This window comes from Gasterosteus aculeatus, chromosome 7, assembly GCF_964276395.1.
Source record: "Gasterosteus aculeatus chromosome 7, fGasAcu3.hap1.1, whole genome shotgun sequence".
Lineage (NCBI taxonomy): Eukaryota > Metazoa > Chordata > Actinopteri > Perciformes > Gasterosteidae > Gasterosteus > Gasterosteus aculeatus.
The window spans coordinates 15,933,947-16,214,716 of NC_135694.1; the positions used below are offsets into that span (position 1 = coordinate 15,933,947).

General features: G+C 43.5%; 22 protein-coding genes across 35 annotated transcripts in view; 7 read left to right on the plus strand and 15 right to left on the minus strand.

The window, feature by feature from the left end:
* The first annotated feature begins 15,167 nt into the window (after positions 1–15,167).
* On the plus strand, positions 15,168–31,386 carry sim2 (SIM bHLH transcription factor 2). The gene is made up of 11 exons (XM_040183232.2): positions 15,168–15,878; positions 21,811–21,893; positions 23,774–23,863; positions 23,968–24,076; positions 24,674–24,759; positions 25,450–25,649; positions 25,940–26,046; positions 28,708–28,855; positions 28,959–29,148; positions 29,317–29,638; positions 29,801–31,386. Exons 1-11 carry the CDS (start codon positions 15,704–15,706, stop codon positions 30,553–30,555), a joined length of 2,265 nt encoding a protein of 754 aa, XP_040039166.2. The 5' UTR covers positions 15,168–15,703; the 3' UTR covers positions 30,556–31,386.
* Positions 31,387–33,951: 2,565 nt separating this feature from the next.
* On the minus strand, positions 33,952–57,466 carry hlcs (holocarboxylase synthetase (biotin-(proprionyl-CoA-carboxylase (ATP-hydrolysing)) ligase)). 2 transcript variants are annotated; one of them, XM_040181942.2, is made up of 11 exons: positions 57,077–57,466; positions 56,436–56,576; positions 54,505–54,667; positions 52,908–53,914; positions 52,212–52,391; positions 47,657–47,937; positions 36,144–36,211; positions 35,835–35,995; positions 35,538–35,652; positions 35,238–35,451; positions 33,952–34,488 (listed from the first exon to the last, which is right to left on the minus strand). In XM_040181942.2, the coding sequence occupies exons 1-11, from the start codon at positions 57,326–57,328 to the stop codon at positions 34,317–34,319; spliced, it is 2,754 nt and encodes a 917-aa protein (XP_040037876.2). In that variant the 5' UTR covers positions 57,329–57,466; the 3' UTR covers positions 33,952–34,316. The 2 variants fall into 2 exon arrangements, with proteins under 2 accessions (XP_040037876.2, XP_040037877.2); XM_040181943.2 differs by lacking the exon at positions 56,436–56,576 and having other exon boundaries at positions 57,077–57,435.
* A 1,414-nt stretch (positions 57,467–58,880) lies between these two features.
* Positions 58,881–64,947, plus strand: tex14 (testis expressed 14, intercellular bridge forming factor). The gene is made up of 10 exons (XM_078106496.1): positions 58,881–58,963; positions 59,979–60,132; positions 60,300–60,414; positions 60,934–61,099; positions 61,540–61,679; positions 61,797–61,875; positions 62,601–62,734; positions 63,090–63,185; positions 63,789–63,912; positions 64,385–64,947. The coding sequence occupies exons 2-10, from the start codon at positions 60,006–60,008 to the stop codon at positions 64,568–64,570; spliced, it is 1,167 nt and encodes a 388-aa protein (XP_077962622.1). The 5' UTR covers positions 58,881–58,963; positions 59,979–60,005; the 3' UTR covers positions 64,571–64,947.
* Positions 64,910–70,145, plus strand: LOC120822294 (uncharacterized). Of its 2 annotated transcripts, XM_040181859.2 has the most exons (13): positions 64,910–65,198; positions 65,435–65,625; positions 65,785–65,896; positions 66,165–66,931; positions 67,020–67,131; positions 67,207–67,303; positions 67,911–68,029; positions 68,381–68,484; positions 68,777–69,110; positions 69,238–69,318; positions 69,403–69,475; positions 69,571–69,660; positions 69,772–70,145. In XM_040181859.2, the coding sequence occupies exons 1-13, from the start codon at positions 65,039–65,041 to the stop codon at positions 69,857–69,859; spliced, it is 2,328 nt and encodes a 775-aa protein (XP_040037793.2). In that variant the 5' UTR covers positions 64,910–65,038; the 3' UTR covers positions 69,860–70,145. The 2 variants fall into 2 exon arrangements, with proteins under 2 accessions (XP_040037793.2, XP_040037794.2); XM_040181860.2 differs by having other exon boundaries at positions 69,238–69,475.
* Positions 70,075–74,663, minus strand: ska2 (spindle and kinetochore associated complex subunit 2). Its single transcript, XM_040181863.2, has 7 exons — positions 74,484–74,663; positions 73,043–73,135; positions 72,598–72,774; positions 72,231–72,305; positions 71,746–71,788; positions 70,896–71,022; positions 70,075–70,762 (listed from the first exon to the last, which is right to left on the minus strand). The coding sequence occupies exons 1-7, from the start codon at positions 74,514–74,516 to the stop codon at positions 70,639–70,641; spliced, it is 672 nt and encodes a 223-aa protein (XP_040037797.1). The 5' UTR covers positions 74,517–74,663; the 3' UTR covers positions 70,075–70,638.
* A 641-nt stretch (positions 74,664–75,304) lies between these two features.
* Positions 75,305–79,311, minus strand: tiprl (TIP41, TOR signaling pathway regulator-like (S. cerevisiae)). The gene is made up of 8 exons (XM_040181862.2): positions 78,889–79,311; positions 78,041–78,168; positions 77,640–77,819; positions 77,200–77,299; positions 76,952–77,083; positions 76,700–76,795; positions 76,508–76,570; positions 75,305–76,013 (listed from the first exon to the last, which is right to left on the minus strand). The coding sequence occupies exons 2-8, from the start codon at positions 78,163–78,165 to the stop codon at positions 75,882–75,884; spliced, it is 828 nt and encodes a 275-aa protein (XP_040037796.1). The 5' UTR covers positions 78,166–78,168; positions 78,889–79,311; the 3' UTR covers positions 75,305–75,881.
* Positions 79,312–86,927: 7,616 nt separating this feature from the next.
* On the plus strand, positions 86,928–112,756 carry sptbn4a (spectrin, beta, non-erythrocytic 4a). Its single transcript, XM_040181802.2, has 20 exons — positions 86,928–87,682; positions 87,908–88,062; positions 96,600–96,863; positions 97,520–97,753; positions 97,966–98,055; positions 98,141–98,419; positions 98,512–98,642; positions 98,784–98,988; positions 102,798–103,043; positions 103,165–103,299; positions 103,566–103,807; positions 104,468–104,606; positions 104,738–104,822; positions 105,121–105,332; positions 105,681–107,140; positions 107,268–107,328; positions 107,421–107,689; positions 108,136–108,306; positions 108,475–108,517; positions 110,928–112,756. Exons 2-20 carry the CDS (start codon positions 87,940–87,942, stop codon positions 111,225–111,227), a joined length of 4,689 nt encoding a protein of 1,562 aa, XP_040037736.2. The 5' UTR covers positions 86,928–87,682; positions 87,908–87,939; the 3' UTR covers positions 111,228–112,756.
* Positions 112,757–118,040: 5,284 nt separating this feature from the next.
* micu2 (mitochondrial calcium uptake 2) lies at positions 118,041–122,587 on the plus strand. Its single transcript, XM_040179872.2, has 12 exons — positions 118,041–118,291; positions 118,498–118,624; positions 118,885–118,916; positions 119,009–119,084; positions 119,202–119,249; positions 119,490–119,572; positions 120,284–120,337; positions 120,459–120,556; positions 120,955–121,126; positions 121,210–121,318; positions 121,411–121,568; positions 122,096–122,587. Exons 1-12 carry the CDS (start codon positions 118,094–118,096, stop codon positions 122,198–122,200), a joined length of 1,260 nt encoding a protein of 419 aa, XP_040035806.2. The 5' UTR covers positions 118,041–118,093; the 3' UTR covers positions 122,201–122,587.
* Positions 122,588–122,636: 49 nt separating this feature from the next.
* On the minus strand, positions 122,637–127,046 carry LOC120821395 (interferon regulatory factor 2-binding protein 1). The gene is made up of 2 exons (XM_040179869.2): positions 124,755–127,046; positions 122,637–123,466 (listed from the first exon to the last, which is right to left on the minus strand). The coding sequence occupies exon 1, from the start codon at positions 126,571–126,573 to the stop codon at positions 124,780–124,782; it is 1,794 nt and encodes a 597-aa protein (XP_040035803.1). The 5' UTR covers positions 126,574–127,046; the 3' UTR covers positions 122,637–123,466; positions 124,755–124,779.
* Positions 127,047–127,569: 523 nt separating this feature from the next.
* Positions 127,570–138,231, minus strand: LOC120821396 (heterogeneous nuclear ribonucleoprotein L). Of its 2 annotated transcripts, XM_040179870.2 has the most exons (14): positions 137,946–138,103; positions 137,429–137,547; positions 136,570–136,807; positions 134,958–135,043; positions 134,741–134,837; positions 134,569–134,641; positions 130,250–130,285; positions 129,930–129,998; positions 129,580–129,830; positions 129,112–129,233; positions 128,807–129,008; positions 128,651–128,708; positions 128,353–128,448; positions 127,570–128,245 (listed from the first exon to the last, which is right to left on the minus strand). In XM_040179870.2, exons 1-14 carry the CDS (start codon positions 138,066–138,068, stop codon positions 128,187–128,189), a joined length of 1,629 nt encoding a protein of 542 aa, XP_040035804.1. In that variant the 5' UTR covers positions 138,069–138,103; the 3' UTR covers positions 127,570–128,186. The 2 variants fall into 2 exon arrangements, with proteins under 2 accessions (XP_040035804.1, XP_040035805.1); XM_040179871.2 differs by lacking the exon at positions 130,250–130,285 and having other exon boundaries at positions 137,946–138,231.
* A 328-nt stretch (positions 138,232–138,559) lies between these two features.
* slc8a2a (solute carrier family 8 member 2a) lies at positions 138,560–159,491 on the minus strand. Of its 4 annotated transcripts, none has more exons than XM_040183060.2 (13): positions 159,310–159,491; positions 149,867–150,271; positions 149,425–149,562; positions 149,031–149,258; positions 148,685–148,948; positions 147,607–148,041; positions 146,895–147,256; positions 145,784–145,887; positions 145,269–145,286; positions 141,714–141,826; positions 140,660–140,759; positions 140,160–140,432; positions 138,560–140,066 (listed from the first exon to the last, which is right to left on the minus strand). In XM_040183060.2, the coding sequence occupies exons 2-13, from the start codon at positions 150,212–150,214 to the stop codon at positions 139,690–139,692; spliced, it is 2,760 nt and encodes a 919-aa protein (XP_040038994.1). In that variant the 5' UTR covers positions 150,215–150,271; positions 159,310–159,491; the 3' UTR covers positions 138,560–139,689. The 4 variants fall into 4 exon arrangements, with proteins under 4 accessions (XP_040038994.1, XP_077962624.1, XP_077962623.1 ...); XM_078106498.1 differs by lacking the exon at positions 145,269–145,286 and adding an exon at positions 158,553–158,676; XM_078106497.1 differs by lacking the exon at positions 159,310–159,491 and adding an exon at positions 158,553–158,678.
* A 3,528-nt stretch (positions 159,492–163,019) lies between these two features.
* Positions 163,020–166,045, minus strand: LOC120821482 (F-box only protein 50). The gene is made up of 6 exons (XM_040180045.2): positions 165,730–166,045; positions 164,568–164,648; positions 164,374–164,470; positions 164,141–164,236; positions 163,542–163,680; positions 163,020–163,445 (listed from the first exon to the last, which is right to left on the minus strand). The coding sequence occupies exons 1-6, from the start codon at positions 165,863–165,865 to the stop codon at positions 163,299–163,301; spliced, it is 696 nt and encodes a 231-aa protein (XP_040035979.2). The 5' UTR covers positions 165,866–166,045; the 3' UTR covers positions 163,020–163,298.
* Positions 166,046–167,498: 1,453 nt separating this feature from the next.
* nccrp1 (P1, F-box associated domain containing) lies at positions 167,499–173,429 on the minus strand. The gene is made up of 6 exons (XM_040180044.2): positions 172,035–173,429; positions 170,151–170,231; positions 169,957–170,053; positions 169,724–169,819; positions 168,013–168,151; positions 167,499–167,916 (listed from the first exon to the last, which is right to left on the minus strand). The coding sequence occupies exons 1-6, from the start codon at positions 172,168–172,170 to the stop codon at positions 167,770–167,772; spliced, it is 696 nt and encodes a 231-aa protein (XP_040035978.2). The 5' UTR covers positions 172,171–173,429; the 3' UTR covers positions 167,499–167,769.
* Positions 173,430–179,975: 6,546 nt separating this feature from the next.
* Positions 179,976–183,229, plus strand: ckma (creatine kinase, muscle a). The gene is made up of 8 exons (XM_040180043.2): positions 179,976–180,158; positions 181,073–181,280; positions 181,433–181,587; positions 181,766–181,898; positions 182,013–182,184; positions 182,293–182,416; positions 182,513–182,702; positions 182,791–183,229. The coding sequence occupies exons 2-8, from the start codon at positions 181,088–181,090 to the stop codon at positions 182,967–182,969; spliced, it is 1,146 nt and encodes a 381-aa protein (XP_040035977.1). The 5' UTR covers positions 179,976–180,158; positions 181,073–181,087; the 3' UTR covers positions 182,970–183,229.
* A 1,424-nt stretch (positions 183,230–184,653) lies between these two features.
* Positions 184,654–189,421, plus strand: LOC144410336 (uncharacterized). Of its 2 annotated transcripts, XM_078106500.1 has the most exons (3): positions 184,654–187,445; positions 187,512–189,203; positions 189,289–189,421. In XM_078106500.1, exons 1-2 carry the CDS (start codon positions 184,797–184,799, stop codon positions 189,138–189,140), a joined length of 4,278 nt encoding a protein of 1,425 aa, XP_077962626.1. In that variant the 5' UTR covers positions 184,654–184,796; the 3' UTR covers positions 189,141–189,203; positions 189,289–189,421. The 2 variants fall into 2 exon arrangements, with proteins under 2 accessions (XP_077962626.1, XP_077962625.1); XM_078106499.1 differs by having other exon boundaries at positions 184,654–189,203.
* A 1,890-nt stretch (positions 189,422–191,311) lies between these two features.
* On the minus strand, positions 191,312–215,161 carry mark4a (MAP/microtubule affinity-regulating kinase 4a). 5 transcript variants are annotated; one of them, XM_040180041.2, is made up of 18 exons: positions 214,449–215,161; positions 211,256–211,453; positions 210,378–210,431; positions 205,747–205,795; positions 205,347–205,412; positions 202,074–202,144; positions 201,925–201,981; positions 201,165–201,401; positions 199,057–199,176; positions 198,873–198,972; positions 198,650–198,759; positions 198,215–198,401; positions 197,605–197,816; positions 194,261–194,364; positions 193,665–193,949; positions 192,808–192,890; positions 192,241–192,285; positions 191,312–192,110 (listed from the first exon to the last, which is right to left on the minus strand). In XM_040180041.2, the coding sequence occupies exons 1-18, from the start codon at positions 214,500–214,502 to the stop codon at positions 192,046–192,048; spliced, it is 2,097 nt and encodes a 698-aa protein (XP_040035975.1). In that variant the 5' UTR covers positions 214,503–215,161; the 3' UTR covers positions 191,312–192,045. The 5 variants fall into 5 exon arrangements, with proteins under 5 accessions (XP_040035975.1, XP_040035972.1, XP_077962627.1 ...); XM_040180038.2 differs by lacking the exon at positions 192,808–192,890; XM_078106501.1 differs by lacking the exon at positions 192,808–192,890 and having other exon boundaries at positions 205,347–205,407; positions 205,742–205,795; positions 214,449–215,141.
* A 5,358-nt stretch (positions 215,162–220,519) lies between these two features.
* LOC120821221 (uncharacterized) lies at positions 220,520–225,254 on the minus strand. Its single transcript, XM_040179591.2, has 2 exons — positions 224,838–225,254; positions 220,520–223,274 (listed from the first exon to the last, which is right to left on the minus strand). Exons 1-2 carry the CDS (start codon positions 224,908–224,910, stop codon positions 222,457–222,459), a joined length of 891 nt encoding a protein of 296 aa, XP_040035525.2. The 5' UTR covers positions 224,911–225,254; the 3' UTR covers positions 220,520–222,456.
* Positions 225,255–236,447: 11,193 nt separating this feature from the next.
* exoc3l2a (exocyst complex component 3-like 2a) lies at positions 236,448–246,375 on the minus strand. The gene is made up of 13 exons (XM_040182696.2): positions 246,188–246,375; positions 243,839–244,392; positions 243,060–243,277; positions 241,887–242,637; positions 241,668–241,782; positions 241,480–241,590; positions 241,299–241,399; positions 241,067–241,177; positions 240,850–240,985; positions 240,400–240,522; positions 240,139–240,294; positions 239,073–239,194; positions 236,448–237,324 (listed from the first exon to the last, which is right to left on the minus strand). Exons 2-13 carry the CDS (start codon positions 244,366–244,368, stop codon positions 237,003–237,005), a joined length of 2,796 nt encoding a protein of 931 aa, XP_040038630.2. The 5' UTR covers positions 244,369–244,392; positions 246,188–246,375; the 3' UTR covers positions 236,448–237,002.
* Positions 246,376–248,509: 2,134 nt separating this feature from the next.
* ppp1r14aa (protein phosphatase 1, regulatory (inhibitor) subunit 14Aa) lies at positions 248,510–253,671 on the minus strand. Its single transcript, XM_040183058.2, has 4 exons — positions 253,364–253,671; positions 250,838–250,918; positions 250,588–250,620; positions 248,510–248,841 (listed from the first exon to the last, which is right to left on the minus strand). The coding sequence occupies exons 1-4, from the start codon at positions 253,565–253,567 to the stop codon at positions 248,668–248,670; spliced, it is 492 nt and encodes a 163-aa protein (XP_040038992.2). The 5' UTR covers positions 253,568–253,671; the 3' UTR covers positions 248,510–248,667.
* Positions 253,672–256,038: 2,367 nt separating this feature from the next.
* Positions 256,039–260,883, minus strand: dlb (deltaB). 2 transcript variants are annotated; one of them, XM_040182961.2, is made up of 7 exons: positions 260,568–260,883; positions 260,230–260,469; positions 260,040–260,097; positions 259,654–259,911; positions 258,301–258,662; positions 257,713–257,929; positions 256,039–257,597 (listed from the first exon to the last, which is right to left on the minus strand). In XM_040182961.2, the coding sequence occupies exons 1-7, from the start codon at positions 260,616–260,618 to the stop codon at positions 256,879–256,881; spliced, it is 1,905 nt and encodes a 634-aa protein (XP_040038895.2). In that variant the 5' UTR covers positions 260,619–260,883; the 3' UTR covers positions 256,039–256,878. The 2 variants fall into 2 exon arrangements, with proteins under 2 accessions (XP_040038895.2, XP_040038894.2); XM_040182960.2 differs by having other exon boundaries at positions 259,654–259,926; positions 260,568–260,882.
* Positions 260,884–274,866: 13,983 nt separating this feature from the next.
* LOC120822659 (uncharacterized) lies at positions 274,867–278,293 on the minus strand. 2 transcript variants are annotated; one of them, XM_040182478.2, is made up of 5 exons: positions 278,017–278,293; positions 277,087–277,270; positions 276,540–276,956; positions 276,311–276,364; positions 274,867–276,225 (listed from the first exon to the last, which is right to left on the minus strand). In XM_040182478.2, the coding sequence occupies exons 2-5, from the start codon at positions 277,211–277,213 to the stop codon at positions 275,783–275,785; spliced, it is 1,041 nt and encodes a 346-aa protein (XP_040038412.2). In that variant the 5' UTR covers positions 277,214–277,270; positions 278,017–278,293; the 3' UTR covers positions 274,867–275,782. The 2 variants fall into 2 exon arrangements, with proteins under 2 accessions (XP_040038412.2, XP_040038411.2); XM_040182477.2 differs by lacking the exon at positions 278,017–278,293 and adding an exon at positions 277,601–277,895.
* A 421-nt stretch (positions 278,294–278,714) lies between these two features.
* LOC120822660 (calpain small subunit 1) overlaps positions 278,715–280,770 on the minus strand; it is a 6,903-nt gene continuing 4,847 nt past the window's right edge. Inside the window, exons 10-11 of the mRNA XM_040182479.2 lie at positions 280,341–280,399; positions 278,715–280,253 (exon numbers count right to left, since the gene is read on the minus strand). Of these exons, the coding sequence (XP_040038413.2) occupies positions 280,227–280,253; positions 280,341–280,399 (86 nt within the window). The 3' untranslated portion in view covers positions 278,715–280,226. The remainder of the gene's footprint in view (positions 280,254–280,340; positions 280,400–280,770) is intronic.

Here is a 280,770-nt window from a genome sequence, read left to right on the forward strand (position 1 = left end):
TGGTGTCTGGCAGGAATTTTCTCACCTCAATAAAAGTCTCTTGTCAAGGAAAGAAAAGAACACGGCTTGCGGTTATCGCTGCCCCTCCGCTATTTGTCACACAGCAATCCCTTAGGATAATGTCTGCAAAAATCAATGTTATCAACTGTACACATCCAATCTGAGGCCACTTTTATTGCAGTTATTTGATCTCTTTCATTGAAACTGAGTTGCTTGAAAAACAAAAATTCTAACTTCATTCTATTTTGATCTATGATCATTCTAGAAATACTACAGCACAAAACCTCATCCTGTACAATTATTTGTGAAGGATATACTGTCCATTTTTGCTTGATAAAGTATGATTATTGATTTGGGGTTTGAGAATAACTATGGCAAACAAGCATTTATGATACTTAAACTACTTTTCAGAGAGATGATCTAAAACGCCTTTTATGATTTTGAGCTCTGAAAACAGATTTCAAAAGTGAAGATGAGGCCATAAACACAGCAAAGCTGTGAAGGTGGACCCCTCAGCGTGATGACATTGAACGTCTCATTTAGATACTCATTAGCAACTGTCTTTTTTTTGCCGTGTTTTATTGTTTACACTTTATTATGTTGTTCATTCTGTACACTTGGCATCTATCACACATCCTCCTCTAATGCTCTTTCGTCCTTGGCTTTTCCCCGGTGAATGATGTGAGGGACAGGGGGTGTACAGATTGTACAGCCTGCTAAGAAAAAGGATTGTTTTTATCCTACACAAAATGAATTTAGTTCATTTGAAACCTAAACAGTTTAACACTGGAGGAAAGTGGGCTCATTTAAATACTATTTGTTTGTCAATTATATGAACGATACCTGTAGCACAGTGCACATTTTGAAAATAGTTTAAAGGATTGGTAGATTTTTTGTACTGGGGTTTTATGTGTATTTTTGGTGTTCTTTGACGTTAAATTACTGTTTTTATGAACAGTGTTAGTTCCCCGTCTGAAAGCTGTTTGCAAAGACCAGAGCGGCAGAAAAGGGCCAACTTAAAAACAGCCTCACACAGTATAAACTATAAGGATGTATATGTGGTTCATCGATAACAGCTTCATTATGCAGTTTTTCAAAGGGGTTTGGGAGTACAGTATAGCATATTGACACTAAAGTAGTTTAATTTGAAAACTTAAAAAACACAACTGAAAAACTACAAGATGGTATTAAAAAAACATCATCAGATCATGAAGTGAGTTAAAGTAGCAATAAAACTCAGTAAAAACTAGTCTGTTTCAGGTAAAAAGGTTTAAATATATTAAGAATACAAATCAGAATAATTTTTACTTTAATAAAGTAAAGTTTATTTAAAATAATAAAGTAAAATATGCTTTCAGGTTGTATAATGATATAACATATATCAAAGGATTACCTACACATTTACGCTGAAGCCGCATATTTGAATGTTGTATTTGAAAATAATCAAATCATAAATCATAATCTTGCTCTGCAAAGTAAGTTCTATACATAAATATTTCTCTTTGAGAACTTACACCTACTTTCTACCACTTATCAAATGGCAGAATCAGCATTTATTCCCTATTAGCGGCATGATGACTGACACTGTAAAAATCCAGGAGCTCGAGCCTCATCCGTCCGCACACGAGTGGAACACAAACTTCTTGATTAGTGACGACACGGTGAGAGAGTGTCTACATCAGTGATCTTGTCCAGCTTGTTAAAAACAAAACCTCAAAACAGCAGGCCGGCTGCCACGACTATTGTGAATCATTCCATCTGAAATTACTGGCAATTACGTGAATCTGGCTGCTAAAATCCCCCTCAGTGCGCACGCAGCTATAAAATCTCAGTTGTCAGGTAGAAACAGTGCCTCGGGTATCACGGCTCAAACATTGAAAGTGTCATTCACAGCGTCGGCTATTAATCATAGAGGTGTGTAGCTTATTCTGCAGCATTAGAGATAGTAGTTTAGTGATTTATGGAGGGGGTGTGGGGGACTAGTAAAGTTGGTTGTTGCTGGTAAAGAAAAGAATATTGTCATCAAGGCTAATAAATGTCGTCATCTTTTTTCATAAAGCGGTTAATCATACATATGACAGGTTCAGTATCACAGGATACTTGCTGCCTGCGAAACACACAATGTAACGTTTTTCATGAAATTCAATAAATCAACATTAATCAATATTTCATTTTATTTACATATTTGTTGTGTTTTAACCAAGCTCTATTGTACCGGTAACCAGTTGATTAAGAATAAATGTTTGTTTCAGTTGAGGTCAAAAAGGAAAGCTGGTTGCCATGCAGAGAAAAAACAAATCAAATGTTTTGGTCTCTGTACTCTCTAATTTAGCCATTTCTATAGCCTACCTTCCTCGTGATTTATACCTTAACAAAACCATGCAAATCTGTCAGTACCAATGTCATAACATGTCTAACAGTTTCCTCCATATGGGAATGTACGCGCGTTTCCTCCCCTTTCCAAAATACTTGAACCATGATATGAATCACATGTTTTTACAGGACAGTATATATGAAAGGTGTCACATGAGCAGCAAACTGACGGCAGTGCTTGACTTGTTGGACATTAAAGTCTAGTTTAAACCGTGTTTCATTTACGCCCGCATTGCAGCCAATATAAACCCTTTATTCAGCTCTGAATATGACCAAAAAATGAACAGAGGTAAAAAGGTTGCCATCTCCTCCCAACAAAAAACAAAAAGAAAGAAAAAGGCAGCGGTGTGTATTCATTGTGCATTCCTTCCAAAGAGAAGTCAGTCATTACGCTTAGTTATCATTACAGGGTCCTGTTGGAGTGTTGGAACATGTGGTCAAGGTTAACTGTCTGTAGGCTAGTTCCCACACAAACCCTCAGCAGTTAAAGCGATGGCCTCTGACCGCACAGCGGGTTCTCTGGATGAATGAAGATATTTTCAACACTCTGACATGGATGTGTAGCCTCAGCACACAAGTTGACGGACAGTGGTCAGAAAGAATGAACGACAGAAAGAATACGACAGGTGATGGCAGGAAATGAGCATATTTTATCAACAAATGGAAAAGTTACATTGTCACACAGTCAGTTATGAATAATTCTAGCTTGCCTTCACATTGCCAGATAAAAGTGATCATGTGGACAACGGCATGCAAACTCACCAAACCCAAATAATGAATGTTATCATATTAAAGGTACAGTCTTTGTGCTCTCCCTCCCCACAGGCTTCTGTGGATGGTGGTTCTATCTGATGGTGGTGACCCTACACTGCCCCTGGCTTACTACTCGCAATTATTTCAATAATTTCTGTTATAGGAATTGAATGTATTGTACATCATTTGCATTGTTCATTCCGTACACATGACATCTATTGTAGTCTGTCCATTCTGGGAGAGGGATTGCTCCTCTCATCTTCTGCCTAAAGGCTGGCGCATGCTTCTGCGTCTGCGTCGTTGCGTCAACGCACTCGTTTCAATTCATGGTTCTAAAGTCTTGCGTGTGTTGCAGAGCAATTCACCTCCAGAACAACAAGCGGAGTAACATGTTTTTGTTGAAGACGACCTAGAGAGTCACGTCTATTTATTTGTTTATTTATTTATCATAAAAATTCATTGCGGACACATTTGTCCCGTATTTTCCTCCACAACTTTGTGCACCTCTCGACCGGCAAACCAGCGTTTGCGGCGATCTCCCTCCATGAATCCAACCCGCTTCTACAACCCGCCAATGACGGCTTGTATAAGCGGGATTCGGGTTGCTGCGGGTCGGGCCTAACAACACCCTCGAACTGTTATTGGACGATAAAGTACGGCATCTCGTACCTTATTGCTTAAATAAACACAGTTACATAACATTACATCATGCACTTTAATTGCTGATTAACCTTTTAACAAGATGAACTTGAACTGGCTGCGCTGTTGCTAGCTCACTGCAAAAAGTTTGCATTCCCAATTTTAGCAACTTGATATAGTGAAACAGACCAAATGAAACATGACATTTAGCGGACACTTATGGTAAAACTTCACCTCGGCTCTTCATTGGATCTCCACATGGCTGAGATGATGGATGACTACCGCAGCTTTGCAGTCAAAAGTCAAGTTCATGTTCATGGATTGTGCCGCTTCAAAGAAAATAACAGTATTATTAATTTAATTTAATTTGACGAATGAATATTGAACTGAATGTTAGTTGTATAAAATACTGTATACGATATTGATGAAGATGTTACACTAGTGTATTTGTCAAATCAGAGAATAATATTACACCTACCTACTACCTACTTAGTTTAATATTAATATTTGGCATTCTCTGGCAAGCAACTGGAATGACTCATCCTCCTATTAATGTGATACGTCACATCATGAATATTGCTGAATCCTCACAAGGTCACAAAGGAATTAACGCTGATTTAATTTAAGATGATATAATCCATCCCCTGATTTGTGTCTGTTTGCATGTCCCCATTCTAATTACCACCAAGCTCAATTATTCCTCACAATCAAATTCATGACAAAAAATCCAACTTTCTGTTACAATGTTACAATCCACTCATACAAATACTGATTTGTATTATTAGTACTGCATCAGATTGAACCCGATAGGGTTTACCTTTAAAGAAAACATATGTCAACAAAGAATTGAAATCGGATTTTATTCCAACCATGAATATGGAAATGTTTTAAGCCATTGTTCAAACGATGCATCACATTTAAAACACTAGAGCACAATTAATGCACAATCAATACATTTAGTAAGTATGGGGACAGTTGAAGTGTGTGTGGTTCATAAGAACATGTGCTCTCTTCAGGGCTGTGGCTTTCTTTTTCTTTTTGCTCCGCTAATTCAGACAGACCTTTACATTTACCTCTAAACCCCACGTGTACTGTGTGCATACGATTTAACTCTATAGAGCTACAAGAACAGGGAGTGCACAAGGTTACAGTGTGACGTGTGATGATTTTTTAAACATGCAATACCATTACTTTTATTCAACATTGTAAAGCATGTTGGGGGTTTCAATTTAGTCATTTCCCACTTCTTGCACTTGTTTCCCACCTGTGTGGATTATAATCGCTGCTCCTGATTGGATCCTCATGTGTATAACCACCTGCAACTCCCCAATGTATTTAACCCGTCAGCCTCTTTGTTTCTTTTGTATAGTTTGTAGCTCGGTTGTGCTTTTGTTTTTGACTGTTCCATGCACATTATTGCGCTGAATGCCTCTGCTGCCCTCTGCTAACTCTCTGCTAACTCTTATTATTGCAACTATTATCTGGTCTGATCCCTGTGTTTGCTTCTGTTCGTCACAAACATGCTGTGACATTTAATGACCTTGGAAGAATGAAATTGTCTCAACATTGCAGTCAGGTTAGAGCAGCGGTTCCCAAACTTTTTAGGCCACGCACCCCTTCTACATCCCAACTGGGTTCATGCTCCCCCAATCGGCCACACTAAAAAATAAAAAGTCTATTTATAGCTGCATTAAAATTTGACCAATGACAACAGTTTGCTCACACGTGATGTTTGTATATTTGTATATTTGCATTGTATATAATATTTAGTCCGCTGTTAAAAGTTGCAGTGTGAACAGAGGGGCAACCGCAACATTGTAGAGAGAGAAAGAGAGAGACAGAGAAAGAGAAAGAGAGGTAATGTTAGAGAGTAAGAGACGTGAGTATTAACTCTCCATTTCTACTGCCTTGCATTCCTCCCTCTTTCTCTCTGTCCCTCTCGTCTCTCGCGGCTGATAGCTTCGGACGTCCACCTGACAGTTTGCCGATTCCAGCCAAGTCAGCTAAGCCAAAAGTTAGCTGCACAAACTAGGCTAACGTTAGCTATTGTGTACATATAAGGAGGAGCTGAAGTGTATTTATTGAATTGTACATTTTTTATTTTAATTTTTAATCTTACAAAGGGTAGTTTTATAATTCATCTCTCAATTTTGTGTAAAATTAAATTTCCTCTCGTTTCAGGCAACTTGCTCCTTCCCTCTGTGTGCCGGTCTGATTGTCTGCCCTGCCCCTGATTGCTTCCACCTGTGCCCTTACCCTGTGTGTGTATATTGTCAGCGTCTCCCTTTGTCCTGTACCAGTTCGTCTTGTCCCAAGTCGAAGAACCAGCGTCTACCAGCAGCCATCGTCAAAGCTTTACCACGTTTTTGATTGTGTCTTGTTCAGACTCGCCTTCTGTTTGATTGCTTTTCTCCTAGTGTTTGTTCTAGATCCCTTTTTGTTCTTAGAGTTAGGTTTTTCCTTGACCGAGAGTGATTTTCATTTCAGCGGCATTTGTCTTTGTTAACATTGATTTTTGAACATAGTCTGTGTAGGTTCAGGGCCATTGTCCGGTTGTGACATGTACTATCTTTTATTTTGTGACTGAATTGCTTTTGAGTAATTATTAATAATCTCAGTTAATAAAGTCAGTAATTATTGTAAATTGTTATTAATTGCTCAGAAGCATGTTTTTAAAGACAGCAGGTGTAGTGTGTAGTGTGGATGTATGCAGTTACTTTTGTCATGCTAGAATCCATACAGTATAACTATTGATTATGTGCAATAAATATTCATCATGTCATGTATTTTTATGTCATTGAAAAGGGAACATGTGTTGTTCATTAAGCAATAAAAAATTGTTTTTTTAGAAACGTTTAAGAAAAGACACGTTTGGTTCATAATTTGGATTCATTGTCTTTTCTTCTTTGCTCCAATGCCATCTTTCATGTGACCCCTCAGAGTGAAATACAATATTAGTATCTTCTTTATTTATAAATTGGATTGATTTCCTCCATCACAAAAGTCAAAGGTTTATTCTACAGTATTCACAGTACACTGTGTACTCCATAGAGCAGCAACCAGGAAGTCCATGCTAACTATAGAGGAGCTTCAAAAGTTCATAGCTGATGTGGGAGGAACTGTCAACAGGACATGTGTGTGCATGTTTTGTTGATCAAATGGGAAAAAGCCTATTGGTGTTTTAGTTAGTAACAGTACAAGAATGGGAAAAGGTCCAGAGGGGTAAATACGAGGCCCTGCATAGACAACTTATCATGCTCATTCATTGGATAAAGCTTTGTACGTCGTCATCTTTTTTAACGCTTGTTATTTTGATCCCTTTCTTGCTCTTTTTTGAAGGTTCCTCTCAGACTTTGAATGAGCAAAATGCGCCCTAACAATCACTACAGATGATTTTCCTGCCATTATAACATGTTTCTATGCAGAATAACAATTATCAGGCTAGCATAACTTAAACACAAAATGAATGAATTCACTTATCTATTCCATTCAGTAAACATAAAAGCACATATTAAATATTGATAAAAGACAAACACATCAAACCTATTTATCTTTACATTTACACTAGATATGAGATATGTAAATAATATATTGATATTTAAGACCAAAACAGTGAATAGAAGGAAAGAAATTATAACTTGTCAAAGACAATCAAACTTAAATGAAGTCAATTCAACTTTAAGATCCCTTTCTATAGGTAAAAAAAGTGAAGATTCCTATTTGTCGGTTAGGCATGATACAACTAAAATATGCCTGAAAGAATTCATTGTGTGTATTTTAAAGCTTTTGCTTGTCGACCCTCATGAAGTAGAGGTGCTAGGTAGCATCAGAGTTCATGTGAAGTACCACAACTTGACTCTGCTTCTGCTTAATCTTCAATTTAAACAATTGTCTGGAACAATTTGGTTGGATACCTCTAACAATAGTCTTTGTGACATGTATGTAGTCTCTCAAGGTGAGAAAGTCCTCTTCCGCCATGGCAACTTCACTGATGCCAATAAAACTATGGTTGCAAATAAGCCCTAAACATCACGTGGTTTAAACACAAGGGCTCTGCCACCTCCTGGTAGAGATGTGAACATGTTTACTCTGCATCTCCGTGAACTGTCTCTGCTCTGTTCACTGTTCAACAGCTCAATACATGGAAAATAAATCAGCAAAATGTCTATCACAAATCACTTAAATTATATTATTAACTATATTACATAAAACAGTGGATCGATTAATGGGTTTTGCTGTGTACATGATTGAATAAAAATGAATCGGCATGTAGCCAACCACTGCTGCCAACCCAATCTTATTGAACTCGGATTATTATTTATATTCATTAATGAACTTTTGTTCCCTGGTATATGCTTGCATCAAATATATTTCCAGCATACAAAGTTTCCATTGTGTTGACCCGTAGTGTGGAAATGTAAAAAGGAACTATAAAAAATGATGTACACAGACACTGCACACTATGATGAATCTCCCATTCCAGCACATCACAAAGGTGCTGTAGTCGATTGAGATGTGGTGACTGTGGAGGCCATTGGAGTACAGTACTCATGCTCGTGTTCAAGAAACCAGATTGAGATGATATGAGCGTTGTGACATAGTGTATTATCTTGCTGGAAGTAGCCATCAGAAGATGTGTACACTGTGGTCATAAAGGGATGGACATGGTCAGCAACAACGCTCAGGTAGACTGTGGCATTTAAACGATGCTCAATTGGTGTTAAAGGGCCCAAAGTGTGCCAATAAAATATCCCCACATCAAATTCTGACCCAACCATCTGAATGTCGCAGTTGAAATTGAGACTCATCAGACCATCTTCTTATATTGTACACTTTTGGGGAGCCTGTGTAAATTGTAGTCTCAGTTTCCTGTCTTTATCTGAGTGGCACCCGATGTGATCTTCTGCTGCAGCCAATCAGCCACACCATGAGGAATCAGTTCCTCATGGTGTGCGTTCAGTGATGGTATTCTTCATTCCTCGGTTGTAACGAGGGGTTATTTGAGTTACTGTTGCCTTTCTATCATCTCAAACTATTTTCTCTTTTTCTGACTTTCTCTGTGAACCCTATGAGATGATGATGTGAAAATCCCAGCAGCTCAGCAGTTTCTAATACTCAGACTAGCCCGTCTGGCACCAACAACCATGCCATGCTCAAAGTCACTTAAATCCCCTTTCTTCCCCATTCTGATGCTCGCTTTGAACTCAGCAAGTTGTCTTGACCACGTCTACATGCCTAATTGCATTGAGTTGCAACCATGTGATTTGATGACCATGTGATTTAACAAACATTTGAACAAACAATTGAACAGGTGTAGCTATAAAAGTGGCCACTGAGTGTATGTATGTATACTGCAGCCTGATCTCCAAAACCTGTTCGGAAAAATGTATACAAAAATCTTGAACATACAAATTTCGTAGTGATACATACGAAATAAATACGGACTGCAACTGATGACGTCACCCTATTCAAAGTGAATGGGGACCTGCACCCCGTAAACACACTTTGTGAAGTCTAACGATGTAAAATAAACGTGTTATGATTGCATTTTTAACGAGAAATCAATGTTAACTTAAGAATACAATACTAACCCTAACCCCCTCAAAAAACCAACATGGCGGAGAGACGTTCACTCAAGAATCCGACATGGTCCGCCATGTTGTTCACTCAAGGGGCGTGGTTAACCCCCGCCAGTTCGTATGTATTGTTACGAATTTGTATGTTCAAGATTTTCGTATACATTTTTACGAACAGGTTTTGGAGATCACGTTGGTATACTGTGTGTGTGTGTGTGTGTGTGTGTGTGTGTGTGTGTGTGTGTGTGTGTGTGTGTGTGTGTGCGCGGTAGTATGTATGTGTGGTAGTATGTGTAGTAGCAGTTGTATCATACATCTACTACTACACATAGAAAATTCTCACTCGACACCAGTGTAAAATCAAAACAGGATATTTAATGTTTGCAAACAGGAGACAGAGTTGACACACACAAGTCATGTGCAACGCCTACTCAGAGGTCTTCATCTTTGTAGCAGGAATATAAAATGCTAAAACATGGGGTAGCTGTGGGTAAAAACCAAGTGCTGGTAGTCATCCTCAGTTGTAGACTATCATCTTTGGCAACACAAGATTATAAACATCTTGATTATCAGATGACCCAGAAAACAATGTATCTCAGAGCGAAAGAGCACAGACTTTCTGTCGTCTAAGTAACACTGACCAAGGTGGAACATTATTGCAGTTTTTCCTCCACCACCATCACCGACACTCACTGTTGAAGCCATTCCACTGATTTGTTTCGTCACCTGAGTACATCCAGGTGTGTGTGTGTGTTTGGCTGGAGAGCGGAAGGGCAAACTATTTTTCAACCGAGATAAAGCGAGTTTTCTTTCGAGTTTATGATAAGTCTGATTTATGTTTCTGGATCAATTGAAGTGATACTACGAAAGAATTCACATTGATTTACTGACTTACCATCAGTACTACTACTACTACATTACATTACATTACATGTCATTTAGCTGACGCTTTTATCCAAAGCGACTTACAATAAGTGCATTCAACCATAGGGTACAAACTCAGAAGAACAAGAAACAAGAAACTGCAATTTCCTAAAATAAGCCAATTTACAATTTGCTATAGATGAGTGGCGTTATAAGTACAATTTAAGTGCTACAATTTGTTAGTCTTTCAGTGGAGGTAGAGTCTGAAGAGGTGTGTCTTTAGTTTGCGGCGGAAAATGTGAAGGTCCTGCGGTCTCTGCGGTCCTGGTGTCTTCAGAGAGCTTGTTCCACCATTTCGGAGCCACGACAGCAAAGAGTCGTGATCTAGTCGAGTGTTTTTCTCTCAGTGAGGGAGGGACGAGCAGTTTTGCAGATGCGGAGAGTGCGGGTCAGGATGTAGAGTACTACTACTACTACTACACATACAACTACACAAAACACGTTATATATATATGAATTACTTTTGACCCCACTTCTCCCATGTACACACATGAGTTATTCAGATATCAAGAAATACTCATGATTCTATTACACTTTAGAGATTAACTACTTTTACAGCTCAGTCAGACATGAATTGATGAAATTTCTGGTGTACAATGATCAAACGTTATTTTTTTTCTCCTATTAATGAGAACGCACTAAACAGTCACATCAATGTCACTGAATCCTCACAAGATCACAATGAAATTAACGCTGACTTATCTACAAATACTGCTGGTAATACAAATTTGACACAGACAGTCCATGAGAGGGCAGCATGAGACCATGCATGTGGTATTTCAATGTAAATAACTTTTACCTGACGTGGTTTTCCCATATAAAAAAACTTATCTCAGTAAAGTGGAGTTACTGCTGCTTTTGTGACCAATCCACCTATGAATAAGGTTTCTAAGCCTTCATTTTAATCAGTTTAAATCAATTTTGACACACTAAATCTGGAGCACAGATTGCATACATTTAGCAGGTATGGTGGCTTTTGAAGTGTGTGTTCATAAGAACATGTGCTCTCTTCTTGGCTGTTGCTTTCATTTTCTTTTTGCTCTTCTAATTTAGACAGAGGACCTCTTCATTTACCTCTAAACCCTGTGTGCATACAACTTAACGCTATAGCCAATAATTAGCTACAAGACCAGGGAGTGCACAGGGTTACAGGCAGAAGTATTGTTAGACGGTGGATGTGTTGGGGTACATTGCAGACTTAACACTAGATTGTCGAAATTGGGCCCAAAAATTGATATTTAGTCATTGGTAAAGGATAGGGTCAGGCTACTTTTATAGCCGCAAAAGTATTTAAGTTTTGGATTATTTTTTTTTATTGCTGCTAGAGAAAAATGTTTACATACAAAAATATAATTCAATTCATTGTTTTTGTTCTCACAATCAGAACCGAGGAGATTATCCCAAAGGTGTAGTGTTGATGAGTACTAGTATTGTTAGAATTTAAGGTAAAATAAAGAAAATGTATGAGCCATGAGTTGACCACTATGATGATAATGGAGTCAGCCTCTGCACGTGGCTGCACGTTACATGAAGGAGTTTCACCAAACCCTCGTGGAACTTCCCAGAGATTAAACAACTCAACCAAACTCATATAAAAACAGTAACTCTTTCTCTAGCAACAAAGGAAAAGAGCACAGTGTTGACTTTATGCATGCTAACGTTAGCCTACCATGCAACTGAGAACACAGAGGTCAGTGACTCAAGGCTGAAATGACAGAAAAGTTATTTTGCAGGGTTGGGGTTAGATGTGTACTAATGACATTTTGCATCACAGGGTACACGCCAGGGTAAGACTTCCATTTTGTTCGCACGTAAACAGGAAGCCGGACCAGGACGCACGTGGCAGAGCGGCAATATCTTCGCTCAATGCTGCCACCATGTAACACAAGTCTACATTAGCAATTCACAAGGTTACAAGGTTTTGATTTGCCTTCGGATGACAGGGTTGCACGATTCAATTTTGAATATGCGGTACTTACAGACGTGCGTGCTGGAGTCAGGGGGGGAAAGACGTTGTTCTGAAATTTGACGGTTCTGGCAGCCGATACTTCTGCATCTCTTCCCAAACAGGAGCAGGCGGAAGTTGTGGCTGGGTTGGTTGGGTTTTTTAATATTGCCTCAGCTCTTCTCAGGCTGCTCTTCTCACCATCATCCCTGATGCTCAGGGGGTGTAACCCCTTATTTTAATAGCCTGATTAATGGAAGCAGGTAGATCTAATATGATGGTGCAGAGGAGTTTTGAAATGTCTAAATGTAATTTCTAAATATATGATTATAACACGTTGAAATTATTTTGGCAATATCTTAAATTAGCATTTTAACAATCAAATGCAGTTAAATTAGTCCAAGGATATTTCACAAGTCAAAATCTTCTAAATCAAAAATGTCTAAATATGTATCATGTCAAAATAGTTTTACAAGTATCTTAAATTATCACAAATAATTAAATGTAATTAAATCACATCACAATATTTTGACAAGTTGAAATGTGGTGAAGACCAAATTGCCACTCACCCTCCCAGTTGCCCTGTATATGTTGCCTCTACACCTGCGTTGAATCCAATTCAACAGCCCTTCATTAATAAAAACTGTCTGACATTTCAAATGCTTCAACGCCAGCGTTCATTCAACAGTGTTGGGGTTGTTTTGGCAGCTGTCGTGTGTGTGGTCCTGTTAAATTACATGCTATTTAAAGTCTTTTAAAAACTGCCACCTCACATTTTACGAAGGAATGTACAGTACTGGCATCCAAAACAACAACAACAATAACAGTCCTACCTCCACTTGTTGGGAGCACAGAAAAGTCCACAGTGAGTCCCGGGCTGAGATTTTCCTTCAGCAGCCAGAGTCCAAATGTTCATCCATCAGCAGTGACAGCCAGGCAGAAAGCGATAGCCACACTATCACAGCCAAAGCAAATAAATCGACTGATTACACTCGTATGAAAGCTGCCTTCAGGAGAGTTACGAACATTTTCCCTCTGGTTACTATCCAGCTCATACAGACAAAATGAAATGATTTACACAAAGTGTTCATTTTATAGTGTTGGTTAAATGTCCCGTTAAGACAGGCAGTGACTAATTTCAGAACAGGGATAAAATAATATTATTTTTTGTCCCTCATAGAGAGACACACGTTTTTGATGAATTATAGCGTACAGTGACATTGTAGTTTGATTAAGAGTATATTTATTTAATTCTATAGGACAAAGTGATTGGTTTCATATACTGCTCATTTGGTAGAGCATCATTTCTGCTGGGATATCTCGTTGGAAAATGTGTGCTACATACTCAATGTGTTTCGGCTGTGTTTAGTGTTTGGTTGTATGAGGCCAAAACAAATTCCCAGAGTGCACTGCAGTATTCAGCAACTGGTCTTTTAAATTTGCAAATGAATAGTACTTTTATATCTTTATTCTAGACACACATTCACACTGATGAAGGGAGATATCATTTGCAGTTCCACCTGCCCATCAGTAACTAACATTCACACCATTCACACACCCGAGTCACAGCTTGGTGTGTATTTGCCCAAGGACACAACAAAATGAAGTGCCAATCCTCTGATTGAAGGATAACCTGCACTTCATTCGCCCACAGTCCGTTCTTAAGGTGCCTTCTTTAAATCTCTCTTTAGATCTCCTTAAAAAGGTGGCAGTAATTCACTCGCAACCAGGGAGGAGCCATCCACAGTTATCTGGGAACAGAGGCCTCGGACTTCGAAGTGTTGGGAAACGCTGTGGTGCATGATGGGTCTCTGATAGCCAAGGCCTGATGAAGCCCAATGAACCGTCTGCATATGTCAGAGCAGCAATTCTGAGCTCCTTCACATGGCTATGTCTTGAGGTCCACTCCCTGAAGATCCCGAATGGAATCAGTGATTACAGACTTTAATGTGCTTGACTTCCTGATTATTAACAGAGATCTCAGTCCAGCCATTTCAGAACCAAGCTCCAATGATCTCATGACAAACCCTTTCCAGGGTAGAGAGTCAGTCTATGACCGTAGGAGCATCCCCATCGCTCCCCCTGAGACTCCTTATACAGGCATTAGTTAGTGTAATCAAGTTGTGTTCTAACATGTTGTGTGTTAGGGAGGATCTGTGACACACACACATCCAACAAGAAAGCCCTGTATATGGTTTGGATTGAACAGAATAAGAAGTTATTTGGACACATCCTTAGAATCAGTTTGGTCGGGCCAGTTCCCCAACCCGGTCCCACTGCCGATGCTGTGGTTGCTCCAGGGCTTAAGTCCATGACTGTGTGATCACAATATTCCCAACCAAGCACCTGTAGTGCATGTAATCCTCTAACGATCTGCTGTCAATATATCTAATAAAAGAATACTGTAAATGTTTCATATTTTACCTAAATCCTGTTTTTGAGATGTATTTTCCTACCATTTCATTGAATTGAATTATTGCGAGGTATACACAATATGAGAAGGAGGAGGAGTAGAGGAGAAAGGCACAAGGCTCCACCGACCCATCCCACTGATGGTTGTCTGACAGGCGGGAGGGATCAGAAGAGGCAAACTATGTTTGCATCATGACGCATTGTATTGGTTGTTATTTACATTCCTTACGATGCAAATGCAAACATCTGTACTACTGTTGCGTTTGTGGTGCTACAAATGCTATACAAAAACTACAACTGAATTTCGTGGGCCATCAATGTTGCATTTAAAATACATTATCCTTCTTTTTTTATCTGTATGAATTTGTTATGTGTGTTAACTAGTTTACATGCATAACCTAGTTCACATAAATAACAGCCCACGGCCATTGTGTAAAGTGTGCAGACGAGCAGTTTGTATTGTAGACTTTCTCCCGCGCGCACAAAAACAGCCCCCCCCCCCCCCCCCCCCCGGAGAGAAATAGCGAGAGAGAGACAGGGAGAGAGAGGGAAGGAGGGAGAGATGGGGTCTACGGACGGACAGTGCAGAGGTGCTCTGGGGGGGTTGCAGGTCGGGTTACCACTCATCTAAAAACTTCGCGTTTTGGATGTTTTCCCCCTGTTGTCGTTGTGCAGTGTCGCGTGCACGCGCGGAGCGGGGAGCCTGGTTTCTGTATTTGTGGATGGATGAATAGACGTGGGGGGGCACACCGTGAAGTGGAGGTGGCGTTGAACAGGTGAAGCCCGGGGGCAGTTAAACGAAGCGGTCAAAGGAGACAGTGTGGACTCGCGCAGCTCCTCTGTATTTTCGGAGGTGCGTTCAGCGGCGGGTGGGATAAACGAAACAAACGAAGCCTGCTCTGTTCTTTGGATTCAAATCACATTATTGGTTCAGTTCAAGTTGTGCGCAACAGGATCTGGACTTTATGGATGCTACAGCAGCTCTTCCCCACCACTCGGTAACACAACTGTATTTGTTACACGAGTATATGGACGGACTTACTTCTGTGCAACAGTCGTTCATGTGAAACCTCCAGAGAAGATGAAGGAAAAATGCAAAAACGCGGCAAAGACGCGGCGGGAGAAAGAGAACGGAGAGTTTTACGAGCTGGCCAAGATGTTGCCTCTGCCGGCGGCCATCACCTCCCAGCTCGACAAGGCCTCCATCATCCGACTGACCAGCAGCTACCTCAAGATGAGGACAGTCTTCCCCGACGGTGAGGACGAGCGTTAACATAGTGCCTGATGGATAAGTAGGAGCCTTCGGAATTTCAGTCGCTCGGGACTGAAAAAGAAAATAGGAACGAGCATATGTGATATATTTCAATTTTGTCATATTTGAATGATTTATAATTGGATAGTAAATCCATTGCTACTCTGTTTTAGAAAACACGTTCACATTTGTATCCATTCACATAATATTGAAATATGAAAAGTAGCTCTTCAGTTTATTGAAGCTTTAATTACAATTGGACGCTCTATTCGTCAAATGTACCAAATTTCTGACGGAATCTATTTCAACATTTGGAAAATATAGCTGTTCCGTCATGGGTCGTATTGTATAAGAAGAGGAATACGGGATGTTTTGTAAGAAGAATAAACACGGAGAGCTCTGTCGTATAAACATCCGTCTAATATAGTATATATAATATATGTTTTTTTATATTAAATTGATAGACAAATCAAAACGTCGACTGTGGGAAAATAAACTGATCTATGCACTTCTTTTCAAGTAATAATACCGCATTTTAACGTGTTTATAAGGAAAATATTACGAAATAAATGTATGTTTCATATTAAAAAGTGAGACAACCATTCACCAACACAATAATAGCATTTCTACAATACAATTCAAATAAACCAGCCGTAGGTATTTCCACACCTAAATGTTCTAAACCATAATTTACAATAAGGTAAGGGCTTATTTATCTAAATAAACTAAGAAGTGGAACTAAAAATAGGCTTGGACAATGTTCTCATAGAGCTTGCTGTATGCCCATTTAAAATGTCTTCTTTCATAGTTAGATGTATTAATTGGTTTTAATTATCATTTGGCCTTATAATGCTACCCTCGCAGTAAAAGGAAAAAGAAAGTGAGAGTTCGCTCCTTCGCTGAATCTCCCCGGGCTGTTAAACCAATTTCGTTAATTAGGGTGTCATCGAAGTGTTGAGGTTGTTTTACCACTCCGATTAAACCCCGATGTCTCTCTTAAACACCTCACTCATTCATCAAGTTGAATTATTTCTTTAAGGCCGCATGCAGCAACGCCGCGGCGGGTTAGAGGGCAGGCAAACAGAGCCCTTCCTCTCTGTCATCACTCATAAAGTCAGAGTGAACACACGGCCTCTGTGGCGGGCCACCCGTCGAGAGTCCAGCGAAGCCGCCGTCGCGACCTCTTTGTCCGGGGAACGCCTCAGCGGCAACAGGCCCGCTCGCCCCGTGAGACGTCCAGCGTGCAAAGCCGACGGTGCGTTTAACCAAATCCACAATGTCTTCAATGCATCTGCGCTGGATTACATTTGTTGCATCTGTAATCCAGATAATTATTCGCAAAGCAGGCGCGGGGGAAGTCTGTAAAACACACTTTGAATTATCAGGAGGGCTTTTATGACTTGTCGATGATCTTCAATCCTCGGAAGAAGAAGAGGAGATTAGACTCAGTAGATGTTACAGTCGCATTCTGCAGTGGAGACGTACGTGGGAATGTTACTTTTATATTTTGGAGACTTTTAAAAAGCACATAAGTCTTGCTGATCAGTAGCTTCATCTTGGCTCATCAAACATTTTCATCGTTATTTTTCTTCACTTTGTATGTCAAATAAAAACCAAACAAGCAAACTATGCGGGCCTCATAACTAAAATAATATTAATAATATGTATTTTATTTTATGTTGGTTCTAAGATTTAAGCTATTTTATTTCGCCGTTAAGTGCAGGTTGAAGAACATCGGGAATCCAATAAAATTCACCAAATATGGAACGATTTGAGCTTTGTGGAGGTCATGGGAAGCTTGTGATATTCAGATTTGGATTTAGGTTTATTTGGATGTAGACGAAATTATTTATTCATGTTAAAATAACACGTTTATCAATATAATAATCTATTGTAAAGGATAACTTATAATTCATTGGGTGTTTTGAAGTTAATTTAAGGAAAATAAATAATCTACATCTTCAATGTAATGAATCATGTAATTGTCAAAGATGGAAAGATAAGTATTATCTCAAACACAATTTTAGTACACTAGGTGCTTTATTTCAGATTTAATGATTTTATATAAAAAAAATATTTGCATATAAAATGTATCAATACAATTTAAAATATTGATCATCTTAAAATGACTTTTTTGGATCCTAACCCTGTACAACTTCACCCTAACCTGGATTGATAAGGAGTAGTGATACCTTTCAGCGTACTTTTACTTCTGTAACATTGTTATGAAGTACGTTTCAGTTTTAAGTAGAAAGTCAGGTACTTTCTCTTTGCAATTTACATATGTTTACAGAATTTTGCATTTCGTATTTTCCCATACCCCGGCGGTGCTCTTCTAGTGCAAATTTTGGTATAAAATAACAAATTATGTTGAAAGCAGAATTAAGTGAGCTGTTTTGCAGAAACACAGCATGAAATAGATGCAAAAGACTCAATTATTTATTCTAGATGTATTCAAATATGTATTTGTTTATCTTAAATAAATTACTTCTTTGTCTAGAATAATCTGATAATATTCCACTATTTGATATGTTATCAGTTAAACAATATCACACATTTATTTTGGAGCCCTTGCCCTGTCATCCACGTGTTTCTGTAATGTGTTTATTTGGGTCATCAGTCGGAGAGAAACAGACTAATTTTAAATTTGATACGTTGTGGGTCGGCTTCCACCCAGTAAGAATATAAAAGTTTTTTTTAACACTGATAAGTGGAGCACTATGAGCACTCAAAAACATTGCTGACGGTTGCATTCTAAAAAGCATGAGTAGAGGGAAGTAGTTTGGGTCATGATGTGTCATAGGGTTGAGGACGGCACTGCGGTCTCTGAATGGCAGCCTGGAATATGAAAGAAAAAATTTGAAGTGGACTCAACATTTCAGTCCTTCTTTCAGGTGATGACATATCCCCCTGCTTCCTCCAATGTTAACCTTGTTAGCTGTTCCCACACATGTCTTTATGCAAATGTATTGCCAGTTTGTGTCCGATAGATGCACAAGGCAACATTATCATGAGATGCTCACGAAAAAAAATGCTCTATGATCTTATGGGTATTAGAGTAGTAGGGAAGGGGTAAAATAAACACTGGACTTTTTAACAGCAGACCAGTGTTGCAGACCCATGATTATGTTCCGAGGTTAGGTTGGATTAGTTTTTTCCATAAGTTATGTTGTTTGCGTTTTAATTACTTATTTCCGGCCCAAACATGATGTTTCTTCCTTAACCTAAGTGTTTTTTTCCCTGAAAACTCCAGAAAGGCTTTCCAGCGCTGAACATATACTGCCACCAAAGTGGAGTGTCATTAGAAAGAGACTCCAAGGGGTCTGCCCAGGGTCCTTGTGTGAACAGAGGAAATTAGAACGTGTTGTATTTTTTACCTCAGCACCAAGTGGAAAAGTTCTATAGGCGTGTTTGAAAGAGCATGTCTCTCCGTTCTGTGTCCCAAAGCAAGACAAGATCGTGCCCATTCCCAAGTCTAGAGGTAGCAGTAAGGATAAGGATGGAAATATGAAGTTTGCTGCTTACTTGACAGAATGCTTACAATGGAGTTCAATCATGTTTCAACAATTAAATGGTACAATCTTTTTGCTTTAAATGATTACTTACTTCCTTAGTTAAATAAAAAAAACAATTGCAAAACCCTGAACAAGACTCAAATCTCCTGTTTCCTAAAAATCTGGAATAGTTGGATAGAAGTCCTGGGGTTCTCATGTTTACCATCCGCATATTTTGAAAATGCAAATGTAAAAATAGGTGCTAAAGTGTAACTGAGCTGGATTTTTTGGTCTAAATCTTCCTCTAGCACCAGCATAAACTTAATTAATGGTTTAGAGCACTACATGGAATTATTGGTACCGGTTTGGTCAAGGATCTAAGCGAGCTGAGCTAATATGGTGGAGTTAAAACAATGCCATTGATTGGTCGCTATAGCAGGACATGGGTCATCTGAAAAAAACTGCAGTTTATAAACAGCAGAGCTATAATTAGTAGCGACTGCAAGTGATTATTCATGGAGTTGCAAAAAATCATACTTCACTGCATACAACAGGTACAGTATGCTGCTTTTGAAAGGATTCAGCAAGTGTCCCTTTGAAGATCATTTCACAGCACTTTTATGCCCTCGCTAGGGCAATCAGCTGATCAGCTGAGGGGTGCTATCTGGACACAACCTAAATCCATAGGATTCACTCCCTGGGCACCCCGATTCTCCATGCAGCATTTGGTGCCAATCCATCTGGTAGATGAAATGCGAAAGTTGCAATCGTACCTTCACCTCACAGATGCGTAACCAGAGGAGATAGAGGACAACAGAAGCTGTACATTGACAGTTCTCAATAAGGGTCATGAGAGGTCTCAATCTCCATCACCAACCGGCCGTCCCCGACTTTATTCTATGCTGCACAGAACAAGTTAAATGTACTTACGCACTCACAGAGATGGATCGCAGGAGAGACATGAAGGGGGTATTGTATGGAATTCTGTTCTGGGGTATCGATTTTTTACCAGGTAATTTCAGAATTGTGGTATCCCTTCTGGGCATGGCCCTCGGCCCTCAACGCAGTCCCAGTTTTATATTTGGTTGAGTTTGACACAACTGCTCTAGTCTACTCAACACTCGCGCCACTTGCTCGCAGACAAAGCCGATTTGAAGCGCGAGTTGGCAGCATGGCCCCGGCACCAAAACGTCAATCCTTTAAAGGTGGAAGTGAAAAACTGATGACACAACTCATTGTTTTGTTATGCACCTTCAACACCCCTACACACACACACACACACACACACACACACACACACACACACACACACAGATAATCACACACCCAGCATGCAGCCACTACCTATGCCACTGATGTTCACACCCCATCGTATCTTCTGTCTGCCATCATTTCTACAATATAGTTAATCTAATCCTAGCCTCTAATCCCAGATTCTGTATTGTGTGGTTTTTCTCTGCTGACATTCATTCTTTAAGGCTCTGTAGTTATACGTATAACCATCTGGTACCAGCTGAGAGTAAAGCACATTCATCTAGCAAACTACCTTGGAGTAGACTGTATCATTTTATTCCATGTGTTCATCCAGGCACATTGGTAAATCCAAATGTCAGAAAAAAACGTATATATCATGTAATTTCTTTGTAATCGACCCAAATCATGTGTATGGGTATTTTTTTCAAGAAGACTACTGACTGGTCAATATTTGCGATGCATTGAATGGGAAACTCACTATGTATGGGCTGGTCCAACAGTAACTCCCGGGACACCTTTTTCCCCCAGTTCACCATTACTTTAAGCATGTGTGTGTACACATCAATAGCAATAAGATAAATACTACAGGTCAGGATATTAATATGCTGGGTACCATCAATAACTGCATCATGACGTTTTTGGACACTTCACGGACTGAGAAACCTGATGAAGGTTACGGATCATTTATTTTGTTACATATCATACCTGAGTACTTATTAAACAGACAAGGATATTTGTTATTGATGACAGACACCAGAAGCAAAAAGAAGTGGAATTAAACCAAAATATGTGTGGTTTGGAATGTTGCCCGAGGACTCAAAGAACACACTCTCTTTTTTGCTTGTTGAGCGATTCCCCTCATATTTAAAAGAAAAGCCGTCTCTTGTTACAGCAAAGATCCAATTTCTCGTAATGAAAATAGGATCCGTCAAATCATTCCCAAAATTTGTAGATGAAGTTAAAAGTGTCCACGTCATCATTTCTGCCCCTTGTCATTTCCAGAATCTTACATGGGTTAGCGTTGTTGAAGTCAGCTTACCTGGGCAGCCTGATCTCCAAAACCTGTTCGTAAAAATGTATACGAAAATCTTGAACATTGATCTGGGATCTGGGATCTGGGATCAAGGGTCAATTTTTATTGGATTGTATTTTGTCCCGAACACTGAAATAACTTGTCTCTCTCTGTAGGTCTGGGTGATGGATGGGGTCGGTCAACAAGGCTCAGTCCTCTGGACAGCATGGCTAAAGAACTGGGCTCCCACCTTTTACAAGTCAGTAAAGAAACAACAAACTGTTCTTCCACAATCTCCCACAGTCACTCTGCTATATCAAATTATATCTATGTGAGCTATTTTCTGCAGTGCTTTTTCAAATGCTGATTTGGGGGGGGATCACCAACCACCCAGCCCAGTTGCTGCATATTATTTCTCCATAAATATAACAGTCAAAATTGTGCTTTAGGTTTTTTTTTGTTTTGCATTTTAAAATATATATATCATCAGGAGATGCTGCAGGATCATGCATCTAACAGTCCTTTTACACTGCACTGGTTTTCCTTGTATTTTCATTAAAAGGCAGCAGTGTGATCCGCAATGAATAGTGCGGCTGGTGTTTAAACGTTGTTGTATAACTGCGCATCCTGCGTGTCAAACCACTTCAAAGACAAGGGCGACCGTGGCGCATGGAGAGGGTGCGCCGGGAACCGCAGGGTTGGCGGTTCAAACCCCGGCTGCTCCGTGTCCCATGTCGAAGTGTCCCCGAGCGAGACACCCAACCGCTAACTGCTCCACGGGCGCCCTTACGGCAGCACGTTGCTCCCACTGTGTGGGATGGGCATTTTGGATAAAAGCGTCATCTAAATGACATGTGATGTAAAAGCAAAGGCAGAATGCGCCATGTTAAATCCATCAGTCTGTGATGCGGAGAGTAGTCTCACATGATTTATATTTTATTAAAGCCGTATTGCATAGCTGCTCTTGTTTGTTATTACACAGGTCAATGTGTCCGCATCGGGGTTCTGGGGGGGGGGGGGGGGGGGGGGGGGGGGGGCGCGCCTGTCACAAGCAGTGCACCATCGCTTGTGTTGATTTATTTAGTTCAGTTTAACTGTGAAAAAACACACCTCAAAAAAGACACTTTTCTTTTAAATCACGTGATTTGCTCGTCCTGGTATTTCGTTTTTAATTTGAATTCCGATTTTAACATATGCAAACAACTCAGGGATTCTTATTACATTTACAATTTGATGTACAGTTATAATGCTATTTCACTTGTGATATGGCTTATTGCAGATACTTACAGGAAATGTAGTTTTATAACAGCAACAGATGCAACAAAGAAACTGGATGGTAAACGACTTGAACTTGGCCTTTACACAATAACATTGATGTATGGTCCGATTGAGTCCAGTCGCTTTTTCAAATTTTGTAGTTATAAGTGTAATGCAGGCTGCATGGAAAACGAGCAGCTGCTATATGATGTCTGTGTGGATGAATATACATATTTATTACAGAGTTCTGGGATGCATTGAATCCAATTTCTGCACAGTAAATAACATTGAACTGTTTTACCAAATCATAATTTGCACCCTATCAAATATGCTTGCCCACTTGCCCTCACAGGCTACTGGTTTAAATGATGTCCGATTTTCTTATTAATTGAAGCACTGGATTAAATAAATTGTCATTATAATGTTTTTTGCTTAGTGACATCTTAGGGAATATAATATAGAACTTTTCAGGTCAATAGTTTAAATGAGTGATGGCTCATAATTTTGTTTTTTAATTAAATAGTTTTTAAACCAATTGTCTATGCAAAATAGGATGTTTATGTTGCCATGCATTAAAAACAGAAAGAAGCATTCATTCAATAACTGAATATTAAAGATTATAAATCTGGGCAAAATACAAATGAGCTGCTGATGGAAATAATGTTTTGTTTTCCTCTATTTTTAAAATGTTTCTATAAAGAAATGTATACAATCAAAGAATAACAAAATGTCTACACTATACTGCTGATGCAGAATGCCTGAATAAGAATAAATATGGAGGCAGGGCTGGAAACTCATACTGAATTGGCACAGGTCACTGAAAAAATAGTTATGTTATCTAATTCATGTTTAAAATGAAGTACTGTGTTATCGCCCTGTCAGACTCTGGATGGCTTTGTGTTTGTCGTTGCCTCTGACGGCAAAATCATGTACATTTCTGAAACAGCATCAGTCCACCTCGGCCTGTCCCAGGTAAGTAAATGGTCTTCTCGTCTCTGCATGGCTCTGCATTCAAGACGTTTCTGTGATTTGTCTTGATTGGTCATGTCATCTTTTTGGGAATGTATGTGCTGCAGGTGGAGCTGACAGGAAACAGCATATTTGAGTACATCCACCCATCAGACCACGATGAGATGACAGCAGTGCTGGGTCTTTGTCAGCCCCCACACCACCACTTCTCCCTCGGTACCCAAGGAGCCTCTGCGAGCTCTCGTGCACATGAGACAAGCCTTACTGTAAATGTATCTCGACAGCATTTTCAATCAGTATTACAACAGAGACATGTCATAGGCTACATTGATATTGTAAATTCTTTCTTTTTAATTGTGGTGAGCCTGGATAAATAATTGCGTTACCCATTATTCTACTTTACAAACAATACTTGCTGGACTAGAAAACCTGCAGCTTTAAAATGTGGGTTGTATACGTGTATAGATAACTTGAAAAGGATACTGGTCGGTTTGCCATGGTGCTGGAGAAGACTGTCTGGCTGATAGGCCGACAGCTTGTCAAAAGCAGCTTTGTACAGCTTTCATATGGAGCTGTGGCTTGGATTGCAGGCTTGCATCATTTTCTAGGTTTTTTCTGACAAACATACCTGCAAAATAACTATATGTGTTAAATGTACATCTAATACATGCAAATCAATTTATTTATTTACTGAATTTTAGATCATCTTAAGAGTAAAAAGGGTTACAGTCGACTACGACACTTGGATATTGTAACGTAAAACAGAACATAACATGCGGGTAATCTCTTTTTATTGTGTGTTTTGTGTGACAGAGTATGAAATAGAGCGCTCCTTCTTCTTGAGGATGAAATGTGTTCTAGCTAAACGAAATGCAGGACTCACATGTGGGGGATATAAGGTAGGTGCCGACACTGGATGGTAATTTACTCAGACACACAAACACACACGCACACACACACACCTACACGTACACACACACCCAGACACACTCAGACCCAATGACTTCATATATGGTAACTTGGGGATCTGGAAGTGATTTAATTTCACAAAGTGATACTTAAACAAGTCATTGGTCGTTAGGTGGTTACACATTTTGGATATCTATATTCAGCTGCCCCTCAAAAAGACATTGCAAAATAATCATTGCAAGCACACATGTGTGACGTACTGTGCTACACGAGAGATATAAGCCTACAAAGACAGAAACTGCAGTTCTTAGGTACTGTTGGCTTGTTTGAAACAACCTTTTTATAACCAACCAGTAGGGAAGTGGCTGCATAAAGGGCGCTGTGATGATGCCAGCCAGAACAGCAAAGCTACACTTTGAATAACATTTTATTTGAACAACAAAAGTTCAAATAAAAACTTCCATTATCATTATTGTGATGGTAGTTGGATGATATGGCAGTAGCTGCACCGGTAGCAGAAGTGCAGAAAGCACTAAGGAAACATACCTCATATCCAAGTCTGCTTTGGTTTGGAAACAATGATCTTGTGTTTGTCTCAGGTACAAACCTTTTCAAATGTTTCTGTCAATCTGAATTCACTTTGTAACTGCATTAGTGACCTGCTGTTTGTGGCTTCTTAGGTCATCCATTGCAGCGGTTACCTGAAGGTGCGGCAGTACATGATGGACATGGCGCTGTATGAATCCAGTTATCAGACTGTGGGTCTGGTGGCAGTTGGTCACTCCCTGCCCCCCAGTGGTATCACCGAGATCAAACTCCACAGCAACATGTTCATGTTCAGGGCCAGCCTGGACTTAAAACTCATTTTCCTGGACACAAGGTAAGACAGAAGAGCTACTAAACGTAGATAGAATGATGAAAGCAATAATGTGCTTTCTGTGTGGGGATAAAAGATCAACAAAAATGTATTCAATTTAAAAATAATTAACTACAGCCCATGCACAAGATAACACGTTATATCAATATTTGAATATGTACATAATATACATTGGCTGAGTAGACTAGTGTATTGATAACTGAACATTGTGATTTACTTGATGATTTACAATCATGTGAAAATCAGCAACCTGATTGTTAGCTTGTGTCCTCTCTCATGTGTGCTGGAGCCAGGGTGGCAGAGCTGACAGGCTATGAGCCTCAGGACCTGATAGAGAAGACTCTCTACCACCACGTCCATACCTGTGATGTGTTCCATCTACGCTATGCTCATCATTTATGTGAGTCCTCCAAATCCTTAGAAAAGATCTTCGGTGCAACGGTAAATAGAAGTTAAGTGACACATCAAGAATGATGAAGGGAACAAGGTAACGGCTCAGAAAAACAGCAAGCTTAAATCAAATAAGATGACTCAAAGGTCATATTTAATGTTCCTTGAATAAAAAACAACAGGGAAAACTTGGTGGTCGTCATAACAGGCAACTGTATCCTAAAGGGGTTCGGCAGAGAAGCATCAATCCATGGATCAAGAAGGAGGAATCAAGCAAGCAGAACAAAGAGTATAATATATAGCAGGTGCATGTTGAGTTGATGGGTACGGCAGGAAAAGGGTATACTGTAGGGCAGCAGGCGGTGGCTGGATCTGAAATGACAGGAGAGTTAGTATAGCAGGGTTAACCGAGCAGGCAGCAGAAGGAATGACGCAAGCTCTTTTTGTCTGGCTTGAGGGGGAGATGGAAGGTTAGCCGTATCCTCAGAGAGCAAGGAAGGCAGAAGGAAACTGCTGCTTTTGTGACCTTGGAAATGGGGAAAAGCACCAGAAACCACAAAGTCAACTTCCTAGACTCCACTCTGAGTAAGTGAGTCCTGCAGGGACAACGAGACATCCTATACCAGGAGGTCAAAGGGAGAAGGAATGCTGGGTCTGTCGCGGTTTAGTGGTATGAGGAAGAGTAGAAAGGCTTTGAATCCAGATGCAGCAACAGCAACCAATGAATACTTAATACGTAATCACCCCAAGAGCACTGAAAGGGGGTTTGTCCAGTAGCACAGCTGGGATGAGAGTTATGGGTGCACCACAACCAGTTGTCCGGCCTAGAAAGAGGAGTTGATTGGGAGGAGAGGCGGTGCAGAAACATCTCCATCTTCTGGTTCTTGCATTTGATCTGGCTGCTCGACTGGGGATGGAAAGAGGGGGACGGGCTGATGATGGGTGCAAAACCTATTCCAGACATAATAAAGCGATATACGAGAAAATATATCTGAGGACACTGTAATTATGAAATTCATAGTCTAATATATTTAATCTTACTGTTTGGCCAAAGGGAATTTGGGGAAGGCAACGAAGTGAGCAGATTTGGAAACTGATCTCGCTTAATTGAGGCCCATCAGAAGTACTGCCTTAGAAGAGTTGGCATGGGGTGTGACACCGCAAAGCAGGCCAGCCAAGAGTGATCCAATCACAGATCCAGGGAGCGGGTGTTAGCTAGCACAGAGAGATGGCAGCGACAGACAATGGGAGCGGACAACCCAGCGTTTTATCTTATCCTCCACTGACCAGGTGACGGCAGAGCAGGTCAAGGGTCACTTACTGTGGGAGAGAATAACCTTCACACTGGAACCGGTGAAAGAGGACATCATTTTTTTCTTATTTTTGCAATGTGGTTGGATGAAGTAAGAAGTTGATGAGGGGAGAGAGGAGCCGTCTCAGCGCTGTACTTCCTGATAGTTAGCAAAAAGCAGGAAATGCCGTAGTTCCTTGTGAGATATCCAGATGGACCAGTCCAAGACTGCCTTGCAGGAGAATGTGAGTTCTAATTCGCAGAGTGGTCATTCGTTGGGTTTTGTCCAAACAGGGTTGTTCCCAGGCCTTACAGAGGGTGCCAAGTAACCAGTTTATTTGAAATGACATCTGAACATCTCACCATTATATAAGTCATGATAAAAATATTGAGAATCCGATTCAATCTCATGCTGGGAATATAATGGAATAGTCAGCAACCCTTCTCTCCTTGAACCAGTTGGAACAGCTCTGGAGCAGCTTCTCGCTTCGCTCTGTGGTGAATAGCTTCTCCCAGCAATGGCCCAGTCCCTGGCACAGCCAGTAAGCACAGAAATGATGTATGCCACCCTGGATCAGGCTCAGACGGGAAGGAGGCTGGTGCTAGGACACGAGACCAACAAGCCGTTGGAGCTTTCAAGCAGGGTTTTGGAGTTGAGAGCAGTGGTTTAGCCGCAGCAGCTGGATAGGCTGGAGTATCACATGGAGGAACCGCCACCAGGTCCCGTACCATCATGGAGAGCCACTGAAATTCCAGCACAGATGAACTCCAGAACTAGATATATCTATACATACTTGCAAGGTGTCTTAAGAGAATATTCCAAATGTTTGTTCTGACAGCTGAGGAAATAGGTGGTGCTGTTATATAATGTTTTATATTTAAAACACAGATTGTGGTCTTCTAGACCAGCAATAATTGGTGCTTAAGTCCACACAGTCCACAGTTTTCAGATGCACACCACCTGCTGTGTACCAGCTGACACACTTAGAGACTAGCTGGTAAACATATTGGTGCATCTAGCAGCTAAAGAGACAGATATTTTTACAGGAGATGGTAAAGGCCAGATCTTAGTTAATAGAGTGAGAGAATATGGGGTTGGACTCGGGAACATGACTCTAAAACAATGATAATGCCGCCCCGAAACCACTGACTAAGTTACTAAGCAACCGTCTGCTATCCATTTGGACAAAGATAATGTATAATTAATTTGGCAATGTTTTGTTCATAGCTTATACTTTCTGCCACCAAGTGCCAAAAAATACAGTTACATTTAGTTGAGAAATGTTTCTTTTGATTTTTTTGAAGGGTTTCATTATGCTGGTTATAAAAAGAGGCCCTTCCTCTATATGTCTTTGATCCTGATCGATGTGTTCCCTGTAGTACTGGTGAAGGGGCAGGTCACCACTAAGTACTACCGCATGTTATCAAAGCATGGAGGCTGGGTGTGGGTGCAGAGCTACGCCACCATTGTCCACAACAGCCGCTCCTCCAGACCTCACTGTATTGTCAGTGTGAACTACGTCCTCACGTGAGTAAGCTGCCTTCCCCCGTGTTGTCCCCCTGTTATTCTCATGTAAAACCTCCAGCAAAACCAGTACAAGAATTCACAGTGCCTGTCTGTTTGCACACAGAGACGTTGAGTGCAAGGAGCTTCAGTTATCTGATGACCAGAGTCGGGCCGCTAAGCCGGGTCTCAGTCTCGCTTCAGTTCAGGACCACCGCAAACAGCTGAAAACCAAAGCAGTTAAGATGAAGACCAAACTTAGAGCAGTTCACTATCCCGAGGTGGGGCTTCCACTTGGCTTACTGAGTAAACAAAAGGTGATTGTTTTCACACTGTTGTACCTCATTTGAAAGGAAATGGTATAATTTTAAGAATGTAGTTTAACTCTTTGTTCCGTTACTGCTCTAAATGTTTTTCTGAGCTTCCAGTACTTTTATTGTTGGTTATCATCCTTATGCGGTTTTATCTGTGTCCACGGAAACCAGCACGCTGCTAGCCTCTTCAAGCAGGACCGCTTAAACTGCTCCCCACAGAGGGGGCTGTGGAAGGAGAGATCTGAGTACCCGCTGACCTCCTGCAGCGAAAGGAGCTCCAGCTTGAGTCCTGAAGCAAGCCGGTTGTCGTGCAGCCCAACATACAACCTGACCCTGCACTACCCCTACAACCACCGGCATCTAGATGCTCAGAGCCACCTTCCCGGCTCAGGTCTGTCCCCCCAGCCGGCTCCGCAGATCATCAGCTCTCTGCACAGCAGAGGGTCTGTTGGCTGGAACATCAGCTGCCCCGCAGCCCCAAATAAGTACACAGGTACAACATTCTATGTATTGTAACACAGTTGGGTTACCTCAACCAGGCCGCATTAAAGAGTAATTGGACATTCTGTACATGTGTCCAGTTTGCTCCTCCTGCTGCCCATCCTCTCTCTCGGCAAATTTCATTTTAGCCTCTGAATATTGTTTTCTTCATCAGGCCCAGAGCTTGCAGCTGACCGCAGACACCCCAATGAGATCTACCATGATTGTTCCAGCCCCACAAACCCACATTCTACCGGCAGTCTGAAGGAAGAACCCTACGAACATTACACGTTTTTCCATGGTGAGCTGCCTGAGGTTTTTCCACACCCCCGCCCTCAAAGCGCCAAGGACATAAAGCGTTTGGGCCAACAGGTCCGACATAACACAAGAGACGAGGGACCTCAAGGTGACCGGGGCCTCGCCTGCCCTTTGATCCGCGGGCTGGTACCAGGCAAAGCTGAGCAGGGTGGCTCGCTGCACGGCGCCGCCGGCCAGCCTCTCCCCGTGCAGATGGCGCTGGAGCAGAGAAGGCGGCTGTGTATGATGGAGGCTCCCTACAGCCACCCGGCCTCCGCATATCCACAACCTGCCAACAGCCTCCAGCAGCACGGAGCTACTGCAGAGCTGCAGCCCAGGTGTGCTGAGCAGGACAGGCGAATGTTGATCGGTATGGGAGTCGGCGTTGGACTTCCAACGCAAAACCCATACGTGTCTTTGAACTTTCACAAGGTCCTGGGGAAACACGGTTCCATTAAAGCCCCCGCTTTCACCACACTGAGCCATGTAACAGACGGCCACAGTTACCACGGCAAAGAGAAAACCTCTTACAGCTGTAACAGCCAGAGCCCCAGCTCTGACTCGTCAGCCGAGAGTCACAGAGAGATCCCACATTACATCGGCACATCCGTCATTATCACCAATGAGAGGTGACTCAGGAGACCACTAAGTGCTTCAAAGACTAACCCGAGGTCTCTTCTCTTCGACGCATCTACTTCAGCATTCTTTTACTCAAAATAGGACATTAGAGCTGTAGAGTAAACTATAAGCAAAACAGCTTTTGCAGGAATTGGAATTAGCTTTTACTATTTTTATTATTATTAAATCCAAACCTAGGGAGCCTGAAAATCATAAATGATTTCAACCTGATTTTTGTTCTCAACAAATCTTTTAATTGACACATTTCATTTCTGTATGCTCACATTATAAATTTAAACATAATTCACTAACAACCCATCCTAATTTAAGTTTGAGGGATGGAATGGATTTTTCATCTGCCAAGCACACATCAATAAAATCTTAAAATCTTGATACATTTCTGAAAATGAAGGATCCAGGTCATTATTTGGTAAACAACAGCTAACAGATTTGCATCTCCCACTCTAGAACCAGTGTAGTACAACTATGTGTATACGAGGCAGCAACAAGCCTCCTCTGCAGTAGCTCTTGAAATGAAAATCAATTTGTATTTAACCGACAAAAGGATTAATTTAGGCAGAGTTTTGTCTTTAATTGCACTATTAATTCCCTGTTATATATTTATTGCATATCTTGAATGATTTTTCAGCCATTTCCACTCTAAATAGGGTGCAATAGAATGGGGAGGTGAGGGAGTGTTTAGCATGTTGTAAGCTAGCCTTCCACACAGGCTGAAACAGCCTTCACACTCAACCCTGTCCCCGAGAAGTTAGCGCTTTGATATTGGAATTGTTATCACAAATAAATGTCTGCCGACAATAAAATAAAGTTTGTTTTAAAGAAAAACAATGACTTATTGCAGTTTGGGTCTTATTTCCATAGTTCTGGTCACGGGTTATGATGGAATTACTTTTATTTTACCATCAAGGCCATTGGATCAATACTCATTTCAGAGTAATGGTGTATTTTGGTTAAATAGTTCGTACGGAGATAATTCCGTCCCACAATTCCTTGCGGCCACAATAATTAAATAGTGACGTATGATTTCACGAGTTCACGAGTAGTAATCATCATTACCGAAAAATTATCATTTAAGTAATCGTTAGTATAACTCATTTATATTGTAACCTTGTTAATAAAGTAATACTTTGAACCTGGTTGTTTTATATTGTCTGCATGACTTGAAACATTGCATGGACGATGCGTTTCTTTGTAGTCCATCCTTGGAGAAATTGTAGTTCTCTCCGCTGCAGACTGATGTCACTAACATGCGTCTCTCCTCGCATCATAACTACGTAGCTTAGTGAAAGTGGACTCAGATTCCTGAAAAGGTTTTCTTTTCCTAGATACTCATGAACTCAATCTTTCCTTGACTCTGTGACGTTTTCCACAGAGGTCAAATAAGGCAATTTTATATAAGGCTGATGTGAGGAGTCCATGTTTCTTTAATCTTTTTAGAATCACATATGCCAACTATAAATTTCCAAAAATGAACATGTTATGTTCTTATTCTCACCACCAACCATTTTATCGACAAGCAGCTCATCCACTTCCCGTCACCGTTACTTTGGACAACTTTGTCCATCAACATCCCATTTAGAAAGTGTTTTGCATGCAACTTCTTAAAAAATACTTTTCACTTTTAACAGCCTACAAAGTCAAAACCTGCTTAAAAAATGTTCATAATAAAGGGTATAATTAATGACATGGATATAAATTATATAATCACATTTTTACACATAGTTTTAGGTCAAATACATCTTGTCTGGAAGTTTCAGCAGCTGGGTTTACTACAAAAAATAGATTTTTATAAAATGTCACTATTCTCTGTAAGTGTGAAGCATATAGAATGCAGAGGTTACGTCTCCTTCCGCAACATAAAGGAAACTAATTTTGATGTAGTCATTTATTCATTTTATTTTCATAATGTTTTGATCTATTTGGTTAAATAATGAAAACTACAATAAAACAAGGGGGTTGATCTTCTTTCTTGCAACTGTAACAAATACCTGTAATCTCATTTGCACAAACAATACTCATTTGTGTTATTTAAGCGGCTTTTCTTGTTTGGTATGAATAGACTCACTGCAGAACATCCCGTTAACTGTGATGACTTCCACATTGGCATGTTGCGTCGGAGAGGAGGAACAGGACTGAGGTAGTGCTGAAGCACAGGGCTGCGTCCAGCTGCAGCGGTTCGCATGTGTGCTTTGACATTTTCACTTCATCTGGGTGGGAAACGTCAGTAGAGAGGGGGGTGGGGGGATTGTGGGGTTATCCAGAAGGCCCAGGTGCTGAAGACAAATTAACTGTCATCAAGTAGCTTTGGGAGAAACATCAGGGTAACAATCCCTTTCTGTCTCACACGCACATGCAAACACACACGCATACGCACGCACGCACGCACGCACGCACGCACGCACACAGGGTAAAATTGCAGAAACAGCTTTCTGCCGTCCGGAAGTGCTCTGCACTGAAATCACGCACTACCACAGTTCAGTTTTTTGCTCAAGAAGTCGAACCGCCGGCCTTGGAGTTACACGCTCCATATTAGTCGTGGGGTCATATATGTTCCGTAAAGGGCTACTTTCACCTCACCTTTACCCTGTTCTTGTGTCTAAGTGACTAATGGTAACTACCATTTGTGAAATTGTTTCAGTGTTGAGAGAGAAGGCAGCAGACTGCAGCAGCTGAACTGGCTGTATGTGATTGCTGTACTGCAGTAATGAAAGGCCAAAGCGCTGGTTTGACTACTTATAGGCACAAATTCCTATTAGAGGTGTCAATATTACAGAAAGGAATTACGTTTAAGCCATTTATCTAACCTGTTTGCTATTGTATCATGTGACATGGTGGGTAGATTTGGGCTGTGGACGGCGGCTCACTGCCTCGACCCGGCCCAGCTAACAAGAGATGTCCATTACAACAGCTGTAATAATTGAAATAGGACTAATTAACAATGATCATAGAAACATACAATAGAATGATAACGGCATAGCAGAAATAAAAGTCAACTTTTAATTAAAGCAGGGGACATTTACTTTATTCAGTACACCAGTAAGCCAATACAACTTTGCCACAAATGTTACTTTTACAAAGAGGCTGGTGTTCAGTTGTGATTGAACATTTAATTAGGTTATGTGTTTATACTAATTCTTTATACTAAGTGTGTAAAACACCCTCCAATTGGTTTATAAAGACGTTTTTAAAATATGTTCTTTAAGTAAAAAGGACAGAATTCTAAACATAACTTAAAATCTAAAAGCTCCCACCTTAATCTTTTTCAAATTAGTTTAGTAAGATACTGCGACACATCACTATGATGTACCGCTGTAACTTCATTGACAATAGTGGTTTTGTAGACCGGATAGTTCAGCAGAGGCTTCTTAGTTAAAAGACACTAGCAACGTATTTCTGTGGAAATGTTTATTTTTCAGACATTAGCAACAACAAAATCTGTTTAGCTGTTCAGATGAGGGTTAAAGGATTTATTGCTCACAGAAAGTCGTACAAGTCATATTGTGTTGATGCTGGTTTGAATTAGTGGTCCCCAATCAGCAGGTCATACTATGATTAATCTGAGGCACTCACGCAGCCTTAAAACCCAGTGTCATCAGTTTGTCTTTGGGGGGAATCCCCCCAACTAGCTCCCGTGGACGTCAGGTTAGCACACAAAGCTAACCAATACCCAATTGTACAACACAGACATATGTATGCAGTTAGATTAAATAACAAGCCAGTCCTTCAGTCTGATGGAGGAGATGCTGGATGTGGCCCTAACGCTGCTTGATGACCACCAGGTTCTTCAGCATGTCGAAGGAGTTGCCGTCGGGCTCCACGGAGACCACGCCGTGCTCCTTGCTGTGCACCTGGAGGAAGCCGTTGTGGTCCAGGCCCACCACCTCGGCCTCCAGTCCGTCTTCGCTCCAGAGATGCACCCGGGTCCCGCTAAGGGGGAGAACACAAGAGAGCCGGCGTCACGCCTCAGCTTCGGGAGAAACCACAAAACCCAGCGGCCCGAAAGCGGCACCGGTTCTCGGCTTTGACAACTATAAGATGAACACGTCAATATTTACGAGTGGCTTTCGTTAAAACCCCAATGTAATACAGGCCCCACTCTGATGCCATGTTTGGCCTGCTACCGCTCGACACATGTGTGTCATATGTTCCACTGCCTTGACTCCTCCATTTCCTGTCCTTTGAAGAACTATGCACACCTGATTTGCCAGTTTTGGTTTGTCTTTATTCAGCAGCAATCCGAGATCTGTTGTAGTGAATTTGGAGATGCCAAACATATGTATAGATGTATGTTTTAAGTCTTACAACTCACAGAGAGACTACGTCCTTTTCACATTTAACAGAAACATTCCTTAATTCCGTAATTTTGGTTGTATGAACTTGTATGAACTTCTCCCCTTTTCAGGGGAAGTTGAATTCTTATCTAATAGTTGCACTGATTTAAATTGTGGGATGAGTATACAGAAGCCAATCCACAAACAGTTTCACCTTATTTTTAAAATAAAATGTTTTTGTCAGCCAGTGTCCCGGCCTCAGGTTTGCTTGCATAAGGTCGGGCACAGACTTTAAATGTGAGTTGAGTATATTGACATCCGCCCATAAACTGAATTCCCAGCCTGCTTTTAACCAGCTAAACCAAAGTTTCTGTTTTGGAAAAGTACAGTAAAAGCCGCCCTCACCTGTGAAGCCATCGTTTGTAGTAGGTGGGCAGGACGGCATCCGGGCCCCCCCGCTGGAAGCTGGCGATAAGGGCCTCCAGGCAGCCGAGCGTCCGAGCGATGAGCTGGTCGCAGCGGAGCGGCTGCAGGCTGCAGTTATTTTGCGTGTTGTGCTGCTGGATCAGGTCATTGATGCACACCGTGGGGTTGCTGTTTGTCACGTTGAACCCACAGCCTATACGGCACAACGCGTCCCACACATGTTACTGTGATTGTATTAAGACAAAGAATGGTGACTAGTGACGAAGAGGAGGTTGTTACCTATCAGCAGGTGAAAGGTTGATCCTATAACAGTGGAAGTCACCAGTACGCCCCCGAGCTTCATCAGGTTACCGTAGTAGATGTCATTGGGCCACTTCACCCTCAAGTCTATGTCCTGACAAAGGTCGAAACACGTTCAAACGTCATCAACCAATACAAGGCATTTTCATAGAACACCCAACACTCACTGCATGCTACATTATGGTGACAGGGACTATTTGAATGATGTTTGGATGCAATGTCGGAGAAGATGTCTCGCCCAGGGAGCCAGTGAAGGGAGGACGTGAGAGCTGGTACCTGGTATCCAGGAAGAGTGCGGACTGCCTCCACCGCCGCCAGAGCGGCTAGATGCTGTAAGAAGGGGATCCTCTGTCCGAGCCTGGAGCTCAGCTCCACCTGGAGCGCCAGAGTGAACATGGCGCAACCCGGAGGGCTGAGCCATGCATTCCCGCCCCGACCTGCAGCAGACACAGGAGAGACACGAGGGGACAAAATAAGATGAATAAACCCCCAAGAAACAAAGGCAACGGAAACTTTGCCGATTTAATATGATGGAGGCATGTGTGTTTGTTGCATATGCAGCTGTACAGGGTGCTGAATACCGACCTCTGCCCAGGGTTTGTCGAGCAGAGACAGCTATCAGACCCGCGTCCTTTGGCAAGTGAAGAGTCAGACTGAAGAGGGGGACAAGAATGTTAAACACACATTAAAAAGCACTCCTGGTTTACTCTCAGATCCGCCTCACCAGGGACTGTAAAGTTTATTTGTTATTTCTATTGGACAATTTAAAGTTGATATCTCAACAAATTTGGGGCAGAATGTTGTTTTCTAGAATAATAACAATAACATAATCATGATTATCAAATTAAAAGAATTATATTTTGTGGTCAGTGTTTGACTTCAATAGCGGGGATGTTGAGAGCTGTCATTCCAGAGATCTGAATTCATGTTCATCCATCAAAATGCCTTAAGTTGTACTCATTAAGTTAACTGTGGATCCCCTCTGGACGGCCTTGATTGATTGATTGCTTTGAGGGCTTTGACGTTAATAATTACAAACTAGCTTCAGTAAAATGAAACTGACACAAAGTATGATTGGTTGTCATTATGAAACATACACACTAAAACCGAAGTGTCTCCCTGCAGTGCAATATGGCCGACAACATCATTATAAATAATAACATCGACTCTTTTAAAACCCCTCAAAGACAGATCAACAATCAGAGTGTTGCTTCTTTCGGGAATTGTATCTAGAACTAAATAGAACAGGGAGAGAGAGAGAAAGAGCTTAGCACTTTCATTTTTGCAGTATTGACAACTGGTAGAATTCCATTGCAAAAAAAAGTTCACTGGCGTGACGTGAAGTTTTGAAATGAAGTTATAGCTCAAAGTGCAGTTGTATTTCAGAGAAGGTCCAGTGAGGTTGTAATAATTAGCACAGTGTGTCTGCATTTCATCAATGCTCATCTGAGAGCCGAATGTTTGCACATTCTCTCATCTCCAAAATGCAATTAAAGCTGATCCAGCGGCCCGCAAAAAAAATGCCCTCGATTGGCTGGCGAACAAAGATTGTGAGGCTGCCAAAGCAAGAGAGCAGGGCCTTCCTGCCTTTGTGATGCAAAGTTGGTCATCGGTAAATCAGCTTAAGTGTGTGGGCGCCCCCGACTCTGGCCAGATAGAGCTTTTTAACAGACTTCTCTAGGAGGTGTTCATCAAAGAGATGGATGGATGGATGGATGGCTCAATTTAGCTCCCGGGCTCAAGGAATGTTGATAACTTTATGCAGCGGACTGAATTAGCGGGGAGTTTATCAGCCGTTAGTCAAGTATGATTATGAAGAGAAGCTTCACAGTTCTTGTCTGTTTTAGTGCTGCGAGGGATCAGTTAGTAGCACACTAGCTCCCTTGACTAAAAGCCAATGACATTTTTCCACTGGATTATTGGATTACTGCAGTGTGACAAAGGATTGTTTATGACACTACTACGTTTTTATTCAACAGTCATCACTGATGAACACCACTTTGAAGTGTGAGTGTAATCAGTAGCAGTAAAAAGCTAATTTTCCAAAGCTACTTCAAGGTCATATGACTTCCCCTCACCACCGCTAAGACAGAGGACGTTCACTCATTGAGACATTGATAGCCACCGTCTCTTTAAAGACACGTACACGCTTCAGAATGAATCTACTGTAGTATTGAATTACTTGAATTGTATTACTTGTGCACTGCTGTCTTGTTGTCTATTGTTATACTGTCGACTGTCACGCACCAACCACCAAGTCAAATTCCTTGTACGTATGACATATTTTGGCAATAAATGTTTCCTGATTCCTAAAAGAACATTTTATTTCTGTGTTACAAAAAGCTATCAAACTTGTGTTAACTACATACCTTATTGTAAGGCACCTTACAATAACCTTATTGTAAGGCACCTTACAATAACCTTATTGTAAAGTGCCTTACAATAAGGTACCTTAAGAGATCATAAACTTCAAGACCAGAGAACTTTCTGGGTTTTAGGCAGAGAACAACCTTCTTATTTACAGAGTCCCTTCATCACTCATCCACATTCCAAATATGGTAAACTCAGTTCATTGGTTGCTAAAAAAAACAAAAAAAAAACATGGCAACGGCCGCAATTCAAGATGGCGACTGCAAAATCGGCAAATTTGACGCTTCAAAACTCAAACCAATGGGTGACGTCACAACGACTCCATCAACTCGGTTATGCCGCACGCAAAACAATATTGCGCTGTCCAATACCGAACACCTATATGTTGTCCTCCATCTCTTTCAAAAATCCAGACTTCATTTCTTTTGCAAAAATGTACAAATTCAAATTTGCTTGATCTCAAAGATCTAAACCTGTTCTCAGCCATCCATTTAGACCAATCAAGAGGCTCAGGTCTGACCCAGAGAACTGTTACCCTCCCTAAAGCCCAACAAAGAAAGGCAAAGAGGGGATTGTCCACTCAAAAGGACCTTAACGTTGGAAGACCCCCACAAGATCTGATGAAGCCTCTCAGGAAAAGCTCTTTTCACAGCCAGAGTGAAAAACAGGAGTGATCACAATCCAATTGCATCTACGTAGGACCAGGACCCATCCTTCAAGTGTACCTGTGCACCGGTTCATTCGCAACAACACTATTTGGAAATGCTTTAATGTATGCAAATATGTCAGCCAGACAGGCATAGCTCGGGGGCCAATGAAAACATGTGGGGGGGGGAGGATCTGAAAAAGCTCACGGCTTCAGGAATTTGTTCACTTGGCTGAAGCTGAACACAGTGGACGTTTGTGTGGCGCTTCTGCAGACGAGTAACTGCCAACATGTGTTCACTAATGAAAGACAAAAAAAAAATCATTTCCAAAACAAAACCCTGGGTTCGTGCTGTCAGAAACCCATCGTCTTCAGCCTCAGATCGAATCCTGAAATTGGAATAATCATAATAGCTAATTACATATGCAGAGGACTGGGCATGAAAGCGCTGCAATCTATTTGTTCCACCGTATGTGGTTACTAAATCATGATGGAGAACAAATCTTTATACCAGCACATGAAATAATTCCCTCTGAGCGGGTGAACACACACACACACACACACACACACACACACACACACACACACACACACACACACACACACACACACACACACACACACACACACACACACACACACACACACACACACACACACACACACACACACACACACACACACACACACACACACACACACACACACACACACCAGAGGGAGGAGGGGTTAATGTATGCTGTGTTAGCTGGAGCATGACCCTGCTGAGAGTGAGGCTGGTTAGGAGGTGCCTCGTCCCTGCTGAGGCTGGAAGTGGGGGGGGATGCTGCTGTTTGGCAGGACCACCGGCGACTGGGCCAGGTCCGTGACCGACAGGTCTCTGCTGAATATCAGCCCCTCTTGGAGAACTGGACCGAGCTCCCAGCTGGCTCTAGGGAGTCCTCCAGCTTCATAAAATGAGCTTCACATAGAAGACCAGTGAGACCACCGCTGACCGAGGGGACACGGGGGGTCTTGGGATGAGTCTTACTTATCCTCAGCTTAGTTTGAATGAAGCATGTTACAATAATCAGCGAGGTAAAATTGTATGACTGGAGTTGACGCTTTTGATGGGAGCAAATTAATTGCATGTCTTGCACCCCGATAATTGAGAATAATTGTCCAATTAGGCCCTGTGCAGTTATTTGTCCCAGGATGGATGCCGATTGTAACCTTTTTCTCAGAAGACAAAGGACAAATGTTAGCGGGGTTCTTTGTAGAAGTTTGATTACAGCTCATTTCCGATTGGACAGAGAGAAAAGGGAAAGAAAACTATATAGTAACTTTATAACCCCAAATATCCAAAACGAAAAACACCTATGTCCTCTGCTTCATTTGACCTATTGCACAGTATTTGAAGACTTGCATCTTATTAGCTTTAAATCAGGATCTTGTTGACTGAGGTGCTTTCTATTTGCAAATCTATTAGCTATAGTTAACTCATGTCTACGTAGCGCTTGTGTAGAAGCACGAATAAATTGCTGGTTTTAAATGGTGTGTGTTATCTTCTTGCTTTGATGGGTTTGTACTCAGAATAATGTACCCAGGATCCACAGCGGCGGTCCAGAGAACCAAATCCCCAACCCTTTACTTTAGAAAGTGCCACATTCAAAGATGAAAATCCCCGCTCTTGGTTCATCCTGACATCCAAAGAAGCACAAATTAATCTCCGAACTCAATTATGAGATCAGTGACGAATCTTGTGCCTTAACACCTAATGCTCTTACTCACTCAATGGGTAGTTGTCAATAGAGGAGGAGGAGCAGTGCCGTGTCTTCATGTGTTCCTGCGTACTCCAGCTCCTGGCAGGAACGCAGGGGAGGGGGGGGGGGTAATCACATTCCTCTAGGAAGCTAATCTCATTTAGAAAGCACCTCCGCTGAGGCCACCACGAGCTCTGAGAAAAGCCTAGAATGTATTACAAGAATCCTCATCCACGTCCTTAAAGCGATGCAAAAGTGGCGATGAGAAAAAGACTGTGGATGTGGGCCGAGGGAATAGAGTCCCGCAGAGGAGACACCCGCTGCAGGAGGAAAGGAGAATATCCAGGGAAGAGCTCGGCACTACGCGGCGACACCCCACTGGGGGAGCAGTCATCAATGCTTCATGTGAGGAGATGTTCATCATCAATACAAACACATCCACTGTGCTGCTGCCACAGACAATCAGTCAAGCACCAAATGTGGATTAATACACCGCTGAAATATAGTCCCCTTTTCCTCTGTTTAAGGAGCATGTGGTCAAAACTGGTTCTCACGAGTATAGTTCCTTTTTTGTAAATCAAACTGCTTTTCAAGAGCAACATCTTCATTAGGAAGCCACGAGTGCCTCACATACGGGGAGGCCAGAGGCACTGAGGGAAGGACCGGTTCAGCCACGTCGGTTCTGGCCTCTCCAGGTGTGGACTCAACCTAGAAGCTCGGGTGAAGTTTGTAACTTTTCAAACAACCTGCTAGCTCTCTTGAAGCTGTCGCATTAGGTTGTAATGTTAATTAGCGACCGACTGCCAAATTGTTGTCTATTATTTGCCAAAAGCGCTGCTACCTGAACAGTCCTCTCTGCAAATAAGAGCTGGAGTTAGATCGGGAAACAAAATCATGAATAAATCTAATGGAGAGATTTCCCAAAGTGTCCACTTCTGCTCAACATTTAAGTAGTTAATATGTAATAATAAATAGGACAGACAAATACAAAGCAGTTTAAGGCTTAACAAACGGTTATTGGTCGTTTTTTAATTGCTTGTTTTTTGGTTGGTTGTTATTCTTTTTTTCCAGTCCAAGGTGAATTCCTCAAATGACTCGTTTTGTTCGACTAACAGTCTCTAACACTCTATAATGACAAAAAGAAAGAGAAAAAACAATTTGAGAGGGGAAACCAAAGGAATTTTGCTAAAGAAACTGCTCATCATAATGATGATTCTAAGCTCTAGTTGAAGCACAGTGTGTTCAATCGGGTGGAAAAAGAAAAGAAACAGGCAGGTTATTTGAGGGAGGGAGAGAAGGTGATCAGAAGCCACCCGGACAGAGAGACCTGTGGTGTTAAGATCCATTTCAGCTCCTCAGATCCCCCCGTCAGCGTTGTCCTCAACTCATCCCGACAAGACCAAGAACAAAGACATACAAAGTAGCGTCTTTGACAGATAGAGAGTGGGAGGCACTGACTCTAAATCCCCGCTCGGGACTCTTTGTTTTAAGGGGGCGGCTAAGCCACAGGGGTCACGCTGCGAGACGCGCTGGGTCAGAGGGATAAACGGCCACCAGCAGAGTCCTCTGTGAGCGAAGAAAGGTGGAGGAGGACCTGTGATCGCAAGCCACGTCAGCGTGTTGCAGCCAGACAGACAGAAGACAGTTGGGGGGGGGGTGCTTTTTCTTAAAGCTGCCTTCCCGCTCAGGTCTTCTCCTTAACTCGGTGCATTGGATGTGGTGGGTTAAGATATAATTTTTCAGAAAGCCATTTATCGTGTTAACCAATTCCACAAAAAAAAGGAAGAAAAAACCTCTCACTTCCCAGATTAAAATATCTCAGATTAAAAGATTATTTCTGCCGTCGATGCTCATTTTTGAAACAGGATTTGCCGTGCATAAGCGCGTTTGCATTGATCATCTAAAGGGGGGGAGGGGGATCAATAAGGGAGGGCAAACTAATCTGTAAATGTGATTAATTGAGCTAATCCTGTTTACCGAGGGACAGCAGAAATTATCATTTCCAAATAGCACCATTGGAAGTGATCAATGAGAGAGGGCTGCTCCATTACCGCAGGGCAGCTGAGGCACCGATGGGTGACCTTGGTCCTCCTGGCTGAGGGGTCCCGGGCGCAATACAGCATCACCGTCCATCAGACCGCCGCACCACTGCAAAATAAGGGCCGCTTCTGGGCTTTGTGGCCAAAGCAGGCGTCCGCTCATCGACTGAGATAGTCGACATGAACTAGTGTTTGGATGATCGTTGGCCACTCGTCCGCTAGCTTCTGGGTACGTATGCACAGTCGGAGCGAAGACGGGTAAAATACACCCATTTTAGGTTAGATATCATCTGATTTTTGATCAGAGAGATTTATGGATGTCGGACATTGAAGTTATGGCAATTAGAGCGATCCTTTAAATAGTAAGTGGGCCTATGTCTACAGGACTACACAAATCGATACAGGAATACGTACAATATTGCGTCTATAACAAAATATTTCCACTTGGTTTGGATTCAAGTCCAAACCACATGTTTTTTCTTCTGATTATCTTAAGCGTTAATCTAATTTTCCTTTGCCTATATGATTTACCGTTCTCGACTGGTGCACATTCACCATCAATAAAATCACCTGAAGTCGTCAACACACTTCTGCCTCCATCAGTCGTTACCGTTTGTGGTTGTTTTATGTTTCTAGATGATGGAAAATGAACGGGAGGGATCCTTAGACGCAGCTGCCTAAGGGACAGTTTGTCGTCATTAATGTGAAGTGTATTGGCATAAAACTAGTAATATGGATCAGGTGTGTTTCCTACTCACACTATATGCAGTCTTTGGATGTAAACCCGCTTATAGGGTGGAGGAGTCTTGATGAAGCTGGTTGTGGACCCTTCGGGGGGGCTCCAGAGGACAGCATACCTTCCACAAAGTTCACATGCTGCACACTGCACCACATGTTCCCCAGAAGAAGCGGGGACGTTTAGGCATCTGCTTACAATCTCATATAATTGCAGGTGGAGCATGCAAGGTCAATTGGGCCAATTTGATTTTTATGGTGGAACCTTTCGCCGCAGTTATGAGGAATCCATTTTCTCTGCTCCAAACACCACCCCCATGAGTGTTCTCATGGGGGGGTTTCACAGGAAACAGGACTCTTAATTCTATACAGTGTCAGTTTGGATATTGGATTGCTTGTCAAAACAGCAGGGTTGTTGGGTCTTTTTGTCCAACAACTAGAACAGCTTTAAGTAAAAAAAGCGCTTGTTTTTTCGGGTTCAGATTTACAAAGTGCGAATGTGTTACGAGGCGCTCACCCCGTTCTACTCACCCAGTGTGAAAAATACCTTCTGAAAGTACGGAGCAGAAGTAGCACGAAAGGAAGAAAAAAAATCCAATTTTCATGCACCTATTGTGCCCGTGAAATTAAAGGGGTGGTGAGGGGGGAAGAATACAAAGGTAAAAGTGGACCCTTGGGTTTTCATGTCTGAGCCTGAAGCTCTCACAAGCAAAAAGTCAACAAGTAGGAAGTGTTTTGCTCGAGGCGCGGGGATCAAGTTCAGCCGAGCAGGAAGAGAATCATTATGCTCTCTGGAGCAGCCAAGTGGTGTCAGGAAAACGCCTGTAGTCTCTTCTCAGATAAACACTTCCACGCCGTTAACTGTCCTTAAACAAACACCAACAGATTGTTGTTGAAGCTCACACTCAACAGGGCTCAAGCTATTAGTTTATAAATCCATTATGAACCGCCAGCCACTGTGATGAACGATTAATCGCTGGGGTGAAAGTGCTTTTCTCTGGGTTCAGCTCTTCTAAAGGAGGATTCATCATCATCTGATGTGGACGGGTGGTTGGAAAGCATTAGACATTCTATAGACATCCGCTGTCAATTTACTCAAACAAATTAGATCAATTAAGAGTGAAAATGAAATAAACACCATTATGTGAATGTCTGTGTATTGTATATTATTTGTATTGTGTACTTAATAATAAGCAGAAGTCAGTCTTTTGGTTTTGGGCTGTGAGAAATGTTTCTATTAGTTTAATTTGAATAAAAGAAGCTAAAAGGTCTCAATTATGTTTCCTGAATGCAAGCAGCTGTACTTTACATAAATAGAAGTGTGTCAGATTTTAGACCAGAAATCCCATATCAATAAATATGAATTCAGTTTTTAGAGTATAGCATGTCATCCACTAATCTAATCGGCGGTTCAATCCCCTGCTCTTTTACTCCCTAGAGCATTTACCATGTAAAGAAATAAATTAGAAGTTTATTCCATATCACAGGACACCCAGAAACTCATTTTCTTTGACATTTGACAAGCCTGCAAACAGCGGACTCTCCAGGATCCGCAACTCATGGCACCACAATGTGACGTTCTTTTGGTTGTCGTCGTTTGACACATCGCGGTGTGTTCAATGGCCGCTGAGAGCATTGAGATTCCAGTTGGGTGTGACCTTGTGAGAACCCCGTACCGTGTCTCGGTACTGGCTATTATTAGCCGCCGCCCGCCAAACAAAGCGCTAACCCCCTAAATAAACACGCGGCCTGCCAGCTATTGAGGCCCGGCCTCCAGCCTCTGCACTCAGACGCGACAAAACCCGCATTTTCATCAGCGCTGACCTGCGGGCCCTTCGCCTTCAAACGGACTCCCCATTAGGCCTCCTCAATCCTTTATTTGTGCCGCAGATATAAGGAGAGCCACAGTCGTCGTTCTCTCAAAGGAGTCTAATAAAACGACTCGTCTGGAATTCGTCCTTTGTTCGCTTATTTCATTAACAATATGTCCCTAATTTCTCTAATGAGATACCATTCCTTTAAGGTCCTCAGTAATGATTTTTTGGGTGAAAAAGGTTGACATGTTCACATGCGCACGTCAACAACAAGAACCTCTCCTAACTAACTTTAATTTAGAGCATAAGAATACGTATGCTTTTTATACAACAATGCCGTGGCTTCTGATATTCTTTAAAGACAATCTTTGTAACCACTGACTCAACAATTTACAGGATTTAACAGTCCACAAATGAGCCATTTGTAACATATCTATTACAGACTTGCATAAAAGAAGTTAATTGTATATTATTCTAGCATTTCTGATAAATAAGGCTGAAGGGATGATTGGTTCCCTCCACAAAGAATCAATGTGAACTCCTGCAAAAGCAAACATTTTTCATATTCAGTTATATTTTATATATGTATTATTATTCATATATGCATTACATTATATTGTTTAGCAACATAGAGATTAATCTAGTTAGTCACATAGTTAGTCACATATAACATTCGATGGAGCATAAATTGTAAAAAGTCTAGAGATGAAGATGTATTTAAATTAAAATTAAATTAAGAATATCTGCTTCTTCACTTTACATTTACTCAGTGAGAGAAACACCTCGTCCAATCCAGTGGTACTACAAGTACCTCAAAGTTTACTTTTAATCTAAATGAAAATAATTTAAATTAAAAGTGTGCACTGATCATTTAAAATATTTTTTGTGCTGTATTTTTCCTTTGTATCTAACCTATGTTTTTGGAAAATCCTAATTCTAAACGAAATTGTTTACCCCTAAAAGAAATGTAGCCTTTTAGTAACCAAAAGTATTTCTGACCAATAAGAAATATTGAGAATAAGAAATATTGCGAAGGCTTACAGTGTCTCAAACTGAGGGCATTGGAATATTCACATTCATTTGTCTTCTCTTCCCCAGACTTATGAAAACATCACAAAAGGCAAGTAAAGCATCTGAGCAGCTCATCGAAGCTTTCCTGTGACACTACGGGGGATTTCTTTCCCTTCATTTTAACTCAAGGTGCTGCTGATCCCTGACGGAGCTCTGCGTGGTTCAGGCACCTTCCTGCAGCCACGTAGTGTGACGCCTGCTAATACAGAGCCAGGACGAAAGCCAACAAGGACAGAGCTCTTTCCCTCTGGACTCATGACCTGTGTGGACAATGAGGAGGCTGTTAAAAATTAGGCGATTTTTTGTTTTGTCTGTTTTGGATATTGTGCTGGCGTTCTGCCGGAGAAAGGCGCGATTCCCAAATGTGACTCAAAGTATGTTTTTTCTCTGAATGACTTAATTCAAATCAAAATCGGGTGGAAAGAAAATTCACTTAAGAAAATTAGAAGTCATCCATGGAGTCGGGGGAGGCAGATAAATAAAATAACAGGCAAAATTGGATGCAGGTTTCTGTATTTTCTGTTCTCACAGCCCGAATGGATTTGACTCAAAGAATGGACAAAGAGGACATTCCAACCTGTCAAATTGTGAGGATTGTCCAACAGAGAGAAGCAAAAACTGCCCGCTAGCTCCCGCTAGCGTCCCTCTGCAAAACGCTTACAGCTGTCAGTCCTACGAGGGCGATCCTCTCTGAACGTATTCAGTATCACACTGAATGTTTAATAAACACCAACGCTCCAAGAAATAAAACAGACATTCCTTCATAATAACATTAATCAAGGCTGCAGGGAGTGTGTGAGTGGGGGGGGGGGCGGGGGGGCATCTGGAAACGCAGACGTTAGCGGGGAAATCAGGTCTGGGGCTGAATGGCCCGCTCGCTCACCCTGCATTAGTTTCTGTATAACCTTAATGACAACACTGTCTGTTCCAATCAGCTCACCGCTGCTCCGCCGTCCATTTTTCAAACTTTATGACAGTTTTAATTGCTCCCATCTGCCACCTTACCGACCCACTCAACAGCCACTTTTGCTCACGTGTGGATGTGGACAAAAGAAGTCTATTAGGTACAACTAGCCTTCGCCGCAGTGAGGTCACTTAGGCATTAAATTAGTTCCAGCCCGTCTAGTGGCCAACACACACACACGCATAGACACACACACACAGTTGTTTTTTCTCATTGTCTTGTCGCCTTATTCAAGCATCCTTTTAATCATGGCGGTGTTCTTCTCGTTCTCTGGTTACATTCCTGCAGCCACACGGCTCCCCTGAAAGCTGCCACCACGGCGCGGATAGAGCTGATCCAAAGACCCGCCTCCACCCAGCATCCACCTGCAGGCCGAGTCCACGTTCTCAAGCCGTAGAAGCAGACCTCGCACCGATGTGAAAGAACCCCATAGCAGCGACTGAATGAGTGTCGCACAAGAAAGGTTCTGAATAAATAGTCACGGGGTGGATTTTAAATGTAACGACTCCACCCTGCATATTGTAAACACTGGATGAATTCAATTTCATCTGGACTTTTGGCGGGTCGGAATAATCAAGTGGAACAATAGCAAGAAAGAACTTGCTTGGTTTATTTGACTAGCGGGCCGCAGCTGGTGATCCCGTGCACATTGCAGCAATCAAAAAGCCAACGTTGCATGTCCCCCACATTAAGCAGGCCCAGAGCAGCGTGTGTTACCCTTGCAGCAGGTCCATGGTGGACGTAGTGACCTCGGCGTACAGCACGGTGTGCCCCAGCAGGCTGGTCTTCAGGTGCTCTCTGTAGGTCTCCATGCTGAACTGAGGCCAGCTCTGGGACTCTAAAGAGTCGGTGACCAGGGCCACGGAGCCCTCTGGGAGCGAAGGGCCTTCCTGGAGCCCCGAGGTGGATACCAAGGAGAGCGAGGCCTTGGGCAACGCGAGGAGGCCATTTTTATCGGCACGTGTCCGCAGCCAGTCCACGCAGGTGGTCCGGGTCTCCTGAGATGAGCAGAGAAGGACAATGGCACCATGAGTATAGAAGTATAGATTTCTCTATAAACGTAGAGCCAAATCCATATTTCAGGATATTGAATAAACTACCTGAAAGCCTCTTAGACAAGGTTGGTAATGCTTGTGCGAAACAGTATACAGTATTTATTTCATCTTTATTGTGTAACTACAAAGTTCAGATAGTATTACAATTACTTAGTTGCTGTTTTCATTGTCCAGTGTGTCTGCCAGTGGAATCCTTACGTGTTTTGACTGTTTTTTGGCCCACATGAAGCTGTATGACACATAGATATTAGCTATATCAAGCTATGAATAAACACAGAGGAGTATAAAAACATGGAAAATAATTTTTTTAACTAAAATAAAGATGCATGTTAATGACACAATAGAGCACCTCTGAAAAGGGATATAGAGCTTAATATTTATTTACAGAGACACATTTTCATTCTCTTGATGGTTGGTAGTTTAAAGGATATATTTCTATATTGCTGTTCATTTTTTTTTTTTTAAATCACGAAATGCAAATTTTTATCAGAGGGCTCTACAGTGTGTACACGTGTGACATCCTCTGTCCCGAAACCCTCACATCGACACACAAAAACCTCCCCAGAAACATGAAAAACCTTCTGGAGCCATTACAGGTTTCTGCACATATTTAAACAGGCTGACTGGGATTTCATATCAGGCCCCCATATCAGTTGGATTTGATTGACTTTCCATTTGAAATAAATGTGCTGAATGAGTTAATCAGCGTGTATGGCTAATCAATGACACAGCGTAATTAGGCAGCAGTCCCAGTCTGCACTGTTCCAGTCGCTTCCAATTAATCAGCCTTCTCTCCTGTGTACTTACGCACACAAAACTGGTTCTCTTAATGTTTACTCTGGTCTATAGAATGAGCAATATACCGTTGTCCATGTACTTCCTTCGGCCCTCTTATTCGATTGGAATTTAGAAAAGTTGATTTTGTTTAATTTGACCTGACATCAACATGAAGTCATCCTCACAAGACATAACATGGTGCGATTTGTACGATACTGACACACGGATCAAAACCTCTCTGTGGATAAACAAAACCTGCCACGCGAATGGCTGAGCATGACACATTGGTCCCAGTGAGACACGTCTGTAGGTCTTGAACATGACAAGAACTGTTGAAACTTAAGGTACATCCCAATATCCCTCCTTGAGTCCTTGACTCCTCGATCACTTGACCCGGAAATCAACAGCGACCGGGCGTGTTGAGGGACGTCCCAATTTCAGAAAAGGAGTAGAGAAGCGCAACCGTAACCCTTATGGCTTCTCGTGTATAACAACCATCACGTCAACAAGTTTATATAGCCAACTTTTACGTGTGTATACTTATTATTTAGGAGGAAAAATACTATTCAAACACACATTTAGTTAAATAAAATGTCACGTGAAGCCGCAGCAGTAGCCAAAGCAGTGTTCTGGAAACATGACATGGAAAATGTCATCTTACCGTTTCACAACTTTCCCACTATTGACAACTGGGAATAAAGAAAATAAAACCGTTGACACACAATGGGCCTCTGTGCTCCTGAATGACTCCTATAATATGAAAGTGAAAATCTATGCCTTTCCTGATTCTATTTACCTCGAGAGCCCAATTCAGCTCCAGACAAAGGAAAATGGTGATTTTCCACCTCATGGCGCAGAACAAGAACACCCACTGAGCAGCGGTGGAAGTCAGTGATCCCTGCCACGCTGAATGAATTAGTGTGTGCTGGAAAGCCTTTTCATCACCTGCAGTGATGTGAGTGAGTCTTGCTACTACCCCGACTACGGCAAGTGTGTCAAGTGTATACGGGCTTGGTACCACAGTCCAGTCCATCGCTCTGCCCGGACAAATAAAAAGTGTTGGGTGCAAATGTATTTACCCACTTTACTTTAAAATCCCCGATAAAGATCTGGTGAGACCAATTGCCTTCACAAGAGGCCGCTGGTAACTGGAGGAGCCTCATAGATCCACAACTGAGGTGGGAGAATCTGTTCACAGGACAACTATTAGTATAGATAATAGATAATAGAATGGCCAATGGTCAATCAAAGTAGATGTTAATGTTTTAAAATGGCCCACACCTCAATCCAAATGAGAATCTAGAGCAAGATTTGAAGATTGCTGCTCACAAACGGTCTCCATCCAATCTGACGGAGCTTCAAATTTTTTGCCAAGAAAGGACGAACATTTCCATCTCTGTAATTGCAGCAGAATGGGGTTCTACCAAGTATTGACTCAGGGGGGTGAATACTTCTGCATCCAGCAGATGTTGTTTATGTTACAAGAAAAAAGGCATTTGGCACCTTCAAAGTACTATGCATGTTGTGTTGATGAGAAAACATCCATTTTAAATAATTGAATACTGTAGATCGGGCCCAGGAATGGAAACGATTCTGTGAAATGATACTGATTCAAGGCAAGAGCTTCCAGCCCTTCGGACAGTGGCCAGCTAAGCCTGAAAACAAGCACTGATGGGAACCTCCAGCCGTCATATCAATACACTGAAGGGACAAAAACAACTTTCGGACTGAATAGAAACGACTGGAACCGATCCAGGCGGAGTGCACCAGCAGCAGAGAGGCCGCTCTACAGACACGTTCAGGTTCACGGGCAGCTCTCCACAACAATCTGGAAACGATTCTGCAGCCCCCGATTTCCATAAGCCTGCTTGTGTTGAGACTGTGGGGGCAGCGGAAGGGCCGGCGCGGTTAAAGGTCACTAAGCAATCCAAATATACAGTAATGAAGACAAAAACAACTAGAATCCCAAAGCAACTACTGCCAATAATAATGTAACACTACTTTTTTTTAGAGGGAGGGACGAAGCAGGACACCTGGCTTCATCGATACCAGCCAGTGGAACTTAAGGTCATATTTTGAATCACTGAGGTTCTCGATTTCTGTTTCTCGGACACCCAGGAGCTCCGACTCCCCCTGGTGGTTCTTCTTGAGTACATCATCAAAACTAACAGAATATTTTATATGCCATAGTGGTATTTAATGCTATTCATTTTACTTCTTGTAAGTAAGCATGCTTTCTCCCACTATTCCAACCCACTATCCTTTGCATAACGGATGAATGCGCATGAGGGTTCAAGGAGTGACGTTATGACAAAGTAACATGTCTCTATTAAATGCTTACTGAATGCAATAGTGTGTATATTATAAAGGCAGAAGTATGTACTAAAAGTTAGTTAATGGTTGTCTGTGTGGGGGGAGGGGACGTTTGAGTGGATATTTTAAAGGGATAGTTTGGATGTTTTGAAGTGGGGCTGAATAAAGTACAATGTCCTGCTATGGATGCATTTCAGAATTTTAGATTCTGATGATATATTTAAACGGCGTTCTTTTGTGATCAGACAACGCTTTTTGATGGGAGCTGAGAATGTTATATCCATCTATGCTCACTTTAAAGCCACCAGACTCCATTGAAAACATGAAATAAAAAACATGAGTCGCTTGTGTACTGCTGCTTCAATCAGATCATATATTTGTTCTTATTACGAATAACGACAATGATAAATCATAAAGCCGCAATTCATGAATCAAAATTGAATTAAGATTTTCTATCTAACTATACAACTAACTTTTGAAATGAATATTAACATTAACATTTTTTTAAATCATTCCAAATATTTTCTTTCTTTCTCAGCTTTTTATTAAAACTGAGACTAGAAGACGTATCTTCACAATCAAGCAGACTTGTTGAGGGAAATGTTTTTCCTGAAGTCTAACCGTATGGTACCCAAAGTGAGCTGTGATGACGGACCAAAGACTGATTACTGCCCGGCTGTTTGTACTGGCCCTCTGTACACACACCTGCTGTGGGCCGGCTGCATGTATAATCATACATTTGCATACATTAGGAGGCCAAATTGTTTCCACATGCAGTGGATGTCGGCTATCTGTGCTGTCGCTCATATAATTAACTTTAAGCAGCAGAAACTGGTGCTCGCTGATGTCTATGAACGTGCGTCTATGCGTGTGTGTGTGTGTGTGTGTGTGTGTGTGTGTGTGTGTGTGTGTGTGTGTGTGTGTGTGTGTGTGTGTGTGTGTGTGTGTGTGCGTCCGCTGGACGAGTGAAAGAATGGATGGATGATGCATAATACAGATGGATGAATACACAACCACTTATTCATGTTTGTACCTTTTTGAAAACACTGATAGACCACTGACACAGAAAACTCACATTTCCTACATTTGTCTAACGTTGCAGAGAAACCAGGCAGCGGGGGTCTCACCGGAGAGGTGGCCAGTAGGTGGACTGGGCTCGGGGCTGGAGTCTGGTTCAGCTCGCAGCTTATTCCCAGAGAGGAGAGGATCTCCGTCAAGACCTCGTAGCGCAGCGCGTTGCTCACTTTCAGTTCATTGAAACCTTTGGCCGTCAGATTCTGGGGGTCTGGAGCAATTTCCAGGTGGGCCTGCAGACAGGAGAACACGGAGCCGGTTGAGAGAAAAATATATTTCGCTATTACAAATTTTGCAATTGAGACAATATAGTCTTATTCCTCATATCAAAATATAATTAAGTTGTGCTGCGACGATATTTTTGCTGTTGCTCGGTGTGTAAAATGGAAAACAATGCTGATTAGCCTTTCCCAAAGAAAAGCTGACTTCACAAATCGAAGGATCCAGAACCGTTGGTTGCTGGTTGCTACCCAGGACTGTTGGAGGAAATGAGGCAGCTTGCTTCAGGAGGTTCTACTAATAATGCTCACGTTTGTCCCTGGCCATAAAGTCCAGGGCATCACCATGGCAAACTACAATCACCTCTCTGAAAGGATACATGAAAACTGAGCATTTAAATCAATTCTAGGATACGTGTCTGAAGAAGAAGAATGTGACGAATAATAGTAAGACCATATAGAGAGAAGACATTTTAAACCAGGTTCGGCTGTTTAAACGTGACCCCGCTGATGTCGTGTGTCCTTCCTCACCTGACAGAGGACAGCCTCCCCTCCGTCCTCTCCGTGGGTCACCCTGACTACAACCATGTCCCTCTGATGCGTAGGGTCGCCTTTCAGCTCCCCCCAGAGCTCCACCTCCCCTCCTCCCTGCGAGTCCCTGACGTAGACCTTCCCGCTGGACAGCACGCCCAGCTCCAGCTCTGTGCTGTCCTCTCTGGTGAAGCTCAGCCTGCCCACCCGGCCACGCTGCTCCTCCCGGGCCTCCAGGCAGAGGCCCGCCGGGCACAGGGTGGAGGCGAGACCCAGCACCCTGCCGCCTTGGCTCAGGTAGGTGAGAAAGCGGGTCTGCAGCTGGGGGGACAGGGGCTCCTCTTCTGCCAGGACGAGGAGCTTGGCGTTGTCCAACCAAGGTTCGCTGAGAGCCTGCTTTGGCTGGAGGGGATATATTATGTTGTCTTCCATGTTTATGCACTCGGACAGAATCTGCCGGACTGACTGAAAGCGCTGCTGGCAGTCGCCCGTGTACAGCAGAACATTGGGTGGCTTGTTACGACAGTCCAGTCCCTCGCTCTGCCCAGACAACCCTTCGGCCTCGTGCTCAACGTCGTCCAGAGTCTCGTCTCCGCTGTCCAGCCCTGCGGAGTCGTCATTGGGAAGGTCCGGGATGTTCTCAGCCGATGCGTACTTCACCGAGAGGATGGTGCTGTTCTCCAGCTCCAAGCACTCGTGGCAGCTGGACAGATGGAGGTGTCTGTGGCCCTCCATATGGTGATGGTGCACCAAGGAGCGGTCCTCCGAGTCACAAACGGCTCCCTGGCCTTTGATGCCGTAAAGCGGCTCTGACCCCCGCCGCTCCTCCAGCCTCCTCCTGGCCTGCGGGGTGAGGAGGAGGCTGCCTTTGCAGCCCGGCGGGTGCTGGTGGTCGGTGGACGGGTGACGGTGCAAAGGCTCAGTGACGCAGAGACACGGTGGCGTCTCGGTGTTGGGGCACTGATTCTGCAGCAGCTTGCTGAGGGTGGAATCTTGGAGGAGGACAGCTACAGGAAGGTCATAGCAATGTAGGAGAACATTAGTGCAATCTGGTGTCTTAGACTTATATTACATATTGGATGAACTTCAATTAACAAGCAACGCCAAGTTGCAAAGTCCATACATGAAAGCGTTGTCTATTCATCCAGCAGATAGCTGTAGTCCAGATGAATGAAATCTAATGTTGAAGTACTTCGGCTGCTAAAAGCCCCCCATGTTCACCAGCTAAGTGTGTTGGGTTGTAGTTTGGTGCTGAGCAGCTGGTGGGAGTAAATAGTGAATGTGTAGTTTGGTATGTAGAGAAGAAATTCTGTTTATAGACCACAAAACCTAATTTGTTTTAAAAATTCCATTCATACAATGAACAGTTTAATGTTTGACATAAAAGTGCTCTATTGCAAATACTACAAAAGAAACTCTCTATGGGCTGCTCTTAGATGTAATTTAATTATTTCTATTCGAATAGAGAGTGTAGTATTTTACAAAATTATGTGATATAACATTATGTAACATGAGTTTTGAGAGAGCTATATTACCACATCATGGAGGTGTCCTGAGGCCGTGATGTGAAAATGACATTTAACCGAAGGCCACTTACGGATTATCTTTGAAGGCGCGAGTCCATTGTCCAGCTGGAGGCGATCTTCGATAAAAGCCACGCCCAGAAGACTGAAGTTGTCCACGCTGGCTTGAGCCACGGCCCTGAAGGGCTGGCCGGGACTACGGGCCAGAGGGAGGCAGTAGTCAGACCACTTCAGCACCTGCACACACACAGAACACAGGTTAGCAGAGCCGCAGGGTGGACCCGCAAGAGTCCGTCACGTCTCCTGCACATTCTGAGACGGACGTGACACCGATGACCAAATGCATGGGAGCCTTTTGCTTTACCATAAGTAACGCTTCCTTAAATGCAAAGTAAAACCAACCAGAGATTAATCATTAAAACATTAATAATACTTCAATCTAAAATGTACCTAATTAATACTTAAGACATTGAAAATAGGTCGGAAGTTGATTGATAGCAGGTGTAATAGATTTATGTAGGTATAGCCAGCAACTAATGGTATATATACAGACATAATAAGCATTCAGTATGTAGTAATAGTGCACCATTGTGATTTAATAGGTTAATACACAACACATGAAATGAACCACATGTGCGAAATAGATTTCTGCACATTTAAAAGTTGAATCCTTTCTTGTAGCTGCTAATTGAGAGAAGTCGTACGTCAGTGGCTAACCATGAATTATGATGCCGTGCTGAGAGTTTCTCTCAGTGGCGGTTTTGGGGGATTCGAAAATAGAGAATATAGAAAGGACACCACCAACCAGCCTGCCTGTGAAATGAATAAAGTGCACTTAGATTCATAGAGCTGGTATACCGGCTACAGCCTGTTTTAAAAACTCTAATAGAAATGGGTAAACTAAGCGAAAACATGGCAGGTGAGAAACACCCCTCGGTCAGCGCCTAGAGTGCACACGGACAATGTGTGCAGGAGGATAGAGGGAAAAAGGGGAAGGGAGAGAGCGTGCATCAAAAGAAGAGAATGGGATCCCTGTAGATCAGGGAGATGCTCATAACTAAGAGTGGGGTTAGTGATTTAAAAAAAAAAAAAAAAAGGATATAAGAATCCAACATGCTTAAAAAGAAAATATAATGTATACATAAATGTACGAAAACCCCCAAAAAATGGCACCACTTCATCAAAGCAGGCAGGGGATGCATGGAGAAGATATTGAAGAGAAGATTTGGATACTTTTTTCCCCTCTACAGTTAGACAGAGAGACACCATTCCAGTCAGATGTCGTCCTGCCGGCTCTTTTAATTATCTCGCTTGCACACAGGTTCTCCCTTTGCACGTGTTCAACATACACATGCGGACACCTCCACGTGGGCAGTTAACGCAGCACTGGCATCACCCAACTGTCGCCAAACATGTAGGTCCTGTTTATATGTGAAGATCCAACCGTTCTGCGTAGTCTGATGACTTAATCAACAATACGTGGCGTTGCAGTATGATTATTAAATGACTAAATTTAGAGAGCTTGGGCAGTATGTATTTCTGATTCTGAAATATTGTAAAAACAATTTTGGACGCGTTTGGCCACCGGGCAGCGCTGATAAGCATCTTAATAAACTCGTCTCAAGCTCACGCTCTAAAGTTAACCCCCAGGATGTTACAAACCGTTTCCTTGGTAAATGTAAAAATTGTATACTATTTAAACTAAACAAGGTAATACACACAGTAGTACTGTGTGGTAGTATGACAAGAGCAAAGGTACATATACCTTTTCTTACAAACAGAAGTGTTTTTTCTTTACACACAGTTGATCTAAAAAGAGGGTATTCATACAAGCTTGTATTTAAAAAAAACAGCGACGCTAAAAACATGAACAAATTGACAGAATATACACAAACTATAGGCTCATGTGTTTGGGGTGTAATAAAGTTTGGTGTGGGGCCAGAATGAATCAGATGTACTCTGTGTTCTTGAGGGTACTACTTGTTGGACAATGCGTGGTGCCTACTTTCTTATTGGACGTGTGAGGAGAACGGAATCCCGCTCTGTGTCCCGCAGCTTCTATGATGAACGAAATGCTCTCTATTCGCGGACCGCAAACCAAGGAGGACCCCAACAGCACGGTCCACTTGCTGAGGTCGCCGCACGCCTGGAGACAGCACAGAGAAGAATAACCCCAGACACCATAAGGCTGTTACACAGGGATTAGTAGTTAGTGAATGACATCAAGCCGCGTAGACAGTGACAACACATCCAGGCTCATATCGAGTAGTAACTCAAAGCAGTGAACTCTCAACTAGGTAAAAAGTTTATTAGGCCAACTATGGACAACTGGTCTCTTTTCAGGAAGTTACCAACCAAACACAGCTGATCTGTTTCCCTTCTTCATTCTATTTACTTCATCACAGCTGTTGAAGACCTCAGACTTCAGTAAGGTTTCAGAATGCAGGACTTGTAGCAGATCGTAGAACTAGAACTAGTACAAGCACAGGTGCACTGCTGCAGTCTAGCTTCTTGCCCCACTGTCTGCTTGCGAGAAGCTCTGGAGCTTAAGGAGAAACGTAAACAGCGACAGGCCCCGGCAATCTCCGGTCCGCAGAGACCGGGCTGTGATATCATGCCGATGTAAAGCCAGCGCGAGTATCCAACCTGAGGCTGCGTGACATAGACGGCCTTGTCTCCCAGCTGGAGGAAGACGTTGTCCCCCGCCGGAAGCACACCGGGCCGCCAGAGCGCGGCTGTGTGGCGGCCGGTCGGGGAAGCGGCGGCCGAGCTGGAGCAGACCCCGAAGCTGAAGCCGAAGCTGCCGCTGCTCAGGCGGGAAAGGCTGTTTCGTATCAAAACCGAGTAGCACTTGTGAAAGCGCACCCACAGATAGACGTAGCACAACGTTATTAACATCTTAACCGGACAAGGGGAGACATCGTGGCGGTTCTTCTCTCCGTGTGTGTAGCGGTCACAACATCCCGCTGCCTGTAGTGCAGCTAGCTGCTGCGGCTCTTCGTCTTTCTACTGATGCTGTAGAGTAACGAGCCTGACGGCGCATTAGCGCCACCTGCGTTGTGCTGTGTCACTGCTCTTTAGCGGCTGTAGTTCCAAGCAATACGAGGTGTCAAAAGTATTCACATTCATTACTCAAGTAGAAGTACAGATACTAGGGTTTAAAAAGACTCCTGTATAAGTTGAAGTACCAACTCAAGCTTGTAAAAGCATAAAAGTACTGGTTTCAAAACTACTTAAAGTATAAAAGTAAAAGTAATGGAAGAAATTCCATTAAAGCCTAGTTTATGCTTCTGCGTGTTGGGTTGGATTCATGGAGGCTGATCGCCGCAAACGCCGGTTTGCCGGTCGAGAGGTGCACAAAGTTGTGGAGGGAAATACGGGACAAATGTGTCCGCGATGAAAAGCAGCAGTGTCGATGCACGGGGCAAAAAGTCTATGATAAATAAAGAAACAAATAAACGTGTAAATAGACGTGACTCTCTAAGTCGTCTTCAACAAAAACACGTTACTCCGCCTGTTGTTCTGGCGGTGAATTGCTCTCCAACACACGCAAGACTTTAGAACCATGAATTGAAACGAGTGCGTCGACGCAACGACGCAGAAGCATCCGCCAGGCTTTAGGATGTTGTATTCAAAAATGAAGAAACGCCGGACGGACAGAGGTCATCTCAGATCAAAAGGTTAAATCAAATGTATTTAATAAAAGAGATGGCGTTGTGGTAAAAAGAACATCTCAGCTGAGGAGCCGCTGGTCTCAGCCACCAACAGGCCCCAGGTCAGTCCTTTGACCATCCCTAGTGCCCGTCTGTTGCCTCCACCAGCGAACTCGAGAACGATGGCTCCTACAGGTATTTATAACAATGCTTAAAGGTGTGAAGGTTAGTGTCCACACCTCTGGGAGTGGTCTTCTGGTGAGTTCAATGTAACTCGGATTTCGAATGGCCCTTGGTCAATATCAGTTGTTGTTCAAGTATTACATGCATGCATTCCAGTTGATTACATTACATTAAATACAATCATAACTACATTGGTATTATTCTATTACAGTTGCAGAATTACAGTGGTTTTACAATATTGTCATTACTTTATTGATTACACAGTTTCAGAATCATGGCTGTATTCTGGTGTACACTATATGCATTTTATTAATTTTATGAACTGGGTTGTCAGTTTATTTCTAATATCCTACAATCCCTATTTTTTTCCAACAAATATAGCCCTATACAACACAAACTGAAGAAAACTAATGTTACGCCCTTTCCTAACTTCAACACAACTACATCCATCAATATGTTCGTTTTTATCCTATTTTTGTTCCATAGTAGGACATAACATAATGTGTTGGTTTAAATCCTGCTGGGTTTTAGTTTGCCCTTTTAACTCTCCAATGGCCGCTGCACGCGTGTACGAGAAGCTCGCGCACAGCAGCTAACTCTTTGATTGGCTGAGAGGAATGAGGGACACGTGACACACCGATGGACCGACACAGCCGAGCTGAGCGGTGCTAACAAGCGGAACACGGATCTGTTTCCTGTATGTAAGTCTAACTTTTACTCGTCAATATTAATCATCAGGTATCTGTACGATAACTACACACTTTGAATCCTCATAGGAGTTATTTATTTTACCGGTATTTTCTTTTCAAAAGGTTTTATAAAACATAGTTGACCATGTTAGCTAGCTAGCATCTTATTAGCAGTTTTGCTAACTCGCTAAATTACTTGGATATATTTTAAGGAAAGCTAGTTAACCTAATTTTATAATCAGGAAAAGGTAGAATAGTCATTTTACACTAATTCTAAAAGTTACAATCCTGCATTCTAAAACCCTATGGGATTTGTATGTTGGATTTTATATAACAAAACAGAGACAATGTCATAAGTAAGGTTAATGTCAGTAATACATTTAAAGTGAACGAATAAGGGGATGTAATCTTAATGAAAATGTTATTATTCTCAGTACTACCGTCAGTCCCATTTATAATATATCATGTTATATTTTACTAAACAATTGCTATTACTTTTTAGTGTGTGTTCACAATGCATGTAAAGTGATGACACACACAAAGACACAAAGTTTGTGACTGTAACCCCCTGTATTGCTCTTGCAGTCAAACAGCCATTATTGACCCAAATGTAAGAAAGTTAGCTGCTAGCTAGCAAGCATCGTATGGACTGACTGCAGGCAGAACGGCTTAAGTTATTTTCCTCCTTTTTCTTTCCCTTGGTATGTTCCCTGACTTATTGTGAGTTGACATTACTGACCCAGAGCCAAAGAGGACATCATAATGTCTGTCAACGAACTGATGCTTTTAGAGAAGCTCAGAGTTGTTAATGTTTCACTTACTTTTGATTTGAGGGATTGCATAAAACATATTAAGTCAGTTTTAACTCCTGCTTTTTGATGTAGGGTTTTGGGAAAATACACACATGTTACTGAATAATTTGATGGTATTATACAGATTGGTGTTATTGGTGTAACACACATCATAGTTACAATAACATCCGTAAGGTAAAACAGTTTTTTATAGCGTCTGACTTGACTATAGCTGCCAGCTGGGTCGAGGAGAGACGGGATGGCTGCGCTGCCTTTCCCCTGCCCTGTGCACGTGGGCGTTGTTACCACTGGAGGCGAACACGCTCAGCTGCACAAATACACTTTGGAGAGAAATATAACCAAGTTGGAGAAACTTCTGAACAAGGGTATGTCGCTCAGTTGCATTAATATTACCAGCATTATATTTGTAATTGAATCAGTATTACGTTGGCATCATGCAGATAAAGATGAATTCAATACTAGTCTTCAGTCAGACACTTAATGGTTGAAATAAAGGAAGACTTGGTCTCGCATGTTTACTTATGTTTTCCAGGTGTGGACGTGAACTGTGTGAATCACATGGGTCAGACTCCGCTGTTCTGTGCCGCTCTGTCGGGCCAGGCGAAGGTGACGAAGCTGCTCCTCCACCACGGGGCTGACCCAAACCAGTAAGTCTGGAAAAGGATACGTAGCACTTCTGCATTCTCATAGCTTACCCCCAAAGTCCTGGTCACAAGGATGATTTAGACCTAGAAATCACCAATAACTTACCACAACAGACCTAAGCCCTCTGAAATTGAAAGGCTAAATTCCATCACAAACTCAAACAAAAACCCCCCCGATATATGTATATTTAAAAGTTATCAATACTGAGCACATTTTTTGCCAAGCTGTTACAGCACATGCCAACTGCGACGCCTTCTGCCTTTGTATTGCATGTCACACCCCTCTTTTTCTACACTGGGCTAAAGGCCAAATCCTTATGAATACAGCTTTCAAAAAAGCATTTATTTCTGTAGTAATGTTCCAACTACTATAGACATGTGCCTTTTTCTTGGTCTTGATTTAGGACGTAACTTTCTAACCAAGACTTATTAGGACTTTCAGAACAACGTCTCAGCTCTGGTGTGTTTACACTCACCGTTTTACATCTCAGCACATTGATAACATAATGGACATTCTTCTAGTCGCTGTGAGGACCGGAGCACCCCGGTTCACGCGGGCGTGCTTTCCTGTAACCCTTCCGTGGTGTGCGGCTTGCTGGTTGCTGGCGGAGATCTGAGACTCCACGACTGGGAGGGCCGGACGCCCTTTGACTGGCTCAGGACTGCCGATCAGGAGCGCAGTGCCAAAGTAAGCCCTTCATGGATTTAGCTTGCAGTGGGTCAGCATTCTGTCTCATTGAATGCCAATAAAGCACCGCATGGAGAGTTGCAAGCTTGAACATTTGTAACTTAATATAAATGGGCTGATAAAAAATGAACATGGGGGGATTTAGCATTGAACTTCCATAAAGTTTAGGTACAAACAACAAGTATATACAGAAAGGAACCGAGGAAGGAAAAATATTCCTTGTGGTAGTTAAACATTTCAGGTCATTTTCTTATATTAATAATTATATAAAATTAAAAAGAAGCCGAATGCTCAAGTTTCACATCCCTCTCTGCATGTTAACGCTTGATCTGCTGCGTCCTTAGTAATAATCCAACAGCAGTTCACGAGGTCACCAACCTTTGTGACATGACTCAGCAACTCCAACATGTTGAATGTCACCTGTGCTCGTGTCTCATTAGATGCAAGACTTCCTGGAGGGCTGCATGTCCTCCATGCAACAGCTGTGTCTGAGCCCAGCGGTGACGACCCGCAGCCCGTCCCACAAGTCTCCCTCCATCTTGTCAAACCCTGCAACTCTGATGGATCGCATGAAACCGCGGTGCGGCGCCCAAGACGCCACGTTGGCATCAGGAAATTAGAATCGTGTTCACAGAGCTGTCTTTTGTTGTGTAATGTATAAATAACTGACATCTTTGTGTGTTGCTGCTCCTTTCAGTGGAATCGGCCAGCAGTTCAATAAAAGGACAAACAGCAAGTCTTCCTCTACAGTAGCCTGCTGTTTAGGATTTGGAAAGGTAAATCGCTTCATAGCATATTGAGTAGATGCTGGTTTGTCGCTTGCTCTAAGTGACGCTTATGTTTCAGAAACGGTTAAAAAGTCAAAAGTTTGGACACAATTTCTCACAAATGAGAAAATGTGTCCGAACCTTTGACTTGTAGTGTAACTAATACAACACATTTGATTTTAATTACATTTTATGTATTTATTTTATCATTCAGCATCATTAGAAATGTTACTGGTTATGTATACTGGTACTGTGGCTCAGGGGGGAGAGCAAGTCTTCCTTTAATGTTTAAGTTTCCTTCTGCGAGGGACTGAAGCCCAAAGTTTCTCACAAGGTGCATCCCAGCTACTCACCTCTCCAAATGCTTCAATGCAGAAGGCAGATGGGTAGCAGCTCATTTGTCCAATAAATCAGCAGTTATGTGGTTCCCAGGCAAAAGAGTAGATTGTCCATGCAGGAATTCCATTTTATTACCATTTATTAAACTAATAAAACAAGCAAACAAACAAAACAACTAATAAACCTGCCGTCGCTGCCTGTCATTGGATAAACATCCAGAAATATACTGGTTATGAATAAAAGAACATCAGATAAATAGCTCCAACAGTATGTTTACTATGTATGTGACCAAATTTAAGACACACCTAAACTCAAACTAACGTTACATTTTTTCCCCATGTGAAGAATAATCCCAAATGTCTTTGAGTCTCTTGACTCAGTGTCTGTTTGTCCAGGTGTGTGTTAACAAGCTCTGCCATGCGGTGTCTGTGCCAGCATCCATCCCCCTGATCAGTGATAGCGATCTGACCCGCTACGACGACGAACCTCTGTTTTCCTTCTCCTGCGGGTCCTTGACCTCCATGACCAAGTAAGACCGTTACTAAGTCCCACAGAACCATGGCAACATGCCGGGACTCCTAATAATTGCCCCAACACGGAGCAAACATGCACAGCATCATTCTCTTTAAATCAACAATCAATTGTTAAAAGGGTTTTATCAAATCATACAATCCAAGTAATCAACACAATTTTATGTAGCACACGAAAGCCATACCGATGACGGTGAGATAAACCATTTACACTTACACTGTTTATCTACACACTGAAATGGCATTCAGAAATAATGCATCCAGCAATTGGACAGGACCCTAGTTATAAAGTAACAACCCATTCATGAAGCCAGAGATCATTTATTACACTTACGACTGAACGGTGTGTTTCAGTTACATCTGGAGGGGCTCGAGGGTCACAGTAAAAACAATGAGGGACAGTGACACGGCTTATCTTGACTTTCTCCACATAGAACAAGACTACTGCAGGTGAGATAGAACACGGGGCGTGTTTTTCACTCATTGTTTTGCGGCCGTTAACTTGTGGAGTTTTGTAAAGTAAGTTTATATTTGAATTGGTATTTTGAGATCCCCTCCATGAACACCGCAGGCTGCATCAACCCATTCCTCCAAGAAATGCTAGAATTATTCCCAATCATGTGTATTAAAGGTAAGAACCCTAACCTAAGGTAACAACTAACACTGACCCACAGACCAAAGAGGGACGTGAGAGCTGCAGCCGGCAAGATACCGGCTAAGTGAACAGACGTGGACGGGAATTGAGCCAAGCAGCTCTTGACGATCCCTTTATTAATGTCAGCAGAAAGCTCGATAACACAACCCATCTGTGACTGCAGATTGTTTAATTCATGAGATAACACTGGCCAGTAGGAAACTTGTTTGACCTAAACAAGTGCAGGCGACTGGATCGACCAAAAGATGACTGCGACAATTCATATGTGTTCGAGGCTCTGCATCAGCTGGAGCAAACTAACATTAATTTCTTGACTAACTTCACAAGCTGAATTTGCCTGTGCGTGCGTTTTTGTGTATGTGTGTGTGTGTGTGTGTGTGTGTGTGTGTGTGTGTCAGTCAGCTGTTCCACCCGCAGCTCTTGCAGCTGATGGCGGTGAGTCTGTCTGATGACCTCCAGAGGACCAGTCTGTTGTTTGAACCGGTTGACGTGGGCACGCTTCACAACCTGCTGCACAACAGGGTAACAAAGACACACCTGCAGGATTATTCTATTTTACTACCAGACACACGGTGTACGTGAGGCTCACATAGGCCTATCATGGTCTGGGGGCCCTTGTTTGAAAACTCAAATGGGACAATTGTTTGTGATCATCATGTGTCATTGGCAAGGTTCAGCAATTTAAGGAAAAATGGATTGCTGCCTGTACTTGACTTAAAGACGTCACGGTTCACTGCTAAGTGAGGACTCAAACGCAGAGACGGAGACCAGATATAACTTTAAACAAAAGGCTGTGAGTAGGCAGAGCGCAATCAGGGGAAAGACACATGAGGCTAACGAGTCTCATAAAGGCACTTTGTTTGTCAAGCACAAGCCAATTCAATTCATTTTATTTTGTATAGCCCAAAATTGTAAATATCACATTTGACTCAGTGGACTTTACAAACCACGGACAGTAAACAGTACAGTACTGTGTGTGCGTGTGTGTGTGCAGCGTGCAGAGTTTCCAGTGCTGCAGAATAGGTGGCTGCTGTCGGTGTTGCTGCAGGTGTGTGAGGGTCTGCAGTACGTCCACAGTGGAGGCCTGGTGCTGAGGGCCCTGTCTTCCCACAGCGTGGTCCTCACTAAGCTGGCAGTAGCCAAACTGACCGGTTTAGGCTTCATGGTCCCCAGGTACTGAAGGTCCAGACCCTCACAGGGCCCGTGCACGCTCCTTGGAGGAGGCACCGAGTGTTTTCTTCCTGCACAATGAAGCTGTTTTGAAAATAATATTTGAGAAGTAAAATGCTCTGTTTACTGAAATGCCACTTCTGTGTGAGATCTCGTACTGAGATCATTGTCAGTCATTTCTGGGAGCCCTGGACTCACCCTAAATCAATGCTCCATGCTGGAAGTACTTTTTAGTTCTTACTAAGTAGCAATATCACAAATGTAGAAATACTCTTTCACAACGCTTTGCATTTGAAATCTCATTTAGGTAAAATAATAAAAGTACTGACCTCAAAAGATACTTATATGGGCAATCTCAATCATTTCAATAAATGTATATCAAGTCAACTTGTGTCCCTCTGATGAAAGTATTACACACTGCTAATACTGATTGTCATTACACTTCTGTTTATGATATAATCTGTGTGTGTGTTTGTGTATGTCCAGCAGTCAAAGTACAAACGTTGACCCCCCACTGCACATAGACCTCCCCCCCAGCCTCCACAGATGGGCCGCTCCAGAGGTCATTAAACAGCGGCCGTGCGCGATGCAGGCCGACATGTACAGTCTGTGCGCTGTGATCCAGGAACTTTACACAGGTAGCTCCCACAGCGCGGCGTCTCCTGTCGGAGCAGGATGTGGCATTCAGACGGGGAAATTAAAACAATATACATAAATGTATTGTATATAAGCAATTGAAAATATGAATGCTTGTGTTTCTGTCACACAAGGATGCTGTTTGAATATGACCAGATTAACTTTAAGGAAGTTCTTGTAGTCTGGGGACATGCAGAAGGGATTGTGGAATGATATCGGTCTTCATAAATGGTTTTAGACAGTGAGCCGTGGGGAACAGTGGACTTGGACAGAATCAAACAGATGATAGATGCAGGACGTGCCCTGGCAGCAGACAGCAGCATTCCACAGCCTTACTACGATGTGGTCCTGAGAGGTCTGCAGCACCACCCGCAGGACCGCACATGCAGCCTGCAGGGCCTGTGCGCCACCCTTCAGCAGGACCTCAAGGTGGGCCTCACTGTATAGGATTCAGACTTCGCTCAACGTCACTGTCATCTTTATGTCCATACTGTCTAGAATTATTATTTCTAGAAAGCACACAGATGCATCCCAAAAAGTCATTCTGGGGCTGGAGCGTTGGTGTGTGTATGTGTGTGTGTGCTGCAGAGGATCTCCCTGGAAGAACAGATGACTGGTGGGCCGTGTGGCCGAGATCTGGGGCCTGAGGTCCAGAACAAAGAACAGCATTGGACCATTGTGGGGGAACCAGTACACAGCGGTACGGAGCACAGCACACCTTCCCTCCCGCAATACTGTCTGGGCAGACAGAGCTTTGGGTGAACCTGCGTGATATCATCTGATATTAAGCAGAATCCGACAAGCATTAAGACTAACTCAAATCGCTAGTGTTCACTATAACAGTCCTCACAGTAACTTTAAATATTAATGCCATCCGCATTTACAACACTAATGGTTTGTGGAAATGTTTAAACGTGTGTTCACTATATGTGCTGCAATTGATGAGAAAATTCTTCTGTCCCCTTCAGATGTCCATAGAACTGTCGGCCCATTCACAACCAAGACAGAGGCCGTTGCGGAAGGACATGTCGACCTGGACCAAGAGCTGTACAGAAAACCAAAGCCAGAGAGAGAAGGACGTTTGTTCCACCAAGTGTACCCCTACGCAGGCCTGCTGCCTCTGCTCGGGGAGTTCGACCCAGCCAGTACTGAGGAAGAACCCGAGTCGGACGTAGACGGGGAGCTAGCAGAGCAGCTGGCAGGCTGGAAGATGGCAACGGATCCTCAAATCAGCACCATTACAGTGAACGTCAAAGTGTCCCAGGAGCTGCTGCAGCAGGCCAACCGGAGCCTGGACGCGGTGGAAGCCCCCCCCCTGCTGGACTACAGAGGGGTGGAGGACGTTGACTGGCGCAGAGATGCTCCCCGCTATCGACACAGCGACCCCTCCCGCGCTTCCTTCCCCACGTCCAAAGCCAAGGCTAAGCTCTGCGGAGTGAGCGCTGCCGTCGGGCCGCCGAAGAAGCACTACAGTCTAATTCCGCCCGGGGGGGAGGAATGGGGAAGGAACCTGGAGGCCCAGCTTCAGAGCACAGATTGGGAACCGCTGAGCGAGGAGGAACTCTCTCAATGGCTGAGTTACTATCCGGTGGAGCAGCAGCACGTCCCCTCCTCGGGACGCCACGCCTCAGCGACCTCGCCGCTGGGAGCTGATGCCGGAGAGGAATTGAGCCAGTACACATCTGCTCTGGACCACAGTCTCGTCAGCATCCTCCCCGAGAGGAAGAATACGCAGGTACATGGGCTACATCAGCAAGAGTACTTTTTAGTCACTATCATTGGGACACATTTCTCTATGTTACAATTATTATCGTTTGTGTCAGATTGTCAGACGTCTCCTCCAGACATCCAGTTCCCCAGAAGATGTAGCGGTTACATTAGAGCTGTGCCAGCCAGCAGCTGGTGGGAGTCCACCCTCTGATACTCACAACCCCGGTAATTCATTAATACTTCCTGATGTTGACGCTTGCTAGCAAACCGGTGTAACCGCCTCTCTGTTTGCCCAACCAGAATGTGAGAGCTCCTCAAACAATGATGACATACTCCCCACTGATCCCGATTCTGATGTCACTGGATCGCAGGCTCAGCATACAGCCGACCCAAACATGTGAGCAAAGCGACAAGAACCTGTGTGCTTCATATTGCAGAGTGCGGCGTGTGGGATTTATAATTAGGGATTCAGGCCAAAGACCAGTGGACCCAGAGGGACAGTTAATATAATGGGACTCTATTGCACTCTGTTTCTTTTCCAGAAAAGCGATGATGTACAGACAACTATTTTCTACTTTAATTCCCCCCAGCATCTACTCATAGATGAGCTCGATCTTGTGACATATATAAACACTAACTCGGTGGTGCTGGGTGAGCTAACAGCAACATGGAAACCCTTTTGCCGTCTAGACCACAGTTTTTGTATTCAGCCGTTAATAAACTATTTCAAACGTAAGTGATCAAATTGAAAAACGGGTATAGTTATATTTGTCAGCTATACCTTCTCCTTGGGATTCCCCCGGACTCAAGCTGCTGCATTATACATATATATAGTAGATTAATAAACATTTACAAATGTCCTTCTATGTTTGTAACTAGGTTACAGCGTGTTAGAGTTACATGTTCCATCGCGGAGTGATATTTATCCAGATCTTTCTCTCTGTGTGTGTGTGTGTGTGTGTGTGTGTGTGTGTGTGTGTGTGTGTGCGCGTGTGCGTGTGTAGGATTTGGCTGGCTGAACTCTCCAGTATCTCAGAGTCTCCAGCTCAGTTTCAGGAGACTCTCCACTGCATCTCTGAGTACAGGAGACTTTCGCCTTGTTACAGTACTCCCCGCAGTCCGGGTAAAACAGCACACAATGCAAATATTCCTCACAACATTTCTATTGGGTGCTGTCTCCACGGCTCTGCCTCCTGCTGGAGAAAGTTCTAGATAGGGCCTTCTGATAAATTTCAGCAAACATCCTAGAAGGATTTAATGAAAAACAATTAAGATATCATTACTACTCTGCAGTTAAATATTGAATATTCTGTATTGTTAGCCAATGTTGTTGCCAATTGTTGACACCCAATTCATCTCGATTGGTATTCAAAGAAAATTCAATTGTTATTTAAATGATAAAAAACAGCGTTATCTAAACTTAATTCTAAAAAGGAATGAATATTTGGTCGTCAGCTCTCTTGTGTTTTGACAGACGTACACCGGCGTGTGATGACGGGCTTGAGGGAGGCCAGTCTCCCAGACGCCCCTCTATGCAGCACCGAGAGCTTCACCACAGCAAGAGACGGCTCAGTGAAGGTGACTCGTGTCCGTCAGTGGACTCTGGCTGGACCCAAAGCAGGCCCACGGTTCATCAGAACACCCTGTAGTCGTCCTCCTATTTAACAGCACACTGATGAACTGGGTCATTGTGCATTAGACTAGCAGGCACCACATCGTCAGTATATATATACACATATACTATTAATGCTTTTCTATTCAGAATAACTGTGTCAGAGGTTCGCTCAGGCTACAACTCTCCACATTGCATGTCCTTCACGTTCACATCAGCCTCTGACCCATGCGTGCCGTTATCTGTCCATCTTCTCAGTCTCCCGCTTTCAAGGTAGAATCTGCCCGCAGTTCAGAGGGCTTCATCACGCTCAGTCAGGAGGAGCAGCTGCTACACACTAGATCTCCCGGCCTCACAGTCCACGGAGGCTGCAGCTCTGAGGAAGCAGAGCAAAACGAGGAAGAGGGAGAAGCCCGGAGAAACCCGAGTGGAGAGAGGCAACAAGGGAGTAGTCAAAGCCACCCGAGTGTGCACGTGGCACAAGAGCTGGAGGATATGCAGAGAGGATTACAGATGGAGGGCAAAACGGGAGGAGACATGGCAGAGGAGGGGAAGGGAGGCAAGCATGATGATGAGGAGGAGGAGGAGAGCGGTGAGATCCAACACACCATCACAAACTGGGTCTGATAAACTTACCCAGGTCCATTCATGGCTATCAACTCCATCGTGCAACTCAAAAAACAAATATTATCTGACCTGCTGTTGACTTTGTTTTACAGATGTGGGGTCAGAGGAGGAGGAAGATGAAGAGGGTGGTTCCGATGACAGGGGGGAGGAAGACGACGCTTTGGTGAACATGAGTAAGCAGACAGACATGATGGGTGATTGGGAACAGAACGTGAGGCTGATGACTGCAGGAGTCCTGGTTGGGTTTGTCCACTCAGGGAAGCCTGGTGCCGAAGCAGACACCGCAGATCAGAGGGAGGAGCGTGCCACCTTATTAGAGGACACCGTCAGGTGGGGGACAGCGGCGGTGTCCGTCTCAATGATCGGTCTGATAGACTTTCAACCTCATGAAGTGAACATCATCAGCGTTCTGCTTCCTCTTCCAGAGCTCACTCGACGCTGGACGATGCGCTGCTGGGCTTCGAGATGGAGGGTCCGCTAAGCATCCCAGGGATGAGTAGAGGAGTCCACGCACTGTGAGTTATCAGGAGCTGCTTTAGGTTTTCACCAGGACCATAACTGTTAATGTTCTGCAGGTGTAGCAAAGAATAATATAAAAATGGAGTAAGATTGCCTCCCGTGTCCAGGGTTCAGCTGTTTGAAGGTGACGGAGGACGCCGAGCAGGAGACCACGCACAGTGCCGGCGCAGTTTCCTGGAGGCCAGTCATGATTGAAATGATGCACTAGCTAAGTCAAAGTAAGAGTTCATGATGTGTGGGTGCAGACTGCTCTTGAACATCTATGTTGGCCTGTTTGCCGTTTTGTTAGCAGCTCATTGTAAGGGATTTGCAATTCTGAAATGTTTTCAGACCATTACTAACAGCTAGGATTTAAATTACTTTGTTGGAAGTTAGAGATGACTTAACGTTCAAAGAATTGTTCTGAAAACTCCGAAAAAATGTGTCCAATTTATTCAACATGTTTGGCATTTCATGTTAATAAAAATCATATACAAATACATACTGGTTTTAAGAGCATTTTCTTAAAGAACCTCCGTCTGCCCAAAGGCTTCCGTCCCTCTTTCACCTCACAAAATGATCACGTTTCTCCTCATTGTTTTTCAGTCCACGCACCTGAACACAGAACAGTCCCCCTCAAAATGCGAGTGCCTATTGTAGCGGTAGGTCCAATAAAAAATTAAAATTAAAAAAAAGCTCCTTTGGGTTCCGTCCAAGTTACAGAAACGTTGACTAATTGATATAGTCAGGCTGCAGTACAGTACAAGAATATCAATATCTGGCATATGCAGACATTTATTGAGCACTGACACCACCACGTCCATGCACGCATGTAAAACTGGAATTCTATGACTTCAGCCAGAGAGCTGTGCGCGTCACACAACGTCACTCAATAAACGATTCCACCAGCGAGCTGGCCCTGCGGCCTCCCAGCGGGACAGGTCAACCTGACAGGCGGAGTCCCGCCCGGCGGCGACATCCACCCTCCAGTGATCTCAGATGAGACAAACGTTGCCCTTCCTGTCCAACTCCACCAACGACAGGTGCTGCAGCACCTTCAGCTTGGCATCGCTCACCTTCATCTTCAGCTGCTTCATCTTCTGCACACTGATGGAGCCGCTGCAGAGGAAGACGTCATGCATGAGTTACATGAGTTACAAAAGTATTATACTTTTTTTTTTTATAAAGGATTGCGGTAGTCGTTTGAAGGAAAATGTGTGTGCATATAAACATAGGATAATTATAATCCCACCCGTCCTTGCCAAGGTGCTGCTGCAGCTGGTGTAGGAACTCAGTGAGGTCGGCCAGCTTGACGTTGGAGCGTATGCTGAGAGGAACCTTCTCCAGCATGGCGGCACTCAGCTCCCCGTACTCACAGCCTGTGGACACACGGCAGGGAGGTCGGGATCACAAGAGAGTTCAGTCACATGACGCCACAGAGAAACATTCCCACTGGTTGAGATTTACTGTTTGGATTAGCTGAACCACAAAGACCATAACATTGGATTATTTGTCCAAGTTTAGGTAGATCTGTCTCAAGGTCTTTCTTCCAGGTCCACAGAAACCAATATTTCTAAAAAATGAATTGTAACTTAGAACTTAGCGAAAAAGAAGGGCTACCTTGTGATTGGCACCTCTGTAACACGGGTCATCCAGTCTGGGAGTTGTCGGTTTTACATTTTTCCATGAAATTATTATATTTTGGTATCCTAAAAAAGTTTTAGATTTGAATCACCCCCTTGCTCTAAAAAAAAAAAAAAAAAAACTTTAGATGGCAAAAGCAAACGTGCTGAACTAAAGACTTCAGTGTTCATATTAATACACATTATTTTTTATTAACTTATCTGGTAGTTAATTATGTATTGATTTTAAGAGTTTGGGTATTTTTAACTTTTTCTCCAACCCGGTGGTGTGTTAAATACCACGAATGAATTGGTCATGAACTAAAAAAGGTTTGAGCTGATGGAGAATTACCATCATTACCACCCTGAGGGGACCATGGATGTACAGGCTGTACATCCAATATATCAGTCTAAAGTTGGACCACAGCGGACGGACCAGTGTTCAGAGCGCAGTACAAGACGTGGAAGTATCAGACTCACTGGTTGGCTTCTGGGGTCCAGAAGCTGCGACAGTAGAAGGAATCTAAAAAGGAAAAAAAGGAGCAGAAATCACCATGAGAGCTTACTCGTCCAGATAGTCAACTCGTCCAGATAGTCCAGGTGACTCCAGGCTGCGGATTGTGGAGCAGGGCAGGGCGCTGATCCACATTACATCATCAGTGAGTCCACTTAAGGCTGCACGTTTTCCCAAACCACAGGATCCCAAAAAACAAATCTAACATAAAAAAATGCATATGATATACATTCCACACAACAGTTACGTTCGAAAATAATAAAGGCCATGTTTGGGTTGTTCTGCTTCAGCACTCACTCGACCGAGGTTTCAAAATAGGAGTCTAATAGAAGGGGAGGATGATTGCCTTAGAAAACAAATGATTGGTAATCCTCTTGCACATAAATGAGGAAACACTTAGCGAAAGGTTAGCGATATTCAGATGAATTTCGGTGAGCGTTTGGCCTCTCACCTCCGTTATGGTCTCACTGACCGCTGTACCGAGGAGCTCTGCAGACTCCCTCTCCGACTCAGTCAGTGGTGGAACCTACAGCGCGTTAACAAGCAGTCAAGCCCAGAGCTGCAACATATTGGAGTATAATGAAATGCCATGCATGTCGACATATGTTGGACATTAATCATTATGACTTTGGTTTCTAGGTCTGCTAAATTGAGAGGCAGAAATTTATGCCAATATGTCTACATTTATGGCGACCATTGTTTCTGTAACAATCTGCAACCATCAACCATCTTTAGTAAAACATGTCCAACAGCAGCGGCGGCATCACACAGTCTCAATCTCTTCCTCAAAGGCTCTAAAGACGAGTGTCAGCGGGCACCTCGGCATCCGTAGTCTGCTGGAAGCGCTGCACCAACTCCATGGCACTGCCCAGGTTGTTCCTGATGGAGTCCATGGATTCTTTCTGTTCCGCGGCAATCTCCTTCACCTGCGTGCACAGCGCGGCGTGCTTGGCCTTGATGGCCCGCAGGTTCTCCAGCATCAGCGCCGGGTTCTCCTGCGGGCAAAGTGTCGGTCATTTGACCCGTTCGGCCTCAGTGTTCCCAGACCCCATCCAGCTTGGCGCTGTGGGTCATTTTCATGGACTCACAGACCTTTGTAAGAACGGTGGTCTCGTTTAAAGATGAGGGATTTTCCAATGCTGATAATGATCATTTTTATTGTCATTAGACACCATTTCATGTAACAACTTTTCTACTAAAACTATTTCTCATTTAGCTGTATGAAATTGTAGAGGTAAAGACAGCTGGCACGTCAGTTCTCACCTCAGCTGGACCTCCATTTTCCGTTGTGTTTTTGATGAAGTCCAGCTTCAGCCGCCTCTCGATGTACTCCAGGTCTGCCTCGGACTTCAGGAACTGCAAAGACACACAGAGTTACGCTTTTGAAGCAGGGGATGTGATACAGTGGCTATAAATATGATGATTGTAGTTATGGTGTTGGTTGATGGACCGGTTGCACTTCTTTTTCTGCTACGGGCGTTTCATTAAGCGAGATAAGGAGGCTTGTTACTGAAAAGACTGGGATAACCTATGGATAGGACATCAATATTATGAAATTAGGGTCCATATTGTCTTAGATTTTGGACAGAAAATTCAAACGTGTTGTCTTCTGGTTTTAAAGGCTGCATCACTGTAAAGTGATGAAAAAGTGACTAAAGCATTCGTTAGAGCGTGAAAGTGTTCAGGAATGTCTAGGCAGTCGGTGCAGCTGGTCTCTGCAGTTTTCAGATGCTTTGACAATACTATTGCACTGCTAGCTGTGTTCAAACAGTAGTGCAATGAAGTCAGAGCACCCGCCAACAGCCGCTGCCCCGCAGTGCGGAAGCTCATCCCGGCGCTCGCGACCATTTCAGGCCGATGCCCTTTTAACGTTGCACTGCTTTATCCAGCAGGGTCACCAGTAGCACAACATAAAGGGGCACTGGCCTACTGCGTGACTGGGAGAAGGCATGGCTCACTGGCACAGCGCCATTGGACCCAAACGATGCACATCACCTCCTGGGCAGCGAGTGGAGAGAACTTTGCTGATCAGCTGACCAACTAAATCGTTTCCTTTGCTGCCACCAATGAGCTTTGGAATGAAACCGCTCAACAGCTGCCGGACACTGAACTGCTAAACCCTCACACCTACAAAATAAACCCTGTGTGTTATGGATCGGGATGCTGTGGATCGCTCAAGAAAGAAAAGCTAGTGATAGTAGGTGAAAGCATGACCACAACGAAACGGAAACATTCGACCTGCAGCGAAGCACCAGCCGGGTGTGTGATGTTTAACGGGCTGCTAGCTGGTTCGAGCGCTAACGTCACATTACCTGCGCGTCGTATCAAACGGAAGCGCCACTTTGAAACGTCACGCGTTTTCACGGGGGGCCGTTCAGCAGAGGGCAGGAAGCGGCTTTCGGGAGAGCACAACGTAGCGTCTTGAACAGGCCGCAGGAGTAATTGTTAGATAGTAAGCTCGGTGGAAATGAACCAGGTCGTGATTTGATTTGTTACGTCGACAGGCCTGCTGGCTGAGTGGCGCAAAGGAGTACAACATGTTCATCCACGCACAGAGGAAACCATGACCTGGCTGCTCTTTCTGTGATACGATGAATAACTTTAATAACTACTGAGATGCTACTGTCTGTGGAATCCTTCAACACGGTTAAAAAATTTTTTAGATGATTAATATAGCTATACAATGAGATAGTTTCACACTTACCATGGCCTCGAGCTTTTCAACTGTTGACTCCATGTTGAATAGTTTTCAGCCCGATGCGGGCGCTGTAATTGGCCAGCTGTCAGGAAAGGAGGAAGCCAATTGGACGGTGCTGGGAGGCCCCGCCCTCTGTGAGTTCGCCATATTGGATCACGGCCTGCCTCGTTTTGTGGAATGGCTGCGTTTCTTTTTTCAAAGATACAACTTTATTCGTTCCCCAGCACTTTTTTACAACATTCAATCATCTAATGCCTTCGATTTACATTATTTAATAGAAATACATATTTTTATAAATGTCAAGTTATTTAACATAAATTCATCATGCCTCTATACCATTGGCCAAATTAAATGAGTTTTGAATCTCCCATCTTGACTATGTTTATGATTCTGGGGTTTGAGCCTTATAATCCAATTAGACATTACAAATGTTAAATGGATGCAGTTTATAATGGTAAGAGTCATTGTGTTAATAGCCTGCTTCCATGTAGCTGTTGGAAATATAACTCTGATCCCCTGGAGCAGTGATCTCTAAATATTTAGTCTGTAGAATCTCAACCAGCAGAACACACTAATCCATCAGGTAAAACTAACTGCTTTAGTTATTTACATACCAGTGGTTTTCAGAGATCTTTGGAAATGCCAAGAAATACCAATATTACCTTAAGAGAGATGAGGAAAGCACGTCCTTGCTTGTACACACATAATAAACTGAATCTTCTTACATCACTGTACCTTATGTTTTATAAAAAAAAACATCATATCATTTTCTACACATATTAGATGACCATTTAGCAATAGAAAACCTTAGAGAAATACCAGCTAGCTAACTTTGCACAAACAGAATTTATTTGGCCATATTGAATACACATTCAAACAGATTCTGGAGGTGTCTGACTTGCAAATGGAAAGCAAGCTCTTTCACCTTCCATGAGTCCCCGTAGAAAATAAAGTAGACATATTTACAGACATCTTTTGATGACTTGACTTCAGAAAATACAGTGCTGTTAGCTGGTCAGTGTAGCTTGTTTTTTTCTTACAAACGCATCATCAATACACTAATATTATAAGCACAGACATAGCTATCCTACCAAGCCTTTTGGAAAAAATAACTCATAAAACCAAATCAGTTCCGATATAAACGGAGCCACAAGCCAGACTGAAGTATTTAACGAGTGTTAACGTTTCTCAGATATTACAGTGCGTCAAACTGTACCGAAAACACGCAGAAACGTTGTGAGGGTTTTAAGAACACATCAACTTAGAGGTCACATATAAAAACTATTCCTGTACAGATATCTGAAGGGGAAATCAAAGGTTGTATATTACTGTGGTTTAATGTGGTTCAGGACTATGATTCCCATTTTCTTCATCATGCAACACGTGGACTTGTCAGTGGGTCTGTCACGGAAGGATGTCGTTGGCGGCTGTCTCCGGCTGCACCGCGGGAAGCTCCAGCCGCTCGCTCTCAGTCAGCTTCAGGGTCAAGTGTTGGGCGATCTCATTGGGATCCGTGTACAGAGCGGCAGGGACGTTCTAACGAGAAACACATGCATCGCGGGAGTTATAACGAAGGCTTTACATGCAATTACCATCATCAAGCTGAAATACACTCGAGGTGATGTAGGAATGCAAATGTATACATTAGAGTTTCTCATATAAACACAACAATGAATTAAGTTAGTTTGTGTAAATGAATGGTAATGTGGGGCTTGTTTTTTAATTCAAAACATTGGTAATATACAATGTTTTAAGCATATATTGGTGTTTGCAAGTATACCACTATGATAAAAATGCATTTGCCCATTGATTTTTCCAAAACAGAGTAAACGATGTGATGTCACTGGGTGTGTCCATGTGACCACCTCCTTATGTGCACATGTAAGATCGGATATAATAAATTGTATTTTTACAAAGATTGATAAGTAGTACTAGAGATAACAGCAAACATCTGTATCTTCCCTTTCAGGTAAAGAATGAATGTTTAGCACAGGAACATGTCTCTGTAAATGTGCCGTGTGGCCTGTTACCTTTAGCTCTGCTACTTTGCTCTCCCTCGTGCTGAACTCCCGCAGCAAAAAGTCCTTTCCGGCCTGGAAACAAAAACGGCATCACCAGTCAGGGGGGATACCTCCAGGCACAATTACACAATTATCTCGTGACTTGCTCATTGTAAAACCACACATTGTACATGTTGACCTGCTTGGAGTCAAGCAACTTGCCTCGTGATACAGTCGCGTGTCATTTATTCGAATCAGCACTCCGTCCACTCGTAGGAAGAAGCGCAGCAACAGGAAGAAGCTGGTGGGCATCACCCTCTGCATCGAACACACAGCAACATGGTTACTTAAAACCTGTAGCATGCAACGTGGGATGCTGCCTCGGTTGATGACGCACCAACTGCACAGGTCCTCTCAGAGGGGACGGCCTCTGCTCCTCATTTTGATCATTATCATCAACGCCGCATCACTCACAATTTTGGCGCTGATCATCGAGACGCCGTGGTCATGGAGCTCGTCCTCAAACAGCAGCACCTCATCGAAGAACATGATCTGTTCCCTGGCCTTCAGCTTCTCCATATCGATACGCTCCGCCGTCTTCGTCGCCTTCACATGAACGACAGGTAGAGGTAAAAACACAGGTAATGCATTAAAAAAATGAAAAAAAGTTGTGAATGACACAGTGTTACAACCCATCCCTAAAAGAAGAAAAAAAGACCCACCTTCATCTGCACGCTTTCTCCTATGAGGGTGCCTCTGTAGTCGGTGGTGTATGTCCAGTCGTAAGGTCTCACCACCTCTTTGGAGTGTTCAGAATCAGCTCTGGAAAAAGATCAAAGAGATTCTTGTTGGAATTGTTTCCCGTAATAAGTAGCTTAAACTCCAAAAAGGGGAGCTTTTCTTTTTGGAGTGGTTCTGCCAGGCTCACTGAGCGGGATATGCGTGATGTGCTGTTGTCTTAAGAGTATTTGCCTCCACACATTTAGCTTCTATATTCGCACGCACGCATGCACGCACACACACACACACACAGAGGCACTGATGATAATGACAACCAGCTAACCAGGTAACATTATATTAATACTGGTTTTGAGAACAGGCGAAAAGGCCACAGATTACGTGTTGTTGCCAAACAATCCCTGGGCCAGGACGCTTGTCTTGCCTGCTCTCCTGCCACTCCTGCGCACAGGCCACCTTGACGGCGTCCTCCATGTTGTTGACTCTCCTCAGGGCATCGATGGCGTTGAATTCAATGCCGTAGCCATCTGTGTGCTGGATGCGCAGAACGTTGTCCCCGAACAGCATCTCCGGAAGGGAGGGCATGTTCATCTCCTCTGCTAACCTGGAAAGACAAAGAGCAGAAAGACTAAAGAAAAGATGGCATGTGTTCATTCTCCTTTAGATGACTTACTGTATTTAAAAAGACACAGACAGTAAGAGTCAACCTGCATAAAGAAATTATATTTGAAGGAGGAAACTATATCTGACACAAGACCAGTTCTTAGCTGGCTGATGATCCCGACAAAGTTTTGAAGGGAATTAGTGGATCTTAGTGGATCTCACCGTTCGATGTCTTTGGACTTCATGATGTGGTTTCTGGCAGCAGTCACTCTCCATGGTCCGAAGGTAAAGTCCTGCTTGCTGCTCTTGAAGCCATGCGACATCATCGTGGACAGAGAGGCCAACATCAACTAGAAAAAGAGATTCACTGGGGTTGTCACATTGGCTACTTCTCAGCTCTTGGAATGACACAAGTTCTGTATCTGCACCTTATGATTCCTAACCCCCCCCCCCCCCCCCCCCCCACACACACACACACACACACACACACACACACACACACACACACACACACACACACACACACACACACACATACACACCATAGCTACACGCCTCCACCACCAAGTTAATGTTTTGCGTGTACTTTCATGATTTGTACCAATACAAAATCTAATTGTTCGGCCAAATAATGACAATTTCATAAGGCTTCAAACTCGTGGTTTTTAATTGAGTTAACCGGTCTATTCGGTTCATGCATTTTTATTTATTTTGTTAAACCTCTCCTCGGGAGCGGCGGAAAAGCACTCACAGCGTTAACCACGTATTCTATAATGACGTAAACATTGGCCGGTTAGCTTTGTTAAACCAAGAACATATTTATGATAACCCTAAATCAAACTTTTGGAAGAAATATCTGCTCGTGCTTCTACTCGTAGTACAATGAAATATGAGAGTCTGAAATGAGTGAGCCTTTGCTTTGTTGCATGGATAGTGTTTCACTAGCTTCGACCAACATCGGCATCATACGCCGGATAAATATTAACACCAGCCGTCCCTTTGCACACATATTACACGCTGCCACGACGGTGCGTTACAACCTGCGTGAACAGAGAGAAAAATCTGTTTACCTTGGTGTTGTAGTCAACTGTTAGCTGTCATGGAGGCTACGCGGGTGCGCCGCTGTAAACTGTCCGGCGAGTTTCACCACGCTCACGTTGTGGTTCCGGTATTTGTTACCGCAGTGTCTGTTTGTCGGTGTTAGGGTTACACTTCTGGGCCACGACACGGACCGCACCTGTTGCTGCATTCTGGGCGGATCCATGGCGGGCTTGTTGTGGTTTGTACTGCTCATTTTAGAGAGTAATTAACAGTTTTCCCCTGCAGTAAAGGGTTTCTTATAGCAGTGGGGGCTGCCAGGACACGTGCACGCGCATGGTAATTTTTGTGGGAATATTACCACAGCGGCGTGGAATCAAACCCGTGGATGAGTCAGCGGCTGGTATTGCTGACCGAGCACTTCTGCACTAAAGTATTGATGTCAGAGGTGAAGCACATTCTAATAATGCTCACCCATCCTAATAGATGCGCGGTTTGAACCAAAAAAATAGGGGTAACTAGAAAATGCATTTCCTGCTGAAAATGCGTTGGAATGCTAAAAGCTGAAATGAACTTCAGAAAATTGCTGAAAATACAGAAAGTTGAAGGGAATTTTAATACATTTGCTGAAATGATAGATATTGAATTTAATTTGAAATTGCTGAAAATCTATCTAAAATCTAAAAAATCTAGAAAATCTAGAAATGGGAGAAGCTGAAAGGAATTTCAATAGATTTGCTGAAAACGCAGAAATGAAAACAGCTGAAATGAATTTGAAAAATTGCACAAAAAAAATACAGAAATGAATATTAAAACATTGCTGTTAATACAGGCATAGGAAAAGCTGAAATTATGTTAAAGAATTTTGATTATTATCACATTTATGAGGAAAAAAACACTTAATTCTCTATGCTTTTGACCTCACGTGATGATGAGACTTGTAACTGACAATGATGAGTCGTATGTCAAGGATTCTCTCGTTTCCCGCTCAACCATTGAATGAAAGATTTTTATTGGACAAGCGTAGACTGTAAAATCATATTAGTTGACCTTACTTAAGAAAAGTAAGTAAGTAACGAGTAGTAACTCGTTGCCTCGAAAAAATTAAGCAAAGCAATCTTAAGATTAGTGAGTTAGAAAAAGAAAAGCTTGTTTATTTTAAGTACGCAGTACTAAATCAAGTAGTACAACAAAAACAAAAAAATAAGTTCATGTAACTTAATAACCATGCTTAGTGTTAAGTTATTTTTTTCATTTTGTGTGGACTGCTTGATACAAATTTAACCCCACATAGAATTACTAAATACCTACTCACTCATTTTTCAAGTTCACTTAAATTAAATAAACTAATTTCCTTGAATGGGTCCTTGTTCTCTCTCTCTCCCCTATTTCTTATCTATTTTTAGCTGTTGTTACCTAATAAAGGCAAAAACACCACAACAATATACTGCAGGAGCAGTTCAAGAATCGTTTCCAAGATTTTCACGCAATGCAGCCACAGATAGCGCTCTTCGTGGACCCCCTCTCCGCTGCTGTCAGCGAGCAACCTTCTGAATTGCAGCTTGAACTTTGCGACCTGCAGTCTGATCCGTTTTTTCAGGCGAGGCGCAATGAGAAGGGAATTCCGTTTTGGAGTCTGCTGCCTGAATGCCGCTTCCCACTCCTCTGAGATTTTGCTCTCTCAATGACCAGTATGTTGGGGAGCACATAGATTTGTGAGAGCAGTTTTTCGACAATGAAGCACATCGAGTCGAAAGAGAGAAACAGGCTCACAGATGACACTATTTTTTATCTGATGCGAATTGGATGCACAAAGATTGACATTGATATCCACTCTATTGTGCGCCAACAGGCAAAGCCACAGGTTTCTCATTAAAGGAGAGCCAGTCATGCTAGGGGTGAGGTAGAGCAGGTATGCAAGGAAAATGTTAAAATGTAAAAAAAAATAAAAGAGTTGGATTTTTATGTATGACAGCACTTTGCACTGAAAAAAAATCACAGTATCCGGTTATTTATTTGTTTGCTTCAAAGCTTTTGTTGTTTAAGAAGATCTGTTATACATGCAATTGAGCATGACATATATTAAGATGCTGTGTTTATGTTGGTTCAATAAACATACAGACATATACACATATTTTGGTCTTATTTATTTATTATTGTTATAAATCTGGTTAGGAAGTGCGCTGTCCTATGTGGCCCCCTGGTATTGCTGATGAAAAATTGTGGCATCATTTAAGTTGCCCATCCCTGCTCTAGCGTATAATATAGTATATAGCGTTAGCCGACATTACTACACACATCATTAAGTTACTAGCAAGCACGAAAAACATGGCGCTTACTTACAGAAAGAAAATGGTCTAAACAAGGGTAAAATACTACTCACCAAATGAGCGTGCCAAGCACACGAATGCTGGTAAACACGAGGTGTAGCTCAATGCGGTGCAGCTCCACGTCTCCGTCACGTGCACAGAGGACGGATTTGCGCCAATTGTTTGAAGGAAACCATAACAAAGCAAAAGTACTACTACCACTCCGTGAAAGTACTCTGTTACAATACAGGTACATTCAATTAAGTAAAAACACAAAAATAAGTACTTGAAATATTAAAAGTAAAAAGTAGCATACTCAATAGAAGTTTTACTTGACGGCAGCAGAGCGGGAACTTTTTCTTTCAGCATGAAAATGCACAGCAAATGTCTATTGTATTTCCCCTTAAAGCGTTTTGAATAATATCCCACATTCTTTCTTCACCAGCACAAATTGATAGTGTTTAAGACAATAAAAACAAACTGACTATTGGTTATCTCCCTGGTGTTGTTTGAGAGGCACCGGAAACACGTTTCATGAGATAATATGAAAATATGGGTTCGAAAAAAGTATTGGAACCTCATTCATGCAGTTCGAAATATAATTCATGGGCTATCCTTAGCAGCAGTCAAACTGTTTATCAATTAAAACGGATTGGCAGTGTTGACAAAATGCTTACCCTCCCCTGTATTTGTGCAGCATCTTTCTCATTCAAAGGATATGACAGATTATTCTACGGGATCTTCATATGCAGGTGAAATAAGAAAAGGTGCGTTAAGCACACACCTTCTTGTCTACCTGCAAGCAGAGTTTTTTCAACAGCAAATCCGTGCCGGATGATAAAGCAGCTAGACTGATTAACATTCATTCCTCCCTCTTTTACTATTTACATGAATGAATTAACCCTTTTTAATTATGTAAATGCGTGGCTAAGACTAGAAAGTGGCGGGTGGTGCTTTTATGCTTCAGTGTGTCCTATTAGGGAAAGCACAGCAAGCGTATTCCTCTCTGAGTTTGGAGGACAGATCTAGTTACTCTAACACAAGATTCCCAAAGTGTGGTGCGGGCACCCCTGGGGGTGCGTGAGTGGCCTCTAGGGGGTGCCCGAGAGGAAACATGTAATGGTGTTCTAAAGGAGTAATAATTCATGTTAAATATAATTTGTAAGAAATCCATAGTGTTTTTACACAAACAGACGTGAATTATAAAACTACCCTTTGCAAGATTTACATTTAAAAATATAAATACACTTCAGCTCCTCCTTTTACGTACACACTAGCCAAGGTGAGCCTAGTGTGTGCAGCTAACGTCAGCTAACAGGTAAGTTGGACGTCTGAAGCTACCAGTCGCGAGAGAGGAGAGGGACAGAGAGAGGCAGAGGAATCCGAGGCGATAGAAACGGAGAGTTAATACTCACGTCTCTTACTCGCTAACGTTACCTCTCTCTCTGCGCTGCGTGTGAAACCCTCAGATGGAATCCTTTTCATTTATATCGGTTTCTGAGACTATGCATGTGTTCTCGTCCTTCTTATTGCTCCTTTAAAGTGACGTAACTGGAGTTTATTGAAACGTTGTTCCAGTGTTTGTTTGCTTTGTCCTGATTCAGAATTAATATGATACAATGTTGCAGTTGCCCCTTTGTTCGGTCTCTGTTCACACCGCAACAATTAACAGCGGACTAAATACTGTAAACAAACATCGCGTGTGAGCAAACTGTTCTGTCATTGGTCCAATTTTAATACAGCTATAAATACTCTTTTTCTATTCCAAGTGTGATGGATTGGGGGTGCATGTACCCAGTTGGGATGTAGAAGGGGGTGCGTGGCCTAGACAGTTTGGGAACCGCTGCTCTAACATAAAGACGGCCGTGCTTAAAGTGTACAAACTAGTGCCAGAGGCCTATCGGCAGCGTTTTACAGTAGGTCCTTGGAGAGGAAAATGGGTCAAACATATGTGGAGTTGGTAGGGAACCTATCAAGGCACTTTAAGCGATGGTTCACAGCCCCTGACACAGCTACTTTTGAGGGTCTGTGTGAGCTGATGGTTTTGGAGCACTTAAAAAATCTCCTTTCAGATTGTATAGCGATGTATATTATTGAAGGTAAGAGCGCAACTGCTGCGGATGCAGCTGTGTCAGTGGATGAGTATGTGTTGCTTCATAAGAGCAGTTTTGGACAGTGTTCTGTGGCTCGCAATGTTTTAGGTTGGTGGGGAAGCAGTTCTGATGCAATTTCACAGGAGAGGCGTCCAAGGAAGGGGGGGAGTGTTTAAATGTGTCTGATCAGATTTTACAATAGTGCTACCTGTAACTATTGTCGGGAGGAGGGCCGTTGGAAGGCAGAGTGTCCTTTGTTACAAGCTAAAGATGTAAGAACAAATGTCAGGCCTGCTGCCTTCGCTGTTCCAGTTAATGACTGCTGTGTTGCTGAGGAGCATCTATCACACTCACACTGGGCAGCCTATGTTCCTTTCGTTCAAGGTGGTTTTGTACCACTTTTGGGAAGTGAGGGGAAGGTCCTGACTGTGTTCTTAGTCAGGGGATCGGATTGAAGATTCTCCCTGTTCCTTTGAAAGAGGTGGTGCTTGACTGGTCACGGGTGAGATAGCTGTTGGTGTGCGTCCGGCTCTGCCAATTCAAGGTGTACATTTTTTTATGGGCAACGATTAGCTGGTAGCAGAGTTTGGACTGACACTCCTCCCGCACTGGTGGTCACAGGTTCACCCGTTGATTCAGAGTGTTGCCTCATCTCATCCTACGTATTTGCATGCGCTGTGAGCAAATCACACCCTGACGTGTCATCTGACTCGGTTGCGATAGTTGTGGAGGTCCCATCTCTGTCTGAGCAGTCTGTGTCACTGTCAAGATTGGTTGTAAATATTTGTTCACAGTGATGTGTCAAAGCACATGGTATCCGGCTGTCGTTTGAGGCCAATCACAACTAAGGCTGTGGTTAAGGCATTGTCACAATTTATTTCCATATTTGGCATTCCTGAGGTGGTCCAGAGTGGCCGAGGGTCTATATTCTCATCAAACATGTTTGGGCAGGTGTTGAAGTTGTTGCGCATTAGGCAAAGCCAATCATCTGCTTATCATGCGCAAAGCCAAGGAGCCTTAGAGAGGTTCCACCAGAGCCTTAGGTCTCTTCTATGTGAGGGAGGCGATACAGGAGCCCAAATGAGTTGGTCTTTGGACATTCTGTGTGTGGTCCCTTGGCAGTACTGAAAGATGGCTGTGTGGACACTAAGTTGCCAGTGTGAATGGTTTTAGACATGGTTTGTTTGTAGCTGGAAGTATCGCACAGAAAAGGTTGTCTGTGTAGCTAGTTAAAATGAATTGAGTTGAGTTGAGTTGTACGACCAACGTACAGAGCGACCAGGTTCTAGCACCTAAAACTATCAAATAATGTTAAATTTAAATGTTAAATCCCTTGTGATGATGACACCTCCCTCAAGTGGGCAAGCCCCCCCCCCCCCCCCCCCCCCCCCCCAAAGTCCTAAGTAAGGAGGGGCTGCAGTAAACCCTGGGAAGGATCACCCAAAAGGGAACTCTCTTCCAGAGGCAGATTAGTGTATGTTAGGCCGCATAACAAAAGTGATCTCTCCGGGAAGTCTTGAGCTTGTCCTTAGCGCAGCCAGGACGGCGATGAAGACAGGGCATGCATAGGACAAGTAGGGACGTGCAGGAAAAGCATATAAATCATATTACTGGGTACATTCCATACTTCAAAAACACAAATATTGTGTAAGGAGGGGCGCTCCAGGTGGGGCGGCGCCCCACTGCCCTCTATTGGTCAGCTGCCACAGTGGTGCACCCATGGGTGTTTGGACTTGGACGCTTAGAAAAGTGTGTCAAATGGTTCTGAAAGCACTGGAGCAATAAAAAAACAAGATTCTCATAGTTTCATAGCTTCCATTCTTCTCGAGGTGAGAGGGCTATTTTCAACCATTTTCAGAGCTTAAGTTAAAAAATTAGGATTTCATTTGGCTGATGTATTTCAACTTCAATGGTCTTTACAAAGAGGATTTTATATCCATGTATCTCTCTATCAAAATACTGTGAACTGCAATAGACAAAGACAGAAATATTGTTTAAATTAAGCTATGAATGAATGTAAAATATTTCACCGTACATTTACAGAAAAGTAGTGGCTCCTAGGTGCATTACTTCTTCAATAAGGTACCGTGTTGTTTTTACAGTAAATTGATAAACCTAAAAAAGTAATGTGACAGACATATACTATTACCTGCTGTCACATTGAAGTGACACTACAATATGTTTCTATCGTATTTTTGCAATCATTTGTGATTTTAAATTAAAATACTCGTCAGGTTATTATAACAGTATGTCGTCGTAGAATTACATTATCCCGCAATGCTTTGTGGAGGTCAAGCTCATATATTTTGTCCCACTGCATTGACTTCACAATATAGTTGTACAGTATTTTGAAAATGTTTTGATTGACAAGATTGTAACCTGTTAAACATCAGCTGTGTTTTTTCCAAATAAACTTAAAGCATCTGGACGAATGTTACAGAGGAGGAATAGAATAGAAAGCATCCTGATGGTAGACATTACCAACTGGCATGATGTGCATGGCCTAGGACAGGAGGCCCCACCGCGGGGGATTAAAACCACCAAGAACATGGCACCCATCTAGTGAGCATCAGGGATGATGCTGAAAAGATAAGCCTGAGAAGAGCTGAGGCAATATAAAGAGTTTGTATGTATCTATCTTATTTGGAGACTTAATGGATATTTTTAAGGCAATGAACAGTGTAAAATAATTAAATACATTACATTAAAATACATTAAAAAAGTTTAATTTAATGTGGTCTTTTTTATTCTTATGTTCATGGCTTGAATATTATTATCTAACATTATTAACATTATTATTTGTAATTTATTTGGTCCGGTCTGATGCTGCTGCAAAGCAAAGATGTAGGATTCATTGGTTTTATAAATTGCATCTATTAAATTACTGAAAAAACAAACATTCAACGAGCATGAACAACAAAACCTGGTGGTTTTGAGTAGTGATCTATTTCACTCCCATGAAACTTGAATCACCTTTGGATGCTGTGACGATTCAATCTAATACAAATTCATATCTTAAAAAGTGTGAATAAAAAAATATATATATATATATATTTATTTTCAACGTTGAATTTCAGATGCGGACTCAAGATGTCAACCAAACACATTTACACATTTGTAAAAATGGTCTGCCTTATCTATAATGCAGATCAGGGGAGCAGCGTTCAGCACGCGATAAAACGTGTGCACCCTCTGCACCCAAAGGACACAGGATTTGCAGCAGAAGGAATCGCACACTTGTGCCCTTAAAGATGGATGTGAACGGTGATCCGAATCAGTCGGCTGCACCGTGGACCATGTGTGCATGCATCCTCCCTTCCCTCCCATTCAGCGATTTTTAACCCCCCCCCCCCCCCCCCCAAATCCTGCCCCTGCTCTGAGTGCAGTCATTTCTAGTGCAGAGAAATGTCCCTGGTGACACTGAGGGATGACGCAGGCTCTCTCTTCCTTTCTCTGTTCCACTACAGAACCTCCCCCACCACCTCCAACCATCCTTCCAACCAAGACCATATTTTCCCTCTTTTCACTGGCTCTCCCCTTCTTCTTCTTCTTTCTTTTTTTTTTGCACTGGCGCTCCCCCTTTCTCCATTTCCTCTCCTTCACTCCTCCTGCTGCCGCCACCCCCCCACAACCCCCCCTTTCCCCTTCCCTTCATTCCTTCTCGCTCTCTCTCCCTCTCTCTTTACTCCGGCACTGCAGTGCTGATTGTGATTGCACACACACATACACACACACACACACACCTACACTTGTGCAAGCTCACACACACACACACACACACACACAGGAGCGTAGCTGAGAGGCAAGGACTGCAGCAGCATGCACCAACCGCGGCTGAGCTGTTCAGGGACACGAGGAAGGGGGAACTGAGGGGAGGAAATAGTGTGCTGTCTCACACAAGCATACGTGGGCATCTTTGTAGCGGCCAGGAGCGCTGCATTTCCAGAGCGGATAGCTTATGTTATCCGGCCTTCCCCCCCTGCACTGCCTCTGCATCCCGTTCACACTGCTCCTCCCACTCCAAGTCTTCCTCCTCCTCCTGTCTTTAGCATCATTACACCGGACTACAGATTGACCGGGACTGGTCGAGCGGCGGATGGTCAGGTTTGCACCGGCTTGAAGACACCTCTGTGGCTAAGCTACATCTACACCTCCACTGACGACTGGATTGTAATCGACATCCGGAGCTAGAAGAGGACCGGCAAGCCGAAAGGAGCCTCGGATGTGTTGTGTCATTTATTTTACCAGCGTTGTCATTTGGCGCATTTGCTCTATTTCACTGCTTGTTTTTTGCCATCTCTAAGACTGGCTAGCAGGCACTGCAGCATCAGGACCGCAAGACCCATGAAGTGGTAGGGCATGAGGACCCAGGGGCGACCCAAAGGAAGGGTTTGAATGCTTCCATTGCAACCACTGCTGCTGAGGTGCTTATCTTGATTTTTATTTATTTTTTCCTCCAGAAAAGGGTGTCTGGTGGGGGTTGGGGTGGGTGGTGACAGAACAGGTACCCAGGCCCCTGCAGAGTAGAGCGGAGCGGGCATCTCTTGCGTATAAGAGGCCAGCAGGACGTCCTGTGGGAAAGGGGGGGGGGGGAGAAGGGCTGGCTTGAGCGTTGGACTCCTGATGGTGGCTATTTTTGTCTCCCCTAGCTGAGTGATTGGGACAGCGGGTGGAAGTAAAGATGCTTATGGCCCGAGACACGGCGCGGGACGAGGCTCAAAAGCTACACAGGAAGTGGCTGAAGCACCAGGCCTTTATGGCGGAGCTGGCCCGCAATAAAGAATGGCTTGCCAAGATCGAGCAGGTGAGTGGAGGTGACGAGGGCATGGTGATGGAGGAAGAGAGGGAGGAGGGATGGAGTTGGGAGGTCGGACGGGCCGGAGCAGGTGAGAGCGTGACATGAGTGACAGTGGGTGTGGTGGCAGTGAAGTGGTAATAGGTGAGAGTGTGAGAGATGTCATCACTCTGCTTTTCATTTCATCACTTTGCTCGGGGACATCCTGAATCATGTTCTCAAGGTTACGTCGCCATGGTGGCGGTGTTGTTCCGGTTCACAGGTGGTGTGCCCCCCCCCCCCTCCCCCCCCTCCTTCCCCAGTGGTTTTCTGGTGTCTCTGGCCAGAGGTGAGACCACCTGGATTTCACAGCTCCGTTATGGAGGTTACAGTGATTCACACAGAGGACACTTAAACCTCCGCAGCAGTGGAGGCCAAACATGCAGAGGATGCAAGTTCTTTTCATGTCTCTGGATGTACAAATGGTTTCCGTTAGGAACACACAGACATAGTCAGTTTACATCATCACCACATTGTCACGTTTGCATTTTTTTCCTTTCTTTTTTTTTGCCCTACATTCCCATCATGCTTTGCTACCGTCCCGTTCACACGGAATGTTCTCCATGCCCTCTGCCTCATTTAGGCTCAGGTGGGCTCTGTATTAGTCAATCACACAGTGAAACATGTCGCTGTGATGATCGGCTCGCTCACACGTGAAGCTGCTGCTGATGAGGACATGAGAACACAAGATCCAAGAGGGTTTAGCATATGTTTGCATAAGCCAATTTGGTATGTTATAGTGTAGAAATGTGTTTTTCACGGTGTAACCTCCTCCTTTTAAACAATTTAAACAGAATTACTGACTTTAGAGCTGCACTGTATTATAATACAGAAGACTGATGAAATATTCTGGATTTGGTTAAACCAAGAGAGTCTTCAGGTGCTTCATCAAGCACCGTATGAAAGCTAGAAGCTGGACAGAAAGCTGTTTTGCAACTGGAATCCTATAATATTTCTACATTAGGCTCATTTCTGCAGGTTAACAGGCACATAATTCATTTCCTTTCATTCATTTCAGTGGCCAAAAGCTGCACCAGGGCCATTCAATCAGTGAACAATGATGAGTAAAGTGGGTGCGTTTTTTGAACATCGGATACCCAATTTGATAATCTAAAAGCAAATGAGTTACAGCCAGCAGTCCACCAGCTACAGCGATGACACGGTGCGACTGAAATACATGACAAGCGACTCCGCCACACACGTTTTCAAAGAAGGATGCTGAATAATACAATAGCTGTGCTGCTCAGGTTTATCTGTGACCTTGCTACAATGTATTTACATCGTTGATATTCCCAACCGTTTGAATTATTAATTCTTTATTGAGTACATTAAGACATTCATTAGAATGTATAGATTTTTACACATTCACATTTTTGTAGTGTACGGTTATGATCAAATATTCATATGATGGGTTTGTAATTAATTATAACCACGACCCATGAAGGCGAGGCCTACCGCTGCACATGACCTAATGAGGAAGTCCTCTTTAGCCGTCACCAGGTTCATCAGCGTCTAGGCCCCCCCAATTGAGCAGGCAGACACCTCCTCTTAGTTCAGTCACGATGCAATAGAGGGAGAGGATTAGTTGTGCTTACGGCGCAATGTGTGTGAATGGACTCGTCTTTTTACGGACTGTTAGAGTCTGTGCAGCCACATCCATGCGTGTTCTCAGCAGCGTTACTTCCGTTGGCCTAGTAGTGCAGGATGTTCCGTTTGGGATGTTACGACTTTACAGTCGCTTTTATTCAAGCAGGGCACCCAAGGTGTTATTTTTACAATGTCAAAAAGGGAGGGAATTAATTATGGAAAACTTTATTAAATGTAGCAATATTACTCAAATAGATTAATACAATGTTTAGATCTGTCAAACCAGAGGGACTACTCCATTCATGTCATAATAAAGACGATTTTAGCATTCACTGTGAATTTAAAAATACTGGCTGCAAGACTCTTGGAAATGATTAGTCGATTTAAGGATCAGTCAATTGAAAGACATTTTAGCTGCATGTGTTTTGATCACCAATGAATTGTGTTAAACTCGGATCAGCAGCTTTTAAAAGGCAGGGATTTGTTGCTTCTCTCCGTTTTATAAAATTAAACATGTTTGGGTTTAACAAGTTATTTGAAGCTGTATGATTTGGGCTTCAGGGAATGGTGACTTTTATCCCAGTTTTTTTACATGTTATATAACAAGCAATATATAAAAACAATCAAAAAATAAGGAGCATATTAATCAATAATGCAATGTGTTGTTAGTTGCAGCACCAATTTAATGTGTGGCTCTAAAGCCAAAAAAGGTGATCAAATGGTCGATATATACACACAGACACACACATATAAAAAGCTGACTTGGTGGGTTCGCGTTCCCTGTGGGAGTTTCTCCTGTGCCGCTGAGAGGGTTCTGGGTCAAAGGATGTCGCATGTGTGGAGATTGTAAATTTTGGGCAATACAAAATAAATTGAATTGAAATGTTCATCACTGGTGAATTAGAATGAAATATATTAATCTGTACAGAAGCTGTACTCAAGTTGAGGACACTTGAATTGGTGTCGTCTCTGCACACCTGATTACATTATCACGGATAACAGAAATACACAGTTTATATTGTCTACAGTAGAGGGTTTTAAATATTTCTTCAATTACTCTTCTCTCTGGAATTATTCCCTCAGTAAACATTGTAAACATTAGTTTAAGGTCTCAACTTTTGGTCTCAAGGGCCCCACCGCGGGGGACCTTTGGTCTCAAATAGAGCATTAGGCAGGGTAGGCTTTAGGGCGGGGCTATCTTGCGATTGACAGATCTTCCCCCTACCACAGCCGTAAACTGCGTCTCCACGTCACAGCTCCACAGCACAAATATGGTCACTTATGTTGGCAGGTTGTGAAAAGTCAAGATGGCAACGGTCGTGATCCAAGATGGCGCCAGCAAGATATAACAACAACTATTGCCATTCAGACATACAGTCTATGGCTTTATAGTACGCATCTTAAACCATTACGACAACTTCTAATTAATAACCAGTTGCCACAGAGAGCTCCTTTAACTAGGACGACATTTCAGCTTGAAATCAAAATGGACTGAAACAAGATAATGCTTTGCTTCCTAATCATCAGTTTATTTGAGTCATCTTTACTATCAAATACCAGAAAGAAACCGACTCGACTCTCCCGTGCTGACCGTCACAATCTACCACCATGAATCTTTCTCTAGCTCTCTGTCGTTACCTGAGCGACAGAGAGAAAAGATGACGCTGCGTGCTGCCATGATGGGAGAACTCCGCGGCCTTTTTTTGGAAGCTTCCCCGCCTCCGCCTCTCACCTCTGTTCTCTCAGTACTTACTCAGCACATGAAGCCGGGCCGACTTGTGTGTGTGTGTGTGTGTGTGTGTGTGTGTGTGCGTGTCTGTGTGGACGATTTGAGGGTGCTTCTCTGTTACAGTGAGAGGACTCGCGGCTGACCTTGCGCGGAGCCTCAGCGTGGGCCCGGGGGTCAGCGCTGATGAACCGTTGGCCTGTCCGCCTGCAGCGCGTGCATCAGTGACTGAACGACCAACTCTTTCATATTTACACACGCTGAGACAAAAGCTTTTTTACTCTTCAATCTTTAACCTCGTTTACATGTAACTGTAAAGGATGATTGCTTCTCCTGCAGATATATATTGGGCATATATTTCAATGACTTGTCTTGAATTATCTTTATATTCTTTCCATAATCAAATAATAGATCCCAGAGAGAACAAATAATGCATCTCTCAGCAGGCCTTTTTTTCACTTTTGCAAACCAGGCCTCAGAATAAAACATTGGCATTTAACTTTTCTGCAAACCAGCGCTGTGTTGAATTTGGACATCCAACGTTTATATTTATAAACGTTGTAGTGTTTTGACCTCTGATGGCGCTTTGGAAGCTGCAGTCCTAATTACGTTCGGGTCAAGGGAATACGACTACTTGGTTAGGTTGAGCAAAAGATCATGTTTTGGACTCAAATGAAGTAGGTTATTTTTGGTTTTACTGTTGACCCATCTTCCCTCTATGTAGACTCACACAGATTTTATTTGAACCAATCAACGTACCTTCATTTAACAGTTCTTTTGATATTTTAGAAAAAGTTGCTCTTCATTTTGTAAGCATTTTTGTGCAAAATCACAGTAACACCTACGATTATCTGCTTTTCAAAATGAACTTCCCAGTCAGGTTTAAGCTACAAACCTACTTAGTTACATTTAGGTAAAGATTGTTTGCGTTGATATAACTATGTAAGTGTCATTATTTAAGTACATCCTTTTCCTGCAATACAGATTCACAATGTCTTTCAAACTCCACCACCCTGTCTGTTGGGGACAACTTTTAGTGGTAGATTACATTCGGTGGTTTAGAATTTAAGAAGAAGGTGCATATGGTATTGTCGTGATCATGTTAGTGAAAATTAATAGTCTCGTGTAACCTCCTCGTGTTCCACAATTATATTCATCTCTTTGGTCTGGGATGGAATGATAAATGTCACACATTTTTTTTATGTCAGACAGGAATTTCATATCCTGCAGTGTTTTATAGATTTCTTTAAAGATAATTCCCTCCATTTCAAATGTTTTAAATCCAACGTACAGTATCATAAGGTAAATATTAAGCATGAACATTTAAGTTGTTTTAAACTATGCATCGTTCAATTAGCAGTCACGTTTTACCTGGAAATGTTTTTGCCATTTATACATGAAGTGGCAGCGCGGATACATTGTTGCTTAAGGCTCATGCCGAAATCTTGCCGATCCAAGATCAAGCACGCAGCAGCCTCTCTCACTGTCAGACAGTAGCAGGCACAATGCCATAACGTCACATTTTGGAATCAAATGTTGGGTACAATAGCCTACAGCCTAAAGCCATCCGTATGAGTACTACACACAAATACAGTATATTTGTCAAATTATTGTTAAACAGCCGATACTGGAATGGTACAAGCATAACAGGTCATAATGAGGTCGTTGTGGCGCAGGGGTAGAGCGGGTACTCTGGGAACCGCAAGGTTGGTGGTTTGAATCCTTGCTGCCCCATATTCCCATTTTGAAGTGTCCCTGAGCAAGACACCTTACCTCTAATTGGTCCTCAGGCAAAAAAAGCTATCGGTTGAAAATGTAATGTAAGTTGCTTTGGATAAAAGCGTCAGCTAAATCACCTGTGATGTAATAATTAATTATGTCTACCTTCTGCAGACTTTAGCGAATTTTGAAAAACAGACAATATGCTGACATGAATTCAATGGCGTTTTAAATACAGAATAGATAAAATGATTACCCATTGTTTCCACCGCCGTTTCATTTAAATAATTGATGTACTTCATTTTAGTTCATTTGGTAGTTTATTGTGCTGCATTCATTGCCTTTCTTTTTGGTTTGTTAAACCCATTTTATAGCAATACAAAACTACCATTTAATTTACTGCATACATGACTTATTAGTTATAACGGCATGTTGAAACAACTGCTTTAATGGACAATGTGTTTCTATCTAGATGGCAACAATACTTTCATGCTACTGGTGTAGCATCCTGCACTGGCATTGGCATTTGTATTTTAGAAATATTAGAATGTATTAATTTACTAATCCAACAAGCCTTATTATCAGACGGGAATAATCCAGAACTGTGAGTAACGGCACATCTGGTCATAGTTGACCGTTTGCTGTTTGGACGTCACCATAGTAATCAGCGAGTCAGCGTTGCATTGTGGGTTGGGCTGAAGGGATGACATGGCAAAAAGAAGGATGTAAAGATATATATATATGTATATATATGTACTAATATTTGCAGCGTTTTATATCTTTACAGTGTTTTGTAGGTATCGGCTTACGTTGCATAGTGTTACTTTTCATTCAGTGGGTGTGAACACATTGGCCCTCATGTATGTACAATTGCTAATAATGTTATCATCGCCTGGGGCAAACCGCAGATTGCGCGCGCTGCGATACTTTAGCTTACGTTGTATTTACGAAACCTGCAGTTCATAATTGTAATCGGCGCCTTTCTCTGCCCACTGTACTGTAGATTGCGAGCATTTAAACGAGCAATTGGATGGGCCTCCTTCTCTCTTGCTATCATGGATCAGAGAAAACAAAAATTCATGTGTTCATCTGTCGTGGGGAAATGTATGTATCGACTAGTGCGCTGTAGCAAAGCGTTAAGTACTACTGTGATATGGCTGAGTGGACACTGCGATATTCCCACTGCTGATGCTGTGACTGTTTGGAATGATCCTAATGCCAATACTGATACTAATGTAGCGTTGTAGTGTTTAACAATTGCTGTAATGGAATGTGGACGCTGAGTGGGAGATGCAATGTCATCTTTGATTCTTCCAGTAACTGTAATATTGCGTGGCTGCTTAATCCGCGTAACACGTAATGATTTTGTGTTCACTCAACTGAAAAAGTTGGATCCTTGTGGCAAAAATCCTTTCAGCTCGTCTCCTTGGCCTTTGTCGCCGTCTGGCTCGGATTAGTGCTGCCATTTCACCAGGAGGCACATGCGAGGAAACCAGCATTCTGGTTTACACCTGCTTTTAAGAGGCGGAGAATTTTCACCGCAAACTGGAAGCACGCTTTTATGGGTGGTTTATGTACATAGCGGCGAATACATAATTAGGCACACTTTACGCATCCACTCCCATCTCTTCATGGGAAACCCCCACTTTCTCCTTGACCCTCATGTGAAAGCATATGCATGGCACAGAAAATCCCAATATGCCATTTTCAGTTTCCGCACTTTTACCTCATGTATGGACATCTCGCTATGCTTTTACACGCACGTTCCGAAACAAATACGCCTAAAGTGGACGCAAAACCGTTCACACAAGGCCCATTGTGTTTTGTGCCAGTGGTATGAAGCAAGCCCCAAAATCCCACCCACTATTTTACTATTCTGCACAAGCATCAGAAGAAAAGCCCCCAGAATTCAGCAACACAACTCTGCTGCCGTAATTGCACGATTGACTCGTGGTAGCCATTCAAATACTGCACTGTGTCAGCCGCAGTTGCCTCGAACATTTGCTTTCGCAGATGCCCTTTGGATCCAACTGTGCCCAGGCTGTAGCACACACCCGCAGCTTCATTCCTGCCCCACAAACCTTTGATTCTCTCTCCTTTCTGCTCTCCTCTCTCTGTCTCCCTCTCTCTCTCTCTCTCTCCACCCCCTCTCTGATTTCTTCTCCCCACGCCTCACTGTGTGTGTCAGTAAAGCCAAAGGAGGAGAGGAAAAGAGTGAGAGAGAGAGACCTGCCTTCTGCTGGCTCTGCATTATGAGAGTGAGAGCGAGGCTGGGGGAAGAAAGGAGCAGCAGCACGAGAGAGAGAGAGAGAGAGAGAGAGAGAGAGAGAGAGATAGAGAGAGAGATAGAGAGAGAGAGAGATGGATGTGAGCGAGTGAGCGCTAGCAGCAGTTAAGCAGAGAGCCGGTGCCAAGAGGAGGAATGCAGCACTGCATTATGAAAGCCATAGCATAGAGGTCCAGCTCCCCATAAAAAAGGATTTAGGAGGGGAAGCAGAATTAAGAATATTGAATGCATCGTATGCACGGTTGTTATTACAACACAAGCTGAGTAAATGATGAAGACATCCACCTTGATTTTATATAACAGAGGGATGTTGGAGCAGAAACGCTGGTTTCTTGGAATATTAAACAAATCTGCAGACATTACATCACAGCATTTTAAATGCCAAAAAGATCGTGTCGAGACACTTCCAACTCCTTCAAGGAGAGCAGCGATAATCTGTTGACGCAAAGGGGAACGTGCCACAAGCTTTGATCTGTATCGTCGCATCCACATCACATTATGAACAAAGCCCAAGATTTAGGGGAGGGGAGAGGGGCACAGAACAGGCGTTTATTACACTTGCCAGTCATGGTTTTTTAGGTCAGCCAGAGGCCGAACTTTGCCCCAAAACCGGCCTTTCTGCTTGCAGGTGTGGGCTTCACACTTGGTATGGAGCGGTGTTGTCTGAGATTTTTTGGGTGCGACATGAAATGTCACTCTGACATAATAATGTAATCTATTAAAATGAGATCTTCTGGTCCATGGCTAAAAATAGCATGTTGCCTTGGTATGTCTGTAGATTTGTTAAGCTGTTAGTCTTAGTGGTCTTAATTTCTTTGAACACCAATTCCCTTTGTTAGAGACATCATCAAAGGATATCAACTACCCAAAATCTTTGGCCTTGTGAACAAAAATGAATTTAGAATGATCACATTCTGTCTCAGAAATAGATTTTCTTTGAACTTGGAATCTAAAATGGTGGACAGATATGTGCAGTGCAGTTAACATATTTTTTGTAAAAAGTGAAGCAAACACTGGACTCAGCCCATATGGGAAGCGAAAGTTGACACTCAACCAAGAAACAACATTCTAAACTTTTCTTTTAATTGGATAGATTAACATTGGGGGGAGAACACACAGTGATCTCAATTTACATCATGGTCAGTATTTGACCATTGGTTGTCAACAGTCATCCCTTCTTGTGTCCAGGAGGGTCAGGAGCTGATCCAGGAGAAGCCAGAGCTGCGTCCAGTGGTTCAGCAGAAGCTGGAGGAGATCAGAGAGTGCTGGTCCGACCTGGAGAGCACCACAAAGGCCAAGGCCCGTCAACTCTTTGAAAACAACAAGCCCGAGCCGGCGGTGAAGAGCTACTCAGACCTGGACAACCAGCTCTCCCACCTGGAACAGGAGCCCCCCCAGTTGGAGCAGGCCCACCATCTGCCCACATTCAACGAGCAGCTCCAGAAATTCCAGGCAAGTCTCAGCACGCCCACTGGCACAATACACCATGTGTCACCAAAACCCAAACGATTCTTTCACATGTGAGACCCCTTCAAATGTAAACCAGAGCTGATACAGAGTTGCGCTTAGCGCTTGGTCATCCTCAACTAATGTTGTGCCCTGCACATTTTCATATTTACAGTCAAATGTCTACAAATATATTTCGGTATGGGAATAGAATGAGAATTGCACAGGAAGAACCTGTATATCTGGAATCTTAAACCTCAAGAGCTTAGGTAGAGTAATTGAGTAAATGACGTAGTTACGTTCTACTTCTGGGCTTGACTTAAAATGGTAAAAACAACATCCAGTCCTTTGTCCTTACGTCATGTGACTTACCTTTAATCTGCCATGATCTGGAAAATGTTTTTGACAGACCGCATACTTCTGCTCGCTATTGTCTATGTAATTTCCCGCATCTCTGAGGTGGGTCCACCCATCCGGCTGGTGTGTCATGCTATTAAACTAGTTTCGGGGGCATAAAAACATATATATGCACCACATGCTTTCTTTATTGCCCTTATTGAAGTGAGGCAGTCATTTACATAACCCTGAAAGGTTCCATTAGGAAAACGGCTGATGTGATGCATTTGTCTGTCCCTGACCTCCCCCCTTCCCGTCCGGTGTAGGCTATGGAGTCTCAGATTGGGGACTTCTACAAGGATGTGGGAGAGCTGGGTAGCTTGCAAGGGGTCTGCCTACCCCAGCGAGGGCTGATGGCGGGCGACAGGGAAAGCGGGGAGCAGTCGCCCGTGGTGGAGACACGCATTGTTCGTCTCATTGAGCCGCTGAAGGAGAGACGCCGCATCCTGCTGGCTTCCAAAGAGATGCACCAGGTCGCCCAGGACCTGGAGGACGAGATAGTGAGTGCACTCTTTTCTCTGTTCTCCATCCTGTCCTTAAAAATATTTCCGTAGCTATATAGACCATTTTTTATTCCCTTTGAAACATCCGTCAGTTTATGGTTTCATGGGGCATGTTAAGGAATTAAACTGTTTTGCAACTAATGCATGTGGCAATGGCCTCCATGTTTGATTGTGTGAAATGTAATGACCTGACTGTGGTTACTCGATAGCTGTGGATTCAGGAGAGGCTTCCCTTGGCCTCCTGTAAAGATTATGGGACTAACCTCCAGAGTGTACAGCAGCACGTAAAAAAGAACCAGGTAATTGTCAAAAACAACGTTTGGTGGGCTGAAATGTGACCCAAGCACACTTCGCCTGGGAACTCACCTCCAATTGGTCTTTCAGACACTCCAAAGGGAGCTGACGGGGCGGCGGGCTCGTGTTGAGGAGGTTCTGGACCGTGCGGCGATCATCGCTTCGCTAAGGACTCCCGAGGTGGAGTTTGTGCGCGAAGGGGCCGGACATGTGCGCCAGCTATGGGAGGTTTTGCAGCTGGAGACGGAGCGGCGGTGCGTGATGCTAGATGCCACGCTGCAGGCTCAGCAGTACTACAGCGAGGCGGCCAAAGTTGAGTCCTGGCTGTCGGGTCAGAAGCTCCATCTGGTCAATGAGGAGAGAGGCACGGTACGGTCGGCCATGCCGCTCACACTGGGTGTTTGTTCTACTTGGCGCCATGCGAAAGTGAATCCTGACGTCATTCTGATCATCGTTTTCAGGACGAGCCGAGCACCCTGCTGCTGCTGAAGGCCCACCTGGCCCTGGAGCAAACGGTGGAAACGTACGCAGAGACCGTAGGCATGCTATCCCAGCAGTGCCAGCGTCTTATGGAACTTGGACACCCAGAAAGGTGTAGCTCACTTGCACTTACAAAGCAGCAAATATGGAGTGCAGCTCAACCTTTGCATGTTCTATGTGCCGGTTAGCAGAAGACAAGGGCAACATTGTCAATACTCGTATTGCTGTGGCTGTAACATTTCATTTTCAACAGCGACCAGCTCACCAAGCAGCAGACGCACATAGACCGGCTATATGTGTCTCTGAAGGACATGGTGGAGCACAGGAAGACCAAGCTGGAGCAGCAGTACTGGCTTTATCAGCTCAACAAGGACGTGGAGGAGTTAGAGAAGTGGATCACCGAGCGGGAGACAGTGGCTAGCTCCACCGAACTGGGCCACGACCTGGAGGACGTCACGGTCAGTCCATCTGCACTGATTGGGGTTGACACATTTCATATCCGTACAATTTAAAGCAATCACTTTTCTTTTTTACATTTAATAAGTGAATCATTTTCACAAAAAAGTTCTTTCACACATGAATTTGAGTTAAAAAGCGATGACAGTAATAAAACAACACATTAAAAATGGTCTTCTCATTTCTGGATAACTGTTTTATTTTTTGTTGCCTTAAAAGATCAACACCTACAATGAAGTCCCTATGTACTCTATAGTTTGTGTCCCCCCCCATTTAAAGATAAACTGAAAAAAGGAAAGCAATACTAAATGTTACATTTTGTTTTATGGACTGATTTTATTTAGAGATCATTTCAGTTTAATAAAAACAAACCTTGTTTTCTAGTGATTGCAACATAAATGTCTTTGGCAAACATCCATGAGCCATTAATGAGCCATTAATACGAAAGAAGGCCTGTACTTAATACACTGTAACAAATTGCTGTAAATTTACGGTGCATTTCTAACGGTATCTTACAGTATGTCATAATAACTGTAACATAGAGTTAAATTTCCATCCATTGCTTGTAAATTAACGGCCAATGTCATGAATAAACAGTTAAAGCTGTCAATTTACAATAATAGCAGACTACCGTAATTCAACTGCATGTTACATATATTTTATGAAGTGGTGGAAATACACATACAAGTGCAGTGAATCACAATCCATCTACATCTTTTGTCTGTTAATGTATGGAAGACCACGTCAGCCACTGAAAAACAGGTCCTGTAAGTCATCATAATTAGATAGTATCTCATGAGATACGATGATGACTTTGACTTACAGGACATTACTATACATGCAGCTGTCACTTTTATCCAAAACGCCCGTAGTTTGACATAATTTTATGCGGAGTAATTGGGGGTTAGGTGTCTTGCTCAGTGACACTTCAACTTGGCACAGGGAGCAGCCAGGATTCAAACTGCCATCTTTGTGCTGCACAGCACACCCTCCCTATCCCATGCGCCGCCTTCGCCGTCGTTTCATTGGCCGGAATGTAAAGATACTAAATATTTGTATTATTCAAAGTGTTCATTGCCTAAAAGTCATTTGAGTGTTAATTGTGACCGACTGCTCCTGAACGTGACGTCAGACGCGTAATCTCAGTTCATCCAGAACACCTGTCAGTGCAGTTCAACATCGGAGGAGTTTCTCATTGCCTTGTTTCTCCAAGTAATGTTGGTAAGTGTTATTTGCCTAGCATGATTAACATTCTCCTTCCTTACATCTTGTTGTCTTCCTCAACTTTGTAATTTTAATATTTTACCAATGACAGTGTTTCTAAATATTTTATTTTGGTTTGTTTTACAGAGGCACTGGATTAAGGACGCCATTAAGGACGTTTGCTGCGGTCAATTGAAAGTGTTCCATAGCGTATTGTTGCAGTTAGTTTACCTTGTTCCTAATGATTTTATGATTCATTTTTTTATTATTGTATACATGAGGCATGTTTTATGTTTGGTTCTTGGTTACAAAGGCCTAACATTTTTGTCTTAAAGGCATCTAATAAACTCCAACCACTATGACCGAAATGAGTTTGGTTGTCTTTCTTAAATTTGTGGGGAATTAAATGCAAAAGTATACGGTTATAAGTAAACGGTAACACTCTGGTAATTATAACACAAAAACAGTAATTGTATGGTAACAAACTGTAATCCAATATAAATTACGGCAGGGCACTGTAAATAAAACAGTAAGTTACTAGCGTCGACTGCCAGTAAATTGCAGTTCAAGTTCAAGTTAACGGTAACATACAGTAAACCATTTTACGGTAACATAGTGTAAAAAAAATACGGTAGTATACCGTAAAATGACGGTAAATTCCTGGCGTCCTTGCTGCCAGTAAAATACCGTTAATTTACGGTGACATTTTTTAGAGTGTAGTTCCCATATGATCACTACTAGTTATCTCTGTTTAGCTTTAGCTTTTGAATTAAATCATGATCACAGCATTTATTTTGTGGGCCTTTTAACTAATCATTATCATTGGCTGCCATTTGCCCATGTATGTATAGAATATGACCATTGTGTGCTTTGTTTTAATGGCATGCCATGAGGACTTTCTATTATTAAGTAAATAGAGGGATAATATTTTAAAAGGGAAAAATAACCACCTTTTATGTTAGTGAATGTAGTCTGCCGCAGAAATACATATCACAGTGTGTGCTATTGATTGAGAAAGCTCATCGCTTCCACTGTATGTATCATGTATGAGGAAGCATTGACTACATAGGATAAATAAAAATACAAACGCACAAAAGGTCAATAAAGGAAATATTCATACACAGGTGTATGTACACCTTCTGAATTTAATATTCTCTTTTACATGGTAGTATTTTGATTTGGATTGCCTTCGTAACTCATCGTTAAACAAAAGCATGCTCAAGAACCAAATAATACACATCTTGGTCGGTCTCTCCACACAACAATCAATAACTCTGCTTTGTTTGTAGTAAATCATGAATTCATGGAATAAGACGTGAAAATATGCTACCGCTTCACATTATTTTCTCCCCCGCGTATATCTCTGCTCAATATCCAAGTCAAGAAAAACACAGTAAAAAGTGCACTGAAAAAATCCTGGATTACCCTCCTGGATATGACATGGCCAACATTCATATGTTGGTCATATTAAAGCCATTTTCAATGATGGAAACGTAACTAACGTTTGGAATACAAGCAAAGAGAACAAGAGTGTTTTTGAATGGCATTGCACCCCACAGCTACCAAACTCAAGAACAGCTCGTAGTTGTGAGTTGTGGATCCCGGAAGAACAACCGATTTTGCAGCTGCAACCCAAAGACACAAGAAACATTGGCAAGAACGGCAACAATTTAAAAAGTGCGGTAGATAGAAACAATATTGAATATGTGCCAAAATTTCCTTTAACAATCCGGTGAGCTAGACTGTGGTGAATGGACTCTTAAAAAATTGAAAAAGATCATAAATCAACCACATACATTATTAGATTCTTCCTGTGCGAAATGCAAGGAAGTAACCCAAGGGAATTGTCTATTTAAGCAGCCGACAGCATCTTAACTGACCAAATATGTAAAAAAGCATGATGATAGTAATAACAGTTTAAAATACCTGATGCTTGATGACTGATGCTCCAATTAAACCAGCTATAGGTCTATGGGGAGCATCACATATTTATTCAGTGAACTAAATAAATCAATAAGGATTTTGTTTTTACCAAAGGAACAGAGCAAACAAACACTCAAATTTAAATATGAAAATATCTTTGATATTATAGGACTAATGATAACAACTGTGCTTATGTATAGCTGTATAACTTTGAACCCCAACAAATGTTTATTGCAAACAAAGAAGAAGATAAAGGCGTTAGATGATAATAGACACGTGGATGAAGTAGCGAAGAGTGATTATGTTTCATTCATGATTTTATTCTTAAAAACATCAATCACACTATGTTAATAATACATCACGGCTGAAACAAATTATTATTTCCACAACACATACATACATGTAAATCAAGAGAGGACACAGTGAAGTCCAAACTGAAACAGTTAAGAGGCTCAATCAATGGAACTTGCTTTCAAAAAGTTTGACATTTTTGTGTGGTCATAAGTGAGCACTAAAGATATTGTGTTGAAGGGTCGAACCGTATGGTATGGTAGACGCCGAGATACACACATGCACACAACCAACCTTTTTTTGTGTCACAAATAATAAGTCTCACAAAGCTATTATTTATTGCATTAGTCAGCACTGTATTACTGAGCAGCATTGCGCTTCTCCTGTTTTCCAGGTGCTCCAGGAGAGATTCACCAAGTTTGCCTCAGAAACCAACAATGTCGGCCAGCGGAGCATGGAGCAGGTGAACAAAATGGTGAACGAGATGATCGACTGTGGTCACTCAGACGCGGCCACCATTGCCGAGTGGAAGGACGGGCTGAACGAGTCGTGGGCCGATCTCCTGGAGCTGATGGAGACCCGCAGGCAGATGCTGGCGGCGTCGCACCAGCTGCACAAGTTCTTTACCGACTGCAAAGAGGTACAGTCAAAACAAACATCCGCCTGTGATCCAGGTGTGCTGCAGATCTATTTGAAAAGGTAGACAGTCTGGCTTCTATTTTTAAAGCTGCTCGTGATAACGACGGCGTCCTGCGTTGTAGGTCTTGGCTCAGATCTCGGGGAAGATGAAGCAGCTGCCAGAGGTGAGGGCGTGCCAAGCCAACATCACCAATCCGGCCACCCTGCAGAGACTCATGCACTCGTTTGAACATGCCCTTCAACTGCTCGTCGCACAGGCAAGTGATGTGTTTTTTTCTCAGAAGCCATCCGGCACAGAGTGTAGGCCTACTTCCTGCACATAGGAACAAGGTCAGGTCATATAGAATTCCCAAAACTTCTTTTTTAACCACAACTCAACTTCCACTTAACTGTAGAAGTACATCCTATTATGAGCTTGAAAGTCACAAACCAGGTCAACTGATTTTCTACAAACAACCGTTTCAAAATGAACATATTCTACTGTGAGGAAGCCAATCACTTCCTTCATCCTGTCATGGTGCAGGTGAGGCAGCTGCAAGAGAACGCAGCCCAGTTGAGGACCATCTATGCTGGGGAGAAGGCCGAGGCCATAATGCTCAAAGAGATGCAGGTGATGGAGGCCTGGAAGGAGCTGCTGGGCTCTTGCGAGGCCAGTCGCGTCCAGGTCACCTCAGTTACAGACAAGGTGCAGTTCTTCTCAGTGGTGCGTGAAAACCTGATGTGGATGGAAGGCATCATGGGCCAGATCGGATGGGATGAGCCCAGGTAATACATGTTCACTTACTTATGATATAGTTAAAACCATTCTATGCCAATATGTTGTCCAGGTTTAGAAGCTTAATTTTCTGGTTCTGTGTGTAAAAGTCTCTGAGATCACAATTTCATTAGTGGTGTGTCAAGTGTAGTGTCACTTCCGGCTGCTGTTCCCTCCTGACCTAATTTTATGAGATCCATTCAATTTTCCATAAGAAATGCAGGCTACACATTTTATTACTATTATTTGTTATTTGATCAGTGCCATTGTGAAATAATGTCAAAGCACATCCATTTGGCTTTGAAATTGTTAAGGAGATTAAGACGTATCAACATGAGCAGGCGGGACAAATAAAAAAATATGTGCATGTTCTGTACATTGTCCATCATAATTGTCCATCATAATTAAATTATAAGCTGTCATTTCAATATTATTTTGTTAATCATAGTAAAGCATTCTTAATAATATTTCATTTTGATTAATTTATTTTAAGAACCAGTTTATAGCCCATTGTGCCAAAGTCAGGCAAAATGCAATACAAATACAAAACATGTAGGATGCTTACCGATCCTTCCCTTAACTGGGAGAAAAGTCCATGCATACCATTAACATTTTTCACTCTGCAGATGTGAGGAATCCCTAACATAATAATCTGATCTATTGCTCCTCAGGGATTTGGCTGCTCTAGAGGTGATGATAAAACAACATCAGGAAATGAAAGCCAAAGTAGACGGCCGCAGCAAGACCATACAGCAGTGTGCAGATCTGGGAAAGATCTTAATAGCTGCCGGGAACCCTGCATCAGAGGAGGTCAGGCTAAAACAACCTGTGAAACACAATTGAATGACTACACATGCCACAGAAATATGCCAATACAATTACATGATCAAGTTGTAGCACTATGTTGTGTGGTCACCATTGCAATCTGTCCATCTACACAGATACAAGAGAAGCTGGACAGTCTTCTGGCTAAGCAGAGGGATCTTGTGGAAAAATGGGACAAACACCAGGATAAGTTGAAGCGCAGTGAGTAACTCGCTATTAGAGCAGAAGGAGCTTTTGACACAGCAGTATGTTAAATGTCAAAGGGGGTCAAACAACATTTTTCCCCCTTTTCCAATTATGAATGAATGAATGAATGGTATTGTTCTTCTTGTTTGCACTAACATTACCTACTCACTCAGAAACAGTAGTGGATGAACATTTGATGTGATACAACACATAAATATCTCCTTCATGTACACAGGCATGTTAACACCGGATTTCTACTGGGGTGTGCATTGATATGATGGTCACCTTGCTGTTGGTTTGTTGTCACCACCAGAGCAGGAAAAGTTCCAGTTTGCCCAGGAGACGGTAAGGGCGGAAGCCTGGCTTAAGGCCAAGGAGCCATTGATCACCTCCAGAGAGCCAGAGGGAGGAGGGGCCCAGGCTCAAACAGACGAGGTTGAGCAACTCATCCTTCGCCACGAGGCCTTCCGCAAGGCTGCTGTAACCTGGAAAGAACGCTTCAGCTCTCTCCGCCAGCTTTCCGCAGTAAGCTTGACTGTAGATAAATGTTTAATCAGTTTTTTGGTGTCACAATTTAATGCTGCTACAAGGAAAAGGAAATGTAGCTTTAGGATGTGCTTAGCAGGCATGGGCGCAAGCCACGAGTTTTCAGCGTTTATGGGCTTAAATCTGTCTCATGACGTGAACTGCATGTGTTGTACACTCATTTACTGCACCCCATCTGCCTTTCATGCGACATTGCTTAGTAGGCAATAAAAAGATACTTTAAATAAGCTCCTAATAACGTACTCCCATTTTATTTGACCTTTTTGTTCTCTGGTTTTAATTGGGTTTATGTAGTGCTATTAGTTATTTAGTTAACTCTCTCTTTAGGATGAGAAGAAAAAAGAGGAGGAGAAAAAGACAACCCCACTCTCCAGCCGAAGGATGTTCCCACTATCATGTCTGACACCCAACGTTCCCTCAACCAGTGCTACCTCATCTTTCTTGAGGCAGACCGTACAGGCCCATATTGAACACAAACCCATACAAACCAGTCTGGATCTTGGTGCCACCCCTGCAAGCAAAAGATTGTCTTCAACCCTAGGAAGCTACAAGCCAGTTATAAATGGATCAGGCTATCATGGATTGGAACAGCAGAGCAGTGGGAAATTTGTGAGCCCCTCGTACCTTGGAATGAACCACCAGCCAGTTGGACCGGGAAGTGACTCCGGTTTCTCGGCGCTGACCTCCCATAGCGGTGGAGGAGATTCTACTACTTACCTTGGTATAAACAATCAAACTGCTGGCAGTGCAGAGAGCTCTGGGTACTTTGGACTGACCACCGGTAGTGTAGGTAGTACGCATAACCATCAAGCCAGTGGTAGGTTAGGAAGTTCAGGTAACCTAGCCCAGCAGCCAAGCAGTGGAGGTATGGGAAGCCCTGGCCTTTTACCTCAACAGAACATGGGCAGCTCTGGATACTTGGGACATCAGCCTAATTTAGGGAGTACAGGATATTTGGCACAACAGCCTAATCTGGGGAGTTCCGGGTATCTGGTACAGCAGCCTAATACTGGGAGTTCTGGGTATTTGGCACAACAGCCTAATACGGGCAGTTCTGGGTATTTGGCACAACAGCCTAATACGGGAAGTCCTGGGTATTTGGGGCAACAGCCTAATATGGGGAGCTCTGGGTATTTAGCACAACAGCCTAATATGGGGAGCTCTGGGTATTTAGCACAACAGTCAAATATTGTGAGTTCTGGATACCTAGCACAGAATTATCAGAGCAGTGGGGGATTGGGTAGTTCAGGTTTTCTGGCACAAAATCATTACAGCAGTGGAAGTCTGGGCAGTTCTGGTTACCTGGCGCAGAGTGGTGGCATCATGGACCCTAAAATGGCATATGCATGGCAGCACCTCAAAGCTGACTTCATGCAGCCCAGAATCAACCACATCCACAAGGCTGTAAACCCCCTACTAGAAGCCAGCAGAGTGCAGCGGGAACAGTTTGGGGACATCCCAATGGCAGACATGGTGGGGCCAGAATCAGGTCTGGAGCTCCTTCACGGCCGTCTACAGAGGGATCCCCGTGGCAGCCGCTCTGATCCCCAGATGGACCATCTGAGGCGAGAGAGGGAGTACAAGCTGGGTAGGCAGACCTCTAGCGAACAGGAGATCCAAGCCAGGCTGAACGAGTTGCCACTGATTGTGCGTCAAGAGCGTTACCGGAGGCGCCTAGAGAGGCAGTCGTCCAGTGAACAGGAGGGGAGCAACAAGCAGAGACTACAAAGACAGGACTCGAGTGACCTGGAGGGCTCAGTTAAGGAGGGCTCTGACAAACGCTCAGGGTATGTGAATGAGTCGTGCTAGTGAAAAAACTTTGGTATTACTGTTGGCCTAGTGAGCGCTGATATTTAATTAGTTTATAATGATTGTGTTCACTGTTAAGGAGACTAATGTCTATTGTCACTGCAGGGAAAAGAGGTCTACCATGGCAGAGATTGTAGAACAGGCTCAGGAGAGAGAGGCAGCACAGGTGAGTTAGCTTAAATACAGATTATAACGTATGTTGTGTACGTTCAAATCTTTTTGTGCCTTGGTGTCACATTCTCTTTTCTGCTTTCTTAGACACGAGGAGAGCCTTATCGGCCAACAAGCAGCCTCTCAGCACCCGTGACTCGCTTTGACGGACGCCCTCGTGCCAGAGACCGCCCCAAACCGAGGAGGAGGCCCCGTCCGAAAGAACCCGAGGAAACACGACGTTCTCGCTCGGCTCCAGCTACTGGTGCCCCAACAACACCACAACCGCCTTCACACACTGCCCAAAATGAAGGCTTCCTCTACCGCAAAAAGGTTACAACTTCTGACCTTGAAGCTCAGCAGAGAAGCCCAAACAGGTACAATCACTACTGATAAAAATCATAGAAAATACTCTTGACTATAGTCAAGTGTCGGACTAACAATTGTCCAATCCTACTATGGAAACTTCATTCGAAGCACAACAGCAGGCTAATTGTTATCATCCAGTTTTGTATTTCTCTGCATTTTCAAGAAGTATCCATTGGCACTAACAAGAGTAATACTCACTATTTAAAGTATAGCGTTTGCAGTGTCTTTTTTAACCGTTACAACAATTAATTAAATTAAGATAATGTTAAAAGTTTTGTTTGTTTTTGTACTTTTGTCATGTCAAATTCTTATTGAAGGACAGAAGTATCCTCATTATTATTGTGTGTAGTGTCAATTTATATTTTGTGGTAAAACAAAACTATTCCATTAGGAGTTAAGTGACACTTATTCAATCCTGTTAAAATCCACTTCATGGTTCATTTAAATTTTACAGCAAGTCCTGGACGAACGTGTATTGTGTGCTGAAGGAGGGACAGCTGATCTTCTACAAGGATGCTAGGCACCAAACCACACCATACAATGATGAGCCCCCTGTAGACCTAAGCAACTGCTCGTTTGATCCTTCAATGGGATACAAAAAGAAGAAAAATGTCTTCATTCTTCAGTAAGAGCTTTACTATTGTGACATAGATTGTAATTTTACAGATTTTAAAGTATAAAAAATGTATAGCATCAAATCATAAAAATAACTGCAATATTATTAACCCTTTTTATGAATGTGAAAAGCAATGCTGTGCATGAGAAACTGACAATCCCTGGTGATTTTTAACAGAATGAACGATGGAAACAACTTGGCATTCCATGCCAAAGATGAGGTAAGAACATTTATATTTTAATCATGTTTAAGATAAGCAGAGCAGATTACACATAAGTACAAATAAGAATAGACCCATAGCAGGTGGAAACGGCATCAGGTGTGTCTACATTTTTAACTACCATATTTAATTAAGTCATTGTTGAATCATTGAAAAAACAAGTTTGACACAACTAGGAAGATTAGTCCGAACTTAGTTTACAAGACTGGGACATGAACTCAGTGGGACAGGCTCTCAAGGCAAGCCCACCACGCACAATGTTCCATATTTAACACCCTTCCGGGTCCTCCTAGTTTTCCGAGAGGGAGCAAAAAAAAAGGAGTGAGCATAGCCATCTCTCCAATGCTCACCAGCAGGACCTCGTTATCATCTGACGGCAGCTAGCTATGGCAGCTTCAGCAATGGGAGGTTTTATTCCATCAGAATGGTTCTAAAATAAAGAAAACAACACAAGTATTGCTCTCTAGGGTACATTACATTTTCCAAAACTTTCAGTGCTCTTTCTGTGTATAACGAGTCTCGTTACCGATGGGTTCTTTGGGAGTGTAAGGAGGCGGATAGACAGACTTCTTGCTATTCGGGAATACTTTGTTTATTGTTCAATCACACAGTACATAGGCGTCCTAGCCCATGGGACAAAACCCCCAGGAAACATTTATTAGCCAAAATAGCAGACGGCCCTGTCTGATGCTTCAGAGTGAAAAGAAGAGAAAAGTTAGGGGTGTGGAGGAGTGGTTCCCCACAGAGAGTTTGTTTTACCTTCTCAAACGCCAGCTGGCACTGATCCGACCACTGGACCGAATCTGGCGCACCTTTCTGGGTCAGGTCAGTCAAGGGGCTGGTGAGATCAGCAAAGCATGGAATGAACCTCCGGTAATACCCCGCCAGCCCCAAAAACCACCTCACCGCTTTCCAAACAATAGAGTATCTGGCCTGCACCTGATTTGAGTTTGAGACCCCTGCTCTATTCAGTCTGTCTCGAAGCAATGAAAAGCCCGGATATAACTGTTTTGTGTAGGCGCACCAACTGACCATCAATTCAATGGTCAAAGGCCCACGGTAAAGTATTGTACAGAGACTGCGCCATTGGAAAATTTTCCATGGAGTGTAATATGTGTCCCAGTGGAGTCTCCACAGGAGGCTGCGATGGTTCCTCCTCCACGTATGCAGTGTCGGACAACCTTGCGTCACTGCTAACCACAGCACACATACCGCATGTCCCCGTCTTTCGTGAACGCACCCCTGCACAAATGCATTCCTGTATTAAACCCTAACCAATCTGTTTGTTTTTTCGTCTGCACCTAATTTCCACCATCACTACAGGATACTCATTAACGTACCCTAATTTTCATACACAATGCCTCCAACAATGCCCCTTGCCGAATTGTAGACTGCGTAAAGCCCGTATCCACCATTGCCTGATTTGCACCCCCTGGATTCTCAACGGAACACGGTACGTCTGTGGTCCTGTGGCAATAGCCCCAGCCTTATGCACGTTGGCTAACCTGATGGTCGGCCTGTGCCTTGTCTCTTGGCATGGGAGCCAGCTTGCCGATCATCTGGCCCAGCAGTGGCTGGGTCGACACCCGCTGCCGCTGCTCTTTATTCGCCATTGCACCTGCCTCAGTTGGGTGCTACTGTGACGCGGCTGGTTACCATTGGGTTCTTTGGAAATGTAAAGAGGCAGACACACACACTTCGTAATTTATTGTTCAACCACACAGGCGTCCTAGCCTATGTAACATGTGAGTCCTTGTCTGCGTTTCTCCGTCTACCTTCTCCCCTGCCAGATCGCCACTACTGTGTTTTTAAGATGGAGAGACACAATTAACAAACGCGATGCAGCTTAGTCCAATTACGCCTCCACCTGGCACAGTTCCCTAAGCCACAGTTACCAGGTTAGCAGGTTAGCTTAACAGCTGCCCAGTTACAGCATATTGAACAGCATGTACACTTACCTGCAAATGTTTCTTAGGGCCGGTGTAACTATCAATCGGTGTAGCCGAGCAACCTTTCCGATATTTCTCCAAACCACCATTTTTCTCTTCCTTTTACAGTGGACATCTATAAATAACTCAATAATAAAACAAATAAAACACTTGTAGGGACGACTAAATATTAGTTTGAATATAACTATTTCATGCAATTAATTCACGATAAAACTTATTTTTGAGCTATCATAGACTCCTTTCCACCATGATAGAAGCACTTGAATGTTAATTGACATTAATTTTGACATCTCGTACTGCCTGTCACAGTCACCAGCCTCTTGTCTACAAGTAGAGCCACACTTAGCTTTTCTTTGATATGCAGTTTTAAATTCTGATCCAACATCAAACATGCAACAAAAAAAAGAAGATTACATAAGAGAGAGACTCCTTGTATAAGACGTGTGTCACTTGTTTTGTAGGAGGACCTAAAGGCCTGGACATCAAACATCACCAATTGTATAGCCGAGCACGAGTCCATGGGCAAGTGGGACAAGCCTGGCACGTCGTCAATGGACCCCGACAACTCGGAGAGGAAGGAGAAGTCAGAGGGGGATGCGGACGCCAGATCAGAGAGGTCTGAGCTAGCTGAAGGGGAGGAGCGGTCCGAGAAAGAGAGGTCAGAGAAAGGGGACGGCTCAGAGAAGTTAGACACGTCAGAAATCGCCGACAAAATGGAGGGCGGGGCAGGGGGCTCCAGCACGTCCGGAAAGAGCAAATGAGGAGCCCCTTTGTGTTTTTAACATTACTCACTGACTAAAGGCGTGGGAGGCAGTTGGTGGGAGGGATGGATGGAGAGTGTGTGCAGCTGGGTTTGCAGATCCTCAATCACAGAGCCACAGCACACCGAGGCCATAGTCGTTGGACAGACTATTGCTACTGTGACAGACTAATCTCTCAGCCTCACCCCTTCACCCAGGCAATACATCAGTGCTTGCATTGGGCCACCTGCTGATAGATAGGAGGTCCGCCCAGACAGACAGACAGGAAGACACTCCAACAAGTGGTTCCAGGAATTAGTCACTGTCACGTCCCATCGTTGATTGTTTAATCTCTTGAATTCACAGCATCTTTCTGTACGTATCTTTGACAATGTAACGCTCTGTCTAGCTAGACAAACCCGAGAAGCGGTGAATAAAATGTTTCACAATATCAAAAAAAGAAAAATGTTTTTTGAAGCAATATACTTTTTTATTTCTTCTCTTTGTCAAAGAAGTAAAAGAGGAGGAGGAAATAAGGAATAATTGCAAATGTGAACCCTATGATTTGTCACATCCACGTGGGCTTACTCCAGGCAGTTGTGCACCTTCCACACTTGACACATCTGTATACTAATCATACTGACATTTAATCCAGTCGTATGGCTAGCTTTGAATCATGTTAATATAACGGAATGCTGGTGTTACCCACCTGACTTCATCGGTGTAAATGAATACACAGTTTTACAGTATTTCTTTCTTCTTTTTTTTACAGTTTGCATTATTATTATTATTGTTTGTCCGCGACGATCCATGTAAAAAATAAAAACAGAACTTTTCATCAAATTCTAATTCAAGTTGTGTTCAAAGTGACAATGCTCAAAGTAATACTAAGCCTAATATGACACAATGCCTTTGTATACATGACGGAAAATCAGAACATTGCATGAAAAAAGTCTACTAGTGCACCTGTTGAACTGGCCTTTATTTTTATGTTCGTGTTAAATGGGTCGGGAAGTATTGGAATTGCAATAACTGAATGCAAGTGGGGAAGTGGGGCCAAATTATATTTTGCTACCACGGTCTGCTGCTGAAAATCCAGATGTAAGTTTGACCGGGTTGTCTTCTAAACCACAGCGCGCATGAGAAGAAGATGATGGGGGTTTTTTTTAGACAGAGGTATAGCAGATAAGAGATTACTCCCTAATCTGTAACAGGATTTAAGATGCCAAATGGCCCCTCTACTGTTTGTACTGTATTACTGCAATTCATTTCCCACAGAATGTATTGATTTCTGCTGTGAAATGTTCCGCGGCCGCCGTGTTTTGTGGTGCCCCAGAAATTGTAAAAAAACCCTGGAGTGGATTCACTGAGAGTTGAGCCTCTCTGTACCGTGTGTGTTTCATTTGATTTTCAAAACCAATCGGAATCTCTCCATCAAAAGGCAAGTTAAATGTAAAACTGTCATGATTCGATTCATGAATTGTATATACCTATCTTTGTATGTATACCAATAAATCCTGTGCTCTAATAAAACAATACTGAAACTGAAATGGGTAAAATTAAAACATTTGTATTAATCCACAAAGAAAGAGAACAATCATTGCTCAAATATATGAATGACATTTCAATGAAGAATATACAAATCAGGAGCACTATTAAAGAGTGTAGTGTATATAAGTAAACAAGTATCTAGTTATATGAAACACATTTTGCCAGGGAGGTAGCGGCAGGACGCACTGGAAGTATTCTTGTTGTATTTTTATGTGCCTTCATTTATTCATCTCAGATTCAGGAGTTGTCTGGATAAAAACTTGTAATAATCTCTAATTGAGTAGATAGTGTGTCTGTGAGAGGTATGTTACATTTATACATCATAGACATGAAGAGTTCAACCAGCCTGTGCAGTTGAGTACATGCTGCTCTGTAAAGTCTAATTAATGGAGACTAAACTACGATACGGTGCGTTGCTATCCCAGAGGTGAAAAGGAATGTCTGTTTATTGTTTGCCTTGCGTCAATTATTTTCTAAAGTACAATTAAAGTTGTCAGGAAATGCCTCCAACAATGCCCCTTGCCGAATCGTAGACTGCGTAAAGCCCGTATCCACCATTGCCTGATTTGCACCCCCCTGGATTCTTAACGGAACACGGTACGTCTGTGGTCCTGTGGCAAAAGCCCCAGCCTTATGCACGTTGGCTAACCTGATGGCCGGCCTGTGCCTTGTCTCTTGGCATGGGAGCCAGCTTGCCGATCATCTGGCCCATTGTACTCACAATAATGTCAAAAGAGGAAATGCTTTCCTGTGAAGCGGCTGCGACTTACTTTTTTAATTTTCCATCTGATCAATCTGCACCTCCACTGTTAAAAAATAAAAAGTCTTCCTTTCAATGCGGAACGAAAAGTAGTCACTGATTTTAGTATTGTAGTACAGTAACTGTACATTACTGCAGCCAAGGGATAACCAAGGGATAACCAAGCTACGGTGTGAATGTTTTTTTTCAGTATGTTCCTTTATTACATACAGTAAGTGCCATGCCATCCCATTTGCTGATGGAGATGTGACAGTCATTGCAGCAGAGATATTAGGTAAACCTCCAGACCTGCTGATGCTAACTTGACGTGTTCATCAGGACACCCACGCCGGTTGCAGGCACACGCCTTACGGAAACCGTTTTCAAATCGAGTGATTCTCTGCTGCATCCCCCATTCTTGAGACTGACCACCCATTCTTGAGACTGACCATCGACTTTTGCTGCAGCTACGTGAATGGAAAGACTCAACATTATCTGCTGGGTAACGCTCCCGTTGATTAGCACTGGCTGTACATCTTGGGGAGCTGCTTACTCTATGCTAAAGCTCTAGTGCTTCCAATCTCATATCCAGGTCATGTGTAAAATATATTAGCAACATTTTATGCATTGCAACATACTCAACTGATTATTAAAATGATGAAAATTTAAAAAACATCAGAGGGTGTGTGTTCACATAAGCAGTGAGCTACTAAACTAGCCCGCCTACTGATAATAAAGGGAAATCAACTGAAGGATTGGTATCTCTCCAAACACTTTTCCATGTCAAAGGGTTATCTGAAGTTCCCAGAACCGACCCGCTCACTTCTATACATGTAGTGACTGGCACAACGCTAACATTTTCATGCTGTATTTACGTCTTTTTTACAGCGACCGATGGAGGATGCCGAATCTCATCCAGGCTTTGTACATGGTTTTTGTATTGCACAAAGTCTGCACAACTTGATGTCTGTATTCAGAATGTACAATTGAATCATGTGTGTGTATATTGAAATTGAGAAACATCTGCACTGTAAAAAAAGTACGTAGAGTTTACGGTAATAAACTGTTAAATCGCAACGGTAAAAGACCGTTGATTAAAAATAGGTCATCTTCTGTTTCTATCACATTGAAATACTGTATATGTATATATCAGCGCAAACCGTAATTTATGCATCTATTTCTTCTAAGAGATACATTTTCTCACTGTTAATTGTACTGAACAGTGTACCGATAACTGAAAAACACCATATTATGAAAAACACTCTGTACCGTAATTTTTACATTCATGACTTAAAAAAAATACAATCTGTCCCTGTTAAATGTACGGACTACTGTGCTGACAACTGAAATATAACGTATTTTAAATGTAACAGCCAGCCCTGTTATTTTTGCATTTATTATTTGTAAAGGATACAGTTGGTCACTGTTAATTGCACAAAAAATTATACTGATGACGGTAATACACCATAATATGAACAACACTCAATACTGTAGTTTTTGCATGTATTACTATTTAAAGATACATTTTGTTACTGTTAAATGTACGGTGTATTTTGCTGCAAATGGAAAAATAACGTATTATGGCGTTCACAGCAGGTCCTGTATTTTTTGCATTTATTATTTGTACAAAATGCAGTTCATGACTGTTAATTGCACAAAAGATTGTACTGAATATATATAACAGGCAATACTGCAATTTTTGCAAAGATTATCTGTAAAAAAAACACATTTAGTTAAGGTTACATTTACCACTGTGCTGATTACAGAAATACTTTAATATAAATACAACAGTCACCACTGTAAGTGTACTAACCATTGTGCTAATAACAGAAATATACCGTGGGGAAGTTAACATGGGTATATTAACCATTCCAATTTTTTGTGGAAAGGCTGGGACAGAGAGACGGAGAGAAGGAGACAGTTTGAGAGATACAGAGACAGAGAGACAGATTGAGAAAGAGACAGACGGAGAAAGGGAGAAAGATTGAGGGATATAGAGAGAGACAGTAAGAAAGAGAGAGACACGAGAGAAGGGCAGAAGTGTGGCAGTGATAAAAAAAATCGTTCGGAGATTGACCTTTTGAACTCCACTTCAGCGCCATTTCTACGCACTCTGCATTGCTGGAACAACGGACTCCCGACTACATTTCTTCTTGAGGTAACTTGCCTACATACATCATCTAAGCTATATTTTAATTTGATGCTTTGTTTTCTACAACTTTGCATCACCGTTGCAAAAACGTTGATGTAATGTAACGTTAGGTTATGGGTTTCTGCAATGAACGTTAGCTAGCTAGCTAACGTTAGTTTACCAAACGTTGGCTAAGGAAATGTTTTAATACAATTACTGTGGCAGGTTGGTTAAAACACAGAGGGGTTATGTGCTTCATTGCAAACTTCACAGAAATGAACCATGTTGTTTGAACCAAGTGCATTGAAGCTGGTTGCAAAAAGACCTCTGTTCATATGGAGCATTTAAGGCTCATTTCTACCGGACGCATATCGTTAACTTATCAGCTTCTGTTAACGTTACTGTCGGGACAGCTCTCAAATGCGGTGTGGCGTTATGTGAACGTCAGTGTCAAAATACAGCTAGTAGCTCATTTGAAAGAGCATCTCTTGGAAGGACGCGCTGTGAGTTGTCCAGTGAGTGGATGTAAAAACGAGAGTGAATGTCATGCTGTCAGTCCAGCAGGTCCCCCTGTGTTTGTTTGCTTTGCCTGTGTGTCCCCCGTCTCTGCAAGGATGTGTGGTCTTCTCCTGTTCATCCCCGAAGGGTGTGGCTGGAACAGCTGACGCAATCAGCCATCAGGGGACTCTCCTACATCAACCCGAATCTTCCTGCCATTCAGATCCGTCTGTCGTCAGAGTGGTAACATGCCACCTGCTATTAGACGCTGTGTTCACCTTGTCCTGTTTTTTGCCACGTTGATGCCTTTGTGCTAAAATGGGTCCTCTTTTATCATTCAACCTGACTCTTATTCATTTTGATTAACTATAAAGGGGAATTATATTCAGAGTTCAGTTAAACACAAGAAGGCAGTGAGTGTGTCTCTGCTCAAGCAGTGCATCAATCTAACTTTGCCTTTGTGTCTGTTTTTGGGCTACAGAGAGGATCATCCCAATCCGCAGTGAACACCTAAGGATACAAGTCCTCAAGCAGAAGGTCCCGAACCGCTCCGTTTCCTGGATGTTGATTTACCCTAAGCTTTATTTAATATTTCCTGATGTTGACTGAAATATATGCCAACCTATTGTAATACATATATCTTATTTTTTTGCAATGGAATTAAATACAGTTGCTGACAATTTGCTTTGAACTTTGTAATAAAATACCATAACTCATACAGTTGTACTGTGTTTATCTCTGAAAAAGACCTTAATTAGGTTCACAGAATAAATACGTTTTTCAAAAAACATACCGTATTGTCTTTACAAACAAAATGGTAATTTACCGTATATTTCACGGATTTCTTTTTATGGTGTATCAGTTTTTTTAATAGTGGTTTTCCCTAAACAAAACAGTTCTCAACTGGGACTTTTACGGGGGCAAAGAAACATACCGTAATGTCTTATACGGCGTCACTTTATTTTTTACGGTAAACCTCTGGCAACCACAGCTGCCAGTAATTTACCGTATGTTTCACATTTCTTTTGCAGTGTGCCAATATCTGGAAATATGAAATATGGTATTCTCTCATAAAATCTATTCATTAATTAATTTTGCCATTGTCTTTTGTCCCCTTTGTAGGTTTATAGGGTAGCTCATCAAGGACACTTTAGACTGTTAACAATTATTCTAATAGGAATCTCAAGATGCCACAGATGAGCTGTTGGGATTGGAAGTGTCCGATTAATCACAATTTAGATACACATAATATCAATGATTGCTAGACAATTTTTGATCAAGATAAGTGTTGTTTATCTGGGCAATAAATAGAGGCAATTTTAATAATACTGTAAAAAGACATAGCGATTGGCTATATACTTACTGCATATCCAATGCGGTGCTTCAACTATGAAACAATCTGACAAAATACTATGTAACAAAGATCTTTGAAGACTTCCAAAATCTCTTCTGATGGTGTGGGAAATGTGATGAAAATTTCATCACTTTCACTTGTGTCAAAAAAAGTTGCATCTCTGTGAAACTTGGATCAATATGACTGATCAATATGCTCTGACGTAAAAGTTAAAGCTAGTGAAGATGTCACAGCGGTCAAAATGTTGATGCATTTGTACTGACCCTTCCCCAGATACCAGTCAGGACTAACAATCACAATTCAACTAAGGGAAAATCCCTGAATTTTACCTTCATAGAAGTCTAGAAAACCATGGACTTTACAGTGAATATTATACGTAGTATACTATACACGTTCTGATAGATAGATGTATCTATATATATAGTATCATATATCTATACATGGATGTATATCTCTATATATAGATATATAATGGACGGGAATCTAGATTATATATATATATATATATTTGAATGTTATTATTCCCATTCGTTCTCTAAGGCGTCACGTGACACGTGACTAGGAGCCTGACAGTTCGCAGCTACGGAAGCCTAGCGGGTTAACTTCCTGAGAAAATGGCCAGCTGGGGAAGGGTCGCCGCCGCCTTGAGCAACGTTTTGAGGAGTCCTCGGTCTCTGAAAGTTTTAGTACCCCGAAGAGCCGTCGGACCCGGTCTTGTGGGCTCACTTATCGGAACCGGTTTTTTTTGTTATTACCAGTATCATGCGAACCACAGGACTCTGCCCTTCGCCGTTCATGCCGAGGTTCCAAAAGTGAGTTTGAGCCAACTTAACGACAATCAACTTAACTCGGTTAATACAAGTGTCTATGGTCCAACCCGGAGCACCGGAACTGCTCGTTTCACATATTAATAATCCTTTTGACTGAAATGTGACGAATACAAATTGATGTTTACAAAAAGGGCGTAAAACCCTTTCGCAACGTTATCAACAACCAACGCCCCCCTGCGCCGTTTCAGGAAGCCGCCGCACAGCCGTCCCCCAGAAGGGTCCGTTTCAACCAGTTCGCCTCGGTGGTCTACGAGGAGGAGCCCTACATGACCGCCAGGGACTTCCTGTTCTCGGTGATGATGGAGAATGTTGACCGTAAGGCCGCAGCGACGTGCAGTCCCCTTCTGTTCACCTGCAGATCTACAGGGCCAGGAGACATAGTTTCTATTGGCCTGTTTGTTTGTTTTTTTTGGCCTGGTTTTTATTCAGATGTTATTTAGATGTATAAAAACCAAGATGTGTCAGGCAAATTACCGGCAGGTGTAATGCCGGCTGTGTGCGTTTTTTTATTCTGTCTTGTTGTTTGTTGTTGGTGGTGTATCATTTACAAATCTTCCCTCTTTCTTCGAATGTAGGAAAGCTGCAGAAGAGAATTTTAACAGCAAAAGTATGCTTCCACCAGCACACTGTGTACAAAAGTTAGTCCCAGACTGAGCGAGCGGAACCCAGTCGTCACTGTTTCTGTTGGCGTCTTTGCAGGACGTTAACCACATGCTGGGAGTCGCCTCCAACGCTCAGGCCGGCAACGAGCTGTTCAGAAACATCGGCGACAACGGTGCGTCTTCTTCTGTGTGCCGAATGGCTAACTCAGGGGTCTTTTTATTTTACAAAGCCCCTGGATATGTTTGTGGGCCAACAAAGCAGAATTTAGCGTAGGTTTCTTTTTTTGCAGGTTTGATTTCCTACACGGAGTATCTGTTCTTGCTGACCATCCTAACCAGTGAGTAGAATCACAGCCCTCCTTGCACGCATGCACATGCATATTCTCCACTCCTGCAAGAATACTGCCTGCCCTTCCCTTTCCCCACCCTGGATGTCCAAGCTTTTGAACACTGTGCAGCCATTGGTCTGATTTAACGCTTTTTTCCAGACTGTCGCCCATTGACCAAGTTTGTTGATTTGCGTGTATAGTAAATATGAAGATACATTTCTGATAACTCACCAAGCATTACTGTCGCAGAGCCGCGCACAGGATTTCACATCGCTTTCAAAATGCTTGACGTTGATGGTAACGAGCAAGTGGACCAAAAGGAATTTCTAAAGGTACGACTTCAGACATATTTGTCATTGGCAAGATGCACAGCTCACTTAAGTGATACTGAACACAACACAGATTGTTTCATATGCAAGTGCTGTGACTATGGAAGAACACGGGTCACAGACGGGATTATGTGTGTGTTTGTGTGTATTCAAATCTCAAAATATTTGCCAACTTTTTAATGCTGCCTCAAGCACTGATGCCACCACAGTTGTAAGTATGGACCATGGCGCCGCGTGAAGGTGAGGGAGAGCCGCACAACGAGCCACCTTTTCCCCCCGGGCTTGTGTTTGCATTTCTTCAGCCTGACTCAGCGCCTCAGTTTAGTCCATTTATCTACAGCCACTCGACAGTTGTGTGTCTGTTCCAAACGGACTCGTCCTCTTTCTGCTGAGTCTGGATCATCACCAGGCCAGTAGTCTGCATGTTGGCACGCAATGCACCTTGTGTTGCATTCTCATGTTGTGAACAAGCCCAACGCGTTGAATAGAGAAGAAGGTGCAAAGCTTTTCATCAGTTCCAGTGATCTTGTGTGTGTGGGTTATAACTATAGATTTATCAGTAAAACACTTGTTTATTCCCTATGTTAGTTCAGTTACGAGGGATCTCTGTTATAATTACATTTTCATAATATAATGTAATTATATTATATCTAGTGCAGAAGTAATTCTCAATTTCTCTGGTTGAATGTTAACATGTTTTTTCTTCTTCTGTAGCTGAAGAATATAATTGGGAAAAGTAAAACGAGAGTCCCCAAGGAGAGCACAGAGGTGGGTTATTCACGTTCCCTTTAAGCCCAGCTTGATTTCAGTCACTTTGCAGATGCAGGGTATTGTCAGTTGCCATAGTAACAGAGCTTGGCGTGTTTGTACATTCCCTGGATGTTTACAGAAACCAGCGGAGGAAGAGGAAAGCTCCAAAACTACACTGCAGGCCTACTTCTTTGGCAAGAGAGGAGAAAAAAAGTTGCAGTATCAGGAGTTCCAGAAGTGAGGAAATGACATACCTGACCTGACCTGCTGCTGTCGGTGATCTAGTGTCTACAAGTCTACATTTGACATGTTATGGTCCTGAAAAATATGTGGAATATCTGATTGTTATTTTCCAAACAGTGAAACTTTTCTTTTAAACTTGAGTCAAGATAAATTAGTGCAACGGTGGAAACCAATGGAGAAGTCAACGGCCATTTAACATTAAACCAATGGGTGTAAATCATTTCGGCACCGAATCCAATTAAAAAAATACAACGGTCCTCACGTCATCACTACCTTCGATTGAATTAACATTTCAGTTTCAATATTTCCTATCTGCTTTGGTTGGCTTGCATTACAGCTTCAGTGCTATATTCTTGTCCTCTCGTGCAAAGTAAAGCATCTCTGCTCCTCAGGTTCATGGAGGACCTGCAGGCTGAAGTCCAGGCAATGGAGTTCCTGCAGTTCTCCAGAGGTATGGACACCATGCGAAGAGAAGACTTTGCTGAGTGGCTGCTCCACTACACCAACGAAGAAGACAACGAATTGTACTGGCAAAACATCAGGAGGAGGATCCCCGCTGGCCAGGTCGCAGGACGTCCCACCACAAGAATACTGCAAAGAGGTGAATGAGTGCGGCACACAAGTGATGTAAAACCTTTGTCTTACAGAGCATCACGTTCGCGGAGTTCAAAGCGTTCTGCCTCTTCACCAATAACCTGGAGGATTTTTCCTTTTCCGTGAAACTGGTGACGGGAGCCAACCGCCCCGTTGGGATGGGTGAGTCCTCTCCGTTGATCTCAGTGTGGACAGATTTCTCTGAATATCGTTAGCAGAAAGCTTACGGCATTAGTTTTTCTTTCTCGCCGCAGCCCAGTTCAAACGAGCCGTGAGAATCGCCACGGGCCACAACCTGTCTGAGAACGTGCTGGACACGGTGTTCAAGCTGTTCGACATGGACGGAGACGACTGCCTGAGCCACAAGGAGTTCATGGGAGTGATGAAGGACCGAGTGCTGCGAGGCCTGAAGGTGAGTCGGTCACATGGGTCCATCTACATGGAAAAGCTGGAAAATTGGCTCACTTGAGTGGCCAGACGTTAAGAACCTAGCACTCTCATGTCAGTGTGCTTAATATGGAGCTACACCCTGTACCCTGTTAGCTTAGCATAGCATAGAAAACCGACACACTTAAATTGTCTCATTCTAAAGGTAAAAAGTTCTGTCCATTAAAGCTCCTTAACAAACTAGTCTGTAACTATGCGGAAAATATTTCCCAAAATTGCAAAACAATCCACTAATTACTTAATCATCCAAAATGGCTGCTCATGGAAGTATGCAGGAAGGAAAATACACTAAGATTAAATTAAATAAGACTTTTTCTGTTTTGAGTGTCCTCTTTGGATGTACAGATTAAAATTGATGTTCATTTCAAATTCAGTTATTACATTTAAAGGCTGGCCCACTATGCAAAGATAAACTTTGTTTTTAAACTGCTCCCTCGTTGCATGTTGAATAACCAGTGCTGTCACATAGGATAACCCTGGTCCCGCCCTCAGGTGCAGCATCAGAACGGCCTGTCTGGCTACTGGAGATGCGTAAAGCGAGAGACCCTAAAGGCAGCTCAGGAAGCCTTGGGGGGCGACACCGGGTGCCCCTTCTGAACCCCCCGCAACGTTACCCACAACCACTGCCGGCCTTCGTAGCGTACAACCAGGCACATGTCAAGAAACTAAGGATTTACACCAATACGTTGAGCACAAATGATCCATTTTACAGACCAACCCTACGCTCTGATGTTAACTGTGGAGCAGGTTGTACTTTACAATATTTTCAGTGTTCCTAATCAAGTTGTGGATTTTATGTTCTGAATGGCTGATGGCTTTGAAATTATCTTTGCACTCTTCACACTTCCTCCAACAAGAGGTGGGTGTTGCAGGTCGTTGACCTCCTTTTAGGTTCAACTTGTCCATTTATCAAGGGCTTTTTTTGGTGTTGGTTTTTCACATTTATTGTCCAAACATTATGAAATAAAGTACAAAAATACCATCGTGTTAACATTGTGGTTCACTTGTGAGGCTGAAAGAATAAAACGACAAGTAACTTTTTTAAATTTATTGTTGAATTGACCTATTCAGGTCACGAGTACGTGGGTCGACCATTGAAGATTGTGGTGCTAATTATCTTACCATACATACTATTAAAAAAAGTAAATAAGACAAAGACAAGCTTACATCTGTGATAGATGAACAAGTTAGTGACTGACGCCAAAGTCGTCATTGAGTACAGCATACACGGCTACAATACAAGAAAATTACATTGAGCATGAAGCCATCTTTGGTCGCCTTATCACTATAAACAAATACTTAGAAATTTGTATTGTATCAAAAATAGAAATTACATAGTCATATTGAAAGTAAATTCACATTTTTGACATACAAGAGAATACCTAAGAGACATTGTGGGATTACATAATTTTTTTTTTTTTTAATTTCCCTCCATCCTGGCTTAAAGGATCCAATGGTTTTGCCACATTTGAACATTCATTTGTTTTTCTGAGAAAGAATTCAATGATTTTGTCAATGTTGCTGTCCTCCGTCTGTATGGGACCGCCTGTATAACCAAAACGGAGGGCAAATAGATTGTCGTTTTTTTACAACAAGCGTGTGCTTTCTATCCCGGGCGTCAGCGCAGAGGTCCCCCGCTGCTCTTCAACGAAGAAGAGGAGAGTTCGGGACCCGACATCCATCTGTGATGTCAGCAGCTCGGCCTCGACAGACGGGCGTGTCCCTCTTCTTTAGTAAGCGTGTGTGTGGTCGTGGTCTCCTGGGGTTCAGTCATTCTGTTCTCAGAGGCACACATGATGAACTGCAGCCAAAGTGGACCTCTGCTCGAGATAATAGGGAAGTGCTTTCAAAGTGTTTGCTCCACTGTGGGGAGAGAGAAGAAGAATGAGTCAGGATTAGAACATTTGAGAGAACTATTCGGGCTTTCCAACGGAGGGGTGAGGGTTTTTAAAGATGGGTTAAATTACTTTAGACGTATCATGTAATCCTGCCACAACTCGTGCTTTTAACAAACATACGAACGGTGATTGTCAGTGTAGGAGCCATTCGTTATGTGTATGTACAACGTGTTTGTATTGTCTGATAATCTCAGGTTGACCACGGATGGCCGTGTGTATTAGCGTGACAGAGCCTGACAGGGGTGATGATGCATGTGTGACGGGGAGATCGCACGGTTAGTTTTTGATCACTTACATGAAAAACTATTGTAAGAGGAGTACAGAAATGTCAATAAGTTTCTTTTCGGTCTAAATTTGGTGAACGCCTGTAAAAAGCCACAGTCTGATGTGACCTCTCTCTGCACAAGAGACCACAACTTTGTTGACGTAACCAACAGACTGATCATGTGCAGCACCCACTGAGTCAATTATTATGCTCACAACATGCCGATAAACATATTATTCCAAGCTACAATCAGTCTATGCTGCTTTCTTCAGCTTTGTGTATTCCGTTGAGTAGTTTTGAGGATAACATGACTGAGGGAGTGTGAAGAATCGAAGACCATCCACGCTCGGTTCTGGTGCACATTCTACACCCATTCTACTTTATTGTTTTAAACATTTCTTATTGGGACTATGAATCAGGTTTGATCTGTTTTGGTTGTCATCTTTACAAACAGTTCCTTTGGTCCATTAGTTCTCAGCTCTGACTGCGCTACAACAGCACTTACTGTCCATGCCGTCCATTCTCCCCTCTGTCTGTCCCCTATGTCTACTGTTCCCTGTCTGTCTGTCTGCATTTGCTCCTCATCGCCCTGTAGGTCTGTTACGGTTGTTTAGCCGTGTCAGAGTGATTTATATATTTTACGTACATTTTGTGTAGAAAGACGGAGAATAATCTGCTCAGTTTCTGTTTTACATAATTAAACCTTATTTATTTGCTTTGCGTGTGTTGTTTAATGAGCATCTTAACAGTACTTGACTGTTGTATACGAGGGTCCTGAATGATCTCTGTACTCTACTCCTATTCCTTCTGCATGCTTGTAGAGGGCAAATTAACTTTGTCAAATATGGTCCTAAAGTATACTGTCCCTACCAAATGGCAATAGAATAAGATGTTTTCAGGCTGATGGGCATCCATCTAAGGGCGGCTGCATCACTCGTGTCCACTGATATAAGTAAGGCTTATAAACCCACTTTCCTCATCGTCTTACCATTCTACACAAGATGATGGAGAGGTCACGGGTCGCTCTCCTTCTTCACCGTCACATCTCCGTCTCCGGCCAGGATGGTCGAGATCTCTCCCTGCATGAAGGCCCACGGCACAGAGGACCCGGCCAGGGGACAGCGCTCTCCGCTGGGGCAGTACACCTCCCCGCCTTGACCTTGGCTGCGGATGAACCCTCTGGTGCAGGGGAAGCAGAACTTGTGGTGCGGGACGGAGGGACACTGGACAAAGTGGGTGTCTTCCAAGCGCTCTCGGCACAGGGTGCAGCAGAGCAGCGTGCCCTGAGCGTTGCTCGTGGAATCCCCGGCGCCAGCGGTGCTGGTGCTGCCGCTGCTTTGCCCCGCTGCGCTCAAGCCCTGCCCCGAAGCCGCCTGGGAGGCCGAGGTGGAGGCGGCGGAGGGGCTGCCGCTGGTGGGGCGCCCGGCTGACGAGGCGTGGGCCGTGGACATGCCGGGGCTGTCCCTGGCCATCTGGCTCGAGCTCAGGCTGTCCGCAACTCCCATGAGTGCTGAGATGGGCGAAGGCTGGCTATGTAAACGGGGCGGGCCTTCCTGTGGGGCGGCCATGCCAGGAAGCGGTTCCATGCCGGAGTAGGCGCCTCGGGGCCACGGCTCTCTCGTTGGGTGATCGGGCCTCCCTTCGTTCTCTCCGTTCTCAGAGCCCGGGGAGGCCTTGCGGCGCCGCGCCGCGCTCTTACCTGGAACAGAGCGTCCGGCGGTTGCCACAGGCAACCCCGCATCCAGCTGGGGAAGAACCTCTGGTATTGGGGGCTCTTTGAACATGCGCACGCCGTCATTCAGAAGCTCTGAAAGCCCACGCCAGTCTCCCGTGCCCTGTCGCTTCTCATATTCCACATAACGCAGCCCAGAGTTCACTGCTTTGCCCGCGTCTTTCGCGGAGTCGCGAAACATCTGCCTGACCAGGTCCGGGACACCCGAGAAGATCATCCCGGAGCCGGCGGGGTACTCCGCAAACACCTTCAACTCAAACTCCGGCGTCGTGCTGGTATCAAAGGCCAGAACACGGCCCATCAGATTGTGGTCTTTCCTGAAGCGCACGTTAAAGGGGACACAGCTGCTCAAGGCAACCAGCACGTCCCGGACGGCTTTGGGCCGGTTAGGCCAGCCTTCGACCCTGCTGCGGGCCACCTCGTTCAGTTCTGCCATCACTTCGTTGTTTCGCCACAAAGCGGGATCTATACCCACCAGAGCAGAAGTGCTCGGCCCCACACTCAGGGACACAACCTGTCTTCTGCCAGCGTCGCCCATTATGGAGCCCGCCGAGACAGCGATTGGTGCGGTCCCTGACCTGGAGCCTGACATGGGGGCTAAAAGCCCGTGAGGAGCTGCTACTAACCCCTGAGCTATCAATGCATGGGATATGGTGCCATGGAGACTGGGGACTGCCCCCACCACTGCCCGACGCGTGTTCGGGCTCTGCCTGCTGCCCTCTGACAGGGAGACATCTTCGGCTCTGTGCAGGCCATTGAGGAGACGAGAAGACACCACATACTCACCCCTCCCCCTTTCCATACGCTCTCCATGCTGCCGCCCCGCTTCAAGGGGCCCGGCGGAGCTCGGCTTGCCCTGCTGAGGACCCGGGGACCGGCCGTCTAAAACTCCGTGCGTGCTCTTCAGCTGCCTGGCGGTCTCGATGAGCAGCTCTATCCTATCGGCGCCGTCGTAGTTGACGCATCCTCTGCACACGGCCTCGCTGAACTCCCACAGCATGGCCCACGGCATCTTGGGCAGATCGCAGAGGTAGCACCATTGCCGTCTGGAGGAAGGCTGCGAGGCGGAGGACATGTTGTTTACAGGCCCTCGACCAAACTTTCTTCTGCGGCCTACACGTCACGGTGTCAGCAGCTCTTCGGGTCTCAGACTGCGCCGGGGCGCGCGCCGCGCATCTCACGGGGGAAATTAAACGTCAAAATGTGCTCAACGCGCGACGACGGCATTAAAAAGTTGGCGACGTCTTCTTTCTCGATTTGTTCGCGTCGGCCTGTGTGGAAGGAAGTAAAATGTTATAAGACACCGGAAACACCTACGTGACCGACGCGCGCGGCACTGTGGGAGTTGTAGTTTTTTTCTCACACCACTTTTCTTTCGTATTGTGAGCAACGGCGTCGAAAGTAGGAAGCGAAGGTTTCCAAGAAACGCGTGCAGGATGAAACGAGATATTTCTAGTGGGGAAAAATGTAGTTTTATATTGTTAGAACCGAACTATCAGAACGTCACCTCGAAATTAACTAAAATGTTTAACGCAAACTAACGCTGCCGGGGTCACGTTGGAAACGCTTTCTATTATTCTAATATTTCTAGACGAAGCTCGTGCTCGTGCGATTAGTCAGAATGCCAGCAAAACGTTACATGTAGTGAATGCTTTCTCAATGTTAAAATCGTGCTATTTATGTCGGGAGCTCCTCTAGAAAACGATGTTCAATCTATTTCTGACTTACATTACAGAGAAGTATATTTCAAGGACACCTCCAAGGCTTTGCATGAACAGCAAAGAAACACTAAATATATTTCATATATAGTTGATTCAAGAGTAAATTACAAAATATATAGGCAAATAAGTAAAAAGGGCAATTATTTTCATTGGTCATTTTTTTTAGACTGCTTTAATTCATCTATTCATACTGATTTTGAATACAAACAGTTGCACTGAAAATAACGCCGTGTATGTGTGAGTGCAGTCTGCTACTATAGACGGTGCTTCACCTGATCCGAGCTACCGAATGCTGGCATGTGGAAACTGAAACCAACCACCTCTTGTTAATTGAGTTATTCCAGCCAAAGTTATATTCAAAGTATTGTTTACTACAAAAGGTTACAACTTGACAATGACATCGACAGTGTCTAAACAGTTAACCGGCTTCTTTATTTCCACTATCCTTTCATCTTCATTGTGATAATCCTCTAAAAACCAGCGATCCACATACAGACGGCCCCTTAACCACATCAGGAGAGACGTCAGAAAACTAGAGCTGCAACTTTTTTGGAAGAACATGCCGATATATTTTATATTCTTCTCTGTGAACATGAACGTTTTCCTGTGAAGAAATGATCAAAGTTATAATATAAATAGTCTCTGTTGATGTGAACACTGGTGACAGATCAGTATTTTCTTCATGGAAACTGTTCACTTGGTTTTAAAATACAAAAACTGAGGTCCACATTGAATTACTTCAGGGTAGTGTTTTTTTCTTCACATCTAGTGTGAGGAACATACAAAATAAAACTGAGAAACATGATCAACATAAATACATCGTACAAATTCATATTTCAAGTAACATGTTCTAAAGCAAAGCAGTCCTAGTTTTTTTCAATACTGATTGAATGTTTTAATGGAGCGTGACAACAGAACTGTATCGAAAGACTATGAAAATGATTCAAATGGTTTGTGGGGCGAGTGCTCAGTTGGCGTGGTGTGTGGTTGAGAAACACAGCTTCAGTGTGTAAGGGTAAGGCCCACCTGTAAGAGAGAAAAATAGGCATTTTAAAAATATAAAAAGACAATACAAAGGCTATTTAAAGCATGTCATGTCGACAATGTGCTATTCTAAAGAGAAGATAACTCACTGGTGTTTTTCATCTGGTAATGGTTGATCAGAGCGAGGGCTTCCATGGCATCATTAATGGATTCCCACTCCAGGAGGCCAGATGAACTGCGCTCACCTTTTGTACCACACATGACGGATTAGATTACTAAAATAAAATTATACTAAACGGTGTGTAAATATTGTTAAATGACACACAACCAACTACTACTATTAATATTTGCTCTTATATTACAAGAATCTTCTAGAATATTGTCAACTGTAGAATCAAAACACACTCCAGCAATTATTTTGGCCTGATTGTAACTCGTAGTACTCACTCTTCCCGGTAAAAAGTTTTACACTAGTGGGGGTCTTGATTCCCAGTTCTTCGCAGGCCTGAAAGAAAACACCAGTTTCAGTGGACATCAGAGGAGCAGTGGTGTGAGATAAAAGGCTGCACTTAACAGATGGAGGAACCCTGGTGCTTTTCTCACCTGGGTGAAGACCTCCGGAGAGATGTCGGGCTGCGCGTTGAAGAAGTGGAGGACGTTGCTGGGGTGCTGGATCCGGTTCTTGGCCGCCTGCTCTGGGGAGGTGAAGCGGTTGTTGCGCGATCCGTGGAAATCTTTGAAGCTGCTGCTGTTGTCCTCCAACTGGTAGCACTGTCCTGGAACAATGGCCTGCTGCTTGGACACACTGGCGGGGGGGAAAGGTCAGAGGTTGTTCATCAGCTCAGCATACTTTAGGTTTAATAATCAACAGTCTCATGCGTTGTAATAGTTTGGACAGCTGCTCCTACCAAACGTTGAGTTTCTGTCCAAAAAGGAAGTTGTTGTTGAGGTGAGTGATGGCCCGGTCCACCGAGTAACAGTCACCCATCTCCACCATTGCCGCTCCAGGCTTACTCTTCATGAATTTAATCTGACGGAGGAAAAATACATAGCGAAATTGACATAAGGGAAAACAAAACAGCATGAAACTAGCAGTTATTTTCATCACCAGTGAAGTCCATTCAATTCAAGTCTTACATTTGTCCGTTTAGTGCAAAAGGAAATAAATTTGATATCTTCAGGATTCAGATTAATACTTTGGCTTAAGAAAATGAAACAGAATTAAATATTTTTAAATACAAAAATAAATAATTATTCATCAGTCAATTATACGCACATCACACAGGTTCCTATTGAACTCCAGCAATAACTATCAAACAACTTAAATACATCCCATTTGGGGTTTCCGATGACCAACGCTCAAAGCCTCTCCTCACCCGCTCCACATTGCCGTAGAGGCAGAAGATGTTGAAGACCTTGTCAGCGTTGACCTTTGAGGGCTCGAGGCCATAGACCATGAGGACCGGAGAGTCGGCGTGAGGGCCGTACTCGGGGGGCGGCGGTCCGTAGCTAGGGCCGTAGCGCTGGCTGCCTCGACCCCGCCCGCCCATACCCGGCCCCATGCGGTGGGGAGGCGGCGGGCCGTAGCTGTCCTCGTTGTAGCCGTGATAACCTCCCTGCGGGCCACCTTAAATACAGCAAACATTCGAGTTGCAGATTCAGTACTGGATTGTGATCAATTCTTTTAAATGTCAGGCCATGTTCTTCAATGTGATGAGATACCCACCATAATCGGGTGGATGGTCTCCCAGAAGAGCCGGCTGCCTCTGCCGTTTGTTGGAGTTGGCATTGGGATCTGTAATGGTCAGATACAGTTGGCCTATGAAACAGCTGCCATATCAAACAGGTAGCGTAGCATACAAAGGGACATGGTTGTGACTGACATGCAGCAGAGGGGGCTAATATTTTAAGTGTTAAAAAGTCTGCAGGCTCTATTTTGCTAATCTACGTGACATAATGGAGATTTTTTAGCAGTGATGTTGACCAATAACTTGCATCTATCAGCCAGCTCAGTGTGTGTACACGCGCACACACACACGCACACACCTTGTGAATTGTTCCAATTGCCTTCACCATCAGCATCTGTGCAGGTACACATACACACGTCAAATCCAAATAAACATTAAAAAATATGATACATTTTGCAACGATGTATAAAAATCCTATTACATGCTCAACATTTATATGGAATGGAAAGATGCTAGTAGAATATCAGAGTTTAATTTGCATCAGTGCTACGAGCAGCTGCCTAAGCATGCTTTATTTAAAAACGATACCGTTTATACAAATCAGGATATGACAGACATAAAACCAGAAGTGAATTGACATTGTTGTTTTGATTAGATTACATTGTTGAATAACGAAAACAATAAGACCTGATATGGAGACTGGGCTGAAAATAATCAGCAAAAAAGGTACTGATATTTTCTGTTAAATTTTAAATAAAAAAACAAACCCAAGGGGAATTCTCCGCACGCACAGACATGTATATTAAAGGCAACTTCCTGTAGTTTGGCAGATTGACAATATGGTCATGGCAACTAATAACAGCATTGAGTGTTGTGCAAATACTTTACACTATAATCAGCAGTATGTATATACATACAAATATAGCAGGGTGTCAATCAGGAAAGGGTTCTTTCTCGTAACTACTAAATACTAGTATAAATAATTAAGAGCCATTTGAGAAATTAAGTGAACTGAGACCTACATGTTTCTCATGATGCATTTTTACAAACATCTCAGATTACACTTTTCTGCCATAATCACAATAACCATAATACTAAGTAATGTATCATCGATGAGACTCACACTACAGCAGTGATACCTGCCAGTCAGACATCATTTTCTCGGTATCTCCCAAACGTATTTCACATCTTTTGAGTGAAAAAAGATTTATATTTGGTTACATTTAGCTTTTGACATCAAATCTATTTCACATATGTAATTTAAAATAGATTTACTATACCAGACACGTTAGCTGTAATCAAACCTTAAATTTGCAGCATTGTTATGAGGTACATACATGCTGTGCTATGAACACATGTAGACTGGGTATTAGATAAGGTTTTTTTTAATCTGGTGGAGTGTAAAATCTACCAGCCATTACGGTTACTGTGTTTAGGGCTGGCGGTTGGAACAAAACTAGTGGCGAATTTCATATTATGTGAGCATTTAGCCAGTGAACAGTGCCAAGTTCCAACCCTGACTAAACATATGTGGAGCTAATGCTTAATCAGAGGCTGTTTATAATGTGTCCTAGATTGAATGTGCAACTCGAGTCACAAATCAACAAGCAAGGAGATCACTGTGGGTAGTGATTCAATATTCTCACCTAAGAACTGTGCTAAACAAAACAAAACAGAAAACAGCACTAGATCCAAACTATGGTTTGTAAAATTGAATCTCTTCTTTGTAATGGACCATTTAACTACTAGTGTTACTAGTGGTGGATCCAAATAAAACACTGCACTTTTCACACCCACAATGAAATAAAGGGTTTTGCCTAGAAACTGCTGCGTGACCCACTCATTCCTCTGGATAGTGATGTTAACCCGACATGAGGAAGTACAACGAGACAGAAAATAAAGACAAATTATAGAAGTTAGCAAGAAAATTCAGACCCAGTTTGTCAGTGAAATTAAAAAACCCGTTGCTCGCTAGTGTTGCTATGGGCCTTTACCATATTGTAGTATTAACACAATGGCTGAACAGTTCAACATGTTTCGGTTCACACTCATGTTCTACTTTTCACGATTAAGTCAGGTTATGAATTCATTCTGTCAAGTACTTACAGCACCACACATGGAGCATGGGACACAGTGGGCAGGTAGGGGGCAGTCTTCAGCAAGGATGCTACCTGCCAACCTCTTGACTCCAGCCTCAACTCATTCTCCCTCTTCAGTCTTTTCTTCCTTCTTCCTTTCCTTGTATCCCAACCACCAGAAAGAAAAGTACATCCACGCTTGGCTTTGACTTGCTGCCGGTTAGTTTTTGAGAGTTGCTTTTCACGAGGGCTCATTTCCAGCTTACCGTGCTGTGACCACAAAGCAGGATATTTGCACCGTTTGAGAGTGGGCTGTCTGTCCAGACACACTGAGCCAAACCTGCATCACACGGGAGGCGTTAAAGGCATCAACTACGGGCCAGTGCAAAAAAAAAAAAAAAAAAAGGGAAAATGAAACAACACAAGAGCAGAACAGAGAGGGGAAATGGGGAAGAAGGTACAGGAGGGGAAGAAAACACCCGAGTCCATAAATGTAGGACGCTGTAGAAAAGGATTTTGTTTGTCTCTGTGCTTGAACGCTTGATAGGTGTTTGATGCTTGTGTCTTCGTAGGCCCCCCCGTGGATGTTTCTTCTTGTGTAAAAAAAAAAAATGGGACACTCACGTGATGCTTGCTGATTTGCTTTAACAGCGGTCAGCCACTGGCAAAGTGAAAAAGAAATCTAGCGCCGACAATAAGTCATCTGGAATATCTGAGTGACGATGTGCTGTCATGATGCTTCAGCTGTGTGTTGCCGTGGATGTTCGGCTCGTTGTGTTGTGTTCGCCCAAGGATGGTGGAGACGAGCGGTATAAGCATCTGAGAAAGGGAATGGCCTCTCTTTTTTGTTTACAGCCCCAGTGTGCGGTCTCGTCTGTTCCCTGGCCGGGTTGAGTGTGTCTGAAATCTCCTCTGTTGCTCCCTGTGGTTCTTTTATGGCGGCCGCTTCCGGATAGACCAACACGCCTGACTCCAAGCCCTCATCATCAGTGTGTTGTGACTCCTCGGGTCTCTGCAGATGAGATGTGCTGTACTGGCGGAGAGGTGTGGGGGGGGGGGGGGTAGATGCTTATCAATCTATCAACATCAGTCTGTGGTGGATATGCGCGGTGTCTGTTCATGTGGCCGTGGGAATATTTCTGTCCTTTAAAACTGAAACGGCAGCTACGGGCCACCACCAAAAGATAAAATGGACTCCCGTGTCAGGTGGCGGAGGCAGGAGTGATGATGGACTTGGAATAAGGAAGTACTGAGTTGAGGTTGTGTTCCGGTATTTGTTGCCCTGCCCCACTGTGTCCGATGTATTCCACAGAACAGATTTACATTAGTTGTGGCTGTGGGTGCTGTTGTGCTGTAGAGGCCTCCGTGTTTGCTTAGAGGTTGATGTAAGCCTGTATGAGTTTGCACAGTGAGGACACAAAGGGTACCTCTGGCTTGTAAGGCAGCGCAAATTAAAAGAAAGATGTCAAACACCTGTATAAGACTTGGAATGTACATGTTGTGCCCGTGGTACAAGAAAAAAAAAATCATTCAACAGTGGTTGCCAAGAAAGGAAATCAAAATAAAATCCTCAATACAGATACACTTAAATAAAGTATTTGTAATATTGTTTGAAACTACAGTAAGGCCCTATTGCCTAGCACAAAGAATCAAAAGCAAATGTGAATTGCAGTATCATCTTCTCTATCCAGAGCCTTACTTGACTTTTTGTCTCTTGCTGGAGCATTATTTTGTATTTCAACCTGTATTTTTGTCATTGTAGTGGCAAAGAATCTCCGACATCACAAAGTGGGAGTGGATTTTTTCTTGGAGGTTTCCAGCATGCAAGGACCTTGGTTTTTAAGTTGTTGATTTTAAAACAAATTGTTTATCGATGCAACCCATATCCAATAGTAAATGAAAAAAATAATATATATATATATATATATTCAAAATGATCCACCCAATAAAACTAAACACAACAGCTACTGTAGATGCCGATCGTAATGTCGCGGTGTCACTGACGATGTTCATTGTACTTACGCTCCTGTTCAGTGTACCAAAAGCTGGAGAAATCTCAGGAGTCGTGTCATGGGACCTTTAACCAGAGGTGTGACCATTGGTCTCACAAGGCAACTCAGCTGGCCAGTGCAATGTCACATATGAGCTTGATAAAATCTCCACTATGTTTGAAGGTATAATAGCTGTGATAGTCTCTTTAATATAGAGTATGCAGCACTGTGAGAGTGTGTAGCTGTGACATGCTCTGTAGGGAATGTGAACCTAATGAGGGAATGGTGCTCCTAGATAGGCTACTGTGACGAGTGTGCAGGGCTTCTTTCATGCATGACCCTGAAATCAAGGTAGGCTGCCCTTGAGGTTACTCCTCATGCCCTTACTTTGAGCCTGCTGTGTGGCGAGTAAATGCACAAAGATCGTGAAAAGCATCGCAGGAATACGGTCTCTGACCACTGAGCTGAGTAGCGTTGTGAACGGTGGATGAAACCATTCACATGTGATCAAAGGCAATAAACCCGGAGGCAGAGATCCCTTACCATCTCATACAGAGGAATCAGAGGAAGAAAATAGGAGGAGGAAAGGGTCAGGGACTGCGTGTTACCTTGGCCACTGAGGTTGGGGTTTGTATAGTCCCACGTGTCCTGGTCGTTCTTGAAGACATTAAGTCGTGCTGGCTGTGGATTGCATTACAAAAAATAATAGTCAAACCCTGTTTCCTCACAAACATCTAATGTTAAAGCACCAGGCTGGATGAGCTGTGGGCATACGCTCACCTTGGCATACTCAATCTTTAGAGTGCAGCAACCAGAATAGATGTCTGCGCCATTCAGAGAGGCTTTGGCTCTCTGAGCACTTTGGACAGAGTCAAACGTGGCAACAATGAGTTAAGGTGAGATTTGATTACATCCAAGATTTCTAAATCAAACAGCAACACAGTGGAAAATTAGTGTTCAAATGTAAAAATAAAAAGGCAATCATTAAAAAGGATATTCCACCATGGCCTGAACACCATTCTTCCTGAAGATGACAATCCTCTGTACAGGCCCACAGTTGTTACAAATGGTGTAGAGCACGTCCTGCAGAGGCAAACAGATCACATTGCACTCCTAATATAGCAAGCACACTTTATTCCACAGCATTCCCATTACCTTTGAAAAATAAATATTTTTTTTCATTCCTATAGAATTGAGTGTCGTCAAGAGAAGAAATCCAAAGTAGTTAAGAAAAGTTTGTTGAGTGAAGAAGGAAAATATAAAATGCACAGGCTGCAACAACCATGCCAATGCAGAATAATAGATACGCATGCTTCCATATGGGTTTAATGATGCACCGATTGGCAGCAGAACTTCTCAGGGGGTTTTCAGCCCATTGAACAAAACATTAATTTCTTTTACTTTCATGAACTTGCAAAGGATTCTGTCTGCATTTGTAACCATGGAGCTAGCAGATTTCCTTACCGTGCGAGTTATTCACATACAGTCATACCAGTGTAAAGCCGTAACAACTGATGCAGAGCGTGCAACGGTTGGAGCTACTTGTCTTACGTGTATTGAGATTGACTCATGGTTATATCAATGAATAACCGACAACTAATACTCTTTAAAAGGGTAAAACACCACGACACAAGTTTTTGACACAAGCAATTTTTAAAACCCATACAAGTACAATGTAGCTCGCCCGCTATCACAGCAAGAACAAACGTTGTCGCTTTATTAAATCACGGAAAAGAGGGATGCCGGGGGAACAACAAGAGACCAGGGATGCACCAACACATGTGCCCCAGAGAGGAGAGGTTTCTGTTTGGTTTTGAGAAATCTAAAGTTAGATCAGAAAAACGATCTATTGCAAAGTTGGTCAGGATGCTAGTATTTGCCTCACAAATAGCAACACAAGCAGCCAAAACAGCTAACATGCTAATGAGCTAATTTGCCGCCATGTTGCGAGCGAGTTGAACAGCTGTTCAGTTGGTCAGCGTTCCTTTTCGGCGACAATAAATAAATGGGTTTGCTCAGAAAAAAGGTTCTGTGATATACCATCAGATTTACAGCCTTATTCCAAAGTTATATTTTTTGGCCCCCACAAGATTCAACACTCAAATCCCCATAATGACATGGTGGGAAAATTTAGAATAACTATGTGAATGTCCTTGAGCGGCCCACCCAGAGCCCTGACTCGAACCCAGTCTGGAAGGATCTGATAATGTCTGTGCACCGAAGCCCCCTCATCCAACCTGAACATTTGAGGTTCTGCAAAAGAAGAATGGGAGAAAGTGCCCAGAAATAGGCGTGCCAAGCTTGCAGCATCATCTATATTAGATGTTATTCAAGACTTGAGGCTGTAATTGCTGCCAAAGGTGCTTTAACAAAGTATTGAGCAAAGGCTGCAAATACTTATGTACAGGTTAGGTTTTTGTTCTTAATAAAAAAAAATTGAAAAAAAATTGAAAAAGCTTTATCAAGTTTTTTTTCCCCCATTGTCATTATGGGGTGTTGTGTGTAGAATCGTGAATTAAATACGTTTTGGAATACGGCTATAACAACAAAATGTGGAAAAAGCGAAGCGCTGAGAATACGGATGTACTGTAAATGAGAGGACAAGTTACCGTGGTGATGGGATAGATGGGGTTTATGACGGTGAGCAGCAGGACGTTGTTGACGCTCCGGGTGTCCTCGGAGTCCCCTGGCCGGGAGATCTTTTGGCTAGTGGAATAATTGATGAAGGCGGGATGGCCTGCGATGTAAACCTGGTTCTCAGCTGCATATGTCACGGCATTGCAGGAGCCATTCATGTCCTCGTACTCCACCAGGGCCTGCCGCTTCTTGGGCATCATAACGACATAACTGTAAATAAATAGTACAATATAAATAGTAAAGAAGTAGTATAAATACATTTTAGGCTTGATTAATGAAAGCACTAGTCACATAAACAAGATGCCACAACAGCCTTCAAATCCATATAGATTGATGTTGCGATATACATAACCCGTTTTACATAAAGCCAGTATTGGCCAAATCACTCACTACATGAAGGCAGACACAGCGCCATTATTATTGAATAATTTATTGAAGCGTTATTATTATTGAAAACTTCTGAAGTGAAATTATTTGTTTTATTTACATGTTTTGTAGCAGCCTTTTGTCAATCAAGTATGGCTCCATCATTTTTTGATTTAATTTGTATCACGATCGGTTTAAATAAAAAGTGCTTGTAGCATCTCACATGCGGATTTGGTGTACAACTGAACATCTGGCCCACAAGGAAAATACATAAATGTCTCAACCAGAATCAACATTTGAAAAGGTATTACTCTACATGGTCATAGCAGCTTGATAGGATGACATTATGTCAGGACTGTGTTGTCTGTGAGTGCATGCAAGAGGTTATTATGAATGCTGACAAATGAGGTTGCATGAGACGGGAAACATGATAATCTCAAGATACTGTAGGTGCTCTTTTAATACCTGATGGCCCCAAACTCCTGCAGGGCCTCCACCAGGTCAGCCTCCATGATGCCGTCCACCAAGCCCCTGATGTGCACCACCGAGGAGGGCAGCGGTTTGTGAGGGTCATCGTAGCCCTCCTGCCAACGAAACACACAACATGATGCTTTTGGTTTATGAAGGATTGCGACCACCGGGGAACAAGCCAAGGAGCAGCAGGCCCGTAGAGACTCACATTAACGTTAGCTGGGGCGAGAAAACAACATTATTACGATGGCGGCTGACGTTACTAATGAGCGCGTATGGTTTCCTAAGTGATATACTGAGTTATTCCGCTTTAACACGTTTCAATCCAAACCTGATATAAATACCGCTAACGTGGCTAGCTTCATCTTAGCTAACGTTAGGTGTTAGCCTAGATGTAGATGCATGATAAGCAGTACTTTGTCAAGCTAAATTAAGACTCTTAGAAAAGCAAAACGTGGAACATTTCAGCAAAGCAACACTTTAACGATTCAGACCAGAGGAATAGACTCACCGTTGACATCCCTCCGTCCTCAGTTTTCTGTCTTTTCGATGCTCTGCCGCCTTCTCCGTAGTATCGGCCCACAGCGGCAGCCATGTTGTCCTGTCCCCTGTGCCGGTTAATTGATGCATTCATGGTATGTGGGAAAACGGAAGACCCTTTTGAACATCTGGAAGCTAAATTCGTATACAGTTTTTGTACGAACAGCTGCTTTAGATCCTAAACTCACATTTTGTTCTGTTGACATGTGTACATTTCTGCACATTAATTAATCTCCTTAAATGCCAATCAAAGATGACTTGGATCCTGGCTCTTGAGCCTTGTTTTAGGCCTTAGCAGCTCCATTCAGGCACCATCTCATCATGCACACTATTAGACTGTCATCTCAAGTGGAGATGTTGTCATCTTACATTTCACCTGCATTAAAAATGTAAATGTCAAAATGTTACTGCAATTTCATGTTAGGTATGTTTTTGTTTTTTCAGTCAGGATTTTTCCATATCAACACAATTCAGAAAAAATGTTTTCCCTTCCAAAGAATTCCTGCACCTGCGATGCACCCGTAGACCCCCCTTCTTTTGCACTAATGAAGAAGTAATAGTTCCACCCAACAGAGACACACTCAGTTAAAATTTCAAAAGTTCGATGTAATTATGACAGCTTGCAATAAATTACAATGCATTTTGGTAATATCAGCTCAAAGACATTAAATTACAAAGACATTAAATTACACCATTGATAAATACACAGATAAATATTCAAATTATCACACTCAATGGCAGATACATTTTTCTTTTCTTTTTACGGCTTAGTAGAAATTAATTGCCCGTAAAATTCTTTGTAAATCATACTTTCCAATATAGGACTATTGCATTTCAGATAATTTACTATTTTCAGTAGTAGTAGTGAGATTCAACTCAGTAGGTGCATTAAATTACACGAAACAATGCCTTGTATCACATAACTCAACAGAGAAATATAATTGATCAGTGATAGATAACTACACCAGTACCAGCAGCTTAGCAGTAGATTGTAACCAAAATGTGCTTTGTTTTGAATACTGTGCCGGCAGGGAACTCTTGTGGTTGGCTGGCAGGTCCATTCAAAGTCATATACCACGACAAAAACACAGTGTTCTTCTATTGTTTTGAATATGTCTGCACAAACTATAGGTAACCATAGCAACATCACTTTTTGCTTTGAGCAGATACACCTTATTATGGTCAATGATTACTGACCAACAAACTTGGACAAGTAGCCATGGTACAAGCATGTAGACATCCTTACATTGTACATCTGTGTAAAAGCAGCTGTCACTGTTTTTCTTATCTAATTACCAGGTCAAGCAGTCTACTCTGATCCAGCCTTTATTAGCATGAGGAGAAGGGAGGCCCAAACTTGAAATCTAGGTTATGAACCGTCAGGCATTAGGCCAGAATTGAGCAAAATCCAGTGACTCCACAGAGTACGTGCTGACCTGCTTCGCTTTCCTTCATCGAAAAACATCACTGCATGTTATTCAGCCCAAACATTCAGTGAGTAAAATGTACAGATTTTTGCATGTAGTGTGTTTGTATACATATACATAGATATATATCAATATTGATTTTTTTATTTTTAATGTAACCATGGCAGCAGTTTTTCAAGTGAAGATAGGTCAGTGGTAATCACTGGAACAGAGCTGCACAGGTGAATGTCCCGGTGATGTGTGTTTTTTCTTTTTACTGTCATATTAACTCTCCCAAGCTGTGCGCTCTCAGAAGCCCTGTATATGGCAGTAGGCCTCCAAGCTTGCGAAGAGGATGTAGAGGAACCAGAGTCCGAAGAGGAAGAGCGAAGTGAGGATTTTCGAGATCCGAGGGCCGCCAAGTTCTCCTCCTATGGACGGCCTCCGGCGTAGCATCAGCAACCCCATGGCGAAGAAGGCAAAGATGGTGAAGAGTGTGACGGAGAAGGCCAGTGAGCCAGGGTCAACGCGGAAGACTTTACCTTTGACTTGCCAATATATGGCAGCAATGGACCAGGCCACGCCAATGCCCAAAAACACATTGACCGCGTTGCTTCCTGTCACGTTCCCCACACATGCATCCGCATACTGGTCCTGAGTGGCAGCCACTTTACTCGCAAAGGTATCTGGGAAAAAATGAAGTTAACAAATATTTAAATAAAACGTCTAGAATACTGAATTCAGGAAAAACACAACAACTGCGTATTACTAATGCTTACCAGGAAGTGAAGTCCCCAGTGCTACAAAGACGACCGCGGTGACGGTGTCCCTCAAGCCAACGGTGCAGCCAAAATGAGAAGCTAGGTCTCCAATAATGGCTGTTAAGAAACCAATGACAGAGATCGACACTATGAAGCACGCCCAGCCGTTCCAGTACTCTGTGGGTGGGACACAGGCAAATAGAATCTTCCAGAAAACGCACAATATGTGCATGAAATAGTCGAAGCAGCTGGGCATTCGCTGCTCCTGTCCCTCGTCCTCATCTCCGTCTCCTGTAAACACAGTAATGTTCAATCAAACAAAGCTCATCTTCATAATAACTTTATTTCAAGGAATAGTTTATAATTTTGAACGGAGCTGAGACTTAGACATGCGCATTACCGCCTGTAAAGCTGTCACTTCTCATTTTACCTTAGTTAGTTTTGAATTTCAAAACTGGGAATTTCGTGGTTTGACAAAATGATTGTTATGAAAAAAAAAAAACAAGTGAACCACTAACCTGCACTGACTGTGACCGCTCCAATGAACTGCTCCCTCCACGAGTGAGTGCCAAGCACCACGGCCAGATTGGTGTCCCGCAGGAGTTTGTCCACTGTGTTCTGTAACAACACATGAAGTAATGTGACAGAGGCTTTCATAGCTCATATTATCACACAGGAGCACCTCGATCCACATCTTTACATGAAAAGAGAATTGTCTGCACTAGTTAACCCTTTGGCAGCAGAGAAAGGTAAGTATTAACTTGTTTCATAGGCAAGATCCAAAATAAATATGGCAAAAATAAACATGGCATATTTTGGTAAGCATGCAAACCACTTTATTTCACAATTGACCCAGAACTTCACACACTGCACACATAAATCTACACACATCTAAAATCATGATGCATGTAAAACCTGAAGGAAGTCAAAAAAGGAGAAAGGGTAGATATGAGTGAGCAACATGTAACCAGAGACAAATATCATGTATGTGTAAACATACATGGCCAATAAAGCCGACTCTGATTCTGATTCTGAGTAAAAGATGCTTTTGTAATCAGTAGAGTATAATGAGAGTTTAGTGAGAAACTTAAACAATGTCCTATCAGTCCCATCACACACAGAATGCTGGCAAAAACAGTACCTGGTCTAGAACTCCATTGGGAGTCTGGTGAGTAAAGGGTTGTAAGTCAGTTGAACTGAATGAACTAAAAGACATATACCTAAACAAGAACAGCCCCCGATCCCTGAGGTGCTTTTTATTTCTTAAAGCTTTGAAAAGAAATTACACTCAAATTGTAAAGGTCTGTATGTTAATCTATCTCCTATGGCACATTGAATGCACATAGTGGCATATTTCACAAAGAAACATGAGAGATGCAGGCGTCATAATATGTTAAAACCTGCCTTAAAGCTGCATATTTTCCTTAAATTTTCTTTATAACAACGCAGTGAGCTCAGGATGCATATTTCCAAATGGACCTAACCTGATAACAGCTTTGTATTCATTGTTGTATTCATCAGAGTTTGTCAGTTGGTTTCACTTGTAATGCCCTCTTTTAGCCACTCACACACCTTAAACTCACAGGACTCCTCTATGATGACCTCCAGCCTGCTGTGCTCTCCTAGAGTGGGTTTGCCCATCTCTGAGATCCGTCGGGCCTCCTCCTCCTCGGGGGTAGGGTTGCCTGTCGGCAAACACAGATGCTTAAAACCCAGTGTAATGGCAATGTGTCTAAAATAGTAACTGCAAATGAATAGCAAATGAACACTCCAACAGTGTGAATTTCATTTATATCTACTATGTAATTTGCAAGACCACACACAAATACAAGAAACTAAACTCCAGCCAAGCACTCAAGGGCCCACACCTGAAGACAAAAAATCACCAACGGCACTGCACACACCTTTTTAAAGGTGCTATGTGTAGCATTTTCAGAAAATCTTGTTTTCATAATTGGTTCATTTCTGTTAAAACAGGATGACGAGGAAGCCAAGGGGATTTTGTTTTATCCACACAGCTTTCTGTGGATGCTGGTTATATCTGAACATTGGTTGTTCCGGCACTGGTGCTGCCTGACATCCACATCTACCTTAATTATTATTAGTAGTCACATTACTATTGTTGACAACAGTACTGATTTTGTTATTGTTATTTTATTCTACTGTATCCACTGTTGCTGTTCTAATTAGTTAATATTTTATTCTGCTCTACAATTGTCAATATCTAACTGATTTATATCCAACAAGGACAAACAGTTATACACTACAAACTTAATGAGAGCAATGCTCATCACAAATGAAGAAATAAAGATTTTAGAGCTTCTGACAGGTGACGATGGATTCATACCATGTTGATACTATCGTCTTTTATAGTACACACAAGATGGCAGCAGATTGTGCCAGAAGACCGCTCCAAAGGTAAACTACCAGAATCCCTTAATTCCACTACCAATTATTGACTACCCCCTTCCAGAGGGTGGCCAAGGATATAGTAGGACCCCTCCCAAAGTCCAATAGGGGACACCGTTATATCCTGGTCATCATGGATTATGCCACCCGGTACCTAGAGGCAGTTCCGATACTGCCTCTGGGTACTGCAAATGCTAAAGCAGTTGCGAGAGAATTATTCCTTCTCTTTAGTAGAGTTGGAATTGCAAAGGAAGTCCTAACTGACCAGGGAACCTGCTTCATGTCTCAGGTGATGAGGGAGATGTGCAAGCTGCTGAAGGTGAGCCCTGGTGCGGGAACATATGCACCAAGCCCAACATGCCCAAACCAGGATCTATAACCGTAGAGCTCGACGATGGGAGTTCCAGCCAGGGGAGTTTGTCTGATTCCGACAGTTGAGTGCAAGTTCCTGGCCAAGTGGCATGGACCCTATGAGGTGATCGAGAGGGTGGGTGAGGTAAACTACAAGGTGAGACAACCGGGGAGAAGGAAAACCTGCCAAACTTATCACATCAATCTGTTGAAGAGCTGGCACGCCCCTGAAAGTGTTCCGATAGCTGCACTAACGGTCAAAATCCCAGAACATGTCTCCTCATAGGTACCTCTGGGCCCCCACCTGAGTCCGACCCACCGACAAGACATTGTGGAACTGACCGGGCAGTTTAAAGAGGTGTTTTCAGACCTGCCGGGACGGACCAATGTGATTCAACATGACATAATCACCAAACCCGGAAAAAAGGTGAGGCTCCGACCCTACCGCATCCCAGAGGCAAAAAGGGAGAGTGTTAAAGAAGAGGTGAGACGGATGTTGGAGATGGGTGTTATTGAGGAGTCACGTAGTGTCTGGTCCAGCCCGATTGTTTTGATTCCAAACCCCGATGGCAGCGAGAGATTCTGCAATGATTTTAGAAAATTAAATGAAAAAAGTTGATGAGCTAATCGAGCGATTAGGCCCGGCCCGGTTTGTGTCCACTCTCGACCTCACTAAAGGTTACTGGCAGGTTCCCCTCACAGAAGCTGCCAAGGAGAAGACCGCATTTTCTACCCCGGAAGGCCTGTACCACTATCGAGTCCTACCCTTCGGAGTCCACGGAGCGCCAGCTACGTTCCAAAGAATGATGGACCACGTCCTCCGACCTCATCGGGGGTATGCAGCCGCCTACCTAGATGATATAGTCATTCACAGTCCGGACTGGACTGCCCATATAGGCCACCTGAAAGCAGTCCTGGGAAGCCTACGGGGAGCAGGCCTGACGGCCAACCCCAAAAAGTGCCACCTTGGCCTAGAAGAGGCAGAATACTTTGGCTACACCATTGGGAGGGGCAGTGTAAGATCCCAATCCCGGAAAGTGGAAGCCATCGCCACCTGGCCCAAGCCAGCAACTAAGCGGCAAGTAAAAACATTCCTGGGCCTGGTCGGCTATTATCAGTGCTTTATACCTCACTTTGCCACCATTGCAGTCCCGCTACACGAGATGACAAAAAACAGCCACACCAACCAGGTCCTTTGGAGCACCGAAGCTGAGGAAGCATTTGCAACCCTTCGGAAAGCCTTGTGTACTGAGCCGATCTTAAGCACCCCTAACTTCCGTGACACGTTCGTCGTCCATACAGATGCCTCAGGATCAGGCATTGGAGCAGTGCTGTCCCAGGTTAGAGGAGGAGATGAACACCCAGTGACCTATATCAGCCGTAAGTTACTAAAGCATGAGATGAATTACTCTACTGTAGAAAAGGCACTAACAAAGCTGCGGTATTACCTCATAGGCAGAAAGTTCACCCTAGTAACGGATCACGCACCACTAAGATGGATGTCTACAGCCAAGGACACTAATGCAAGAGCTACACGATGGTTACTGGAATTGCAAAACTTTTAAAACTTTAATTTTTCTGTTGAGCATAGGTCGGGAAAAGCGCATGGAAATGCAGATGCTTTGTCCAGGAGGGAGGAATGCTATTTCGTTGACGCTCCTAGCCCCAACCTGGAGCTGGTGGAGGGGGTGTGTGGTGAACCAGGGGGAGGAACCAAGGACAGGAGGCGGATCTCCAAGCTCCGAATGGGCGAGGTGATATAGGGGATATATTATCCTGTGCAGGTGCTGCAGCCACTGGGAACGTGGCATTGGTCACACCTGCGAGCGATCACTTAATTAGAGGTGGAGGATACATGTAGGAAAGGAGACCGACTCGAGAGGAGAACAGAAGAGACCCAGTAGCAGAGACGAGGTAACGACGGGACTCACTGCTCTTCTCTGCCCTACCCCTCACAGGACGAAGGACCCGCGGAATAAACCGGAGTCACTACCCCCGCCTCGGAGAGCTACTTCTGTTTGAGTTTGGCCTTAATATTAAAGGGACCCTTTTTGTTTTTGCACTTCCTGCCTCCGAGCCGCTTATTTTATGCAGGGAGCTGGCCTCCCTCCCCCTGGGTTGCCACAAGGTGTAAAGAGAAATTCTAAAATCCTTTTTTGCTACAGATAGTGATGTGCAGGGAATCTACTCATTTCAAGCACTGTGTTAACGATCCAATTAATTTGGAAGAACACAGTAACTTGACTCAGGACTAAGGCGTCCTATGCTCATTCACAACCACATTTAAAATTTCACAATAATGTGTTTGTGTTTGAAAATGCTCCACAGTGCACCTTTAAAAATAAATCTACACCCAAACTCTCTTACCCTGGTTAAGCAGCAGTGCTGTGAACAAAATCAGACAGTGGTTCAATACAACACAACAACATTATTCTTAGGGATGTAGAGAGACCTTAGGCGATCTAAAATGAAACTATTATTATCTGTTGAGCGGGTGAACGTGCACAGTGCACCCTCACGCTGCACACAATGATACAAATGATTGTGCATTACAATCCAGTCTGTTGACATCCACTAACAAGCACATATCCAGTTCCTTTTGACACATTGTCAGTGTAATAGGCCACCAAAGGTCACTAAATTCATAATTGGCTGTGTTTCCTGTTCTAAAGGGAAACAGAGACAGCAGTGAATGGCAGCCTGTAATCTTCAGTTACTGACTGTGACGCATGTCGCTGGCGTTCAGGCGCCTGTGTTGCTGTTGTTTTGGTGCCAGATCTCCGCCATCTACTGTGTGTGAGCAAACTATTGTTTTACACAGCGGTACATTATCGTAGCCATGGAAACAGTGACAACACCATTAAAACATCTGACACACTCACCAGAGAGTCCTCGCTTGAGCCATTTGGGGTCCTCAAGCACAATGAAGAAGTTTTCTTGCTTCTCGTACTCCTCCACATTTATAATGCGCACCTGTAAGATCTGACTGTAGATATGTAAGCACACACACAGATATGTATTTTTAAATACCAAATTATAGGAACCATAAGGCATACACATAAAAAAAAATCCTCCCCCTCTTAAACTGTTAAATCACAATCGTAAATTGAAGTGACCTAACAAATGAATGGGAATGGAAATTTGAATAATTTAGCCTTGAACATAACATGGAGCACTTTTGCTTCTCAGTGTGTCAAAGTTGATGAATTTACATATGTAGACGAAATAATGGTCCAAGCTGAAAAATTAAATTCAAATAATAAGACTACACCCGCTAACGCCTCTCTGTTATTGACCCCAAATAACTCTGCAGCATCTATTGATGGGCCTTTTGAATATTTCACTAAACACACAATTAGTCCATGGGTGCAAACACAACTTATATAACCTGAAATTTTAATGGGAAAAGGATCTGTCAGCCTGCACGTTGTGACTAGAGGTTCCCACACCTGATCTATCTTTAGGCATCAAGGTCAATGTGTCCCCTACCATTATGTCAGGGGGGCACCCGCCCCCCCGCCACCACCACCAAAAAGTCTGGAATAACAAAAAAATAAAAAAATCCCACCCACGGCAGTTCCGCCCCACTAATATGTCTGGGTATACCACTACCACCCCCCACCCTCCTTCAAAACTGTTGTCTGATAGGACCCCCTTCACCTGGTTATTTCTTAGTGAGGGTCAGGTGCCTCTTTCCTAAACAAACGAATGGGCCAAAGTACTCCAAATATAATAGTGATTAAGAGGCTGTGTAGCCATACCGCTGGGTGGAAAATAAGTCTTGATTATTGTCACATACATTTGTCTATTATTTGGGAACACGCACTTGTACTGCAAACCCTTTAGATAAATAAAATTCAAAAGTACACGTATAACTAAGTCTTAGTCTATATCCTTACTGGACAAGAATACGTCAATATTCTAAGGAGCTACACATCCATTAGACTGTGTGGCTCCTACACTCACAGCCTCTGGTGGCTGCCTGCGCCTCACCTGGTCTGTTCATTGGTGAACTGCAGCTCCCCTGCGGCATGCTCGTAGTCCACTCCAGCCTTTGCGCTGCCGTCCTCCGTGTGGTACGGCAAGGCGACCGTGCCCCTTGAGCCCGAGTTCCTCACCACGGGGACTGACAGCGTACCGGTGCTCTCGCTCACTCGCAGCACCCGCTGGCCGAAGGTGAAAATGCCGGCGTGATCGTCGTCCAAGATGGTGACAGTGGCGACCATTGGCTCCACTAGTCTACCTTTCGGTGGGGTTCCCGTCCCCTCGGTCGCCCCTTCCTCAAGCCTGAGGTTCTGAAGACGCACAAAAAAATGCTCATCCTCCTCGAAGATGTCATCATCCAGGATACCCACCTGCAAAACATATGGATGTAAGGCCATGCCAGTTGGAATGAGACATACATTACAACATAACTTTCACAGTTACTGTTCCGCAGACACAACCTAGTGGATCTGCTGACAAATGATGTACTGTTTCTATGCTTTGTAAGAAAAGTGCACATCCCTGTGAACACAAGATTTAAAGTGGAGAATATTGTAGATGTTTGTGGAGAAATAAATAATTAATAAGTGTGAATCAACAAAGGATTTCTTTGGTTAAGTCCAACTGAAAGAAAACCCTAAAATATTAGTATATATATATATAATATATATATATATTAGTATATATATATATATATATATATATATATATAAAGGCTCACATTAATCTCTTTGCGGCTCTCCCCTGGCTTGAACACCAGGGTCCCCTCCTTGCCTTCATAGTCGGCCCCAGCATTTGCAGAGCCATTCTCTGTGCAATAGTCCACATAGAAAGTGCTCTGTCCTGTGCCCCCATCGAGGATCACCCCGAGGTTCAGGGAGCCGCAGTTTTCCGTGCACTGGTACTGAGCACTTTCGAAACAAATGTGCGAGCAGGTGGCCTTGTCGGCCTCTTGGCCTGCTGAGCGCCGCGCATGCTCCGCAGCATGTTTCTTTAGTATGTTTCCGGCGCCGATCATCAAACGCGTAGCCTGGACCCGATAGAAGGCGCGGCTCTTCTTCTGGTGGACGAGGGCAGAGTAGTTGGCCATCTCAATCAGCTGGTCCAGGTCTTTGTCCGGGTGTTTCTCCTTCAGGTCTTTCAGGATGCGGACCACCTATCCGGCAAGAGGAAACCTTATTCATTTAGATATAAATCTGGCACAAATGAAAATAAGATATTAATTTAAAAAAAGGATATGGTGGGATTCAACAGCAAAGTATGGGCATTTGATGCCAAAAAACCTTTATGAAATCTAACTTAAATACTGCATACGTAACTGTAAATGTGTTGTCTACTCCTCAGCGTCCAACTGATCAACTTCCTGCTGTTAAGACTCACGCTGTCTGCAGTTGTGCCCTTTAAGTATTCTGTTGGAATGAACGTACTATCCCCATGAAAATGACATTCTACATTACCGTAGGTAGCTTGAAAGTTAAAGTAAAAGTAAAGTAAAAATACTATCCACCGATGGGCCTGAGGAAGAAGTTCAACCTGCCAAAGACAATGACGGTGCACTTCTACACTACCATCGTTGAGTCAAATCTCTCCTCTTCTATCACCCTCTGGTGGCTGGCTGGCTGATTGGCTTAATTGTATGTCACTGATTTTTTTAAATTTAATTAGCAATTAAAGTGCTTTTTAGACCCGCCTTCTGTGGGCAAACTACAGGTTGCCCCTTGCGCAGCCAGAACATGCATGAAAGGAGGACGTGCGTACGGCAGGCAGGGACGCGCAGGAGAAGCATAAATAGGTCTTACCTCATCTTCACCGCCCGTCTGCACAGAGACGGTCACACTGGATGGTGTTCCAGGGCACGCAGCGGCGTCCGACAACTTCCCGTCCATGATGACGTCAATGCCTTTGGGTGCGAGGTCACCTTCCATTTCCACCACGATGCCGTGCCTCTTGTCGGCGCGGTAACGCTTGTGCATGTACTTGTAGAAGAGCATGCGACGATCAGCGACCCAAGCCAAGATCACGCACACCGGAAAATAAAGCAGCGTCACTGCGGCCTCCCACACCTGGCCATGCAGTCAATGTGAATGTTAGATGATTCACACACTTTATTAGCAACACATGTGTATATAGTTATGAGAAACACACCTCTACAATCCCAGGTGAGATGACGGCCAATATGAGGTAGAGCCAGATGTACGCGAAAATACTCCAGAAAGCCGTGATGAAGAATACTCGCAGGTGTTTGATCTTGCGAGACTCTCCGTTAGGAATCACCCAAACACACAGACCGATGATCACAAACATGTTGAAGGCGGCGCTGCCTACTATGGTGCCCGGGCCAAGCTCCCCTGCATTAAACTCATGCCCAACAACCTTGAGGGGCAAAATAGAGCCAAGAATAGAGATAATATATTTAGAAGTTGACATAAATCCATGTATAAATATGATTTTTTGTTTTTGTTTTATTTATATATTTATATATATTTAAAAACAACAGGTATATGAAAGGTTAAAGGGATTTGGGAAGTGCCTGGTATACCTCAATGACAGACAGCAGGATCTCAGGCGCAGAGGATCCGAGGGCCATAAGCGTGAGGTTGGACACCGTCTCGTTCCAGATTCTCACAGTGGTTACCGTTGTTTCACCATTGGGTTTGGTGATGGTCACCTCTTTCTCCTACAAGCGAAGATGTTTGGGAAGATGTCAAAGATGCAGCTACCACTGGACTGAATATATATACCGTGTTACAAAACAAATCCATATTGGGCAGTTTGTAGAATGTTGAAGATTTATTAAGGAGCTTTTGTAAATAAGCAAGCTTTATACTCCATATCCGATCCGAATGGAGACGAATACAACCACATTGAGTAACCCAAGATTCTTTGGGCAATGGAAGGCAAGGCGAATATTTGTTTAGCACATTTCAACAACAAGGCAAATTCTGCATTGTATCTCCTACAAATATGCAGTTTATCAATACCTGAGAGGTGATGACTTCTATGGAAGCCATGAAGCGATCTGCGATGATGGACACACCCAGGAAGATGTACATGAGACAGAGGAAGTAGATAAGAGCTCTGCCCGACTGCTCTGCGAGCGGCGGATTTAGAGGCAACCACACCGGCAGCAGAATGCCGGGTTTGCACACCACAACGCCTGGACAGGTCCGCTTGCCGGACCCGGTGGCGTTAGCGGAGGACTGGGGTTGCTCAGGGGTGGATGCTCGCTCCAGGACCTGCGGTGTGATGGATGTGCAGGGCTGGGCAAGGAGGAGGAGGGCGTGGAGGAGAAAAAGGAGCGGGGAGAGGTGAACCGGCAGATGTCCCATGATGTCTCTAAGTCAGGAGGGGCCTGTGTGGGAGGAGTCACCGGCTGGGTAAGAGGACTGGGGGAACAGAGGAATGCACATTATAATGGGAAAGAAACGGGATGTGCGCCTTGTAAAGGGGTCAGGGTGCAAAAAAATTCCAAAACTTATTTACAGTACAAATAGACATTGATCCATGTCCTGATCATCTGTGACAAGAAGCTTGTAACCACTCTTTGAATTGCAATTATAGGGCAGAATAATCATTCACGGCTGTTTTTCCGTCAATCGGTGCGTCGTTCCAACGCTCAAATATCTCTACAACTATCGGATAGGTTGCCATGAGTTTTGGTCCAGACAATGTTTTTCTCCTCAGGATGTATTGTTGTCAATTTAATGATCCTCTGATGAGCACCATCATCATCTTTAGTTTATCTTTTATTAGAAATCCAATTTTAACTGCGCTTCGTACCCAGTGCTTATTAGCAAACGTTTTTGAGTTTTTTAAACATTATATTGTGCATTGTGTGAAATGCACCAAGGACATTGATTGGTGCTGTAAAACATCTATCCTACATAAAGCAACTTGTCTTCCTCCTGTAAGACTGACACCTAAACCAGCTGCAAAGTGTGGTGAGTCGTTTGAGGATAAAATCAGCATTGTTAATAGTTGGCAAAACCTGCACGCTTATCCTATGTAATACCAAGCGAGTAATCATTGACCACAGGCCGGCTAATACACACAGCCATGCATACTGTTTCAGTAACGCCATTTATCAAGGAAGTTGCTTGTTTTTACCACAGCCACCAACTCAAGGCTCGTTTATAGCAATTAAAAGTAAACTGACCCAGCAGAGTAATCTTAACAGTGTATCAAAATGACCCCTGAGAAACTAAAACCGGGTTGTTAAGCGGTGCAGCTTCCATTGTTACCATTCTCTGGCTCTAATCACTGAACTCTGGTGGTGAGAATGATTAAGTCTTTTGGCTCATGCAGCTTTTTTTCTCTGTGAGACTGTTATCTGAAAACAAATTTTATGCAAACTCGGTAATATTCTACTGTACCAATTATAATTACATATTGTTCTATTCTAACTACTTGCCTTTGTTTATTTCAAATGTATTACATTACTGATTTGGTTAATTCTAACGTTTCCCTGTCCTGTTTGACACCCATTGCTGGTAAGTTACATGAGTAAGCCTTATGTGTGCCACTATAACTTATTTATTGGCTGCTTTGGGTCATAATTCATGGCAATATTATGCAGTATTGTACTGCTCAAAAACAAATCTTTGTTTATTAGTTTTAACTCATTTCAAGCTATGATGCAGTAATTTGACTTTGGAAGAGCACTTAATTACAAACCCTGATCAAGGGACCAGCTGTGTCTGTGTCACCCAAACTCAGAATGTTAATGCACATATTTATTAAGTGTCATATTGCTTTTGTGTCATAACAGTTTTAAAGCATCTCTAATGCACATCTTAGATTAAATACAGGCTTAATAATAATGTTACAGCACGCACATCAGCGTAGCAGGTGCGTGTTATTGGCAGCAGGCAGTTTAAAGCATGTGAGGATGTACGGGTGTGAGTGGGGCAGGGGGGCAGAAAGCTTTCAGTCCCTCCGCCTCCCTCCACTCCCCCTGCACAGGTGACACTGTGTGATTGTCCAGCGTGAGTTGAAAACAGATACCGGGGTGCTGCATCTTTGATGCTGCCGAGCTCTGCCAGCTCATTATGGAGTTGTGATTCAGAAACACAGCCCAAAGGGCCCGCCGCATCGCATTTCACTTTCCAAGGCCTGCTATGGTTACCGCGACCTCAGACAGAGGGCCACCTTACACCAACAAGTACTGGTAGTTGTGTGTGTCTTTGTGTGTGTGTGCAAGCTCCCCAAAAATAACTTGCTCAACGCTTATATTTGGACAATAGTAGCACAATAATAGACAAATTACAAGTACTCAAAACACAAAACCTGAGCAGAGAGCATTTGTTAAGTAAGTGCATTTTTATTGTTTTTACGACCCACAGGAAATGCACCATTACCACAAGTATCCTGTACTGTGTGGCCTTCCAGCCCAAAAAGTACATGTATAATGTTCGAGGTACCTGCAAAAAGCAGCTAAGCCTCGCAGGGAAATATATGAGTGCATGATGATCCAGGGCGGGGGCAGTGCTGGATGCATTATTGATTGATGCATTTACCTAAATATAGCAGATATCTCTTCCTTTCACGCCACCTACGAGCAGCTGTGTAAACATTCTTTGGGCGAGGAGTTCACCAGCCAAACATTATGGGAATACTTCTTAAGAAATTATAATAGTAAATTAGATTATTGTTGCTCACTGCCCTTATCAAAATGCATCAGAGCTTTTGTCTTGGGTGACACTGATTCAGGAGCAGTTGTTTGATTTGTAACCACGGCGATACATGTTCATGTTAAAGTTGGCAATGGCTAACAAGTTCAAGGTCCTCTTTCAAGCCTCTCTCATGCCTGGGAGAAGGGGGTCCAGGGGTGTCGATGGGTCTGCGTTCTCCTTGTCCTCTGAGCGCAGGGTGAGCCGGCTGACAGCTCATCTCGCCTTACTGCTTCTGACACGTCCAGTATCCATCAGCACCAGCGGTAAGTGATTGTTTGGGGTTATTTTACATGTGCAGGAGGGCCAACTTAAAAAGGGGGGTTAGCACCTTAATCAGTTTAATTCCTGCACCCTGACGGTGGGGTACTGTCAGGTGGCCGAGGCTCTGTATCACAAGCAAAAGGGTGCAAGGGACAGGCAGATATGATTAACTGAAGCATTAATGATGGGACATTCATTAACAAAAACTACTGCTCCAGATGTTTTCCAAGAATATTGCCTTAACTGCAAGAGTTAAGGCTCCCACAAGGTGTTGGGTTCCCTGGTTCACAGATTATTTATCCATTACAAACAAGCTGGTCTCACATAGTCAGACCTCAGACTGAGTACTGTGAAAAAAGTGGATGACATCCATTTTTTGTGCTCGATGTAGTCTTAAAGCCTTTGAGTCTTCATATGGGCCATTGACCAATCATCACATTTATCTAATGTGGTGCAAAGACCCGTCCAGTGGTGCCAGAAGAGAATACCATTTCTTATTTTTAATGGCAATGGCATCCAACATCCTACATCCGATGATTCAGACTACAGTCAAGCGGGTACCGTGTAATGAATTGCACAATAAATACAGTATAACAGTGTTTCCCCTACCATTATATTGGGGGGGGGCTGCTCCTCAGAGGCCTTCAGGAAAGTCTTATAGGTTTCATTGTCTTTATAGTGGCAGATCAAAACACAATTTAAGGTTACCTTTCCTATAGAACCGGTTTATACGTGTTTACATGTGCATTCAGATACAGGGACCTGAAACGTGAGTTAACACACACACACGCACCGTCGTTCTCCATCACCAATACATCAGAAACAGGAAGAAACTGCAGCTTGAACATGATAAATGATATGAAATGATAAATATACTCTTTCTAGCATGTCAGCTCTATGCACAGGAAGTGACCAGACCAGTGATCATCATGTATCACTTTCACAGAGAGCCCACCCAGGCCTGTGTTCCCACCTCAACTTGAACACTGAGTCAGCGAGTAAAGGCAACATCCAATATTCACCCTCCTTTAAGCTGTGACCGTCTGAAGAATACACCTGGCTCTTTATCTGCTAATCAGTCCACTGTGTAACAGCTAGGCGCTCACATGGTGTGCTCTGGACTAATGAGAGCATTTTAACTGAATACAGCTGCATGAAGGTTAATGAGAGCAGCGCCTAAAACCGGAACATTCATGGTGAACAATGTCAAAAGAGCATGTAGAGTTCTCTATTTGAGTCAGAGTTAAAGAATTGTTCACCTTCAGTTCTGTTATACTTCTTCTAATGTAAACAGCTAATTCTTTTTTCTGTTACGGAGATAAACAATAACGTGATACCTTTAATCATAGTCCTTGAAATATGCATTTGTAAGCAGCACGGTCATGGACATTATCATGTACATATCAGTGTAACCAAAAAGGTTTGATGATCACACCGGGTTTGTCAGCGAGGTACGGCTGAGATGAATTAAACTAGCTACAGTCCTGGTGTAATCAAACTAGTCTGATCTTATTATTTGAGAAAACTAATTTGCTGGACTTGCAGCTCCAAGCAATTCTCTCTTTGATTTTGAGCAATACAGTATGAAACACATCCCCTACTGCAGAATAACGTCTGTTCAAGTTACACAAACACACACCTTTGCTGTCCAAGTAAAGAAAGGAAGGAGATCCACCCCTAAATAAGTAACATAGGCTTTGGCTCACTGCAATGGGCCTATCAATGAACACCGATGGATCCGAGTGTCAGACAATCCAACTGGGATACGGATGCACAGATAAACAGACGGACAGATACAGTCGGGCTAAACCACTATGAGGCATTAAAGGTATCTAAAGGTATGGAGGCTGAATTGTAAAGGTGGTTCTCACGTTTTACCACCCAACGCTAGATTGTGTTAACATCACCGGATGTCACACGGTTGAAACAGAGGAGGATGGTGATCAATATCAACCTTTTCAAATGAACAATTAGAGAGAGTTCTACGCATATTACGCACTAAATCCTAAACAAACACTGGGTTCGTTAAAGAGTTATCAAGTTAACCGACTGTTTTTCCACAGAGCAGTTCCTGCAAATGTTTGAACAAGTTACATTAGTCACTGGACTGAATTTTAAATGTACTTCTATTTTGACAGAGGGAAAGAGTGGGTCCGGAAGTTGTTCACATCAGATTACACATTTAACAGCTGGATCCTCACAGGAACGCGAGATGGCTTCACTTTCCATGACTGTGTTATTCAAGACATGAGGAGAGTTGGACGACTCCCCTGCTACAACTACAGTAACCATTCAAACAAGTTCAATGGAATGTCTTAATCTATGAAGTGCTGCTGGTTCCCTTCACCCCAACTTACGGTAGCTCTGTCTAAAAAAACATTCCTTGCTACACACAGCTGGTTCCAAAATGACATTTTCTGCAGTGTAAAAGTCCCATTCCGTCTGAGCAGCAAAGGCAGCGGTTCAGAATCCCTGGACCTCTGCCATGGACTCGCTCTACTGGTGGAACACAAATATTTGATATATGAAAAAGTCAACCCCGATTACATGAATTCTTGAAGAAAACTTTAGCTCTTTAGGAAAACACTTGATGGATTAAACTCCACAGGTTGCGGGAGAATCTGTTAATATAGGTTGCCGTTTACTTCAGTTATACAAGACTTTTCTCTTGTTGTAAAAACAGGATGTTAAGTTGTGATTCTTGTTTGCTCCCAAATTGTATGTTTGCCTTATATTTATATTCTATATAAATAAAGTTTAGATCTGGCTCTAGAGACATTTGCAAATCACTCTCAGTTCTTCGTCGTATTTATGTGCTGAGTCACTTGGTACCGAGACAAACTGCAGGGGCTCAATCAGCACCAGCAGTGGGACGAATTGTTTTGTTGAGAAGCCACAGTCTCTGCTCCCCATTGGCAAAATGAACATATATCTGGAGGGCAGCAATGCGAGCTCGGCGGGACCTCACTGCACGGCGGGGTGTTCCACGCTGTTCAGATCCTCAAGAACCGGGATCCACGTTTCAAGTTTCACCGCCGTCATTTCTCTGACTGGTTCATGGGTCATGTTCAATACCTACTTAAATGAAATTCTCTTTGGGAAATTGTTTAAAGCGCCTACTTCACTCTCCAAAAAAAATCCCTGGCTCATGTATTACATTACATTTTACATTACCGGTAATTTAGCTGACGCTTTTATCCAAAGCGACTTACATTGTATTTTTAATAATATTGATGTTTTCAACATCAATAATACAGGTATTATATACCAATATATGAATATGCAGTTAAATGCATACCTCCATTACCTTAGTACTGTGATTGTATCACTGTATAACACACAGTGACTCAATACTACATCCCTTCATGGTCATATCATATCACCATACTATAACATTCAAGTCGGATTCCAGGTGAAGCATTAATAAGGTACTATCGAATGGGATGGGATATCGAAGTAACTTAGGGAGTTTGACGACCCTCTTCTTCTCTAATCACTTTGACTCTCAGGTAAATAGTCCATTGGACATCTCCAAGCCATTCTCAGCTCTTGTTTCTCCCCCTTGTGTAATACGGCCTCCACTTTCTTTTCCCTATGGTTTCACCAGTAGCGCACCCAGTGCTGTGCTCACTGTAAGGGAAACAGAAAGGCTGCATGGGACCGGAAGGTGAGGCGGACAGGAAAGGGTCCGGTAGACAAACAACTGACAGCCAGCAGACAGCAGCTCCTGGGGTTTCCATCACCTGAGACGCCATGCCCCGGCCTCTGGCAGCCCTGTTACCCTAGAAGGAACAGCATTTTCTAATTCAGCTGCAACCAAGACAGGTACAACGGCCTATGCAATATTTAGGGTACAGTCAGAAACATCAGAGAAACAGGCACACGTACGGCGGACTTCCAGGAGCTGGTATGAATATATGCTGTCAATCGTGCTGTACAAACAGTGCTGGTTGCCACAACTTGACCCCAGTGAGCAATCACTAATCTTTGAGTTATCCGCTCATGTGACTTATTATGTAGAAAATCTCAACTTATTACCCGGTCTAAAGTAACATATTGTTCAGCAGATAATGGTGGAGTGACCTGAATATCGATGGAAAATGAAAGACTAAATTACAAGTCAACCGTTTCCGTTAGAAACCTTTTTCTGGGGCCTGTTATTCTTCGCAACAACCGCTTGGAATTCAGAGCACCAATCTGGTTTGGACCAAAAAAAATATGCAGAGGCAGCCGGCGGGCCTGAACTACACAATAGACCAGGGGGTCAGTGAAAACAAAACAGATCCCCTGGGCACTGACTCTCCTCTCACTCCGACACACACACATTCCCAGTGAGGCAGATAACTGCTATGAACATGTACACTCCATCTCCAGCGTTACAATCCTTAAACAATGTAGTAAAGCCAGAAAGGAAACAAATCTGTGACTGACAGTTACAGTAAATAGATTATTGCGCCGGTCCTATTAGATGTTGTCAGAAGCTTTCGGCCTTCATAAGTCCTTCCAGTAGCATACATCAATAAGAAAGTGAGGTGCAGTAATCTAATTCGCTCAGGGTAAGAGAGACCCATCCATAGGTCTTGTCTTTCCTCAATCACGTGGATGAAAAAGCTTTAATCAGGAGAATCGGGTCCGAGAGAAACACGAGGTGTAGCCTTTTGTCCTGCGGCACCTGCCCCGGCGCGGTATAGCATTGGTTTATTCAAGCTGTCACATATGGGGGGGGGCGTCCTGTACCTGTACTGCCGTCCTCGTGGTTAGATACCACCTACAAATGCAAAAACTGTAAAACAACGTGGAAATAGGGTTGCAACCAACACGGTGTCACTATGGACGAATATGCAGATTATTGGGGCATTTTCTTTATAAAATTGGCAAATAATTGTCTGCAAGTCCCAAGGCTAATTCATCACAAGCCCAAGGACACTTATTACAATGGCCCAAAAAATGTAACAACGTGCAATTTACAATAATATTTCATAATAGAAAAACATATAAAAACATAAGAAAAAATACTCACACGTATAGCTGGTCACAGCAAATGTTTCTGTTTTTGGTTAAAAAGTGAGGAGTAATATGTTTTTTTAATCGCCGCTGATGAAATGTAGATGAATGAATGAATCATCCTTTGGCGATCTAATAAACATAAATAAAATAAATTCTGTGTATAATCTTGTCATAATATCCAGTCTTTTGCTTTTTCAAAAACGATGAAATCATCGCAAACACAGCCTGTTCATAGTGTTATTGTCCTGTTCTGCACTGCTGCAATGACACAGAGTTAAACGGGACCTGTTATTAAATAACTAAATATAAATGTCAGATTTTTTCATAACATATCAAGTGTAGCAGAATCAGAATTAACTTTATTGGACAGATTTTTGGAATTTGACTCCGGTTTTCTCTTTGGTATCAACATATAGTACATGCACAGGTTAGTGATGTGAAAAAAACACAAAAGACTGACCACAATGCATTGAAATTTGGAATGATTTAACGCCCCCTGTCTCACACGGTCGTGGACACAAGAGACGGGCTAGCGGACTGCTGGATGTGTGGAGCCAATCATCTAAACTTAACAATGCTTTTATGTGAGTTAAATGTCAGCTCTGAAGTTCATCCCTCATCAGGGAGGAAAGAACAGTGGTCATTGAAACTAAGGCTTAATAATAAAACATTAATCAATGAGACCTTTAAGTGTCCAGCATGTGCTGTGCACAATATCGATCCTTACTTGAATTTGAAAAGTGGGAATCAGGTTCAAATCCATTCCTTCAAGTAGAAGAGGAGCAGAACTGCTGCTAATAACCAACCGCCCTGCTGGTGCAGCTTCAGGCAGGTTGAGGTCTTTCCTGCTGCTGCAGGGTAGATAGGTAGGGTACCTTAAGTATTACAGCATCAACTAAATGTGGCACAATGAATACAAAAATGAATTGTATTGTTTTGATCCAGGGGTGGATGTATAAATGTAAACACTATGGGCTAAAATATGGTTGGATTAGGTCCAAAACTTGTTTTAACCATGTGGTATTTAGAAAATAAATTGTACTCAAGTTTAGAAGACGTTTATATGTCATTGTACGACAGGGTTTTACAAAGAAATTTAAATTGTCATCCCAATTTGCTACAAAGAAAAGTAACAACAAAAACGGTATTACATGAAAGTGGAGGACGAGGGATGAAGTCTGGCAGATTCTCATTGTTATGGATTAACTAAAAAGTAGAATTGGGTATTTTTGTTTTACCGATTACTTCAGATACGATTCATTGAGAAAATAAATATTGTCATCTGGGGGGTCCGAGTCAATTGCTACCAATTGTCTCCATAAAGAACTTTAAAGACTATGCAATTTTAATGAAGTGCACATGATGAATTTACCCTTTTAATATCAATCAGAACTACGGAGAGTTGGCGAGGGCGTAGCCTTCAGAAAGTCCCCCAAAATGCCAGTTTATCCGCCCTGTCCTCCCGGTCGCCCTTCGTCTCTTACCTTCTGGTTCTATGGCGCAACTCCGCCGGAGTCTGGCATCACTTCTGGAAGTCTTGAAACTCGCGCCCGGTAAAACTATCCGCGTGTCGACACGCCGCTGAACACACACGAGTGAACTTTCCCCGTTAACTCACGGTGCAGTTGGCGAACTACCGGCGGTGATGCTGCGCAACCGCGCCTGTAAGGATGACGTGTTGCGTTCACGGCCTCCTCCAAAGTTCAAGCTTCGGAGCACATGGCGCAGTGACGGAAGTTACAAACTGTTTGTTTCGGACTCCTTGTGGAGGTTTATTCATTGTTGTTCATCATTGATTTGCGTGGGCACGTCCTTGTGTCTGCATTGTATGCTGTTCTTTGTTATTTGTATACCTGCTTGGTGGCTCTTTTACATATATATATGCTGTATAAATATCTGTCTATTATTATCAATCAACCAAGATGTGTTCGATTTAAGGCACATTTAGGCGATTTAGGCACAATCTAGTGTTGGGTTTTGAAGGTATACAGAAAATAGAGTCGGTCAGAATTCTGATTCTGATTTTAAATGTTTTCACTATATATTATATAAAATATGTATTGACTCTCTTTCTTATCCTCTGTGTGGCCCTATAATGCTATTGTGGTGTGGTTTCTTATTGACATTTGTGAAATTGTACATTTCCAACTGTTTTCAAATGTGTGGGGGAGCTTCACAAGGAGTGGACTGAGGCTTGAGTTACTGCATCAAGAGCCACCACATACAGACGGGTCCTGGACATGGGCTTCAAATGTCGTATTCCTCTTGTCAAGCCGCTCCTGAACAACAAACAACGTCAGAAGCGTCTTACTGGGCTAAAGAAAAAAAAACTGGTCTGTTGCTCAGTGGTTCAAAGTCCTCTTTTCTGATGAGAGCAAATTTTGCATCTCATTTGGAAACCAAGGTCCCAGAGTCTGGAGGAAGAATGGAGAGGCACACAATCCAAGATGCTTGAAGTCTAGTGTGAAGTTTCCAAAGTCTGTGTTGGTTTGGGGAGCCATGTCATCGGCTGGTGTTGGTCCACTGTGCTTTATTAAATCAACGCAGCCGTCTACCAGGACGTTTTAGAGCACTTCATGCTTCCTTCAGCAGACAAGCTTTATGGAGATGCTGCTCATCTTCCAGCATGACTTGGCACCTGCCCACACTGCCAAAAGTACCAAAACCTGGTTCAATGACCATGGTATTACTGTGCTTGATTGGCCAGCAAACTTGCCTGACCTGAACCCCATAGAGAATCTATGGGGCATTGCCAAGAGAAAGATGAGAGACATGAGACCAAACAATGCAGAAGAGCTGAAGGCCGCTATTGAAGCATCTTGGTCTTCCATAACACCTCAGCAGTGCCACAGGCTGAGCATCCATGCCACACCGCATTGAGGCAGTAATTAATGCAAAAGGGGCCCAAACCAAGTACTGAGTACATTGTACTTTTCAGAGGGCTGACATTTCTGTATTTAAAATCTTTTTTTTTATTGATTTCGTGTAATATTCTAATTTCCTGAGATTTTGAATTTGGGGTTTTCATAAACTGTAAGCCATAATCATCAAAATTATATAAAATAAAGGCTTGAAATATCTCACTTTGCATGTAATGAGTCTATATAATATATTAGTTTCACCTTTTAAGTTGAATTACTGAAATAAATGAACTCTGGCACGATGTTCTAATTTTTTGAGTTTCACCTGTATTTGGTTTCAAGTACGCACACTCTAAAAAATGTCACCGTAAATTAACAGTATTTTACTGGCAGCAAGGACGCCAGGAATTTACCGTTATTTTACGATATAATACCATAAAAGGGATTACTGTATGTTACCGTAAACTTGAACCAATTTTACTGTGAATTAGGTGCAATTTACTGGCAGTCGACGCTAGTAACTTACTGTTTTATTTATAGTGTCTACCGTAATATATGGTATGTTGTCGTATATTGGATTACAGTTACCATACAATTACTGTTTTTGTGTTATGAATGCCAGAATGTTACCTTTTACTTATAACCGTATACTTTGCATTTAATTTCCCACAAATTAAAGAAAGACAACCAAACTCATTTTGGTCATAGGGGTTGGAGTTCATTAGATGCCTTTAAGACAAAAATGTTAAACATTTGTAACCAAGAACAAAACATAAAATAGGCCGCATGTATACAATAATAAAAAAATGAATCATAAAATCATTAGGAACAAGGTAAACTAACTGCAACATTACGTATGGAACACGTTCAATTGACCGTGGTAAACGGCTGGCGTCCGTAATCCAGTAAATACTGAACCAGAAGGTAAGAGATGTAATTCTGTAAAACAAACCAAAATAAAATATTTAGAAACACTGTCATTGGTAAAATATTAAAATTACAAAGATGAGGAAGACAACAAGATGTAAGGAAGGAGAAAGTTAATCATGCTAGGCAAATAACACTTACCAACGTTACTTGGAGAGACGAGGCAATAAGAAACTCCTCCGATGTTGAACTGCACAGGTGTTCCGGATGAACTGAGATTACGCGTTTGATGTCACGTTCAGGGTCACGATTAACACTCAAATGACTTTTAGGCAATGAACACTTTGAATAATACAAATATTTATAATCTATAAATCTATAAAGCGGTTTGAATCCTGGCTGCTCCCTGTGCCCAGTTGAAGTGTCCCTGAGCAAGACACCTAACTCCCAATTACTCCACATAAAATTATGTCAAACCATGGGCGTTTTGGATATAAGTGACAGCTGCATGTATAGTAATGTCCTGTAAGTCAAAGTCATCATTGTATCTCATGAGATACTATCTCATTATGATGACTTACAGGACCTGTTTTTCAGTGGCCGACATGGGCTTCCATACATTAACCTACAACAAATGTAGATGGATCGTGATTCACTGCACTTGTATGTGTATTTCCACCACTTCATAAAATATATGTAACATGCAGTTGAATTATGGTAGTCTGCTATTACTGTAAATTGACAGCTTTAACTGTTTATTCATGACAATGGCCGTTAATTTACAAGCAAGGGATGGACATTTAACTGTATGTTACAGTTATTATGACATACTGTAGGATACCGTTAGAAATGCACCGTAAATTTACAGCAATTTGTTACAGTGCAGGTACTTCTAAAAGGTTCCATCAGAGGCTGCCATGCTGAGAGAGGCCACGCACAATACAATTACATGTTTTTACTACTAACCTTAATACTAACCCATTGCATTAGCATTTCATTCCACTTTATTTTATTACTTGTGCACTGTTGTCTTGTCTGTCTACTGTCGCGCACTAACCGCCAAGACAAATTCCTTGTATGTTTGACATATTTTGGCTAATAAATGTTTCCTGATTCCTGATCCTGATTCCTGATCCTGATCCTGATCCTGATTCTAGTACCATCATCATCATTTTTGTCTTTTTTTGGGATTGTTTATCAGTTGGCATGCACAGTTGCTGCCACCTTGAGGCTTTCTCCTACCTCAGTATCTTTTCTTTTTAAAGTTGTTATTCAAGACCAGTTGTCTTTATATCAAAGAAATAATGAACTGTGATCTTGTTGTGAGGTATTTCCAAAGCCGAGAATCCACCACTTACTATAAAACTACCAGAAACTACCAGTTTGTGTGCTTCATGCAGAAAAGTACTTTTAAGACACATGCTGCTATGCTATAATTACAACTTACCAGGAAATGAGAAAATGTGTTTTGAAAAAAAAAAAAAAAGTTTTATTATGGTACAAAACAGTATATGGTTATTCAAATAACAACAAAAAGAAATATACTATCCCCCCTTCATTAAATACCTTCTTCAACTATCAACCTTAAAAGTAAATACAGTGATATGTGTGGTTGCATACTAAGCTGTTTTCCTTAGTACATTAACAGCAAACTAATAACTATACAAGGAAATATCTTTAGATGTGGTCGGTTACATTGAGTGTGATGCAACTATGTCTGCATTGCAGCTTCTTTAGGACTGGACTTAGGCGCTGGTTTTAGTTGGTCTGACCATCACCGAGCTGTCGCTGGACAACGCTTCGTAGAAGCCGTTCAGGTACTGGTGCTTCAGTCGGTGCTGGAAGTGGACATACCTTACCCCTGGTCCGTAGCCAGAGAACACGTATGACACCTGCAGGTCAACACAGAGAGGGCCATGAGACGTCTAGATCCTGGTGCTGTGATAAGAGTGGATCCCTACTACCCGTGAGGGGACTCAGTAACTCACCTCCTTCCAGGTGTGCGAGTAAGCGCTGCGGTCTTCTGTGGGCTTGGCGCTGTGCTCGGAGATCACTGTGATTTTGTCTACTCCCAGTAACTTCACATGCAGCTCAAAGATGGATTTATGCAGCCGATTCTCGTTATACCTGTAGGAAGGTGCACCAGGAAATCATGATGTAGTCTGGCACATTCACAAGTTCACACAAAGCAGCACATTAAATGCTGCCAAATACAGAATAAAAAGAAAAAATGCATTGAAACTTATTCAAAAGTTCAATTTATCTGTTGTTGCCAGTGTCCTGGGAAGATCTTTTGCATGTGGTACTAATTGAACGGTTTAGGGTAGTACCCTGGACAAGTCAATCACAGTCATCTTCCAACAATTCAGTCTACTAGGTATAATTTACAAAAAATATATGTAACAACTGTAAAATACCGCTGGGATGGATTTGGATAATAAATTACAGTAAAGCTGTTACACTCAAGCATCACCCATTTGGGTTCGGAACCGGGCAGAAACAACTTCAAACAGGAACACCTGCTGCTGCTGTAGCCACCATTATTACGCATTCAACACACGGGCACATGAACGGAACATTTACCCACCAGTCTTGGATGAATATTTCAGGCTGAAAGTCGTCCAGCAGTTCATCCCACAATCCCTCTGCCTTCAGATCCACGACCTGCTCCATGGTGAACCAGCTGAGAGCGAGAGAGTGGACAAAAGTCAGACATTTTTCGGGATCCCGTCCTTACGTGTGCCAGTCTTCCTCTAGTGTAGGTGGAATCATATGCCCACGGATAATCCCCGTTGTGACCAGCTGCATAGTAACAACCACCTGTATCGCGGCAGCTGGCAGATCACAGCACCTGCTGGGATTCCACTGCGGTCGTAGGGGAGTGTTTCAGTGCTTGTGGTCCAGCCGCTAAAGTCCACTATGAATTGAGACAAAGCGGATGTAATATTCTACAGAAGTCATTTATTCCCTGTGTTTTGGTTCACCGCTCAAACACAGAACACTCCGTGCCTCACCATCAGGTTGGAAACTTGGAGGTCCACGTCTTGACACTCCATGCAGGTCGGGTTCAGGTGGAGGGGTGTCCTTGCTAACTCCTGACAGAAAACAAAGGGACAATTGTAAATGGTACCCCGCCCACTAAAGCCACGGTAATTGCACTGAAAATAACTCAAAGCCAAAGCATATATCTTTATGACAGGGTCACTGGGTGTGCCTCTGTGTGACAGAAAAAAACACCAGTGTCAGTCAGCAGCTCCAGAAGCTCACGTTGGTAGTTTTGGACAGGTGTAGGAGCGCTGGGATTAACACAATTTGCAAACCTTTGTTTTTTTGTTTGCACACCCTGTGGCCGTATAATCTCAGATCCAAAGACATTGCAGTTTACTTCATCATCAACTGACTTTTAACCCCACCAATATGTCCCGTTACCGTGATAACCCCAATTCCCTCAAAGGGAACCTGTCCTACTTATTAAATTATTCGCTGTATTATACATTTTTTCGGGTGCATGTTTTATATTTTCAGATTACAATATTTAATCTTTAATAATTTCAAGTTTCAGATCTTTTTTTCACTTTCTATTTTTTTTTTCACATTCAGACTGACGCGGGGCATCAACTGAGAGGGGGGTGTAACCATGAGTGACAGCTTAATAAATAAGGCTGAGGACAGATTCAGACTTTCCGGTTATAATAGCTGGTCATTGGTCCATAACTTAAAAAACAAATGAGATATCAACAAGGTTTTAATAACGTTAGATGGCATTGAGCCAATAGGATTCGCTGAAAAATGAAGCCAGCGATGACTTGTGAAACTGGGAAAAAATCTCCCCAGAGGGGCTCTATAGAGCCATTTTTCATACCCAAATGCGCGACCCCGAGAATATCGACATTTTTCGCACTTTGGCTGCGACCGCGAAAGTTTTAGAAAAGGCATCAAAGGTGCGATTGAAGTGGTGAAAGAATGGACGAATTCTTTGAAACACAATAGGGGTTCGCCCGACTTTCAGTCGGCTCAGGCCGGGTTACTTTGAAAAGCCTGCAACAAGCTGTACGCGCACGAACATCTGTGCGCCGTTATGTAAATGAGTCACTCCTGGATCAATACTATGGACCGATAAGGAGTCCAGCAGAGCAGCACAACGTAAGAGTCGCGTTTCTAACGTTGCTCTACTACCGTGAGGCGACGGATTCTTCAGCAGATTCCTCCCCAGCGGTTTTGCGTCATAGACGGACTTCCAGTCCTGACTGTCGGGCATCGGTGCGCCCTGCAGGCTCCATTCCTCTGCACATCTCTTCTTCCACTCGGACATACTGCAGGCCCAGACGCTGTGGGGTCTCACCCTTAACGGGTTTTTCACGAAGTATGAGTCGTTTTTATTCCAGTATTGTGTTCAGGCCACACCCGGTGTCACTGCGGTCAAGACAGCCTCCACTCCACTCCAAAAACAGCCCACACGATAATTTGCGGTATGCGTCCAGGCATTCTGGTAGTGGGGTGTAAAAACTGACTTCAAAATAAGAGCAGTTCCAGTGACGGACATAGAACATGTCGATTTCAGTCAATAAGTCTGTAAATCTTATACAGATGTGATAACGCACTAAAAACATAAGGAATAGATACAATATGCATGATATACAGCATATAAATAACTTTAAACAATAAAAAGAACTGCATGCAAACTGTATTGGGGGAAACATTTTTTTCAATTGTTTATTTACTTAGTCTAATACATTAATAAAGAATACATTTACACCGACCAGAGAGTTTCAGGACATTATTATGGTGCTTCAAAATGAAAGCCCTTCAAAAAACATCTGTTGAATTTCAGATTAGATTTGAAAGGAAATGGTCCATAGTAACATCATAATTTCACTTCAGTCTGTAGGGGCATGTCTGGTTAACAGCTAGCGTGAAACTAAATCATTGACCTAATTATTAATAATTACTCAGCAAATCCACTAAATAAATGGGGCACTACCCTAAAAAGGGACTTATAACATAACCATAAATCAACTCTCATAATTGATATTCACTAATTAAAAGCAAGGAATTGAAGGTTTAAGTTCAAGCACAAACGCAAAAAGTGATAACAGAAAACGGCCGTTAAAGTATAACACAGCTTAATAAACTTCTAACAATACCAATCAGATCATCGCTATTTGTAATCAACAAAAACTATTATACAATATCCTAATATCTAAATAACACACAAAAAAAAATTCATGCATGTGGAGAGGGAGGAGTGTGTGTGTGTGTGTGGGTGAATGTGTGTGTTTGAGATAGAAAGGGGGAGATATGAGTGAGAAAGGGGGCTGGAAGCTAAGCCGCTAACCATATGGCAGACCACGCGGGGCTACGAACTGGCAGAGGAGTTACCAGGAGGCCGTGTTTGTTCAACAACCGTGTTCTTAGTGTAATCAAACCTCAGTTGTCTGTATGTGTAGAGGGACATTAGTATTCAAAAAGTAAATTCTAAAACAAAAGAAGTAAATACTCAAAGCAAAGCAGATCTTAGCCGCCACAGTGAGACATGATAGCTTTTAACCTGATCACAGACAATCAACTCGGAAACTGAATTTCTGCGCTCTGAATAGATACATGATCCAAATTCCGGACTCCATTGTGGGGATCGATCTAGCAAACCAACAGAATATATTCCATCAGTTGTTCCCTCTGACTCGGGAGCAGTGAGAACGCGGGTCTCATGTGGTAACTCTATCTCCTGATTCATGAGTTCCAAGCCACTCACGATAGGATTGTTACCGCGAGAACATTAACAGAGAGCGATCTTCAAAGCCGAGAACCCATCATTTAATTACTATAAAACTACCAGAAAAACCCAGGGGTGCAAGTGGATAGATATGTTTACAGTAAACTGTTTGTGTGTTTCATGCAGAATAGTCTTTTTAAGACACAGGCTATGAATAAAACTTACCAGGAAATGAGGGGAAAAAAGTATTTATTATGGCACAAAACACTGTATTGTTAAATTTCCTTTCTGCTCTCCATCAAAAGAAAATCCAAATTAAAGCAAGCATCACAATACCTTCCTCAACTATCAACATTAAAAGTAAATACAGTGATTTGCTGTGTTCCTTAGTACATTAACAGCAAACTAATAATAAACATTATTAAGGAAATATCTGTTGATGTGGTCGGTTACATTGAGTGTGATGCAACTATGTCTGCATTGCAGCTTCTTTAGGACTGGAACTAGGCGCTGGTTTTAGTTGGTCTGACCATCACCGAGCTGTCGGTGCACAACGTTCCGTAGAAGCCGTTCAGGTACTGGTTCTTCAGTCGGTGCTGGAAGTGGACATACCTTACCCCTGGTCCGTAGCCAGAGAACACGTGTGACACCTGCAGGTCAACACAGAGAGGGCCATGAGACGTCTAGATCCTGGTGCTGTGATAAGAGTGGATCCCTACTACCCGTGAGGGGACTCAGTAACTCACCTCCTTCCAGGTGTGCGAGTAAGCGCTGCGGTCTTCTGTGGGCTTGGCGCTGTGCTCGGAGATCACTGTGATTTTGTCTGCTCCCAGTAACTTCACATGCAGCTCAAAGATGGATTTATGCAGCTGACTCTCCTCATACCTGTTGGAAGGTGTACCAAGAAATCATGGAGTAGTCTGGCACATTCACAAGTTCACACATAGCAACACAATAAATGCTGCCAAATACAGAATGAAGAAGAAGTGAATTAAAAAACAGGTCTAATTTATTTCCGGTTGTCAGTTTCCTAAGAAATAACAGGTGGTATTATTTGAATGTATGGAGGCAGTGTTATTTGGTAAACTTAGTTAATTGATTCCAGGGAATTATTATCAGTGCCACCTGGAATTCATTGAAGTCACAGCACATCTGGTCAGCTAAACATGCAGAAGTAATGCAGCCAAGCACAACATTCCATTCAACATATAGCAAGAATTAGTCCAATCATAAGTTAATTCATCTATCCCGTTATTTGTTTACTTTATACTTTACTAAGCCATGGGGTTCTTCATGAGTTTGGACTGGTGGAGAGTGCCTGGAGACTGAACAAATGTGAGAATGTGTTCATATATCTTAATATTGACTAGAGCTGTAAATAGATTAAAAAATTAACTAACTGATCGCACATTTTGAAATTCATTAATTGAGATTAATGAATGTTATTGTTGTTACAATGTTGTTTATAATTAATATTTGGTTTTCTTTTAAAGACTAAATCATGAAAGTAATGAGTAATCACTTTAGAAAATGTCTATTTTACACATTGTTGTTTAATTGTTAATGTTATTTTAAACGCAAAACTACACACATTTGATCATCTTGGAGGCAAGATGAACTAGCGACTCTTCCTGCTGTTCTCGTGCACTTTGCTCTCAACTCTCCATCATTTGACAGCTGTGTTTGAAGTGCCAACAATCTTTCAACATTTAGTGAGGAACGTTTTCAAACCACATTCTTCTAAGACACAGTGGTGGTCCTTTGCAGACTGTGGGTAACGTTAGATGTTGAGATGGAAGTAGCTTAGCAGCTAGCTTAGCCTAGCAGCTAGCTTAACATAGCAGTGCTTTAAGTGGTCCGTTTGCTCCTCACACCCCTTCTGTTTGACACGTGGAGCAACAGTAATTCCTCTGCACAGTTCACTGCTGTATGTCGCACCACTGTTTGTTTTACTTCCAATGCAAAAATATCTCTCCGTTTTGATGCAACTGACTGCAGCCAGTCAAAATACAGCTGTGATTTGGACAATAAATGAATTATCTGTTAAACCTGTAGCAGTGGCGAAATAATGCTAGGCATTGATTGTTAAACAAACGAGTGAATGCAATATTTCTTCTGGTTTGTACTGCAGAAGAAATATGTAGTTAAAGTCCTATAGGCATACTTTTACGTTTGTGAATTATGAACATTTGGTTGATCAAATAGCCCTTGCACTTGGACTGATGCGTTCATCTAGTCAAAGGCTAAACAATTTCTATAGCACAAATATTCCCAAATCATAACACTATTTTCTGCATGTCGTCCACGCAGACACGCAAAGTGAGAGCCAGACAACGGTCACTCAAACACTCAGCCAGGCAAAAGTTAAACAACAGTAAAGGAAGCAACTAACCAAACCGATAAAACCACGTTGATGAGCACTCAACACACGGGCACATGAACGGAACATTTACCCACCAGTCTTGGATGAATATTTCAGGCTGAAAGTCGTCCAGCAGTTCATCCCACAATCCCTCTGCCTTCAGATCCACGACCTGCTCCATGGTGAACCAGCTGAGAGCGAGAGAGTGGACAAGAGTCAGACATTTTTCGGGATCCCGTCCTTACGTGTGCCAGTCTTCCTCTAGTGTAGGTGGAATCATATGCCCACAGATAATCCCTGTTGTGACCAGCTGCATAGTAACAACCACCTGTATTGCGGCAGCTGGCAGATCACAGCACCTACTGGGATTCCACTGCGGTCGTAGGGGAGTGTTTCAGTGCTTGTGGTCCAGCTGCTAAAGTCCCCTATGAATTGAGACAAAGCGGATGTAATATTCTACAGAAGTCATTTATTCCCTGTGTTTTGGTTCACAGCTCAAACGCAGAACACTCCGTGCCTCACCATCAGGTTGGAAACATGGAGGTCCACGTCTTGGCTCTTCAGGCAGGTCAGGTTCAGGTGGAGGGGTGTCCTTGCTAACTCCTGACAGAAAACAAAGGGACAATTGTAAATGGTACCCCGCCCACTAAAGCCACGGTAATTGCACTGACAATAACTCAAAGCCAAAGCATATATCTTTATGACAGGGTCACTGGGTGTGCCTCTGTGTGACAGAAAAAAACACCAGTGTCAGTCAGCAGCTCCAGAAGCTCACGTTGGTAGTTTTGGACAGGTGTAGGAGCGCTGGGATTAACACAATTTGCAAACCTTTGTTTTTTTGTTTGCACACCCTGTGGCCGTTTAATCTCAGATCCAAAGACATTGCAGTTTACTTCATCATCAACTGACTTTTAACCCCACCAATATGTCCCGTTACCGTGATAACCCCAATTCCCTCAAAGGGAACCTGTCCTACCTATTAAATTACTCGCTGTATTATATATTTATTCAGATGCATGTTTTATATTTTCAGATTACAATATTTAATCATTTCAAGTTTCAGATCTTTTGTTCACTATTTATTTTCTTCACATTCAGACTTTTGCCCCTGATGTGGCATAGGGGGCGGGGCATCAACTGAGAGGGGGGTGTAATCATGAGTGACAGCTTAATAAATAAGGCTGAGGACAGATTCGGACTTCCCGGTTCAATAGCGGGGCAGTGAAGCGTTGCTAAAACATCTATGGGTGTCCCTCTGTGACAAAAAACACCAAGTTACAGTCAGCAGCTCAAGAAGTTCACGGTAGTATCTTTGGACAGGTAAACTTCCAGGGTAGTTTTGTTTATTGTCACATTAGGCAGAGGATCCAAACGCGAGTTGCAAAACCAGAAGTACTTTAATAAATGCTGACAGGGCTCTGGAACTCACAAACAACATTCAAGCAGAACATACAATGACGCGACAAAGGACAAAAGACACACAGGGCTTAAATACACTGGGAAGGTGCAGGTGATTGGACACAGGTAGAAATCACATGGGGATGACAGGAAAAGGCAGGAAGTGAAGTTAACCCAGGGACACAAGAGGCAGGAAACTACAAAGCAAAGCAGGAAATAAACCAAATCCGTGACAGTTTATCTCCGCTAAAGAACCCAACTTTGACTTTATTTGTTTGACCCAAGCAGACGCAGTAGTAAAACAAACGATGGAATGCAATCCAATGATCTAGTTGTACCTTTTTCTTTAATAAAATAATGAATTCGTTAATTCTGTCATGTCATGTAAGTTTGGCTAAATGTATGGCTCATAAAAAAACTCATCCAAAGCCTGCTTTGTCTCTCATCTTATATGATCAATATTGCTTCAAAGTAAAGGTTTAGTAAGTTATTGGACAAAATTAAACTTTATTTAACAATCACCTTATAATTCTTGCACACACACCTCATAATGCCTTCTCTTTATTCATTTCCCCCCTAGAGACTATGGCCTACTGCTGAAATACTGTTCAGCATTTCAAATGCATTTTTAGATTTTTGACAGGTATATATTGCCATTGCCTGCATCGTACTCTGTCTCAATAGAATCTAATCTAATCTAAAAACCAAACGATCTGCATGTCTCCATGCAACAAACCAACTGAACAGCAAAAAAGACAGATACTTCCCCAAGAGTTTATTGTCTGGTTGCAAAAAGTTGTCTTATTGGCTCACTTGTTTTGTCTTAGAATAGTGAACGAATTTAAATTATTTTGAAAAACCTGCGACAAGTTCCACGCGCACAATTGTTGGCGGCTCTGTAGTATTGATCCCTCCTTTGCATCAGTACTACGGAGACTCTGCTGCTCGATACGGAGTCCAGCAGAGCAGCACAACATAAGAGTCGCGTTTCTAACGTTGCTCCATTACCGTGAGGCGACGGATTCTTCAGCAGATTCCTCCCCAGCGGTTTTGCGTCATAGACGGACTTCCAGTCCTGACTGTCGGGCATCGGTGCGCCCTGCAGGCTCCATTCCTCTGCACATCTCTTCTTCCACTCGGACATACTTACTGCTGGGATCTCACTCTTGCACGAGTTCTCCAGGAAGTCTAGGAGGGTTTTATTGCAGTGTGGCTTGTGTGTAACCACACCCTAGTGTTGCAACGCTGGTAAGGCAACGCAGAGCACGCGCCCCTCTGGCCTCTTAAAGTCGCAAGGCTTTAATAGTGTGATCAGATGGAAAAAGATCAAAACACGTCATCACCGAGCCCCGGGACTGGGGCTGTTATTGAATAATAATTGTGTTCATACAAAACAAGCGTTATACTTAGTCTCCATGTACAACCAATGTGTTGATACCATGTCCATTTTTCAATAAGTCATACAACTTTGACTAAATAGAAAGAGAAAGTGGAGGACTCTACCAATGCCACCATATACTATTCATGAACAGTTCTGATGAATACCATCAAATTAAGTAAATTGTTCCATCATTTGGATTAATTTGTGGGCAAAAATTAAACGTGAAATGTGGTGGCCGGTTTATACACATATACTATTTTCTTTGCTTATATACAACCATAGTTGTAATCCAAAGCCAAAAATAGGAAAATAAATCGACTGATTAGCATATTGCTCTATTTTGAATATCTTTGACTTCTTAGGTGTAATTAATGACCAATAAGTAACCACTGAAATAGTTTAAGTAAGTGCTTTTAAGTAACCACTGAAACAGCATTGCAGACTCCACAGAATATTTGAATTGAACAATGAATCACTACATTCTACAATAAGCATGAGTCATTAGTGGCAGCCTGCTAGTTCTTATGGTTTCTTTACCATGCACTTTGGATGTATCTGTATGTGGTTTTGCCGTGGTAACAGGACTGATATAGCCCTGACCTTTGTACTGCATAGGGGATTTACAATACGTATTGTCACAAGAGTAGAATCTTTGATTTGTATCAGTTTATATCATTTAAGAACAAAAAGCAGTTTGTGTATTTAAATGTAAAAGGGTAGCTGTAAAACATTTGACATGTAAAGAACAAAACTGATTTACAATGTGTTCAATACACTAAAGCAGTCCCATTTCCTGACCTTTACAAAGGTCAAAGGTCATTGTAGAATACAACTAACTGTTACTAAACCCGAATGGATGTTAGTGAGTTTTTCTTAAGGAGAAATAACTGATTGTACGCGTTATTAAATCTAAAAACATTAATTAGTTGAAACTAATAGAACTAGACGTGAGAAATTATCTTGGCAGACTTACACTCACGTATGGACACGTATCTGTGGAAAAACACAACCCTTTATTCAATGACTAACATTTTTTTTCAGCTCAATGTGAACAGTCTAACTGAGCCCCACCTTTCCGGTGTACAGTGCATGTGGTTTCTTGCTAGGAAGTTACACATGTTTGTGATCCGCCTTGAATTGAGGTAAGCTTGGGGATGAGATGTCGTAATAACCACATCTGAACCCTTTTTTCATGGCAACGATGACAGCGAAAGGCTTGGTCAACTCACACTGCAAATACTTGTCTCCCCCTTGTGGATTCTCACAGTATGTTGGACAGTACAGTCGACGGTACACTCAACTTCAAACTGTTTATATATGTATGACATGCTGATGCATTGTCTGAGGGGTTCGGGGAAAAATAGAATCATTTGATTTTGTAGAAGTAGAGCTGATGAGTTTTTCAGCATAGGGGCTTTTGTTGCTCAAGGCGGTCTAAAGACAAATTAATGAAATACTGTTTAAAGTCCACCAAGATTGCACTGTGTTTAGACTTGACTAGACAAAAACAAACAAATAAATCAATAAAATCTCTAAGCAATTTTGCATGAAGTCCCCATCAACTGGGGACAGAGCAACAAATGACTGAAAAAAACCTGGGCTGACCTTTGACCTTTTTAACAACTCTTTAAATTGTTGAAGTATCTTTAATGAAATAAGAAACCAAAAGCAACTATTAACAAGAGACTTGAATAAAGTCTTTAATCTTAAATAGACTGAAATAAAGTCTTGTTTAAATCTTAATTTAGATTGGGATGACAATTGCTTAATTTAGTTTTTACACTACATGCCCATCCGAATCAAACAAACAGCTACGGAAGCTATTTTAGAGTCAAGTGTCTTGCCCATTTTTTGAAGTTCACTCTGAAACAAAACAATGCCAACGCACTGCATTTTTTTAATTAGAAGAGAATTTTACAATAGAATAGTTATTCAAATAAAACATAGTGTAAAAAGGTAGCCTAAAAGAAAGAAGTGTAAGTATAGAAACAAATCTCACTCATTTACAACTTAAGTTGTAGATCAGAACAGATGTAGAACAGATCCTGTCATTGAGGTTAATTCATAGTTCAGCTACTGATGACGTAAGACGACCCCTAAGACCGCCCTATTTATGGTTTGAAGAGGGCTAGAGAAAAGCAACAGGGGGCAGCAGACACTACATCGGTACAGTGTACTTCTGCAGAGTAACAGGCTATCTTCAAATTCATAAATACTCTCAAAGTACAAAACAACACGGGTGCGACACGTTTAAATGCATTGCCCAAACGTTGCAGTTACAGTGTTTCATCTTTTCACGCGCCAACTGCGCTGGAAAAGTAGGACGGCCTAAAATGAGATTATGTAACTGACATTCAGTTATACGATCAGCTGCCATTTGTGAGACATGTGTTACAGGCCTAGAATAACAGGTATTGAAAGAGGGAATTCTACAGATTCCAGTCCTGGTTATTTAAGACTTTGTTGGAAAAAATAGGAGTTTTGCTTTGAGTTCAGTAGTCTTGACTGCATCATAACATAGAATATAAATGGTAAATGCACTGTACTTGCAGAGAATATATTTTCTTTAAAATGCTATTAAAATACAGGCATCATATAAAAAGGTACAATTGAAATCTAATTAATTTATATTGGGGAAAAACATATCAGCACCAATGCTTTGAAAAATAGTACTGTAAGAGGTCAGTGCAGACACAGAGACATGTAGGCTCCGTGATAACTGCCCCCCTGGTAATGAACGTCCACACTTGTGGTCTATACTTGTGCACCTGTGCATTGTGGGTCTACTGACTAGTGTAATCTGAACTCTGACCGCCTGATAAGTAGTAACATTACCTGATGAAGAAGGATCTCCTCTAATAATATTACTGCTTCAACCCTGCTTAAAGGGGCGGGTTTCCATTGTACACATAAAGGTCAGTTTAGACAGCATGAAAAGTATACACAGCCTGTGAAAACACTTACATATACTCGGAATGTGCTGCTGTAACTGGGGAGCTAACAGCTAAGCAGTGCTTGCAGAAGTAGTAGTAGTAGCAAAAAAACATTTCTGTCAGTATTAGACAAACTGCACAACAGTCTGTTTAATACACATGTTAACGAAAGGAGTAGCTCTTGAAGATTTTTCTGTCAGTTAGGGCCCCGCTTTACTTTTGCTCGGTTGCTAACGACTATTTGATGTTAAGCCAAAAGTCAGGAGCCGGGATATGTCACTTTTTGCTGCTTTGATTTTGAAAAAAAACAGTCTCTCGCAATTCCCACAAATTTATGGGACTGCAAAACTAAAACAAATCACTAGAATACCCCACAAAGTGGTAGAACATGTGTCGAGGTTCAATAGACAACCCTTATTATGCCTTTATCATGAAGCCATCCATTCGATGTAGAATCCCTCCAACGCGCCCTTGTGTAACACAAACTTTGGACAAACCTATAGAGGTGAAGCTTACTACACACACTATATTTATATAAATTTGTCCCTAGGGTTGTGGCACTGAGACAGGTGTACACGCACGTTACATGCACAGTGCAGCATGTGCAATGATCCGTGGTCATAAACTGTACTCCAAGCCTCTGAAATGCCGACCCTTTGTCTCATTCAGATACACTGACACATGTTTGATACAGTTGAATAAACATTCTGCAACTAGAGCATGTTGTGTTCATGTGTTCGGGTCATTCAAAATCCTTTTGAATGAACTCTGACTTGTTTAGTTGGATGTAGCACCTGTATGACTCATTTGTTAATACTGTAAGGACAAAAGCAGTCCCTAAAAAGTCCCTAATCTCACTTCACACACTGTTTTCTTTTATAGAATATAGTTTACCAGTGTTTTTACTCTGCAGCCGTCCAACTCTTATCTAAAAAGGTTAAACAATTTTGCACTTAACATAAACCAAACATGTTGCAGAAAAACACCACCTTGGTGGAGCTTAATTTAATGATATTTTAATGATGTTTAGTGAATGTTTTCCTCTTTTGAGGTGCTAGGAGAGGTCTGGTCAAGTCTGGGTTGGACAGAGAACTGACTCGATGAAATGTGATCTGGGTCCTGGTTGGGCGGGACTCTAGTTTGACAGGGTGTAGATGGACCAGCGAGGCTGGTACAATTATAGCACCCCCCTGACCACACTGGCGGTTTCAATTTCAAGGGAGCAGGTCCAAGCACCCACACTCATACAGGTCTGCAACAAGCAAAACATAATATAATATAAAATTCTGCAATCTATATTAACAATATTTACCTTGATTATAACAAAAAAAACTCAGCCATCAGCCAGTGTTTTTAGGCATCGGGCACTATAGATATAGTGCATTCTTTTATTTGAATACTTGCGCAATCTGCATCCCCAGGTTCGTTCTCCACAAACTAGTGTTGAATTTGATGTGCGAGAGAAGCATTATGGTCTCCCATAAAGGTGTTATTTATAGGTTTGCTCTATATCATTGTATGTTGTTGGCAAGCACATCATGCTGCACTTCAAGTCATGTTTTAAGTTTCATAATGAAGCTGCCGACAAGTATCACTAGTTGTGTCAGTGATATTGAAATTATACATTTTCCCCATTTCAGACATGTGTCACATAACATGTTCTCACTTCACAGTTGAGAGTGGGCCACTGGACGCCGCTGAGGCTTGACACTGTGCTATTCTGACACAGGTCAGTCCAGTTGGTGTGGATTCCTCTCCAAGGGTCAAGCTGTAAATTTCTGAAAGTGTGCTGCAAGGCTCCAAACTAAGGCTCACTTCCACTGACAAACATTGCGGCTTGTTTTAAATTCAACATTCAGCGAGTTCTCTTATATTTTCCCATCAAGATTGTGCCATGTGCAACTACTTTGGCAGATGCCAAAGAATTGGAGAGATGCTACCATGAAATATCTGTAAGAAGAAGACATTCTGCTTTAGACAAAGTTGAGATGTTGTTACATGAACCTAAAGAAAATGTTTGTGTGTCCAGAGGTCAGTCCTGAAATGAAAAAGCAATTATTCAGAAGAAGTAGGTTATTGCCTAATTGGGTTGGATGCAACTATGGTATTTATGTAATAACCCAATCATAATGATGACTAAAACATAAATATCATGTGTCATTATTCTATCTTGGTAAGGCTGCTATCCACCACTTGAAATGTTCTCTTAAAATTGATTGGTACTACAAAATAGGAACAAATATCAGTAATATCAGTTCTTGTATGAGCCCAGTGAACGTAAGGAAACAATTATTCCTGTAACCACATGATTCCTCACTACAATGAAAAAGTATTTATAACTCGATTTAAAACTCCAGGTGCCATTAAAAAGCACAATGTACCTGTCATTTGTTATTAGTAATAAGAAAACACCTCAGAGGCCGGAAAAGAGATTTCAGCACCTTGTGAAAACTGACGTCTTTGCTTATATGAGCAGAATGCCCATCATCATGTCACTGCCCTGTTGCATAACTGTTCTACACTGACTTTATTCAATTGCCCCAGAGGATATTCTATCCGCAGCGAGCCGCTCTCTCTAGTGTCACATTTGCAGGTGATAATACTACCATCTAGTGATGAAATATTTGCCAAACATACTGCAAGTCTTACTTACATCTACACCAGAAATGTAATGTGCAAAAACCAGGCATCTCCACTGTGCCTCAGTGGTATGCACAAGACAAAAACGGTGTGGTAAGCCAAGGAGTAGAACATACTGTGTGTGACGGCTGGTGGGCTGAGTTGAAGTATGAGGCGGGTTTGCGTTGGATATTGGATATTTGGGAGGGCGGGGGGAGTGTTCTACGAGCTGATTGCACAGACATGGGTAGGGGTGGTAATGATACTTAGGAATGGAAGAAGCAGGTGTCAGCCGGTCAGCTGCCAAGCAGATCATGGCTGGGACATCCCACAGACACAGTTGGTTACTGGGATGACCACCACCCCCTACCCCCCCCCCACACACACACTCCCTTCAATGGAAAAGGGCCTGCGACAACGCTCCTCTGGATCCCTAAATGTATTGTTACCATACCTTAAGTTTTTCATCAGTGGTCTCATCGCCAACTTTCTCTCCACTGTCGATAAATTTGGATTGGATGAGCAACCTTTTACTTTCGGTGCAGGCCAACTAGCGTTGGGGGTGGCCTGTCTGGAGAATTTGGCAGGTATGGATCCCTTTGGACCGAAATCTGGATCAATGAGGAGCCATGCTAGAAAAAAGGGGCGTTTTGTTTACATTTTGATTCAAAACTCCACCAGAGCAATGCGGGAAGCAGCTGCAGAGCAGATGCATTAGAAAAATAGTGTCAGGATTAACACAGTACTAAAGACGGGAGGTAATGAAGATTTTATCAAAGATGACATCATCTTGCATCCTCAACATTCTGTCCAGCAGTTAGTATTACTTCCAGACATTTGATGCCTGGTTATTGCAATCTATTATTCTTGGAAAGCGTCACGGCTTTTTTAACATAGTTTCCTTTGCAGGTTTGTGGGGGTCACCAAAGCTGAGGGTGAATTCGGCAACAATATGCACAATCTAATTGCCTTTTTAAAATTGTTGATCAGTCTGAAAAAGTTCAATTTAATTTAAATCCCATTTTCCTATTATAAAATCAAATTTCAAGACCATCACTTTTTCTTCACTTTGATTGTACGACAACATGAGGTCCCATCTCAGATACAAAGGAGAACTCATCAGGGCATTAGGAAAAGACAATCAATGAGCTTAAAGCATTAAGCCTCAGAATTGTGTGTTGGTATTGCTGCAGCAAGTAATTAAAGATACTTGCAAGTAAAGGAGATAAGAACGGAAGAATCCCTTTCTTGGAATTTGAAGGATTTTGAGAAGCTCTTTTCGGCACAGTGGCTTACATACTTCTTGGTCATTTCACTCAGTTAGGAAGCTTCCAAAGCAAAACAAAAATAGTTGAGTGCTTCTAGGTGTGAGTGGAGGTCGTCAGGTAGCCCTTCTACGCTGGCAGGCCGTTCAAAATGGCCTGCTCCTCTTTGTCCCCTTTGCTTGATTGGTTTACTTTGTACCCAGCATTCTTCACTCGTTCATGCACTCTTAGCATTTTTAGAAACTACCTCTTTTTAGGTTGAGCCTTTAATGATCCATCCAACAAGCTGCTGCTGTAGAATATAGTGTTTCCATACTTCCCATAGTGCAACACTGACCATTGTGCCCTCAGAGAGCCATAACTGATCATCAGACTTAAGGAGGTATCCATTGACTGTTAATCATTTTGTATTTACATACTCAGCATTCCACCTGACCAGTCTGACTCGCACCTGCTGAATAAAATGTTTTACTCGGCAGTATTTCTTCGCGGCGGCCAGTTGATAAGTAATGAGAACATCAACTCTTTTCGATTTTCACGCCTCACACCAGGACTCTCCATTCGCTTCATCGACCCCGCCAACATCCCCCCTCCTGCTCCCACAGATACTCCCCCCATCTGGTGCTATGTATGGTCCGAGGGTGGGTGTGGGGGGAGAGGAGGGAAAGGTTGAGGGTTCAGCTGCAGTGGGCCACCCGTCTCTGATAACTGGAATGTAAACGCAGACCCTTCATAAACTGTTCTGACTATCAGTACAGAGCTTTTGGCCAATGAGGGAGCAGCAGGCTCTAAAATGGACAAGCCAATGGCTGCGTGTCAGCTGGGTATATAAACAAGGAGCAAAGACCTCCAAAGTCGGGTGACCTCTATGTTGGCTGTGGTGAACCGGATCTGATCCCAAGGACTGTTACCTCTATTCTTTTCAGCTGTGAAGGTAAAGAAACATCACAGGCATTAGTTTTGTGAAGAAGAAGGTGGGGAGGATATTGGGAAGCGTGTGGGAACTCGAAGAATCTTTAGAACAGAGTAAACAACTCTTTTGGGCCATTAGGGTTTTTTTGTCAAGTAAAGAAAAATGTTTTAGCACAGTGGTTGCTGCCACTACAAGTATCTACGCTCTTCGCAAATGGTTCTTTCCTTTGGAGGCTGATTTATGTGAACATGTGTTTCATCTAAAATTTGTCTAAAATGTGACTTTCCAAAATCAATTTGGTTCATTGTCAAAAAATCTTGGATTTTATGTGACAAGACATTGCGTCATCGTATGTATCATTCTTCTATAAATCATGTGATCAGCCATTAAAGGGAAGGTGAAGCTAATTACTTTACAACAATGTATAGACATTTAAAGACCAGTGGGAGACCAAGCATCAGCAGCTGGTCAGACTGGTCCGGTGTTCGGCAGTGTTTCAGCATGTAGGGTTTAGCGGCGTTGCAATGAAGATGGAGCGTTTTTTCAAAAGGACCAAGTCAAACACATCCAACTAGACTTCTTCATATCTATCTAAGTGTCAACGTGTGAATTAGATAGCAGGGGTTGTGCTTGTGCCAAGATGATTAAAATACTCATTATTTATGCTGGGGACATTTTAAAGAGACAGTATACGGTCAGTTGTGCTGACGCTAAATATAACCAGGAAACGTATCCTATTGCCACAGCTCTATTTCAACTGGACATTCGATCCACTGAGTTTTGAGTGACACTTCTACAGCTGTCTCCCAGGAACTTCCATTACCTCCAAAAGACGTTTTTTTGGGATGAGCAGTACCTGATTAGGACAACTTGTTTCTTGATTTCGGAGGGCTTCAGATTACCTTTGCTTATCCTGTGTCTCCCTCTCTTTGCAGTGTTAGAAAGCAACCATGCCTTTCGGAAACACCCACAACAACTTCAAACTCAACTACAAAGTTGAGGATGAGTTCCCTGACCTGTCCAAACACAACAACCATATGGCTAAGGTCCTCACCAAGGAGCTGTATGGCAAGATTAGGGACAGGCAGACACCCAGTGGCTACACCCTGGATGACGTCATCCAGACTGGTGTCGACAACCCTGGTGAGTCTGGAGAGGCACTTCAATGTTGACGAAATCATCTCAATGCATAACTATATCTATCCAGCTATACCTTTGAATAATTACTAACTAAAAGCTCCCATCTTCTCTCCCCTTTTCTAACGGCCGCTTTCCCATTTTCCCTTTGGCTTCAGGTCACCCCTTCATCATGACTGTTGGCTGCGTCGCTGGTGATGAGGAGTCCTACGAGGTCTTCAAGGAGCTGTTGGACCCCGTCATCTCCGACCGTCATGGTGGATACAAGCCCACAGACAAGCACAAGACCGACATGAACTTCGAGAACCTGAAGGTACGGTAATATCAAAGAGCAGGAAACGGTTTGGGTCGTTGTCGGAACAGAAACCAAATACTGATATGGATTTTTTAACTTGAGTTAACTGAAAAATAGAAACTAACCAAATGATAATGCACAATGCTCTACATTTGTATACTTGTGTTGCACTTTGTAATTGGGAATTTGTCATTAGGGTGGTGACGACCTGGATCCCAACTACGTTCTGTCTAGCCGCGTCCGTACTGGCCGCAGCATCAAGGGTTTCACCCTCCCCCCCCACAACAGCCGTGGGGAGCGCAGAGCCATTGAAAAGCTCTCCGTTGAGGGTAAATTATTAATAGTTTGAGTCCATAAGATAGTCACTTTGATGCAGAATCAGAAAAATGTTAAAGCGCAGAAGACAATAGAAAGCTCTCCTAATTGCACATGCATCTCTCCAGCTCTGACCAGCCTGGATGGCGAGTTCAAGGGAAAGTACTACCCCCTAAAGTCCATGACTGACGCCGAGCAGGAGCAGCTGATCAATGATCACTTCCTGTTTGACAAGCCTGTCTCTCCCCTGCTGACCTGCGCAGGCATGGCCCGTGACTGGCCAGATGGCAGAGGCATCATGTGAGTACCGCCCATCACTGTCAACGGGCCACATGTGGAAAAATTTGTCAAAAGCCTCATCATGAGTTGTGGCTGTATGCTGATCATTTTCCATCCATCTTTCTCAAGGCACAACGACAACAAGACCTTCCTGGTCTGGGTGAATGAGGAGGACCACCTGCGTGTCATCTCCATGCAGAAGGGCGGCAACATGAGGGAGGTGTTCAAACGTTTCTGCGTTGGCCTGCAGAAGGTACACAGAAATAAGCAGGGTCAAAAATCAAGATAAAAAAGAAATGTGGATTGTTGCTGGATGCAACTCTGACTCTGCTTTTTTTCTTCACCCAAGATTGAGGAGATCTTCAAGAAGCACAATCATGGCTTCATGTGGAATGAGCATCTTGGCTACATCCTGACCTGCCCCTCCAACCTGGGCACCGGCCTGCGTGGTGGCGTCCACGTCAAGCTGCCCAAGCTGAGCACACACCCCAAGTTCGACGAGATCCTCACCAGGCTGCGTCTGCAGAAGCGTGGAACAGGTACTAATTTATTAAATTAAATTAATTTTATTTTGTATTGCAAAATGTGTGATGTGTAATCCGAAACATGATCTTTCTTGCTTCCTAGGTGGTGTGGACACTGCCTCTGTGGGTGGTGTGTTCGACATCTCCAACGCCGACCGTCTGGGCTCCTCCGAGGTGGAGCAGGTCCAGCTGGTGGTTGACGGTGTTAAGCTCATGGTCGAGCTGGAGAAGAAGCTGGAGAAGGGAGAGGCCATCGACAGCTTGATCCCCGCACAGAAGTAAAGGGGAACAATCTTGTATTCAACTCGTGACCATTCATGTGCAATCAAGCCAGCTGACGCACGTGCAGAGAAAACAGCTGCTCACCAAGAGACTCTTGACTCATTTTTTTTCACGTCCTCCTGTGTTGGTTGGTAACATCCTGGGGTCAGCCTCCACTGAGCCGGGCTCGCCTGGCAGACGTGGCATCAACTTCTTTTTCTTATGAAAAGTAATGATTATTGTAGCTGTCAATAAAAATAGTACCCCACGAAACAACAAAATGGATAATAATGATCCTTTGTGTTGCAGTGAGAAATTAACAATCTTCAACAATCAATACTCACCTTGTCAGATGATCCACATACATTAACATATATTCAGATTGTGTTTTGCAATGACAAGAAAAAAAATGCCAACATCAGTGAATTTTATTAATCTTCAGCTCTGTGTTCTCCTTATAAACCACAACCAGTCAATCTGAGTTTACAGTTTGTTTCTGAGGGGAGGAATCAAACAGTTGAGCAGTGTAAAATTACTCATACAGGTTAAACTGTGTGTGTGTTCTTCAGTCTCTTTTGCATATAACATGCAGCTGTTTCCAAAAATCATTTTGGGAATGACAGTGCATGTTAAATACTGAGCCCCTTGGCGTCCTAACACTATACCATCTACATCCATACCAGTGACACACCGTCTCTGAGCAGGTACAAACATGTTTACTCATCAAGCAGGTCAACAAAATCTTTAAGATTTTTTCACAGTAGATTCAATCTCAAGACAATGTTCATCCACCTTATACTAAGAGTGAGTTGTTTTACACTAAGTTATTTGCTTTTTTTCCCATACCGCCATGGTAATTGCCACCGAAAGACGACGCAAATAACCTGGTTCATGTTTGCCATCGGGAGACAGTGATGTGACATTTTTATGGCTTGAATGCAACCCGGGGCTTTCGATATGTTCAGGACGTACTGTAAATTCAAGTTAAATTAGAACCAAACCACACAATTGTCCCCAAATGTAAGTGTCCTCGCAGGATCTACAAGTGAACATTTCTCTTACACACCGTGTACGTTGTGGTACATTTCATGTCATGTCTGCACACTTGCGAGTGTACTGAAACTATCCGCTAGCAAATAAGTTGCAGTGAAGCACTGTGAAGCACCAAGTCCCCCAAATATGTGCATCATGTTTAATTTTTTCCCCTAAAACCCAAACTCTGAAGTCATGCAGGATTGCAGGTTGGTTTTGTTTCCCCATTGTTTGCTTTCATCTGCTTTAAACTAGAAGTACTTCCCTTGCTCTAGCTATAAATAAACCTTGAGCTCTAAGATATTGTGGCAACCCACGGGTGCAGGTCCCTAGGAGCACCAATCAGCACCAAGGTCAGGTGACTAAAAGGGGATACGCCCCGCCCCCCCCGGGAGACAACGAGCGGCACAGCTGCGGCTCATGAGGCTGATGAAGGTGGGCCCCACTATAAAGGACCAACCGTTCCAACAGCCAGGGAGAACTAGACGTGAGTGGGAGCTGACGTCAGGCCGAGGCCTGCGCTAACACATATGCGTTAACCCCTAAGGACTTTTCTTCTGTTTTCCCTGCAGTGAGGAGATCGAGTGCTGGACCGTCGAGCGGGACCGAAGGACCCAAACCCTCCAAAGAGGAAGAACTTACTTTGGCTTTTTTTTTCTTTTTGTTTGGACGTATAGAAATAAATCAAACCTTTTTTGTGCAACCACTCGCGACTCCCAGCAGATTCTTTTTGCCCACACCCGTGGATTGCCACATATGGTGGAGAATGCGGGCGATTCTTTAGTTCCACCGCCGTAACCCCGAAAGCAGGAGACTATGGGAGAAGCAATGGAGGCCGCGATGGCCAGGCTTCTCCAAGCCCAGGCGCAGCAGGTGCAGAGCATGGCAGCCCTTCAGGGGACATTCGACCGGCTGGCTGAGAACTTAACCCCAAGGGCCCCTCACGCGTCCCCAACAGCTCTACTCACAAAGCAGACCCCCGGAGACGATGTGGAGGCCTTCCTTGAGGTCTTCGAACGAACGGCAGAACGTGAAGGCTGGCCGGAAGACAGGTGGGCACACATTCTGGCGCCTTTTCTGACAGGGGACGCCCAGAGGGCGTACCAAGACCTCGGGACCAGGGAGGCTACAGACTACCCAACGCTGAAGGGGGCCATCCTGGCCCACTATGGGCACAATTTAGCCGGCCGCGCCCAGCGGGTCCACGATTGGGTGTACGACCCCCAGGGTCCCGTGCGGAGCCAGGTGGTGCGCCTGGGGAGGCTTACCCGTAGCTGGTTGGTGACCGGGGAGGGTCCAGCTGCCATCGACCGCGTCGTTATGGACCGCTGCATCCGGGCCCTGCCTCTCGACGCCAAGCGATGGGCAGCCCAGAACCACCCCGCGTCGGTGGACGAGCTGATTAACCTACTGGAGAACCATCGGGTCAGCCAGCAGATGACGGCGGGGACATGCCCTGCTCCCCGAGGCCTTGAGGGACGGGCTCCGATCCGGCCATCAGCAACCCTTCTTCGCCCGGCTCCGAGAACCGCTCCGCGCCCAACACCCGACAGGTCTGAGTGGAGATGTTTTTCGTGCGGCCAGTTAGGACATATTGCCCGGCAGTGCCCTGCGGGCGATGTGCCCATGCCCTCCGCCAGCACGGAGGAACAGCACCGCCCAGGGAGGTGCCTCATGACTACCTGTTGGACCCCCCCAATACCCGGCGCCGCAACTGTGCCGGTTCGGGTCGGGAACCAGGACACCTCAGCCCTGATAGATTCGGGTAGTGTGGTTACCCTGATCCGCCCTGAGTGGGCGGAAGGAGAAGAGGGGCCACGCATCGAGGTGACCTGCGTCCATGGGGACCTCAAGGCATATCCAACGAGATGGATCCAGGTGTGTACCCCCCGGGGATCTTTTTCCATACGGGCTGGGCTGGTTCCCGACCTCCCGGTCCCCATGATCATTGGACGCGACTGCCCCATTTTTGAGAGATTTTGGGGTCTGCGACCGAGGGGAGGGCACGATAGGGCCTCCCAGCCAAGACCCATCCGACGCGGGAGACCCAGGGCTGCCTGTGCGGCCCACGCTCCGTCCGGTTCGTCCGACGAGGGCCCCCCGGAAGAGGCAAGACCCCTTCCCCCCTCGCCTTCGACTGCACCAGGAGGCTCCAACCGGGCGGGGGGCCGAACCCCCGATACGGACACCGCTACGGAGGGATCCCAAATCCCCAGAGGGGGGGAGGGCGGGAGCCTTACGGAGTTCTCAGAATTCCCCTTAGTCGCGGACGGGATGGGGAACAGAAAGGGCCAGTTTGCTACAGCCCAGAAAGAAGACGACACCCTGAAACACGCCTGGGCTCGGGTGCTCGCCCACGACGGACAGCCCATCGACCCGGTGAGTGCCTTGTCTTACCCCTTCTTTGTTACAAAAAATTCATTGCTGTATAGGATGTGCCAGAAAGGAGGGCAGACAGTCGAACAGTTAGTAGTCCCTCGCCCCTACACCAGTAAGGTATTGTATCTGGCCCACTCCCACCTTATGGGCGCTCACCTAGGGATGGATAAGACACGGGAGAGGATAGAAACCCGGTTTTACTGGCCCGGCATGAAAAGGGCAGTCGTGGATTATTGCGCCGGCTGCCCAGAGTGCCAACTAGTGGCCCCCCGGCCCTCAGTGAGGCACCCGCTAATCCCCCTGCCAATTATCGAAGAACCATTCGAGCGACTTGCCATGGACATTGTAGGTCCACTGCCCAAAACTAGTAGGGGTCATCGATACATCCTAGTGATCATAGACTATGCAACCAGATACCCGGAAGCTCTACCACTGCGAGCTGCCACCGCCAAAGCGGTGGGTAAAGAATTGTTCTTATTGTTCAGTAGGGTAGGAATAGCAAAGGAAATCCTCACTGACCAGGGCACTTGTTTCATGTCAAGGGTTTTAAAAGAAATGTTAAGACTGCTACAGGTGAAGCAACTACGAACATCAGTTTATCACCCCCAAACGGACGGCCTGGTAGAACGGTTCAACCAGACGCTAAAACGGATGCTTAAGAAGGTAATGGAGGCCGATGGGAAGAACTGGGACCAATTGCTACCCTACGTTCTGTTTGGGGTAAGAGAAGTGCCTCAGGCGTCCACAGGGTTCTCCCCGTTCGAGCTGCTGTACGGGAGAAGACCCCGCGGACTTTTAGACATCGCTAAGGAAGCCTGGGAGAGTCAGCCTTCACCCCATCGCACCATCATCGAGCACGTGGACCAAATGAGGACCCGGATGGCCCAAGTCTGGCCAGTAGTGAGGGAACACCTGCAACAGGCACAGCAGGCCCAAGCCAGAGTGTACAATCGGGGTGCCCAGGTACGTGCCTTCCAACCAGGAGAACGTGTTCTTGTGTTGGTCCCCAGCGCAGACTGCAAGTTCCTGGCTAAGTGGCAGGGACCCTATGAGGTGGTGACACGGGTCAATGAAGCCAACTATCAGGTACGTCAGCCTGGCCGGCGCAGGCCCCTACAACTCTACCATGTTAACCTTCTTAAAAAATGGCAGAGTCTTCCAGGACCGCCGGCGCAACCCACCCCGGCCCTTACCGCTCGGATCCCGTTACCGAATGTGCCCATGGGAGACCATCTCAGCCCGAGTCAGCTGCAAGACCTACGTGAGGTAGTGTGGCAGCACCTGGATGTCTTCTCCGACCTGCCGGGCAGGACCGCCGTGGCCACCCATGACATAAGGACCGAGCCAGGAGTAACGGTTCGGGTGAAGCCGTATCGTGTCCCCGAGGCGAGGAGAGAGGCCATCAGGCAGGAGGTGAGTAGAATGCTCCAGCTGGGGGTCATTGAGGAGTCCCACAGTGCCTGGTCCAGCCCAGTGGTACTGGTGCCCAAGCCAGATGGCTCTTACCGTTTTTGCAATGACTTTCGTAGACTCAATGACGCCTCCCAGTTCGATGCCTATCCTATGCCCAGGGTGGATGAACTGATAGACCGGCTGGGAACGGCCCGTTTCATCTCCACCTTGGACCTCACCAAAGGCTACTGGCAGGTGCCGCTGACAACTCGGGCCAGAGAGAAGACGGCCTTCGCCACCCCCGAAGGCCTATATCAGTACACCGTGTTGCCCTTTGGTGTCCATGGAGCCCCCGCCACATTCCAGCGGTTAATGGACAAGATTCTCCGGCCGCACCAAGGGTATGCCGCAGCCTATATCGATGACATTGTAATTCACAGCGACGACTGGGAGACTCACCTGAGCCGACTGAGAGCTGTTCTGGGGGCCCTTCGCGGGGCAGGCCTCACGGCAAACCCAAAGAAGTGCCGGCTGGGCCTAGAGGAAGCTTCTTACCTGGGCTACCGCATAGGACGGGGCAACGTGCGACCCCAGGATGCCAAGGTAGAGGCCATTCTCAGCTGGCCAAGACCCAAGACCAAGCGCCAGGTCAAATCATTCCTAGGTTTGGTGGGGTATTACCAGAGGTTCATTCCCCGCTACGCAACTATGGCAGCCCCCTTGCATGACCTGACGAGAAAACGGGGGCCGGACAAGGTCAAATGGAACACCGAAGCTAACGGGGCCTTTGAGTGCCTACGACAGGCTTTGTGCACCAAACCGGTGCTAGTAACGCCTGCCTTCTCTCTCCCATTCCTAGTCCACACAGATGCGTCGGAAGTGGGACTGGGCGCAGTACTATCTCAGGTACGAGACGGAGAGGAGCACCCGGTGATGTATATCAGCCGAAAGTTTCTGCCAAACGAACGCGCTTACTCTACTGTGGAGAAGGAGGCGCTCGCCATAAAATGGGCACTGGACAAGCTTCGCTACTACCTCCTGGGGCGGAGTTTCACCCTGGTGACCGACCATGCCCCCCTGAAATGGATGGCGCAGGCAAAGGACTCCAACGCCAGGGTCACCCGCTGGTTCCTGACCCTCCAGGACTATAAATTCACGGTGGAGCACCGACCAGGGAAGGAACATGCTAACGCGGATGCACTGTCCCGGCGGGACGTTTGTATGTGGGCGGGACGGCGGGGTCCCGGCTTTCTGCTGGGGTGGGGGAGTTGTGGCAACCCACGGGTGCAGGTCCCTAGGAGCACCAATCAGCACCAAGGTCAGGTGACTAAAAGGGGATACGCCCCGCCCCCCCCGGGAGACAACGAGCGGCACAGCTGCGGCTCATGAGGCTGATGAAGGTGGGCCCCACTATAAAGGACCAACCGTTCCAACAGCCAGGGAGAACTAGACGTGAGTGGGAGCTGACGTCAGGCCGAGGCCTGCGCTAACACATATGCGTTAACCCCTAAGGACTTTTCTTCTGTTTTCCCTGCAGTGAGGAGATCGAGTGCTGGACCGTCGAGCGGGACCGAAGGACCCAAACCCTCCAAAGAGGAAGAACTTACTTTGGCTTTTTTTTTCTTTTTGTTTGGACGTATAGAAATAAATCAAACCTTTTTTGTGCAACCACTCGCGACTCCCAGCAGATTCTTTTTGCCCACACCCGTGGATTGCCACAATATATACTATATTCATATATTTTATATACAGTCACCAACTGACTGATATAAAACCGTTTTTTTCAAATGATATTGTTCTAAAAAATAAATAAGGTACCTGTGCAAATATCCACAAATTGAAGTGTTTCACATTAAGACATTGGCGCCCTCCAGTGGCAAGTTCTTGGTATTATCTGTACAGGTACACTGGAAGGAGCTGATTCAAGTCAAAGAAAAGTGCATTGAGGTCTATATTACCTAATGCTAATATACACCACAATGAGAAACGTCCAGGAAGAGGGCAAGGACAGAATCACGGTGTCCACATTGGTGTTTGCTTCTCGCCCCGAAGAGGAGGACGGGTCGACTCCCGCCTGCCCCCCAGACGGGCTCCGTGAAACAGCACAAACAGGACTGAGAAGATGTCATACACGGTTCTACAATGCAAGAGTGTGGATGACAGTTGAGTGTCGCCCGGCTGGGAGGTTAGAAAAGAGGCGGTTGTACGTGCAAAGGTGGCGTCAAGGTTGGCATCCCTGTTAAATGTAGGGAATTGGGCGGTGTTTATGAAGGGTGGGGAAGGAAATGGGAGTGGGGCATCTTGGGGTCACCATGAGCAAAGCCACAACTGAGAGATAGTATTAACAGTAAATCAGCAGCCAAACAACATGATCTCTGTAGCCTACGTAAATATCACAGTACGTTATTCACTAAAAACAGGGAGGGAGAATAGAAAGCTTTCTCATTTTTTACTGTCTCTCTCTTTTTTTTCTTTTGTTCTTTTTTTTACATTAAATATGTACGGTGTGAAGGCGCCGGGGGTTGTTTCACTTTAAAGGCAACTGGACTAACAAGAAGAAAACACCCTGCACACTGCCTTCATTGGGCCTTTCCGGATTCAGAACACTCCCCCTGTGATCCTCCTGGCCCACAAAGTCATCAATAATGGACAGGCCAGTTCATAGACTGTGCCGAAAAATGGGAGAGGGTGGACATTTAGAGACGGGTCTTTCTCTCTGTGTGCCTTTGAAGGTGAGTGTGTAACTGAGAGGTTTTGCTGCTCAGCCTGATCCGCTTGTGGCGCTTCTCATCAACGTACTGAGATGATAGCAGAAAAAGAGAACTCGAAGAATTGCATCGCACTGGAAAAGAAACCAGAGAAATGGTATCATTTCGCGGCGGAACGACTGCAAGATTTCACGGGTCTGCAGTGCGAACCGAGCTCGTCGCTCTGGCGCTGGTCTGGAAAACCGAAGTGCTTTGAAAACGTTGTACTGACAGTGACCACCGCCGACAAAACGATGAATCCAGCCAACCAGAGTGCAGCTTGTGTGCTTGTGATCATTGCCGGCCTCTCTGTCCATTCTTTTATAGACGCAGGCATAGAAATGGTGTTTCATGACAGCGATGGGGGGAACGTTAAATAACGTAAATTAATATGAAGTTAAATAATATTTAATTCTGTGGAGAATCTTAAATTGTCCCGCCCCAAAAATCTCAATCAAATTTAAGCTAAAAAATGGACAAATTTTAGTCCGGTGCAGAGAAAAGTAATGTGACTGAGAGGCAACAACTGTAACGGACGACAACGCGGAACATATCCCTAGTCAGACTCTGATTGGCTGTTTCAAAGGCCTGTCGACCACCGCTCCCCCTGACCTTAATCCAGTGCAGATGTCACTGCCGTATGTACACGGATCAGAGCCACACAACCCTCTGGCTGCCTGTCTGATCATTGAGTTGGAACATAATCAACGTTTCAATGTTATTGTCCCCAGGTGACAAAAGGTCTGCAGATAATCATCGGTAAGGAGGAATGGGGGGTTAGGGACTGGCATGTTCGGTGCACAATGGAGTATGTTTTTCTGTAGTGGTGAAAGTGACTGTGGGTCAAAGGAAAGATCACAGCAATAAATAACAAATTAGAGTCATTATGGCTAGATTAGCAATAAAAAATATTCAAATAGACTGCGTCTGATCAAGGTCCATTGGGTGCAGTTACTCAAAAATGTGTCTGAGCGGGGTCGGGTGAAGAGGTGCCTCAGTCTGTGTGACTTTACTGGCCAGGTGTGTGCGTATCTGTGTGACTGTGAGTGTGTGTGTTCTTGCAGGTGAGCGGTGGGGTTGTGTGGAGGGGGGAGGAAGAGGGGGGGGTGTAATGTTGAAAGAGGCAGAAGGAGTAGTCTTTTCTTTCGGGTCCAGCCCCTCGCCCCTTCACTGCCATTGTTTTTTTCAACTATTTTCACCCCCACCTCTCTTTGCACGCACACATCCAACACTCGCTCACACACCAGCAAGCGCTCGAACAACACGTCTCTCCGATCAAAGTTCAAGGTCCTTGGAGATTTGGGTGGCAATGTCACGAAAAGCTAGCGGCGTCCCCCAGAGTCGCGTGTAGCGCACCCCGTTAGAAGTCTCCGAGGTGCCCGTGGAAAGGTGACACACCTCGGCCTCGAAAGCCACGCGGCCCCTTGCCACGCCGTGGGTGCAGGAAAGCAGAAATGGGCCGGCGTGGTGGACCAGGCAGCCACATCCGAGCGCCGCCTCCCGCAAGGCCAGAACCACCTCCACAGGGTCCCGCCTCACACCACCTCTCAGATCCCTGCCACGTCCGACGGTCCGGGGCTCGGACGCTTTTTGATACCAAGGTACATGGCAACTAGGGTGGTGGGGTTGGTGGGGGAGGGAGCGGGAAATATATGTTTAGGCACTGAACCGGGGTGGCTTTCAACTAGAAGAAAACATCTATTACTAAAGTGCTGTCCTGCAGCTGGAACAAGAGCACTGACCTTGAGACCGCAAATCTCCTGATTCCCTCAGATTCATTTGGGATCCTGTGGGACAAGAGGGGAGAGTCAGAGCTCGGGCTACACACTGCTCTCAGATTAGATGGCGGTCAGTAGTGCCCCAAGTATGTGTGTGTCTTCACCTTGCCCGAATGCACATTTCCGTGTTTAAAAGCATGCAGATATAAATGCAGTAATTTGACTCTTTGTCACCTCTGTTCATGGTACTGCGCATTCCCATCCATTCTCATAAACAACACATGGAGTAGCATGTAATGACTTTCAACCTGTCAACCACACATACTATTTGAAAAAAAAAAAAATCTAAAATGTACAATGACAACCAGAACTTGTAAAAGCCAGCCTGTACTGACAATGACACTGATTACAACTGAAAGTTTAGGAAAAATAATCAACGTTCTTCCTTCACTGCAACCATGCCTGTAACCAAGTGTATGGGCCCATGCAAGTACGAAAATGATTAATAGTCATGCAGACAAGCAGAATTCATTGATACAGGTATGAAGAAGTCAGGCAGACGAGAAAGAAGCCCGAGACATTGGAACTTACTAACTGTTTTTGATCCTTGTGGAAGAGTACAACCCGAGACAGATTTGTTTGAGCCCTGGCGCTTGGACGGGTCAAGGTTGACCCTGATGCCATAAAAGTGGTGGTAAAGCACAACGAGATAAAGATGGAGAAAAGGGGGAAGAGCAGGGGGTGGGGGTGGGGGAATGAGAGAGAATATATTTGAATCACAGAAAAGCAAATGGTGGAAAAAGAGCGCAGCGATCGAGCCGATTGGCGAGGATAAAGCTGAGGTTTGATAAGATTAGACATGTGTGATTATGACGACAGGGGGAGAGAGAGGGGATGGGAGGATAATCCAGGGCCACGGAAGGGGTTGCCAAAAGGCCGGAGTGAATACAATGTTCTCATAAGCATGGATCCTTATACCCTTGGATTCAGGCTGTATTCTGAAAGATTGAACTGTAACAATGCTATTCTATTTCAAATCTATTTTGAATTTATTCTAGTTTCTCACCAAATGCCACATGTCAAAAGATACTATTTCACATCGGTTCCGTTATTCTTTATGAATGGGGCTTTAAAGCTAAATCGTGAGACAATGCAACCGCCATACGTTAGCTCAAAGCTCTATCATCAAGTTTGACTCTCCAATATGATATATGCCAAATGTTAGGCTACATTGGTTGCATTTCCAATACTGGTGTCTGAACCTCTCTGATTAATCATTGCCTTTCTCATAAGACTATACATCAACATTTGGTAACCAGTAATATGCTACGTGGAGTGGAGGGAGCCCTAATCTGATGACACAGAGTTCCCCCCCTAACAGAGTAGCTTGATAACACTCATGTTTGCACTGTAAATATGAAGGTAGAGCGACTATGAGCTTAGAGTACCTGCGAGTAAGTTTGGAGGTCAGCTTGCTGAAGAGGTTGGAGGTTGCCCTGGTGCGGGCGTGGGGCAGGGGGCTGGTGTCATGGTGGGACAAGGTGGGTGAGGTGGGTGGGGCTGAGTAGACCGGGGGCCCACGATCTCTCAGCTGTCCCCCGTGAAAGGTGCTGCGGATGGTGGAGCCTCGGGTCAGGCGGCATCGGTCTGAGGACGAGGATGCGGCAGCAGCTCCTGTGCCAGAAATGCTAAGCGTGGAGGGAGACGCTTGGGGCATGCGATGCCCCAGGGAGCTGCAGAGCGGAACAAGAAATGGTTCAGTCTTACACTAACCCACGCATTGTTTCGAACATTTGGTTTCATAAAATTAAGTTTCTTTGTTGAATGGTGTAAGTATTACCATAGGGAGCTTATATACAAACAGCATTCAGATTTTTCATGGATTTCTTTTGGACTTTCTATTTTGGTATGCCTCTGTAGACCATTGTCTTTGCACTATGTTGGCATCAGCGGTGTGATAAGGCTATTTGGAGATTTGTCAGACTTTTGAAGATGTGAGTTATTGTACTGACCAATATTCCAACCTCCCACACACAAGCGCTACCTGTTGTCTTTGCCGTTCTGCAGAAGAGAGTGTCTGTCAGCGCCTGAGCGGTCAGTGCAGACATATGTATTCCTGCGTGTCATGGCGCTTCCAGGGATGTTATTCTGCAGGGAGTAGAAAAAGGTAAGAGGCACAATATTAAGCCACTTTGATTTCCAGTGGAAACAATTTCAGTGTGGCACCAGCACTAAGCTACAATTTTCAATGCAGGAGAAGATGGAAGACAAGAAATCAAACAAAAACAAACACAAGTAGACCAGACAGAAAAAGACAAAACAGAAAAAAGAATAATAACAACAACCACAGCATATAATATCACATTCGTACAGCACCAGTCCGACATAGGTACATTTCGATTTTTCATCAGGTTGAGTCAGTATCCAGTGTTTTTAAAGTTGGCAGGGTAGTCCAGTCTGAAGGGGCCAGGGTAAGACTGGTTTCCATATCTTGATGAATCCTTAGACATTTGTCATGAAGGGTGTGGGTCAACTTTTCCAATGGAAAAACTTTCCAAATCCCTCGATGCCAATTGTCCGTGGAAGGAGTATATTTAGAAATCCAGATTCTAAAGCCTAGTTTATGGTAATGCGCTTTTTTCCTCTTTTTGCGTGCGTCGACCAATTTTTCTCTCTCAACATTTACGGTTTCATACCATATTACCACCATTTTTAAAAGGAAGATTTTTGAAGAGAGAATGAATCAGATTGAAGAGCTTTTGTCGGAAGAAATACGGAAATATGACCACTTATACAACCCGTCATTGGCGGACTATAAGGACGCGCGGACGGCCTCCAATTCATGGAGGGAGATCTTCACAAACGTTGGTTTGCCAGTTGAGGGGTGTACAAAATTGTGGAGGAAAATACGGGACAAAAAGGCAATGAAAAGCAGCAGTGGCGATGCAGGGGGCAAAAGGTGTATGTGGAGAACAAGACCGGGAAAATAAACAAACCGGCAAACAACTTCCACACACAAAGACGTCATTCTCTACAAAACGTTACTCCACCTAATGTTCTGGCGGTGAATTGCTTTGCAACACGCGCAGCCCTTTTAGAACCATGAACTAAAAACGAGTCCATCGACACAACTGCGCGAAAAGCCGCAGCTGCAGTTGCAGAACCATGCCAGAGCCTTTAGAATAGTCCTTTGTGCTATATACAACAGTATTGCAATCAGTTTAGCGTTGTTTCTACTCTTTGCACTGCTCACTTCGGCTGCCAGAATACACGAGAGGGTGAAACTCCAAGTCACATTCATTCAGGGAAAACACATCTTCCTTTACTTTTCTCCAAAATGTTTGTATATTTGCACACTTCTATACTACGTCTATACAAGTGCCAGCTTCAGAATTACAAGCCTCCCCCCCAGCAGTTGTGTACAATGCAGTTTTTTTAAATTGTCTTTCTCTGCCCGTGCTACAGCTCAGAATCTTAACTGTGTTTTCCATAATGAGGATAAGGAATCAGGAATCAGGAAACATTTATTGCCATAATATGTCAGACATACAAGGAATTTGACTTGGTGGTTGGTGCCTAACAGTAGACAGTATAACAAATATATTCAAATCTCCCTTAATGAACATTATGATTGGTTTAAGATTGAGTTTGAACAGCTTTTAAGGAAGGGGACAATTCAAATGCCAGTAAAGAAGCCGCTAGGTGGCGTATAGCCTGCCAGAGCGTCAATAGGCATGGCCTCGGTTTTTGATAGACTGACTTTAACTCCCGATATGTGCCCAAACTGATGCAAACAGCCAAGTAGACAAGGGATGGTGGTGTCTATCTCAACCAGGTACAGCAGGACATCGTCTGCACAGAGAGACACTTTTTGTAGAGTACCATTGTTGATAAAGCCTCTTATCGTCGGTGTGGCTCTGATGAGCTTAGCAAAGGGCCCAATAGCCAATGCAAACAAAGGAGGGCTTAATGGGCATCGCTGGCGAGTGCCACACTCTAATGGGAACGGATCTGAGCAGAAATACAGCAGTTTTACCCAGTCAAGGAATCCTGTACGCATTTTAAATGTTTCCATAGAAAAGGAAGGGTCATTCAACCCTGTTGAAAGCTTTTAATGAGTCCAGGGACACTGCCAGGCCTTGTACATTATTATCCTTGGAAAACTGTATTATGTTTGAAAGCCTCCTGATATTACTGGAGGAATTCCTCCCTTTGATAAAGCCTGTTTGATCAGGATGTACTAATATTGATATTGGTGATTCAAGGCTCAGAGTCAATACCTTGGTTAAAATCTTTGCATCTACATTAATAAAGCAATAAGGTACGAGAGGCTGTACTTTAGCGTCCAATAATGTAACAGTTCGGGGGCGTTGCTGTTGCCGGCGACACTCGAACAGTTACAACTGTACATTGTCGCTCAATAATGCACCAACGCTGGATTTCATCTACCTGTATAATGATGAGCGATATGAGCCTGTAAGACTGTCTTCAGGGTCATTGTTTTTTGTTCAAGATCAGGCTAAGGTTGGATAGCAACATTGTTGTAGGTAGATGGTGAATTGTGTTAAAGCTGTAATTACCAGTTCTGACTGGGTGAGAGGTCAGCTTGTTTTTTAAGGTTTTTCTACTCTGGGCCTGGTGATTTTCCACTGTGGATCAAAGCCTCTGCTTCTAACATATCCTTTTCCTGAATGGGTTTCCCCAAATATTTTTGCTGTTCTTCTGTTAATGTGGATGATTTAATTTTAGAAAACAATAGTCACGTTCCTCTTTAGTGCTGTTATTATTGGTTGTGTATAATCATTTCTAGAATGATACAAAAACATAGGCAATGTCTTTCTTATCAAAGCTGTGATTTTCTATGTCAAAGCATGTTTTCTACTTCCATGTATACACCTCTTGTCAATCTAATAGTTATGCTGCTCCAAAAAACTGTTCATGAAAGGAATAGTAAATAGAACTGGAGGGAAAAGTTTCAGGTGCAAATAAAGCAAAGACACAAAACTCGGAGCTCTCACAGCACTTAGCAATTACTTTAGAGACGCTCTCTAATTTCTACTGGGCAGTTTTCTGTCTTCGGCGCCGTCTTTGTACATACATATGAAAACATTGTATCATGAGGTAAAAATGTCCCATGAGTTGAGCTGTATCTCACACAACCAATCTGCTGAAAACCTCACATAATCATATACGTTTCTGTTTACATTTTGGCGTACTACTGTTGCTTTTGCTATACTATACTGACAATAACCACAAAGATTCTTTCCGTACAAAAAGTGTTAATGTAATGATTGTCGGTGTAAACCTGAAATTAGAGCACTGCCTTTTTTAATGATTTCTATAATACATGTTTCTTCTCTGAGCTTAAGAAAGACATCTGTCACTTACCGTGGTGGCGGTCATGTCTTTACGACGGTCTGGGATTTCAGACTTGTTGGGGTTGTTGGCACTGCTGACCATTGGGCTGGAGGGAGGAAGGCTGTGGCTCCCCATTACACTGCAACTGGCTTTACGTGACGGCATTCGTCCCTCCCGCAGCTCACGCTCGCCTGTGCTAGTGGGGCTCCGTTTGGGGTGCATGACGGGCATGGAGGGGCCGCCTTTGTTGTGGAGAACAGCAGAGCACAGACACACAGAGACTGGTGTAAGGAATATTCTGCATGTACAGTCTACTGCGTTATAGCAAAAGCCTTGGAATATAAAATAATTCTCTGAGACACACCTGGATGCATTCCTGATTAAACCATTGGAATATAAAAAGGAACCGCTTGGTGGGTGATGAAACTTTTTGAATAGAGGGCTGTGCAGCACCCGTTGGGTAGGCTCTGATTAGAGGTCTTATGGCTCTGAAAAGAGCCTCCAGAGATTCTGGGTGGAACTATCATGCCATGGAAGGATTCTTTGAAGAGCCTCAGGGGCTTCTGAGTAGAAACCCACAACAGTGTTTCAGGGGGAACTGATATAAAAAGAAGCTAGAGAAGTTAGAAAAGAGACTCACAGAAGTCGCTGTGCCGCCGCTGCCTGTGGTAGGTGGAGGCACTGCGCTGGGTCTTGCTATGTGAGGAGGAGGTGGAGGACGAAGAGGAGCCAGTTGCTGAGGAGTGCTTGTTGGTCCCATTGGTGATGGGGCTGGGTCGAACCCTTGCCAGGGACAGGCTACTAGCTGTCCGAGCCTCACTGGCCTCCTATAACGGTACAACCCAGATATTTCATTTTTCCCCACTGATGCTTTATGAATATTTTTGGGATTTTATAACATTAATTATATTCATGTTCTTTCAAGCAGCTAACACAGTAGAGCAAAGCTGACAATATTGAAAAAATTCTGATATTGTGATTTAAGAAAAGTGTTTTGTGTGCTGTCTAAAATTTGAAAATAATAATAATAATAGAAAAGCACTATATGATAGTTATGTATATCTATAAAACTCACATCGCCTTTGCGTCCGAGTAGTAAGTAGGTAGCGGTGACTTCATTGTATTTCTGATTGAGCAGAGAGTCCTTGATTTCTCCGGATGTGAAGCCCATCCCCACCATCACCTCTGAGGAACACAAACCACCATATATGAAAGGCAGGAGAAGAAACTGTGATAGAAAACGTCTTCCATCTCAAACTACAATGACCAGGTTTGTTATGGTCTTTTAGCTGACTCACCTATGCGAGCCGGATCGCTGAAGTCTTCAATGGGTTCTATGTGGGGCTTCAGGTCATCCTCTTCGTACCCTGAATTTATCCACTTGTCCTTCATGACTTGCTGTAGAAACACAGACACAGAAAAGCTTCAGTTGCGTTTGAATTTCCAATTTAAGTTACTCTTCATGTGCTTGAGGCTACTCACGTCTAGGGTGCAGCGTTTGGTGGGGTTGAGGACCAGGAATCGGCGAAGGATTCCCTCACAGTCTGTGGACATGTAAAAGGGCACGCGGTATTTCCCCCTCAGCACGCGCTCCCTCAGCTCCTGTTTACCAGATTCATCAGATGTTAGACGTACAGTTCTTCTGGTTCCAACTCTGTAACCAGGCGGCCACCTTCACTTCTGAAGCCAACTCGGAATTCAGTGAGGGACACTGATTTTTATTGCAACAAAATGGAAATACAGTTAAACTGGACTCTCAAAATTCCCCCTGGATTAGCCACAAAGTCACCAAACCGAAACAGGGCGCACCATGCATAATAACCCCCCCTCCACTCCACCGGGTATCCAGGTGTTTAAGTAAACATTAAATACCATTTCAACCATTTGCCTTGCAAAACCAATTCAGAACTAAAATAGGGTGAAGTCTGGGGTGGAGGAGGCAAAGCGTTGCCAGCGGCCTGGTCCGTAACACCATTGCTGGATCAGTGAGGAAGGAGTCATATTTAAATCCAAATTAACCTGTATTTCTATTTTGTTGCAATAACGGAGAAAGTCTTATTGTATAAAAGTCTTTGAGAAAAGAAATCTACTCACTTGGAAAACATGAGATTTTGATCTTAATCGCTTATTTCAAGTGTCCTTCAATATGATGTTTATTTGGTAAATGATGGTCCATTTAGAATCAAATACACCATAAAGCAAGAATGCTTTAAGGCGGGCTTATTGTGATTGACAGGTAACTGATGCTGCCAGAGCCGTATTTGGCATCTCTGCACCAGTCCTCCACATTCCATATTAGGTAACTTCCAGTCATAGGTTGCGCAAAAAACAACACGACGACAGACACAACAAGATGATGGCAAAATCATGTGTTTAAAACAGCAGTTCCCGATCCCTTGGTGACGTAACAAAGACTAAGTCCACTTATTTGATCTCGTCTCAGAACCTTATTACACAAATATTGTATGGAGAGGCTGCTTTTGCATTGCGCATTATGACCGTGACAGCACCATGCACACGTTTTTTGTACTGAAACGAGGAGATTCCAACTCACAACCACCACTTTGGTTTGTATGGAAGTTTTAAATGAAAACACACCTAAGGGAATATATCTGATAAGAACAGTCGCATGTGTTTGTTGCATTAAATTCCCAGGGTCCCTTACTGCAGGCAGAGTGCTGGGGCACAGTCAAATATGAAACGGGTTAAATACACATTTGTCTCTGTCCTCTGGTGGAGCTCTAGGGGGCCACTCATTGCCATCTGCTTGGTGTTAAAAAATAACACTATTTTGTTGTTGTTGTTTTTTTAAGCAGCAGGTTACACAATGACGTTACAGCAGATGAAGACGGAATTTATTTTTGCACTACTATTCACAAGGTGTGAGAATACGATGAGGTTTAATGGTCAATATTAATATCTATGGAATGTATGTATGGAAAACAGATAAATAGAAATATTATTCTAAACAAAAAATAATCATCTCATCTATTTTTTTTAACATGGTCTATTTACTGTATCTTTAACCTTTCCTAACTTGTATGTATTTTTAAGGTTGCCACCACGGTTCACCATGAATTCTGGTGAAACTAAATCTTTGTGATAACTAGACAGCAAGAAGGAAAACTACGAAATGGTCTCGGCCCACATTTCAAACCAAGAAGCCATGTCTACGCTTTCCCCAGTGAGCGACTATGTTTGATCCAACTTTATCTAACCACCTCAAAGTGCAGAAAAACCTAAGCAGACTATGTAAAGGTTGTTTTATCTGACTGCCAGAAATGCCTTTAACTACTGCAGCCCCCTACATTAGAAAATGTTATGCTGATAGGTCCAGTAGTATGTGAGCCTTTATCGACCAAGGAAGTTCTTCATTTAATTTAATGTTTTAAATGTAAGAATCACACAAAAGCCTCCCTTTTTTAAGTGCTTGTCTCTGGTGATTACCAGAGACGCGCTTGTAATTTCTGTGGAAATAAATCAATCAGAAAGAAAAGAGCATGAAATGCAACTATTGGTCTAAAGTAATTTTTTGTCAACTATTAGACCAAAAGGACCAATCAAAGACCAAGAAGGAACACCACATTTACCTTCAAGTTCTGCCCATCAAAGGGCAGCGAGCCGCTAACCAACGTGTAGAGGATGACGCCGAGACTCCAGACGTCCACCTCGGGCCCGTCATACTTTTTGCCCTGGAAAAGCTCGGGGGCGGCGTACGGCGGCGAGCCGCAGAACGTGTCCAGCTTGTTACCCAGCGTGAACTCGTTGCTGAAGCCGAAGTCGGCGATTTTGATGTTGGCGTCTGCATCCAGCAGAAGGTTCTCCGCCTGAGTTGCACATGTAATGAAGTAGAAGAGGAGGAGGAAGCATGGATGGACAGCAGGAGGGAGAGAATTCAGGGAAGTAACAGAGATTACAAGTTTAGGGGACAGTGGGAGGGAGAAAATAGTGGGATGGGGGAGGAGAAAGAGGAATGTGAAAGAAGGAGGAGATAACAACTCCAGGAGTAGTAATCAAGAAAGAAAAAAAAAGAAGAAGACAATTGAGAGACTGATGTTGAGGGTTGTCCAACAACATGGCTATTGTACATGACTCACACTGTTTATACGTCACAGTGTATGTTTAGGACTGCAATAATCTATTAGAGAAGGCCCTGACAGCCTCCTACCCTCCACTCACCAGCGCCTCACCGTGCGCTTCAAAGGGCCCTTTTCACAGACACACATTAAGATTAGCCCCAGATTATCACTTTCGGTTCAGATGAATCTGTCAGTGGAATAAACGCCCCAGCCTTGGGCTCCACCAGCTCTCTGAAAAGCAGCCCCCGAAAAAGGATTTAGAGCCTCTCACCTTCAAATCTCTGTGGACAATCTTCTTTGTGTGGCAGTAGTGGACGGCGGAGACAATCTGTGAACATAAGGAGACGGACGAGGCTGAAGGGTTGCCGACGAAATGAGTATCGGTACACTGTGGGCGCCCGAGCGGCAATGTAAACATACCTGTCGAAATTTGGCTCTGGCTTCAACCTCCTTCATTCTCCCATGAGACACGAGGTAGTCAAACACTTCACCTGTGAGCAGCAGAGACAGATCAGCTCATGAAGCCAGAAGCACTATGGCTATTTGATTACATTTTGTCGATGTACACAATCAATTCAGTTAATTATATTCATAAATGTGAAGTTAAAGTTAGCAAAGTTAAGGTGTGATCCTACTACGCTGATTTGAATGGAAAATCCCACTACTATTGAATGGAGTATAATTTAACATTTCCCATCATAAACAAAAATGATCACCACGTGATCATTAATTAATTGCAACCACATTGCAATTAATTCCCACCCCTCAATGAAATTGCCCTATAAAAATAAAAAACTACATTCTACATCCCCACACCTTTTCTGACCCTCCAGCCATCTACAATCAATAACTCTGTAACTACTTTGTATATTTGAAGAATTTCTTTTCTGTAGGAGGGTTAGGCTAACTCTAACCCTATGATGTGCAGAATCTGTTTATGGTAGTTGCTGGTGAAGAAATATAGCAATATTTCACACAAAAAAACGTTGAATTTGGTAAATCGCCTCAAATAATATCACAAACACCTTATAAATCCTATAAACATGGAGATATTAGGCTAAAACCACATCTCATGATAGCCCAGTATGTGGACAGGATATATCTTGAGTTTCACGTTGACAGAGTGGGGATAAACTACTCTAGAGCAGGCTTTTGTGAAGGCCTCCCGGCCCAGAAACAGGAGAGTCAAAATCTTGTGTAATTTTGTCTATCTCGGTTTCCGAACCAGATTTGCTCCATTTAACCACTTTTCTGAATCATCTGATCCCATTGGATCCGACTAAACCCACCCAGAAATCATCAACAGCTTCCTTAGCCAGTCAAAGGCCAAAATTGGTAGATCGTAAAATGATGGTCAAGAGTGAGGATTGCCGGTAAAATTTGACCCCGGACCACTCTAACGTCATTCCAAAGCAAAGAAGTTTGCGTGTGGCCGTATTGCACTACAGAAACAGCAGAATATTTTCACAGTTTCCTTCAAAACGACCAAAGAAGGACATTTATGATTCATAAACGTTGGCTTGGTGGTTTTTGTACTTTTAATAAGGTCTGTCTGAGAGAAATGTTAAAGATAACACAGGATTCAGCGCGATCTCTGCTTTGTATTTGTCGTATCGTTTTTCATGATAGCATTTAGCTTCGAAGGATTGTTCAACTTTTACACAGCCGAGTGCACAATTTCTGGACTCATTTGCATAGGATATTTTCTTGTTAACTTAACTTGTTAAACTTTGTTCGGGTACACAACAGTCTGGTTCTGGGTCCCACCATACGGGGGATACTAGTCACAAGTAGATTTGGAATTGGAATTGGAACTACACTACGAGATTCTCCAAGGTCACAGTGAGCAAACAATGCGGTTTGGGCCAAAAGAGAAAAATGGGATTGGTGACAAGCAACTTACACAAATAGAACCATATAGGAGACGAATGGAAGCAAAAGGAAAAAAGAGCAGCATTTGAAGCGATGCAGTGCCATCATCACGGAAGCTGTGTCTGAAGCAAGTTCATCACTGCATGGAGGCTGCTCAGTTATCTATGTTTTGGTTCCACAATATATTAACATATGATAGAACCACACAAAACCTATTGTGTGTCAGTCCGCAGTCGTGTAGTGGGGACTACATGGTCCGATCTCAGAGTGCTGGAGCATTATATGTTTGGATGAGTACAGAGTCTAATCTGGTGAATGCATATAGCGCAAAATGTAATTGAACATTTCATTTTCGTTTAGGACAGTGGGAGAAGACACTAAACAACAAGTCCAGGGACAAGAGAGAGCTCTCTTGACCTCTGTGGAAAACGTCACTGGGTCAAGGAAAGATGGTTAGGAGAATTCATGAGAAGTTAGGAAAAGACAGCCGCGGACTTTAGGGAATAGTGGCACTGAATTATCTCTTTTCCTTTGGTATTGGATGGTGCAGTAGTTTTCTATGCTAACGGAGCTAAATAGGGAAGCATTGAAGCTCCTTTGCTTAGCATTAAAGAATTCGAACACTTACACTACTTACAGGTCAGTTCACTCAGTTAGGAACCTTCCTAAGCAAATTTGACAGTTTGAATCCAGCCTCACACAGGGCAGAAAGTGAAGTTAACCCAGGGACACGAGAGGCAGAAAAATACAAAATAAGACAGGAAACAAATCCACACCGTGACACCCCCTCTCAAGGGACAGATCCCAGATGGACCCCAAGACACACAGGGGCGGGTGTGCAGCCGGGCAAGGCAGAGGGATCACAGGAACAGACTGATTGGTGGAAAGGAGAGGACAATCCAGGGGACGGCCTGGAGAGCAAACAGACGACCGGTGAATTGTCTGGAGTCGGAGGGGCCAAAATCGGGGGTCCCAGAATCGGCCGATCCAGGGTCAGGTGTCGGATGGTCGAAATTGGCGGATACTCAGGCTTAGGGGGGCCGGAATCTAAAGTGTCTGTATCTGGAGTCAGCGGATCCGGGGTCAGGCGTGGAGGCCGGTATCGGGATTCGAGGGTCAGGCGTCAGGGGTTTGGAGTCGAGGGGCCGGGATCAGGAGTTCGGGGGCCAGAATTGGCGGTTCAGTGGGAAAGGGGTTTGCTGCTTGCCCTCTCTGCTATGTCTAAGGAGGAGGCAGCCTCTGAGCTTGAGGAAAGCCTGTAGCTTCTCGGCCAAAAGACAAAGTTGGTCTTCCTCTGCCAAAACGTCACGTCTAGCATGGCCAATCATTACTCCGGAAATGGGTCTGCTGAGTCCATGGTGTTGGCAAACGGGGACCAGGAATACCATACAAACAAAAGACTACCCAACATGGACTAAAGAACCAACAAGGAGACAAGGGACACACCTGGTTTAAATACACCGGGGAGGTGATTGGACACAGCAGGAAACAACCAGGGACGTACACTCACAAGGGAAAACACACCAGGGCAGGAAGTGAAGTTAATCCAGCAACACGAGGGGCAGGAAAATATAAAACAGGAAACAAGCCCACAATGTGACAAAATATTAAACACCACTGAAACAGAATGTCACATTTTAGTTTCAACAGTGTTTCACCTCATTAACAGTAAGAACGCTATTCATATGAAATGTATCTGAGGTATTGTTCTTGCAAATTCCCTGTTGGCAGGATAGATGGGCTGCAGTTCCACCGAACCTGTGACCTTCTGCATCATTTAGACACATAGTATTACCCAGACGTGACGGCCGATGTACCCACCTCCACTGGCGTATTCCATGATTAGGTAAAGCGTCTTATCAGTCTCGATCACCTCGAACAGCTGCACTGTGGCCCAAAAAAGAATTTGATTAAAATCAAATATCAACAAACGCTCCCATCATAAATAACAGCGCATCCATCTGCCTGTCTATGTTATTTGCAAATGACATATTGTGTTTTTTTTAATCTATATGGCTTTTCAGCTTTGCGCAATCCAACCTGATGAACTTTATATGAGGTATGAGATGATGTTTGGTATCGTTTAAACGACACCCTGAAGTTCACTCAAAGCATTACACTTCTGTCTGTGCACCTACACACACAAAAGCAAAAACACACACGCAGGGATGCAGCAGCACTCAAACACACAAACAGATTGAGATGCATGTATGTACCTTACCTATGTTAGGGTGATTTAAGCCTTTCATTATTCGTACTTCCCGAAAGAGCTGGGGAGAAGAAAAACATCATTTTAGTGCCCTGTTGTTAAACATAGACTGTTTGTTGCTCAACTCCTGTCTTTCACATTGCTTTGAATCTGGGCTTTAGAGTTTAGGAACTTGGGGCAAGAAATTATTTGAGATTGTAGAGATTGATTGTTTTTTTGAATCTCTCTCATCTTCATTGTACTGAAAATGAGATATTGAGCATCACCAGAATATTACCGGATGGACAGACTGGACGCCCAGGTGAATAGTTAAAATTTTACTGAAAAATATACTTTTAATTAAATCAAGACAACAAGCTTTCGGGAATCTTACAGGACCGCTACCATGCGTTTATGAAATCAGTTCAATAAAGCATTTATGGGTCTGAATGAAGGCATGCAAAGTCTAATAAACCTTGAGTCTCGAGTTCGGTCTGAAGAAGGTTTGAACTAAATCTCTGATACAAGCTACAGGCTCCAGGCTACATAAATTACTGCTAGCACAACCATGCCTGGATCTCCTTCTAAACCCTCGGCATGTGAGTTGCATTCTGGGTGATATTGGAGGTTTTAACAAGAACAGATGGTTACCTACATTTTATCTGTATTGTTTCTGATTATTTTTTTAACGGTCCATTATGGGTCTGACAGCATCGTAGGGATGATCGGCAAAGAGGCAAGCAACTATTTTAATACACCGCTTCATGGATTGAATGTCCGTTAGAATAAAATGGTTCCTGTGTTGTGGTTGTTGGTCATATAGTCTTAGACATGGATGTGCGACCAATTCAGCTGCTGAAATCCCGTAAAAAGACCAGGGGGCACCGGGACAAGCACACACATTTATACTTTTTGTCCTAAAAAACACCTTCCCTTTCCATCTCCAATATGCATCCAATTGAGAATGTAAGGGGGTGGCCAAACCTTTTTGAAAGTTAAAAACAACAACAAATGGCCCACACGCAAATGGGATGAATCTGCTGCCAAAAACTGCCAAAACTCTCCATCCGATCACTCTCTGGAGTGTGAAATGTCTCCTCCGGTGGACAGATTTGTACACTTTGTCAGAGCATAGCAGGGGATCCCATTTGAGCCAGCGCCCAAGGTTTCACGTTTACAACAGTACACTCCCTAAACAAAAAGACCATCTCTGAAAACCAGACTCTCCTCAACAGGGCTAAATAAATTAAAAATAGAAAAATAGAAAAAAGATTTTCTATCCCCTTTTCTCAAACCTCCCCCTATTCCTGTTTCCCCTCCATCCCTCCTCCTTCATTCAATTCCTCTCTGGCAGCCTTCTCCTCAAGCGGTGCCCCGAACGTCACTGTTGCCATAGCGACCTAGGTATTAAGACCGGGCTCTTTCCCAGCTGTGTTCAGAAGGAATCTTGAGATACGTAGTGCTGAACCATCTCATCATCCAGGCGGCCCATTAATCCCCTCTCCCTCCAACGTGCTCATCACGGCAGGCGCTGAGCTGCCAGATCCGTCAAAACAATACACAATCCCCTGGCAACATGTTCGACCCCGGTCATCGCTAATGACCGCAAATAAATTGCAATCACACGATAAAGCTGACAGGGAGGGGCACACAGGCTTTGTGGCAGTAAAGGCTGCTGGCTTATATCAAGAATAGAACAGATGGAAACAAATTGTATTTAAATCTATTGTATATATAGATATATAAAATGGCTAACTGTTTCATGATCTGTGTACTCCAACATTAGAAATGTCAGTCTATAAATCTCTTGCTATATCCTGCAATTTCCTCTTAACGGATGTTACGATTTTGACTTTTTCTTTCTTCCTCCTTCTCTTTTACCCTGCCCTATACAATACATTTCCTCTTTCCCTCCTGTCTCTACATACATTACCATCCGGATTATGCTAATGTGGGTTCTTTCATGTCTTCAGTGCTGAGGATGTTCTCTAGCCCACGGGTATGTATAGAAGCGCCGCTATCATCAACGACAAATAGTGAGAGCAATCGCTCCAATCAGCAGTCCCCTCTCAGGCGGTCGCCTCTCTCCTCTCAATTGTCTCTAGCGACAGCCGGTTCCCGGTCCAAAAAAAGAAGCACCGGGCAGGATAACATACAAATTGGGATTACAGTTGCTGCAGAGGATCAAATATTCTAGGCAGGTATGGTACATGATATAAGCACAAGAAATATGATGAGTCAAAGAGTCAGGCTTACAGGAAGCCAGCAAGCAAAGGGCAAATGGGAAAAAATTACTTAAATACACAAGGACCTTGCTCATACTGTCACAACCCAAGATTAAGGCTAGCACCAATTGCGTTAAAGATTATTGACCAAAAAACAGAAGTCAAATGATTATACTAATAATATCAAGGAGATAAGAGACGGACACACTTGTGGCTAAAAGAGGGAGGCCCTGTAAGCTGCATAATGACAAATAAGGTTTGATTGATCGTTTTTTGATCGATCACCTGATCCAGATTAATGTGTTCCAGAGTTATAAGATGGAGATATTCGAGCATGTGCCTTAGACCGCACACGGTGGGACCTGATATCGACCGGTCCAGGCCATCCTTCTCCCAAATGTCTAAGATTCCAGCTCCTGTGTCTGAATCACGTGTGTGTCCACGCCATGCTGCGGTGCCCTTGATGAGTGTCCACTTTTTTTTACCTTTATCCTTTTACCTTCCCGCACAAGGATGGGCAAAAATACATCAATGTATTTTTCCCAATACATAGACATACTAAATATAAATACCCCTCAATTAAATGTATCAAAATAAAATACAAAATACCAGTGCAAGAAAATGTATTTCAAATATAGTAAATGCTTGTTTCTGAATTTTCCGTTTTCTCGCAATTTGGTATAGCAGAGCATTCAGGTTTGTACACAAAGCTCTGGTGAATGTCACACAAAGGAAGAACAGTCACAGAATGTCAGTGTAACTAAGCAAATGTCAGGTTTTGTTCACGGACAAGAGGATTTAAAGGCAGATTGACAGAAGGACCAAAATGCAGGTTGCGATTCAACAAAATAAACTTTGTTTTAACTAAACTGTTAATGCCGAGTGGCAGAGGGAACACATGGTTTAAATACACTGGGAAGATGCAAGTGATTGGACACAGGAGGAAACAATCAGGGTCACAGCCGACAATCACACTCACAGGGGAAAATACACCAGGGCAGGAAGTGAAGTTAACCGAGGGCCACGAGACGCAGGAAACTACAAAATTAAAAAGGAACTGAACCCACACAGTGACAGCACAGCTATTTAAAGACTACAACTTTGATTATGTATGTATATGTATATTTGATTATGATTTTATAATATGCCTTTTAAATAAAATAAAAAATGCCTGGCTAACTGTGAACTATATTTTCTGCCAGTAATTGATATGGAATTATAACATTCAAATTCAGAAGACACAGCTTAACTAATAGAATGCAAGATTAGATGGTCAGACGTCTCTTGATAAGCTTATCATGAACTACATGCTCCCAACCTCCCTCTGCCTATAGTTAGCTACTCGACTGATGGGTCAACTCGTTGCCGTGGGGCGATGGTGGCACATAGAGTAGAAAGGGTGTTCAACAGGGTTAGCGGTTCAAAGCCTGGCTGCCACGTGTCCCATGTCAAAGAATCCATTAGCAAGACACTGAACCACTAACTGCTGGTCTCCTTTACGGCTGCACACTGATCCCACTTTGTGGGTTTGGTTAAATGCAGAGAACAATTTTCCCAAGGGAATCAATAAGGGATACTTCTTCTTCTTCTTCTTCTTCTTCTTCTAAACACTAGCCTAGCCTAGATAGAATGCTAGCACCATGTTAGCATCGACTGCTACCTTGATATTATACCGCTGATTGATCTGTCACACTCAGATAAATATTTACCGTGACAATCCGTTGAACATGAGGATCTGAAGACTGAACTCGTGAACAGTTTTTTGATTTTACTTGTATTTGAAATACTTTGAAATAATACATAGACATCTGTTCACACACAACAAGCCTCCATTTCCCTCAACACTCAAATTCGCTGACGACAGCAGACAAAAAGAAGAGAGTCCAGTCCATCAAAAGCCTTTCAATTCACAAACAGAGAAAGCTTTTCTCAAGACACATTGGAATGGTGCTCAAATATGAACGACTGGAAGAAAAATTAGGAACACAAACATTTACACACAAATAACGATGAGTTGGTTGAGTGCAGTTTTCCCAAAATGAATCGCTTCCCTCCCCCAACCTCCCTCTCAAGGCAGTGATTAGCCCCAGAGAGAGAAAGGCGAGAGCTGATCTCTAGAGCAGAGGTCTCCTTTCGCTCCCATCCAGTGCCTAGCACCTGCCAAACAGCATCACATCCCACTAGCCCTCTCTCCCTCTCCCTCAGCTGCTCGCTCTTTCCTGCCCCCTTTTGTGGAGGGAACAGCTGAGGATGAACCTGAACCTCACAGAGTCCCCGAAGGCGTGTCGCCTATTTTTGTTGAATTACATAAATGGGACTGAAAAACCCTCCACATTTCTGATGCCTGGCTGCTGCCAATGAGGGCCGATTGTATTAGATGGTGTAGCGTGGATGTTTTATTTTTGTACCGGCCCCTTGGAATAAAAACAGTGGACTCACCTTCTGTAGGCTGGTTGGGTTCAACTGAGTTTTGTCAATGATTTTTATTGCAACCTGGAAGAGACATCAAGCAAGATTTTGATGAGGAGAAGTAAACAAAACACTATTAAAACTTGCCTCGCTTTCATTTATACTGATGTTATTAACACCTCTACCTATTGTACAATATACAGCAATATATCTGTGTAACATAAATAACATCTATGTCTGTGCATCACTGTCAATGAGGCCACCCTATAAACGGGTAAATTGCTACCGATGACTTTATGATTGATTGATGATTTTACTCTTCTTGAGTAATCTATTATATAAATTTTCGGTTGCCAGGTTGTAAAAGATATCCAGTGTGTGTCTTTCTTTTTGATAGCATATTAAACACTTTTATCAAACTACTAAGGAGTGGTCGTATGGTCCAATCAGTCAAAGCATCCCAAATGTTGTTCTGGTTTGTATGTGATCTATTAAGCTTTAATAAACGGTGTATCATGCATTATACATTTTACCACATAAAAACATTTCCCAAAATTGACCTTGTCATATAGTGCTACCCATATGGATTGAAATCATTTGTCAATGAGTCAATCCAAAAACTGGATATTTGACGTAAAAAGCATTGTTGAGATTGATGTAGCAGGTCTGTATAGCTGGATTTACCGTAAGACTGAAATGTTGTGTATCAATATGGGGCATGTTTGCACTGCTGCTAGTCACTCAGATGTGACTTAGTTGAGTTTAACACTTAACCAAGTCACATCTATATGACCAGTAACATGAGGTGACTGACTGTTGTCTTTCGTCACTCATCCATTAACTACCCATCCATCTCCTTCCTCGCTCCCACCAAGCCCCCCCGCCGTGACGGCCCTTTCTTGTCTCACCTCCTTGCCCGTCAGGATGTGGCGGGCCAGCTTGACCTTAGCAAAGTTTCCTTTGCCGATGGTCTTCAGCAGGCGGTAGTTGCCGATGTGCGGCTGCTCGTCAGAGCAGGAAGCGATGGAGTTCCTGCAACGGGCGCCCAGGGACCGGCTGGACTGGCTGGTGGCCTTGTCGGAGCGGCTGGCCCCCAACGAAACATGCTGGAAGAAACAGAATATAAGTGTGTGGGCGGTGTTCAAAACAGAGGAGATGGGGTGGTTCCCTCACCTTGCACCATAATCAAATGTAAAAAGCAGGGGTTAAAAATGCAATGTAAGTCGCTTTGGATAAAAGCATCAGCTAAATGACCTGTAATAATCAAATATACCGCAAAATATCAATTTTATAAGCTGGACTATTGGTCCACACAAAATGTTTACAGAATGAGATTTTGAAAAGTAACCATCGTAGATTTAATAACAGCAGAAAACTACAAAAACTAGGAAAAGACAACACTTTGGCAATATCAAAACATCGAAAATAAAAGATGTTCTTGACATGAATATATTGACCATATATTATTATAAATGCCTGTACCCATGGAGCGCCGGTGGTCTCCAGAAGCTACGTGATCGGAATTGGTCCCTTTTGTCCCTATAAGCTAGTTATTGTCACGGTGTGGGTTTGTGTCCTGTTTTATTTTGTAGTTTCCTGCCGCTTGTGTCCCTGGTTTAGCTTCACTTACTGGCCTGCCGTGTCCCCCCCTGTGATTGTCTGCCCTGTCCCTGATGTGTCCCTGATTGTTTCCACCTTTCCAGTCACCCGCACCTTCCCAGTGTATTAAAGCAATGTGTGTCTTTTGTCCCTTGTCGTGTCATTGAATGTGTTTCCTGAGGGTCTGAATGTCTTTCCCCTGTTTGAATTCCTGGTACCCGGCATTTTGGATTTTTGATTAATAAAGTAGTTTTTGTTAACTCTGCACTTGAGTCCTGCTTCCACAACCTGTTGTGACAGTTATGAACTTTGCACATCAAAGAATATGCAGACAAGATGCTATTTTTAGACAGCAACTAAACAGTTTTTAAAACTCTCAGCTCCACTGTTTGTTAGAGCACGTAGAGACCTTATATATTATTTAGAAATCCATTGACCCCAATTTAACCTGATTAAGCCATCTCTATTACTTCGATTGAGCCATGTTGTTGAAAAAAGATAAGATAATTATTTCCCAGAAAGTAAAAATGCAAAGAATTGATTTCTACTATTTTTTTCTTAGTGAGAACATTTAAGGCCTACGGCAAAGGTCCGGGAGGGGTGAGGGAGCTGCTACTTGACCTCCGGAAGATGTCTTAATCCGATACGACAGAGCGAAAAGGTAATGCTCTCTGCTGCACCCTGAAGTAGACCTGGAGCGTTCACAGCCCAGTTAGCCGCTGCCGCATGTTACCAACTTGATTAACAACGGTTCCGAAGCCTGAGTCACGGACAATGTTCAGGGAGGAAGCCGAGCAGAAGAAAAAGGGACGACAACAATGTGCGCTTTTACACAAACAAAGTCGGATGCATCGCAGTGTGAAGCAGCTTCTTGTCATGTGACCTGGAAAGACACAGAGGAGGAATAATAATAATGATGATGACGACGACGACAATGATGATCGTGGGGGGTGGAAGAAAACCAAAGCAATGCCAAGGGATGGAGAAACCACTATATAAATTTAGAAAAAGGACGAATGTAAGTGTAAAGAGGGAAAGGGATGTATAGCAGAAAAGAAGGAGCAGATGCCGGCACAGTGGTCCCTGGCCAGTCACGGGCGTCACACTTCCATCCCCCCCAGCGTGTCATCTTGCTCTCAGCTTTGCACAAACACACACACACACACACACACACAAATACTCAACCTCACGTTCTAACTTCAAATACTCCTTCCTATCCGGTTCTCATGCTCCACCTTGATCCATGTCTTTCTAAAATCTAAATTGGCCAGCATGACCCAACCGACAGTGAGGGGGCTGGGGTCCATCAGCTCCCTATAGGTGCCAACGTGGCAACACAAGTTTCACCCCATCCACCCGTCCCTGCATCCACTCGCCTGTCACAGATTCTAATAACAGCAGGATCCCGATCAATTTTAACTGTTTGTAATCTATTGTGCACTCACAAAAAAACGTAAACTCACACGCTTGTGCACCAGTTTCATACATATACACACACACACACGTACTCGCTTAACGACCCCTCTAGCTCTGCTAACAAACAGATGATGGAGGGTGTGGGGAAGGGGGGCTTTGCCAGAAGTATATAAGCAGAGAAATGCGGTAATGCAACGGCAATCAGTCATGTCACCATTTTGATGCAGGATAAATTGGATGCACAGGGAGCGTGCAGATAGAGAGATAGACAGACTCGACTATTTTCCGTCTGCCTCTCATGAATACATCCCGGTCGCTTCAGTCTTTATTAGAGGCCGCTTCTGTTCTCCACCGTGCTGAATGTATGCCGCTGTCTGACACCCACTGGCTCTGGGGTTGGGCGCTTTGTAGGCTGCGCAGCGACGGACTGCACATCGTTTCACGCAGTAATCCCCCTTCAATTCATGCGAACAAAACCCAGAGATCCTACATACATTTACTGTGGCCTTCTGCGCTCACGTCCCACCCATCCAATTTCTGGGGAATACACGCACGCAGAGAACACGTACACGTACACACACACACACACACACACACACACACACACACACACACACACACACACACACACTCAGACACAGACAAGAGGCGGCAGCAGCAAGGAGTCTAATGTGACATCACTATCTCTCTACCGCCTTATAATAAGAGGTGACGCTGTTTTTTAGGCTTTCTGCGCATATCCGCCGTGTTATCGGATGGATGGATACCGGGCTGCCGGGCCCGCCATCGGCTCTACCCGGCGCAGACTTCAAGGTTAGCTCCCTTTCTTTTGTGAAAAAAGAAAGAAAAAAAGATAAACACAAAAGAGCCTGCGCTGCTAAAATGATTTATCCAATATTACCTCCCGAGTCCTTTCAGTCAGCATCCATGATGACCCCCCCCACACACACACACACACACACACACACACCTCCGACGCCTACACCGTGAACAACCCTAGTGAATGAATGCCAAAGGGCCACATATATTAGGAGGTTTGTTTCCCTTTTGCATGAACACAAACAGAGAGGCTGCAATTGCACTTACATGGTCGCCAGTACTCCTGTCGTTTCCAGACGGTAATGCAGACCGAGAGGACATGTTGTTTCACTCTCTCCTCTTTTTCCCTGAGTGAGAATCGCGGTGCGTTGGCACGGATGCTGTTCACGGGGCTCCGAACCGACACAATGACATCCGCAGTCGCGACCCCGATCGTCCCTAAATCAATCTTCTCCAGCCGGCCGAGCCGCGGTCGAGAGAAGACCTCTGCCTGTCATGGCAGCGACGGATATCTGGAGGAGAGGGGGGGGGGGGGGGGTATCCTCTCAAACAAGCTGCATTTATTTCCACCCTGCGCCTTACAAAAATACGTTTTTAGATGTATTAAATAGAAAAAGAAAAAACACGGCAGATCAACGGTGCAGCAAATTCAATTCAATGCAAATTCCTGGCATCGAATCAAGTGCTTGAAATGCGGTGATGTTTGGCCGGAGCCCAGCGTGTCTGTGGCGACTCTCCACCCGCTGCCTCGTTTCGCCAGCAAAAACAAACACGGCTCGCTGTGGACGTGTAGCATCTCCCTTCGTCAATAACACTGCCCGGTCGTGCACTTAATTCAGCCTGCGACGCAAAATGCTACCCGCTCCCCCTTTTTTTGCAGCAAGCTTGCAGGAAAACACAGCTCAAGGTGCGACGGCGGCGGTGGGGTGGGGGTGGTGGGAGAGGGGAGGGAGGGAGGGGAGGGGGGGGGGGGGGGGGGGGCGGAATGATCAGAAATCGGTGTTCCCGGTCGGAAGAATGCACCGAGTAGCCTACAAAGCCCGGGTCTCTTGCGTGTATATAGATTTTTATTTTGTTTCTGTCGCACACAAGCTAAGCAGACACGTGTCCTAATACATTAAAGACGAGAGAAGGAGATTTATTGTAGCCTATATATAATACTAACCTATAGGATCCATAGGCTACTGGTAAAATAAAATAATAAAAACATCATGGACCTTAACAATCGATATAAGTTAGAAATCAGTAGCTATTTAATATTTCCCAGGATGTGCTGGTGCGCATATTTGGATTGATCAATCTTAGTACTTGTTTTAGACGATGGAAGGATAAATGCTCCAGTTCACCAACGCCATGTTTATAATTGGGTTATTGCATATTTTATTATGAAAACCCCCATCTCGTTGCTTCCTGTCTTAACTTTCTAGCCACAGCTGGCTTGATGCAGCTGAGATGCGGCACATCTGAGATGCTTACAGGTCCAGCAGGCGACACGACCCCCCGCCTGTGTTATCAGAGCGGATTAGTGCATAAAAAACTCGCCAAAAACGCTAAAGATGGCCGAAGGATAGAGCCTCTAGGTCTAAAGGTCTAAAAACCTTTTGATTTATTTCAGTGTTGTTTGCTTTTATAAGGTCTGATGTTTAATGACGGGTTGTGTGTGCATGCAGTGGCCTCCACCTCCCCAGATAAAGCAAATACTTTAAAAAGGCAGAGGAATCATTTTAAATAAAACCCCTGTATATGTAATTCGACCAAAAGGTATTGGCACTTGACAGAAAGAACCTTATCCTCTTCTCAGCACACTGAAAACTGCATGTGCGCAAGACTTTTTGATAACACTGACTCAGGTTTCTAGTTAGCCCAAGCTCTGGTTTATGGTTAAGGCTCAGGTTTATAGTTTGGGTTGGCTCAGGTCTCTGGTTTATTGTTATGGCTCAGGTCTGTAGTTCGGACTGGCCCAGACATATGGATGGAATCTGTCATTATGTTGTATGCAATGTCAAATCAGAATTTTGATGAAGATAGTAATTTTGAAACCTCAACATTTTTGGGCTCCTGGATTTAGCTAAATACGTGAAAGAAATACGATTCTATTAACTCGGTGAGACTACAATAATGATAGGATTGAGCTAAATGGCAACAGTGAACCTGGGGATCTTCAATTATTACCAATATTATCTTATCATCTCAGCATGCAAGCATTTGCCAATAAGCTTAAACATAAAATATAGCTAGGGCTAAGGGCGTATGATCTTTCTCCAAAAGAACATTTTCTAGATGAAAACAAAAGTTACAGGGTTTATGAAAGTGAGGCAAACATCCATCCACCCATCCATTGTCAAACCGCTTATCCTGCACACAGGGTCGCAGGGGGGCTGGAGTCCATCCCAGCCAACTTTGGGCGAGAGACGGGGTTCACCCTGGATTGGTCGCCAGCCAATCGCAGGGAGACAAACAACTATTCACACTCACATTACACACCTACGGGCAATTTAGAGACCCCAATACCCGGAGAGAACCCACACAGACACGAGCAGAACATGCACACAAAAAGGCCACCGGGCAGAGCCTGGACCTTCTTGCTGTGAGGCGACAGTGCAAACCACCACACCAGCGTGCCGCCTCTTGAGGCATAAATATTTCACTTAGTGTCAACCTCACCACATCAAAAATCAGTACTCAATCTTCTAGACTTCAATGTAATCTATTCTATGATTGAGAAATTACAGTCAGACCAAAGACGTGGACAGACCGAACCACACCGTAGCCCAAATCCAGTATTTGCATGAAGTAATCCTGAGCCCTGATTTGCAATCTTGCTGACACTACCTGACCTAGTATTACAATTACGATAGCTTCCTTAGTACAAAAGGTATAGGGAGGAAACAGGGTAAGAGAAAAATACAGTATCTCAATGGACTGATTTTAAAACTGGCTTCAACCACTTTGATCAAATAGAGATGTCTTCTAAAATCAAAAAGAAGCTTCTTGAGCTGCACAATAATCCATCTCATAGGTATTGAATCAAGGAATAATATTTTTTCAAACTGCATTATTCTGCAACTTTGACAATTAGCTACAGCAGACTCAAGATGTCAAACTCTTGTTTGCTAGTTATAATTTGAATTGGCTTTTTTTCAATTTAATGGGGGAATAGGTTTTGGTCTTGTAATGTCACACAAAAGCCACCAGAGGATGACAATGTGTAACTGATGATGCGTATGTGTCTGTGATGTGTATCTGAATGTGTCCGAGGTCCTTAACCTCTCGTTGAAAGAAATTACATGCAAGTCTAACTTCCGTTCTTGCAAGCGAGCGAGGACCAATTCCAAGCACTATAAGTGATCTTCAAAGGTGGATGAGAAAACAACAATGTCATCAAGGTATAACAGAAGTAACGAGAGACTGGTCACCACAAATGCATTCCATTAACTGTTGGAAGGTACTGGGTGCATTGCACAGACCAAAGGGCATTCAATTAAACTCCAAAAGTCCAAATGGGGTGCAGAATGCTGTGTTGGTCTTGTGTTTCTCAGCAACCGGCACCTGATTATATCCACTGGGAAGGTCAAGTGTGGAAAACTATTCAGCCCCACCCAAAGCATCCAGGGACTCCACCCTCATCCTCCAAGGTGACGGAGCACATAGGCAACTTTGTCTGAAATACATGCAGTGCATCCAGTGGGGTGTTGGGTTTGGGCCATGTCTCCTCTAAGCCAACATAACTCCACTATGCCCCTATTTACGTTAAATAGGGCCTTAGAGATCAGTACACCTGGAGGCAGACAGCTTTCATCTTCAAGTAGAGGTTCGAGCAACACTGGAGGCATGGGTGGCGGTAGCAGAACTCGGGGAGACAATGGAGATGAATTGGGATGCTGGGATGCGTACAGGTTGACCTTTGATTTTACCCTTTCCCAAGTATCGTTGTTCATTAAGTAACTCAATGGAGTGGCACTCTAACAAGGCCTCTTTCCAGCCCCGAGTGGCAGATTTTAATAGAGGGAACTGAAAGAGGTCACGGCCAAGCTGAACAAAGCGCTCATGATAGCAACGTGGAATGATATTCATGCCAAGCAAGCTGCGGAATGACAGTTTTTGCTCCTTAATACGAGGGTCTTCTGTGCTCTTCACGACCCATACCCCCATCCGGGAAGGTTCTCGCTCAAGACATTGACATCAAGTTCCAAGTAACCTATGTAGGGGATTCCCAATCCATTCGCTGCCTTCAACTGCAGCCAATGGCACTGTCGCAACCCGTCTTCACCATGTGACTGAAAGTTCTATGAAGAATGTTTATGTAATAGTAGAGACCATAGACACAGTGTCCAGTAAGCAAGGAACTGTAACACCTCCCATACTAACTTCCACTATTGGACATTCCCCTATCAGTTCAGGTGGACGTTTATCCTGGTTGTTTGAGGCTGAAAACCCTCCTCCTGGTATCTGACTCCCTCTCTTTATAACATGAGAATAGTCTCTGAGAGATTCCCCTTCCCTCTGACTACTTTGAAAATCAGCCTTCATCGTTTCAGCTGCAAGCCTTGTCTTCGTCATGCCACTGGGGGGTGTGGCTGGAAGACGTCACCTTTGTAAAAGCCCAAATTCTCTACCGATCAACTGCTTCCTCGCTGGGTGCGGCGGCTCTCACCTGAGATCCAAGTGACCAGGAGGTGTGTGTAAAATGTATAAATTATGAACAAAAGTTTTCCAAATACAAGGACTGACGTGACTTGTGAATGCAGCATGTAATCTTTGTTACATTTTTTTTCTGACTTGGGAAATCACATTCTTCTTTTCAAAGAATTTATGAAGAAAATATTTCCAGATTGATCGTTTCTCAAAACGTGTACTTATGCAGTGACACCATGGAAGAGGAAGACATATTTTTTGAACAACATTCTCAGATAACTTCAAATAGAGCTACTGGTGATGATTGTGTTCATCACCAGTGCTTCTCTTTGGGGTTGTCTTAGTCAGATGAAGTGCAATGCTATTCTCTCTGTGTCCAGATTTGGTCGACAGAATTTCTCTTACAACACTCTAACTTTATTTATAGAGTAAGTGCGTTTTGTTGGGGTAGTTTTGCTGATATCTGACTCTTGTGTGTGGGAGCAAAAACGTGCATGTGACATCGTAGACCATCTAGGGCGATAAAACATGTCACATTCTGCTCATTCATGTGAGTCACTTTCCAATGCTTGTGCATTGTTCTCATAGATTTAGCTGTGGTTTCTACATGTTCCTGATCACATTGTAAATACTCACCAAAATGTAGAAAATAATTTACTGTATTAGTGACTGGCGATTGTAAAACCAACATTAAATTAAAATGCACAGCCACAGTGAGATGATTGATAAGCATTTATCCAGCATTTCAGATTCTTTACACAAACCTGTTTCTGAAGTATCCTGTGGAAAATAAACTAATGCTGTTTAGAAAAGAATCCTTTTGGTCTTCATTTTATTCTTATTCTTGAAACCAGTGCAGTTGATGAAGAACACACGTCATCCAATACAAAATGGAGAGCTCAAGCTGCAGGGCCGTATGTTTATTGAGGCTGCATTGATTCCAGTACAAGAGGTGCGTGCAGTGGTTGGATTCTCCATGGACTACGACTTGAATGCCTACTTGTTGTTACATCCTGCTGCTGTATGTGGAAACATCATTCACCTGTTTTGATGAGCTCAACTATGTGAGGAAGAAGCATTAGGAAATGTTTTCTTGTCTCCAGTAAAATGTTGTATAAATGTGACTTTATGAAGTATTTTGGAAAACAAACACTGGACTGATGAGTGCTCTCAGCATTCTGTTTGAAACCGATTAAGCTCACACCCAGAGAAGAATTCGGTTAAAAACATAGAGGTGCCTCTGGCGCCACCGTCAGACTTTTCATTGCAGAGCATTTCATTATTTCATCCATCCAATTGTTGTTTCATGATCATCACAACCTTAAACTTTCATTTGCATGTTTGAAGAAAGCAGGATTTGTTTCGCAGACCCAACTTAAAGCTTAATTACCTCATGAAATACGTATTATTCTAGTGTTTAAAAGTGTTTACAAGCCATGATCTTCTTACCCTTTGATGGTTCCTCAACTGTGTGATATGTGGCAGTGCTTTAATCTGTACATGGACTCATTTAAATTCTATGTTCTACAGAGCAATCCACATGACTTGGTGTGCCTGCTTGTTGAAAGATGCAAAGCTGGTATAGGGCCATTTAAACCACGATGCATTTCATGACACATGCAACCGATTCACTTCATTTAAAAGCTTCACATGAACATTCGGTTGAACCAAATAAAATCTTGCAAAACAAAAGAGTTTCATGAGATGTCTCAAGTGTTTTATTGAATTCTTCACCTAAGCAGTGAGGTGGAGAAATGTGCTGAGTGGACGGCTCTGTGCGGCTCTGTTCACATCCACTCTCAGGAGAACGGGGATTTCCAAAGGATACAACAGGAGTGCTGCCCTAAAAAACAAGAGATAGGAGTGTTTTTCCTCTTTCTCTTTGGTAAGGAAATACAACAGGAATGCAACACAACATGTATTTCATATCCAGATTCAGTTACACTGAGTGTTGGTGTTCACACTAAATCCTCCCTATTCTAACATTATCAGCCGGTCGCATGTTATTGTAATATAGAGACATTCACAGGCTTCATCTTCTACAATGTTAGCAACAAGCTACTTAATCCACTGAACCGTGGACGCCCACAGCTCTCGAGCCTGTCCTCTGGTCAGCCATCCTTCTCATCTGGTCGGGAGTGAGCGATTGTCTTTTCTTGTCATGGTCACCCTGGATGTAGTGCAGGAAGTCGAGTCACTAAAAACAGAAGAATAGAAAGTAGTTCACTTAGTCTGCTCTCCTTGTCTCCTAGCTTGTTTACACAATAACACACATTACTTTATACTACATATTTGTATAGGTCGGAAACTCTTACTCATCTTTTAGTCCACAGCGAGAGGTAGTGGCAATAAATAAATAAAAATAACAGTGAGTAACACATATTACATTTTGCTTATTGAATCAGTGATGTAACGCGAAGAACCAAGTTACTCAGGTTTTAGCTTATTCTCGCAGGTCACAAGCTTGTACTCTAATTATATTCCTATATTTCTAAAGATAAACTTGAATCAGTGATAATATATATAGTCTGTAGTGGACCACGAGTCACGCGCTCACACCCACCTTTTGGTCCTCGGTGAACAGCAGCAGCACAGTTGGAGCGTGGTAAAAGTATTGGTTAGTAAAAACAATATTTGCATAATAGAGTAAACATACATAAACAGATTCACAATATAATACACAAACCTACTTCTAACGTTGCCTGTAGGTCGTAGATTATTCTAAGTCACTTACCTTTTTCGTCCACGGTGAACAGCAGCATCTCAGGTGTCGAAGTAGGAGAGGTAACAATACATAGTGGTAAGTGGCATGGACAAATTATCTTTGCATGACATAATCAAAATGATCTATGAACAAATAGATGGAGCAGGCAGTTTATAGTAAATTATATTACTTTGTATTCATGTTATAGGTCACTGTCTCAACAAAACAGAAGCTGGTACTTACTTTTTCACGTGGCCTCAAATGGGAAAAAAACATGATTAAGTGGATTAAGTAATTGTTAAATATTTAAATATTATGGATTTCCACAACGGCATATACTATATTTTTGGCCATATAAAGGTATTTCTAACCTCGTGGGTTCTACTTACTCTGTTGTTTGTCTCACATCAGTTCAGTTTTCACTGATACCCTCTTGACCTGTAAAGGAATGCGGATACTGTGGGTGGGGGAGAACAATGTTGTCTTCTTCAGCCCTGCTAGACGCAAAGGCTACATGCTCGGGGTGTCAACGCCTCTGCCAGACGCAAAGGCAACCTGAGGCATCGCCAGCCAAGCCGGTCGCGAAGGCCGGCCGTCAGGATGAAAGAAAAGTTGATCGATCCACCGCACAATGAAGAAGTACTACAGAAAAGCCCCAGTTCAAGACGCTACATGGGGGACACAAGCCATGCCAGACGCAAAGGCTACCAGTACCTGCACAAGGAGTCAAGAGCCCCGCCAGACGCAAAGCTTTCCCGGATGAAATAAAGGTTGACCAATGGACTTGTGGCAATATGACTCCATACTAAAGAAAAGCCCCAGTGCAAGACGCTACATGGGGGACACAAGCCCTGCCAGACGCAAAGGCTACCATGGCAACCACTGTTCCTGCTGCAAGTGGACTCAGAGGTTGCTCCAAAGCTTCCCGGAGTATTGTCAATCCGAGTCGCTGTCTTCAGACCACCGCGCCCTCTTCGCAGCAGACTCCTCCCCGTCGCTCTCGTCCATGCGTCGTTTTGCGGAGGAGCTGAGGCCAGAAGTTGAGGGAGATTCAAGAACATCTGCATCCAGGAGCTCCTCAAAAGAGTCTTCTGGGGGCACTGGCCCGATGTCTTCAATGTCCAGCACAGGGACCTGAAGCGGAAACTCACCCACGACATCGATCTCAAAGTCCTCCTCCTCATTGGGTAGCCCTAACCTGTGTCTTTGAAGCATATGGTCAATTTCAGCGTTCATATCAACATCATCACCATTAGCGTGAAGGTTAGGGTTAAGGTCAGCTCGAGGGTCAGCGTTAAGGTCAGCGTGAGGGTCAGGAATAGCAGCAAAAGCAAAAGCATAGGGAGCAGGGTAGCGAGCAGCATAGGGAGCAGCATAGGAAGCAGGGTAGCGAGCAGCATAGGGAGCAGTGTAAGGAGCAGGGTAGTGAGCAGCATAGGGAGCAGCATAGGGAGCAGCGTAGGGAGCAGGGTAGTGAGCAAGGTAGTGGGCAGGGTAGGGAGCAGCAAAGGGAGCAGCGAAGGGAGGAGCAAAGGGAGCAGCAAAGGGAGCTGCGAAGGGAGCAGCGAAGGGAGCAGCGAAGGGAGGAGCAAAGGGAGCAGCAAAGGGAGCAGCAAAGGGAGGAGCAAAGGGAGCAGCGAAGGGAGGAGGAAGAGGAACCTGTGGCTCACTGTCCTCCCTGGGGGGCTCGATCTCCTGCAGCTCGTCCACACAATCCGCTCCAACCACGCCGAAGAGGGGCCAAAGGGGTCCACCTGGGTAGAACAAATTCATAAAAAAAAGTTACATTCACAACCAACACAAAGCTACCACCTTAAAGTAATACCCAATGCTGTGCAGTTCTGTTACGGCTATTTAAAACATAATCAGAAGCTCCATGTGTGCTCGGTGTAATAATCATGTTACATGTTACATATACAGCTACAAGTTGTTGTATCATATTTGACTGCTAAAAATGTTCACTATGGTTTGCACCATTCTGAAACATTAATGAGGGGATGTTGGAGCATGACTCTTGAGGAAAACAATGAATTTTAGTCTGCTTTAAAAAGGAACTAACGTTACATTAGTACATCCCCTACAGAGAGCCTACATTAATAATCAGAAGCATATGTGAAAATGTTACTTCCATGTGAGAACATAGCCACCGTCTGCACTTATAAAGGGAAAGTACGTGCATCACACTCAATCCCTGCCAACGTCTGTTTTAGAAGTATTTGATCAAAATGAATTGAACTTATTCAATGTAATCCTATTGCATGGATGTTCTTAGATTGAGTTATGTCTACACATATGTATTGGATGGAAATCCTGCACACAAAAAAATTGAGTTCATCCAATGACTTACTTTTTGAGTATAGATTGAGTAGAACAAACAACATTTTTTTATATTCGATTAATGGTATCTATTCATTTGAGACAAATTTGATCAAAATAAGTTGGACTAAATCAATTTAATCCTATTTCATGAATGTTCTTAGATTAAGTCATGTCTACAAAGATGTATTGGATGGAAATCCTGCACACGAAAAAAATTGAGTTCTTCCAATAACTGTTGGAAGAACTCAATTTTGAAACAGGTGGATTTTACTCTATTCAGTGTGTATAATACTCCCTTTAGTTCATGATAATAATGATAAGATTAAAAAAAAGGTTTTATGTGGAGAGACCCACGACCGTGGGTAACTGCCTTTAATTCAGAGCAATTAACAACACGGGTCTCCAAAATATCCACAGGAAACACGTTGTAAACTAAGCTAACGATAGGTCCATTAGCTGTAGGGAGCTAACGTTAATGTTTACTTCATCTTTCTTTCAGGCTCTTAGGCTCTAGAATCAACATCTGAGTCGGGTATTAAATGGAACTAAACCTAAACGTTCTGAAGTTCGCTTCTGGACGTTCCGTTGTTGTGATTATACAAAAAAAGTTGTTTATCTCACAACGTTCGGTAAAACTGCCTTCGGCGCCATTTTGTTTCCCCAATTTCCGAGACAAACGTCGAAAAAAATATGCATTTAAGGAAAAACAAAAATAATATTTAAACCCTTAAACATGTGTTGACACATTACACACCGTCTCTGCAAAAAAAACCCGCACTCTTGACGTTTTATTGCCATTTTACACGGAAGAAACTCCAGGAGTGCCCCAAATCAGTTTCTTCATAATTTGCTAGCTTAAATTCAGAACATTCCATTTCTAATTTTCAACATTTAACGTTATTAAGTGCGATTTTGGTACTGAGATGAGCCACTCATGGATGTTAAGAACATTAATAATCACATTTGGGTTGACATGAAAACATGAAAATATTTCTTACGTGCAAAGCCGAGGATCCACCGTCTGAGTCTGCTCAGCAGGGGCTCCGCCGCAGGGGGTCCACTGGAAGACATCGTCTCCTCCACGTAAAACTCCTTAGCGTACACTCGTTAGTACTTTTAATCGGTTCTCCAACAATGTGTTCTCCACAAGTTCTTTTCCACGGAATTGGGCCTCAGACCGTTCAACTTTTTAGGTAACACAGCTACACTCGTCAAGTTCAACAGCAGAAGTGAATTCAGAAAGGCCAGCAGCTTTGAGGTGACCTCAGTGAAACGTCACCCTCCTGTTGCCCTGACGTTTACTCACGCGCGCTGACGCTGTGCGTGAGAATCTTTGGACATGTTTGGATAGGTGTTTCCATAAATCGGCGGTGTGTGTGATAATCTGTGATGACACAGTGCATGCAAAAGAATGCAGGTTCAGCCAAGAATGATTGTTATTCTTATTCTTATTGTTGTTGTTGTTTTAGATGTCCAATATTGAGTAGAAAGATAGAAGACATGATGATACACTTGAATCCATGCATGCTTCCATCGACATCGTGTAAAGATTGCACAATTAATACATTCCTGAACTTCTTTCCCTTCATTGCTGCAAAACATTTTTCCTCCATTGAGTATATTTGTCTTTCCTGACACTAAATTGAGGTGGTTTTCTTAAGATGATACCGGGGAATTTCATTTTTAAATGACTATTTACTATTAATATGGTCTTATAAACGCTGATAGCGAGTCGATCGCTAGATGCTGCATATTATAATTTATTTATGAAAACGAGTCACATTAATGACGACCCATGTGAGTTATCCTGAAAACCTCCACATGACGGCAGCGTTGTAACATCATTATCTTTTTATTCACTGATGTATTTTGGCCAACACATGTTGGAGTCTCAGCTGCAGTACTACAAGTATGACGGCCTTTTGTTCCAAACGGGCCACAATCCCCCCCATCTCTTCTCGTCCGTGTGTGATCAATTCGAAGATTTTCATCCAGTGGAGGCCATGCAAAGTGAACACTGTCCCATGTCGAAGTGTCCCTGAACAAGACACTTAACCCCTAATTGCTCCCCTGGCAAAATGTAAAAAGCCATGGGTTAAAAATGCAATGTAAGTCGCTTTGGATAAAAGTGTCAGCTAAATGACCTGTAATGTAATGTTACAGATAAAGTGAGACGTGATAATGGTAAATACTAGTGAACATATCTATTTAAAGGTTACATTTAAACATTCACCACCATAAACTACAGGGCAGTTTTAAATCATGCCTATTTTTTCATACAAATGTTTGTATACTTACTTAGAAAAAGAAAAGACAACAGTCTCATTAAAGTTCTTTAATTTGAATGAATACAACACATCTGACATGAGCAAATTGTCCTGTAGCCCAGACAGGAACCTGTAACTAAATGTCTCTGTTTAATATGACAAAAACTAAGATGGCACAAACCCAAAGGAGATAATAATGAATCCTACTGATATTACATCTTAGACAGCTCATGTTTCACACCATTATTATCTCCAACATGTCCTGGGTCAGAAACAACAAGTCCATTGGTGCAAGAGGAACTTGAATAAGTTTCTCATTGTTTAAAAAGATTACTATATTACTATAACTATATTACTATATTACTATAACTATTAGTCCTGACCTTTTGCTCGTGGTAAAGTAGGATATTATCAACCAACTGGAGTATCCAAAGTTGAGCATTAAATACAATGAACCCTTTTCAGACTGTTGTATAATTATATATACAGTACTATCGGATTATTATCATTACTGATTTATTAGTGCCCTGCGATTGACTGGCGACCAGTCCAGGATGAACCCCGTCTCTCGCCTGAAGTTGGCTGGGATAGACTCCAGCCCCCCCGCGGCACTGTGTGCAGGATAAGCGGTTTGAAGATGGATGGATGGACTGATTCATTAGTGTATTAGCAACATTAGCAGCATAGGTGCTGATTTATAGTATTATATGTCCCTAAAGGTGTAGAGTATAAAACCTGCTAAAATGTAGTACTAGAATATTGAAATACTAAAGTAAAAGCAAAATTGCTTCTAACAATCCATCTTTTTTCTGTTTGGAGCAGAATCAATTTGCAGCTAACCTGTGCAGCCTACATGATGAAGTGAAGAAACCACTCGGCAACACCTCCCTTGGACTGCCCAGACACCAACGACAACATCTTTACATGTCACAGCAGCTTCATCACTGCTCCTTCATCTTCTACTGAAAACGTCCACAAACAGGTTGTGTCTTCCTTGTCCTCCTCCGTCACAAATAACTTCACTTACACTGAAACATATGGACGTTTGTATCTCGTATTTCCACTTTAAAAGTTAAGTTAAGTTAAGTTAATATCATCCTACTTTTTAAAAGAAGCACTGTAATTGCAATTGTATTGCACCAAGTGTTCATTATAATGTTTTGGGGGAAAAAATATTCTCTGGCTTCAACCACAGTTTGTGTTTTCTTGTTTCCATTGTTAATGCAAGGTTTCTTTATTTGTGTTATTTTCATTGTTTGCACTTTATTTGAATATTTATTCTTTGACTTAATAAAATCTAACTTATTTTTTAAGAGTGTAGCTAAAACAGTTTATTAAATCAACTAGACAAATCAACTCATCAAATAAGTCAATAAAAAGAGATTAAATACTGTTCACTTAATATCTAGATCAAACAAAACCAAGAAAATAGACCACGCAGGACTAACTTGTAACATTCGAGAGGTCAGTGTAAAGGTAAAGTAAATAGTCACAAAATATAATAGAATAACACTTCAAACAAATCCCAGCAAATAAGATGACTAAAACAAACCACACAATGCAAGAAACACATGCAAGATGGCTGCTCTGTGTCCCTCCCTTCAACACAGCCGAAAGCCCCACAACAAAGTAAAACATAAAACATGGCTTTTTAAAAATACCATATAATAAATAGGGGAAAAAACGTAGTTGTCTCCAATGTCTGTTTAAAACAAAAGAAACATTTATATTGAAAAGAAAACTTTACCAAACATTTCATTCAGAGTACATCTTTCTGGACTCACGGCCTCTTCCCCCAGCTGGAACAGGTGATTGAGGTAATTCACCCTCGCCAAGCAAGACTGATAAAAAATGTATTAATGTTACTAACTAAAAGAATCAGTGTGAAAATCCTGCTTTTAAAGTTAGAAAGAAGCAGGGCTTACCCAATCAGGTGGCCTCAAGCGTGTGAATCACTAGGATGAAATGATCAGGTAAGCTTCAACCCCCCCTTTATAAGCGCTCTGCCTTAACCTGGGTGCTAATAGTGGACCGCCCTTTTACCTGCCCTGCCACATCCACGCCCACTTTGAAAGGTCAACGTCCCGGTGACAAAATATTATTTCATGAGTATTAGACCCATGATCTGGATGTTTGCTTTATTTAGCCTGGATTTCATGGATTATAGTTATTTGTTTAGTCTAATTAGTTTGTTCCCAAAGGCTTTGCTTTTTGATAAATAGTATTTTATTATTATTATTAGAAATTATTTTATTTCAAAATCGTCTACCACATGTGGAGCAGTAGGTTGTTTCTACTATTTTATGTTATACCACTGCTGGCCTATAAGTGTCCCTAGTGAGCCTACATTTAATACGAAACACCTCGTGGGTTTGGAAAAGTCCCCACCGCCCAACGCCTGCTTTCAGGATCCACACCAGTCGATGCGTGAGACATGTGTTTAACACAGACAGGAGAATGCCAGCACAGGCGCACTGATGGGTGTTTAAAAGGATAAGTGGGTTCAGGTGTCGAGGGTCAACTAAATTGTGAAGTGTGCAAGGACAAATGTGAGGGAAAGTGTGTGTCGCACTGTCAGCAGGAGGTCAAAGAGGATGTGGAGTGTGAGGCTAGAACTTTAACCCTGTGCTAATGAATAACGGCTGAAGGTCACAAAGCGGTGAGTCCTGCTGTGGAACTACATGTTGCATTCACAATACAGCACAGTTGGTGGTGTTTGGAGCTAACACACTTTATAAACCCATCTGGACAGCAAAAAGAATGCTAGAATTTGCATAGAATTTGCGTAGATTATTCTCTATAATCTCTTTTGAGCAAAATTAACCAGAAATAAATGTTTTGTTTCATTTGATACATTTTTGTTCAGTCAAATAGCCTCACACAAATTTTAGAATAGCATTGTTATTGGAAGGCAAGAAATTGCTGAGTATCTTGGCCTGGGTTTATCAAACTTTTGAGAATTTTCTCACATACTCATGACCAACAACAACTTGAAGAATTGCATTGTTTTTGTAGGCAATGAAGAAAAACATAATACAGACTGAGCCAAGCTCAAGTAAAGCCAAAAAAGCCTAGAAAAGAATTTAGTTGTTATTCAGCGTGTACGGTTTCTATGGGTCTCTTAAAAAAAGGCTCCAACATTATATGAAGCAGCTAAAAGTAGCTTCAATATTAAAATGACGCATGCATGGATAATAACAATACAGCAATTTGCAGTAATTAACACATTATTTGTATAAAAATATTACTTTTGTTACTGTTGTTATTTTATTCTTAAATTTATAAATAGTAGAAAGAGTGAAGGATTTTATCTCAATCTTCTTCTTTTTAAAAAATATGTCAATGACTTCCTCTAATACATTTATTTTATCTTTAAAATGTTTTTACGCCATGATGTAATTATAATTGGTATAGCTTCATTTGAGCACAATTAGCAGTTTGTGTGGTAGGTCAGCATGACCTCCCAACAATGTGGAAATAACAAGTCATCCAATCAGCGATCCGGCGGTGTACATCTTTGGTTCCCTGTGGATTCTGGATGACAGTTCACACTCGGTTCCTACCCTTTATTTCAACCAGATAAGCTCTCTTTTGGGGTCCAAACATTGTAAGTTTACTTAAATCCCACCTCAGATTTGGATTTCCTGCAGCACCTCTTCCTGATGGGGTACAGAACACAACCTGCTTACGCAAACATGAAGGTGAGGCACACAGAGTCAAAGGTGAGACCCTGTTGCCATATTTCACAAGGGTAACCATTGTTCAGCTCCCAGACTTGTTCTTTGCCATGCAAAGTAGTTTCCGTTCTTGCAAATGGCCTGGGCCAATAAATTTGCTGCTAGCGGCAGGAACAGACAATTTGCTGGCAGATAGTGGATTCCACGACAATACAACCCGGGGGAGTCTTGTTCACAAAAACAGCGGATTGCTTTTGTTTGCTGACAGAAACACTCCCGAACCAAAAAATGTCATCATAGCAAAAATATTTAGGGACATTTTTGCGTAAAGTGTTTTTATTTTTCACATGAATTGCATACAAATGCAAGCCGAGGTTGAGTGTATTAAAACGTTATCTTGTGGCATTTCCTTTCTATCAGATGCTGCTATGAACCGTATTTCTGCAGAAATTCCTCCCGGGGACCAAAGGTAAGGCGTCTAGGATAGAGTTCCCTCACAAGTACACAGCGTTTAAGGATGTCCGCATGTCCACCCTGTTTTTTCCGTGAAAACATCTGACAGCACAGTCACTCACTGTCATCGTCACTCTGTCGTCTCTTTTGCCTCTCGTGTATTTTTAACCTCTTGTTCCGAGCTGGAGAGGACACAACCCTCTGTCACTGACAAGAACAGACAAAGCTGAAGGCTACCAAGGAAATTCCGGTGAAGATTGAGTGCTCAAGTGAATGTAATGGAAGGTGCTGTACCTCCATGTTCTCGTGTGGAGCATAACAGTACAACCAAACAACCTTGGGAACTTTGGGCAAATACTAATCTCTGTGTGCTAAATTTAAGAATTAATATCATTGTGAGTGTTACATGTAAATGTATAAACCATAGACTGTATGTGAGGAGATGATGTTGTCGTTGTGGGGTCACCCGTTGGTTTGTGGTAAGTGCCGTTTTAAAGCCCTGAGTTAAGTGATTTTATTGTAATAAATCATGTGAGAAGTAATTTTCTCATTGAGCTCTATTCAATTGGACTTAAGACGCGAGTGATCGGGAATATCAAAAAACTGTTGTGCCAAACCATCAATACCCTACTCCATCAACCGGGCAACGGACTGACACCGACTGACTGGCTGCCCTCCTGAGAGCCACCACCTGGAGTTTGGGGTTCAACCATCACTGGTTGATTGGCGTTGGCTGATTCTGTGAGGCCAGGGGATGTGCTTGCATAAATACAGACATTCGGGACAACGCCTCCCCTGTTTTTTTCCTCAGTATTATATGGACGTCAAAATAGTTTAAACAAAGGAAAACAAATAACCTCACAGGTTGGGATGTTTACAGTGTCAGTGGCATCAGGCCAGCGGAGACCTGGGAAAAAATATTTATATCACTGCATCCACCTAGGATGACTTTTAACACAAATCAAGTGTATCCGCATTTGGAAAAAATAAAAGGCTTGTTTTGCTGAGAAATTTTAGTGAATGAGAAACGATTTAAGATAGTGTTCCAGTTTATTTTAGATTGTGGTCCTTTCTTAAAACAAAGCTCAACTTCCTCCGCTCCGTCTGGGGCTTTGCGACGATGAATCAATGTGACGGCTGATAACAAAACAAACAGGTTGGCGTGTCTGTTCAATCTGGAGTAGAGTGGGCACCGGCAGGCAGGGTCCTGCGCCTCCTCGTCGCTAAATAAAGATCCACTTGATGGATCCGCTCCGATAACATAAATCAGGATATCCCATCAGGAGTGACGAAGTGCACCATTGTTTTGGTTCAAGTGGGCAGCCATCCTGACAGAAGGTGTAGACTGGACATTGTGAGAGGACAGAAGGTTCGCTCAAGTGAGTCCTGTCCTGATGGGTCATGTCAGAACGAGTCATTCCATAGTGCTTACATAACTGAGAAATGAATGAGCCTTTTCTGATGACTGACAGAGCCACACCTCAACCAAAGATCACCCAGGCTAAGTGACTGTGTTGGACGGTGAATTCTACTAATCTCAAAAATGTGATTACATTCTCTCCTTAGAAATCACTATTTAGTAAACAATATGTGAAATAAAACCTTTTCCAAAGAATAATTTTGTTTCATATATTTTTATAACAACATTGACTAATCTTCTCTTTCTGTAAGAAATGATATGACGTGTGCTCATCATTTCAAATCATGACTAACCATTGCCTCGGATTGGTTAGCACTACTGTCTTCATTGGTTGGGTTTGTTGTGTTTACATGAGGAATAAGATTAGTTGGGTTTAAGGTAAGAATACGCCAATCAGGAGAGTGTGGCAGGTTAATCCTTTCAATATAATAGGATTTGTGAGGTGTGAAGCCACAGTCTTCTGCTACACTCTAAGCCAACTAAATTTTCAGTGGTCCAATCAAATGACCCGGTTATAAATCCCTCTTGTAACTGTATGATGCTCAGATAATCAAGTTGAGTGTAGATTCATCACAGTACAGAAGATAACGATGGTCTAACATCCGTTTCACTGAGAATTATTATTTTTTTTTAATGGACTCTGTAGGTATACCAGGTGTTTAAGACATTTGGCCATTTAGACCTTGAGTACACTTTTGTGTCAACGAGGATATAAAAGCCAGATTCTCAATTGCCTTGTAAAAAGTAGTTATATCCCAGAAACATTCCTAAAACACTTCACACCTTAAAATTCGAAAAGCTTTAAAAACCCAATCCCACTTAGTCTGAGACGGGACACTTTTACTGTACAGTAAAGCATTGATCTATATGACGGACAATGATGGTAACACAACACAGTTGTTATGCTAATCCCATGATCTCCTGGCTTAGACTATTGCTTTAAAGGAAAAATATGTTTCTATGAAATCCACTAATAACAGAAATTGCTTTACGAACAGTCACGTTCCAAAGTTCTTCCTAAATTCCTAGCTTCCAAAAAGCAGTTAGTTTCTAATTATTTCAGCACGCAGCAATTTGCTACTATGTTAGCAAGTTGCAGGTACGTTAACTTGTTTGAGACACAAAACAGTGACCACTGAATCAAGAAGCTTTTGCACTCAATGTTAGGCCTATTTGTCCTCATTCAATAAACCTGGGAACAAGAACCATTTTAAAAACTGGTGCGTTCATGGAATATTTTTAAAAAAGGACAGTGTAAATCCTAGTTTATGCTTCTGCGTTTTCAGAGCGACACAAGGAAACGCAGACGCAAGAGTCCCTTGCGTGCCTTTTCACACCTCCTTGCGTGCATCAACCCATTTTTCTAGGCTTGTGTCGAAAGCGATCACATTTCCGGTTTCATAGCCCAACACCGCCATTATTAAAACGAAGAATGTTTACGAGAGAACGGATCAGATTGAAGAGCTTTTGTCCGAAGGAATGCGTAAAAATGACCAATACAAGCCGTCATTGGCGGACTATAAGGACGCGCGGATGGCCTCTGATTCATGGAGGGAGATCTCCGCAAACGCCCGTTTGCCGGTCGCGAGGTGCACAAAGTTGTGGAGGAAAATACGGGACAAATGTGTCCTCGATGAAAAGCAGCAGTGGTGATGCACGGGGCAATAAAGTCTATGGTAAATAAACAAACAAACCAACGACTTCCAGACACAAAGACGTGACTCTCTAGGTCGTCTTCGACAAAAACACGTTACTCCACTTCACTAGCACTTTTAAATAAATCATAAAAATGCAATTCCTCCTTTAACAGACAACAAATAGCATTGCGCATGACTCCTGTTCAAAATGATCATAAGGTAAACATATTGATCAACCTCATGGGTGTAAGGTATTCCATACAGTTTGCTCAACGTTATTTGACTCTCCAGATATGAATGAAAGGCAGAATTGTTCACACCTGCCTGAGTGGCTTGTATTTGGCTGCATTTCCATTTAAAAAATAAAGAAGATTGTGACATTGGAAATTGTGTATTATTTGCATGTAACCTTTATGGTTAAAAAAGGTCAGAAGGGACTATTGACCCCCGGGCATCCTCACATTATCAAATCTGGCCAGCTTAGAAAAAGGTTTGGGCACCTGTGGGTGAGTGGGGAGCACGGTCGTCCTCCAATCAGAGGGTTGTCGGTTCGATCCCAGGCCCGGCTAACCTGCATGTCGTTGTGTCCTTGGGCAAGACACTTAACCCAACATGGCTCCTGTAGCTGCGACTACAGTGTGTGGATGTTAGTTACTGATGGCAGGTGTCACTGTGTATGGTTCTCCTGTCATCAGTGTATGAATGGGTGTGAATGGGTGAATGATGTCATGTAGTGTTAAAGCGCTTTGAGTGGTCAGAAGACTAGAAAAGCGCTATACAAGTACAGTCCATTTACCATTTACCCCTGATCTTAGTGGTGGTCCACTTGGAAGTGGACATGGCTAATATCCTTATTTTTAAATGATGATTATCAGCCTAATGTTTCATTGAGCGTCATTGAGGCCCATAGTTCGGTTATGTGCATATGTGTTTTGGCTTAAGTCCAGGGAGGGGATAGATAGTGGAGCAACCTCGTCTAGACAAAACAACCCCAGTGCCCAGAACTGACCTGAGACAAGTGCCCCTTTCAACCACAGCAGTTTAATTAATCGAATATTATTTCGGCTGCAGGAGAAGCAAACAAACAGAAAAGAGTGGACCCACCGAAACTGCATGGCAGTGTGAACAAAGACAGGGCCCTGCTTGCTTCCGAAAACAAACAGCCAGAATACAGCCAGATGGGTTTTCCATTGCAGAGCCACGTTAATGAAAGGAAGCTGGGTAGTGCTTCCCAGGGATTGCATTGTGATACACTGAGCCACTCCACCTCCACCGGCCTGATCGAGGGAAACCTCCAAGAGTTTGGCCCTCTGTCCTACCTTCCCTCCTCAGATGGTTATCCCCGTCTGGGTTACCTGGAAAACAACGATTCCGCCTTGAGTCTACTATATAAAGGAATGTCTGATAATGTCTACAGACCCAGAAGCCACGCAGCTAAAGCTAACATTCTTCCTATGCCAATTTCACTCAACCTACTTCCTGTTCTGTTCCAGAAATTCGGGGAACTCTTTTGAAATAAGAACATGTGCACGGTTGACCCCAGGGTCAGAGCTATCTAAAATATATTAATGGTAGCCACATCTTGAAGAGAATCTGGGACGGAGAAAGTCTAGGATGTTTAAAAATCATGAGTTTCTCTCCTCGAGGTCGCATTTTCAAGTTGGCATGCTGGTTATATGTATCATTAAATCAAACACATGTCAATAGGAGGAAGTGGCTGCAGGACTGGACACATTGCTTGATGGACAGTCATAGATATATAACATTTAAACATAACAAGAAGTGAGACAAAACAAGAACACAAGTAAGAATAACTGAGCAAATGGCCAGCATTTCTTATCGTATCATAGCATAACTAGTATTTGAAAATGTAGAAGAAGTGTTTAGGTACAGAAGAGATGATCAAATGAGGGGAAAAAGGTTTTAATCTTGCAGTGTCAGGTATGATGCATTCAAAGAAGCACTGGTATCATTTTTTTCAAAATACAGTATACTTGTAATGTAATTATGGAACCAAACATAAATTAAGTAAATTGAGTAAATATCTTGTTGTTCAGTGTGCAGGTTTTCAACTTACTAAGAAATCTTGATAATGTACTTCTTCCTATCTAAGATTTAACTTGTTAGATCATTGATGCAACTCATCAACTGTCATTAAATTGCATTTGACCTCTAACATATGACTCACATGATACATATTGGATGGAAAAGTCTAACATGCATTCCAAAGGTACCGTATCAAACTGAAGTCCCCCCAACAATTATAATACTAATGTTATTTCACATTTAAAAATATATTCATATTATAACATGTGTGTGCTATTTTGTCCTAGATCACTGGTGGTACAATCAAACAAACCTTTTCACACTCAATGTCCAGATTGACTTAAATGGCTCAATAAAAAAGGCAGCATTTAATACATTTCTTTTAATGATTTGATTGTGCTCAGTTATGAATTTAAATAGCACCACATTAACTAAATTATTTCAAACTTATAGACGCATTGGACCATCACCACGGAACGGCCATCATTGACCTCACTGCCGAGGAGACACACAAACACATGGGCAGACTTTACCATGATGTGATCAGTGTGTTCGACCACCGGCCGTGAATGAGTTCCATTTGTTCCCCTGCAGTAAGTCAGCCACTCACATACAGACTGGCCAACTTTTTTTTTTGAGAAGCCGACCAGTCGCACATGAAACGGTGTTTTTGCGCTGAACACTGAGCAGCAGAGAGGATGTTCCCTCCTAGCGTATAACGTAAACTTGGTTCCAATAAAAGCATCCGTTGGCACCTCGGTGGACAACAGGAAATCTTAGTTTATCCAAAAACATCCCGTTCTCGGGCCTCGGGGAGCGTGACCCCTACGATCACTGTGCGGAGGTAAGAACGTCACATAGCAGCCGCAGCGGAGCCCAATATTTCAAGATCTCAGAACAAAGCGGCCACATCTTCAACACAAACAATAAAGGCACAAAGTTCACATCTGGGTCTGCGATAGTGCCTTTGTTTAACACAAATGTAGACGTAGTGTCTGATGCTCCTACGTTCACGGGCATCTAAAGTTAGAAGTAAGCAGACTGAGACAATTCAATGTGCCACTTTCAAAGATTTGGTAGTTAGACAATGACGGAGCAGCCGAGTCTGTTTAGTCTGTTTAGTCTACCCAGCAAACATTTATTATGTTTCCAGCAACAGATCCAATTCATTCACAGTGAGAGTTCAACACATTTCCACGTCCATACACTACAATATATACTTGCATACATGTTGTCTTTATACCAGCGGGTGGGTATATATGGTTGGGTAAATACATGTTAAACAACAGCCTGGATCACATTGCTTTGTGTCTTTCTTTCTGCAATGATGTATTGTGGTGGGGTGGAGGGGGGTGATGAAAAGCTAAGAGACTGAAGAAGTAACATTTCAAGATATTTGATACCACTTGTTAGCTTCCATAGATGTGTAGAGCAGCATAAAATAATTATCGTGATTGTCACAATGCTAAGACTGTTTCACATTTTAAAAAATGCACATGTGGGGAGAGAGAAATGTCAGTGAGTGTGTACAGTATTTGAGCAGTACCTGAACTCAAGTTTCTGGCAACAATATTTGCTGCAATCAGTTTGTGGTCAAGGTGCATGTACATCTCATCGCTATCTTCACACTGCGGGCCTGTGAACGCTCTCCTTACACAAACACCTAGTCCTCTCTTTGGTATTTATTTGCGTCTTCCATGTTTTGGTCCTCGGCTGGTTGAGGCATCGGCCCCCTGCCCCTCTTTCCAGAGCTTCGTCTGGGACGGTGCTCTGAGAACCAGTTGGAGACTGTCATGGCGAGGCGGAGGATTCCCAAGCTAATGCAGTGCACCTCCGAGGTAATGGGAATGTCTGAGAAGAGGGCGCGGTCCCGACACATCAGCGCGCTGCGGCACTCAAAGTCTTTAACGATGTTGAGGATCTCCTGGCGCTCGGCCTGCCGCATCATCCCTCTTATGTTCAGCAGGGTGGAGACGTGCTTCTTCCTGTTGGGAGGAAGGATGAAGAGAGGAAAAGGGGTGAGACGGGTGTTAATGGAAATCGGGTCTGCTTGGTGTCGTTAAAGTTTGTCATAACTATGAGTCAACAGTGGCATCTGTCTGAGTCGTAGCCTTTGCCAAAAGTGGAACCAAATGTTCTGTTACTTTCCACTAACAGAGCATTTGGTTCCACTTTTTACGAAAGCACACATTTTAATTGTTAATAAATCATTACCAATTAACAATAACAACAATGTGTTTACATATCTTTTACGTATTTCTTTTTGTTGTCTTTTTGTTAACACAAGTCTTCTAAACAACAACTATACCGGCCTTTCACTATAAAGTACGTGCTACGTTTAATCCTTCTCAATCAAGGTTCCAAATCCAACATATTGTGATACCTAAACAACAAAGCAGGTTGTTCAGGAAAAGAGCATGGTTGGGGTTAAATAAGCATGTTTGTTACATGTCCTGGTTTATGAGCATAAGTTAGCAATGTTACATGAATGACGTTAGTTAAGTACGTTACGTATAAGTTGAAATAGGTCAACGCAGACTTTGTAGCTGTTAATGGTACGTCAACTCATGCTCCTTTGGGCGTGTGCTAACTAAAACTGGCCCTTCTGATATTTTCATGCCACCAGGACCTAAGGTCAGACGTTAAGCTCTGAGAGAGTTAGGCTATAAGAGTACACCAAGGTCACATGGTTTTAGGTCACTATCGCTAAGTTAAAGGAGGACAATTTTTCTACCGGTAATGATATCTTTCTAGACAAAATATTTCTAGACATATTTTCTATCTGGAAATAATGCAGTTAAACATTTTGGTAACCGGCAAGAAATCCTCTTGTTCTTGAATCTTTTTTTTTGAAGAGATGAGTGTTCGCGATAAAATAAGCAATTTTCATATCAAATATGAAGATACTAGGATCCAAAAGCCTTTCATCTTGATGCCTTACGACTAATACAGAGCGTTTGAGTTGGCAGTTGTCATTGCATAAAAAGGCTCTTTGTTGGAAGTGCTGACTCGTATGCCCATGTGTAGGCAGCGCATTATATCAAGGAAAGGACTCTGTCGCAGTTTAACAAAGCACCCATAAAAACTCAAGAAAGGCCGGCAGACTTTGATCTCCTAAAATACCAGCAGGGGATGCCATGTGGTAAACAAAAGGGGGGAGTCAAGCGGGGAGTTAGCATGTCTCCAGATCTGAACTGCCATGTTTTGCCCTCCTCTTCCACACCTCTCCCTCTTTGATTCCAAGTGTGGCACCAGTCTGTCTCCTGGAGGGTGGCAGGAACAGGAAGTACTCGGCAGCAGCTTCCTGTCTGCTCTGCTGAGAGTTGTGCGTCACCTGCGGTCATTACTTGCCAAGCGCTACCTGAGTTTGTGCACAACAGCCCTCTTTGGCCGGGGACACACTACTCCCCCCGCCTACCCCTCTCTCCCTGTACCCTCGAGGCCTCGTCGTTTCTCAAAAAAGACCCGCTCCCCTCTCCAAAAATAGCAACGTTAATGTTGATATGTTTCCGCTCTCCTTTTCCTTGTTTTGATCCATTGTGACAAAAAAAACAAAAAAAAAACACACATAGTCGTACTTTTTCCACGCTTTGGCAGTGCGCCAAAAACAGCATCGTGAATGTGTATCACTAGGCATTAAAGGATACGGCCTTTGTTGGTAAAGTAGGGAGAGGAGCCGTTTCCACGTTGTAACAGAAATGTCCAAGCACTGTTCATTTGCTAAACCACTCACCTTATATCTGGAAACTCTTTCACCAGGACCGCCACCTCCATCTGGATGGACGGAGTGTCCTCCAGGAGAATAATATCAGCTAGGTGGCAGACAATGCTGTCTAACCAAGAGGAAGTAGATTCCTGAAACCAAAAAGGGAAACAAAGAAGGCAGTGACAATGTTTATTAGTGTGAAATATTCATTGGCATAAAAAAGAAGAAATCAGCATTAAATTGCACTTAGGATGTTTGTTTAACAGCATTTGTTATCACTGGTCCAACTGACCTTTTCACCGTATCGATTGTGTGCTTTTAAGAAGCCTGAAGAGGAAACTTAGATTGAATTCCATTGAAGGCCAGAGGCCAAACATTTAGCTGATATTATGAGTGAATAACAAAGCTCAACCTTTGTTTTTCTATGTTGTGTTTTTCCGTCAAACACTCAGGAAAAGAAAGCAGAATTCTCTGGCTTGGCATCCGCTATAAATAAGAATACTTTTTTAGACAGCCCTTAAAAGCTAAACCCTCCTACCTCCCCCCACCAGTTTCCACAGACACTTCACCCCAGTCCACAGCAAAAGAGGCCATCAAGGCCATCCCAGAGCCACATCAAAGCCGGCAAGCTGACAGGAACAGGAAATTCCTCCTGAACACAGCAGCTTCCTGTTGTCAGCCGAGGTGACGGACACTTGTTTGAACTCGCACACAGAGAGCGGGCAAACGTCATGCTGTCAGACGCAATTGTTTTACAATAAATTGCCCCCTCTGGCAAGTGCTAACGTAAGCCTGGTCCATCAATCTCCATCTCACTGACGGCAGCCATTTTTCAGACCTCACTACTGTATCAACACTGTCTGAATTATTCCTGACCTAGGAAGCTGAAGGGTCAGAGTGTCCATGCGCCAGCTCCACTCAGTGTTTTTAAGAATCAGCAAATTGGAATCGTTTATGAATCTCAGGATTTCCTGAAAAACAGTCATGAGCCCTGTTTTGAATGGATTGGGCTTCAATGTTCCTACGACGGATCTTGACAGTGCTGCAGTAGACATTTTTTGGAGGGTAATTAGGCTTTAATGACGTGACTTACGAGATCTTTAAAGAGTCCTTTCAGCTGTTTGGCCTCATCTTGCAGGCGGAAAGCCATCCTCTTTCTCATCTTGGAGGATGTGCAGATGACCCGTCCGCGCATGATGGCTCGGACATACTCGACGAGCACCCGCCGGTGCACTTCTCCAACCAGGGTCTATCAGTCAGTCAAAACAACCAGTCACTGACTGGGTACATACGACCCTTAAGCAAATGCTGTCAAGTGTTAAAACACCACCTCTGTTCCATCAACAAGTGTTACCTGATAAGGCGGAGGGTCCATCCTTCTGAACTTTTTGAAGTGCTGTTTAATGTTAGCTTCGATGGCCTCAATGGCCTCGGTGTTGTTTAGCCATTTTCTCTTTATCAGTTTGTCAAAGAAAGGCTGGAACGACAACAGACCAATCTCCGATTACCAGAAGATTTTTACTTCCTCAAATACTCCCCTCCTCAAATACTCCCCTGATAGCCAGCTGCTTGAAAAACCTTTTCTGTTATATTTGTAGTAATTCTTTTCACATCCTGGCGGTAAGCAATAAATGAAATGCTCTGGAAAAAAAAAGAATAATCTAGTATCGTAGTAGTAGTAATATCTTCTACTGTAGTGAGTGTTTCGATTTGGGAGATTTTTCTTGTACCATAGGATTAATCAAACTGAATTTTATCAAATGGTGATGGTTTCACTTGAAGGACTGAGATGAGGTTTACTCACCCTGATGTGCTCGAACAGCCTGTCGGTCAGCACCCTCACTGACTGGTTGATAATCCTGTCCAGGGAGCAGTTGGCTCTCTGCGCCGTCTCCTCGCTGCCCTGTGGGTCACACTGCCTGCAGCGCTCCACTAGGGATCTACAGAAACACAGTGGAAAGGGAAGCTGGAGAAATTGCTGCAGGCAATGACAATTTGTTTCATTTGAGTTATGAATCTACCTGAGAGGAGGGCAGCAGTTGACCAGAGCTATGGTCCTGGAGACATATCCGTCCCCTCTGTTTCCGAATTCTGCCTGAGTCTCATGAAACATCTCCACCTTCCTCTGAAAACTGGACACATAGAACTTTTATGAAAATCCTCTGAATGCATATACAGTCTGGAAATTAACAATCATGTAATCAATATTGTAGTTCTCCAAGGATTTACGCCTCACTGATAGCATGTACTCACCTGTAGAGAAAGTCCGCCAGTCCAACGAGACTACAACGAGCCACTCTTGCCCCGAGCAACTGGTTAACAGATGTAGATCTGTCCAAGTCCACCTTCAATCTCTGTAATTGAGAAAGGCACAAATGGTAAAACAGCTGCCTCTTAAGCTTAAGGGACATTTCACAGTGAAAAGACAACGTACCTGGATGACTGAGCGTGCTAAGTGGGACTGGTACTCCTCTATGTGCAGGGTCTGGGCCCATCGCCTCTCCTCTTCATCCAGAACACGAATCAATTCTGTTGTCACATTCTCCTAAAAAATCCCAGGGTTGAATTTTAAAACCCGTCTAAAATCTAGAACAACCACTTTGTGAAAAGAGAATTTCTCACCCTGACGATGCTGATGCAGTCTTGTTCCAGACGCTCCACTGTGTCTTGCGGCAGGATGGGCTCCAGTACAGCGTAGTTGATGGGTGCAGTTGTGCCAATGGTTCCAAGGACATCCCTGGTCAAAGGTGAAACCTCCTTACTAAGCAAGTCCAGTTTGTAGATTAGAGATTATCATTACCTTACTGCACTAGAGATTCCCTGTCTGATAAGGCCCCCTACCTGCTGTAGATGTTGTAGAACCAGTCCAGTAAAGAATAGACGTCTGTGATCTGCAGCGGCCCACTGGTGATGGTCCGGAGACGTTTAGCCACAGCTCGATGGTAACTGTCCACGTACACCTGGAAGGAAGCAAACTCCTCGGGGTAAATGGACACAGCATTCCTCCTCGCTGCATCCAAGTCGTCGACCATACGACTCCTCAGTCGCTCCAGGTATGAGGCCAGCTGGCCCGCCTGGGTGTCGGCCTGGTTTGGCAGGCTCCAGTCCGCTGCCTCCATCACCGCCTGCCTCCACTTCACCTTGAGTTGCCGGGGACGCTGGCCGGGCTGGATCCGGGGGGCTTCTTCGTCTTGCTTGTTCTCCTCTCTCAGGGCCCAGGTTGCATCTGCATGCTCTTCCTGTTGGATCACCAGCACCACCAGCCCAAGGTTGGGCCCGGCACTGGGCTGGCGGAGAGACTCACGCACCACGTCCCACATCTCCCTCTGTAGGGCCTCGTACAGGAGCTCCACGTCCTTGGCCTTCCGCCGGCCCGAGTCCCATGATGCATTGGAGCTGAGAGAGTCATCAAAGGTTGAGGACGGGAAGGCAGTCATACTAGGAGGGGGGCTGGGAATTAGGGTTGTAGTAAGGCTGGAATCAGCCGCGCTCGGAAGGAGAGACAGCAGCTCGCACTCTCGTTCCAGCTCCTGAATGTGTGTGTCAGCCAGAAGAAGGTCCCTGCTGTTTACCAACTGTAGGATCTCCAGCACTGGTGAGAGTGAGAAGAGAACAAAAAGGTAGCTTTGTTTATTTGCAAAAAATGGAGTATTGATCAGCAATCTGGATGATCAGTGTATTTGTTGCCTTTTCTGCACACTCTTCTATTCCTAGCGAGGTTCCCTGTGGAGCCTGTGAAAGGGAGCATGATCGAAACTCTAGAGGAACAGGGTGGGAGGAAATGTGGGCATTTCCTGATTTCACAGTCTGGTAGTTATTGAACCCAGTGACTCAGGGATCTGGGGACCTCAGCCTCATCAGAGTGTTCTAGGATTGGGAGGAAGTACTGCCAAAGCTTGACCAGGAAGAGCCACGGTCTAAGGCAAACTCCTCAGAAAAGACCGATTCTTCTATGTCAGTGTTTAGAAACTCTTCGCCTGGAGCTTTTACATCTGTTGCTTCCTTGATTGTTACCTGAGAGTGGCTCTCGTGTTTTGACCACAGGTTCCTCGTCCTCTATTTCCTCCTCAGCCTCTTGGGACGCCTTGTCTGACATGGACTCCCTCTTCAGCTTGCCCAGGCTGACCATCCTGAGGAACGAGGGCCGCCTGGAGGCTTCCGCCTCGCCGTCTGTGCTCAGGTTCCCGCTGGGCAGGCTTTCCCTGCGCTCCTCCTTGCGTCGACCTGTAATCCTGCACGGTAAATACAGCAGCAATGAAGAAAATTAATTATTTACCACCGAGAAAACAAGGCACACTATTAGGCCGCGTGATTTTTGCATGTACAGGAATCTATAAACAGTAATGAGACCTGAGGTTTGCATTGAACTCAACAGTCTCGCCCAGAAGCAGCTTGTTTGGAATGCCGCATATTCAACACAAAACTGTCAACAAGTCACTGGAGCACAAAGGAGGTTCCATTGATCAACTAGTTGCATTTTACATAACTGCTCAGGAAATAAGAACAGTATATACTATACCACTAACCAGCAGACACGTTAACTCCTCTGGAACGCAAATTCCTCATAGAGGTCGATCTATATATGCACAGCTGCTCAAAATGGCTCTGTTACTATAATCTATTTTGGGGGGACTTTTTCTATTTTGGATGCAAGGGTCCTGGAACGGAATATGTATATATATATATATATATATATATATATATATATATATATATATATATATATATATATATATATATATATATTGTACAGTAATAGAGTATAACTCCACCTCCTCCCCACCCCTCCTCACCGGAGCAGGGTCATAATTCCTTCTGAGCTCCTGCGTAGTCCTTTGCTTTTCTCCCTCTCTGGTGGGAGGCTGTTCGAGTTGCCGGGTGTGTAGTAGGGAGAGTTGTTCCCCCATACGCTGCGTCCCGATATGCGCAGCCCCTTGCCAAGCTTTCCGAGGGTTTTGAGGGGCGACACTCCACAAATGCGCTCCAGGGTCCCCCTCAGCGGTTTCCCTTTGGGGTTACCGGCCCCGTGCCTCTCCGCATTCACCTCGTTCTCCTCCTCTTCTCCGTCGCGGCAGGACCTGAGCTGGAGGTTTCCCCTGACCTCCCCCATGATGAGGCCTACATCGCAGCCATGCCTATCGTCCTCATACAGGTCCACGTCCTCAAAGGGGTTTAAGTTCCGGTTCTGTTCCTTCAGGTCATTTAGTTCCTTCAGATCATTGAGATCATTCAAGTCCAGTCGGGGCAGGATCAGTTCACCGTTTACTCTGGGGAACTCTTGGCAGCTCTTGGACCTTCCTGGGAGCTTCTTTAGAATGGGCATGGTTGCATTTAAGATTTGACCAAACTGCAAAAAAAGGAAAATGTCAGATTTTGTCAGTTACAAAAAAGTTGAATATACGAGACTGAAAATGATTATCAAATGCATTATTCAGCAGCGGTTACATCGTACATAGCAAAGCCAAATGGCAATAGTGCTACCAAAAGAAGCAGGATATCCAGACAGACTCCATCCTTTCAGTCCATTGGACATTGCAATGTGGAAAACTTTTTTCTTGAGCCATGAAACAGTTTATATAACTGGGAGTAAACATCCGTTCACATACCTGGTTATGTAATGCACTTCACTTAGCAAATAGGAAACATGTATTTCAAATATTGTTTACGCATGCAACCTTCAGCCTTATAGAAATATTTTCTTTAAATAAATTGTCATAATGAAAGCAACTATGAATATTTTTGTTTCTCCTGCTAATTTGGGAAAGATGTCACAACTGTTTTAATGGGTTCAATTTATAGTTCTGTTGTCTAGACTTGGTTTGAAATGCCAAAAATACGTCCATTTTGATCTTTTTTTTTATGAACAAAGTGTATCCCAAGTGATGTCTTTGTTCAACTTAGAGAAAAAGTTCACATTTGGTAAAGTCCACTTTAAAACAAAACACATATCCATATGTTTCATTAAACAGTTTCTTTTGTAGAATCATTACTGTAAGTTTTACAAGCAATATGCCTCTCTGTGAGGAAACAAAGCTGCCATGCACAAAAAGATCCCCATTGGAAAATAGATACCTCAAACTGCTTCAAATGTAGCTTTACGTAAACTACATGTGAGAACAGAGAATATGAACTTTTCTCTTAAAATTAGTGTGTTCGACATTTGTGACCTCAGTCATCACCCAATACAGAATTACAGCATTTTCAGCCCTTAAACCTGTGTGATGAGAGATGACAATTTTGTTTAGTGTTATTCTTAGACATTTTTACATAATTGTATAAGAGTATATATATATATATTTATATATATAAATATATATATATATATATATATATATATATTTATATATATAAATTTATATGTATATATGTACATAAACACTTCCTCAAATGTTTGTGCCCAATGTATATACTTAAAATAATCAGGTGAGTGGGAATGCAAATTCAAATCACTGTCATAATGTTGAATAAGCAAAATACACATTGATTTTCTTAGCCCTCGGCAGTGGTGTAGTTCTGAATGCACAGAGCCGGGGGCTACCTTGTCTAAAGACAGTCCTGTGCTGCAGCACGCTGAGCGGCTCCACTCTAGTGAAAACAACAGTCTGTTTTTTGGTGGGACATCAAATTCAAAATATTGACTTGAACTGTCTCCTGGACACTGAAAGGGGACAATTAACACCCTGGCATTCAAATTATTTACTCAAATGAATAGATTATGTCTTGGTCATACCTTCTGCTTGAATTTAGACATATTTGTTTGTATATTTTAGAATAGCAATGAGGGCAAACTTCCCCAAACTGCCTGTCAGCTTACCATCCTGCATAAGGTGCTCTGTTGTGTCTGTTTCAAGGTTGTGCTCTCCAAAGGTTAGTTTATGACAAAAATGTGACATGAAGAGAGTATCCTTCAGGGTTCTCTGTCTTTATAGACCCATTGGAAGAATTAAGCCATTATTACGTTCAAAACATCTTCTGAGCTGAACCAGAATCCTAACCTCAAACAAATGTATCCCTAATTCTATCATCTGTTCCTATTCCCATTCAAGAAATGTCCATTCACCCCATTTGTGTGTGGTGAAGAAAATGTCCAAACCCACTAACTTTCCACACTGAAACATAGCCGTTTGAACATTGACACTTACCCGATGAGATTGAACTTGCAGTGTTTTCAGCACAGTGTCATCCTGGAGTGTGCTTGGCTGTGCAGGCTGCCAGGTCTGTAGAGCGTGTTGTATGCGTGTGCGACCGATGACTGTGAGAGCGTGTCCGATGAGTACTCTGTGACTCAAGAGAGCAATGCGCCTGCTTGTGGTTTCCTGACGGGCTCTATTGTGGTGGAAGGTGATATGTTTTCCTGAGGAAAGGCCCGTCCCGTCCCCCTCCCCCCCTCTTCCCCATGCCACTGACCCTCCGCCCCCTCTGCACTCTGGGGACCCTTCTAATTGCTCTCACTGCATACAGTTGAGGATAGAACAGGACATGCCTCTGCAGTTGTTGTATGTGTTTATCAGCTCCACACACGCCCTGTCTGTGTGTTAGTAGTGTGTGTCTGTGTGTGTGTGTTTGTGTGTGTCTGTGTGTTCATCCTCACTGATTTCTGTGAATAATAAGAGATGTGGAAGATTCAGTGGCCTTGAGTCCAAAATTCCATTCCCACAGCACCAGCAGTGTCATCTTCCTCAGCGGAAGACTCTAAGTGGACTGATAGGAGTTAATGTGGCGGTAACCAGTAATGGTGCCGCTGCCAGATTGTCCCTGCTGTACTGTGGAGTGTCAAGGTCACACAGAGAATACAACATTAACAGTTGAAGGATATATGAGATGTTTGTGCAAATGCCTCAGAGCTTTGCGATTAATGACAAAGTACCAAGCAAAGGAAAAACATATTTTGGCGTGCCAACATGCCTGGGGCTCCTTACAGTGGCTCCCCACTGCCACCTAGTGTACAGAGGTGTAAAATAACAGCCGGCTGACCCCAGGAACCCAACCGTCCGACCACTCTCTCCCTTCCTGTGTCGTGCGTCGTTCAAATATTGGACTCCTGTAAAATCATCATTAAACAAACTAAAACACAGTTCACTCACAAAGACCTCTGCAGTGTCAACAAACTGAATATTGGAAGCTACAAACGAAGGATCTTTGATATTATATTTGATGACATGAACTTATGCAAGGATTATCAAACTGGTACTGTCTTTTCAAGCAGTTCAGATGATTGACAAAGCACAAAATACATTACATTACATTATTTGCCCAAATTGAGAAAAAAATGTTTTATTAGCAACTCCTGTGGAGGGCTATTTCTCTACAGGATAAAAATGTATTACCGATATAAAGCGCTAGTCAAAAGTTTGGAAACATTTTCTCATTTAGTTCGATGACAGAGAGTGTCCAAACTTTTGACTTGTAGCTCAAAAACAGTGAATGAATGAAATATTACAATGCTACACCACACACACTACTCAATGTGACTGGCTCACATCATACTGGTATGTTGGGAATATCTAGATGTCCTGTAATTACGATAATAAATTACCTTCATGACTGTCATAATCTAACAGCTGTTCAATGAGTCACATATGTGCTTTTAATCTATGTTAAGAGACAGATAACGACAGCCTGTAAAAGTGAGAATCACAGGTTTTGGTGGCACTAAAATAAAATATCTTTTGTAATACTGTGAGTGGAAGAATTAATATTTCTATGAAGTGTTTCTTTGTGTAAGATTGTTGACTGTTTGTGACGAATGGCATCAGGGGAGGAACGCCTTGCTGTTTGAATATCCATTCAGTTAATTTCTATTTCACGTTCTATCCTTATTCAATAGAGGGTTGAGAGGATGATGTATTTTTGAAGACCATCAGTAAGTTGACATGGCCCTCATGATGTGAGGATTCATATTAACCTCACAAATGCACAATTACACATGTTTAACATAACGGAACAATTTCTTCGGGTTTACGCAACACAACTACTTAGTTCGGATTTGAAAAACGATCATGGTTTGTGTTCAAATATTAACATAACGTAACAACCACAAAAGTGTTATTAGTGTAAAAAAAACTATTGTTGCAAAACAAGCATAGCATTGGCATCTAACAAAGGTCAAACCAATGTTTAAGTTTGGTTTCACACAGAACAAGAACAAAGATGTCGAGGATAAATCCTGTGTTTTTATACCACATCGGTTGCTATACAACTATGTCACAACAGGTGATGAACCCCCTGTTAATCAAATGAGTCGGGTGAAGAGCAAAGACCTCCCTCCTATCAAGAAAAACCTTCAGGGTTGTTTTTTTTAATGTTTTTTTAATCATGAAAAACACAGTACATGACTGACACGATTAGCATCTACGCTAAGGTCTTCTAAAGGTTTAGCAGTAACTCCCGCAGCACTCTATTATTCACCCACGAGATATGTCACAAATAAAGTTAGTTTAAGTGGTTAAAGCAATAGTTTGACATAAATATAAAAACTTTTTTATTGCAGTTTTTTTTAATGTGCTGGATTATTTCTCCGTCAGAAGTAGTGACTTCCTCTAGCCTCATCATCACTGCGAGGTTGCCAGGCAACCAGCAGTGACTCCACAAAATAAAATGTCTTAATTGGTGAGGGGGCCCATCAGAGGGTCTGGTTCTGGCCTCGGGTGGGGTGCGGGTGCTGTGGTTTGTTGAAGTGATAGGGTTCGTGGCGGTAGTGGCTGTGGCAAATGACCGGGTGTTCGATGCCCTCGCTCTGCAGCTCCTCCTGCTTGTGAACGCCCTCCAGCTTTGTCACTAGCTCTCGGATGAAGGTCTGTGGAGGAGGGGTCACATGGGACAAGTCAGTGTTCCAGTGAGACTTTCACATTAGTCAGTGTGATCATAACCTGTTATTTGACAATGGACGTGAGGATTTTTTGTCATTTGGGTGTATTTTGTAATGTGTCCTGATTCTCACGATAGCTTATGTCCAAGCTGATTTCTACGGCAAAATATTTACTGAGAGCCGCTCAAAAACGTTGTTGCTTTTTAAAAGAATTTGCTGGCAATTAGAAAAATAAAGGACACCACAAACCTTTTTGTCTATAGCTTTTTTAAACACTGTAACGTCTCTGCTATACTAACTACAGCTAAACTCATCCGCAAGTTCTTCTCCTCAAAGCACGCTTTAGTTGAAACAATGTTTATTTTAAGTACAACAGTTTAAACAAACGGCATATTAAGTTGTATAAATAGTCAAATATTGACTGTCTAAGGACTGGGGGTGTATGTAAGATGGGAGCATGTTTCAAAAGATGCTAGACTTTTAATCTGAATGAATAAAACTGAATTTTCCTAAATATTGGCATTTTTATAAGGTTTCAAAGAGAATTTGTAAAAGATACTTATATAAAGAAATCATTTCTAGGGGACAATGTCCATGGTGGTGTGACAGAGATAAGAAAAAAAATCTCAATCACAGTAGAAAGTCAAAAAAAGTCAAATAAATTTAGCTCGATAATCATTCAACTATTTTGATCTGAGACCAAATGACCAAATGACTAAAACAAGGCAACCGTTACCAGAAAATGAAACACACCGCACCTTTTTTTCACTGAGTATTTTCAGTGTTCATATGTTCAAATGTTAAATGAACATATATGTTGTGTTACGACAACATCACAAGTAGATGTTTGAAAATCAAGCAACCCAGGTTTTTAATTCATTTTAACTGTGCACATTTACTTCACATCTCTGTCACTATGGATTCATTTATGTTTTCTTTTAATGGGCATAAACCAGATACCAACTCACCCAGCACCATGTGACCTATTTCCTGGAAGGTTTTTGAGTGACATGCAGCTCTGCTTGTTTGAATAAAACATTTAATTGTTCTTCCTGTTTACAACCTTTCAGTAGATCACCTTACAACGCACCTCCTATCAGAGTGACAAAAAACCAATTCCACTGCCCAAATAAACCATCCATAGTTTATCTGATGTTAAAACAAGGCTTCAACAGTTGACACAGTGTTTTCACTATAAAATCCCCGTTTTCTATGTCTGTCCATCCACAGCGGCTCAACATTACAGACACTTTAGCACATAACTCGTTGAAAGTCGTATCCACAGATACGCTGTAGGAAATAGATTTTTGGACAGAAAAAAGTCTGTGAAATTTAGGACTGTTGCCATTGGAACCAAATTTAGTTTCCCATTCTCCCCCACCTCAGAGACTTGTTTCAAAATACATGGGCACATGTAAGTGCTGTTTAAAACAGGCTTGCATATATATTGTATGCTCCACCCCAGAGTCAAATAAACTAAGTAAGTAAGAAAAGCAGCAGCAGCACCGGCCCTCGTTTGCATCTCTTACCAGGAGGCCCCAGGCAGGGCAGAAAGAATCAATTGCTCAATTCACTTTTGAAGCAGAGAGGTAACTGCCGTGACTGCATAGAAAGCCATTGTTGAGGGATGCAGAGTGCTTGTGGAAGGAGGAGTCGGGGTGTGTGGCAGTGTGTGGGTCTCTCTGTGCGTGTGTGCATTATGACTAATGTAATTTAAGAAGCGTTAAAACGTACCTCTGTTTCGCTACTGCTCCCTCGAAGAAGCTCCTGTCGACATAAGGGGGGTTATGTTGTAACAAACCAGTCACATAATCAAATATTCGTGTTCACTATTCTACCAGAAACGCTAGAGAGCTTCCCATGAAACTGTACAATGACATGAATTATTTTGAAACATGAGTGACCTTTGAACAAAATCTCAAGTTTCTAATTACCATTGCTATATGAAAATGATGCAGTATTATACACACACAGGTTGTTTTACCTGTAACTTTTTCACTCGCTCCTCGTCATTAGGCAGGTCAATCAAGTCATCAATGTTTACCTCGTCTGGCATTTCACCTTCCTGATAAAACACATAAACACACGGACACTCACTCTAAATGATCTACCATCTGGTTCAACGGATTGAACTTTGGTATTAGATATCGGATCATTATTACACAACCATTCCTGTAATATGAATTAAACACATTGTGTATCTAGTAATCCATTCAATACTGTACACAAGACATCTATTTTACTCTGTGCACCCTGGGAGGACGGTCTCAATTTTGAAGTCCTTTCTAAGGCTTCTTCCGGATTCAACTGTTTTAGACTATTTAAAATGAGTTAATGTTGTGTTTAAGATGTTATGAAATGAAGGTCTATTTTTCTTTATTGTGGTATCGATCACGGAACGTTTAGGAGACAGAGGGATTTTAGGTTCGGCCCAAAATGGAGGCGGAAAGGACGAGATAAAGACAACCTTGAAGGATTGACGTTTGTGCAGCCAATCAAACACGGCTTTAAAATAATGGACACACCCCTCAAGATTTAAAAAAGACTGTAGAGGGGAGGGGACAATCAGAATCTCACAGAGACCCAATTTTGTAGGTCCCATTAGATTGGAGAAGGAGATTCTTTATTTTGCTAAATATTACACTATTCATAGCGTATTTCACTTTGTAACTGTATTTGCTGTTGTTGGTTATTAAATCCGTTTAGATTTTTAAACTCGAGTCACTTGATTCTTTAGACTTTGCACCAACGGCTGGGGTGCAAATGCAAAGTGCATCTCCTTGATCCGGAGTGGCTTTTACCCCACATTTCCATCAAAACAAACAACATTTGGATATTTAAAAGAATGTTTCAAGCTGCATCCATTGATTCCAGTTCACTTCAAGGTACTTGTGAGGGGGAAAGATGGAGTTTTCTTTGGCTACCTTCATGTAGGTCAACGGGATATTCTGCAAGTGACAGTGTGTGTGCGACGGTGTGTGTGAGGGTCTGTGAACCATGTGTGAAGCGTGTGTTTGACGTGCAAAAAGAGACCTGATTCCAGAGCCTGCACACATTGCATATCCATCACTTGCATGTCCAGGCTCTGGGGCCTGGATAGCAACAATGCTCATGTAATTCTGGAACAGTGGCTCTCTCTGTTTGAACAAACAGCCATTGTAGCAGCTAAGCAGGGCAAAAGGGACAGTCCCATAAAGGGACAGTCCCAAGCACTTATCCACACCACTGCACTGACTCCTGATCTACTGCAAGTCACCGTCATCTGTACAAAATGACAATTGTACATTAGTTATTGTATCATAATTTAAATACATATAATATTTGAGCAATATGACCAATTGAGCATTGTTTAAATACCACAGTCTACCTGAGCGTTGATGCTGACCATGTCTACCCTTTATGACCACAGTGTACACATCTTCTGATGGCTACTTCCATCAGCTTAATGCACCATGTCACAAAGCTCATGTCATCTCAAACTGGTTTCTTGAGCATGAGAATTACTTCACTGTACTCCAATGGCCTCTTACAGTCACCACATCTCAATCCAATAGAGCACCTTTGGGATGTGCTGGAACGGGAGCTTCTCATCACTGATGTGCAGCCGACAAATCTGCAGCCACTGCGTGATGCTGTCATGTCAATACGGACCAAAATTTCTGAGGAATGTTTCCAACACATTGTTAAAAGATTGAATTGACTTAAGGCAGTTCTGAAGGCAAAAGGAGGTCAAACATTTTACTAGCAAGGTGTCAAGTGGCCGGTGAGTGTACGTCACATGCAGGCTCTTTAGCTTATTAGCCCTTAAGAAAATACTTTTCAAAGGTGCACCACATTTTTCTTGCAAGCGTATCAGAGCTGACTGGTCTTTTTTAAATACTAAAACCGAGTTTTCAGACAGAGCGTGAAGAGAAAGGTATATGCAAACGGACATTGTGAAAGGAATAAAGTATTATTAAAACATTAAGAAATTATTATTATTATTAATGTCCTGAATTTTTTTCAGGACAGTTTTTTCACAATCAATATGCATGGCCCCGCATAAGATGCCACTAATTGCTCCCGCCAGCTGCCTGAGCATCCAGATGTGCGTTGTTAAACTACTCCTGGAACCTTTTTATACGATGGCGCCTTCCTTCCCCTGTAAACATCCTCTCTTTCTCTCTTTCCCTTTCTCCAAATTGTTCATCCTTCTCTCTGTTCCACAATGCCATATAAGGGCAGCTCCAAGAAAGATATAGATCCTTGAGACTGGGACATCACATCTTCAGGATGCTCATGGCCTTGTAAGGAGAACCAAGCTGTCCCACCTCTCTTCATAGATCATAGTGTGTGTGTGTGTGTGTGTGTGTCACGCTGCCGTTCAAGTGAAATAACTGTATATATAAACAGTTTTCCCTAGTTTAGTGAAGGTAGTTACATCTTTAAAAATGTATTGAAACACAGTGGGGAGTATTCAAAAAAGCCAAATAAATGTGTTATGTGATGGGCGTGCAACTCCTCTACCCACCTGGCCCGAGTACAGCCGGTCCAGGCTCTCGTCGATCCATTTCTCCAGATCCAGCCGCCTCTGCAGCTCCTTCCTGTTGTACTTCACGGTGACCCGTGCGTGCCTCTTCGGGATGGGACCGCCATGGTCCGGAGACAAACCCAGGGCCGATGATTGGAAATCTTCCGTTTCTTCCTGCATTGCCCCCGTCCGATCGGCTGCCATCTCTAGTCTGCACCGGTCGGACTGGTTTGCCGTTCTCCTTATTCAAACACAAGAGGAGGGGAATGGAGGGTTGGGGAAGTGAGAGAGAGAGAGAGAGAGAGAGAGAGAGAGAGAGAGAGAGAGAGAGAGAGAGAGGGGGGGGGAGAAACAGGATTCCGGTTTTCCAGGCTGAATATATATTTTTCATATGAAATGAAGATCTTGTCAAGTAGCATTTATTTGATTGTGTTGGATAAAAAAAACAATGGTTACTAGCAAGTTAACTTAATTTGATTTTCTCAGTAAAATAAGATTAGATCAGACTTTTCGGTTCCACGAAGCACGTTTGGCAAAATCAAGCAACATCCAAAAATCTGTACGATCAGGCGAAACCAGCTGGATAAGATCGCCACTCCCCCGGAAAAAAAGGCCAGATCTCTTCCTCATTGATAAAGAAGCGATATCAATTAGTTCAACGTTTTATACGGGGAGTTAAATAAAGATCTGCCGACCAGGAGCCGTACGTGGTGGACACCACGCCGTATCGCGTGTCCCACAGACTGTCTCTCATTCCATCTCACACACTGTCTCACATACTGTACATTTTTGTAGTGTTGTCGATGCTGAGAACATCATGGAAGCTATGAAAGCTGCTACATGTCGTGTTCTTCCTAAAGGTCTGTTCGTTTATTTTGCGCTTAAGAAACTTCTGGATGTTCCAACCCAGTGAGCATTTTTCCGTTGAAAAGACATTGAAAAGATTGATTGATTGATATTATGTTTAGACTACATTCAACGTGACGGACTGCGATGTCATGTGTATAGAATGAACAACGTAGAATATGTACTATACGTTCAATTTATACAACATAAATGATTAAATTATAAATCTTATGTTATTGCATTCGTCATTCTTCATGATCGTCTCCTGCTCGTTTAACTTTTGTCTATAACTATTTGTCAAAATCATGGTTTCTATGATTGACTCCTCCCCCATTTGATGTAGGACGCGCATGCGCAATTAGCCAGATGACCGACGTCTGGTTTTAATTAACGAGACTGTTTGAGCGCGGATTGTTCTTTGAGAAACCAAGATAGCCTGACATCAAACATCGGGTTAATAGGACTTTGTTGAACTACGTACGAGGACCAGGATCCTGATCCCCAGTCTGTAATCAGCCACATTCATCAGGCATGAAAATCCCTCACCTTTCGGCGAAATTCGACGTTTTGAAACCAAAATAGGTGACCTACGTGTATCGTGTAGATTCGATGAGTTTTTTTGGGGGGGGGGGTATTTATATTCAGTGAACTGCGAACAGGTGCGCGTGTCAGAAGGGAGCGCGAGATTCAGTGAATTGCGAACAGTGATGGTTTCAATAATTTTGATATTTTCTGGTATATCTAAGTGAAGTTACCCAGGAGCTTTGTTGACATAGACTTAGCTAACGTTAGCTACAGCTTGATGAATTGAGTCATTTAACACAGCAGGAGAGAACGCGACGTTGGCCAGCTAGCTGAAGCTCTGGTGGGAAATGATTAGCTAACGCTACCGTTTTCGAGGAGGTAGATTTTGAGGTGAGGGGACTGACAAGGCAGAAGGTAAAGTGGTCCACCGTTCTATCAATGAGCAGACCTGCCAACCTGATACGCATTTTGACTTCAAAGTACACTGGTACGATTTGTCACTCTATACTACGCAACAAAAAAAAAAAAAGATCCCTGGGACAAAATCAGTTGAAAACCGCTGCCCTAGAGGGGTAATATCCTTCTAACCCTTTCCACCCTTGATCCGTTTTCATGCCTGATTCATACAGACACAAAAACCAAGATGAATCAGGCACGATCAATCAGATCCATTTTAGAACGTTTTATAATAGCTGTTGGAATTCATTTATGATGTCAAGGGAGTTTGTTTGAAACACAGATAAAGTATGAGAAGGCCATCAACACAGTGTTTGACGGACTCAGCAGCTCATCTAGTGTTCATTGTTCTCCTGAACAACTCAGAAGGTCTTGGTCTGGCTGTTTCCATGTGTTATTTATTCTTTGTAATGTGTTTTTTTAGGTTGTGCTCATGTGGGCTGTCTTTTGTTTTCTGTATGAGTGCATGTTTTGGTGTGCTAGGGGGGATTTCTATAACTATTAGTTGTTCACTGTCAAGGATATGTAAGGGATTAGAACGAACGTTTTTCTCATAATACAGCAGCCATGTTCCTAACCATGTTTTTTAGAGATGTGATTTTGAAATAGCACAGAAGCAACACATCATAATTATTGCCTTGCATTGTTTGATATAATATTGAAATGGTGTTTGTCAAAGTCTGAGTAAACTATGCTGATATTGTTGTCAAAAATGCAATATATTGATTTCTGAAATGTGAGCGTTTGCTGCTTTCCTCTGTTACAGAGTATTGTAAATTGAGCATAATTGGGAAATATCTTTTACTATAAAAGCAACTGATTATTTGAGAAAACAATCACAACAGAGATTCAATCCAGAGTCGCATCAAAGCGAATCTTTTATTTCACATCACAACAACAACAACAACAGGATGACATTAAATAACGTGAATGAAAACATGTAACAACAAAAACTTTGGTAAGAACACAAAATGGCACGTGAAGGAGCAATGTGATCAGTAGTATATAAGCTATATCAATATAAATTACAGCAATGGCAGACTTTGCGTTTCATACTTTACCTGATCTAAATATCTTTGGGATATTTAACACGGCTGTCCGAGCCCTATAAAACATCCAGGTACAACATCAAGCGTCGGTCTTCAATCGGCATCATATAAATATATATTTCTACATCTGTGACAATCAAAGTGAAGCCTTGAACATACGTTTTTCCAATAAATAAATAATATAAAGAATAAAAATGATGGTACGCACAATAAGGAAATAATGTCCAAAGGAAGATTGAAAAGCAAAACAAAATAATGTTTAAAAAATAAATGAGAAACAATCAAACAAATTAAAAACAATTACCCAATAGAACATATTTTTTGGGGCAGGTTTTCCAAAGAGTGGTGACTTCCTGCATTTGGTTTGAGTTGTAGGTCCTATGAAGAGTGGCTCATATTACTTGTTTCTTTGGGTCTGGAAGAGCTTTGCCCCATATACTTTTTCCATATTCTTTGTAAATCGTCTTCATCAGAATAGTTCATTTGTCAACATTTTTGTTTCTCACACTTACATTTTTAATGGTACATTATCTTCTGCATGAGCAGAGTGGTTTTTATCTCACGGATTCACTCCTTTTCTTCACTGTGAGTGAAGAGCGAGGAGCAAGTGCTAATATTGCTATTTATTTTAGACGGGTTTCATCTCAGCCCTGCACCGGAGCCCAGGCCGGCCTCGTCCCTCCACATGAAGTCCTGGCGCTCGCCTCTGGCCAGGCTGCTGTCCGCGCTGCTCTGCCTGTAGCCGGATCTCCCGTCCGGGCAGAGGGAGAGGCTGAGGCGAGCCGTGCCGTTGCTGATCTTGAAAAGGCCGTTGGGGCCAAGGAAGGCCTCTCTTTCGCTCCCTCCCTGGTTGTTGACTGTCTCCAAGTCGTTGTACACTGCACTGTCGTTCAGCTGCTTCCTCCCCTGCAGCCCCCTCCTCCTCCTCCTAAGGAGCACGATGCCCGCCACCAGGACCAGCGACAGCACAGCCAGGATGCAGGAGACGGTGAGGGTGGCTGAGGAGGGCTGGGAGGTCTGCCGCAAAGCCGGTTTGAAACTGGGTTGCAGCGTGAACTCACAGCTGGGACCCATGAAGCCCTTGGGGCACTGGCACACGGGCCCAGTGAAGTGGGTGAAACAGGTCCCGCCGTTCTGGCACGGGCGGGCGCCGCAGGCGTCGGAGCGCACGCTGCAGTTCTTTCCGGTGTACCCCAGGGTGCAAGAGCAGGTATAGTCGTTCACGCCGTCCTGGCAGGTGCCGGCATTCTGGCACGGGGTCGAGGCACAGTCGTCCACGTTCACCTGGCAGTTGGCACCAGTGAAGCCCGCCTGGCAGCGGCACAGGACGCTCTGGCCGAGGTCCAGACACTCCCCACCTGCATTATACGGAAAGAAAAGCAGCGTTACATTTCACTTTCAGAATGAACCTTTTCTTTGCTCAAGCTTTGGCAACGATGGTTTGCGCTTCGGCCACAAGGTGTCGCCACTCACCATTCAGGCACGGCCTGTTGCTGCAGCGGTCCAGTTTCTTCTCACAGTTGGAGCCGGTGTAGCTGGGGGGGCAGCGGCAGGTGTAGCCACCGGTCACGGTCTCCACGCAGGTACCGCCGTTGAAGCAGGGCCCGTCGGCGCACGTCATGGCGATGATCTCACAGTTCTTGCCGTAGAAGCCCTGCGGGCAGGTGCACGAGTAGTCGTTCTCCAGGTCCTGCAGACGAAGGAAGGGAATTTAGGGAGAAAATCAAATCTTGAGATTTGGGGAAATCACCCTTTCTCACACTGTGTTTGCATTAGATGACACACTTTGGGTCCACTGCTACTAGTGGAGACGCTGTATTGAAGATGCTGACTCTGCTATGATTCGTCATTGCGAATTCCTTGTCTCCTCACCTGACTGATTATCACACTACTTTGAAATTACATAGTGTTTGTGTTTAGTAGTGAACACTTTTATTTGAATTATGTCATGCTTTGTTTTTATATAGATTTAATTTAATAATCGTGATGTCAATTGGACTCCAAACTATCTACAATGTTTATCTTCTCTTGCCCGTTAACCTAATCTCATTGTCCACTCACATTGCAGCTTCCTCCGTTCTTGCAGGGGTTGCTGTCGCACTCGTTGGTCTCCAGCTCGCAGTTGGTGCCCCCATAGCCGGGCCGGCAGGTGCAGGTGTAGCTGCCCTGCCCCGTGTTGGTGCAAGTGGCTCCATTGGCGCAGGGCTTGTGATTAGTGCAGTAGTTCAGGTCTTGGTCGCAGAAGAGCCCCCCCCACCCCTCCTTACAGCTGCACTGCCACGGCTGGCTGCACGTCCCATGGAGGCAGCCTGGGTAACGGACGCACTCCTTGCAGGAGGGGCCCTGCCACCCCATGCGGCATGTACAGCCCCCAGGGGCCTCGCAGTAGCCGTGCCTCTCGCTGCAGTCCGCCGAGCAGATGGCTGGTGAAGAAGGGTAAAGGGAGGGTGTGTGATTACAATGGCACGCCTTCTCATACATCACACACACACACACACACAAATGTAGGGGGCCCCCCGTCTGACCCCGGCCCTGCTTCAGACTTCACTGTTGGTTAAGTATTAAGCAAGCAGCTGGTAGGCACACTGCAAGGGGAAACCCTTTATTTTATCTCCATATTACACACACGCACACACACACGCACACACACACCAATCACCTTGAAAAATATGTGTGCGTGTGTTTGTGTATTTGGGGCCATTCCTCCTTCTACCATTGTAAGAGAGAACAAAAGGCAGATGGAACGACGGCCTTGCAAAGGAGAAACACACGACAGCGGGACATTAGTCAGATAAAGGAAGTACTCTGAAAAGATTCCTGTCTTTGTATAAAATCAAGAATCAACCTGAAGAGAGAGATGAAAACCATTCTCCTCCTGCCTTGACAAAACCGTGCCTGTCTAAAGGTTTGGGTGGTCTTTCTGCGAAAATGTTTAGTCCCTTAGTGATTTCTCAGAATTCTCTTAATTTCTTTACTTGCTCAGATGTTGACATGGTCTTTGTTTAGGTTTGTGTTTGGAGGGTTGAGGGTTGGATACTTAGAGGCCATCTTCTATTTGAGCAAACGTTTTTTCAGAAGGATGCTGTTTACTTAATTGTGTTTTTTCAACTGCTTTCGCTTGTATATGCCTTATTATGTCGGATTGTAAAGCTAAAATTTGCTTTAAAATAGTGAAAAATAGTTTGTAACTTTGTTTTGAAAAGGTACCAGATAAACAAAGTAGATATTGTCATAATTATAAATGACTTATTCGCTAATGAAATGGGATTTTGTGATACCATAAAAGGCTACAAAATGTTCAAATGAATGTATTGAGAGAATTTGTGGTTGGATAGTGTTTTACCCTCTCAGGAACACGTCATACTTTAAGGGCCTTGAACAAGGGCTCTTTGGTACTTTTTAGCACACACTCACGCTCAGAGCAGTAGTTCCCCTTCCAGCCTTCCAGGCAGATGCGGTTGCCCTCCTCGTCGCAGGTGTAGTGGCCCAGCGTGTCGTCCCTCGGCCGGCAGTACTCGGCGCAACCGTCCCCAAAGTAGTACTCGTCACAGAAGACGTGGTAGGAGTAGCGCAGCTCGCTCTGCTCGCCGAAGTGCACGTCCTGGGACCAGTCCTCGCCGATGGCCAGCCTCCTCCTGGTCGCCAGGCGGCTCACGAGGTTGTTTTGGTTGTCTGGGGAAGGGGCATCTTTAAAACAAATGCCATCTGCGATGATCCTGCGCGCGTCGGATGGGGAAGATTGCACACCAGTGCGTGTGGTGTGTCTAGTTTTAAAGTTTCAGTGAGTTAGTAAATCTTACCTGTGTATTCAGTCGGGGATTCGGCGTTCCAGGCTTCAATGATCAACGAAAAAGTTCCCTGGTGAAGAAGAGCGGTCGTTTAAGACAGTTAAAACTGATGGGTATCGTTTATCTAACGATAGAAGCTCTGAAGCACGACTTGGTAGATCAACTTTGTATCAACCCTCAACTGCAAGGAGTTTCTATTTACCGGCCACTTGAAGTGGAAGGGCACCCTGATGGGAGCGCTGCTTGAGATGGAGGTATGATCGGCCCTGATGACGTTGGTGTGTCCAGTGCCAAAGGTGCATGGTGGCTCCGCAGAGATCACATCCTCTGGGTGTTTTAGGCAAATTCGGAAAAATATGTGACAGTCCCGGTGTCGCCTGCAGATGCGCTGCGCCGTGTGGAACGAGTTGATTTTCAGCTCAAACACACCAGATGATGAAACCTGCAATGTCAAAGATGAAAAAACACGAGATGATGAGACAATAGTCGCGTAAAATACATTGTGAAGTGCCACATTTCTTTTTTCAAAAACCGACTTACAACGTGCAACAAAGCCAGCACCAGGAGGTATCTCAGGTGAAGATTAGCCATTTCCTCTCAGTTGTTTTGCTTTCCAATGCTAAGTATATGTCCGCATTCGTCACGTGCAATAATATTCCTCAAAAGTTGTGGAAAAAAACTCTCATTAAAAAAAGGCTGTCATCACTCTGTGCTTGGGTAGGTCACTTTTACATCCGTGTCTCCCGATGCTATTCTTCCCCTCCTGTTCCTCTGCACTCTTCTTGTTGTAACTCTGACTGGTGCGTAAAAGGCGCAGAGTGGTTTTTGTACCTTCTGGTGCTGCGCGTCACGGCCAAAGAGGTGGCGCCACAGCAGACCTCAGGGGACACAGGGGGCGGGGGAGTGTGTGTGTGTCGGGGGGGATTTAGACAAGCCACCTGGGCGGGTGCTTAATAGGAATATGTATAAGAAGCTGGCGCGGGGCAGATACGTGCACTGAATGAATCCTAACCCCCCAGAGATATACTGCGAAATAAAACACCTCTAAAGCACCGATTCAACGAAGACTCGGCGTATAGCCTAAGAAAAAAAAAACTACACGACTTGTATTCATCATTTATTAGTAGTGAATAGTGAATAGCTGGACACTATACTGCAAACCCAATATGAAAAAAGTCATCCAAAAGAATACGTTTAGTTTGTTTTAGGGCATTATTATTTGGGGAACTCTGTCAAGCCATGAAAACAACGAAGGTCTCCTGCATTTAATCAAAAATCAACAGTCTACCACCGATTTATAGATAATTGTTTAAAACTGTGTTTTTTAATTTCTTTTTCTTTTTCCGAGGTTCATAGAAACAAAGATTAGAAGGAAGTGAGGAAGAATGGCATTCAGCCTTTTCTTTCTTCACATCCATTAGAATTGCTGTGGCGCGTGTGGGGTTGACAAAGAGTGGGCAGGCCCCCGGATAACAACGTATTGTGTGCGCCTCTTCTGTCGCGCTCCTGGGCCTGTACGGTGGGAGGAAATAAGGAGGAGAGGTGCTTGCGTTCGTGTGTGTGTGTGTGTGTGTGTGTGTGTGTGTGTGTGTGTGTGTGTGTGTGTGTGTGTGTGTGTGTGTGTGTGTGGCGGGGGGAGGGCATGGAGGGGGGTCCTGCAGAGTTTGGGCTATCATGTTGCTTTTGTCTGGAGCTCATGCGAACAGCTGTATGGTAATCAACGGCACATGGCCGACCGTGGGGGGGCTCATAACCCGGCTATTGTCTCTCCAAAGCGTCCCCCCTCCGCGTGCACACAAACCGCTAACCCCATATTGATTTTAGGAGGCCTGCGTCGGTTTCAGCACCTGTCGCGGGCACCCACGTGATAGAGGCTAAACACACCTAACCTCTGCGCTGTGCGCACAAAGTGTGATAAGCAGCATCAGCAGGAAATATTGATATTCTTTGTTCGTCACCTGCAGGTGATTTTAACCACGTATATCCCAACATTGATGGCCATTGCCAGATGTGCTCCATCCTCACACAATTCATCATGGTATTGATACAAAGATATAAACTCCAATGGACAAAACATTTGAAAAGCTTTAACTTGGCATTCGCAAATTATTAATTAATGCCAAACTGCAAACGGTACGTGTCTGTGTATGGTGATAGTGGGTGGGTGGTGTTTGGGGAGGGAGTTTGGGGGGAGGGGTATTATAACGAGCAAAGAGGACGCGTGCCTGAGGAGGTGCCTCGTACGCCTGGCACGCTTCCCTGCAGGACAACCATGACAAACTAAGGAGGAAACCAACACACAGTTGTATGCAAAGTGAGCAGAGGAGAAACCAAACAAACAAAAAAGCTGTTCACAAAACTTTTGGGTCAAACTCCTTAGTCAAAAGGGGGATCGAGGACCTCTAAGGAATTCCAGGGGTGTCCCTCACCAAATTGGTCCATCAGGTAACACACAAACAAAAATAGATTATAATGCAATTCCTATATGTCTTTCAAAAAAAGATAACAATTAATGCAACCTAATCCATTAACAAACTTCCACGTTTTATATAGTTACTGGGTCAGTTTGATGTGCTCTGTCATCTTATTATTTTCAGGTTGAAAATGTGCGCCTTTAATCTTTGCCGGAAAGATGAGACAAATTGAGTCATAAGCTAGTGACAAGCTCCTCATATCGTAAAATGACACACTGTATGAGCTTAGCAGAGTTCTGGCAAATAGCTGCTTATGCCAGTGAACAACATATGGCGCTAGCTCTATGGCTGCTCTTGGTCTTGAGGATTGTGGTTTTCACAAATATATGTAGAATAGAATAATAGCAAATATGGGATGAAATATCGGCCCGATATTTGAAGAAAATCTAATTCCTAATCAAAAAGGCAAAATAAGATCCCCCCACAGCTGATCCCTTGTTTCCAAATCTCTAAATTTATTGGGCTAATACCTTTTTGACACCTGTGTCTGTAAATCCTGGTGTGTGTGTGTGTGTGTGTGTCCCAAACATCAGGTCGTATTTCCCTCAGGAGGGACATTTGAAACGTATGTCCACCTTCAGCGCGGAGGACAACGTGGTAGTCTTTGTGTCAGCGGAGCAGATGGACAGTGCGCTCGCTCTCCGCTCTGTTGTCATCTGTATTACTCGCAGGAGTGTGACACGAGTGTGCCACGGGGCATGGGAACCAAAGAAGAGTCATGCATTACCCCCACCCGGCCGACCTCTAGTTTGAGTGGCTGACATCTGTCTCATCCACAGCCCACAGCAGCTTGGGATCCCTCTCCCCGAGGACACTAAAGAGTACGAGAGGAGGGAGCTGCTGCAAATCTGACCCCCGCAGGCTCTCGGGGGAGAAGTCAACCTGTTGTGGACACTTCTGCAGCCCCGGCCTGCTGTCTGCCTGTGGGACAATAGGAGGTGTGCGTAGACAGTCTGAAATGTGTGCATGTCATTCGGCTGATTGTTGCATCTCATTGAGGTGCTGCTGAAGGGTTTCTGGGCACCTAAACATGCCACGTCCCCCATTGTGATAATTTAATGTTGAGTCAGACGAGCCTGAGGCTCCTTGAGGTTTTTTATTAGACAAAACACTGGCTGGCTGTGACAAGGAAACAAATAATGCACTGTATCTCCTGACGCTACCTTTGTGACATCTGACTTGTGATAGGTCTGTAGTTAGCCAACACCTCCGGAGCAAGAGTAGGTTTCTTAAGAAGAGGTTTAATTACAGCTACCTTGAAGGACTGTGGTACATGTCCTGTCAACAAAGACAGATTCATAATATCTAATAAGGATGTGCTAACTAAAGGAAAAACTTCCTTAAGCAGCTTGGTCGGAATCAGATCGAAGAGACAAGTAGAAGATTTAGACTTCTTTAGAAGTCAGTTGATCAAGGTTGATGGAAGAGATGGCATCCAAACAGGCATCAGGGCCCACTGCTATCATTGATCTACTATATTAGCTAATATTAGAAGCCATTTTTAAATCATTATTCGGCTTAATTCTACCAATATATGAATATGTGTCTCTCTAAGATTTTTTCCATTTTTCTTCCTGTTTAAGTTTTTTTTTTTTTTGAAAATGCTGATGTGAGGGTTTCATGTGTACAGACTGTAAAGTAATCAATTCATGGGGGGGGCTATACAAAATAAAATGAATTGAATTGAGTTGAGTTATTTAACACTGAGCACGGTGAGCAGCCGCCTTGTGGAGAGAGCTGCCTTGTTATTGTTGGTGTTAATGCGAAAAAGTGCCCTTTTTTAGAAGAGTTGATATAGTTTTGATTACAAAAAGGGGTTTGATACCACTTGTTTCAGAAATTGCAAAAATGTAATGCAAATTGTTTTCAACGTGGCAACATAACATTTCCTTCATACTCTATATATATGTTATTTTACCAGCGTATATCTCATGCATATCGGCCGAAGTTGGCTGGGATAGACTCCAGCCCCCCACGACCCTGTGTGCAGGATAAGCGGTTTGCAGATGGATGGATGGATGGATATCTCATGCATTCATAGCTTGGTATCCATCAACTGATCCTCCATCAGTTTCACTATTCTATAAACTTCCAATCAAGACCCCCATGAAAAAACGGAAGAGGGAAGGAGTTACCCGGCCCGGAGGAAGCCCGGGGCCCCCATTTGGAGCCAGGCCCAGATGGAGGGCCCGACAGCGAGCGTCTGGTGGCCGGGTTTACCGCGGAGCCCGGCCGGGCACAGCCCGAAGGAGTGACGTGGCAGCCCAACACTCTACTCCCCATGGGCTCACCACCTGTGGAGGAAACCGATGGGGTCGGGTGCGCTGCTACAAGGGTGGCAGTGACAGTGGAGGGTCTAGACGGAACAGACCTGGGCGGCAGATGCTGGCTCTGGGGACGTGGAACGTAACCTCTCTGGGGGGGAAGGAGCCGGAGCTTGTGCGGGAGGTGGAGCGTTATCAGTTGGATCTGGTGGGGCTTACCTCCACGCACAGCCTCGGCTCTGGAACCAAACTCCTGGATAGGGGGTGGACTCTATTCTACTCCGGAGTGGCCCATGGTGTGAGGCGCCAGGCGGGTGTGGGGATACTCATAAGTCCCCGGCTGAGTGCTGCTACATTGGAGTTTACCCCAGTGGACAAAAGGGTCGCCTCCCTACGCCTTCGGGTGGTGGGGGGGAAAACTCTGACTGTTGTCTGTGCATATGCACCAAACAGCAGCTCAGAGTATTCGGCCTTTTTGGAGACCCTGAATGGAGTCCTGCATGGGGCTCCTGTAGGGGACTCCATAGTCCTACTGGGAGACTTCAATGCGCACGTGGGCGACGATGGAGATAACTGGAGAGGCGTGATTGGGAGGAATGGCCTCCCTGATCTGAACCCGAGCGGGTGTTTGTTACTGGACTTCTGTGCTAGTCACGGATTGTCCATAACAAACACCATGTTCGAACATAAGGATGTTCATAAGTGTACGTGGTACCAGAGCACCCTAGGCCAAAGATCAATGATCGATTTTGTAATCGTATCGTCTGATCTGAGGCCGCATGTTCTGGACACTCGGGTAAAGAGAGGGGCAGAGCTGTCAACTGATCACCATCTGGTTGTGAGCTGGGTCAGAGGATGGGGGAAGACTCGGGACAGACCCGGTAAACCCAAGCGTGTAGTGAGGGTGAACTGGGAACGTCTGGAGGAGGCCCCGGTCCAAAAGATTTTCAACTCACACCTCCGGCGGAGCTTCTCTCACATTCCTGTGGAGGTAGGGGACATTGAACCAGAGTGGTCTATGTTCAAAACCTCCATTGCTGAAGCCGCGGCGGTGAGTTGTGGCCTCAAGGTCTTAGGTGCATCAAGGGGCGGTAACCCTCGAACTCCGTGGTGGACACCGGTGGTCAGGGAAGCCGTCCGACTGAAGAAGGAGGCCTTCCGGGTTATGATATCCGGTGGGACTCCAGAGGCAGTTGCAGTGTACCGACAGGCTCGAAGGGCAGCAGCCTCTGCCGTGATGGAGGCAAAGCAGCGAGTATGGGAGGAGTTCGGGGTAACTATGGAGAAGGACTTTCGGTCGGCACCAAAGTGTTTTTGGAAGACCATCCGGCACCTCAGGAGGGGGAAACGGGGAACCATCCAAGCTGTGTACAGTAAGGATGGGACCCTGTTGACCGCGACTGAGGAGGTTATCGGGCGGTGGAAGGAACACTTTGAGGAACTCCTGAACCCAACTACTACGCCCTCTTTGGTGGAGGCGGAGCTGGAGGCGGAGGAGGGATCATCGTCAATTAGCCTGGTGGAAGTCACTGAGGTAGTCAAACAACTCCGCAGTGGCAAAGCCCCGGGGATTGATGAGATCCGTCCAGAGATGCTAAAAGCAATGGGTGTTGGGGGGTTGTCTTGGATGACACGCCTCTTCAACATTGCGTGGAAGTCTGGGACAGTGCCAAAAGAGTGGCAGATCGGGGTGGTGGTACCCCTCTTCAAAAAGGGGGACCAGAGAGTGTGTGCCAATTACAGGGGTATCACACTACTCAGCCTCCCGGGTAAAGTCTACTCTAAGGTGCTGGAAAGGAGGGTTCGGCCGATAGTCGAACCAAGGATTGAAGAGGAACAATGCGGTTTTCGTCCTGGCCGTGGAACAACGGACCAGCTCTTCACTCTTTCCAGGATCATAGAGGGGGCTTGGGAGTATGCTCAACCAGTCTACATGTGTTTTGTGGACTTGGAGAAGGCGTATGACCGGGTCCCCCGAGAGATACTGTGGAAGGTGCTGCGGGAGTACGGGGTGAGGGGGTCCTTGCTTGGGGCCATCCAATCCTTGTACGCCCAAAGCGAGAGCTGTGTTCGGGTGCTCGGCAGTAAGTCGAAGGCGTTTCCGGTGGGGGTTGGCCTTCGCCAGGGCTGCGCCTCGTCACCAATCTTGTTTGTGGTCTTCATGGACAGGATATCGAGGCGTAGTCGGGGGGAGGAGGGTCTACAGTTCGGGGGGCTGCGGATCTCATCGCTGCTTTTTGCAGATGATGTGGTCCTGATGGCATCTTCCGTCTGTGACCTCCAACTCTCACTGGAGCGTTTCGCAGTCGAGTGTGAAGCGGTCGGGATGAGGATTAGCACCTCTAAATCTGAGGCCATGGTTCTCAGCAGGAAACCGATGGATTGCCTACTCCAGGTAGGGAATGTGTCCCTACCCCAAGTGAAGGAGTTCAAGTACCTCGGAGTCTTGTTCACGAGTGAAGGGAAGATGGAGTGTGAGTTTGGCCGGAGAATCGGAGCAGCGGGGGCGGTATTGCACTCGCTTTACCGCACCGTTGTGACGAAAAGAGAGCTGAGCCGGAAGGCAAAGCTCTCGATCTACCGGTCAATCTTCGTTCCTACCCTCACCTATGGTCATGAAGGATGGGTCATGACCGAAAGAACTAGGTCACGGGTACAAGCGGCCGAAATGGGTTTCCTCAGGAGAGTGGCTGGCGTCTCCCTTAGGGATAGGGTGAGAAGCTCAGCCATTCGCGAGGAGCTCGGAGTAGAGCCGCTGCTCCTTTGCGTCGAAAGGAGCCAGTTGAGGTGGTTTGGGCATCTGGTGAGGATGCCCCCTGGGCGCCTCCCTAGGGAGGTGTTTCAGGCACGGCCAGCTGGGAAGAGGCCCCGGGGAAGACCCAGGACTAGGTGGAGAGATTATATCTCTGCACTGGCCTGGGAACGCCTTGGGATCCCCCAGTCAGAGCTGGTAGATGTGGCCCGGGAAAGGGAAGTTTGGGGTCCCCTGCTGGAGCTGTTGCCCCCGCGACCCGACCCCGGATAAGCGGTTGAAGATGGATGGATGGATAAACTTCCAATCTTATACCCTCTCTCCTTTGCTGCAGGATTGTGGCTGTCCGACATTGTCCACAATGATATCTATGATGTAGGTATGTTGGCTAATGGAGGCAGAGAGCTTGGCTCAGGTGTCTCAATCCTTTTTTTCTTCTTCCATTATTCATGAGCTTGCAAGCTCTGCATTGTTCATAACTCCAAGACTGAACTGCCCGCTTCAGTGTCTGACTTTTTCGGGTTGATGCTCTTGTTTCCTTCTGAGCCCTTAAAGGTGCTGTACACAAGATTGGGAACGACGGCCGAGCCGTTCCAACAGTACAATCTAAGAGAGCTGACAGTGTTTCCCTGAGGGGGATCCGGAAGGTAGCTTCTGCTCTTTCACAACGAAGGTGTCGCCATTCTCAGCTGTAAGCGCCGTGTGAGAGTAGTCTAGGCCGTCAATATTATAATCAACTATTTCTTTACATAGGCAGTGTTATCGGTGTTTTCTGCTACATTATCACTCTGAATATCGTGATAGAGTATCTTATAACGACGTACAAGGATAAGTATGTTTTTTGCAGGGATTGTTCTGTATCACAACTCCCATAGTTGCAATACATCACAATATTTTTTTATAATGTATTGTGGAGAGTGACGAGACAGGAGACGGAGATGCGTTGAGTCAGCTTTACTCTCCACTTCAATAATACATATCAACTCGCAACACGTGAGAACTACCGCGGACACGCACATTAAAACCTCACATCAAAAACACTTTTCCTTAAAGGTACAGTCCCCTGGTGAATGTCTCTCCAGCGTTACTTGTGGGTCACCACACAGGCCCCCCCAGAATTTACCCATAACCACAGGCCCAGACCGAACAGGTATCTCACAGAGAACATAGGACACTACTTGCTAGCACAGAACAGTCCAGCTCATAACAGTCCCAAAGAAGGTCAACGTATAGGGGGGCGGACCAGGCGGCCATAACGACTGCGCTTAACAGGAGAAGGGCAAAGGGCGGGGGCAGGGCAGGAGCAGGGGCAGGAGCAGGGGCCAAGACCGCCGCCGGGGGCCGCCCTCGGCGTGGGGGCCGGGCCAGCGGTTCGCCATTATACACATGAGCAGGTTTGAGGCGGTCTATAGCTATCCGCTCAGGCCTACCCCCCATATCCACAACAAAGTTCTTAGACCCTCCCACCAGGACACGGAAGGGCCCATCGTAAGGGGGCTGCAGCAGGGCGTGATGGCCATCGTGGTGGATGAAGACATATTTCGCCGACGGCAAATCCTTGGGAACATAGGACTGGGGGAGGCCATGGCGAGACGTCGGAATAGGAACGATTAGGAACGAGCGGCTGGCCGTACACCAGCTCGGCCGTAAACTGCGGACCCCTGTCCGAGGAGAGGTCGGACGGTGTGCCGAAACGGGCCACCCAAGCCATAACGAACGCCCGGGCCACCTCAGCTGCTGTAGTGGAGGACAGGGGAACCACTTCTGTCCACCTGGTGGTCCTGTCTACCATGGTGAGGAGGTAGGTGTAACCACGGGAGGGGGGAAGTGGCCCCACCAGGTCCACGTTCACATGATCAAAACGCCTCTCAGGCACTTTGAAAGGTGCCAAAGGGGCCCTGGTATGACGAGTCACTTTCGCACGCAGCCCAGACCTTGACGTCCTTCCGCAGGCCTGGCCAGACGAATTTAGCCCCCACCAGCTTGGTAGAGCCTCTCCCCCCAGGGTGGGAAAGCCCGTGTATGGCGTCAAAAACCTTACGCCTCCAGCCAGCCGGTACCATGGAGCGCGGTAGGCCAGTGGAGATGTCACAGAGGAGTGTAGCGTTGGCTGTGTCGAACACCCTATCTTCCATGACCAGGGCCGTGGGGGCCGTCCTGTAGACCTGCACCTCAGAGTCCGCGGCCTGATCCTCAGCCATGGCCGCGTAGTCAAGGCCCAAGTGGACGGACCCAGTGATGGCTCGGGAGAGGCAATCGGCGACAAAATTGTCTTTGCCGGCCACGTGCTGAATGTCAGTGGTGTACTCCGAGATAGCAGAGAGCTGACGCTGCTGTCGACCAGACCATGGCTACTTGGCCATGGCGAACGTCAACGGCTTGTGGTCAACAAAAGCCGTGAACCGCCAGCCTTCCAACAGGAAACGGAAATGACGGGTGGCGAGGAAAAGACCCAGAAGCTCCCTGTCGAAGGCGCTGTATTTCCTCTCGTTGTCACGGAGCTTCCTGCTAAAAAAGGCCAGCGGCTGCCAGGCTCCGCCTACCCACTGTTCACACACAGCCCCCACCGCGTAATCCGAGGCGTCTGTAGTAAGAGCAACTGGGGCGGTAGGAGACGGATGTGCCAGCAGAGCAGCGTTGGCCAGCGCGGTTTTGGCAGCGTCAAAAGCAGCAGCCATCCCTGCAGACCAATCCAACACGTCCGCCGGCCTCCGACCCCGCAAGGCGTCATACAAGGGTCGCATGAGTTGAGCCGCTGTTGTAGAAATTCACCATGCCCAGGAACTCCTGCAGGGACTTCACAGTGCGCGGGCGTGGGAAACCGGTGACGGCCCCCACCTTGGCCGGGAGGGGTACGGCTCCCTGCGGGGTGACGTGGTAGCCGAGAAAGGTGATGGACGACTGGCCAAACTCGCACTTGGCCGGATTGATGATGAGACCATGCTCACTGAGCCGGCCGAACAGCTGCCAGAGATGCGTCAGGTGGTCGTCTGCGGACGCGCTGGCCACAAGAATGTTGTCCAAGTAAACAAACAGGAACGGCATGTCCCGTAGTCCATGAGGCGCTGAAACGTCTGCGCCGCACCCTTGAGGCCGAAAGGCATCCGTAGGAATTCGAAAAGGCCAAAGGGAGTGATGACTGCCGTCTTAGGAACATCCTGGGGGCGGACGGGCACCTGGTGGTAACCGCGCACCAGGTCCACCTTCGGAAAGATCGTGGCACCAGCTAGGTGGGCGAAGAAATATTGTATGTGCGGCACTGGGTAACGGTCGGGGGTGGTGGCATTGTTCAGGCGACGGAAATCACCACAGGGATGCCAACCACCATCAGCCTTGGTCACCATGTGCAGGGGGGACGCCCACGGGCGAGGTGCTCCATGGTGGCGAATTCCTCCTTGGCAATCGCGAGCTTGGCCGTGTCGAGGCGCCGGGCTCGTGCATAGACTGGAGGGGGCAATCGTGGTGATGTAGTGCTCCACGCCATAGCCACCGCTGATGAAAACGTGGGCGTGGTGATATCCGTGAATTCAGCCAGCAGCCGGTGATACAGGTCCCCTGTGGCAAACGTGTTCGACAGACAAAGCGCCCCCTCCCCCCCAGCGTGCAGGGGTATGAAGCAAAAGAAAGAGCGTCGATCAGGCGGCAGGTTGTAACATCCACCAACAGTCTGTAAGCACACAGGAAATCCGCGCCCAGGAGCGGCGTAGACACGGCGGCCATGACGAAGTCCCAGCCGAAACGCCGGCCGCCGAAACACACTTCCACATACCTCGTGCCGTAGGTAGGTAAGGAGAATAGTTATTTTGTTTATCTTTGAATTATATATTTCAGCTCCTCAACCTTTGAGCAGACTTGATGCATGACTTGTTCGTGTGCCAATTCTGTCTCCTACTATTATTTAATAAATCTCCTGTTTAATGATTTTACACCGGTGTCGAGTAAGACATTTTCTAATAGCATCACAGCAGTTCTTAATATATAATATAAAACACAACAGAGTTTTAAACTACACCAAAGATGTATTTACTGATGGATTTTGTAACAAAACTTAGGCTTATGTTAACCACACACCTTATTTCAGCCATCTAACCAATAACCCATAAAAAAAACTCTAGACTTCTCTAGATTTCAGTACCCATTCCTGCAGAATGCATATCTGTATATCTGGGAATATGATTCAGTTTAAATATGTTATAATGTGTTAGAACTCTGAAAATGAAAATGATACTCTATGATTCTTGTAAGAAGAAGAAAGAGTCTCATGATACAAAAAAGTAATTGTAATTATAACTATGTTATAATTATTGTTACAAAGCAATATGAATGAATATTGTATAGTGCTTTTAACTACCTGTGGCCGTGTTGTAAGTCAATATGTTTAAAATACGTTATTGAAATGGGCTTTATTGAAATGGGGGTCCTCATTTGGGGCAATTATAAAACATATTATTGACAGTTTTCTAATATATAATCGGATTGTCACATTGTATGAACCAAACAAATCTGAGAGTCATTAATCAGATCAGAACCCTCCCCCAAGTCAACAGATATGACGAGGTAAATCAAACACAACTGTTTGGCTTTGCAGCAGATGTATAATTGCCCTTTTGTTCGGGGGAACAGAGGAGGCATGACAATGACAATCTCCTACAATCAACCCTACCTTTCCTCTCCAGGCCCAGACTCGGTCCTCTGGTGGCAGATGGCAGATGAAAGAGGGAGTTGGGAGGAACGAGGGAATGAGAACAGGTGGGGGTTAAAACTCAAGAAAAGGGAAAAGGGCACCAGGGTCAACTGGAGCAAAGGGGGAGGAAACCTACATCCAGGGACAGATCGATGGATGGATTATTTTTTCCCCTTTACATTTTGCCCGACTGAGTCGATGCCCGTTTTTGGCCAGATGTCCACCAACTGTACAGTGAAAAAATATCTACAGGATAATGCTTGGAGAAAGACTGGAGCACATAGTGACTTAATTATTTTTGGAGAACATTTTGTATTTGTATTGTAAACTCCTCTCTTATATATTTGGTTTATATGTGATGCCACAAATTAAAATGAACTGTACATATTTACTGCGTATAGGTGCCTAGTTTTGATAACAAACATTTGTTTCTGATGATGTAGCAGGTGAATATCCCACATGAATGCAATGCCTGTTGAGGAATAATACAGAGAAATGCAGCCTATAAAGGAATTCAATATATTCGAATTTAATCAGGCACAGGTTTAGTGTAGATATTCACTTCTTAAGTAAAATAGAGTTTTTTATTCTAAAGGAGAGAGAGGCGCAGAATACAGTTTTATGGTACTCAAAGTGAATAATGCCCTTTCAGAGAGGCTTAAGTGTCAGGTTTAAGGGCTCCGTAAAGAACTGCTGGTAAAAGACCAGAGCACAATGTGAATACAGCTGCCTATTCAGGACCAGACCCCACCCCCTCCCCCCCCACCAAGCCAGACACTAACGCTGCCCCCGGCCTTCCAGCTATATGGAAGGGAAGCCCCCAGCGGACTGTTGAACTCCTGCTGCACCCCCCCCCCCCCTCCGCCCCTGCTGCATCACGCAGGACCGGCCCCCTGGCAGCTGTTTAGCCAACTGAGAGCAGAAGGGGCTGCAGCAGGGGAACAATGCAATGGGACTTAACTCTCCCTCTTTATGCGTGTCTGTGTGTGTGCGTGTGTGTTCCCGCTCGCGTCTGTGTTTTTTAATGAGTACCTAAGAATGGAACTCTTCAAATGAGGCAAACCCTCCCCAATCCTAAAACCTAATCCTATAACATCCTTACAGGTAAGGTAACATTCAAATGTTAATTTTGAAATTCAGCCTAGCTTGAACCAACTTCATCAATAGAAAAAGTTTTTTTATTTGAACATATTTGTAAATTACAAATAGTAGTATAAGGCAGATCCAAAGCAAAGTAATGATTTAAATGTTGTTGTTTTTTGCCAACAATCTCTCGTAATTAGAAACATTTTCTAATTTTAGGTCTCACAAAGCCGTAAATTGGTCTGTTGGCTAAAGAAGCATCTGATGGAATAAAGCTTGACAGTATCATTCTAGGTTAATAATACTGTTACATTACTGTGGAGACACAATTCCCCAGTGAGTGTGTTAGGCAATAAAGCTACCAACATGAATGGAGCTGGAAAGAACCTGCTACTATACGGATGGAGCACTTCACCCATCTGGACTACAGCAATTGTATCAATCACAATTCTCAACTGGGAGTGCAATAAACACCATAGCCTATAATACTCAAAAGGAAACACATAGCGGGTCCCAAAATAAGAACTAGACGTCACTATTGGCTGAAACTTAGTGACGAACATTGTAGCAAATTGCCCTGAAGGGGGCTTCCAGTGTCCTTCTCATTCTCTACAGCAGTTTGGTGTAGGACAGGAATCTTTTACACCACAAAATAGAGCATTAGTATGCCAAGGAGTGTATTCAACTGATTGTATCTTGTATCTGAATAGGTTTATTAATTAATTAACAAAAGAGCTGGTACCACATGTCCCATATCTTGGGATTTAACTAGTTTTAGCTGTAAGACTCTCTCAGTTGTGCCAAGGGAAGTAATGATACAAGTGGATAGCTTGAACCAGCCGAGTGTTTTTCGGTTGTTATCATCCATCTTAAATATATCTATAGGTGTACCCTCATCAATAGATAATTTCATTCAATCTCAACAAGGTTGCCTCTTTCACAACGTGTCCTGTTTGGCCACGTAGAATGTCTACGTAAGGCGGGACCTGCAGCTCGAAACACACGTCCAAGCATTAAGAGAGCGAAATTCATGCAACTCACTCAAAAAAAAGCCCAGTAGATGTACATTGTTGAGAATAGGAAACTGTGGACACGGCTTCATCTTGTGCCTCTGAAGGCAGACTGTGCTGCAGAGCCCCCTGCTGTTATTCTTATGAAGCTGCAAAACTGGCTGGACATCTGTGGTTGCTGGACCTTTGTCACCATCTGACAACCAGTATGGTACAACCAAAGATTTACACACTCAAAGAGTACGCTCGAAGGATAAGTCTACAGTGTTGTTCTACTTTGGTCATGTAAATACTCCTACTTCAGATGACCATCTTTAAAATGGATTATACCCATATTTTCATTGAATAAAGGGATAGTAATATCCCTAAATCTGCTGGGCACTGTAGGTTACTCAAACAGGTGGAAATTACGCATTTTTTATAGACTAAATTCAGCAGTGAACATGGGGATCAAATAACTTGTTGACAAGGAGAAAACAGATTGAATGCCTCTAGCTTCATCCTTTAAGGTCTACGTGTCATTTACATGACGTGTTTTCTGTCCGTACGGAAGTAAACCACTTGCAATGCAAAACAGTCAAAGTCATTTATACAATCTAGTGGCCTGAGCACAAACCTCACAAATGAGGATCTGGAGTGTTTGGCCTAAAACATTTGAAAAACTGCTGTTAAGTCATTTGGATAATACCAGAGATTTGAAATGAACCGTCTCTTGTGAACTCAGATCAGATCAGTTTATAAACAATACAAGATATGGGATATAAGCCGCTAAAGCACCAGACATGAACGATCCAGATGGATTCACTAGTTTCCAAGATAGCACTTTGCAGTATCCCAGATAATAAAATGGCATCTCTTATGTTTAAATACATCAGGGGTTTATTTTGTATTTAAAAGGAATTATTGAAGAGGTTCTAATTCAAGTGTTCATGTTTGCAATGTACAAAAAAAAAAAAAGTATTCAGTCACAGGCATTTTCAAAAAGATCTAACACTTGTTTAGCTTTCAGATATATAGACCATATAATGGCCAGGTGCAGACTCTGCTCACCATTGCAGTACATGAGATCATCTCTACACACTGATGCAACTACAAACTTATACCAGGACACGGAGGAATTTTACCAGACTTTTTAAAAACTAAAAATGAATTCTTTGTATGTCAAGTTAAAAGAATGGAAATGTTTTAAACATGGTGTGTGCTTGATAAAAAAAAATGCTTTACAGCATAAGTGGTAGGAGACTCACTTTCAGTAGCAAAAAAAACCCAAAACCTCTAGTCTGTTGCCTCAAAGACAGTAAACCCATCGATGCAATGTTTCCACAAATAGTTTTAAAATAGAACTAAAAATCGGTCGGGCACTATCAAAACAGACAGTAACCAGCGGTGGAGTCCAACAGTCATGGACCCTAAAGGTTCCTGCACATGTAGGCAGACTGTATGCAGTCAGTGAAATACAACCCGGCATCTCCGTCTGAGACTGCGCCGCTATAACGCCGGCCGCCCGTTCAATTTGTCGTGCATGAGCGCGATGGCTCCGCCCGTGAAGTCTCTGAGAACCTGCACCGTCTCCCGCTGGAGCTGCAGCGTGTCACGCACAAACTCCTGCTGGGTCTCCGCCAGCTGCTGCACCGACTCGGACAGAAGCTCCAGGGAGCGCGACACCGTCTCCAGCAGGATGTTGGTGGCGTGCTGTTCTTGCAGGCTCAACGATGCGCTGTGCAGAATGCTGTCCTGAGTGCTCTGCGAGGGCCGACATGGCGTTGGGGCCGTGGTCGTCGATGTTGATGGGGCGGAGGACGTCTGAGGCTGTCCTTGTTTCTGGATGCAGTTGTTTCCTTGGTAATCCTCTGTTGGTTTGGCGGCCTGGTTAAAAGGAGGCGCTTCATCCCTTTGGTCATCGTCCGAGTCTCCGAATGCCGCTTCAGCATCTTGATTGAAAGAAAAAAAATCAGTGTTTACTTTACTTATTACTCAATTATGTTCCTAAAACTCCTCTTATACTTTGCAACTCACCTTCTGCCCCAGGTCCTTCGTACTGCACATCAAAGGCAGGTTGTGAAGTGTTCCCTGCAACAATTAAAGCATTTCAAATAGTTTAAAACAAAAATGTGACCCAATAGTTGTGCATAATTCTCTGAGAGAAGGGGGACATTGATTTGATCATTATTATTTAATGTGTGTTATGTCAAAATATGAACTTCAATGATGTTCAGACTGGGATTAAGACATTTCTGTCACTCACTGGTGATGTGGGAAGTTGCTGGGGGCATAGCTGTGTCCAATGCACCATTAGGAGAACCCTGCATTCCAATCATATCTTCCTCATCCATTTCTTCTTCCTCATCTGGCACATAGTCGTCATCTCCCAGAGGGCCAAAGTCAGCGGCGCTCTGGTCTTCTTTGTCCATCTCCAGAATCTGCAGCACTATTTTCTCAGTCTGATTAAGGTCTCGTGAGAGACGAGAGTTGAGGCCCCTGTTGGGCACCGTCCCTGACCGCATGGCAGCCACTTTCCGCTTGGTGTCACACTTCAGATCGGACCATTTCTTGATGACCTCGATGACCTCCCGTTGGCACTCCCCAATCTCATTGACACGTGCAGTGATTTCTGCCCATGTGCGCTTCTTCACGTCTGTTTGCACACCACGATTGAATTTGCCTTTGGAGTGGGAACAAAATGTCCTTAATGTAATGTGGTTTTACACAGATGTGTACAGATGTACTACTTCAATGTTGTTTGCTTTATTTATGCTTTATTTATCACATAATGTGCACTTAAAATCACATACCCACAACAACCATCCGATGCTTCCTCACTTCATCCAACAGTATGTGGACTTCGCTGAAAGAGAAGCGGGCTTTTCTTTTCTTGAAGCGAGTAATACTGTCTTGGGTGTAGTATAGTGGTGAAGACATCCTCCTTCAATGGGTTTCCGGCTACTTTGTACTCTGCTCGGCGTCTGCGGTGTTGTGCTAACAACAAAGTTAGAAGAGCATGCGGGCGTCAATGATGAATCTACTCCTGTGTTACTACTGCATCAATACATAAACCATAAACATTGCGATCTATACTTGAGACTGGGATAAATGGCTGGACACAAAAGGTTTACTTTTAGAAGGATAAGACAGGTACGGTTAGTTTTGCTGCAGTGACAGCTTGCAGACTCAGCTGCTGGCCAGAGACGGCGTGGAGCAGGAATAACCTGGTTATGTTGAATATGATAGCAGACTAAATAATGCATGAATACTATCAACATTTTAACTGTAACGTAGTTGAATGCATATATCTGACTGTTCACACACCTTAAAGAGGGACAGTTTAGCTTGGTAGCTACGATGCCAATGCTAGCCGTGAGAGTGAATGGACAATGGACGATGCTACACACGCAACAGCCCGGTTAGCTAGTTACATGTAGAACCGCCTCGTACGTGCACGCAATTCAACTGTACCTCGATACCCACATTGCCCTGACATTTTTAGGAGCAAAAGAATTTTAGTGACCGTTTATAGCGTAACATGCATTTAAGGGAATCCACTTATGTTGGTCTAATGTCACAGAACAGCACACACTTGCTTAACGTTAGCTCTCCTTGCAGCAAGACAACGTTAGCTGACGCTACATTAGTCAGAAATGGATGAAGAAGCACTCTGTTCACATAACCTCGCTTCCCGGTGAATACCATAGCGGCAAAAACTGTTATTGAGATGGAGAACATACCCCCAAGTCTAAGAAGTTGTGATTTGGTCCAGAAACGTAATGATAAACTTCCTTAGCGACAAAATAGCTATTGTCAAGCTGGCCAACACGAAGCTAACGCTACACAAAAGATGTCCGGTTGACGTTCGTTAGCGAACCACGTCAGAGCAGCTCGCTAAACAGCTAACGCTATTGAAGGACAGAACGATATTAGTAGGTCCTTTCAGTATTGCGTTCATATGGAACTTAAAACGATAAAACGCTAATTACCTTGCGTGTTATTTATTATAGTTAACGTGAATTTCCTGTTGCAACGACGTGCTTTTATTTTGAAGGAGAACGCATGTTCTCTGGTATCGTGTCCTGCACTTGATTCAACAACCGGTCCTCACACATACTTACATAAACAATGCGTAGCATTTCATAAAAGGAACAATTCATGGGTTTAAAAACTTTTAGGATTCGGTCGCACAAATACACACGAAGGATGAATTTTAAACAGTTTTAACACTTCACCGATCTGCACGTATTTTCAAGAGCTTGTTGCTATGAAAGCAAAATAAAGTGGGCTGGATGCCATTTAAATGTAATTCTAGCCATTGTCAAGCTGGGGCAGATCCCAGTTCAGCCCGAAGGAGTTTCTATTAGTCAATGACTAAAAGTAGACTGCAACAACTGTTCGTACTGCATCACAAAAAAGAAAAACACATTTACGGTACTCTTTTCAACCCAAATATGGCACAGGTATTTATTTCACAAAGCATTATTCAGTGACATTTTAATGGCTGCGGCTAAAACTAAATAGTTAAGAATTGTTGGCCGCATGCATTAGTGGCATACACCTTATATATTACCAATTTATGGATTGTGCTGGCGTTATCCAGTGCAGTCATTTTAAAACAATACAGAGCAACTGCTAAAGGAGTCGTGGCAAAATATTAGCATGTCTAAATTAAGAAATGCCTCTTGGGATGTTAATGTTTGAGTAGAAGACATTTGCAGTACTCACCGCAATACATGTCTGATATAAATGATTGAACCATGGCCTGCTTGCAATGATCTGCAGTGCAAGCCTACAATTATTCACATATCTAACTTAGTTTTCTTTCAGTAAAATAATGGCGAGCTGTCCCATACTGTTTTGGTGAACAAGAATCTCCAGTTAGTGAGGCTAGTGGCTGGTTTCACAAGAATGAGAGACCACTGATGTCTAACAAACACGGCACTAAAGAAAAGGTCTGGCTCCATACATTACACAATGCCAAGTTTGTATTTCTTTAAACCGTCATTTTTGCAAAAGACGCACCCTTACCGAACACCTAACCCAGACAGTGGAAAAGGTGGAGAATGGAGAGTTAGACTAAACAACTTAAAAGCTAGAGCTCTGTTAAGTTTTACACAAATCTATCTGACGGCGCTGTAAAAGAAAAGGTGAACCTAAACCCGCTTACCCAATTTTAGACATCTTCTCTGATCTGCACAGGTGTGTACACACCGACAGACACTCCTCTAAAAGTTGTTGCACCTGCTAGGGCGAGGCAACTTACACTCTTGTGATTCTCCTGAGTGAACGGATCTGGACAAGCTCAAGAAATTCTCCGAAATGAATCCGGTGTGTTCAAATGAAGCCTGAAGGTGTGACAGACAAAATAACAACGCATCTGTACCCGCCCACATCGTTCTGAGGATTGAAGGATTCAATCAAGTAGAAAGTGGTGGGTGGCCAAAAAACGTACATATTTGTCGAACTTCCAATTCCTAGGGGGTTAAACAGTCATAAGAGTAAAAATATTATTGGCCTGCCTCCACGAATGCCACTATACATACAATCTTTGTGAGACCAGCCGCGTACATACGGGAGCTTCCGCCAAATTTCACTGCGTATAAAACATCTCGATGTGTGTCTGCCCCCTCTCAGGCACGAGGAAGAGCAAAAGCCAAACGAGCACAACAAAAAGTTAGCATCCTGTTGTCTTTATGCAGCGGATGGGTACCGTTGAGAATGCAGGTTTTTACTTTTCTGGGTTACTCAAAGCAGGATTTTCTGTCCTGTAGGTATAATGGAGCAGCGAACAATCCCACCACACCTGCGTTGAGTTGCATTTAAAAAAGAAACCTGCACCCACAAGGGATTTGATCAATAACAGTAGTTGTGGGGATGGTTGAGAAAATATTTTGTGCTAACAAAAAAAAGAAGTGGTTCCAAGCAGAAGGGACGTCGTTGTCTGGACTCAAGAGTACATGGTCAGCTGAAGCCACTGAAAAGACACAAAAGAGAAGAGGGGGACTTCAGCTCTCTGAATCAGACTATTCTCAGAGGAGTCAAATAGCTGGGACCTACTTACCTCCTGAACATTGACCTTGATAGTCCCATTGCGGTCCTTATCCAGGGTTTTGAAGGCACCTGAATCAGAACAAATGTTATCAAACTTTCATAAATGACTTCTCCCCCTTCTGCAGAAAGGACAGCTAAGAAATCCGGATAATACAACAATAAAATCCTACAATATTACATTTTAATTGTATGTGCAATATAACTTCCTCTGTATGGTCCATACATTGAAAATGATATTAGTGCGGACTGTGTCTTAGACATTTGAACTTTCTACTTTTTCAATATCATTGACAATATCCCGCTCAATGTCATACGTAATATAATTTTTCTATGTTTCATGCTTAAGCATTTATGTATTTCATTGGTTGGCGGTTGTATTTTTACTAAATATTTGTACTTTATCGTATTTCTAAACTATTCAGTTTACTTCAGCCCACATA

What these genes read in the sequence shown, in the direction of transcription:
- LOC120821482 (XM_040180045.2), bottom strand. Translation starts at nt 165,865, where the DNA reads ATGTCCGAGTGGAAGAAGAGATGTGCAGAGGAATGGAGCCTGCAGGGC. An exon ending in TCCAAGTTTCCAACCTGATG is followed by an intron (nt 164,471 to 164,567) that starts GTGAGGCACGGA and finishes CTCAATTCATAG; the next exon opens with TGGACTTTAGCGGCTGGACC. An exon ending in TGCCAGCTGCCGCGATACAG is followed by an intron (nt 164,237 to 164,373) that starts GTGGTTGTTACT and finishes TCTCGCTCTCAG; the next exon opens with CTGGTTCACCATGGAGCAGG.
- LOC144410336 (XM_078106499.1), top strand. Translation starts at nt 184,797, where the DNA reads ATGGGAGAAGCAATGGAGGCCGCGATGGCCAGGCTTCTCCAAGCCCAG.
- micu2 (XM_040179872.2), top strand. Translation starts at nt 118,094, where the DNA reads ATGGCCAGCTGGGGAAGGGTCGCCGCCGCCTTGAGCAACGTTTTGAGG. An exon ending in GGAGGATCCCCGCTGGCCAG is followed by an intron (nt 121,127 to 121,209) that starts GTCGCAGGACGT and finishes TTTGTCTTACAG; the next exon opens with AGCATCACGTTCGCGGAGTT. An exon ending in CAACCGCCCCGTTGGGATGG is followed by an intron (nt 121,319 to 121,410) that starts GTGAGTCCTCTC and finishes TTCTCGCCGCAG; the next exon opens with CCCAGTTCAAACGAGCCGTG.
- LOC120821395 (XM_040179869.2), bottom strand. Translation starts at nt 126,573, where the DNA reads ATGTCCTCCGCCTCGCAGCCTTCCTCCAGACGGCAATGGTGCTACCTC.
- mark4a (XM_040180038.2), bottom strand. Translation starts at nt 214,502, where the DNA reads ATGTCCTCTCGGTCTGCATTACCGTCTGGAAACGACAGGAGTACTGGC. An exon ending in CATGGAATACGCCAGTGGAG is followed by an intron (nt 202,145 to 205,346) that starts GTGGGTACATCG and finishes TGCTGCTCACAG; the next exon opens with GTGAAGTGTTTGACTACCTC. An exon ending in AAGACATGACCGCCACCACG is followed by an intron (nt 194,365 to 197,604) that starts GTAAGTGACAGA and finishes TACTCCCTGCAG; the next exon opens with AATAACATCCCTGGAAGCGC.
- ska2 (XM_040181863.2), bottom strand. Translation starts at nt 74,516, where the DNA reads ATGGAGTCAACAGTTGAAAAGCTCGAGGCCATG. An exon ending in TGGACCCCAGAAGCCAACCA is followed by an intron (nt 71,023 to 71,745) that starts GTGAGTCTGATA and finishes GTGTGTCCACAG; the next exon opens with GCTGTGAGTACGGGGAGCTG. An exon ending in CAGCACCTTGGCAAGGACGG is followed by an intron (nt 70,763 to 70,895) that starts GTGGGATTATAA and finishes CTTCCTCTGCAG; the next exon opens with CGGCTCCATCAGTGTGCAGA.
- LOC120822659 (XM_040182478.2), bottom strand. Translation starts at nt 277,213, where the DNA reads ATGTCTTCACCACTATACTACACCCAAGACAGTATTACTCGCTTCAAG. An exon ending in GCATCGGATGGTTGTTGTGG is followed by an intron (nt 276,957 to 277,086) that starts GTATGTGATTTT and finishes CCCACTCCAAAG; the next exon opens with GCAAATTCAATCGTGGTGTG. An exon ending in CGAAGGACCTGGGGCAGAAG is followed by an intron (nt 276,226 to 276,310) that starts GTGAGTTGCAAA and finishes CTTTCAATCAAG; the next exon opens with ATGCTGAAGCGGCATTCGGA.
- LOC120821396 (XM_040179870.2), bottom strand. Translation starts at nt 138,068, where the DNA reads ATGAATGCATCAATTAACCGGCACAGGGGACAGGACAACATGGCTGCC. An exon ending in CCCCAACCTCAGTGGCCAAG is followed by an intron (nt 130,286 to 134,568) that starts GTAACACGCAGT and finishes GTACCTGCACAG; the next exon opens with ATGCTGATGGTGAAGGCAAT. An exon ending in CTCCGGAGGTCTTCACCCAG is followed by an intron (nt 128,709 to 128,806) that starts GTGAGAAAAGCA and finishes GTTTTCTTTCAG; the next exon opens with GCCTGCGAAGAACTGGGAAT.
- nccrp1 (XM_040180044.2), bottom strand. Translation starts at nt 172,170, where the DNA reads ATGTCCGAGTGGAAGAAGAGATGTGCAGAGGAATGGAGCCTGCAGGGC. An exon ending in TCCATGTTTCCAACCTGATG is followed by an intron (nt 170,054 to 170,150) that starts GTGAGGCACGGA and finishes CTCAATTCATAG; the next exon opens with GGGACTTTAGCAGCTGGACC. An exon ending in TGCCAGCTGCCGCAATACAG is followed by an intron (nt 169,820 to 169,956) that starts GTGGTTGTTACT and finishes TCTCGCTCTCAG; the next exon opens with CTGGTTCACCATGGAGCAGG.
- LOC120821221 (XM_040179591.2), bottom strand. Translation starts at nt 224,910, where the DNA reads ATGTCTTCCAGTGGACCCCCTGCGGCGGAGCCCCTGCTGAGCAGACTC. An exon ending in GTGGATCCTCGGCTTTGCAC is followed by an intron (nt 223,275 to 224,837) that starts GTAAGAAATATT and finishes TGTTCTACCCAG; the next exon opens with GTGGACCCCTTTGGCCCCTC.
- sptbn4a (XM_040181802.2), top strand. Translation starts at nt 87,940, where the DNA reads ATGCTTATGGCCCGAGACACGGCGCGGGACGAGGCTCAAAAGCTACAC. An exon ending in GAACTTGGACACCCAGAAAG is followed by an intron (nt 98,643 to 98,783) that starts GTGTAGCTCACT and finishes CATTTTCAACAG; the next exon opens with CGACCAGCTCACCAAGCAGC. An exon ending in CCAGGATAAGTTGAAGCGCA is followed by an intron (nt 104,823 to 105,120) that starts GTGAGTAACTCG and finishes TGTCACCACCAG; the next exon opens with AGCAGGAAAAGTTCCAGTTT.
- tex14 (XM_078106496.1), top strand. Translation starts at nt 60,006, where the DNA reads ATGGCTGCGCTGCCTTTCCCCTGCCCTGTGCACGTGGGCGTTGTTACC. An exon ending in CACGGGGCTGACCCAAACCA is followed by an intron (nt 60,415 to 60,933) that starts GTAAGTCTGGAA and finishes ACATTCTTCTAG; the next exon opens with TCGCTGTGAGGACCGGAGCA. An exon ending in TCCTTGACCTCCATGACCAA is followed by an intron (nt 62,735 to 63,089) that starts GTAAGACCGTTA and finishes GGTGTGTTTCAG; the next exon opens with TTACATCTGGAGGGGCTCGA.
- LOC120822294 (XM_040181860.2), top strand. Translation starts at nt 65,039, where the DNA reads ATGTCCAGCAGTCAAAGTACAAACGTTGACCCCCCACTGCACATAGAC. An exon ending in CCCTTCAGCAGGACCTCAAG is followed by an intron (nt 65,626 to 65,784) that starts GTGGGCCTCACT and finishes TGTGTGCTGCAG; the next exon opens with AGGATCTCCCTGGAAGAACA. An exon ending in CTCTGATACTCACAACCCCG is followed by an intron (nt 67,132 to 67,206) that starts GTAATTCATTAA and finishes TTGCCCAACCAG; the next exon opens with AATGTGAGAGCTCCTCAAAC.
- dlb (XM_040182960.2), bottom strand. Translation starts at nt 260,618, where the DNA reads ATGGCTAATCTTCACCTGAGATACCTCCTGGTGCTGGCTTTGTTGCAC. An exon ending in AGAACGGAGGAAGCTGCAAT is followed by an intron (nt 257,930 to 258,300) that starts GTGAGTGGACAA and finishes CTTCGTCTGCAG; the next exon opens with GACCTGGAGAACGACTACTC. An exon ending in CAACAGGCCGTGCCTGAATG is followed by an intron (nt 257,598 to 257,712) that starts GTGAGTGGCGAC and finishes CGTATAATGCAG; the next exon opens with GTGGGGAGTGTCTGGACCTC.
- tiprl (XM_040181862.2), bottom strand. Translation starts at nt 78,165, where the DNA reads ATGTTGGCCTCTCTGTCCACGATGATGTCGCATGGCTTCAAGAGCAGC. An exon ending in AAGTCCAAAGACATCGAACG is followed by an intron (nt 77,820 to 78,040) that starts GTGAGATCCACT and finishes TTGTCTTTCCAG; the next exon opens with GTTAGCAGAGGAGATGAACA. An exon ending in CGATGATCAGCGCCAAAATT is followed by an intron (nt 76,796 to 76,951) that starts GTGAGTGATGCG and finishes TGTTCGATGCAG; the next exon opens with AGGGTGATGCCCACCAGCTT.
- ppp1r14aa (XM_040183058.2), bottom strand. Translation starts at nt 253,567, where the DNA reads ATGGCAGCCGATCGGACGGGGGCAATGCAGGAAGAAACGGAAGATTTC. An exon ending in ACCGGCTGTACTCGGGCCAG is followed by an intron (nt 250,919 to 253,363) that starts GTGGGTAGAGGA and finishes GTGTTTTATCAG; the next exon opens with GAAGGTGAAATGCCAGACGA. An exon ending in AGCGAGTGAAAAAGTTACAG is followed by an intron (nt 250,621 to 250,837) that starts GTAAAACAACCT and finishes TTATGTCGACAG; the next exon opens with GAGCTTCTTCGAGGGAGCAG.
- hlcs (XM_040181942.2), bottom strand. Translation starts at nt 57,328, where the DNA reads ATGTTAATAACGTTGTGCTACGTCTATCTGTGGGTGCGCTTTCACAAG. An exon ending in GGGAGGCTGTCCTCTGTCAG is followed by an intron (nt 52,392 to 52,907) that starts GTGAGGAAGGAC and finishes TCCTGTCTGCAG; the next exon opens with GCCCACCTGGAAATTGCTCC. An exon ending in TCGACAAACCCTGGGCAGAG is followed by an intron (nt 35,996 to 36,143) that starts GTCGGTATTCAG and finishes TGTCTGCTGCAG; the next exon opens with GTCGGGGCGGGAATGCATGG.
- sim2 (XM_040183232.2), top strand. Translation starts at nt 15,704, where the DNA reads ATGAAGGAAAAATGCAAAAACGCGGCAAAGACGCGGCGGGAGAAAGAG. An exon ending in TCCACCTCGGCCTGTCCCAG is followed by an intron (nt 23,864 to 23,967) that starts GTAAGTAAATGG and finishes TATGTGCTGCAG; the next exon opens with GTGGAGCTGACAGGAAACAG. An exon ending in GCTTACTGAGTAAACAAAAG is followed by an intron (nt 29,149 to 29,316) that starts GTGATTGTTTTC and finishes CACGGAAACCAG; the next exon opens with CACGCTGCTAGCCTCTTCAA.
- ckma (XM_040180043.2), top strand. Translation starts at nt 181,088, where the DNA reads ATGCCTTTCGGAAACACCCACAACAACTTCAAACTCAACTACAAAGTT. An exon ending in TGAACTTCGAGAACCTGAAG is followed by an intron (nt 181,588 to 181,765) that starts GTACGGTAATAT and finishes ATTTGTCATTAG; the next exon opens with GGTGGTGACGACCTGGATCC. An exon ending in TCTGCGTTGGCCTGCAGAAG is followed by an intron (nt 182,417 to 182,512) that starts GTACACAGAAAT and finishes TCTTCACCCAAG; the next exon opens with ATTGAGGAGATCTTCAAGAA.
- exoc3l2a (XM_040182696.2), bottom strand. Translation starts at nt 244,368, where the DNA reads ATGCCCATTCTAAAGAAGCTCCCAGGAAGGTCCAAGAGCTGCCAAGAG. An exon ending in AACTGCTGCCCTCCTCTCAG is followed by an intron (nt 240,986 to 241,066) that starts GTAGATTCATAA and finishes GTGTTTCTGTAG; the next exon opens with ATCCCTAGTGGAGCGCTGCA. An exon ending in AAGGACTCTTTAAAGATCTC is followed by an intron (nt 239,195 to 240,138) that starts GTAAGTCACGTC and finishes TTTTGGTTTCAG; the next exon opens with GAATCTACTTCCTCTTGGTT.
- slc8a2a (XM_040183060.2), bottom strand. Translation starts at nt 150,214, where the DNA reads ATGGGACATCTGCCGGTTCACCTCTCCCCGCTCCTTTTTCTCCTCCAC. An exon ending in TAGAAGTCATCACCTCTCAG is followed by an intron (nt 149,563 to 149,866) that starts GTATTGATAAAC and finishes CTTCGCTTGTAG; the next exon opens with GAGAAAGAGGTGACCATCAC. An exon ending in TCTCACCTGGGATTGTAGAG is followed by an intron (nt 148,949 to 149,030) that starts GTGTGTTTCTCA and finishes CTGCATGGCCAG; the next exon opens with GTGTGGGAGGCCGCAGTGAC.